Raw genomic sequence first — 228,856 nt, 5'->3', positions numbered from 1 at the left:
CTGCCTTCATAATCAAAAATCTTAGTACATGTTAAGATTCAGCATATCAAAGAATCCCACGAATTCAATTTTGGTTAAAATCAAACTAAATTTAATTTTGGAACCTATATTCTAAAATTTCAAGGTCTCATGAATAGTAGCAACCCGTCTGAACTAAACAATTTGTGCAAGTTTATAAGAATTATTATTAAATGCCTAGAATCTCCTGGGTAATCACTTTATGTCTCTATTTTTACATTTGTATTTAAAATTTATACTATGTTAATTTATTTGTATATGTCTCTGTACCATTGTACTTTGGTTTACGAGAATAAAGATATATATATAACCTTTGGACCTTAATGTAGACCAATTTGAAAACGGGACCGAAAATAAAAATTTTAAATACACGGTTAGGTTCGGCATATCAAGGCACCCCAATAGTTCAATTTTTAATTTTGGCCCCTAATTCATAAACTGTTTGGATCAAAACTCAAAAAATCAGTCCCAACCTTTCTTTTGAGGTTTATATAATAGTAACCTTGTGTTTAAATGTAATAGCTGCGAAAACCAAAAAAATGCTTAGTTGGACCTTTTTTTGGCCCGTAATTCCTAAACTATTTGGACCACAACCCCCAAAATCAATCCCAACCTTCCTTTAGTGGTATTGAACCTTCTTTTTAAAATTTATAGAGATCCATTCACTAAAATTAAAGTTATTGTCCGAAAACTAAATGCGTCTTCGGACGACGACGACGCAGACGACAACATCATACCAATATACTACGCAAACATTTTTTTGCGGTCGTCTAAAAACCAACAAAAAACTTATTCACGATTTGACCAACACAACCTGGAAAAACTGATAGCCTGATACCACGGAATCTTTATAATTAACACTGACTTATATACACAAATCCAGCTTTGGAAAACCATGGAAGTTTATAATACACATTTGGCAGTCGTTAGAGACCATACAAAAGTCTCAGATTAATTAAATCTTAAAGATGAAGGTTAGTGCCATTTTAATACATTTCAACCAGTTGCTTTTGTTTGCACCTGTTGTCACGGCCAGTGGTTATCGTTTGTTTGTGTGGTTCATACGTGTTTCTTGTTTCTAGTTTTTAAACAGATAAGACTGTTGGCTTTCCTGTTTGAATTGTTTTACAATTAGTCGTTTTATGCCCTTTATAGCTTGCTGTTCGGTGTGAGCCAATGCTCCGTCTTGAAGGCCATACTTTGACCTATAATGGTTAAAGTTTTACACATTATAATTTGGATGCAGAGTGGTCTCATACCACATCTTCTTATTCATACTTAAAAACTATTGCATACACCAAACAAATTTAACCAATTGGTTTTAGTATCCAAGAAACAGACTAAACCACGAAAACTAAATTTTGCCCAATAAACCACGAAAATAAGGTCAAGGCCAGATGACACTTGCCAGACAAACATTTTCACCTTACAATCATTCCATTGACCAAATATAGTTAACCTAATGCTTACAATATATATGGAAACAAATTTAACCAGGAAACCTGACATCCACCAATGAAAAATGAACATGAAGTCAAGGTCAGATGGTACCTGCCAGACAAGAACACTTTGTAATCCTTCCATGCACCATATATAGTTCACTTATAACTTAAAGTATCTAAAAACGAATTTCACAGGGGAAACTTAACACTGACGAATGTACCACGGAAATCAGGTCAAGGTCAGATGATACACAAAGTAAAGTTACCTTATTGCTGGTAGTATCTGAGGAGAGGACAAAACTAACAAAACTCAACATTTACCAATGAATCATTAGAATGGGGTCAAGTTACTAGTAAGTAAATATCTGCCAGATATACTTGTGCACATAGCAGAGGGTCATAGCAATCATTCCATATACCAAATATATTGTAGACCTATTGCTTCAAATATTTGAACCAGATGCTCCGCAGGGCGTAGCTTTATACGACCGCAGAGGTTGAACCCTGAACGTTTGGGCAAGTATGGACACAACATTCAAGCTGGATTTAGCTCTAAATTTGGATTGTGATTAAATAGTTGACACAGCATAGGTTTCTGACACAGAATGAATGTGTTCTAATGAACTTAAAATTTTTGTTTTCTCTTAGAGCAATTCACTATGCTGTTGAATATTAATCCTCTCAAAAAAATGTTTGAAGAAATTTTCTTTTTTATTTATGAAATTTCAAATGAGAAAAATTGAACCCAATTTTTTTAATCACATCCCCCTTTCCCTTATTCCAAAACTAATCTCAATTAAAATTTCTAATGGAGTTTGCAACAATAACTACTCATTTAAATACATCATAAAATATTAAGATGTAAAAAAACTGCTTGTTATCACTGAATGGTAAAGATTATTTTAATTTATCAGTTGGTAGTAAAAAGTGAATATACATTGTATATTGTATATAACAAAGATTTAAGTTGATTCTGGACAAAGAAAGATAACTCCAATTAAAAAAAAATCTTGCTATTGCACAATATTTTGCAATTAGATATTTCTTGCTTACTATTCTGGACAAAGAAAGATAACTCTAATTTAAAAAAAATTTGCTATTTCACAATATTGTGCAATTAGATATTTCTTGCCATTGCGCAATACTGTGCAATTGAAAAGACTTGCTATTGCACAATACTTAATATAATAATTTTAGATCCTGATTTGGACCAACTTGAAAACTGGGCCCATAATAAAAAATCTAAGTACATTTTTGGATTCAGCATATCAAAGAACCCCAAGATTTCAATTTTTGTTAAAATCAGACTAAGTTTAATTTTGGACCCTTTGGACTTTAGTGTAGACCAATTTGAAAACAGGACCAAAAATGAAGAATCTACATACACAGTTAGATTTGGTATATCAAAGAACCCCATTTATTCAATTTTTGATGAAATCAAACAAAGTTTAATTTTGGACCCCGATTTGGACCAACTTGAAAACTGGGCCAATAATCAAGAATCTCAGTACATTTTTAGATTCAGCATATCAAAGAACCTAACTGATTCATTTTTTGTCAAAATCAAACTAAGTTTAATTTTGGACCCTTTGGACCTTAATGTAGACCAATTTGAAAACAGGACCAAAAGTTAAGAATCTACATACACAGTCATGACAGTTAGATTTGGCATATCAAAGAACCCCAATTATTCAATTTTGATGAAATCAAACAAAGTTTAATTTTGGACCCTTTGGGCCCCTTATTCTGTTGGGACCAAAACTCCCAAAATCAATACCAACCTTCCTTTTATGGTCATAAACCTTGTGTTTAAATTTCATAGATTTCTATTTACTTATACTAACGTTATGGTGCGAAAACCAAGAAAAATGCTTATTTGGGTCCCTTTTTGGCCCCTAATTCCTAAACTGCTGGGACCTAAACTCCCAAAATCAATACCAACCTTCCTTTTGTAGTCATTAACATTGTGTTTAAATTTCATTGATTTCTATTTACTTAAACTAAAGTTATTGTGCGAAAACCAAGAATAATGCTTATTTGGGCCCTTTTTTGGCCCCTAATTCCTAAACTGTTGAAACCAAAACTCCCAAAATCAATCCCAACCGTTCTTTTGTGGTCATAAACCTTGTGTCAAAATTTCATAGATTTCTATTAACTTAAACTAAAGTTATAGTGCGAAAACCAAGAAAATGCTTATTTGGGCCCTTTTTGGCCCCTAATTCCTAAAATGTTGGGACCAAAACTCCCAAAATCAATACCAACCTTCCTTTTGTGGTCATAAACCTTGTGTTAAAATTTCATAGATTTCCATTCACTTTTACAAAAGTTAGAGTGCGAAAACTAAAAGTATTCGGACGACGACGACGACGCAGACAACGACGCAAACGTGATAGCAATATACGACGATAATTTTTTCAAATTTTGCGGTCGTATAAAAACAGAACAAACACAAACAGGAGGCATCAGAGTGACAGCAAACCAGATACCTGAAGAGTTGAACAAGTATGGATACTATATTTAGGCATTACAACAGCTCTAAACAAGAGTTCAAAGGATAAAGAAATTAATTTTTGTTCAAAGGGAAATAACTCAAATTCATATAATGAACATTTTTTTTGCTACTGAACATTCTAAACTCAGTACTGAGAACACATAAGCCCTTTCATGTTGATGAACAGACACTGTTTTGCAGCAGCTTGCCTTTCATCCCAAAATAAATAAAAATCAGTTAAAATTTAACATTGATCAATGAACCATGAACATGGGGCCAAATATCAGCATCTATCAGATGAAACCTGCCAGGCTTGCATGTACCCCTTACAGTTATTATATACACCACATGTAGTTGACTTACTGTTATCTGAGAAACAGACCTAATCAAGTAACTGTTAGTTTGATGATTCAAACTTTGATCACTGATCTATGAAACGAGACAAAGGTCAGGTGAACCCTATATGATGGAAATGAAGACCTTGCAAGGAACCCAAATATAATTATCCTATTAATCATTTTAAATTCACATGACAAAAGAACTTTCTTTTTTTTCAAGCAGTTGATGAACCATGAAAATGAGGTCAAATGCAATGGACATATGGCAGACGAAATCTTAGTCTCATAACAAATCTCAAAATAAGGTATGAAGCATCTAGGACTTCTACCTTATGCAATAAAAAGCTTTATACAAGTACCGGTAGTATAAACCGCCACAAGATAGTTATCCCTATTTCTGGCCTTCTATGACTTATGTCACAGGAAAGTCACAAATCATATTGAGAGTTTCTCACAACAATTTCCAATATATATGACAAGACCACTAACTGTATCGGAAAATAAATATAAAGATGTTTCTATTTTAACGATTTATTGAATATAATAATCCCTGAGCATGCACAGTATATCACAGTTTTTCAATAAAGATAGTTTAATAAACGGTTGCACATATCATATTCAATATAGAAAAATGCTGAACATATCAACACTAAAACAACAAACTATAGGTACTTGTGTACATGACCATTTAAAATATGTCTTTTAAATTGGAGAATGTGAAAAATATTTAAACATTTCCCTTTTAATTTTTTTTAGTTACATTCATAAAAAGCAGCTTTTGTAAAATTTACACTTTTTAAAAAATTTATTACATAAAATACACAGGAAATTCTTACCCTTCCAGTCCACCTGATTCCATCTTCGATCATTGGTGGGTTTCCTAAAGACTATATTCAGTTTTCAGTGCAATATTTGGTGGACTACTGTTGATCTTTCTTGTATTCTTTTAACCCTTATGTTTGATGGCCTTCTGGTAGTCCTCTTAGTACTTACTTTTCATACAAGGTATCCTTTAAGAGATTGATTTTTATTTTTGCTCAACTTTTTCTAATTTCAGACCATACAAGTTTTCTGAAGTCCTTACTTTCATATGAAATCAATTAATCTTTAATAAAATGTTTATATACGGTATATAGTTTTTATTTACATCACAATGCCATTATCTTATGAGCTGCATCGGAAAGAAATCAACCACATTGGCACTCATACCACATCTTCCTATATCTACTTATAAAATGAATACTTATATATCTGTAATCCTATTTCAGGTTGAAAATATTTCTATAGAATGTCTGTGTAACTGTTGGAAAAATTACTTGTTATAAGAATTTTTACAAAAGAGACTAACATGTATTTTCCATTTGGTATTTGAATGTCCCAAAATCAATCTATATCTTATACATGTACATGTATAGTTGCACTTGCATTATGTCAATTTCTATCCATCTCAGCTCTTTTGAACCAGGTGCTCAACAGGGCGCAGCTTCATACGACCGTAGAGGTTGAACCCTGTACAGTTGGGGCAAGTATGGACACAACATTCAAGATTGATACAGCCCTGAATTTGGATTGCGATCAAATTTTTGACATAATGAGTTTCTGACACAAAACAAATGTCAAGATCTTACAAATCTATTGAGCAATATTGTGCAATTAAAGATTTCTTCTTAAAACTTTTCAAAAATTTGGAACTTGAGAAATTTGGAATAAAAATGAAAGCTGCTACCACCCCCCTTTTTTTTGCAATTAGTCTAAAACCTGACATTTCTTTAAACATAATTTACAAGTAGTGTAAGAAAGGTAAATCAGAACATAACCAACATTGTATGTCAAATGTTTTTGAATTAACTCACTAACACTGCTTTTTAAAATTGTCTTAATTGTCCATTGACCAGTTTCCCTTTTTTTGGCCCTTTTGCCCCTAATTCCAAAAAGAAATTTGAGCAAAAACCCCCAGAGTCAATACTAACCATGCCTTCATGATATGGAAACTTGTGGTATAATTTCAAAGAGATTCATACACTTAAACACAAGTTATTGTTTGAAAACTATAACCAATATTTAGAGTTGGCAAATAATATACTGTAATTTCAGAAATTATTGCTTTAATATAATGAAAGTTGCCGAAATCAAGAACACCACTAATTTACATGATTATAAAATCTGAACCTTACATTTGCCATATATATAATTTGTATATTTTTTATAATTCATAATCATAATTCAAATCATCTAATTATTAACTGGTATTTTTTTAACGAAAATCTGGTGATAAAATTGAGCTTTTTTCATTTTCCAAAACATTGACTTTCATTTGGTCCCCAAGAACATGTATTTATGTTACAGTGAATTTGTATAATCAGGGATTATGTAGAATCACTAAAATCCTTAGTAATTATATATAATCCCTAATGATATATTCAAATATGACATTCTTCTTTAGCTTTGGGTACAAAGCCATGTTCTAATTCTAATAGAACATGGGCTGCACGTGATTGACGTCACAATTGAAATTGCAACGTCAGATGAATTTTGAACAACGCCAGAGATCAAAATAAACATTTTTGTTGATGTTGCTCGCTAGGAAATTAAATAAAAACATTCTAAAAGTAAGTTTAAATGTTTCTGTTCTTTTTTTATTTATAAACTGTTGATTTTTCTATAACGTTTTTGTTCATCAAATCAATATGGCGACATTTTGACCATCTACTATAGGTCCGCTTCGAAGTACAAAAGTTCAAAATATTCCTATTAGAATTGAAATTATTCTATCATGCCATGCTCTATGCTCATTTAACATGAATAGGCATTATATTTGTAAACATTTAATACCTCTCTATTGCTCGGTATGAAGATATTAACAAATATAATGCCTACCCATGTTAAAATGAGCATAGAGCATGGCATGAAAGAATTATTTCTTAAACTAACACAGGGTTTTGAGATAAAAGTTGAAGACTTCAAAATGAATAACACCAAAATTCCACTTATATAGAGATAACTTTACATGTATTGTTTGTTTATTAAAAGCCAGTATCAAACGGATATTCATGTTCTATTTGTAAAAACAAATGGTGAAGAAGATTATTTTTCATTTATTTTTGTGCAAATGAACAAGAAGAGAACTTACCCATCTAAATTTAATAGAAAAACAGGCAGAACTAAGGATTGAAATCAAAACAAAATTTTATAGGATTGATTGATTGTTGTTTGATTTACGCCACATTAGCCAAAATTTTATAGGAAGCAGGGGTAGTGTTCTTAAAGCTATCTTAGGATTAGGACGTGTCCTAAGACCATCTTAATACAAGTCTTTATCTTAAGTCATGTTCTTGAAGCTCTCTTATCATAGGATATATCGCATTTTTCGTCCTAAATTCAGGACACATAATTAGATATCTTAGATCATCCTATCTTCATGCTAACATGATAAAGTTTGAACATTATTTTTTTCTCATTAATTTACGTGAAGATGAACATGAAATGAAACACTCGTATATAAAGTAATTGTGCATTTAGTGTAATATTCTCATAACAATTCCACAGGGTAAAAAAGGAAAGGGAAACCCAAAAAACATAATGGCAATTGTTTACAAAAAATCTGAAGAAGGATATCACCTGGTCACAAAACATGGTATCTTGCTCCAACTAGGTCGAGGTTGCTATTTCCCTTTTTTGGGGAGTACCTACAAATATTTTTAATGAACTTTTTATTTCTCTTAGGTGTGTCGTAAAATCTGCTTCAATATGTGAAGGAAAAGGTTTTTTAAATGTGGATATTGTAGTAAAAACAGATGTGAAGCATATTATTTTAATACATTGTGTTAAACATTTTGATATATTGTGCCTAACATTCTAAAAACATTGGGGTTATCATTTTGATAAATTGTGCATAACATATTACAATTTATGTTTATAATTATTTTACTTTTATTCATTTCATTACAAATAAAACAATTTCTTCATTTCAGTTATACATAATCCCTGAAAATCTTAGGGATTCTATATAATCCCTAAACTAGCCAGTGATTCTACATAATCCCTGAAAATTTCAGGGATTCTACATAATCACTGATTATACAAATTCACTGTAACATATATAACTATTATCGATTATGATTTAAAGAATCCAAGGATATGATAAATACAAATAAGGTCAACATCTCCACACATTGTAAATTAACATAAACATGCACTAGGGGAGATAACTTCAACTGCTTTGACTTTACACTTACTGCTCTTGATTTTATGATTTGGAAATCTGTCCAATCATTTTGATTCTCTTTGAAACCCACTCCTTTTCATCTTCCATGTCATGTTTCTCATAGAATTTCAATAATTTGTTATATCTTATAAGTATATCAAAGCCAACTAATTTCTGAAGTTTGTGTAGATCAACAGGACAAAGATGCATAGGCTGACGGAAATCTTCTGAAAGATGACCCGACCCATTCATACAACAGTCATAAAATATACAATGATCAATGCCTAAAAGATGATTAATTTCATGAACTAAAAGTTTACAACTTCTTTGAAACATAATCTTTCGAATGTTTTCTTGCGTCTGTTTTTTGTCCATGGTAACATCAAACCAATCAGCTTGTGAAAATGACAGGGAAGGATTGTAACGATAAAAGCTAAAGATAGCCACACGATGATTTCCAGCAGCCATTCCTGCCACAAAGAGATCTGTATCATCACAAAACAAATCACTCATAGTCAACCCAATCAAACAAAGTGCATCATCTGGAATTTTGAGATGAAGCATTTTCAGTAAATCTTTAACACCCAACTGATATTGAGTGCCTTTAAATCTACTTTCTAATGTGTGTTGTTTTGTTCTTGAACTACTTCTCTTTGTATTGCTTTTCAACTGACTTGCCTCTGATGGATGTTCTACCCATAATGCTTTTCTATCATTACTTTTGACATCAAGATCTACACCCGGCAATGTAGATACAGGAACTCCTAAATAGATCTCAGCAAACTTGGCAAGCTCATCAAAATAGAAGTAATGATGGCCATCAAATTTTCCAACAGGTACAATATAAATTTTACCATCTGGATATTTCTCCAGTATGTTGGTTCCTTCAGGAACAAATCTCTGTTTCAAACTCTTTCTCTTCCTAGATGATATCCACGGACAATCCTGTAGAAACTGTTTGTAGGTTTGTCCTTCCTCATTGTATTGTGCTAACCAGTCATCTATATTTGTAGGTTTAGGAACTGGTTTGAAGAATTCAAAATTGTCATGTTTCAATGCATGGTATTCTAGTGGAACACCACTATCAAAGCCAATAGCCTTGAGTTGTTTATCTTTGTTTGGAGGTCTAAATCCTGATGCATATGGTACATATTTACTGTTCACCTTTGTTTTCTTTATTTTAGGCATCTTCAGTTTCTGCAATTGAAATGGGAGAAATTGCTTATGTTTTATGTTATACAGTAATATAGCATTCCAAAAGCCAAAAGACATGCCTTTTATGATTGACATGTATATGCATTGGTAAAATCTGGTTTGTCATAACACTTTTGTAAAGTTTACCTTTACAGTGCTACTATTATAGTTGTAAACAGAATAAGATTGAGTTATCTCCCATGTAATGTTGTTAAAAGACTATTGTATCTTACTTACATTTTAAATCTGCTCCCAGTCTTGGTAAAAAACAAAAAAATGTGGATTTTAATGGATAAATAGCCTTTTTTTTTTTAAACAATATTAGTATACTAGCACTGCACGTGGTATAGGAGTTCATATAAGAGCTATCAATGGATGAGAAAGGTTCGATTATAAAAAAACCTATCATTTTTGTTATGTTCATATTAACCCTGATGTTCTCTCTCTCACTAACAGTATCATTTTCAATGCTATATTTGACACAAAAGATGATATACTGCTATTGCTCTCAAAATAAAAAATAAAGATGGAAATTCTTTTAATATATAGTACATGTAGCAAACTAAAACAATGTCAATGAAAGTGATAATGATATAGAACAGATTTTAAATTATTTCTACTGGTGCATTTTTTATAAAGTCAATACGTCTAGAAATCCATTCAGCTTCTTCATTCATACCATGATGCTGATAAAATTTGAGGAGATTTTCATATCTTGTTAAAACATTAAATCCCACAAGTGTTTGAAGTTTATGTAAATCCACTGGACATAAATGCATAGGCTGACGAAAATCTTCTTCTAAATGTCCAGAACCATTCATGCAACACTCAAAGAATATGCAATGTCCGATACCCAATAAGTGCCCTATCTCATGCACAAGTAATTTACAACTTCTTTGGAATGTAAGCTTCTGAATATGCTCCTGAGACATACGCTGATTTCTACGAATATTATACCAATAAGCATTGGAAAAAGTTAGTGATGGATCATAACGGAAGAAACTGAATACTGCCACATGATCTCCACCTGCAGCCCAACCAGCAACAAATAAGTCTGATTGTTCTCTGTATAAATCACTCATTGTTAATCCAATCACTGACAAGGCATCTTTGGGAATATTTTGACGAAGCATATATAACAAACTGGCTATTCCTATCTGGTGATGTTTGCCATAGAATCTACTTTCCAAAGCTATATTGCTAGGAGGTATTGAACTCTCACCATTAGATGAGCTTTCCGAAACACTATTTGTCCAATAAACTTTTTTATCTGTGAAATTCACATCAATATCAATTCCATTTAGGATAACAACAGGTATTCCTAAATATATTTCAGCAAAACTTGCTAGTTCATTGAAGTGGATAAAGCCTTTGCCACTAAATTTCCCAATCGGTAAAAGATATATTTTCCCGTCAGGATATTTGTCACCTAGATTTGTACCAGTTGGAATAAACTTCTGATTTATACCATTGACCGGACTTGGTGATAACCATGAGCATGTCGATAAATAGTCAGCATAGGTCTGACCAGGAGCAACATACTGTGCTAACCAATCATCAATACTTGTTGGTGTCGGAATTGGATTGAAACATATAAAATCTTTATCAGGCTGACAATTAAATTCAGGTGGTACAAAACCATCACACCCCACAGCTTCAATGTGTTCTCTGTTGGTAGGAGGAACATAGCCAGAGGCATAAGGTATATACTTCACAGTTTTAGTCCTCTTTGTTCTTACTTTTGGCATTTCTATTGGCATACGATATCCATATATAAGCCACTACAAACAAAATTTATCAAATTAGGACCACAACAACATTATTTATGATTGACATAAACTTTTACATAAACTTGGTGTTCCTAAGAGCTTGTAGATTTTGAAAAAGAGCTGACTATTATGCCGCTACAAGGCAGCAGTCACAAAGTGGAAAGGGATTGATATAAGTTGTCATAACTTATTCAGCTGTTTTAAGTTGTCATAACTTATTCAGCTGTTTAGTTGTCATAACTTATTCAGTTGTTTCCCAATCCACTATAAACTGATAAATAAATATACAATTAAACTGAAAGAAATCAGCATGTTACCAACATAAACAAACTCCTCATTTTCATAGATGTCAAAACTGATACTACTGGTCTGAGACCACAATTGTCGTCCCTTGATTTTTTGATTTTCGTTGTTCACAAATATAGTCCCTAGTGTTGACAGTGGGTAACTTGCCATTAATTTTTATACCCCTTCCAAATTTATTTCTCCATGTTTAATGCCTCAAATTGCAAGTAGGGGGGTGAAATTACACTGTAAAAAAATTTGGGTCCAGAATTTTTAAGGAAAGTAGTGATGTGGTCCAGCTGAAAAAGGTTTAAAATTAGCACTTCGGAAGCTGTCAAAAGATTTCACGACGCCCTATAACATAAAATTGTCCATATTTTGAGTTAGAGCCGATGAAGTTTTCTATAACTTCAGGGATCTCCATGGATGAAAATTGAACCATGGAGGAAATTTCACCATCACAAACCGTGCGTACGCCGTACAGTGAAGCGTGAACAAAGTATACCATCACTCCACATAAGGATTGGTGAACATGCTAACTCATTGCTTATTTAAATTATATTTATTTGAATTTTCATTGTAAATACTATAAAATAGAAGTATAACTTCAAAGGCCAAGCCTTCATGCCCCCCACTTTAGTCGAGAATGACTGTACAAGCTCAGGTACAAGTGATTAGCGATCTTAATCCAGATATCCCTCAGGTGTTAGAACTGTATTGGATTATAATATAAAAAAGCCTGAGGGTTATGCAATTACATGCATTTGATTATAATTGCTAAAAAAAATGGCGTCGGGCTACTAAAACGATAACAGTTTTGAAAGATGGCGGAAGACAATTTAAGGATGGCGCAGGTCATTTGACGATGGCGGAAGACATTTGAACAATGGAGCAGGTCATTTGACGATGGCGCAAGACATTTGAACGATGGCGCCCCGCCGTTCAAATGTCTTGCGCCATTGTTCAAATGTCTTGCGCCATCGTCAAATGACCTGCGACATCGTTAAATTGTCTTCCGCCATCGTGGATCCCTGAATTTTGATATAATTTGTCCCAAAAGTAGTACAACACACTGTTAAAGTTTCTTTGAGAAAGTACAGGTGGGATTTTTTTTATTTTCATTTATGTTGTTAAAGAAATGCACTACGAAATAATTGTGGTCTCGGACCTACTATAAGACATAACCTGATAACTGTGTTATAACTTATAGTAGTCTCGGGTCAAAATGACACAAAAAGGGTACCTTTTCAAGTTTGAAAACAATTAAATTAAAAATTGGAAACAATCTTACGTGTAAATGGTTTAGTGGTTCTTTCGTTTCAATATCATGTTAATTATAACTGTACTGTCACTGTCAGCTGTTTTCTTCAGTGGTTGTGCAATCAAGTTTTCTATGTAAAGGTAAAAATAGTGTCAGAACTGGTACCCTATTTTATTACTCCTTAGCTCTATACGATAATTTAAATTCGGCTACCAGGAAAACTAATTACGGCGGGAAAGTAATTGTTTTTCAGATTCAGCAATAATATAATCAGATAATTTTTTTACACTATAGCTTTTCATCTACTTGAGAGGTAATTTTAAAGATAATACGAGGCAGGCATTACCTGTAAATGGGGACAAAGTCTGTATGAATTATTTTTTTGTAACAATAATTGTTAAAAAAAGGGGATGAACATCTAGGATGTAACTGCATAGCCATAGGACAGTTATTATATTGACTGCATGAACATTAACAATAACCCCAGTTCAAAGGTTTCATCTGTGATAACTTAAACTATAGAGGTAGTTTTGAAAAAAGGCAACAATATCACTGGCCATGTTGTCAAATGAGTGGGCCATTTGTTTACAATAAAAACAATAAAAAAGTGTATAGTTAAGCAAAGAGGTACTGGTAGTGATACACAGGGCTCACGCTACCAGGCGACTTGGGCGAAGAAGTCGCTTTCCCGACCATCACTTCGCTTTCCCTAACCCCCAAAAACAAAAACAAGTCGCCTTGTACTTGACGATATTCGCTTTCAGTCGCTTCTGTCATCGGACATTTTCATTTTTTACCAAGTTGATGAAACATCAATTTTTTATTGATAATTAAAGAAATTCCGACATAAACGATTCATTATCTTAAGAAAAGAGGTTGAAGCATTGTCTTTGCAGTGTGTAGCAGGTTATTTGATAAAAATAAAACTTTTTATCACTTCGTGCATTTCCGCAAGTTCCAGTGATTGTTACTCGAAAACGTACATCAGCCTAAATTTCGGCGGCAAAAAAGTTTGTTACTTCATTTAAACATGATAAAAGTTGCCTCCAGTAAATGTTTAATCCATTTATTGCATTAAAAACGTCATGTTCCTTTCCAAATAACTTGTCAAACATCGTTTATTTTTGTAAATTTTCTTGCAATCGTCCGCCATTGACCGATTTCTAAACTATGGATCTGAACCAGACCAGCTATGACCGAAATCCTTACTTTTACAATAATTACTACGGACCCGCTGGAACAGCTGACAGAAAAATATTGATCCCAAATGGAAAATTTTCTTATTCCACACGCATTGCGAGACTTTTGGTTACATCTTATTGATTGGTGTAAATAATTCCCTATTTTTTTATGGATTGTATCAAACTATTGATTAAAGTTGCTTAACTCAGTCTCTGAGACTATTATACTATCAATATCAATATATTTTGGCACAGCTTTATAACTTTTATATTTTTTTATGAGAAACACAGAATTTCATACACATGATAGTTTTGAATTAAATTGTAATTGATATAGTATAATTTCTTTACATTTTTTAAAATATTTTTTTTTTTTAGTGCTAGTCTAGATATTAAATATTTAGTTGGTAGTTTCTCACAAGAACCTTAGTAAAACTTAAACAACTTTTAATTTGAAATGTTACTTTAATTGTATACTCAGATATGGTTTGAACAATATAACATGATATAAAAAGAACATTATTTACATATGACCCTTTATACTATAGTAAAATCCAAACATTGTAGCACACCGCGCGAATGAGCACTTCTCTTTCAAATCTCACCACTTCTCCCTATCAGTTTCAAAAAGAGAAGTCCCAATAATTCTGAAGTAGTGTGAGCCCTGGATACATGTATGATACATGTACTTACCTTCACAAATTTAAAGTTGTTTATAATAAATTATATCATGAATGATAGTTAATTAAAAAAAAGGGGGGTATACTGTTTTACCTCTGTCTGTCCTTCCGTCAGTCCATCAGTCAGTCCGTCCGTCCCATGAATATTTTTCGTCATATTTTTCTCAGGAACTACACTACCAGGATTTCTGAAATTTCAGGCTTGATATAAGTCAGCTATACTGTGTGGTGCGTTTTCTGATAAATCACTCGACAACTTCCTGTTTACCGAACACTTGTATCATTTTTACACCTGATAGCCAAGTTGAAAATTTGTTCGTCACATTTTTCTCAGGAACTGCACTACCAGGATTTCTGATATTTGGTTTCAGACTTGATATAAGTCAGCTATACTGTGTGATGCGTTTTCAGATTCATCACTCGACAATTTCCTGTTTACCGAACACTTGTATTATTTTACACATGATAACCAAGTTGAAAATTTTTGTCACATTTTTCTCAGGAACTACAATACAAGGATTTCTTAAATTTGGTTTCAGGGTTTATATAAGTCTGCAATACTGTGTGATGCGTTTTCAGATTCATCACTCGACAACTTCCTGTTTACCATGTTTATCGAACACTTGTATGATTTTACATACATGTATAGCCAAGTTGAAAATTTTCGTCACATTTTTCTCAGGAATTACTATACAAGGATTTCTGAAATTTGGTTTCAGGATTTATACAAGTCAGCTATACCGTGTAATGCGTTTTCAGATTCATCACTCAACAACTTTCTGTTTACCGAACACTTGCATATTTTTACACTATTAAAATTATCCACTTGCGGCGGGGGTATCATCAGTGAGCAGTAGTTACCATAAAAAGTTCACTTGTTATATTATACTTTGTTTATTTAAGCACCTTCAGCAGGAATGAAAAACAAATTGATAGCAAAATCTAGATAATTTTTTTATATTCTGAAACTAGAAATGCATTTAGATTATATTAATCTTGGTCCAGCCATGTTCTTGAACTTTTTCAGGCACACAGTTTGTCTGTACTCAAAGTGAAATTTGTGGTGTAAATATGGCCATATTTGAGAAAAGGTTAACTGATGATACTGTCTTTGAAGATAAATAAGGCAGTATCATAAAAATAAAGTTTATTCCCTTGCTTTTAAGTTTAAAACATAAAGAATGGAAAATTAAATTGTAAATAGCAATCATGTACATTCTTACTTAATTTCATGAAAAAGATAATTTTCAATGATCTAAACACACAAATATTATTTCTGGTATATGTGTCTTCCCAATTTCATTATAAATCACATAAAAAAACTCCCAAAATCCCCTAACTCGAATAATTCAAGCCCTTTCCGTGTCCGATTTTTCTCCCACACAAGGGCTTGAACTCCTTATGATCATTGGCCGCGTCGCCTGCTCTCTGAGAGAGAGAGCAAATCGGCGGCGATCAGGATAATGAGTCTGCGTAACTGTCTTGTAATTGTCTCACCAAACATGTGTGTTCAATTAACACAAATCGGATAATAATTAATTAACATCAATTAACATCAGTTTACATCATTTAACATCAATTAACATCCGGAACTCCTCCTTCTTTAGCTGCCAACTTAAAAATCAAAATTCCTATATTGCATAGTGGTGTGAATTTTCCGGTTGACGGTCTTTATCGAGGAAGATGTTCAGGCGTTAATGTAGCCTTCGTAGATCAGCGGAATAAAACGACTGAATTATTCGGGTTAAAAATCACCAGGGTATTTTCCCCCAAAATACACAGAAAGACCCCTGGTGGCCTGCTTAATATGTCCATACATGTGTATGGTTCATGCAAGAGTATACATCTATAATTGGGACTAAATGATTATATAGTTTAAAACTCGGACCAACTCAGATAATATCCATATGTTAATGCTCATTGTTTATGTTTGTTTTCAGGTATGAATGAGAATTCATCATGTCCAGAGAAGATATAAATTTTGTTGTAGAAATATTACAAACGTAGGTAGATTATTTTTTTTTTTATCTTTTCGTAGTACAAAAGTCAGATTTCCTTTCCTTACCTGTGCAATATGAGTCACTTCAGTTTTCAAGCTTTGCTATACAATAAAAAGGTCATTGAATGAATATATTGCTATTTATTAAGTCTCATAAAATATGTATGGAGTAAAAAAAATTTAGCAACATACATTTTGATTATAAGAACTTTATATTAGAGTTAAGACAGTTCTGGAGGTCATGCAATATAAACTACTCCTGACAATATTATTATACAGAAATGTTCAGATTCTGTAAAGAAGGAAGTCTTGTAAAAGGTGAGTGAAACAAATGTATTTGCTGATTATGGGACACTGTATCATACATTATATTTGATGATTATGGAACATTGTATGACACATAACATCTAAGAATTGTAACCATGTGGCTAAGATTTTTATTATTGTTTCAGTTTCGATCAATTTACATCGTATGAATGCAGGCAAAAGATATACATTTTATGGGAGACATTCTTCACAAACACAGAAAAAGGTAAAGTTTGTATATTATTGATTGTTTTGTTGTCAATTATTTCACTTCATGTTCAAATATGGGTTGTATTTTGAGCATTTGATATAGGAGGGGCCTGATTGGTGGGTCTCATCACGATTCACAAGTTGATTTTTTTGTCAATCACGATTCACAGAAAATATATTAAAAAAAAAAGAAATCTGAAGAAAAACGGATCAAGATAGCGAAATTGCGCTGATCACGAAGAACGAAAATAACCCATCAGGCCCCTCATATAGCCATAACAGTATACTATCTATAAATTATGTGACAGTTAGAGCTATTTCAGGCTTTTATTGTGCCATAGGAATTGCCATGAGAATTGAATAGTATAAATTTTATCTGTGAAACATAAAAATGTTGTGACTCGAAGATTCATCAAATATTGCAATGTGAATAAAGTGATTCATTTAAACATAAATTATGTTGGTTAACAACTACAAATTGGATGGAAATATTGATATAATGAATATGAAATGTATCAGGTGTTCTAATATGACATTCTTCTTTCGCTTTGAAAACAAAGCCATGTTCTAATTACAATATAACATGGGCTGCACGTGAATCACACCAGCAAATGAAATGGACATTTTTGTTGGTGTTCCTCACTAGGAAATAAGATAAAAGTAAGTTTAAATACTTGATTTTCTATAACGTTTTGGTTCATCAAATCAAAATGGCTGTCTTATAAGAATGTTTTATAGGTCTGCTTCTTAGGTATAACCTAGACTACCAATGAGGGTCTCATACAGTCAGACTTGATTGTCAACCATGTTTATTATGTTTCTTCTTGATTTTAGTTGCACAATCCCTGAAGGAAAACCAGGATAAGAGTGAGTGTTGTACCATCCTGCAATGGTTTCTTATTTTAACTAAAAATAAGAGTGAAATATTCCTTGCTACACCTCAGCATCAAGGAGATGAAACTCCAGTTCTATCACAAGTCAGGACTGATTCAGAGGAAGAGAAAATATCGTTTGGTAAGTAAAAATGTACTATTTTAAAATGTTTCATAAGATAAATTTTAGAAGATGTCAAAAAGTGCTTCAAAACATGGGTTGCACTAGATGTATTTGATGAGTAGTTAGTCTGTTGAAGTGTTACTCATGTTTTGTTTATGATTATAAGTGATTCAAGCATAAAAAACTAATGTTATAGAATCTTACACTACAATAAAAGTAAAAGACTTTGTTAAAGAAATCATTAAGACAGCAACCCCACACCAGAATTAAATAAAGAACACACCCAGAGGTCACAATTCAATCTTCAATGAAGTTACCAGACAGGTTGTGAATAAAGAGACTGTTGAAGATCTACTCTCACCAACTTATATTTTAAAAGCTGCTTAACATAAAATATTAAAAAAATATATATAGTACATGTATTTCAATTTCTTAGATTTTCTGAAAACTATGTCTAAATAAACTGCACATTTTCTAAAGATCTTATTGAATGCATCATCATAACAGGATATATTGTTTCCATACTAAGGATTTTCATTTTATTAGCTCACCTGGCCCGAAGGGCCAAGTGAGCTTTTCCCATCACTTGGCGTCCGGCGTCCGGCGTCGTCGTCGTCCGTCGTCCGTCGTCGTCCGTCGTCGTTAACTTTTACAAAAATCTTCTCCTCTGAAACTACTGGAGCAAATTAAACCAAACTTGGCCACAATCATCATTGGGGTATCTAGTTTAAAAAATGTGTGGCGTGACCCGGCCAACCAACCAAGATGGCCGCCATGGCTAAAAATAGAACATAGGGGTAAAATGCAGTTTTTGGCTTATAACTCAAAAACCAAAGCATTTAGAGCAAATCTGACATGGGGTAAAATTGTTTATCAGGTCAAGATCTATCTGCCCTCAAATTTTCAGATAACTCTGACAACACGTTATTGGGTTGCTGCCCCTGAACTGGTAATTTTAGGGAATTTTTGCTGTTTTTGGCTATTATCTTGAATATTATTATAGATAGAGATAAACTGTAAACAGCAATAATGTTCAGCAAAGTAAAATTTACAAATAAGTCAACATGACCAAAATGGTCAGTTGACCCCTTTAGGAGTTATTGACCTTTATAGTCAATTTTTAACCATTTTTTGTAAATCTTAGTAATCTTTTACAAAAATCTTCTCCTCTGAAACCACTGGGCCAAATTAATCCAAACTTGGCCACAACCATCTTTGGGATATTTAGTTTAAAAAATGTGTGGCATGACCCGGCCAACCAACCAAGATGGCCGCCATGGCTAAAAATAGAACATAGGGGTAAAATGCAGTTTTTGGCTTATAAGTCAAAAATCAAAGCATTTAGAGCAAATCTGACATGTAGTAAAAGTGTTTATAAGGTCAAGATCTATCTGTCCTGAAATTTTCAGATGAATCGGACAACCTGTTGTTGGGTTGCTGCCCCTGAATTGGTAATGTTAAGGAAATTTTGCTGTTTTTGGTTATTATCTTGAATATTATTATAGATAGAGATAAACTGTAAACAGCAATAATGTTCAGCAAAGTAAGATTTACAAATAAGTCAGCATGACCAAAATGGTCAGTTGACCCCTGAAGGAGTTATTGCCCTTTATAGTCAATTTTTAACCATTTTTTCGTAAATCTTAGTAATCTTTTACAAAAATCTTCTTCTCTGAAACTACTAGGCCAAATTAAACTAAACTTTGCCACAATCATCATTGGGGTAATTTGTTTAAAAAATGTGTGGCGTGACCTGGCCAATCAACCAAAATGGCTGCCACGGCTAATAATAGAACATAGGGGTAAAATGCAGTTTTTGGCTTATAACTCAAAAAACGAAGCATTAAGAGAAAATCTGACGGGGTTTAATTGTTTATCAGGTCAAGATCTATCTGCCCTGATGTTTTCACATGGATCGGACAACCCGTTGTTAGGTTACTGTCCTGAATTGGTAATTTTAAGGAAATTTTGCCGTTTTTGTTATTGTCTTGAATATTATTATAGATAGGGATAAACTGTATACAGCAATAACGTTCAGCAAAATAAGATCTACAAATAAGTTTACATGACCAAAATAGTCAATTGACCCCTTAAGGAGTTATTGCCCTTTATAGTTAATTTTTAACATTTTTCATAAATTTTTGTAAATTTGTAGAAAATATTTTCCACTGTATTTACTGGGCCAAGTTCATTATAGACAGAGATAATTGTAGCAACAAGAATGTTCAGTAAAGTAAGATCTACAAACACATCACTATCACCAAAACACAATTATGTCATGAATTTATCCGTGTCCATTATTTAATATGCACAAGACCAAGGTGAGCGACACAGGCTCTTTAGAGCCTCTAGTTTTTTATTTTAGAGTTTTCCAAATGGTTTATGTGTACATTGATTGGTTTCCTGAGTGAGGTAGAATTTGAGGCTACATATCAGAACTTATGTATTGACATTATAAAACAGCTGTTCCTTATTTTGAAATGGAGAAACGGTTACTACTACTGCACCATGTTAACAGAAATCGTACACATAATTGCAGGTAAAAGTCATCTTAGGTTCAGTATGAAAAAGAAAGCTTCATTTTTCTGTCTTAGTGTTTCTGATATCAAAATATTGTAGATTAGAAATTTATAGTTATGGCTGAAATAGTAAATTAAAAAAAATAAAGTAGCTAGTTAATTTATATTAAACACTACATTTCACAGATGTTAATGAGAATTACAGGCTAGTGCAATAAAATGAATGGTCAGATTTCTTTTTTTCAATGTCCTTTTTTCAGAATTAAAAGCAAGGTATAAATTTCTTGTAAAAGAGATGACCCAAAAAGAAATGTGTATAGTGCAGAAAAGTACCGGTATGTCTTATATTTTAGATTTGGTTAAAGCTAACGATAGACTGTACGAGAGTAACAACCATTACAGCGTAGACTTGAAAAGATTTGCTGTTGACTTACAAACAGTGAATTCAAGTCTTGTACCACCTGATAAGGTAATGAATTTATATATTGAATCATGTAATGAAGTGTTATCAATGCTGCATGTGTAAAGTTCTGTTGAATTAAAAAATCGGTTTATATCAAACTCAACAGATACAACTCCTTAATTTGATCATCGTTAAAGGAAATTGTTAATAGGCTTGATTTCCCCAAAGCTTTAAGAATAAACATAGTAAATAAGTCAGTAGCCTGCAATTAACTGGTTGTTTGTTCATGCCTGTTATACAATACACCTTATTGCTATTTGGAAATCTGCTCCTGGCTACCCAAGAATATGCACCATTTCAACTATTGACATCATACAATAAACACTTTTCCATTGTGGCGTCAGATAATTTCATACCTGCCAACTGTCACTATTTGCGGGGGATTTCCCCCATGGAGGCTAAATTAAATTTGTATTATGATGTCCAAATTTCTACCAGAACCTTTGTGATGAAATGGGGGACAAAAAGTGATGAGGTGTATTTGTTTTGATAAATTTGTCAAAAATTTGTGTAAAATTGTTGTAAATTAGGTTGTTTGGTTTCACAACTTTTATGTCTATGCCTTGTATAGCTGACTATACTTATACTGTATTTTTTGTTCAGCAATTAGCAGATGAACTGTTGTACATTTTTTTCAGAGAGAAGAGGGTATACCACAAACTATTAAAAGCCAAGTGACATTAACAATTAATAGTATAAAGATTTGTGAATGTCTTCAGCTAAATGCAGTGTGAGTATTAAACAAATTTCAATTTTCATAATATTATTGCAGTTCAGTTTTTAAATGTTTTGTGAAGTGCTCAATTTTTATGCCCCACCTACGATAGTAGAGGGGCATTATGTTTTCTGGTCTGTGCCTCCGTCTCTTCGTTTGTTCATTCGTCCATGCGTCCGTTCGTCCCGCTTCAGGTTAAAGTTTTTGGTCAAGGTAGTTTTTGATGAAGTTGAAGTCCAATCAACTTGAAACTTAGTACACATGATATGATCTTTCTAGTTTTAACCCTTTCACCGATTGCTGCCCAGACAGAAGCTACTCTGAGACGATGGCGTCCCTGGCTACTATTACTCAAGTTGGAAATATTCATAATAAATGTCAATAAAAACTTGTTTATAGTTATTTGTGTATTTATTTTATTCACTAAGACCATGTTCACAGTTTTGTTCATGTTTTGACAATTTTTTCTTCATAAAATATCAAAATTTTCAAATTTTCGTCATTATCAAGGTGAAATTCTCAAAATTCGACTCTTTCACCCCAAATCGTAATTTTTTAACCCAAAACGGCAAAATTTTGAAAAATTTTATGAGGCTGTACAAATTCCTCACACTGATCGATGTCCATTCCAACTGTTTTGTACATAAAACGACATTTTATGTCAAAAAAGTATACTAGTTTGGCTTCAATTCTTCCATATTCTTTCAAAAAAAATGTTCCCTCATTTCAAATTCTCGTAAATTCCGTAAATTTCCTCTGATTTTGACACGGTTTTCAACAAACGGAACCGCAATGTTTACACTTTCATCCGGGTTATCCATCAAAGAAAGATAACCCACGTTTGCACTGTTTGAGCGGGAAACATAAAAGAGGTATTCCGATCCCGGTAAAACGGGACTCATCGTCAGCTGTCTGAAGCGTGAATCCCGGTAAACCGGGACTCGTCGGCGAAAGGGTTAATGTCAAATTAAAGTTTTGACCCCAATTTCATGGTCCACTCAACAAAGAAAAAGATAGTGCGAAGCTCAGGTTAAAGTTTTTGGTCAAGGTAGTTTTGATGAAGTTGAAGCCCAATCAACTTGAAACTTAGTACACATGTTCCCTATGATATGATATTTCCAATTTTAATGCCAAATTAAAGTTTTGACCCCAATTTCACGGTTCACTGAACAAAGAAAAAGATCATGTGAAGCTCAGGTGAAAGTTTTGGTGAAAGTTTTTGGTCAAGGTAGTTTTTGATGAAGTTGAAGTCCAATCAAGTTGAAACTTAGTACACATGTTCCCTATGATATGATCTTTCTAATTTTAATGCCAAATTAAAGTATTGACCCAAATTTCACAGTTCACTGAACATGTAAAATGATAGTGCTAGTGGGGCATCCATGTACTATGGACACATTCTTGTTTATATTCACTTACTTTATATGTAATATAAAACTTAAGATATGCTAATGTATCGCCCATGGAAAAACCAAGTGCTATTTGGAGGTATTGCGTAAAAAGTCTTGTTTTAATTTATTTGATTTTATCTTTAAATGTCTACTTTCATTGTAGGAAGATTTTGCAGTTAGCTTCAGATGATGTCACCCATGTGATTGCTAAGAGTACATGTCATGTAGCATGGGGCTCTATGTGTTGTCATGTGGAAATGGGAGATCTTGTCATGAAAAAGGTTATTTTATTTATCCATTTTAAATTTCAAGTTTGCTAAGTCAAACTTAGGTTTTGTTTTTGTGTGTCAGTGGTTGTGATTTCAGTGGCTTCATCAATTGTTAAAATTTGTGATTTTGTTACACAGGGGAGACAAATCTTTGTGTTAACACTTTTTATAAACTTTTGATAAAATAAATTCCTAAGAAGATGTGCTGAATTTTGATTTTTGATTTGATTCAGCTAAAAAATTTAGTACTATTTAATGTAGTGAATTGCCTAAGATTGTATGTTTTATCTTTATTATGTGTCAAAATAAAATAGAATATATGTTAACACTTGAAACTTTTAATTGTAATATTGGTCTAAAAAGTAACTTAAAATTTCAGTCTCAGCATATTTGTTAACCATGTTTTGCTGTATATTTCAGGAATCATTGACTGTATTGGATCGTCTATTGATACATTCTGGATTACCTACCCTTGATATAACTAAATATTTCCTGTCATGTGTCACAGCACTGATAGAACTTCTATTTTCAGGCTGTGAAGGTGGAAACAAAAGGTAAAACTATGTTGTATTATTAGCATGTCAAGTAGCACATTACCTTCTTCGTAGAAATGAATATAGAGATTATGACCTACATTGAATTAAAAAAAAAATCTAACCATAATGTACACTTTTAGTCAGAAGTTGAATATTATCTTAAAGTATACAGCTTCCATTATCAAGGCCAGATTTGTTAACTATGCTTTCTATATTATATACATCTTTGACCTTCTAGATTAAATATCTGAGTGTTTGATACAAAGAAAATGTCACATTTAAATAGCAAGTCATGTCTGATAGAAAGCAACATAACTTAATCCTACAGTATATTTTTCATTTTGGATAGACCATTTATACACTAGCTTGTAAAGTTACAGTGAGAACATTAACATTGATTATATTTTGTAGTGAGATAATAGACCTAGAAGAGAAGACAAGTCAGGTTATAGACAACTTAATCAAAGCCAACCAGAAAGAACTCAACCTGAACCACCTGTCAATATCACAGATACAACACATGTTACAGCAGATGACTGTTGTCATAGTAACATATCAGATGAAAAAACTAGCTACAACCAATATGAAAAATTCTGTAATGAAGTTGATAGTTCACTGTATTAATAGGTTAAATAGTTCACAGCTTCAAGGAACAGTTTTGAAACCAGTAATGGAGTCCTTGACAACAGCTTTGATCAAAATTTTAGGAACTTCAGATAATTGCCAGGTAATGAAAAAAATGCCTTATAATTTTATGTTTTTTTTTTCAAGTAATATTTGACATAGTGGAAATCAACTAACCAGGTCTCATAGTTAAAAGAAAATTTAACAATGGGGTAAAACACCTATATTGACTTTTTTTTTGCCCTTACTCTCTCTATTTACAATTCAAAAATTTTTGAGGTTTGTATAATTACAATGAAATTTAATGATTCCCAATAGGTCTTCAAAACAGAAATAAAGCAGACCATTGTTCAATCCTTGTAAGCAATGATTTTATTTGGGGTTTGAATTTCTATCAGACCCTCTTGCCATCAAAAATGGTAACATAGTATAAACAAACTGTTTAAGTTTAAATTTTCATTGTTGTAAATATATGTTCTAATCATATAAAGAAGTAATAATGTAAATATATATATAATACTTTACAGTACCTTGTTGCTCCACTAGTTAAGTTAGTTCTTATTGAGATGGGAACAGTCAATCTTAAAATAGAATCTACTCCAGAACAGGAAACCAGTGCTACACAAGGATCCTGTAAACTAGCTTTATCTCAGTTCAAAAGAAAAAGGTGAGCAAATGAAATTATTCTTATTTTAAATTGTAATGGCAGATGAAATTATTGTATAGTAAAAGTAAAAAAACGAAAATGTCTTCAAAGCACCTTTCATATTTAAACACAGCAGTCATTTTGTAGATCTATTCTTCAATGATTGAACCACTATGACCTACATTAATTAGGTTAATTTTTATCAATTCATTGTGAAATATAAAGCCATGATATTTCAGTATGGTTTTTTTGTTGAACATTGTTGTTCATCAAAAACATTTGCCACTGTGACCTTTATTTTTTGCTAAAATGAGTTTGGACAAGTCTTTTGTTAGTGCATATTTATTCGATACTGGATGTTGTACAGGAATTCCATTTCAACACTCAAGTTCTCACAGAATTGAACAAATTCTATGACTAACAGACTTTGTAGTATTTGTTATTTTGATACAATTGTTTAAATATTATTTTTTTTAATAGGAAATTAGACATGGATGAAAAGCCAAAAAGGAGGAAAGTGCCCAAAACATTGAGGTTACTACGTCAAAATATACAGAATCAAATTGATCAACTTGATAAAAATCTGAATCAGGTAGTGTTATATTTTCAGAAAGGTTACCTTAATAAAAAGAAAGATGTGCTTTAAATACCAATGAAATAACTGTCTGAGTGTAAAAGATGAGGATGCAACATTTATGTTTTCACATGACTAAAAATTCTTTTTATTATTATACCCCCGCTTTGAAAAAAAGGGGGGTATACTGTTTTACCTCTGTCTGTCCTTCCGTCAGTCCGTCAGTCCCATGAATATTTTTCGTCACATTTTTCTCAGGAACTACACTACCAGGATTTCTGAAATTTGGTTTCAGGCTTGATATAAGTCAGCTATACCGTGTGATGCGTTTTCAGATTCATCACTCGACAACTTCCTGTTTACCGAACACTTGTATCATTTTTACACCTGATAGCCAAGTTGAAAATTTTTTCGTCACATTTTTCTCCGGAACTACACTACCAGGATTTCTGAAATTTGGTTTCAGGCTTGATATAAGTCAGCTATACCGTGTGATGCGTTTTCAGATTCATCACTCAACAACTTCCTGTTTACCGAACACTTGTATCATTTTTACACCTGAGGCCTAAATTAAAATATTGTTTGTTTGCCCTTTTCCGACCCTATTTTTTGAAACAGGGTAGGTAGGTAGGTAAAATATTTTATTTTTTTCCCCAAAAAAATAACTTGGCTCGGTACATTTTTTGTCATGGGTAGGCAGGTAGGTATAATATTTTATTTTATAGATACAAAATCTGCATGATATCATTTTTGTCTGTATTTGCTTTTGTTTTAAGTATGATTTTAATGATCTTTTAAATTTAATTTACATAAGTATTAAAGTTTCTGGGACTATTAGTATAACAGTCCGAGGAAGTTATGGAAAACAAATATGTAGAATGTGAAGTTAATTCATATGCACTACTATTTTGTTTTCAAATATCAAAATATAGAGCTGTGCAGCATATTTTCAACGTTTTTATGACTGGAACTTTGAAGAGTTTTAACTTGAACTGATATTCAGTACTACATACATGTACCTTGTACGCTTAACTCGAACGAAAGGTTTGTGTAAAAACTGTACAATGTGCAATCTATCGCATGTTTTATTCCGACATTCTACCAATTTTATAAAAATTCGAACTTAGATTATCAGAGATGATATATCTGTGAAAAAAAAGAATATATGACTAGAATATAAAGCCACTGCACTGCAGTGCATTTCCCACCATCATCGCCATGCAACCAGTTAAAAGAGCTAAAACTAATCATTTGTCTTACTTTACTTAATAGAGTGGGGTGCTAATTTTCGCCAGGGACATAATTTCGCCGTTTTATGATTTTGAGGTGTAAAAACTTCAATGGATGGGTGAAAAGGAAGAAATATGCCGTTAAATTATATTATGATAACAAATATGATAATTTTTTAAACTTAGATAGAATTTCGGCACTTACAGCAAAGGACCGAAAAACAGACAACGATTTTCGGCCAATTTCCTGAATGAAAAAATGGTTTCAAAGATGTAATTCTTATTAATTGATTGACTGATTGCCCTAAATTTCAGTTCTTTAAACTTTTGAAATTTCTGCTATTCATTTATAAAGAAATTGATCGGATAAATATTGTTTAAAGCTGCAGTTATTTGGTTTTAAATAGATGTGTAAAAACGGCGAATATGTGTCCCCCTTGGACAAAAAATCAGGAACTTTCAATTAGCCTTTAATCTAACTTTTCAGATGATTTCTTTTCAAAGAAATAGATTTTGAAGCTAAGAATATTTTTTTTTTATGTATAAAAAAATCAGTAGACTTCAAAAGCATACAAATCTGAACATAAACTGCAGAAAACAAGGAAAGTTATGGCGAAAATGCTCAACGAAAATGAGCACCCCACTCTACAACCCTAGAGACTGTGTATTAAATTTTCGTGTGTCCAGGTGTTATCAATAAAAATTTAAAAGATTTGAAACTCAATTGTCACGTATTTTACATCGCATTTATAAATTGTCTGTCAGGAAAACTTGGCGATTTTACTGCCAATTATTCTCCAATTTACAGGACTTCCATTCATGTAAGATATAAATAAAATGTTGAAGATGGTCGAAGGCAGCGTTAACATAATCATCCTGATCTACGGATCACCAAAGGCCATCCCTACATCACTGTGCATAGGATACAACGTCCGTTAACAAAATATTTTGTACACACGTTGATAATTTTGTATCGTACAAACTTTTTTTAATGAACTACTTTCAACATCGACTTCAATCAAATGCTTTGAATCTCTAAATGCAAGTGTCCATGCCAAACGCTCACGTGATACCAAACGTACTTAACCTTAAACGTGGAAGATAAAACCCGAGGATTCCGGTAAAAAAAGTTTTGAGCGGGAAATACAAATATAAGATTTTCGGTAGGAACGGAAAAAATAATAAAATAAAATATTGCTGGTAAATAGAAATAAAAGATTTTCAGTCGGAACAAATTAATAGGGTCGGTCGGTAAAGGGCAAACAAACAATATTTTAATTTAAGCCTGATAGCCAAGTTGAAAATTTTTTCGTCACATTTTTCTCTGGAACTACACTACCAGGATTTCTGAAATTTGGTTTCGGGCTTGATATAAGTCAGCTATACCGTGTGATGTGTTTTCAGATTCATCACTCGACAACTTCCTGTTTACCGAACACTCATATCATTATACATCTGATAGCCAAGTTGGAAATTTTTCGTCACATTTTTCTACGGAACTACACTACCAGGATTTCTGAAATTTGGTTTCGGGCTTGATATAAGTCAGCTATCCTGTGTGATGCCTTTTCAGATTCATCCCTCAACAACTTCCTGTTTACCGAACACTTGCATATTTTTACACTATAAATATTATCCACTTGCGGCGGGGGTATCATCAGTGAGCAGTAGCTCGCAGTTTCTCTTGTTTTTTTCTCCTATGAATTAGTTTGATTAAAAAATTTCATGAGTTGAGCCAAAAAAAAAGAGTTTGTTTTCAAATGAAATTAACAACATTCTTTTAGTTAGATAAAAAGGTCAGCACTGTAGTTGTTATCTGAGTACAATTGTAACAAGTGCTTCACCATTGTACAGGAATTCACATTAGTACTCTTCATGTTAAGACGATTGATGATTGTTTATTTTCTGTTGTATAGGAGTTAGCCATACCATTATTAGAAGGAATACAAGTTGGATTGGAGACTGTATTAACATGTTATAATCTGTGTGTATGTCAAGATAAAACAAAGACAGATTTCAGGTATATCTTATTTGCTGTTATTATAAGTCACCTTTAACAACCTTTATGTGTATGGCTGGCTCTTTTATGCATTCGTTTTATAAGTTTATTAAACAGAGATCAAATTAAAATTAAAAGATTTAGGCAATAGCTATGAGCAAACAATGAGCTGAAACACCATGTACATAAAATGATTTCTGAATTAATGTATTGGTATAGTAAATGGTATTAACATTATGTTTAGGTATTAACATTATGTTTAGGTATTAATATTATGTTTAGGTATTAACATTATGTTTATGTATTAACATTTTGTTTAGGTATTAACATTATGTTTAGGTAAGAGAATAGTTTGTGTACAGATTGACTATGGATTGCGAATTTTTTTATAGAAATAATTTAAAAAAAAATACTTAGTAACATAATATATGCTAAAGAAATAAGCATTTATTGCTTGTACTGTCTTCCGTAACAATATAATGTGTTATGATTATTTTTTAGGCAGTTAAGCTGCCTTATGCGAGCACCCTGGATTTGGGTTCCCCTCTGGGAATTTTTGAAAAAGTGCCATTGCTCTGATCTGGCAGGTCTGGTAGATTCTTTATAACTAATTAGACATTTTTTTCACACTTTTTGTTATAAAAAACAATAAATATAAGGAAGATTACCTTAAATGATCGTCGATTTTCCCAAAACAATTGATGTTCCCCATTTGAAAAAGTGCTAATTAAAAAGTTAAGCATAGCTTTTTATCGTCTGTGCTTTTGATGAAGATGTAAGTGAACTATTGTAAGAATAATTTCATCGCCGAAAATGTTTGTAATGAAGGCATTAAAATTTGCCAAATGGCATGAATGGCGCATGGATATTATTTTGCGGCTATTAAGCCGTTGAATTTGGTGGATTCCATCCTACTAAAGGTAAATATTTAAAAGCATTGTCCTACTTCCTCTCTGTGTAAGTCTTGAATTTGTAAGAATACTTGATTATTTTATTTCTACATTGTATGAATTTTATTTAACTATTTAATGCAAGCTGAAAGCTGATGTTATTATTTGTCATCGTGTCTCTCCGTACTTGCTATGCATCGTGTAAACCCCCAAACATTATACTCGATCAGGGCCATTGCAATATCAATCGAGACCTCATTTGAATACGTATTTATAGATTTTGTCGATGTCAATTAAGGTCATTTCAAGATGGTTTCCTTTATCGTGTTTTAGTTAAAAATTACTGAACTTAGACGAAAATCTAAAGTTGACATGGTTAATTAATTGCTTTACTCACAAACCTGTAAACTTATTCATGTAAGACGATACACCTGTACAATGTGACCTTTCACCTGGAAATATAGTTTCGTATACAAAATTCCACTTATTTCAGGTTTACACTTTCAGTATTAATGGTTACAATTTACAATTAAAAACTGTTAGGTCTTGATTTATTTAAGTCGATAAGTTAAGAGTTAAACACAAAAAGTCGGAATACGAAAATTTTGATACTTTAATCACACATATTCAAAATGGCGCATCGTGGTTTACTTGTACTGTACACACGTGAATAACATTAAACGAAATCGATCTTGGGAAGATTTCACTAGGTTTTATCTTGACTATAATGGTTTTACCATTCAAGGGTTCATCTTTTATTGATATTCAGGATTCATGTACACTGTTAAAGATGCAATGACACAAATTTTACCAAATCCGAAACAAAGCGGACATTCGATCAAAGGCTGATTTTTATGCAAATTAGATTGTTTATTTTATTTAAAAATTATAAAGAGTAGTCAAGAATACTTTTATTTCTAAATAATACAAAGAGTTGTCAAGAATACATTATAACATTGACAACACATGATGTTTCTGTTTACTTGGCCAAACCTCGTTCAACATCGTATCCCAATTTGGAAAAAAAATATTCATGAAATTCTATAGTACTGCATATGTAACAAAAAATTTGTTCCGGCGTGACATTTGTTCCAGCGGAACAAATTTCATATGAAATATGTTCCATTGGAACTTATATCACAGAAAATTTGTTCCAGCACTATAAAATTTGTTCCGGAACTAATTTTTTAACTTAATGTAAAATAAGTTCTGGAACAAAAATCACAGCGCCATGAGTTTTGTTCCAATACTAAAATTTGAAAAAAAAAGTGAAATAAGTTCCTCTGATATTAGTTTTAAACGAAAACATTTTTCAAGAACCAATGAAAATGTTCTGCTCGGACCTATTTTACAGAAAATAAATACCTTTAACCTATTGCACAGCGAAATATTTTCTTGTTACCCTAAAACATTATAAAGCAAGCTGGATGCTGTACTATGCTTGCATGGGGTACATTTGCAATTAAGGCATGACTGTAGGATGAAGATAAGAAATAAAAGCGATGATAATGTATCATTATTTGTATCTACAATGTATGTTTTATCATTTATGTAGTATTCAACCTCCTTGTTTCCTGCTGATCATGGGTGTTCTAATCATACAATGTACATTATGCTATGGTCATTGCTCAGTTTTAAAAGAGTGTGTCTTTTATTTCTTTATGCCTTTAAAATAATTGGTCAGTTACATTGTCCTTTTCAAAGTAATACAAATGTTCAACTTAAACTATAATACTTTTTTTTCGAAATTACTTTTATTATTATTTCTTTATTCTACTCTTTCCTGGTTCATAAGTGTCATTTTCAGTCTTATTAATTGAGAACGTTATTAGATTTTTGATTTACTCAAAAGGATCCAAATTGAATGTTTACACTTATAATTTATTACATTATCAATATAATACATGTTTCTTATAATGATTTTAAACTCACTGATGACAAGTGCTCAGTATATAATATAACTTGTTTAACTAGTGGAACATATTTCATAGAAGAGGAACTTATTTCACCAGGTGAGGAACAAATCTCACAAATTCAGAACTTATTTCACCAGGAAAGGAACAAATCTCACAATCATGGAACTTATTTCACTAGGCAAGGAACAAATTTCACTAACCCAGAACTTATTTCACCAGGTAAAGTGTGGAACTTATTTCATAGAGATGGAACAAATTATATGAAAATTGTCTGTGAAAAAAGTTCTCCAAGAACATATTTCATGTGAAATTAGTTCCACTGGAACTTTTTTCACAGGAACAAATTTTGGCTCACACATAGTCCGCACCCCTTCCATCAATTTCATTCCCAGGGTAAAAAACCGCGGACTATACACCCCTTTCAACTGTTTGTAACACATAAACAAACGACAGCTACTGAATTACAGGCTCCTGACTTGGGATAGGAACAAGCATAAATAATGTAGGTATATCTCATTACCAGAGGCGGATTTAGGGGGGGGGGGGCTGGGCCCCCCCTTTTTGGAAAATAATTTGGTCGCTTATATAGGGAATCACTGAAGCGTGACTGGAGCAGGCCCCCTCTTAGGTCAGTCAGTGGGCCCCTTATGAAAAATCCTGGATCCACCACTGATTACCAGAATATTTAGCCCACCCCCTTTGTCATGGTCTATTGACTAATATGTATTAGTTTTTGATTAGGTCAGTTATTGAGGAACCACAAGTGAATGGTCAATGATATTTGGTGTGTAGTTGGATACACTTTGTCACTTTTAATTTCTTGGCTCACACCGAACAACAAGCTATAAAGGGCCCAGAAATTACTAGTGTAAAACCATTCAAACTAGAAAACCAAAGGTTTGTTCAAAAAGGACAACTTATGAAAAGTCAATGGTATTTGGTAAGCAGTTGTATATTCCTCCATGCAGCTTGTAACTATTATCAAAACCTACATGTATACTGCATAGTTTAAAAGACCAGGAATTACAAATGTAAAACAATAAAAACTAATAAAAATATTAAAATAAATAATTGGACATAACTTTTGAAAGTGGCGGGATTGGATAGTGAAAATTTTAGGCTACAAACATTATTCAATACTTGAGAAATAGCCGAGATAATATTTTCACCAATTTTTCAACAATATTCGTCTTAACCTCTGCCAAGTTTGCCTCTGCTTTTTTTACTTAACTGCCTACAGCGCCTTTGGTGCTTTGATTTTAGTTACCAAGTAACAGAGGACATGCAGTCTATTGATTGGTGGATACAACAAAAAATGCTTCAACAATTAAATGAGGGATGTATACAGTCCATAGTTGTCAAATGTAACCAATGGCAACAGTCAGCAGTAACTTCCTGCTTGCTCAACATCCTTGCTATTTGTTCAAATTTTCTAAGACTGAAAGGTTTGTTATATAATTTTATGCCCCTGCCGTAGCAGAGAGGGCATTAAGTATTTCCTTTGAAAAATTGATAAATCTGTCGTTTCAGTTCTCGAATTTTAGTTTGCCTCAACCAAATGTAATGAATCTTATACACAATGCTTGTAATCACCTTACAGTTTTAACTATTTGAATCCTGCATCTGTATATATGTTAAAGTTGACTCATTCATATTTACAAGCTGGGCATCTGTGAACCATAGACTCATTCTCAATTTATTTTTTCCTTTAAAATTAACATGCATTTATAACATAAAAAGGTTAACATCTGCTTTTAACTTTTAGGTATCATGTTAAACTTTCATTGTAGGAAAAATTATTAAGGCGCATTTAATCCTGCAGTATTACGTAAAATGATCTATGGTATGAAGTTATGGTTAATACATCAAAACAATTGTGTGCTTTAAAGTCATAAGAAACGAGTGACCGGTGAAAAATAATGTTCTTCCAATTCTTGAACCAATGCATACAAACATCATAAACTTAGTCTTCTGTGCTCGAATTTATCATTTTTTTCGTGTAAATTTCGTATAATTGTCAATTTTTTTTTCAATCGGTCAGTGTTGTTGTGAAAATATGGCAGGTAATTAAAGTTCGTGTCTTGAAACCGAAGTTTAACGATTGTCACCTGTTTGTCAACAATTGACGAAAAATAAACAAAAAAGCATGGAAATTGAGCACGTGTTTAACATGTAAATTCAGATAATAGTTTATTTTAAGGACATCCATGCGTATTGTGGTCACCGGATTTTTACGAGATGGGTCACACTGATGTCACCTTGCATACGGAAAATATCTCGGGGGAATTGCTTGCTGGAAGGAAGCTATTCAAATAAAGTAAACTTCTTCTAAATATGAATAAATTAAAGAATTTTCTTCAGAAAAAAGTATATGTACATAAGTTTTATAATGAAAACTATCCATTGAGTTATTAAAATCATATGCATTATTTTTTTTTTATTTGAGGTTTCTTATGACTTTAAAATGAAATACAGATACAAGGAAAACATTAAAAATCATGAATCTTAACTAAGAAAGCCTTTTTTTTGTGCCTCTCTTCAATCCAAAATTACAAAGAACTTTATGATTTGTAATGAAGTATTTATATAAGAAATAAGATTCAGTGATTAATTAAACTTAACATTATAGCATTTTGTTTCAGACACATGTGATCTTGTTACAGAAATGTTACAGAATTTTCTATGGATCCTATCTTTGCCATGGTTACCTGTAAGTTTTAAAAATTTTCCTGTCCCATTGTACAAATTATTCACATTGTTATGTTTTCTTGATAAAAATTAAAATGGTAAAAATATTTTTTATAAAGTTTAAAAAAAGTTACTTCTTAATAGACCACTTTCGAGTTCATCCGTCACCGGAAAAAAATCGTCAATTATGCACACTTTTATGAAGTCATTTACCAGATTGAGGGGATTGCCTGTATCCCTGCACTATTTATGTTCAGCAAGCGTCTAAGTGATCGACATTGTGCAAGATAAACTAGAAATAATGGTTGTTCTGTAGGTACTTATGACAATTCCCTAATGACAGCAATGCTGATGGTCAATTTTGAGAATTTAATTTGCCGTATAATTCGTACAATATAGAATTATAATTTTCCAAATACTCGCTCAACATTGGAATGGAAGTGACGACGCCCCTAAACGCACAAATGACGTTCACTAAAACCAGAGTTTTTGATGGAAATGCATCAAACTCGAAAGTTGTCTATTGTTTGCAACTTAAGGTGGTACCTAGCACTACAGGGAGATAACTCTGTAAAATCAGCTTAACATTTGAATTACGTTGTGTTGTTAAGGAAATAGTAAGCTTCTCAGTGATCAAAATGAGTGTTTGTTAAACTGCTATATAACCAGTGTAATTTTTCTGATAAAATGGTTGGTTCAAATTTTTGGAAATTATCATATTTTTGTCAAAGGGTCAAAGTAAATATTTTGTCAAAGTTTTATGAAAATTAAACGAGCCAAATTAATTTTAGTGAAGGTGTTGGGTACCACCTTAAAAACTTATTCGAATCATACAATGATTTTTAGGAGACTTACTGTTTTTAGATCTGAATGTGTGTCTGTCTGTTTGTTTGTTTGTCTTCTGTATCTGGTTAAATGTTTGATTTAAGGTAGTTAACCATACAGTGGTAGTCACATCAACTTGAAACCTAGTTAACATACTTGTAATGATGTGAACTTCTTAGAATATATGCTGAATTAGAGTTCCTGCCAATATAAGTGGTTCACTAAACATCAAAATGTGATAACAATCTTGTCATGGTGCCCTATGTATATTATTGATTAAAATTTAGATCTAAGAAAAAAAGTAAGATAAAAGATCCTTTGTTTGTGCACACACTTTTAATTGTAATGACAAACATGGCTTAAAATGGGTTTAGTTTAACTCATTTTTGTAGACAATTTAGTAACAAAATTAACCTACAATTGTTGTATTTACAAACTATGAGAGATGTTATTTTTATAGATACTGAAATTTTGAAAATATTTGTTTCAGAATGATCCCTCTTGGTATGACTTAAAACCAGACCATGCTAAGGAAATAGCTAATGTAGCAAGGAACTTATCAGACAAAATAGGTATGAAAGTGTTGAGGAAAGTTTTATTTTGATTTGATAAAAAAATATTAGGTAGGAATGAAGGATATGACAAAAACATTGTGTAATCATTGTAATGCCATGATAGTACTGCAACTGACATCGAAAAAGACGCTTAGTTAACGAGTTTAATGGTCCAGAATAACACACGGCTGCAAATTGTTTTAAAGGATAGAATAATATCTATATTTTAATATCCGTCGGGTCGTAAATAGTTCCTATGGTCACATTTTTGTATTTTATCCCTTTAATGGGGGTACCCCTCAATTTACGGTTTTGGGTAGTTACCTTAAATCCAAAAATATATTTTTTGGTTAAATTTCCCACTATTTTCGTAAATATTTTCTATGCACATCAGTGTTCTCCCCAGGCCGTTTTAGCGCCGCGATTTTCAGCGCTATTTCAATTTCCCGCTGTCCTATTGCACTGACCGCGTCGCTATATTTTTTTTCATATTTTTTAAAATTTCCCGCTTATTTTTCTTTTCGGATCACGTGATTGACTGGTTAACGACTTTTGAAAGAATTACTTCCGTTGTATTAAAGTAACTCCGCGGGACCAGTCTTATAAATTTTACAAAATGGCGTCGTTGAGAGATCAAAATAAACAAAGATTTCAACATTGACATCTATTTAATGAATATATAGAGGCATATATGAATGAAATGAGAAGAAATAAATTGACCGCATTTCCCAACGACATTCACAAACTTGTTTAACGAACTTTGAACAAACACTGATTTTAACAACGATCAAATTGGCTTCAATGAGCTAGTCTTTAAAGTATTAATTATCACCCAATCGAACTAATACCTGTTTAATCAGCAATTCTACAGTAATGAATTTTACCCTTTGAAAACAATTAAGAGGATATGATTAGAAAAACAAACCCCAAGCTGATACTAGACTTGAGAAATTCACTTTCTCGATGTCCAGCTTGGGTGAAGCCAAGTTAAACGTCGTAAGGTTAACAGAACACTGCTACATTTTTTCGCTTTATAAAGATGCCGAAACGTATGAAAGGTATGGACAGTGCTAACAGAGACATATAATACATGTCTCGGGTGCTGAAAAGTTCATTTCTAAATTATATAAGGAAAGTTTTACCCCCTTCTCTGACAACGTTGTCTCGACCATTTTTGAACCATCTACGATTATATCATTACTTTTTTTGCGTTTACAACCGAACTGTCGAACCTGTATTGCTTGAAAGAAGCATCCCTGTTATCAAGGGATTCATTATAAGCCCGTATTTTACGATTACTTGACCATACATGGCTCTTTTTCAAATGGATAAGGGAATAAAACAAAACGAAAATTTTGTGTAAATATATATAAAATATCGATATTTGTCAACCAATCATCAATATATCTTAATTAAATATTGCTTAAAATTTAATATAAACAGAGGATGGCCTGGATAAGGAATAGTATTTAATGCTAAAAAAAGACACAGGTGTAAACAGGAAGTTATGTCAGCCAGTAAGGGAGATAATTTGGGAGGGAAAGACCTAAAAGAAGTATTGTCAAATCTTGACAAACTTATCTGGTGGCATGTATTCAAATGTTTATAAAATTATCAAACAAAACCTTTAAAGGTGGTTGTTGTTTCAATTGGCATACATAATGTATTTGATTGGTAATTCACCTTTGAAATAAAAAAATCTCTTTAAAATATTTTTAAAGGATTTCTTTCATATTCATAATTGGAATATTTTAGCCTTTTTTTTAAGCAAGTCTTTGATAAGATTTGAATATTATTAAAAGGGCAATTTCATTTCTTCCTTTGAAATACTATACTCATTTTTATTGAAAAGTTGTACTTTGCTAGAAATGTTAATAAAAGTAAATGTAAAAAATACCAATCTTGTCATTGAAAACTTTCTCACAGAAGCTGACAATGACTTTATTGTTGGTCCTACATGTTCTGCAACATCACCTGTTAGTGATAAGAAATCTTCACATCTAGGCAGTCTGGTATAGACCCACCATGGAAAAGACTTCTCCTTGGGTTTTATAGACAGATAGTATGAGGATTATATGTATTTACAATGGAGACAAAAAGACTTTTCTTCTATCATGTCTATATCCAGACAATAACATTAGCAAACAAAGGGGTAACTTCCATGAGCATGATGAGGACATCATTACAAGAGAAAACATCAATAGCATTATATAAGAAAAACACATAACAAATCAATTACAAACCAACCGCGCGCCGCGACAAAGTTACTGAGAATTGTCGAAAATCACGCGCTTACCACAGCGCTATCCAAAAATCCTGGGGAGAACACTGCACATATCATCAAGGATCATCAGAATGATAAAGACATAAATATAATACCATCTCCAAGTAAAACTTTCAAACTTAAAGTTGGCTGTTTTTATGCCCCACCTACAATAGTAGGGGGGCATTATGTTTTCTGGTCTGTGCGTCCGTTCGTCCGTCTGTCCGTCCGTTCGTTCGTCTGTTCGTTCATCCGTTCGTTCGTCCGTCTGTCCCGCTTCAGGTTAAAGTTTTTGGTCAAGGTAATTTTTGATGAAGCTGAAGTCCAATTAACTTGAAACTAAGTACACATGTTCCTTATGTTATGATCTTTCTAATTTTACAACCAAATTAAACTTTTGACCCCAATTTCACGGTCCACTGAACATAGAAAATGAAAGTGTGAGTTTCAGGTTAAAGTTTTTGGTCAAGGTAGTTTTTGATGAAGCTGAAGTCCAATCAACTTGAAACTTAGTACACATGTTCCCTATGGTGTGATCTTTCTAATTTAATGCCAAATTAGATTTTTTACCCAATTTCACGGTCTATTGAACATGTAAAATAATAGTGCAAGTGGGGCATCCGTGTACTTTGGACACATTCTTGTTTTAGATAGAAATTTTACGCATTTTTCTTTGAAAACAAGAAAACATATGATTCAAAAACAGTATTTGACATTTGAGAGGACAAAACATATTATTGCGATACTGCATGCAAATTTTGTTGGGCAAATTCCAAACAATTTTGTCAAAAAACATCATTTGTACCTTTTTTAATTACGGAAATTTCCTATCCGTCAATCAGCTCCACCATTTATTTTTTTCTTTACAATCAATTTGATAGTTTCGATGTGATTATGTAGACTTTGTAGGAGAAGTTAATTTATTTTTGAGTGATTTGAATATATAGTAGTTCTTTCATGTATTTTCTGTAAACAAGTTATATTTTTGTTAATAAAATTTTGACTTTATATAAAAGTTAACCAAATCCTTCGGATAAGAGGTTTTCCGGATAATGACTATAGTTGACATTGTGTGAAAATACATTGTATGTCAATGTTTAACCTCAGAGCAATTAATATGCATGCAAGTGGTCGGGGGAAAAGTACTCTTGAAGTTTCGCAGAGATTTGGTGTGTGACAAGGCGATGCTAAAACCAACTTCTCTTGATATTCTGCTTTCCGTGGGCATCAGTGATGTTATGAGACTTGCACCAGAAAGCAAAATTGGTGCATCTTTAAATTAGATTGATTGATTGATTGTTGATTGCTAAACGTTCAGTGGCAAATATTTCATGCATGTTCAGGACGAGAACAAGTTAATAATAAAAACAATAAGTAGGTTTTGTCATAATAGAGGCCATTCGGGATGATGATCGGGAAAATTTAGACTGCATATGGAAAATGATGGTATATTGGATTGGGACAGAAATTTTCCATTGCAACATGCCACCTACGGACCCCTCAAAGAGTGTATGCAAGGGTTTTTTAACGTGCAAAGAACGTAACACTCCCTTTACACGAGACATCGGATTTAACGTCCCCATTCTGACCGGACGTGACTTCGAACTTGATACATCCCGCACTGCCAAACGGACGCCCCATTTGGTTTTACTGCCGGTCAGGGGAAGACCAAGTGACCATATTTCGTTTCCCCAGTCACCCTTGGGGAACTTTAAATTAGAAAAAAACAGAAATCCATCTATGTGATCAAACTGATCGACATGTATCCTCACAACCTGACACTTTTATACGATCTCGCGCTCAGTTCTTCCTTGTAGTTTGGATATGAAAACAGGGTTTTTGTGTAAAAGAAAAACCTTTAAAAAAACCCCAGAAAACTACGCAAAACTGAGTCCTCTAAACGTGTTGACAGTCTTTTAAGTTGTGCTTATTAATGTGAGTAATCATTTATCCATGCATAACCAAGTACTTATTGAAGTCAACACCTGTGCAATTAAGTAAAACAGTTTCTGAAAAATTAGAATTTGAACTTGCTGTCAGTTCATTAATAACGATTGTTAGTGATGTGATTTGTTCTTCCATAAGAAAAAGCCTTTCTCATGTAGCACATCCTCTATATATACCGATCAATTTTACCCAAGATTGTCTCTGATGCTTACCAAACTGCCAAACTCCAGAACTAACTAGACATTGTGACCATACCTGTCAACTGACCCGTATTTTGCGGGTGTAACCCGAGATTTTTACAATTCTGAGGGATCACCCGGAACACCCGCCGGGTCATTGAAATAACCCGGGAATTCAGAAAATGACCCAATTTCACCCGTATTTCTTAGCCTTGAGATTGATTTCATAAGTAATATTCCTTTGAAATACCGGCAAATTCGTAATTCTTCCATGAACAGGAAGTTCATCTAGCTATGTAAACTGTCAAATTAAGTGACCCATTAAGTGCATGGCTTCACTTGACAGCTTTGGTGCCAAACACACTGTTAATTAACACCAATTACCTTAGCTTTAGGTCCTAAATAAATTGCACCTTTGTTTACAAACTGCACTAGAGTTACTTCCCCTTATTTGTCACCATTCAAAATTATTCCTTATATTTACGTTTTATGGGTGAAAAAGATTAAATCATAAAAATATGAAATTCAAATACATATTGAAAAATGACTTTTCATTTTTTTTATACCTTTATACAATTTTTTAAAAAAAGTTGAAAATTATTTTTTACATTTATACTTCCTTTAACTGTATTACTATATTTTATCATAGTCTAATTTCCTTGTTAAATGAAAAGTAAAATGGTTAAAGGCTACATAGTCCATATTCTAAACTTATGACTATGAAACTTATAAATTACAATGTATGTGATGTATGTGAAAAGGAAGTAGAAAATATCACTCATTTATTTCTATTATGTTCTGAATTAGTAGAATTTCATCTGTTTATGCAACAGAAGTTGTCAGTTTTATTTGATAATGTTGATTCTGACAAAATTGATAATTTAGTGTATGAAGAGGTATTTATGTTTGGTTTATTTGGATCTATCAAAGGCGTAAATGTAAGTTTTGTCAATTTCATGTTATCTGTAGCGAGATATTGTATCTTCAGAAGAAGGAATTTACTTAAAAATTTAAACAGTAATGTTGATCTTATTAGACTATTTAAATACACTGTAAAACATTATATAACTTACCTGTATGAATATTTGTGTGATGCAAAATGTATGAGAAATGTTTTTGAGAAACACTTTTTAAAAAATAATATTCTGGTACAAGAAACCGAAGGTGTCATAACATTTAATTTCTAATTATTGTGCTGATTATATATATGTGATTATACTTAAAACATTGCTTTGTGATAATTTTGTGTAATATGTAATATATCTGTTGTATATATATGTTGAAGAATTGAATAAAGATAAAAAAAAAAAAAGTCCATAGTCTCAAACATTTAAGAATTACATTATATGCTAGTGTTTGATGATTGTAGTTTTTTTCTCAAAAAAGTAAAGCACATAAGATTGAGTAACACAAATTTATAAAAATCTTTAAAAGTGCAATGAAATAACATTTACTAAGATTTAAAATGACTTAACAAAGTGAACATGCATTGATGTTTTGGTATCTTTGATATACATTATAAGAAAATGTACCATAAATACTGAAATTCAGCTCGAAAAAGTTTGTACGCGTTATGACCTGAGATTTGATTCTTCAATGCAGGTCATGACCTGCATTTTCATCGTCACAGGTTGACAGGTATGATTGTGACACCTTACAATTCAGACACAGTGGGGCCAAGGGATATGAAATATAGAGTAGTTTAGCTCTGAGCTCAATTTAGGGGATGCCATATCTGCTGCAGGAAAATTGAAGTCTTTGTTAAGACATTTGGGATTGACAGTGCAGATACATCATGCATATGCATATGGGAATATTGGTCACGAACATTGATCGAAACTTTGCACTCACATTTCATTTGTGTTTCCTATGCAAAGGTAAGACTATATCTGACGAGTTTGACCGAATCATGACAGTATTTTCGCTTCAGATAGCATTTGTACTCAAAAACTGTGTTTGGTTTGAACAAACTCTGTCCTGCGCTGAACTTGTTCTTATAAAAAAGGGAAGTGTCTTGTAATGCTAATAAGTGTACTGCATCCTCATATGATGACTATGAGATTGATTCATGTCCCTATTTTATGAATACTTGAGCTATTGTGTGTCGCTTTTAAAAGTTATATAAGGGTCATGACTGATTCTGAATTACAACATTAGAAAATTGGCATTGCATTGTATAATTTTTCATCCTTCCCTTAAAAAATTAATGAGGTAACTTTTTTACCAGGATTATCCCACTAAAAAAATGTTCATACACCAAACTGACTGTTTTACACTCAATTTTTTTTAAACCTCGAATTCGCCTCGGGTGACTATAGTATATTTGGTGTTATAACTGCTCTGTCCAGACTTTGCAAAAACACAATATGTATTTATCTATAACTAGATACTAATTTTCACAAAATACACAACCTTTAAGATGCAAAATTAAAAACACTGTTTCAGCGCTTGGATTTTGTTTTTTTTCAAAGATAGAAAAAATATTGAAATAGTTTGATAAACTGGTGTTTTATACTTTAGAAAATAATTCTGTAATATACTATAGTGAAATACTATACACAATATGAAAGTTTATGGATGTGAAAAGGTCAAGGCCACTTCTTCTTTTGCTATGTCTTAAATGGAAAAAAATCAGAAGGTTCCAAATCAACGCCATTTTGTAATGGCAGCTCTACATATAAGTAGTCAAAATTGTCGTTTTAACATCGTTTATAGCATATGCTTATGATTGAATCGTTTTTGTAGCATTCTATTGAATAAATATCAGAATATTTCTCCTTTTTGTCCTTGTGGTTGAAATATTGATATTTTTAGGTCTGACCTTTGACCTCAATTTCACAAAATTGTGACCACTCTGGATTTTTACGACCCAACTTTTCTTATTGTACATGTTTTCCTCTTTCCATCGATATATAATTTAGGTGTGTGTTATTCCGGACCATTAAAGTTTTAAGAAATCAACTCTGGTTGCAGTACTATGAAGGGAAAATCTAAATTTTAAAGAATATTAAAGAATTGAGTACTTCTTTATGTTAATTTTTTGGGTTGTAAAAGCATTTACCAAAGTACATTTTGAATGAAGCTCCAAAGCCCTTCATTCATAAATGTGTGCACTATCAACGCTTTTACAACCCTTTGAAATTACTAAAAGAAGCATTCAATACTTATAATCACATTTTTTTCCGCTATGATCATGAAAACACGATTCCTATCAAGTATTTTCTTTTATTTATCAGTGCACTTTATTGTAAAAGCTCTTGCCATTATGAATGTTACAATTCATTTTGAAATGAAGGTTAATTTCAGAATGACACGAGATTGCTGTTACCCAATCACATATTATAATGAAACATACATCTAATGTAATTATTGATATTTGAAAAGAAAATTAAAAGAAATTTACAGCTGCAAAAGACTTTAAGTAAAGAAAAAAGAATAATTTTATAAAGATTCTAATGAAGAAATCTGTTGGCTGATTATTTTGGGTATTGAATCTAAATATCTAGCAGAATACTGATATAAATCATTGATTGGTGTTTACATTGCAATAGAACTTCTGTCAAAAGTTTATAGTCAGGATCTAAAAAAAAGTGGTTTTTAGCTGATCCTGGTATAATATACTTCTTTACTGGATATGCCACCATTCGCAATTTATCAATTAACAAATTGACAATGTGTTATAGGTTTCGGATCAGTCTTATTCTGCTTTTTGGTAAAAACAACTAGTGATTACAAAAAAAAAGAGAGAAAAAAGTATGAAATACCCGGCAACGTCCACTTGTATTTTTGTCCATCTAATGAGTTGAGCCTTTTTCAACTGATTTTTATGCAGTTAAGCTGCATTATGCGAGCACCCTAGATTTGTGTTCTACCCAATAAATCCTGAAATACTTGCCATTGTTATTATCTAGCTTGTTACTATGTTATATATAACTAATTGAACACTTTTTTAATACTTTTTATTCTGGATTACAAAAAAAATGACCAGAAAAACCTTAAATGATCGTCGATTTATCCAAAAGTTTTAAAGTTACACATAGGAAGTAGTGCTTATTAAAAATCCTTGTGTAGTTCATTATGACTTGTGCTTTTAGCTAAGATGTCAAAGAACAATTGTATGAAATATTTAATCGCCGAAAATTTCTTAAGACAAGCAGTTTAGATTTCCTAAATGACAAAAGTCGTAGGAATATTGTTTGTCATCAATACGTAGTACAACTACGTCAGTAGTCCATTATATAATTCAACTGTTCATGCTGTTGGCGGCAATTTCAAATTAGAAAAAGAAATTTTCGTAACTTTTCAATTTGGAGGCAGGTGTGCAAATTAGCAGTGGTCCGAGACCTTCCACTTTTGCAAGCGGAATTTCGACTAGGATAGTTGGTTTCTAGCTACGCCCGACGTAGTCGCCTTACATTTGAAAGAAAATAAGAAATTACTTTGCAAACCTTTTCACCATGTTCACCAAAGTCTCCAATTAAACGAGCTAAAAACTTATTTTTATCATTATTATTCATGACGGCGATGTTTATTTTGTTCAACCGCTAGCTTTATACAGAAAATTACCGACAAATATTGTATAAATTCGAGTAAAATCGTATCTGATTGACAAAAACAACATTGTAAACACATAACAATGGCGGCCGTGAAGACAAAATGTTACAAAATCGGATCCGATTCCGGAAGCGGATAAGGGTAATTCCGGGTTTGACGATCATTTACAAAATAAATCCAAGCAGGTGAAAAAATACATCTATGCATGGTAAATGAATATAAACACTAGTATTGTAAACCAAAAGATATATGTAAAAGAAAGAAACAGCAGAAACATATTTTATTCAAAAACTAAAAATTACTTTTTGATAAATTTTAATTTAAAAATCCAATACAACGTGACAGCTGGGAACAGTACATCTAACAATATACATGTTCATGGTCACAGTCTAAATTTTCTTTATAAATGATAAATCATGATAATGCATGTGAGATGCTTTTAAAGTGTAAACATATTACTGCAATTTCGAGGGGCTATTTGTTTTTTCTCAATTTTGAAGGGTCAATTAAGGTAGCTGAAAGTTTCATTCTTTAGTTTCACAAATTATGCAACTATATTATATATACCTTAATGTAAGTAAATCATATGATGGCATTCTTTAGGCCACTCTACCCCCTCCTGTTTGATAATTTGGAACAATGGCGGATCCAGCCATTTTAAAAAGGGGGTGGTTCCCAACCCAGAGTAAAGGGGGGGGGTGGTGGTTCCAACTATATGCTCCCATTCAAATGCATTGATCGGCCAAAAAAAGGGAGGGGTTCCAACCCCTGGAACCCCCCCAGGATCCGCCACTGTGGAAACGTTCGAGCTCCCTACCCCTAAACCATATGTGGGGCAGATCCAGGATTTTAGGTTAGGAGGGGCGCAAACTTAAATTTTTGCTGAGCAGAGTGAGGCTAAAAAAAAATTGAGGTAAAATTATCGGAATTTTCTTTATTAAGCTGAGAAACAACCCATGCTTTGCAAATTTAAGGGGGGGTGCAAGCCCGCAACCCTCCCCCGTCTAAATCCGCCCCTACATATATTCAAGTATAGGAAAATATAATAAATAAAAAATGAAATATAGGGGGAGTCCCTGGAGTTACCCCACCCTCCCTGTTTGAGAACTTGGAAACGGTCGAGATCCACACCCCTTAACCATATATATTCATGTTTGTGACAATATGAAAAATCAAATGAAATATAGGAAGAGTCGCTAGGGGTCACCCCACCCCTCCTGTTTTAGAATTTAAAAATGGTCGAGATCCCCATCCCTAAACCATATATATTCATGTATAACAATATAACAAATCAGATGAAAGATAGGGGGAGTCCCTGAGGTCACTGTTCACGCTCCTGTTTGAGAACTTGGAAATGGTCAAGATCCATACCCCTAAACCATATATACTCATGTATGGGACAATATAACAAATCAAATGAAATATAAGGGAAGTCCCTGTGGTCATCCCAACCCTCCCGTTTGAGAACTTGGAAACGGTCGAGATCCCCACACCAAAACAATATATATTCATGTATGGATCAATATAACTAATTAAATGAAATATAGGGGGAGTGCCTTGGGTCACCCTACCTTTCCTGTTTGAGAACTTGGACGCTCCAGTCATGCTTCAGTGATTACCTATATAAGCAACCAATTTTTTCCCTAAAAGGGGGGGCGGGCGGGCCCCCTGCCCCCTAAATCCTCTGCCTACCCCTACCTGTTTGAGAACTTGAAAACCGTTGAGATCCCTACCCCTAAATTATATATATTCATTTGTATGGGACAAAATAACAAATCATTTACATTTACTATGGGCAAGTCAGTCAGACCTCATCTTTGATCCCTGTTGTAGTGAACATTTGTCTGATTCGTGTCTCATAACTTTTGTACTATAGAACACACACTCAGTTTTCTTTCCAGGGAAACCAGTCCATTCATACTATTACATGTTCATACTACGTCAAATTGAACTTCTAGCAGTCAAATAAAACCAAGGTTAACTACCAAGTAGAACAACTGCAATCATTGGGAACTTGTACCACTGCAGACTCACCATAAAAAATATACATTGATATATGCATTGCTTTTGAAACCATGATAACATATAAATTATTTGCCTTAATAAATAAATCATTAGATAAACATGAATGTACTATATATGAATGTTTAATGTTGAGGCAACATTGCCACAGTTTTCATAATTACGGTTGCCTTGGTTTTTGGTTAACTGCCTTCAGCGCTTACAGCGCTTTGATTATAGTTCGTTCTTATGTTGTACTGTTATACCACTGTCCCAGGTTAGGGGGAGGGTTGGGATCCCGCTAAAATGTTTAAGCCCGCCACATTATTTATGTATGTGCCTGTCCCAAGTCAGGAGCCTGTAATTCAGTGGATATCGTTTGTTTATATGTTACATATTTGTTTTTCGTTCATTTTTTTACATAAATAAGGCCGTTAGTTTTCTCGTTTGAATTGTTTTACATTGTCTTATCAGGGCGTATTATAGCTGACTATGCGGTATGGGCTTTACTCATTGTTGAAGGCCGTATGGTGACCTATAGTTGTTAATGTCTGTGTCATTTTGGTCTTTTGTGGATAGTTGTCTCATTGGCAATCATACCACATCTTCTTTTTTATAAGGTCTCTCTAGACCCATTACATTTTTTGTGGGTTATTATTAAGCATTAGTTGAACCATTTTAGATATTTAGCTCCAGTTTTCTGCAGCTTGTTATATACAGTCAATGCAAATATACTTTTATCTTTATAGAAATGTCAGTGAAATGCAGATTACTTGAAGGATTAGCATTGTTTCCAAAAGACATGTCACCTAAATGGAGGGTTCACGTCTTCAAGCAGGCATTTGTAAGTTTGTTAGTATCAAAGTTTTTTTGATGAACATCATTTTATTGCAGATGTGTCAATTAATATCCCTAGATAGGTCATTACACTTTTTGAAATGAAATATTGTCTCTTTTATGTATATAATAACCATTAAATAGATTTCAGAATGTGATAGAGTAGACATTTATTTTGTATGAAAAATATTCCAAAACAAGAGAGATACATTTGATGATCCTAAATACATTTAGTCCATCATTTTTACTGAAGTATTTTTCACTACAGTTTTGGATAATAAGGAAATAACTAACTCTAATATTTTCACATAACTATTAAACTTTAATATGGACCATAAATGCTGAAATGGTTTTCTAAATCTAAGCATATGAAAATTTTAAAACTCGTAATTTTGATTTTCTGATTTTGTTTGAATAGATAATCTAAAAATATAATAACATATTGTTTTGTAAATCTTTTAGTCTGACACAGATTGGCAAATTAGAAATACAGCCATGACATCCTTCCCTACCTTACTTCTACATTTAGGACCTAATGCCAACCATCTTGTTCATGATCTTATCAGGTATGCTATACATTAAGTTAAAGAGGTTTCCAGTTAACACAGATTTTATTTTTATTTTTTAGAAATCTTCAATTAGTATGTGAAGCATTTCAACATGTTGACACTATTAAAAAAATAATAGAACATTTAGTTATTTCATGTCAAACTTATAAAATATTATATCTATTCAAAAGATAATTGAAATTTGTTTCTAAGACATCAAATTAATCAAAAATGCATTTTTTTTTATACCCCTGCTTTAAAAAAGAGGGGGTATACTGTTTTACATATCTGTCCATCTGTCAGTCCGTTTCCGTGAATGTTTTTCATCGCATCTTTCTCTGGAACTACATAACAAGGATTTCTGAAAATTGGTTTCAGGGTTTATGTTAGTCAACTATACTATGTGATGAGTTTTAAAGATTCATCACTCAACAACTCCTTGTTTACCTTATACCTTTAGCTGGACAGGGGTATCATTAATTAACAGTAGCTCACAGATTCACTTGTATTTCAGCCCTGTTATAGATGATAGAAGTAGAGAAGTTCAGTTATCATTGGCCAATAATGTAGGGATTTTAGCCTGTGTTGTTTGCAGGAAGGCTGTCCTAAGGTAATTAATGTTTATGATACATTTAAGATTGCATTTGTTGTTAGCAATATTTTTGGTTTCAATTTAATCATCAGAAAAAAGAAGAAATATTCATCATATGATAGAAGGGTATAGTTATGATGTAAATGAAACAAAACTGTCAGGTACTGTAAACAATTGAAACAAAGACTTCTTCAAAAAGACTGTACAGGAATAAAGCATAAAGTCATAAGAGACCTCAAATTAAAAAAAAATAATTCATATGTTTTTTATAACTCAATGGATGGTTTTCATTATAAAACTTATGTACAAATACTTTTTTTCTGAAGAAAATTCTTTAATTTGTTCATATTAAGAAGAAGTTTACTTTATTTTAATTGCAATTCCCTGACATATTATCGGTATGCAAAGTGACCTCTATGTGACCCATCTCTTAAAAATCTGATGATCGCAATACGCATGGATGTCCTTAAAATAAACTGTTATCTGATTGTACATGTTAAACACAACAACACTGACCGATTAAAAAAAATTTAACAGTTATACGAAATTTATGCGAAAAAATGATAAAATCGTGCACAGAAGACTAAGTTTATGATGTCTGTGTCCATTGGTTCAAGAATTGGAATAACATTATTTTTCACTGGTCACTCGTTTATTATGACTTTAATTGCAAGTGTTATGACAATGCTTTTACAAAGAAAATTCAGTTACAAAGTATTTAATTTTTTCAGTTTCAAAATGAAATTATTTTCTAGGCATGAATTCTTGTGAAAAGTTACAAGTTGTTATAAATGATTTCTGTTTCAGGTACAAATCTGATGGGTTAAAAAGTCCTTTTTATGAGTCATTTGAGATACAGTGCTTGTCTTGTGACAACTTAAAAGGTATTTTTAATAGCATAAATTGTCAAAATATCACCCTGCTTGTTCGGGTGCACTCGACTCCAATCTTAATTGACTAGGATTGTCAGTTTTTCTATCGAAAGTCTTGGTTTTCTCTAAGCAATCTGGCTTCATCCACCAACAAAAATTGGCCGCCACGTAATATCCCAAAAGCTGTGATTAAAGTGGCGGTAAAACACCAAAAATCATAATCAAATCAAGTTCCAGTTTTTGTTAAAGCTTACTTACCATGAATTCATGGTCAAATCAACTTGAAATTTAATACACATGTTCAGTTTGGTGTGGAATCTCACAGTGCACTTTAATAATTAAAATGAGATTGTAGATTGAGCGTGGTGTCATATGAACTTTTTCTGGATTTCACATTGTTTTAATGAATATACTGGACTGTATTAAAGTTTGTAACATAGAATCTCTACAGGAATATAACATCTAATTTCATCAGTGAGAAAGGGAAAATGAAATATCATAAATTTACTTGATAAAGAAGACATTTTGGAAGTGAAAATTTGATAGTTTGGAATAGAATCAACATATACCTTGATATTGTGTGTAAATTGATAACTATGCATATTTAATATGAAGAAGTTAAATATATATCCTGCATTTTATTTTCAGATGAGCAGTCCAACAATGCCTCTAAGAGCAGACCAAACCTAGTGGATCCAAATATGTTTGTTCCTTATCTGACTTTACTGTCATCAGATGATACAGCAATCAAGAAAAGTGAGAGATTTAACACCCTATCACTCAATTTAAAGTTTTGATGAAGTTTACAGTTAAAATGATTGCCAAATCAATACAGAAATGTGTTCATCTCATGTTGATCAAATCTTTTCATTTTACACTATATGACTTAAAACTAATATTTTTGCTCCAGTTTGTAAACAATACACCTTATCGCTATTCCCGGCTGACCCGTCCGCTTGAACTTTTGACGTCAACAACAATCACTTTTCCATTGTGGCGTCAGACATTTTGTTTTATGACGTCAAAATTTTACGGGAACCTGTGTGATTTCCAGCAATGGCGGACAAATAGCGATAAGGTGTATAGTCAAACATGTGAACACATTTTAGTTCTCTTCAATACATTGTTACTGTTTTAAAATACCATAATGATGAAATCATCTGCAACATGATTTTTTTTCATAAATTAAGTGTTATCAATGCTATTTATATTGTTGCTTTGTTTCTGTGTTGACAATCCAAACGTTATGTTATAGGTATTATAGAGAGTTTGAAGAGAATGTTTGGACATATAGGAGTGAGGGCCAAAAGTTCTACAATAGTCAGTATGTTAGATACAGCTCTAGATGTCCTCGTTGATCCTGATTATAATATCAGAGTTAGTTTTAGGTAAGTTCTACAATATTCAGTATGTTAGCTACAACTCTAGATGTCCTCGTTGATCCTGATTATAAGAGTTAGTTTTAGGTAAGTTCTACAATAGTCAGTATGTTAGATACAACTCTAGATGTCCTCGTTGATCTTGATTATATCAGAGTTAGTTTTAGGTAAGTTCTACAATATTCAGTATGTTAGATACAACTCTAGATGTCCTCGTTGATCCTGATTATAAGAGTTAGTTTTAGGTAAGTTCTACAATAGTCAGTATGTTAGCTACAACTCTAGATGTCCTCGTTGATCCTGATTATAAGAGTTAGTTTTAGGTAAGTTCTACAATAGTCAGTATGTTAGATACAGCTCTAGATGTCCTCGTTGATCCTGATTATAATATCAGAGTTAGTTTTAGGTAAGTTCTACAATATTCAGTATGTTAGCTACAGCTCTAGATGTCCTCGTTGATCCTGATTATATCAGAGTTAGTTTTAGGTAAGTTCTACAATAGTCAGTATGTTAGATACAGCTTTAGATGTCCTCGTTGATCCTGATTATAATATCAGAGTTAGTTTTAGGTAAGTTCTACAATAGTCAGTATGTTAGATACAACTCTAGATGTCCTCGTTGATCCTGATTATATCATAGTTAGTTTTAGGTAAGTTCTACAATAGTCAGTATGTTAGATACAACTCTAGATGTCCTCGTTGATCTTGATTATATCATAGTTAGTTTTAGGTAAGTTCTACAATAGTCAGTATGTTAGATACAACTCTAGATGTCCTCGTTGATCCTGATTATAAGAGTTAGTTTTAGGTAAGTTCTACAATAGTCAGTATGTTAGCTACAACTCTAGATGTCCTCGTTGATCCTGATTATAAGAGTTAGTTTTAGGTAAGTTCTACAATAGTTAGTATGTTAGATACAACTCTAGATGTCCTCGTTGATCCTGATTATATCAGAGTTAGTTTTAGGTAAGTTCTACAATAGTCAGTATGTTAGATACAGCTCTAGATGTCCTCGTTGATCCTGATTATAATATCAGAGTTAGTTTTAGGTAAGTTCTACAATAGTCAGTATGTTAGATACAACTCTAGATGTCCTCGTTGATCCTGATTATAATATCAGAGTTAGTTTTAGGTAAGTTCTACAATAGTCAGTATGTTAGATACAACTCTAGATGTCCTTGTTGATCTTGATTATATCAGAGTTAGTTTTAGGTAAGTTCTACAATATTCAGTATGTTAGATACAACTCTAGATGTCCTCGTTGATCCTGATTATAATATCAGAGTTAGTTTTAGGTAAGTTCTACAATAGTCAGTATGTTAGATACAACTCTAGATGTCCTCGTTGATCCTGATTATAATATCAGAGTTAGTTTTAGGTAAGTTCTACAATAGTCAGTATGTTAGATACAACTCTAGATGTCCTCGTTGATCCTGATTATATCATAGTTAGTTTTAGGTAAGTTCTACAATAGTCAGTATGTTAGATACAGCTCTAGATGTCCTCGTTGATCCTGATTATAATATCAGAGTTAGTTTTAGGTAAGTTCTACAATAGTCAGTATGTTAGCTACAACTCTAGATGTCCTCGTTGATCCTGATTATAATATCAGAGTTAGTTTTAGGTAAGTTCTACAATAGTCAGTATGTTAGATACAACTCTAGATGTCCTCGTTGATCCTGATTATATCAGAGTTAGTTTTAGGTAAGTTCTACAATATTCAGTATGTTAGATACAACTCTAGATGTCCTCGTTGATCCTGATTATAATATCAGAGTTAGTTTTAGGTAAGTTCTACAATAGTCAGTATGTTAGATACAACTCTAGATGTCCTCGTTGATCCTGATTATATCATAGTTAGTTTTAGGTAAGTTCTACAATAGTCAGTATGTTAGATACAACTCTAGATGTCCTCGTTGATCCTGATTATATCAGAGTTAGTTTTAGGTAAGTTCTACAATAGTCAGTATGTTAGATACAGCTCTAGATGTCCTCGTTGATCCTGATTATAATATCAGAGTTAGTTTTAGGTAAGTTCTACAATAGTCAGTATGTTAGATACAACTCTAGATGTCCTCGTTGATCCTGATTATAATATCAGAGTTAGTTTTAGGTAAGTTCTACAATAGTCAGTATGTTAGATACAACTCTAGATGTCCTCGTTGATCCTGATTATAATATCAGAGTTAGTTTTAGGTAAGTTCTACAATAGTCAGTATGTTAGATACAGCTTTAGATGTCCTCGTTGATCCTGATTATAATATCAGAGTTAGTTTTAGGTAAGTTCTACAATAGTCAGTATGTTAGATACAACTCTAGATGTCCTCGTTGATCCTGATTATATCAGAGTTAGTTTTAGGTAAGTTCTACAATATTCAGTATGTTAGATACAACTCTAGATGTCCTCGTTGATCCTGATTATAATATCAGAGTTAGTTTTAGGTAAGTTCTACAATAGTCAGTATGTTAGATACAACTCTAGATGTCCTTGTTGATCTTGATTATATCATAGTTAGTTTTAGGTAAGTTCTACAATAGTCAGTATGTTAGATACAACTCTAGATGTCCTTGTTGATCCTGATTATATCAGAGTTAGTTTTAGGTAAGTTCTACAATATTCAGTATGTTAGATACAACTCTAAATGTCCTCGTTGATCCTGATTATAATATCAGAGTTAGTTTTAGGTAAGTTCTACAATAGTCAGTATGTTAGATACAACTCTAGATGTCCTTGTTGATCCTGATTATATCAGAGTTAGTTTTAGGTAAGTTCTACAATATTCAGTATGTTAGATACAACTCTAAATGTCCTCGTTGATCCTGATTATAATATCAGAGTTAGTTTTAGGTAAGTTCTACAATAGTCAGTATGTTAGATACAACTCTAGATGTCCTCGTTGATCCTGATTATAAGAGTTAGTTTTAGGTAAGTTCTACAATAGTTAGTATGTTAGATACAACTCTAGATGTCCTTGTTGATCCTGATTATATCAGAGTTAGTTTTAGGTAAGTTCTACAATATTCAGTATGTTAGATACAACTCTAAATGTCCTCGTTGATCCTGATTATAATATCAGAGTTAGTTTTAGGTAAGTTCTACAATAGTCAGTATGTTAGATACAACTCTAGATGTCCTCGTTGATCCTGATTATAATATCATAGTTAGTTTTAGGTAAGTTCTACAATAGTCAGTATGTTAGATACAGCTCTAGATGTCCTTGTTGATCCTGATTATAATATCATAGTTAGTTTTAGGTAAGTTCTACAATAGTCAGTATGTTAGCTACAACTCTAGATGTCCTCGTTGATCCTGATTATAAGAGTTAGTTTTAGGTAAGTTCTACAATAGTCAGTATGTTAGATACAGCTCTAGATGTCCTCGTTGATCCTGATTATAATATCAGAGTTAGTTTTAGGTAAGTTCTACAATAGTCAGTATGTTAGATACAACTCTAGATGTCCTCGTTGATCCTGATTATATCAGAGTTAGTTTTAGGTAAGTTCTACAATAGTCAGTATGTTAGATACAACTCTAGATGTCCTCGTTGATCCTGATTATAATATCAGAGTTAGTTTTAGGTAAGTTCTACAATAGTCAGTATGTTAGATACAACTCTAAATGTCCTCGTTGATCTTGATTATATCATAGTTAGTTTTAGGTAAGTTCTACAATAGTCAGTATGTTAGATACAACTCTAGATGTCCTTGTTGATCCTGATTATATCATAGTTAGTTTTAGGTAAGTTCTACAATAGTCAGTATGTTAGATACAGCTTTAGATGTCCTCGTTGATCCTGACTATATCAGAGTTAGTTTTAGGTAAGTTCTACAATAGTCAGTATGTTAGATACAGCTCTAGATGTCCTCGTTGATCCTGATTATAATATCAGAGTTAGTTTTAGGTAAGTTCTACAATAGTCAGTATGTTAGATACAACTCTAGATGTCCTTGTTGATCCTGATTATATCAGAGTTAGTTTTAGGTAAGTTCTACAATAGTCAGTATGTTAGATACAGCTTTAGATGTCCTCGTTGATCCTGATTATAATATCAGAGTTAGTTTTAGGTAAGTTCTACAATAGTCAGTATGTTAGATACAACTCTAGATGTCCTCGTTGATCCTGATTATAATATCAGAGTTAGTTTTAGGTAAGTTCTACAATAGTCAGTATGTTAGATACAACTCTAGATGTCCTCGTTGATCCTGATTATAATATCAGAGTTAGTTTTAGGTAAGTTCTACAATAGTCAGTATGTTAGATACAGCTCTAGATGTCCTCGTTGATCCTGATTATAATATCAGAGTTAGTTTTAGGTAAGTTCTACAATAGTCAGTATGTTAGATACAACTCTAGATGTCCTCGTTGATCCTGATTATATCAGAGTTAGTTTTAGGTAAGTTCTACAATATTCAGTATGTTAGATACAACTCTAGATGTCCTCGTTGATCCTGATTATATCATAGTTAGTTTTAGGTAAGTTCTACAATAGTCAGTATGTTAGATACAGCTCTAGATGTCCTCGTTGATCCTGATTATATCAGAGTTAGTTTTAGGTAAGTTCTACAATAGTCAGTATGTTAGATACAACTCTAGATGTCCTCGTTGATCCTGATTATATCAGAGTTAGTTTTAGGTAAGTTCTACAATAGTCAGTATGTTAGATACAGCTTTAGATGTCCTCGTTGATCCTGATTATAATATCAGAGTTAGTTTTAGGTAAGTTCTACAATAGTCAGTATGTTAGATACAACTCTAGATGTCCTCGTTGATCCTGATTATAATATCAGAGTTAGTTTTAGGTAAGTTCTACAATAGTCAGTATGTTAGATACAGCTCTAGATGTCCTCGTTGATCTTGATTATATCATAGTTAGTTTTAGGTAAGTTCTACAATAGTCAGTATGTTAGATACAACTCTAGATGTCCTCGTTGATCTTGATTATATCAGAGTTAGTTTTAGGTAAGTTCTACAATATTCAGTATGTTAGATACAACTCTAGATGTCCTCGTTGATCCTGATTATATCAGAGTTAGTTTTAGGTAAGTTCTACAATAGTCAGTATGTTAGATACAGCTCTAGATGTCCTCGTTGATCCTGATTATAATATCAGAGTTAGTTTTAGGTAAGTTCTACAATAGTCAGTATGTTAGATACAACTCTAGATGTCCTCGTTGATCCTGATTATATCAGAGTTAGTTTTAGGTAAGTTCTACAATAGTCAGTATGTTAGATACAACTCTAGATGTCCTCGTTGATCCTGATTATAATATCAGAGTTAGTTTTAGGTAAGTTCTACAATAGTCAGTATGTTAGATACAACTCTAGATGTCCTCGTTGATCCTGATTATATCATAGTTAGTTTTAGGTAAGTTCTACAATAGTCAGTATGTTAGATACAACTCTAGATGTCCTCGTTGATCCTGATTATATCAGAGTTAGTTTTAGGTAAGTTCTACAATAGTCAGTATGTTAGATACAACTCTAGATGTCCTCGTTGATCCTGATTATAATATCAGAGTTAGTTTTAGGTAAGTTCTACAATAGTCAGTATGTTAGATACAACTCTAGATGTCCTCGTTGATCCTGATTATAATATCAGAGTTAGTTTTAGGTAAGTTAATTTATAGTCTATTCACTCGTAGCTATTAAGAAGCTTTTTACGCGAGCAATTTATTTTCACAATTTTTGGGAGCAGAAAAATAATGTGAAAATGAATCGTGGCAAATAAGTAAAACTCAGATCTTTACACCAAGTGAATTAGAAAATCATGAATTTAAATAGCCACAAAGTGGACAAGAAATGGTTAAATGCGAAATAAAGTATCTGTGACAGTAATCTTCATATTTGTATTATGCTTATGATTGATTTGACTTCTGAATTTTAAATAAAAACCCATTGTAAGTAGACCTTATTAATATGTGGTTCATTGCAAATTCTCAATTGAATCTGTTTGAATTATTTTTAGCAAAGTTGTGCCATACCTAGTAGGTGAAAACTGTAATGAGACAAATCAAAGAATAGTGACCAAACTGAAGGAAGCTTACTATGCAGCATGTATGGAACAGAATATCAGGCTTCAGGAAACCATTGTTCTAACACTCGCTCAGTTTGGAAGGTTAGCAATTAATGTTTTATAAAGTGGCATTTAGTAATATGCAGATTTAATTAGACAATATCATACACATTTCGCATGGGAAAATAAATGTGTTGATTAAATAAATCATTTTTAATATGTTCTATAGTTTAAACAAAGCAAATGCTTGTGTCACAAAGTCCTCCTGCTGAATGTATACTGGGGAATGGAAGACATTTTTGCTAGGTGTAGTTATGCATCCTTTGCTTATTTTTTATCTGTTTAATTTTTGTGTTTTCTTCTGTTTAAATTTTTCTTCTATCAAAATAACATTACTAGGTTTCTCATATCAGAACATGGATTCTACAATCTTTTTCATAAGTTGGAAGTTTGTCAGTGCATACAATACCAATAATTTTGAAATCTTGAAATTTATCATAGATATATAAAATTGTTTTTAAAGTTCCTTTGGAATTCCAGATTTTGTATATGTAAATATATTTGTAAATTTCAGAATAGCAGAAAATGAGCAGTTATTGGTAGTGATACTGAATTTGTTGGAGAGTATGATATCCCCTATACCGCTGATTGCCGCTGTGGCTTTTGAACAGGTGTGTAATGGAGCTTTAACCAAGTTTTCCATGAATGAGTCCAAGTTTCTTGATGAACTCTCTAAAACTTTGCCAGTCAGTACTGGCAGGACCAATAAATTTCAACATCTCTGTGTAACTGATGAATAAACTACAGCACAAAATTAATCATGGTATGATTCACAAATTAAATAGCTATTGTAAAAATTAATACTTAATTTGTTTATTGCAAGGTTTTACAGAGTAAATAATGGCATATTTTTGTACAGAGGGATACAATAGGAAGGCATAATATTCAGAACAAAATATTGGAACATAAGTAAAATATATTTATATTGAAACATATTTGATATCACTTGCTGTATAATAGAAACCACATGAGCAAATTTTGGTTTGAACTTCATATCAAATATTAAATGAAGCTGAGTAATGTTTTTGACACAAGACATTATGATATAATTGAAATCAAATATGTAGAACAAATATGTAAACTGCTCAATAAAGTTAAGGTACAGGTATGTATCAAAGTGAAATTCAGATTAAATGTTGAATTCGAAACCATAACTGAAGTTTAATTGTAACCACATATTGATTTTGCAGTTTGACATAAACTAGTTTCTTTATATATTACAGTTGAAGTATGTTGCCCAGTACAAGAAAATGAAGACACAAGATCTTTTTATGCGATCCAGGCTACCTATCTGTAAAGTAAGGTTAAAGTTCATTGTTTATTTGACCTTCTAGTTTAAAAGTTATTATGTATTGCAACAATACTGTTCGAATAGCTAACTAACTGGTTGTGTTTGACGAATTGGACTGGCTGGTAAGCCCTCTGATGTGGTGTCAGTTTTATCCATAGGTTCTTTCATATATAGGCATTTGGTTAATGAAGAAGTAAATGCAAGTTTAGTAAAGATTGAAAATAATTTAAGACTTATTATGAATCTTTTCTGTACACACTCCTTTGTTCTTGGAATAAAAACAAGCAAACAACAACTTAGATAAAATAAAAGGTTAAGTAGGAATCTTTCATCATTCAATTTCATTCAATGTATGTTTTTCATGCTACAATGCCTAATGCATGAAATATAAAAAAGTGGAAAGGAATGGTACAAGTTATTTATGAATTACTTAGCATGAAACTAATTATTTCAATTGAGATTTTAACTTTTAACTATGGTTTACAGTTCTTGGCAGAAGCCATGCACCAGAAAATGTTATCCTGTAATGATGCGGATGCTGCTACAGATATCCTGAAAGATGTAACCAAGGTTTTAGACTTCCCTGATGATAAGAGATTTTTACAGGTAAAATGGTATCATGGTTCTAGTGAAGGTCATTCTTTATTGTCATTATTATATTTGTTTATAAGAATAGAAAAATGTTGTTTGATTGTCAATAGGACAACTATCCACAATAGAACAAATAATGTAGATATACATGGGATAGTGGTTTCAAATTTTTTCTAGTTAAGAATTGAATGCTTCTTTTTGTAAATTTATTGGGGTGTAAAAGCGTTGACCGAAGTACATTTTGTATGAAGCGCGGAAGCGCTTCATTCTAAAAATGTACGCACGGTCAACGCTTTTACAACCCTATAAAGTTACAAAAAGAAGCATTCAATACTTATAATTACATTTTTTTAGCTATGATCAAGAAAAAACGAATTTTATATTGTTCTTATTTAATTCACCTGTGCACTTTATTGTGGGACCACGTGTTATCATGAATGAAAAGTTTTATTGAGTGATACAATTGCTTACGGAATAACACGTGATATGCTGTTAGCTAATCAGAATAAAGTATTATAATGAAACATACATCTAATGTAATTATTAAAGTATGAGCACATTTTTCAAAAAAAAAGTACTTAACAGAATGTGGTTACATATAGTCAGCAGCTTGGCCGTGATAGTTGTGCCTTTCAGATCTGTCAGATACCTACTTCCTGTTATCCAATATCTTGAAGCTTGACAACCTTTGGCATTCTTGTTTTTAATTTTGAAAATGAATAATTTACCTTTTTAAAATGTTTATTGTTTTTTTACAGTTGGCCAACAAATTTATAGTACCACACTTAGTGAGCATAGCAACACCAGAGGCATCTAATTTATTAAAGAAGATATCAGTGCTGGTTGATCTCCCAGTAAGTCACTTTAAGTGCTATGACTTAATCTTTGACACAAATGTTGGAATATAAGTATCTTTGTTGTTACTTTAATTTTGAAGGACAATAGACTCTCTGAGAACAAAAAACATTAGGATTGCTAAGAATGGGTTTCATAATAGAAAAATTTTGGATATTGGGTATCCATCCATAACACAAAATCAGTACATGCACAACAAAAAAATACAGAAAGCAAAGGAACAGCACTTTCATAAAGATCTGTTTTTATGCCCCACCTACGATAGTAGAGGGGCATTATGTTTTCTGGTCTGTGCGTCCGTTCGTTCGTTCGTTCGTTCGTCTGTTCGTTCGTCCGTCTGTCCCGCTTCAGGTTAAAGTTTTTGGTCAAGGTAGTTTTTGATGAAGTTGAAGTCCAATCAACTTGAAACTTAGTACACATGTTCCTTATGATATGATCTTTCTAATTTTAAAGCCAAATTAAACTTTTGACCCCAATTTCACGGTCCACTGAACATAGAAAATGAAAGTGCATGTTTCAGGTTAAAGTTTTTGGTCAAGGTAGTTTTTGATGAAGTTGAAGTCCAATCAACTTGAAACTTAGTACAAATGTTCCCTATGATATTATCTTTCTAATTTTAATGCCTAATTATATTTTTTATCCAATTTCACGGTCCATTGAACATGGAAAATGATAGCGGGAGTGGGGCATCCGTGTACTTTGGACACATTCTTGTTCATCTCAAATTTAGAGTGAGTCTTCAACATTGATAAAAAATCTGACACCTGTCTGTAAGTTTAAAACACCCCCTAGAACTGGTTTGAGTGGAAATTATGTCTATTTTCTGAAGTCCATGCAATGCAGAAAAAAATCCCTTATTTATTTGCTTTGAAATATGCAAAGAAAAAATGAAAATTGGTTACGTTATCCAATCAAAATGAGCGCTACAAACGATGTTGCATTTGAATATTTGTTTGATCTACTTACAGAACAGGAAGAAGATAATGATGGAGAATATTAAGTATATATTTCCTTATATAGCTATCTACTTCCAAGAGGCAGAACAAGGAAAAGCTATGAAGTTCTTACAGGTGAAAAAAACAGAGAAAAGAAATGTGATTAAAAAATAAATGAAATCCTGTTCTGATCAGAAGTTGTTTTCTAAGATACTTTATTTCTGTCTCATTGACAATACTTCACATCTTCTGTTTTTCATAGATGATATTTATCTTATAACTTTTTTTGAACTTTTTAAACATATTTTTAAATAACAACTAATTTTTACATATTTTTAATAACAACTTTTTTAACAAATTTTTGAATAATCATATTGATATATTAATTAAGATGAACCTTTGAATAAAAAGTTTACATGTAATGTAATCATTTTTACATTTCAGAAAGAGACAGCATTTGACATGGAACAGTTATTAAGATGTCAGTTTCAGACAACACACAATGAGTTACTCCTACATCTGGGTACACATTATCAAAAGGTTAATATTTATTATATCAATATGCTCTTAAATTAAAAATTCAGTCTTGAAACAAATCATTTAAGAAATGATAAAAAAAAGAGGAGGATGCTTTAAATGAATAATAAGTTGCCAACTTAATGTTGATGATGTTGTATGGACAAACTTTTTGTTGAATGGTTAATAGAATAAATCCCACCATTTGTGTTTGAACAGTTTGATATCATTTTGAATATTTAAATGTTCATATTGTTAGGAGAAAGTTAGTAATCTTGCTATAAATATATGCGAAAGGAAAATTATATTAAAATATCAATGTAGCTTTTGTTATGTTGCCCCTAAAGAAACTCGTACAATAATTTACTTTTATGTGATTACAAATTTTAGGTGTTTAGTGGACTGACTGTATTATCTAAATGTGTAAAGACTCAGGGATATGAAGAACCACAGACAATGACATCAGCAGAAATGGTATGTACAAGCTGAATAGAACAATTACTTAACAATACAAGCACCACTTACCAAATTATGCATCTTAATCTTTCCACATGTATTGCTTAAACATGCTTGCTGATTCAAATAGATGAACAGGATGGTTATGATACATACTTAATACATTCTGAAATTTCTTGTAGGGGACTCTAGTGGGGTTGTTGGTCAACATATACCTTACAAAAAGCTTCATTTTATTAATCTCATCCCAAAATTACAAGGTATGGTGGATATGCTGGTTAAAGGTAGCAGTTTTAATTGGGTTACCTAAGATGCTCCTGTTCTGTTACCTCAATAAGGAAATTATGTGAAAGCATAAATAAAAGCTGTCATTCCCAACCAATAAAAACACTCACTACTTAATTCCATTACTTGATTAGCATATTATAGTGTTAAAGCAGGCTTGCAATAATTCATTTTTTTCCAAATGAATATATACTTTATAATTTCAGGCAGACTATTTACAGCCTAAACTACTTGGAGTGATTGGATTCTTTGATTTACAGCTTTTGAATAACAACATTCCTCTAGAAGATAAGAAATTGGTAAATCAGTACACTTCATTTTATGTTGCATAATTCCTTGTACATGGAACCACATATTATTATGATATCAATTGTATAATTGTTGCTGGCCCACAGAAGATGCTTTGTGGATAAGGTTTGAATGTCTGTCAGCAAGGTCAAGAACACCTAACTTTCATTCAACTGAACATTATAATATAAGTAAGATGTAAACAAAGGGCTGGAGGTTTATCATTTTATGAACTTTGCTCTAAGTTATTCTAGCTATAGACAGTTTCTTTTAAAGAAAAAGTACTCTGAAATCGATTAATCTTGATCATTTAGAAAAGTTCTTTAACTTTCTTTATGTTTTATTTCTTAGACATTAGAAAGTTTGACAGCCATAATCAGGTTGATGGGTAGAAAACACATTGGTATGATACGATACAAGATTGTGAATACATTGAGGATAGGATTACAGATCACAGACAGAGATATACAGGAGATATCATGTAAAGCCTGGGACTGTTTTGTTAAAAGGTTAGCAAATAATGTTTGAATTTATAAAACATGGTTAAGATGGTAAAAATTAGGAAAATAACTTTTATTGAAAATTTCGTCCAATGTCGGAAATAATATCAAGACGCTTTTTTTTTCGTTTTTCTCCCAAAATAACTCAATCTTAATAATCATATGAATGGATGACAAATAAGACTATGCCATGTTCCTATAGGACATAGAGGCATGATGATTAATTTATTGTGGAAAGAAGAGAAGCGACACACAAAATGAGGTCTTCTCGTTTAATAGTATAGATGAGAAATTTGACCATTTATATCCAAATAAAGTACTGTAGTCTAGTCAAACTAAAGTTTTACCTCAAACTAATTGCAACAGAAAATGTTTTAGTTCTAATCTATAGCATTAAGCTCCAAATAAACATAGAAAAAGTCCTATAAAATCTTAACTTGAGGAAAACTGAATGAAAATCTGCAATTTTAATTTACTTTGGAAAGGGAAGATAACTCTGCTGAATAAGTTTGTTTTTTTTGGTCAGTTTTTGATTGATTTGCTTAAAATTCATGTAAAGCATGATACTTTGATGGGGTTATAAGTTGGTAATTATATCATCTTCTGCTCATGAAATGTACAAAACTGAAGTATTATGGGTATTTTATTTCTTTTTGCACATTTTTCATTAAAATAATTTGCAAATTTGTGGCTTTGTGACCATTTTGAAAAAATAATTTGAAAATTTTGTATTGTATATATCTGTAAATTATATTTGTTCAGCGTCTCTTGTTTAAAGAAACTTTAAACCACAAACAGAAGAATATATGCTGAATTATTTTTATTTAATTTGAGACTCTTTACCTTGACATGTTGAAAAATTTAATAAACGGTCAACTCATGAATTACATAATCTAGGTTGAAGCTTGATAAAAGATATGAAAACAAATTTAGATTTATTTGTTATACGCCAAAGACAGCTAAATTATCAAAAATCAATACATTCTGCTGAATAAAAGATCTAATTTTGTATAAACTTTTATAGATATTTCTACCTTTTTTTGCAGAGTTATTTCCCATTCAAATGCAAATCTCCATAGGAATTTAAAAAATGTCATTTTTTAGTCTTTCTCAAGTTATTTTTTCTGTGCATATTTTGGTTATAATGCTAAAGATTAAAACTTAAAAGTCTTCTGTTGCAATTTAAGATTAGGGTCCAATTTCTGCAATATGACTGGACTACTGTGTGAGCATCAAATATTGGTTATTAATTTACTATTTTGAAAATGTGTGTATGGTAAAGTATAACTCAAATTATTTTTATGTTATTAATTAAGAAGTTCGTCATTTTGGAAGGGAAAAAAATCATTGATATAGCTAAATTCATTGAGTATGCATTTTTATGAAGGCCCATATATAGATTGCATTGTACAGTATATGCATATGTGGAAATTGTATTTGATATGGTTTAAAATAAAACATATGTCAAGATGACTTCAATTTCTATTTCAGTTTAGAAACTCCGTTTCTTGGACAGATGATGTCACAGATCATTGCCACACTCCTCCCTTTGTTGAACTCGTTACCAAAACAGGTCTCAGAACTGTTCAATTTCATGATAGTAGAAAACAGGTAAGAGGGAATTGTTTCATTTACATCAACATGTTAATAAAGATCACTTCAAGTGTATGCAATGTTTTAACAAGAAAATAAGTATTTGAAAGATTCTAAAGAAAGGGTTATGTACCTGAAAGCATATACTTTTAACTTTCATTTGAATAAAGAATATGATCACTTCAGGGAGACGTTATCAGTTCACTTTCATGAGGTCTACTTCCTGCCTGATATACCAGAATTAGCTGTTGCTAATGATATACTGAAACAGTACACAGAGGGATCTTCTAGGTAGGTACCAGATTTCCACATGTAAGCCATTTTAATAAGTTGAAGTAAATTGGAACTAAAGAGTTTATTGACATTCACATTAAATCCAATAAATTCAAAATTGAAATGGGAGACAACAACCCGACCAAAGAGTAGAAAACAGCCGAAGGCCACCAATGGGTCTTTAACACAGTGAGAAAATCCTGCACCCACACATGTTTATACTGTGGATTCATTTATTTTCGTGGGTATCAATTTTCGTGGATTGAGGAAAACCAGCATTTTTTGTGGATATTTGATTTTGTGGTTTTGCCAATCTCTGCATGCCAAACCTATAAAAAAATTGCATTTCGTTAAGATTTGAATTCATGGTTAAACTGTACCCACGAAACCCACGAAAATTGGTATCTAATGAATCCACAGTATTACATAAACAATAGACCTACCTTTTTAGTTTGTATCAGATATTAACATTAAAAGAGCACATATCATATCAGATGATATCTTTCAAATTAGTTGCATGAACAACTTCATATCTTGATATATTTGAATCCTAGATAGTATTAATGTATTACGATTCCATAGAGGAGCAACTTAGTCAGAAGTTGGAAGAACATAGTTATTGATAAGTTTTTGCAGGCTGAATTTTTCTGAAAAGACTTGTAAAAAAACTAACTTATTTTTAGCTCACCTTTTCTCATCACTTGGCGTCCGTCGTCCGTCGTCCGTAAACTTTTACAAAAATCTTCTCCTCTGAAACTATTGGGCCAAATTCTACCAAACTTGGCCACAATCATCCTTGGGATATCTAGTTTAAAAAATGTGTGGCGTGACCCGTCAAACCAACCAAGATGGCCGCCATGGCTAAAAATAGAACATAGGGGTAAAATGCAGTTTTTGGCTTATAACTCAAAAACCAAAGCATTTAGAGCAAATCTGACATGTGGTAAAATTGTTTATCAGGTGAAGATCTATCTGCCCTGAAATTTTCAGACGAATCGGACAACCTGTTGTTGGGTTGCTGCCCCTGAAATGTTTATTTTAAGGAAATTTTGCAGTTTTTGGTTATTATCTTGAATACTATTATAGATAGAGATAAACTGTACACAGCAATAATGTTCAGCAGAGTAAGACCTACAAATAAGTCAACATGACCAAAATTGCCAGTCAACCCCTTAAGGAGTTATTGCCCTTTATAGTCAATTTTTGACAACTTTTCATAATTTTTTGTAGCTTTTCTAAAAATCTTCTTCTCTAAAACTACTTTGCCAAATTTAATCAAACTTGGCGACAATTATCATTGTGGTTTATAGTTTAAAAAATGTGTCCGATGACCCAGCCTACCAAACAAAATGGCCGACATGGCTAAAATTAGAACATAGTGGTAAAATGCAGTTTTTGCTTTATATCTTTGAAACCAAGACATTTAGGGCAAATCTTTCAAGATTTTAATGTCCATCAGATTAAGATATATCCCCTCACAAATTTTCAGTTGAATCGGACAACCTGTTGTTGGGTTGCTGCCCTTAAATTGGTTATTTTAAGAAAATTTTGCAGTTTTTGGTTATTATCTTGAATACTATTATAGATAGAGATAAACTGTAAACAGCAATAATGTTCAGCAAAGTAAGATCTACAAATAAGTCAGCATGATCAAAATTGTTAGAGGACCCCCTAAGGAGTTATTGCCCTTTAGAGTCAATATTAAACAACTTTTCCTCATTTTTGTAACTTGTATAAAAATCTTTTCTAAAACTACTTGGCCAAATTTAACCAAACTTGGCCACAATCATAATACTAGGGTATCTAATTTTAAAAAGAGTGTCTAATGACCCCGCCTACCAACAAAGATGGCCGACATCAGTAAACACATTATCAGGTGAGCGACACAGGCTCTTGAGAGCCTCTAGTTTTATTATGCCCCACCTACGATAGTAGAGGGGCATTATGTTTTCTGGTCTGTGCCTCTGTTCGTCCGTTCGTCTGTTCGCTTCAGGTTAAAGTTTTTGGTCAAGGTAGTTTTTGAAGAAGTTGAAGTCTAATCAACTTGAAACTTAGTACACATGTTCCCTATGATATGATCTTTCTAATTTTAATTCCAAATTAAAGTTTTGACCCCAATTTCAGGGTCCACTGAACATAGAAAATGATAGTGCGAGTGGGGTATCCGTGTACTTGGGACACATTCTTGTTTATCATGAAAGACTTCACATTAAAGCTAATTTTTCCCTTCCTATCTATAATTTTTTTTCAGTCAATCAGATTTGAGGACCAGACTAGATCACTCTATGAAGGGAATAACACATGAAAGCTTGGATGTCAGACTTCATGCTCTGTCTAAATTGAAGAACCTGCTTCGTGATGAAAAAGTAAGAATACATCTTTAGTCAACCTGTTAATTGTAACAAAAAAGATGTATAAATTGAATTTTAAAAGATAATTGAATTAGAAGGTAAACATGAATAAGGCAGCAAACAAACAATAGAAAGCTTAGAAAAGTCTATGCTTATGTCATTAATAAACTTTCAATGATGTGGAAATGTCCTTACCATAAAGTAAGCACAGAAATTGCAACAAATCAACAAATTTTGATAAAAACATGCATACTCGTGTAGACGATACACTTTACCATTTCCCTCTATGTTAACAGCAAGTTCAACAAAGCTATTTTAAATGAAATGAACTTTGTCAGTAATGTTGAACCATTTAAAAATTATTGATAATGCCATTGCAAGAAAAGTGTTTGGTTGAATTTTTAATTGATTTGAAGTAAATATCATACACCAATTTCCTCAAGGTTAAAGTTATAAATCTGAAAGTTTAAAGCTATAATATATTTGTATTTATCGAATCCTGTATTTTGAAGTAAAACAAAACATATTTTATGTATTACAGGAAGCACTATACCAGTTTGTGATAGGTAATGAGACTGCTGATCCGATTGTATCAAAGATTGTTTCTGTGGTAAGTTCAGCACATTTTTCAAAGGCCAATTACAATTTTATTCTAAAAGCTCATGTAGCAAAAGAAATTATTATTCCACTTGCAAAAAAAAGCAGTCAAATAACTGAATGATGTATGGTGTAAATTTTATTTAGAATGACTTTAATGTTATTTTCAGCTGTTGAGTGGTTCTAGAGATTCTGACAGCAGAGCACAGATACTATATGCTGAGTGTATTGGAGAACTTGGTGCTATAGATCCTGGAAGGTACTTATACTTTTTAAGTTATTTCTGTTAAACTTAAAGTAATATAGCTATAGATTAATAAAAGATTAATTTGTTCTTGTTTGATTTCCTCAAAATTGATTTTCCTTTTGTAATCAATGCTTGTATTGTCATTGGTTTCAAAAAAACAAAAGTTGCATGTAAATTCATTGGTTTTGTTTTAATAAAAATTAGGTGTAGATGATGACAAAAACTTGCTTTGTAACGACAACTTACTTGATTTCAGGTTAGAGCTAACTACAAATGATCCCAAGGCAGACAATGCAAAGTTTCATCATAACATTTGTGAAGATAATTTTGCTTTTGATCTGATAAACCAAGTTGTCAAAGGTTTCCTGGCAGCAACAGAAACAAGAATTCAGGTTTGTAAAACATATCTAAGAAGTTTTGGCTTGTTAGATCACTTGGCTGAAACTTCAATCTCTATTGCAAACCATAAAAAAATCATACTTACTTTGTCCAATGTTTTAACTGAAGAATTGTAAAAATACAAACTATGCACTGTTTCTTGGTGCCTATCAAGAACATCTTATAAGATAAATTTGTTTCTTGCCTCATTGTTTTCAATTATCAATCACATCTGAAATGATAATCTTATTTTCATTTTTACAAAGCTATAAGATTATAGTTATGATGTATTACATTAGAATAACATTATTGATTTTTCAGGATGGTACTGCTCTAGCATTACAAGAATTGTTAAAGATCTTCAAAATCACAGAGACATCTAAACTATGGAAAAGATTTGCTGATCATGTCAAGGAGATACTCCTTCCTTTATTCACCACAAAGTAAGTGTCATTATTTCAGTTTCTTTTAAATTTTTTTTTATAAAATATGAGATTATGTGTTCTTCAACCAACAGAATTGGGAGAAAATTGTATTCTAATTTGATCTTTGATCTTTGATCTTTGTTGTGTATTGGATACAATGATTAGTTATACATATTTAATAGATTTACTGAACCTTTTATAATAGTAAAATTATGTAACCAGGGTTAGAAAATTACATGTATTCTAGCTATTACCACTGGAGCATTGAAAGTTTTAAAATGTCTAAGGAAACCTTTACCGCTATGGGTCCTCAATTTTGAAAAGGGGGTGGCTAAAATCATCCCTTTTAATTAGTTTAAGATTTCAAGCTGTTTCCTTACTGTTTCCTTACCATAAAAACATGTATTATATGTCATTCTTTTACAGATATACATTAACTAGTCAACAAGATTGGTCTAAAATAACTAAACCAATATTCCTAAGTGAGAAATCAAAGACCTTTGCTGAATGGGTCAGTACATGGACAGGATACTTGTTATCAAAGGTAAACTTTATTTTGCATCAGAAAACTTGATTTGTTAAGCCAATATCAAGTTAATGAGATACTGTTTATGATGACACATGACATGACAAAAATATGGTTATCATGGTTATGTAGAAATCGTGTATGAAGCAAGTGAAAAATTTTACTTTTTTTAAATCCTGTCATATTTGAAGAAACTCAGATAAAATCTTCATCAGTAAATTTTAGATTGATTTTTGGAAAGATTAGAACTTGTTCTAAATCTTTACTTAGGCACCAGCCTCCCTAACAACAGGACAGGTTAGCTACTGTTACTAAATGTATTCACACTGAAATATAGTTCCCTATGGTTCTGATGTATGTGCACATAATACACATATAAACTGAAAAAAAACTGGGTATATTATTGGAGCAGTTCATTCAAGAATGTATGTCATTAAGGTGTTTTGATGTGCAGGCTTTTAAAAAACATTTTGATTAGGTAACTGGGTATTGATTCAACTAGTATGATTGACAACTGTCATTATCACTAAACAATCAGAGACAAGGTGAACCTTTAATTACAATGCCCCACCTCCTAAACTGCCAATCAAATTGACTACATTACCTATCAACCTCAGTCTTACAAAATTATATAGACCACTCAATATAATTCTTAATACACAAGTATTTGACCTCATAATTGAATATACATTTGTGTATAATTGAATACACAAATGTGTATATTAGATGTTTGATATTTATAAGGATGATAGATTTATTTATTGCCAATTACTTTTGATCTACATTACATAAAGTGATTCTGTAAATTATATCTAAAAGATAAATGATTAATGGATTAACAAGATCTTTAAAAAAAATGAAATATGAATATAAATATGAATAAATAAAAGGTATTCAAGTAAGGCCTATAATTTACTTGATAAATTTCCAATAATCATCTGTAATTAATCAACAATTAAATTAGTACACTTTTTTTTTATCAGGAATTGGCTTGAAACAGTTTAAAAAAATTAAACTTTTAATTATAACAAACCATTGTTTATTAGTTTAGTTCCCATCAATCATTATGTCTATTTTAGTCATTTGAATTTTTATTAGAAGTGAATATATATTTTTGCAATCAAGAAAGAATCCACATTTCAATAAGATAAGTTTTTTAATTGGTTTACATTGAAAAAGTACACTTTCAATGCCCTGTGTTGAAAAATACTTTAAAAATTGATCAAAAGGCACTCTAAAACTTTTAATCTTCAATGCCCTATAACATCTGTTTCAACTTACAAAATGTCCCATAACAACATTTTTCAATTTTTTTGTTGACACTTTAAAGTTTTAAGCTGTTGGTCCAGATTTATGTCTTACAAGGATAGTTGGTAACATTTACTAGAAGAATTTTTGCTTTTTTTTTTGTTTTTTTGAAACATGTTCAGAATCGGCAACATAATTTCGATTTAGATATAAACTGCAGTTTAAATAAAACGTTTTGTAAAATTGTGCAAATTAAGAGACCCATATTATTTAATTTGAGCTCATTTTATCCTCATACTGGAAAAGCAAGTTTCCTTCTAACATGTCTAAAGACCTGCTGTAAATGCAATTTTCAGCAATAGTGCTTTATTAATGTACATTTCCCCCCACCATACCTTAATATGAAATAATTCAAACTACTCTTCTAATCTTTCCATGAGTGATTTCCATCACTTTGATTATGTTTTTTTGTAGTGCTACAGCTTTCCCAATGAAGAATTGTCCAAAATTTTATTTTAGTAATTTAAAACAGAAATGGTACTTTTACCTTTTTGTCAAAATATATAACTTGATAATGTAACACATTCCAGAAACCTACATCCATAACATGTTATCATGAAATCTTTATCATTGTTATTTTTACTTGAAACATTTAAAACATTTCAGGTCAAACAAGACCATGCCAGAAGTGTGTTTGTATCTTGTACAGCAGCCATAAAAAATGATGTACATATTGCTCTGTATATCCTACCCTACGCAGTAACACAAGTCTTACAAGATGGTTCTCCACATGATATCAAAGAGGTAAGTTACCATGGCAATATCATCTTAATATAGAGGTGCTGTTTATTTAGGAGTTATTTTTATGCCCCACCTACGATAGTAGAGGGGCATTATGTTTTCTGGTCTGTGCGTCCGTCTGTTCATCTGTCCATCCGTCTGTCCCGCTTCAGGTTAAAGTTTTTGGTCAAGGTAGTTTTTGATGAAGCTGAAGTCCAATCAACTTGAAACTTAGTACATGATGCTTATAATATGATCTTTCTAATTTTAAAGCCAAATTAGACTTTTGACCCCAATTTCACAGTCCACTGAACATAAAAAAATGAAAGTAGGTGTTTAAGGTTGAAGTTTTTGGTCAAGGTAGTTTTTGATGAAGTGAAGTCCAATCAACTTGAAACTTAGTACACATGTTCCCTATGATATGATCTTTTTAATTTTAATGCCAAATTAGATTTTTTACCCAATTTCACAGTCCATTGAACATGGAAAATGATAGTGCGAGTGGGGCATCCGTGTACTTTGGACAATTCTTGTTTATGCCTCTCTTGGGGGCATTATGTTTTTCTGTCTGCAAGTCTGTCCGTTCCTTCCTCTGTTCATTTGTCTGTTGCGCTTCAGGTTAAAGTTTTTGGTAAAGGCAGTTTTTGATGAGGTCCAATTAACTTGAAGCTTAATACACATGTTCCTATGATATGATCTTTTTAATTGTAGTGCCAAATTGGAGTTTTTACCCCAATTATACTGTCCTCTGAAGTCTGAACATAGAAAATGATAAGTTTGGTTGCGGCATCCATTTGCTATGGACACATTCTTGTTTTGCATCTAATGGTTGTCTCATTATTATACCTATTGTACAGAATGGTGTGGTACATTAAATCATTTTTTTTTTTTTAGGTATTTACTGAGATATTAGAAGTTATCAGTCACACACAGAAACCGGATACTAAACATAGAGATGGGAATTTCCACCATATGAGTGCTCAGACAATCTTTTCTATAATGGATCACTTAACCAAATGGAAGAGACAGAAAGCTCAAACCAGTGGTATCATTCCTGGTAAAGGTAATATTCAAATTAATTTTTTTTTTGGCATGATTTTTTTAGCTCACCTGGCCCTTCGGGCCAAGTGAGCTTTTCCCATCACTTTGCGTCCGTCTTCCGTCGTCCGTCGTCGTCCGTTGTTGTTGTTAACTTTTACAAAAATCTTCTCCTCTGAAACTACTGTGCCAAATTTAACCAAACTTGGCCACAATCATCATTGGGGTATCTAGTTTAAAAAATGTGTCCGGTGACCCGGCCAACCAACCAAGATGGCCGCCATGGCTAAAAATAGAACATCGGGGTAAAATGCAGTTTTTGGCTTATAACTCAAAAACCAAAGCATTTAGAGCAAATCTGACAGGGTAAAATTGTTTATCAGGTCAAGATCTATCTGTCCTGAAATTTTCAGATGAATTGGGCAACCCGTTGGGTTGCTGCCCCTGAATTGGTCATTTTAAGGAAATTTTGCTGTTTTTGGTTATTATCTTGAATATTATTATAGATAGAGATAAACTGTAAACAGCAATAATGTTCAGCAAAGTAAGATTTACAAATAAGTCAACATGATCGAAATGGTCAGTTGACCCCTTTAGAAGTTATTGCCCTTTATAGTCAATTTTTAAGCATTTTTCGTAAATCTTGATAATCTTTTAGAAAAATCTTCTCCTCTGAAACTACTGGGCCAAATTAAACCAAACTTGGCCATAATAATCATTGGGGTATCTAGTTTTAAAAATGTGTCCGGTAACTTGGCCAACCAACAAAGATGGCTACCATGGCTAAAAATAGAACATAGGGGTAAAATGGAGTTTTTGGTTTATAACTCAAAAACCAAAGCATTTTGAGCAAATCTGACAAAGGGTAAAATTGTTTATCAGGTCAAGATCTATCTGTCCTGAAATTTTCAGATGAATTGGGCAACCCGTTGTTGGGTTGCTGCCCCTGAATTGGTAATTTTAAGGAAATTTTGCTGTTTTTGGTTATTACCTTGATTACTATAATAGATTGAGATAAACTGTAAACAGCAATAATGTTCAGTAAAGTAAGACCTACAAATAAGTCAACATGACCAAAATAGTCAATTGACCCCCTAAGGAGTTATTGCCCTTTATAGTCAATTTTTATCAATTTTCATAAAATTTGTAGATTTTCACAAACATTTTCCACTGAAACTACTGAGCAAAGTTCATTATAGATAGAGATACTTGTAAGCATCAAGAATGTTAAGTAAAGTAAAATCTAAAAACACATCACCATTACCAAAACACAATTTTGTCATGAATCCATCTGTGTCCTTTGTTGACCAAGGTGAGCGACACAGGCTCTTTAGAGCCTCTAGTTTAAAGCCTTACAAACTTCATATTTTCAATTTGTAAATTATTCAACTGCTGACAATAAACTTTTAAACATTGCAATTTACTGATAGTGATAACTTAAAAATTAGAAAAGAATATTTTTGTAATTTCCATACTTGATTATCTGACAGACAAAACTTGTTAAAGATACCAACATTGACCATACTATAGGTATGTTTTGTGTACAGAAAATTAATCAGTGAAGCCTGAATGAAAAGTGTTTACATGAAAAATAAAAGATATCTTTCAGCACAAAACCTAAAAATAAACAAAAAAATCTGAAGCATAGACATTCTTTAAACACATGTACATGATATACATGATATATTGTTGGTATACCTGTTTAGCTCACCTGACCTGAAAGGTCAAGTGAGCTTTTCTCATCACTTGGCGTCCGTCGTCCGTAAACTTTTACAAAAATCTTCTCCTCTGAAACTACTGGGCCAAATTTAACCAAACTTAGCGACAGTCATCCTTGGGGTATCTAGTTTAAAAAATGTGTTCGATGACCTGACCTTCGAACCAAGATGGCCGCCATGGCTAAAAATAGAACACAGGGGTAAAATGTATATTTTGGCTTATATCTTTAAAACCAAAGCATTTAGAGCAAATCTGACATGGGGTAAAATTGTTTATCAGGTCAAGATCTATCTGCCCTGAAATTTTCAGACGAATCAGACAACCTGTTGTTGGGTTGCTGCCCCTGAATTGGTCATTTTAAGGAAATTTGGCAGTTTTTGGTTATTATCTTGAATACTTTTATAGATAGAGATAAACTGTACACAGCAATAATGTTCAGCAAAATAAGTCAACATGACCAAAATTGTCAGTCAACCCCCTTAAGGAGTTATTGCCCTTTATAGTCAATTTTAACAACTTTTTCGTCATTTTTTGTAACTTGTACAAAAATCTTCTTCTCTGAAACTACTGGGCCAAATTTAAACTAACTTGGCCACAATCATCCTTGGGGTATCTTGTTTGAAAAATGTGTCCGATGACCTGGCCATCAAACCAAGATGGCCGCCTTGGCAAAAAGTAGAACACAGGGGTAAAATGTAGATTTGGCTCTTATATTCAAAACCAAAGCATTTAGGGCAAATCTGACATTGGGTAAAATTGTTGATCAGGTCAAGATCTATCTGCCCTGAAATTTTCAGACAAATCGGACAACCTGTTATTGGGTTGCTGCTCCTGAATTGGTAATTTTAAGGAAATTTGGCAGTTTTTGGTTATTATCTTGAATACTATTATAGATAGAGATAAACTGTAAACAGCAATAATGTTCAGCAAAGTAAGATTTACAAATAAGTCAACATGACCAAAATTGTCAGAGAACCCCTTAAGGAGTTATTGTCCTTTATAGTCATATTGAACAACTTTTCATCATTTTTGTAACTTTTCTGCAGCAGTCCCTAAAGTGTTGTTGTTATAAGACTCTCTACATTTTATGTTTTTATCATAACGACCCTGCATACCCTCGGGTATCCACTTTATGGACTCTACCGTACTACAGACTCACGTTGGTTCACTTTCGTTTGTAATTGATTTTTGTAACTTGTACAAAAATCTTCTTTTCTAAAACTATGGGCCAAATTTAACCAAACTTGGCCACAATCATTACTAGGGTATCTATTTTAAAAAAGCGTCTAATGACCTCGCCTACCAGCCAAGATGGCCAACATAAGTAAATACAGTAACAGGTGAGCGACACAGGCTCTTGAGAGCCTCTTGTTTGTAGGACTTGCCTATTTATCTGACTCAGGATACAGAGTAATGGATAGTTTTCTCTTGTAGGACCTGCCTATTTATCTGACTCAGGATACAGAGCAATAGATAGTTTTCTCTTGTAGGACCTGCCTATTTATCAGACTCAGGATACAGAGCTATAGATAGTTTTCTTTTGTAGGACCTGCCTATTTATCAGACTCAGGATACAGAGCAATAGATAGTTTTCTCTTGTAGGACCTGCCTATTTATCAGACTCAGGATACAGAGCTATAGATAGTTTTCTTTTGTAGGACCTGCCTATTTATCAGACTCAGGATACAGAGCTATAGATAGTTTTCTTTTGTAGGACCTGCCTGTTTATCAGACTCAGGATACAGAGCTATAGATAGTTTTCTCTTGTAGGACCTGCCTATTTATCAGACTCAGGATACAGAGCTATAGTTTTCTTTTGTAGGACCTGCCTATTTCATACCTGTCAACTGACCCGTATTCTGCGGGTGTGACCCGAGATTTTCACAATTCTGAGGGATCACCCGGGACACCCGCCGGGTCATTGAAATAAATCGGGAATTCCGAAAATGACCTGATTTCACCCGTATTTCTTAGCCTTGAGATTGATTTTCATACGTAATATTCCTTTGAAATGCCGGCAAATTCGGGGCAAATTCGTAATTCTTCCATGAACAAGACAGTTCATCTAGCTATGTAAACTGTCAAATTAACTGACCCATTAAGTGCATGGCTTCAATTGACAGCTTTGGTGTCAAACACACTGTTAATTAACACCAATTACCTTAGCTTTAGGTTGTAAATAAATTGCACTACTGGTTTACAAACATATTTGAACTAGTTACTTCCCCTTATTTGTCACCATTCAAAATTATTCCTTATATTTACGTTTTATGGGTGAAAAAGATTAAATCATAAAAATATAAAATTCAAATACATATTGAAAAATAACTTTTCATTATTTTTATACCTTTATACAATTTGTTTTTTAAAGTGAAAATTATTTTTTACATTTATACTTCCTTTAACTGTATTACTATATTTTATCATAGTCTAATTTCCTTACCAATTGAGAGATGAATGATGTAATACCTCTACATGGTATGTTTAAAGGCTACATAGCCAGTACCCTCATTTTAAAATTACATTTAAAAAATAAATTTTAAATAATAACAAAAAGTAAAGAATATAAGACTACGTGTTACACAAATTTATAAAAATCTTTAAAAGTGCAATGAAATAATAATAAATAAGATTTAAAATGACTTAACCAAGTGAACATGCATTGATGTTTTGGTATCTTTGATATAGATTATAAAAAAAATGTACCATAAATACTGAAATTCAGCTCAAAAAAGTTTGTACGCGTTATGACCTGAGATTTGATTCTTCAATGCAGGTCATGACCTGCATTTTCATCGTCACAGGTTGACAGGTATGGCCTATTTATCAGACTCAGGATACAGAGCTATAGATAGTTTTCTCTTGTAGGACCTGCCTATTTATCAGACTCAGGATACAGAGCTATTGATAGTTTTCTAAATAAGATTCCACAGGACTTACTGGCTCAAGCTCGTTTTAGTTGTGGATACAGAGCTATAAATAGTTTTCTCTTGTAGGACCTGCCTATTTATCTGATTCAGGATACAGGGCTATAGATAGTTTTCTGAATAAGATTCCACAGGACCTACTGGCCCAAGCTTGTTTTAGTTGTGGAGCTTATACAAGAGCATTGATGCACTTTGAACAGTTCCTGTCAAGTAAAAACCAAAATGTTCAAGATCATCTGGACTTTCTCCAGGTTAGTGATTACTTTTGTATCGATCCCGATAAACAAGAAATCACCATTTATTTTTTTAAAGAGGTCCTCCACTATTTTAGGTAACGAATAGACACATCTGACACGACTTTTAAAGGAGGCCGTCCTGGTAAACTTTGAAAATTAAACCCTCTGAGTAATGTTGTTCTTAATTATTTGCTTTCCTGAATTTCTGCATTTTGAACAATATATTCAGTACGTACATTTAAAACATGTCAAGTTGGGGTATTTGTTTTCTTCAAAATTGTAGAATGCCATAAATATTTTTATATGATATTTGATTATGTAGAAGACTGTGTCTGTGAAATTATCTGTGTAGTAAGGCCAAGAAAAAATACATGTGCTTCAGGTAACATCCCCTAAAAAATTAGGATAGGTAGGAAAGCAAAATTATTTTTTTTCAAACGTTTTTGACTGGTTCATATGGAAGAAAATTTCTGACTTTATAAGTGCTTGCATGTCCACATAACATTCAAAAAACTTTAGTTGTAGAGTTAGATTATAGGTACTTAAAATTGGGGTAGATATATGTAAGGGTACCGGAAACACATGTGTTTTCTTTTAGGTCTTACATAATCTTACTCTTATTGAAAATATCCAAATCAAGTCTAACTTTTGGGAAGGGTTGTAAAGAGGCGTTATGTTCACGGACAAACGCGAAATAAAATTCTAATTTCACGATGAACAAAAAATCAAAAAATTGCTTGCATGTTGCCGTTTTTACCAATTTCACAGTGAAGCACGATCTTTTTTCACGGAAGGTTGAAATTAAAAATGGCAAAACACGTTGCAAAAAAAAACCTTTACCACCCTGTTTGGGTATACTGATCCTCTAAATCAGAGCGACAATAATACCAAGGAGCTTAGACATTTATCATGAATTTTGGTTAGCATTTCATTCGCGTACAGTGGATATTAAATATGGCACTGGCTACGGTTACTTTTAAAAAACGAGCAGAAAATAACAATAAGAAATGGACCTACTCTGTTTCTAGATGCGATTCTGATTGAAGTATAATGAAAATGGCACTTTTATCTGTCCAAGAACGTACAATTTTTTGTCAATCCTGTTATATTTCAACATAAAAATCCCGATTTCCCATGGCTAAAAACGTGGGTTTCCTGTATCCCGATATATAAAAAAGGCAATCCCATTTTCCCGTTGCTAAAATCGGCCAATCCCGGCGTCCTGAAAATGGTCTCACCCCCCCCTATTATAGCATAAATTGAAATAAAAAACTGACAATGCCATGGCTAAAAAGGACAAAGTTAACACAAACAATAGTACACAAAACACAACATAAAAAACTAAAGACTAAGCAAAACAAACCCCACCATAAACTGAGGGTGATCTCACGTGCTTTGGAGGGATAAGCAGATCCTTCTCCTCCTGTGGCACTTGTCATGTTGCTCATTTTAATACAAAGTAATTTATTTAAGAGGATAATAGTGTTATTCCTACAAGTTAAAAAAAAACATTTTTGATTTGATTGTGTTAACATTGAATTATAGGTTACATCAATGAAGTTCCAAAAGTATCTTTAAAAAATAAAATAAATGTCATTAAGGCTGCCATATATTTTGAACGTTTTTAATTTCAAAGATCAATCTTTTTGCCAATATGTCAGTGAATAAGTATTGATAATGAGCAGCAATTGTAAATGTTTGCTTTAATTTGGTAATCTACCATTTATTGATATTTATAACTATACAAAAACTAATGACTTAAAACAGGACCTTATTGTATTATTTTGTTTTTAACAGAGATTGTATGTAGCCATGGATGAATCTGATGGTGTTATTGGAGTAGCAGCCATTAGACAGACACAGCCAACATTGATTGAACAAATTCTAATCCATGAAAGTTTGGGTAAGTCAAGTTCCAACCAAGAATGATTGATCAAGTTTTTACAAAAAATAATAAAAGTTTTAAAAAGTAATCTGTCAAAAAAAGTGAATTTAATTTTTGTAGCTAGCCAAATGTTGGTCAAGTTGTGACCTTGATTTGCAATGTTGAACTGTTTCATAAAATATCAAACTTGTATTCAAAATTTGTTGTCATTTTTACAAATATTAATAAAACCTCATTAATATTTGTAATTTCTGAATAGATGGAAAGTGATAAAACAGTTTACTTTACATGTGAACATCTCTGTAAATTAAATTAAGTTATTTCATTAATAAGGTCAACATCAGGATGCCCAGGCTTGTTATGAAAAAGCTATTGACAGTGAAGTGGACAGTGTTGAACACCATAAAGGTCTACTGCAAAGTTTGATGGAGCTTGGACAACAAAACAAGGCCTTGCTGCATGCTACAGGAGCCATTGCTGAGAGGTAGGCCAAACAAACTAAAACATTAATAAAATATGTAGGAGATTCTAACAGTAGAGTAAAGAAAAGAAATCATCCTGATGAGAAGTATTCTCTACACATCTACCGATCTTTATATGATTAAAAAGATGTTGTATGCGTTCCAATGAGACAACTCCCCATCCAAGTCATAATGTATAAAAAGTAAACAATTATATATGTCAAAGTACAGTTTTCAACACACATCAAACAGCAAGCTATAAACAGCCCCAAAATACTGTGTTAAACAATTCAAAAAGGAAAACCAATGGTGTTGTCTATTTAAATACCTGAGAAACTTGATATAGACTGTACAAGGGGAAATAATTCTATGTTAAATAAAACAGAATATAATTTACACAAATTTACAATTATTTTTGTGCCCCACCTACAGTAGTAAAGGGGCATTATGTTTTCTGGTCTGTGCGTCCGTCTGTCCATTCTTTCGTTCGTCCGTCCGTCTGTCCCGCTTCAGGTTAAAGTTGGTCACGGTAGTTTTTAATGAAGCTGAAGTCCAATCAACTTGAAACTTAGAACACATGTCCCTTATGATATGATCTTTCTAATTGTAATGCCAAATTAGACTTCTGACACCAATTTCATGGTCCACTGAACATAGAAAATGAAAGTGTGAATTTCAGGTTTAAGTTTTGGGTCAAGGTAGATTTTGATGAAGCTGAATTCCAATCAACTTGAAACTTCGTACACATGTTCCCTATGGTATGATCTTTCCAATTTTAATGCCAAATTAGATTTTTATGCCCCACCTACGATAGTAGAGGGGCATTATGTTTTCTGGTCTGTTTGTCCGTCCGTCTGTTTGTTCGTTCGTCCATCCGTCTGTCCCGCTTCAGGTTAAAGTTTTTTGTCGAGGTAGTTTTTGATGAAGTTAAAGTCCAATCAACTTGAAACTTAGTACACATGTTGCTTATGATATGATCTTTCTAATTTGAAAGCCAAATTAAACTTTTGACCCCAATTTCACGGCCCATCGAACATGGAAAATGATAGTGCAAGTGGGGCATCCATGTACTTTGGACACATTCTTGTTTACCCAATTTCACAGTCCATTGAAAATGGAAAGTGATAGTGCCAGTGGGGCATCGATGTTACATGGACACATTCTTGTTTGAAGATAAATTAAATCTTACCTTTTCAAGACACATTAAGATAAGTTGTTCTTGTTTTCCTGATATTTTATCTTATTTATTTTACAAGAAAGAGAAAATAAAACTGTACTTAATGTAGTTCAGAAATTTTCAATAAGAATACATCCAGAAGTTCCTTATATAAAAGTTTCAAAATTAGTTTTATAATTAAAATATGAATATAGATAGTTATTGAGTTGAATAAGACCATGTTTACTTTTCTCTCATATATTACAGACCAGAATGGGCACCACATATCAGATCATACATGGTGGAGGCAGCATGGAAGCTTGGTAACTGGGATAAACTCGAAAAATGTATCAAATCTGTAAGCATCTTTTATACTATAGAGAAAATATTACACAAGATGCAGAGGTGGAATCTGATTCTCTAATGAATTTTCAAAGACCATATGACCACATATTTTTCAGAAGTCTGCATAAATATAGGTTCTCTAATGTTTAACATCATGGGCATGGTCACCTTTTTCTGATGTCACAAATAGGATTTTCAGAGGACTGCAAAAAAATGTTATAATTTGATGTTATAATAATAAAAATGACCATTGAAGAAATAAGATCAAACAAATCGTAAGTTGATAATAAAAAAGGAAGATTGGATGGGGGAAAGCATAAATCTAGTAAGAATTAGAGTAATATGCAGATGAACAAGTTCTATATCATTATATATTTTACAGGAAAAAACTGGTAGGAACTGGGCAGTTGGTGTTGGAGAATTACTTCTTTCAGCAAAAGCTAAGGTAAATCTGAATAAATTTATTATAAGCATCAATAAAGTACATTTTCCTAATGAATTATTTTTCTTTATATTTCCTGTCAAAAGGTACATTAAAGGAAATCCCTATTTGCCTGAAAGACATCTAGTTGTTCATGTTACTAAACAAGACAACCACACTCATCAACATCCTCAAAAGAACCAGCCAATACAAACTTATAATATATATTGTATATTCTACATGTGGATTTGTCTCATGTCTTTCATAACGGTGCATTACGTTTGCGCGCAGCTTTTGATTACAATTGCGCACATTTTTTTGATAGGTAAACTCAGGTAAAATACAGGTAATAATACTTATTTATTTATAATTTGTTCAATTATTTACCCTGCTCACCAACGATGAGGTAGAAGTGGGATTTCGAGCAAGATAAGTCCGTTTTATTTTGCACAAGCACTAAATCCTAGAAATCTTTACAGATAAAATTGTTAAAATGATAAAATATAGCTAATCTTAAAAAAGGTAAAGGTATTGATAAATTCATTACTTTACATGTTGTTACGTGCCGAAACTCCATGTTTGTGCCTTGGTGTAACTTTAAAAAATAACTTAAATTATTTACTAATTTTAAAAACGATCACTATTCATTGAAACACTTCTTATTCTGAAACATTCGCAATGAACTTACATGTATGTCTTAAGCTATAATACAGAGTTTATAATGATCACTTTAAAATTTGTTTTACAATTTTATATGAACAAATTATAATTTGAATTAAGAAATATTTTCAAAATTAATAATTGATAGTCATGTTTATTATGAAAATAAACAAACTATATAGTCAATTGTAATTTGATTTAAAATTTTACCTGAATTTACCTGTAAAATGAATGCGCGCAAACGTAAAAAATTTTAATCCCCAAATGCGTGCAAACATAGTGCGCCCTTTCATAAAACCCAATGTTGTTCCATACTAATCAATAAATCTTATCATAAATGCTTTAAACCAATTTCTATACATTTATAAAGTGTACAGAGTATTATATGTAAAGAAAGAGGAAGGTCAAAACACACCTTGGTATGATACCTCCTTCTAAGTATGTATTTTGTTCATTTGTGAACAAGACTGACACTTGTTGATTATTAATGTATAACAACGACTCATGTTTCAGAATGAAGAAAAGTTTATGAAACATCTTCAAATTGTGAGACGTGAACAAATAGGTCCATTGTCTGCTGCCAGTATGGAGAGTGGGTCATACCAGAGAGGTTACCAACATATTGTGAGGCAAGTCATGCATATCCCTACTATTTACATGGATAAAATTTTCAGTTTGTTAATTGTCTTCTGTGGTGTTTGAATTTAGCACTAAGCAACAATTTTAAATAGAAAATGCAAAGTAGGATTTATGTAAATACAATATATTCTTGTTTTAAAAATGTATGACATTTAACTCATCATTTTACCTTATTTGTGTATACCAATTTTATGAAGGTTTTGTTAGATAACATATAAATCTGTTTTCAGGCTACACTTACTGACAGAAATAGAGGAATGTTTCCGAGTGTTGGCAGATCTAAAGACAGAGCAGGGAGGTTGTGGTGATGGTCCCAGGATTTCTCCTCAGGAGTTACTCAAGAATTGGGATAGGAGACTACAGGTCATGCAGGTACTTGTATATTTGGTTCTTTACATACTGATTTATTTAGTGTCAACTGAAAGATTCAAGAAGCTGGAAGTCATAGAAAAGTGATATTTATTAGGTTGTTATGAAGTGTATGCAAGATTGAGTAAATTTGGCTTTTTTGGTGTCCAACGAAGGATAATGAATCCACAGTACTTAATGTATATGAATGTTATATGACTTGTATTCTCTAATTTAATGATTGGGCAAAGACACTATACAGTGTTAATTAATGCCTTGTCTTTTAAACTTCACCTAGTATAATGTATGTGTTTTTTAGTGGTCCTTCAGAGCCCAGGAACCATTACTGACTTTAAGAAGAACATTATTTAATCTAGCACAGCAGATGACTGGACATGATGTTGACCATGAAATTGGTCACTGGTGGTTATGGAGTGCCAAGATTGCTAGAAAGTATGTACAAATAATTAGGGCCCCGCCAAAGGCGGGTCGCCCTATAGTGATCAGTCTGTCTGTTCGTCCGTCCGTCCGTAACACTTTGTGTCCGCTCCATATCTAGAGAACCATTATGATTTCATACTTTATACTTTACATGTTTATTAACCACCACCAGAGGGCGTGTCATGATGTATGTACAACTTCCTAGGTCAAAGGTCAAGGTAAAAAAACTTTGGTTTCAGTTGACAACCCTGTGTCCTGTGGTGAAGATTGTGTCCGCTCTATATCTTGAGAACCGTTATGATTTCAAAGTTTATACTTGACATGTATATGAACCAACACCAGAGGGTGTGTCATAATTTATGAACGACTGCCTAGGGCAAAGTTCAAGGTTAAAAACTTTGGTTTCAGTTGACAACCCCATGTCCTATGGTAAAGATTGTGTCCACTCTATATCTTGAGAACCATTATCATTTTAAAGTTTATACCTGAAATGTATATAAACCAATATCAGAGGGTATGTCATAATTTATGTACAACTTTCTAGGTCAAAGTTCAAGGTCAAAAACTTTGGTTTCAGTTGACAACCCCATGTCCTATGGTAAAGATCGTGTCCGCTCTATATCTTGAGAACCGTTATCATTTCAAAGTTTATACTTGACATGTATATAAACCAACACCAAAGGGTGTGTCATAATTTATGTGCAACTTCCTAGGTCAAAGGTCAAGGTCAAAAACTTTGGTTTCAGTTGACAACTCCATGTCCTATGGTAAAGATCGTGTCCGCTCTATATCTTGAGAACCGTTATCATTTCAAAGTTTATACTTGACATGTTTATAAACCAACACCAAAGGGCGTGTCATAATTTATTTTTAACTTCCTAGGTCAAAGGTCAAGGTCAAAAACTTTGATTTCAGTTGACAAACCTATGTCCTATGGTAAAGATACAATTTTTTAATGCACATTATTCACAGCGGGGCCCACAGAGATGGCTCCCATCTCAATGATATCTAGTTGCTACTATATATTATTTGAGGTTTAAGAATGAAATGCTTTGCATTCTGGGTAACATTTTGAAACTTATTCACCAAAATGTTTTAATTGGTATATGAAAATCCTTAATATTGGAAATTCAACCAATGGTGTAATATTATTTTCTTTTCAAATGTATACATGAAATTACCAATTGTTCTGTTGATTCTGAAAAATAAATTGAAATGAACAACAACGAAATAGTCACTGTTAGTATCAATGTGGTTTAGAACAAACCTTTGAACCTTTGTTTGCATCAATTATTTCATAAGGCAACTTAGTAGCTACTTTTTCTAGAAGTGTATATTACACATCTGTGTATGATAGGCAGGACCTTTTTATTGCTTCAAAATCATAAAGAAAGAAAAGTGAGAAGAAAAAAAGATTTTAATGTTCCTTATTATACACAGCTATATGATATTCATTTTAGTGATATTTAAAGCAATTTTTTTAATATTTATTTTGTGTTATATGCCCACTTGTGAAAGAAATGGTCTATGCAAAATATTTTGACTACGGTATACATCAAAAACATATCTTATGGAACTCAGTTTAAATCTTTTGAAAAAATTGTTGGTTTTGTTTTGCAGAGAAGGCTATAACCAGACAGCCTATAGCTCATTGTTACAGGCTGGAGATTACAATCTACCTGAAGTATTTGTAGAGAAAGCTAAGTGGTTCTGGAGCAAGGGAGATAAGGACCAAGCTCTTACCTGTCTAGAGAGAGGGATGTCTGTACACTTCCCTGATATACAGGCTCTTAAATCTGACACAACAGATCAGTCTAAAGCTAGGCTTAAAATATATGCTCAGGTAAGGATATACAGGCTCTCAAATCTGACATGATAGAACAGGCTAAAGCAAGGCTTAAAATATACGATCAGGTAAAAAGATAAAGTTCTGAATCTACGCCTAGGTGACGAAGTTAGGTTGTAGATGAATTATAATTCTATGCTAATGTCATTGTTATAGTTCGGAGGAAAAATATAAGATGATATAGGAACACCAAATGTTTTCAAAATCATCTTTGTCAAAAAAAAAACATTTAATGCATTATGTAATGTGATGTAACTTATTCTTTCTTCAGTAAGATATATGAAATTCGTATTGTCAGATCATGAAATAATTGCTCTTTTCATGAGTTCGCGAGGGAAGTTAGAAACCTTACATTTACAGTAGTTTAATTTTATTCTTTAATAGGGAACTACCAATATCTTATTTTAGAATCAGAATAAACATTTGCCTATTAAGCATTAAGCTATTTTAATTTCTTAATCACAGGCTTTATTGTTATTTGGAAGATACAGTGATGAAGCATCTAGTTTGGAAAGTAACTCAATCCTGAGGAAATATCGTGAGGTGATAGATATTTACAATGACTGGGAAGAAGGACATTTTTATCTGGCACAGTATTACGACAAAATTATGACTACATTATTTGAAGAGAATACTGCAAAAGGGTATAGTATTTGTTATGCTTTCTACCTTGAAATGTTTTCTACCTTCCAATCTGTCAATTTGCTAGTACCGCAGATTCATTATTATTCTTTGAATACCAATTCTTGTTGATTTCGTTGTTACCAAGAACCCAAATTCCAATGTCAAATTAATAACTCACTTTATATAGGTATGTATGTAGACTTTGGCAACCACAAAATCAAATATCCACGAAAATGAAAGTTTTCCTCGGTCCACAAAAAATAAATGAATCCACCGTTTCTATTTTTAGAAATGTACTTCTAACACATACATGACATATAGGCCAGTTTGTTTCATGATTTTTATGGAAACAAAATTTTTAAAGCGCAATAAATTTTCACCCCTATTACAAAATATTTTGGTAAATGAGTGTACAAGACTCATACAAGTTTAGACTTGATATGATTTATTTAGTCATAAAACTTTTACATCTGTCGACTGCCATGGCAGCTTCTTCCTGTTTGCCAACAGTTTTGAATTGACATTGTACAAGGAAAATTTTTAATCTAACTTTCCTTGACTTCTATGGAAGAGAGTTATCAGTTATGCTTCAGTATGGATGTAATATCAAATCAACTGCATGCAGCGAAGCAGTCCCAAGCCCAATATTGTTCTAGTTTGTGGTTAAATCTGGCATGCCCATGGTTTTTTTCCATGAGTGATTGCATGAGCATGAATACCTTGTTGCATGAATCAAAAATTACTTTGACATGTACCAGTTTTATTTCTTACAAGCAGTAGAAGGGCAAAAAGTGCAGCAATAAAATTTTCTCCTCAAGAAAACAGTGTATCAGAAGATTCTGACATGTTAACCATCAGTGTATCAGAAGATTCTGACATGTTAATCATTAGTGATGACGAGCAAGATAGGTATCTTTCATACTTTCATCTCACTCTTATTTTTTTGTAAGTTTTAACCTGGCACATTATAACCAATATTTCTCTTATTCTACCTTGATTTATCTCCAGTCCAGTTGGTTATTTTTATTTTATCAACTTGTGGTTTGTTTGATCTCAGTTCTTCATTGGTCAAAATTCATTTATGATATCAAATTTTCTTGCCTTTCTCTGAAATTCCTATTGTGATGTCATGAAAAAAGGCCTGATGACCTCATATAGAAAGAAAGCATCTTTATTGCAGGTCGTTTAGAAAGAGGAATAAAGATTGTCTGCATGTCCTTCAAAAATCATAAGAGAAACAGATTCCACCACCAAATCTTGTCCAATACAATATTTATCCACTCTCAACAGTTAAATTTTTAAAGATTTGAAATTAATTTTTTTTTAATATATTTAAGGAGCATACATTACAAATTGTGTCTTACTAAGCTAACACTGATGTTGCCTGTTTAACAGAAACACTTGTCAAAATGATAAACAAGAGATATTTTAAGGAAAAATAATGTTCTAAGTGAAATATTTTCTTAATCTACTTGTTTGATTTTTTTTATCCCAAAATAAACAGTTGCCATATTAATTTGAGGTAGCGAATCTCCTGAGATAAGTGTCAATTAAAATAAAAAATCTATCTGTATTTATGTTTGTATTATTTTTGGGGTTTCCCATTTTAAGGGGGTTCGCGGGTCTAAATCATTTATATAGGATTTCTCTATATTTTTTTCTATAAATGAACTTTATCTTATAGTTAATAGAAAAATAAAATAAAAAAGTGGGGTCACCGTTCATTTGCGCTCACAATCTGCCTTCGAAAGAAGCATACATTTTTGTAAAGGTGTTTTTTTTTCTGTTGAAGTAATAGGAGAAATAAAGGCAATTGATTGTTTTGAATGATTTTTGTACCATATGATAAAGTAACAACTACAAAAGGAAATAAATAAAATTTGTAATGAAAAACAAATGTTTGATTTTTTTTCTGAAATTTTTATACCCTCGAGCCTCCTTAACATTAATTGAAATGGATTTTTTAACAAAAATATCTTTTTGGTACTAAACTAGACAAAATTACTATATGTAGCTGTGTTTTTTTTTAATTTCTTTTGTTCATATTGAGATTTTTGAAGTGAGGAAACATGGACAACAGATGTTTTATGTCCTATGCAAGCTTTAATTTTTTTTTTACTTTCTTGAATGGCAATCGAAGTGAAAGGTAAGAATGGATAAACAAATAGAAAAGGAATTTATTAACTAATTAAATCAAACTTATTAACACAGAATATGATGTATTTTTGATTATTTTGCAGTGACTTTATCTACCATGTGATCAGGAATTTTGGACAATCTCTACTTCATGGTAACCAGTATATATACCAATCAATGCCTAGGCTCCTTAGTTTATGGTTAGAGTATGGAACACAGGTGGCAGATTATGAGAAGCAGGATAAACAAAAACCACAGATTTCTCAAAGATTACAGACCATGAGAAACACCCTTGGAAAGTTGAATAGGGTACAAATTTATTTAGAAAAGTTTTATCTATTTAAAATCTTTTCACAGTCGATCTTTTCATGATGTTATTTTCCACAAACTTGTAACAGCATTTAATTGGTTATTAGTTCAAACAAAGCACATTATTTATCATTTATGTAAATTTCATCAAATGTTGCCACATTTTTTTATTATGTATATTATATGTTTACAAGTTAATATTAAGCCTGTTCTGTTTTGGTTATGTTTCAGTTGATAAGTAACTTTGGGAGGGAGTTAGCACCATACCAGTTGTTTACAGCATATCCTCAACTGATCTCAAGGATTTGCCATGCTCAGAGTGATGTTTTCCAGCATCTTAAAGATATTGTTGCCAGGATCTTTGTACATTTCCCTAAACAGTCCTTGTGGATGATGATGGCCGTTTCCAAGGTAATAGATTACAGAATTGAATAGCCATGATCTAAATTTTACGCTTTAAAGATATAAAAAAAATTCAGGTTTTAAAAGTTATCGTTGATTAGTACATAATGGTATAATTGATATGTGTAGTATCAGGATTTCTCATTCAAAATGTGTCTCTTAGAAATTAAATAATGAAAATTCAAATTGTAAGCACCATCACATGTTAAATTTTTGCCAGGTTTATAACAGCAATGTTTAGGCATATTTCTATCAAATTCTTTTAATGAGTTATGCCCCATGGAAATTTTAAATATATTAGAAATTGCCCTTAGGTCTTTAACTTTCTATAGATAATTTTAAAAAGAAAAAAATCCTTTTTTTGTAGTTGTTGTCCTTAGACAGATAAAGTGTGTGCAATGTGGGGGGCATTTGAATTCTGTTCTTTTATCTTTGAAAATATATTTTACTTTATATTTTCAGTCTTCCTATTCTATGAGAGTGAAGAGATGTCAAGATATATTTGCAGAAGCTAAGTAAGTTTAAATGTAGTTTAGTTTTCTGGGTTTTTTTTGTGACTTGAAATTTCTCCCTTCGTTTGTTTATTTAGTACTGAAGCAAATGTTGCTTTGTTTGCAATATAATCCAAATCCAGAACTAAAAATGTTGCTTATGAAATACTTAAAAGGATTTTCTAATGACTATTTTAAAATCAACCATATCTTCAATGTATATCATGGAGCAATTATAGGCACTTATTGTTTCAAAAAGTTTAATACAGTAATAATTTGAAGGTTTACCTTTTCACATTAAAAATAAAATGGACAGTTATTTTGATATCTTTTCTTAAATAGGTCCAGGAATTCAGAATTAAAGAAGTTTATAGAGGTGAGATGAATTGCAATTATAAGTCAGTTAATGTGTATGCCTTTATTGTTGTGAAGTAACGATGGATTTGGTAACACAACATGTTTCCCTCTTGGTTAAATTTCCATAGGGCCACATCAGCTTTTGCCATCACAAATGCATATTCATACTCAGCCAATAACAAAGTGACTATGCCATGACAAAAAAAGACAACACAGAAAACTAAAGACTGAACAACACAAATATGAAATTTGTTGTTAGATAGATTAATGTTACTTTATGATGTTCAAATTCAAAGGGCCAAAAAGGGCCATGGAACCTTGTCATTTGATGTTATAGATGTTTGTATTATAATGAATTTCACTTTGTTTTAGGATGGCACTAAGTTAACAGAGAGATTATTAGAATTATGTAACAAGGATTTTAAAAATGCTCTAACTATAAGTGTAACCCAACACTTCCGTCCATTGAAAAGACTACTGGAGGACAGGTAAGGTTGATTAAGTACTGGGATTTGCTATTATCTAGCATCTTGCAAACATGACCTGGCAACAAAATGTGTACTATATGTATTTATTTCTTATCTTGTTGCCTATTTTGCGTGTTAAAAATATGGTAGGTAAAAGTGTAAAAAATATTTTCTGTAAACTCAGAAATTAATGGTGCATTTATTATTGTGATTTTGTCATTTAAGGCCATAGTTATTATATTTTTAGTTTTACAAAATTTTCTTACAAAACCAATGGGTAGGAGGACGAAAAAAAAAAAAAAAAAAAAATTCAAAATTTTCTTTTTTTTTTTATTTATTTCGTTTTACAGACACCTATTACGAAAAGAATGGGTAGGAGGAAGAAAAAAACCAACTTCCAAAACAAAACACATTCCAAAAACAAAGTGCAGAACTTCACAAATGATGACATGCGCTTGTGCTGTGACCATGGATTGATTTAATACTCTTTAATATGTCAGTATCCATGGTATCTATGTACTTTATCTGGAATTAAAACAAATTTTAATTCAAGTATAAATAGTTTTTTTATTTTTTTTTTACAATACAACAGACATGTCAGACAATGACAGTTCAATGTTCATTTTTGGACTTTTAACTTTTTTGGCATTCCTGGTCGCAGGTTTCTTTTCTTCCAATGCATCCTTTGTATATGGGCCGCACAATACTGAAGTCTTCCTTTAGCTGAACTATTTCAGGATTGTTTGCAATGTCTTCAAAGTCCCCGCAAAAAAGCAAACATCATTGAAAACCTGTGTGATACCTATTTAAAATAAAAGATGAAAAAAATTTCAGAAATTGTTTCATTCATGCCAGTGATTCAATCATACCACTTTTTTCTGCCTTGTACATTTTTAATATATTTATATATATATATATATATACAGTTAACTCTCGTTGTCTCGAACTCGGTTGACTCGAAATTTCGGATTAGTCGAAGTTTTCACGTGGTCCCAAACTTTATTCCATACACAAGTATGTAATTCGACTTCTGATGAGTCGAAATTGGATGAGTCGAAATTTCGGTTGAGTTGAACTAAATTTACGGTCCCAAGGTTAACAAAGCATTCAAAATTCATTTTTTTATCTCGAACTAATACACTTATGTCAAAACATGACCTCCGGGATTTAAATAGATTGAAGAGTTAATCTGACAATACACGTGCAATTAAATTTCCGGTCACTGATCACTGTATTGATTTATGACATGCTATTTCCATGAGTGTTTACCTAAGATTATCTTTTATAGAATTTTGATAAATAGTTAGTGATACATTGTTAATGTTCATGAAAAAGTATTTAAAATGTTTACAAAACAATTAATTTATGATTTACACTAATGAGCTTGGGTGTGTATAAAGTGAGGATTATGGCTTCCGTTGATGATCACCTAAAAACTACTCAAACGGCGTCTTTAATCTTGTTATATTTTCTTTTGAAAAGAAAGAGTGAGATAAAACAAAATGAATACAGTTAAAAATTTCTTAAATCTCTTGTATCCGAGAATAAACAATTTTGTCAGCTATAACCGACCTGAATATCGAAACTATCGATTGGAAATTACTCTTTGGAAAAGTCATAGGATTTTTTTTTTAATTGAAACAATTGAATAAGTAAAAATAATGTCATTATAATAATAAAAGACTGTGACATACAAATACATCGATCTGATACTAGAATATCGATCCCCTTGCCACATTCACCCGGATTTATTTTAGCTTTTTACCAAGCTAAGCAATAGTTGTGTCCCTTAGATTGTCGAACTTCCGGTGTTCGTTTGAGTCAAACTACGTGTATCTCGAAATATTTCTCTGGTCCGGCTGACTTCGACATAACGAGAGTCGACTGTATATAATAGGAATTTTGTTTTAAACTGAAAAATACAATTTAGATTCCAAAATTGTTTGAGACTCCAATCATGTTTGTGTATTAGGGTTTTGATTCCCTCCTCTAGAAGACAATTCAAATGATATTCTGGGGCAAGGTTGGACAGACTATCCTAAGATTCAGTCAGAGTGGACTGTTTGCTATAGCACTAGCAGTATTCTACTATTATGTTTTTTTTTTCACATATAAGAAAAAAATCTCAGATAGAAACTACTACAAAATTACAGCTATAAATATTTTTTTCATGCATTTCACCAACACACAAATGTTGCATACTTTCATATTTAAGAATTGCTTTTCATCATGATGAAATATTCTAATTTAAAAATACATACCTGGATAAATGATAATAAGTCACCTCCATCAGACTTTCACAGGACAAGGATTCCCTGACAATGACTTTGTCTTGATACACATTTGGCCAATAGATGTATCAGACTCCCCTTTTACTTTGTTTTTGATTACCGCAAGTTCAAAATCAAAACTAACTATATACGGAACCACCGCACCATGGTGGCCAAAAACATTCAAAAAGTCCTTTCTAACATCGATCGCTAAGCGTAAATTCCTATTCTTTCAAGCGCTGTGCAGAGTCGGATCGAAAAATACAACTAAAAACCAAATTATTTTATTTTTACAACAAAGCACCGCGGGGGGGCGGAAAAAAAATTTAAAAAATATTTGTCGTTTTCCAATTTAATTTTTTTTCCAATTCGGCAAAAATTAGGGTCGGCGGATTCGTAAAACTAAAAATAAAATATCTATGGCCTTAGACTTAAATGTGATTTGAATTTTTAGGATTTTGAGAAAAATCCTGTTAAATTTATATGTAATATTTCAAACTGCAAGTTTAAATTATTGTGTTTACAACTCTGTCACATTTTTCGCAAGAATAAAAACCTCGCAATAATTTCTGAATTTACAGTATGTAGAAACAGCAATTATAAATAAATTCTTTTTGTTTTTATGAAACTGATTTATGCATTCTTGAAAATGTATTTGATTAGGTTTGATAATTTTTTTCTGTATCTGTTACTAATTCAAGTAAAGGATATAAGCAAGGTCAATGTCATCTAGTTGTTGGTCATTTTCAGGATATTTATATAATGATATTCATCTTCTCTTCACAGCAACTTCAGTAAGATATTGGTACCACTTCAGTCCTCCATGACAGTGACATTACCCAACACACCAGGATTACATCAGGACCATAACCCTTTCCCTTGTAATGAAGTGTTTATTAAAGGATTTGAAGACACAGTGAGTTTATTAGAAATATGAGTTAAGGAGATTTGTAGTAAATATCAGTGAATCATAAATCTAATATCACAACGTCCCTCATTGACATCTAAATAATAGAAAAATATGGACTATAACATTCATATCAAGGTCATTTGTTTAGGGGTTCACAACAGGGAACCCAGGATTTCAAAATCACGACTGAAAAATTTTGTGACCAGTAATGATATTTCTTGGGGGTCATTGATTTTCTGTATTAATTATGATTCCAATTTGTTTAAAAGTTTAGTCTTATAAACGTTGGTTTTGTAGATAGAAGTGTTGCCCTCCTTACAGAGGCCAAAGAAGATAACTTTAACAGGGAGTGATGGTAAACTCTATATCATGATGTGTAAACCAAAGGTTGGTCAAATGTGTTATTTATCATTATACATATCAATTTTATAAATTGAGTCCCTAAAACTGACCTGCAAATCTCTCAGAAAGTGTTTTCAGAATATTAGACCTATATTCTTGAGTGACGTTTCTGCTCAAAGTTATTTTCTTTTCAAAACTTTGAAATGAGAGAAAGAACTTGTTGATTCAACTTCATTACAGAATCTCCTAACTGTTTGATCTCTTTTATGAGAATTGGTATTGAATATGAAATTGACACAAATTAAACCTCTGTTTACCATGTTACAAATATTTGATTTTAACAATTACTTTAGGTGCATGCTATACATTTGTAAATGTTTTTAAAATGTGAATAAAAAATCCAGCATGGTAGTTGAGTTTGATGCATTTTATACATTTTAGGATGATTTAAGAAAGGATTGCAGACTGATGGAATTTAATGGAATTATAAATAAATTTTTGCACAAGGACCCAGATTCAAGAAGACGACAACTTCATATCAGAACTTATGTATGTTCTTTTACAACAACCTACATTTAAAGTACAAAAAAAAAATCATTTTTGACTGTAGATGAACACAAAAAAAAACACCATTAAATCCCTTGGTGATTCTGCATTGCACAAGCATAACTGTTATTTCATTATAACATCAAATTATTCATCTCTCAAAAATGAGCAACTAAGTATGCTATATGTTATGATGTAGAAAATAAATCTACTTGAGCTTTAACGGGATTGAATGCATTTGCAGTTTAAGTTTTGAGTTTTTATAAAATAAATAGAAGAAATACTTGATAACTTAACAGAAGACCTTGTACTATGCTAAAACAATTAGGGAGAAGCATACATAAATTTTGTATCTTATTCAAACAGATGTCAGATTCTTTTTCATGATATCTATTTATAGTCTGTAATTCCACTATCTATTTATAGTCTGTGATTCCCCTGAATGAAGAATGTGGACTTATAGAATGGGTTAATAACACAAATGGGTTGAGGAATATATTACTGAAGTATTACAGAGAAAGAGGGTGTGGTATGACTGGGAAGGAATTAAAGGATGCCTGTCCCTCCAAACAATCCTCTCTTGAGTAAGTATGTTGTAATTATTTCCTAGATCATTCTGTTCATCACTTCTAAATATATATTCTGCTAAAAAAATTTCCCTATCCTCACATATAAGAAAGCATCTGAACTCACAGTACTTTGGTTAAAAAAATCTCAGTTTGACAACGCAAAATTTTCTGCAAATTTCATATGAATGGGTTTTAATTTTAATTGTTATGGCATGTGTTAGCAAAACAACATCTTAGCCATATTTATACATGAGAAGTCGTAAAAGCAACACTTTGTCTTTATATTAGAGGTGTACATGTATTATAACAAAGCTATATCTTATCTCAAAAGAAAGTTCAGATATTACTGTGGTTATGTTAGATTATGTTTTAATGATTTTGTGATTACAGAACAAAACTTCAAGTGTTGAAGGAAAAGTTATTACCACGTCATCCTCCAGTATTTAAAGAATGGTTTCTAAGAACCTTCCAAGACCCAACATCATGGTAAGTCGTGTTATCTATGGGATGTAAAGTATATCTGTCAATATATAGCATTATTTCGGTCAACAGTGTGTGACTGGGTTGCTTCCCTTTGTATATATATATAGTAGTTACTTAACAGTTGAACAAGGGAAGTACTTCTATAGTTTAGTTGATTCACACACTGCCTTGTAACTCAAGGTCCTGGATTGGAATCCCAGTGGAGACAAAGGTGATTTTGTGAAGAATCATGCTCTCCAGTTACATTAGTGTTCCAACCCAGAGAATAAAAGAATGATTTTTATTGCCACAGATTCAGCAGACGACATGTTCATTAGAACATGTTTGATCTCATAAAAAACTGAATGGAAGTTTTAACATTCAGGGATCACATCTCTTTCTGTCTACAAAGAACAGGATTATAATTTCCAAATAACATTGACAACAGATTGCGAAACAAATATACTACAGCAACTTTTTAATAGCTAAATGTGCATAGCACATTATGTATAATTATTCTATTTATAGGTACAATGCTCGTGGTTCATTTGCCCGTACTGCTGCTGTAATGAGTATGGTTGGATATATCTTAAGACTATTCTATTTATAGGTACAATGCTCCTGTTTCGTACGCCCGAACTGCTGCTTTAATGAGTATGGTCGGATATATCTTGACTATTTATTCTATTTATAGGTACAATGCTCGTGTTTCTTACGCCCGTACTTCTGCTGTAATGAGTATGGTTGGATATATCTTAAGACTATTCTATTTATAGGTACAATGCCCATATTTCATATGCCCGAACTGCTGCTTTAATGAGTATGGTTGGATATATCTGGACTATTTATTCTATTTATAGGTACAATGCTCCTGTTTCATACGCCTGTACTGCTGCTCTTATGAGTATAGTTGGATATATCTTAAGACTTTATTCTATTTATAGGTACAATGCTCCTGTTTTGTACGCCCGTACTGCTGCTGTAATGAGTATGGTTGGATATATCTTAAGACTTTATTTCTATTTATAGATACAATGCTCGTGTTTCTTATGCCCGTACTGCTGCTGTAATGAGTATGGTTGGATATATCTTAAGACTTTATTTCTATTTATAGGTACAATGCTCGTGTTTCTTACGCCCATACTGCTGCTGTAATGAGTATGGTTGGATATATCTTAAGACTTTATTTCTATTTAATGGTACAATGCTCGTGTTTCGTACACCCGTACTGCTGCTGTAATGAGTATGGTTGGATATATCTTAAGACCTTATTTCTATTTATAGGTACAATGCTCGTGTTTCTTACGCCCGTACTGCTGCTGTTATGAGTATGGTTGGATATATCTTAAGACTTTATTTCTATTTATAGGTACAATGCTCGTGTTTCTTATGCCCGTACTGCTGCTGTTATGAGTATGGTTGGATACATCTTAGGACTCGGAGACAGACATGGAGAAAACATACTCTTTGATTCTACAAATGGAGACTGTGTACATGTAGATTTCAATTGTCTGTTCAACAAGGTAGATTTAAAATAGTCTGTACATTTCAAATTTAACTGTCTAAATAATATCATTTGTATATTAAAACTCTACCACTGTATTGAGTGTGATACAGTATTCTTTCACTCAACACAGTTAAACTTTCAAATATAAAACACAAGGCTTGCCAAAAAGTAAAATCACAAAAATACTGAACTTAGAGGAAGATCAATTGGGAAAGTCCATAATCACATGGCAAAATCAAATAACAAAACGCATCAAAAACGAATGGACAAAAACTGTCATATTCCTGACTTGGTACAGGCATTTTCAAATGTAGAAAATGGTGGATTAAACCTGGTTCTATAGCGCTAACCCTCTCACTTTAATGACAGTCTCATCAATTTCCGATATTTTTACATTGATGCGTTAAATAAACAGACACAATAAATATAATAGTCAAAATATGGGTACATCAGTCATCATCGTTTAACAAGCTGTTTAAATAATTAAAATTGAACTGCTGAGAGTTGATTAAAATGTATTTCACAAGATTTGATAGTGGATTCTGTTTCTCTAATGATTTTAAAATGATATGCAGACAAATTCAATCTTTCTTATTAGATAATCTGCAAGAAGATATGTTCTTTCTATGTGACATTATTAGGCTTGATCGACATTTTTCATGACACCACAATAGGAAATTGAGAGGAAAGCTAGAAATTTTGATGTCTTAAACAAATTTTGATCAAGGAAGAACTAAGATGAAATAAACAGCAAATGAATCAGCAGGTCAGGAAAAGGATAAATCGTATAAGAATATTTTTTTTTATAAGATGGTGATAGATACTGGAAAGGATTTATTTATCTTGCTTTTTAAGATAGGTTTAGGTCTATGTCTGTGATCAAAGTTCATAGGGTATATGTAACTTTATTGTGAATGTGATGAATATAGAGCAATTTGTTAATTTACAATAATCAGTCGTCACTAAATCTAGGTAGAAAAATAATACAATGATAATTTATTTTGTTTTACATAACAGTAAGATATCTGTTTTGAATAATGACACAGAATTCTTCAATGGTTAATTTTTTTTCAAATTGAACTATTGGTTGTCCCTGTTTGATGTTGCTGAAAACTTTTCTTCCCTAATTCTCCAGAAGTTGATCAGTCATAAAACAAAAATGAATAGCAACCAAGTGTGAAATACAGGCTCTGTAAAAGAGCTTTTTATATGTATTTACTTTGCACACTACTATTTTATTTTATTATAGGGTACAACATTTGAATGGCCAGAGAGGGTGCCCTTCAGATTAACACATAACATGATTGATGCTATGGTTAGTATCTTAACATTATTTTTGGGATGAAAACTTTTAAATTAGCCCTTTCAGTTATTATTTTTTTCATCTAACACCATTAAAACAAAGATTTTTTTAAGTTCTTTATAATATTAGCCATTTTTAATGACCATTTAAGACTAATGTAAAAAAAAGTTTCTCATCTTTTGACCATGTTTCTTCTGCATTAATTTCACACACATTGTTCATCACATTATATTTATTACCCAGTATAAATTATTTACAGGGACCAATGGGATATGAAGGTATATTTAGAAAAGCAAGTGAGGTTACATTAAGGGTAATGAGGACACAGATGGATCCATTGATGAGGTATGAAGATTGAAATATATATATATCTTTAAATCAAACGTATACTAACAGTTTCCATTGTCTCTCCTGCAAGGCTGCAGCAGAATGTGAAACATCTTATAAAGTTTTTAAAGTTCTTGTTTTGTTTAAACATTCAAGAATCAAATTCTAGTAAAAAAATTATTGAAGATAAAAAGTGGAAATAAAAGATTTCATTATTCTTGAGGGCTCTACTAAGTGGGAAAAAATGGGCTTGTAATCAGATAAAATGACTTGACTATATCCAATACAAATATTGAAATGTCATTTGATTATACCCGCTGTGCACTAGATCAACACACAAAAAACAGTTTAAAAAAAATATTGAGCATATCCTTTTTGCTCTTATTCCTAAATGCAATATGCTTAAAAAAAAGAGATCCGAGACAAGCAGGCTACAATGACACTACCCAGATCATTTAATTACAGTGCAAGTAGTTTTATACTGAAACCAATAATACAATATTTCGGTTAAAATTCATCATTCAAATAATCTCTCCAATTATATTCTATTTAAATTGCAGTGTGCTGAAGCCTTTTATCTATGATCCCTTAGTGGAGTGGAGTAAACCAGTCAAACCTCAGGGTCAGAGGTCAGCATTGGTCCCTGGTCAAAGGTCAATTGTTATTGATACTGGAGAAATTAATAATGAACAGGTATTTTGAAAACTCAGTTATAAGAAATCAATAATCTTAAGAAAAGGTCAGAATATAAGAATACATGGACTTGCAAACCCAGTTGGATTGACATTGGTACAAATTTGTCTGAAATATTGGGTTAAACAATATTAACATGTGGGAGGCAATTGGTGCATTTATATTAGTATGAAATTGTTAATTACCAGTCCTTCAAAGTTCTTTATCCTTTTTTTTTTCGACCAACTATTGTTGCAAAGGGTGAGCTTTATTTATTCTTATTGTACGACTGCAAATAATTTTTGGGGATCATATAATGGTATGTTGTTGTCGTCTGTGTTGCGTCATCTGAAGACACATTTGGTTTCCGGACAATAACTTTTAGTTTAAGTCAATGGATATCTCTGAAATTTAAGAAGAAGGTTCAATACTTCAAAAGGAAGGTTGGGATCGATTTTGGGGATGATGGTCCCAACTGTTAAGGAATTAGGGGCCCAAAAGGGGCCAAAACAAGCATTTTTCTATTTTCAGGTTAATAACTTGTGTATGAGTATTTCAATTGCTCTGAAATTGTACCATAATGTTTATTACCACAAGTAGAAGGTTTGGGGGTTATGGTTGACATTTTACCACAAGGTTTCATATCACAAAAGGAATGCTTGGATTGAGTTTGGGGGTAATTGTCCAATTCATACAGGAATTAGGTGCCAAAAAAGGGCCAAAAACAAGCATTTTTCTAGTTTTGAGAACAATAACTTGTGTTAAGAGTATGGATCTCTCTGAAATTGTACTACAAGGTTCTATACTGTGGATTCATTTATTTTCGTGGGTATCAATTTTCGTGGATAGAGAAAAAAAGACGTTTCGTGGTATACGTAAATTCGTGGATCGCTGATTACAACAACAAAAATTAGATACGTAATTCGTGGATTTCTTTTTGATTTAGGAGATCATATAACATCCTTGGTTCGATCAATAATAAAACAAAACTAAAAAGAAGGAATTCATTGAAAAAGTTTTGAATTGTCAAAATCCTCGCTTAATTGGTCATTCTAGGTTAAAGTGTTCATTGATAACTTCGATTACAATAATGGGCAGAGACAACTAATTATTTGTTTGTTTTACAATTTATAAATTCTTGTCTGAATTCTATAAGGCATTCAAAACTTTATGATTAAAAGCTAATTTCCCTAATCACGATATAATAAACAGTGATATAAGTATAAGGTGTGAAAATAGATGTTCCTGTCATAAACAATATTACCTACGGGCAATATCCCCGTACTTAATCCTATTGATTTTTAATCACAGGTAAACCAAACTATGACACGGTAATTAACAACTTGCAGTTATTTTCCATGAACAGTTTTAATCAATTTTAAAAAGTAAATTATCACTGATATTCGATATATTTATTATAGATTTAATCAAAATACTTGTATCTTCTTTCAATAAAAATCACGTGTTATGTTACAATGTTTATCGCTAGTCAACACTATACTAGAACCGCATAACATAACCGGAAATAAACATCCAACTCCATACACATTTCTCGGGATTATTCTTCGTTGAGTTCTTAAATTCGTGGTTCGCTGTGACCCACGAAACCCACGAAAATTGGTATACCACGAATAAAAATGAATCCACAGTATTACAAAGGAAAGGCTGGGATTCAGTGTGGGGGTAATTGCTCCAAGGGGGGATTCAAAACTTTTGAGGCTTCTAATTTTTTTAAGAGGTTCAAATATTTTTATCAAATTTTTTTAAATTTCAAATTTTTGAAAATTTTCAAGAAGAATCTTTAATTGCACATTATTGCGCAATAGATTTGTAAGACGTTGACATTTATTTTGTGTCAGAAACCTATACTATGTCAAAAATTTGATCACAATCCAAATTCAGACAGTATCAAGCTTGAATATTGTGTTTAAATTTGCTCCAACTGTTCTGTGTTTAACATCTGCGGTCGTATCAGGCTGTGGTTAGCAAAGCAATTATTTTATTTTACAATTGAAGTAGTGTCTTTTCAATATGGGATCTAGAAATTGTAACAGGCTTTTGTCATTAAGCTTCCTATACATGTCTTTGTTACTTTATGCAGTGTGTACACTCAGTACATACATGATTTGTACATAAACTATATGTTGTCTTTTTTAAACATAAATTTCAGGCCATGAAACATGTACAAGACATTGAAGACAGATTAAAAGGAATTCTGAAAAATGAACCAAAGCAGGGAGGACAAGCTAAACCAAAAAGTGTAGCTCTGTCAATAGAGGGTCATGTCAATCATCTTATAAATGTAAGTACATGGAGCGGTATGTCTTAAGTAGACCAAAAAGTGTAGCTCTGTCAATAGAGGGTCATGTCAATCATCTTATAAATGTAAATACATGGACCGGTATGTCTTAAGTAGACCAAAAAGTGTAGCTCTTTCTATAGAGGATCATGTCAATCATCTTATAAATGTAGTTAGATCAAAAGTAAATGTAGATATTACAATAGTAAATAAGTTTGGTCATTTGTTTCTGAAGATGTTGCGGTATTTAGGGATGAATGGATTGGTGTTTAATTTCCAGTAGTAAACAATATATACATGCATATCAGGGCGAGAACATAATATAATTTCAAAATATTTGGTCTGTTGTTTATTTCCCACATTTCACATTAATGTATGTGTTTATGTTATGAAAATGTAATAACTGTATAAGTTTATTTTGTGCAGTAGGTATTTTTGAGATAGTACTTCAATTCAACCATTAATTTCTTTTGAGTTTAAGAATGGACCTTTGGTGATACATAACATTAATAGCTAGACATAGCTGTGTATGCTAGGATATGTGCTCAATAGCTAGACATAGCTTTGTATGCTAGGATATGTGCTCAGTAGGAAGACATAGCTGTGTATGCTAGGATATGGGCTCAATAGCTAGACATAGCTGTGTATGCTACATGTAGGATATGTGCTCTATAGCTAGACATAGCTGTGTATGCTAGGATATGTGCTCAATAGCTAGACATAGCTGTGTATGCTACATGTAGGATATACGCTCAATAGCTAGACATAGCTGTGTATGCTAGGATATGTGCTCAGTAGCTAGACATAGCTGTGTATACTAGGATATACGCTCAATAGCTAGACATAGCTGTGTATTCTAGGACATGTGCTCAGTAGCTAGACATAGCTGTGTATGCTAGGATATACGCTCAATAGCTAGACATAGCTGTGTATGCTAGGATATGTGCTCAGTAGCTAGACATAGCTGTGTATGCTAGGATATACGCTCAATAGCTAGACAGCTGTGTATTCTAGGATATGTGCTCAGTAGCTAGACATAGCTGTGTATGCTAGGATATACGCTCAATAGCTAGACATAGCTGTGTATTCTAGGATATGTGCTCAGTAGCTAGACATAGCTGTGTATGCTAGGATATATGCTCAATAGCTAGACATAGCTGTGTATTCTAGGATATGTGCTCAGTAGCTATACATAGCTGTGTATGCTAGGATATGTGTTCAATAGCTAGACATAGCTGTATATGCTACATGTAGGATATGTGTTCAATAGCTAGACATAGCTGTATATGCTACATGTAGGATATGTGCTCAATAGCTAGACATAGCTGTATATGCTACATGTAGGATATGTGCTCAATAGCTAGACATAGCTGTATATGCTACATGTAGGATATGTGCTCAATAGCTAGACATAGCTGTATATGCTATATGTAGGATATGTGCTCAATAGCTAGACATAGCTGTGTTTGCTACTTGTAGAATATGTGCTCAATAGCTAGACATAGCTGTGTATGCTTGGATATGTGCTCAATAGCTAGACATAGCTTAGTATGCTGGGATATGTGCTCAAATGGTTTCATGTTTCTCTTTTTCATATTTATTTGAACTATTACAGGATGCTACAGATGAGAAGAATCAATGCCAGATGTATATTGGATGGGCAGCATATCTGTAATTGGCGGGAAGTGTCATCAATGCCAGATGTATATGGCAGCCTATCTGTAATAAACGTGAAGTCTTCTATATGGCAGCATGCATAATCATCAAAGCAGCAGATTATTTGTTCAACAAAATTGGCAGCATATCATTGATTCAACTTGTGAAAATGTGTTCTAATCATGAATCCTGCTTGTTAAACATCATACAACACCACCTTTGACTCTCTTATGATTCTAAGCAGAAACGCCATGAGCCTCAGAGTTTAATAGAACACCATGAGCCATGAGCATCAGAGTTTAATGGAACATCTATCATTATATCTGATTATTTATGTTTATTTATCAAGAATGTAATTTGATAAAATTTGAAGGTTGATATTTCATATATGGTGCTACTGAAAATCATCATCTAACAATTATTTTTGTGGAATAAGAAAGTCCTCCCATTTCCTAAAATACAGTTAAAAGGATAAGGGTCAGGATCTGTCTCAAAATATTGAGACATTTTTTGTTTACACTAAAACCAACTAGATATTACATCACAAAAATGATTTTTTTTATAATTTCAAAGGAGATGGTGATCTGAGCCCTATTTGGCTGAAAAAATGATGTATTAAAATTAAAACAGGTGATTTTTTAATAAATATGGCTGACAACTTTGTTAAAGTTTATTCTGTAAGATCATTGAAATGTTAGGAATAATTTAGCAATAACTCTTTTTTTCAAAAACCATGAAATCCCTGCAATAAATGGACCACTATCCTGAGTACTTCTTCTATCTCTGTAATAAATGGACCACTATCCTGCACACCTCTTCTATCCAATAACATCTAATAAACAGTTAAGTACTAGCAATACAGGTTTAATACAATTTATATCTTGTTATATTCTGTTTCAATCATAAATCATGTTAAAGTAATTAACACTATTATTTATTGTTGTTATAATGTCTCTTGTTAAATTGTTCACATGTAAGTTGTTCCTGTTTGTTCTGTTAATAAATAAATGTACCATGACATGTGTTGTTCATCATTGTAGAGATGAAGAATTTCTATTATAGAATTGAAAAAAAAGTAAAATCACAAAAATACTGAACTCTGAGGAAAATTCAAAAAGGAACGTCCCTAATCAAATGGCAAAATAAAAAGCTCAAACACATCAAACGAACTGTCATATTCCTCACTTGGTACAGGCATTTTCTTATGTAGAAAGTGGTTGCTGGAACCTGATTTTATAGCTAGCTAACTTTCATTTGATGTTATCAAACTTTTTTTGTTAGTCTGTTAATGAAGGATGATCTTGGTGTTTAGGTCTTCACAGCTAGTGTTTGAGAGGTCATGGGGTCTAGCTAAAAAGATTTTAATATTAGTACATGCTCTTTTTCAGCTTAACATAGCATTTAGTTTTGAGGTTTATTAGCTCTTGTTTAAAATAATATGGTTACTGGGATGTGATTTTTATGAAAATATTAAAACTATGAGTCAGAAAATCAGTTGAGTACAAAGGGTTTGTTGTTATGAGAAGTGTGTAATATTTACTGCTGGATTTTATAATTATTATCTCAAAAACATGTGGATCAACATATTTTGCATAAATCCATGTTACAAGATGGCCACTTTTTTTTATGATATACTGTGAAAGTAAGTAACTCTTTCCAATTTTTGTGGTTTGAAGATGAGATCATGGTCCGATTAAAGACCTACATGACATTGTTCACCTTGCAATAATTCAATACACCAATATAGTGATGCTATTACTTATAGCACCTGACAAACAGATGCCACAACAAAATATGGACTGACCCAATGAACCATGAAAATGAGGTCAAGGTTATTTGAATCCTGCCAGACAGACATGTACACCTTGCAATCAATCATTCACCAAATATAGTTGACATGTTGCTTGAAAACTCATAATTTACCAATGAACCATGAAATTGATGTCAAGTTCATATGTACACCTTGCAATCATTCCATGCTCGAAAATATATTGACATTGCTTATAGTATCTGACTAAACCTCAAAACTTGAACATTGAATAAAGAACCATGGGAATGAGATTAATGTCCTATAAAACCTGCAAGACATACCTGTACACTTTACAATCATTCCATTCACTTAATATAGTTGGCATATTGCTTATAGTATCTGATAAACTGACTAAATCACAAAAACATTACACAATGAAATAAGGTAGGGTTCATATGAAACACCTTACAATTGTCCATACACCAATTAAAGTGGGCCTTCTGCTTATTGTTTCTAAGAAATCTTTTAAACCACAAAATATAAACATTGTCCAATAAACCATAAAACATGGTCAGATGATACCTGCCAGTTTGACATGTACGGTTCACAATCATTCCACATACTTTAAATAAAGTGGACCTATTGCTTAATAGTATATCATCTGAGATGTGGACTTTACAATGTCACTTGAACCTTGATCCATGAAATAATGTTGAGGTCAGGTGAACTATGCCTGGCAGACATGCAGAGGTTGAAGGAAATGATATACCAATTATAGTTATCCTACAACTCATAATAAGTCTTGTAGCTTAGAATTAATACTATTCATCATCTAGGTTTCTAAAAAAAATATCAAAAGATGTACTACTTGATTCATGTTGTTAAATACTCACTTTTTTTAATTCTAAATTAACTTTTGTTAATGCATTTGTTATTTGTAAAGCAAACCAGGTGAGAAATTAATTTTCATTATTAACTGAGTACTCAATCAGGTACCACCTTGTGGGCTTTTTTTTTGTCTATTTGTAAGGTTTTTATTTGTTCTTCATGCTTAAACTTGATGGGTAAAGTCCTTTTCCAACTGACTTTTAGTTTGTACTTATATTGTGCTGATACACCACTTGTTTGGTGCTCAAAAGCAAGTTAATGTGTCTATCCAAAGTAAGGAGGGGTGCTCAAAAGCAAGTTTATGTGTCTATCCAAAGTAAGGAGCTTGCCATTTAGCAAGTTAATGTGTCTATCCAAAGTAAGGAGGGGTGCTCAAAAGCAAGTTTATGTGTCTATCCAAAGTAAGGAGGTTGTCATTTAGTTAATGTGTCTATCCAAAGTAAGGAGGTTATTGCTCTCTGTCATGTTTATTGTTAACATTAGTCAGACCATTGACTTTCAATTTTGAATTGTTACACATTTTGTTATGTCAGGGCCTTTATAGCTGTATGTATAGTATGTGCCATACAGTAAGCTGTAATTGTTTACATCCTCTTCTGTGGGTCTCTGGTAAATAAATTTCTCATTGGCAATCATACAAAATCTCCTCATTTTATGAAGAAAACAACTTTCTAGACTTATTCATTTTGTGTAGAAATTTCAATTTGATTTTTAAAAAGCATTTTTGAGGTAAAATTACATACAATTTATATGAAACATTAACCAAAAAAAACTTTGAGCAAAGATATATTTCTATCTTGGTATTCAGCTCAACTTGTCAAAAGGGGTCACATGAGCTATTGCAATCTATTTGTTGTCCATCATAACAGTAACCTCTTTTAGATCATCATTAAAGCTACTATAATGTAATAGTTCAAGTCAAACTTGATATTGATGATATCATTAAAGCAATTAGAAAAAAGATTCTTATTTTTGTAGGATTTACTAACTAAATATAAATGGAACCTATAGAGTAAAATGCAAGAAATGTCAGATATAATTTATTTTCATCTAAAGCCAGCATTTTGATCATTTTAGCTTTCATCATAAATAACTTCTTTTTCAATAATTATTTCTTCCACATATTTAGGAATTTCTGGTTCCATTCTGTCGAGTGAATCTTGTGGAATTGTTGGTCTTAGGTCACATCCCCGATCCACAGGCTTTAACACGAAACATCTCATTAAGGCTTTAAAGGTTTCGTCATTAAAACCTTTTATCTGTCCATTTTCAATGACATCATACAGAGGTAGACTGTCCTGTAAGAAGCAGATGTTCCTGAGTGGATTCACCTCGTCACCTTTCCACAAATGAAGTGTATTTAATTGATAAGAATAGACAGAGAACAATCTACCATCTGTCATTATTGTCTGTGTTGTGAATGGGTAAGTTATATCCACAAAGGTGCTGAATCCTACAAAATAAAATATATGTGTAACAGCTTGAAAGAAAAACTATTGAAGCAAAACTTATATAAATTCAAATGTGTGATGCAAAACAATTTAGGAAACGAGGTTTCAGCTTGGAAGATTTCCTTACCCACATAAATGTTCCAAATCTTTCATTCACCCTAGGCTGATGATGAAGGCATGAATTTTACACAAATATAAAGTTTGTGCTGGTCTCAGATCTTAACTGAGGTCTGTGGTTTTCTTCGGTACTCTTAGTTCCTTATCTCAATAAAAACTGGCTGCAATTAATGATTAAGCCAATAGTGTTTAATAATGTGATTACCAACAACTATCAATCAATCTTTCAATGAGAACAAATGTAATAATAAACATTTATGTTGATGTTCAAACAAGAAAACTGAACTTTGTTAATGTTGTTTTCTATATGCAATGAATTAAATATACTGCAGTAAAATATGGAGTGAAGTGAATCATGGCACTGTCTCTATCATACCTTGGTTGTAAGCTTGAGCTACAGTGGATATAAAGGCAGTGTTCATTCCAAAGTATTTCAGTGATTCAGCAGCATTTTCCGCTCCGAGATTCTTCTCTAAATATGGAAGGTAGGATAAGTTACGTGGTACGAAGGAGAGATTTACAAACTGGTATGGATCTTGTGGAACATAGCCTACAAAATATAGAAATGCAAACACTAATGAGTTGGTTCACAGATATATCTTCACTATGACAGTTCTGGTCAATATGAATTGAACCCTAAATTGAAAAAATACAATGAATCAGAATATTTCATTGCCATCAACAATGTTCAATGAGCAAACAAAACAACAAAACAAAATTACATTATTGATACTCAATTAACTATAACCTGATATCTACTGTTCCATTGATATAAAAAAAAAATGCTGAGGGCAGCCTGATATCACTGCAGAGGTCGATCCTGAACAGTTGGGTCAAGTTTGGAAACAGTATTCAAGCTTGATACTGTCTGAATTTGAATTGTGATCTAAATTTTGACATAATGTTGGTTTCTGACACAAAATAAATGTGAACAATTTCTTAAAAACTTGAAATGGGACATTGAACTTACATACAATAACATAGAATGGTCTGATATCCCATATCTAACATGGTTAGATTCAGCATATAGAAAAACACCAAAATGTTTATTTTAGTTGAAATCAAACAAAGTTAATTTAGGTCCCTTCAAACCTTAATATGGACTAATTTGAAACAGGGCTAAAAATAAAAAATCTAAATCCACATTGGATTCAGCATATCATACAGCCACAATCATTCAGTTTTTCATTAAATCAAACAAAATTTAACTTTGGACCCCTTTGACCTTGATGTAGACCAATTCAAAAATGGGGCCCAATATCCAAAATATTAATACAAGCCGTAACAAGGTTAGAGCCCCCAAAAATTAAAGACTTTAAATTAATCCCATTAAAATTGGTTAAAAGATTTGTATTTTCTTTCGATTGAAGATTTCTTGCTATTTCGCAATACTGTGCAATTTAAGATTTCTAGCTATTTCGCAATACTGTGCAATTTAAGATTTCTAGCTATTGTGCAATACATGTACTGTGCTATTAATATTCAATTAAAGATTCCTTGCTATTGCTTTATACTGTGCTATTCCGCAATGCTGTGCTGTTGCACAATATTGTGCTATTCCGCAATAATGGGCTTTTGTGCAGTATTGTGCAATTGAAGATTTCTTGCTGTGGGGCAATACTATGCAATTGAAGATTTCTTGGTATTGCCCAATACTTGCAATACTGTGCAATTGAAAATTTCTTGAACCCTAAGTTTAAAAAATCCCCACATGAGTTAGCAACAGATGAGAACAATACAATCATCACCAAAAAGTATACAGATCTCAAGATTAATATAACTAAGAAGTGTGTAAAGTTTTAAGCAATAATCAAAAATCATTTTTGAGATACGGTGTGACATGTGAAAAATAAACAGTTACGCCATGAGCGCATGATAGGCCCGAAGTCTTGTGTGGAAGTTTTATGCAATAATCATAATTAGTTTCTGAGGAAGTTTTAAGCAATAACCATTTATTGTTTTTGAGACACGGCGGGACATGTGAACCCCCCCCCACCCTGTTTTTTTTTTACAAATATCACTAAAATAAAATTTTGAATCAAACCAAAAAGTATACAGATCTTTAAATTAGTATAACAAAGAAGTGTGTACAGTTTCAAGCAATAATCATAAATTGTTTTTGAGATACGGCGCGACATGTAAAAAAAACCTCCCCTTTTTTACAAAATACTCAATAACTCGAAAAAAGAATTTTGAGTCATCACCAAAAAGTATACAGATCTTTAGATTAATATAACAAAGAAGTGTGTAAAGTTTTAAGCAATAATCATAAATCGTTTTTGAGATACGGCACGACATGTAAAAAAACCCTCCCCCTTTTTTTTACAAAATACTCAATAACTCAAAAATGAAATTTTGAATCATCACCAAAAAGTATACAGATCTTTAGATTAATATAACAAAGAAGTGTGTAAAGTTTTAAGCAAAAATCATAAATCGTTTTTGAGATACGGCGCGACATGTAAAAAAAAACTCCCCCTTTTTTACAAAATACTCAAAAACTCAAAAATGAAATTTTGAATCATCACCAAAAAGTATACAGATATTAAAATTAATATAACTAAGAAGTGTGTAAAGTTTTAAGCAATAATCAAGAAATGTTTTTGAGATACGGTGCGACATGTGAAAAAAAACCCACCCCTGTTTTAGTTACAAAGTGCTGTAACTCAAAAAGTTTAAATCTTAATTTCACCAAAAAGTATACAGATCATTTGACCATCATAAGAAACAACTATATTAAGTTTCATGAAATTTGGATAAGTCGTTCTCAAGTTACGGTGCGACATGTTTACGCCGGACAGACGGACAGACAGACAGACAGACAGACGGACGGACAGACAGACGGACACCGGACATTTGTATACCATAATACGTCCCGTCAAAATTTTGACGGGCGTATAAAAACACACCCCTGTTTTAGTTACAGAGTGCTGTAACTCAAAAAGTTTTAATCTTATTTTCACCAAAAAGTATACAGATCATTTGACCATCATAAGAAACAACTATATTAAGTTTAATGAAATTTGGTTAAGTCGTTCTCAAGTTACAGTGCAACATGTTTACGATGGAAAGACAGACGGACGGACAGACAGACAGAAGGACGGACACTGGACATTTGTATACCATAATACGTACTGTCATAATTTTGACAGGCATATAAAAATACAAATTGCAAGTTTAATAATATGTGCAATTAAGAACAACAACCATAATAACTTACTGTTGACTGTTCAATGACCATTATTCTTAAGAGGTACAACTTTGTGGTAGAAATGAATAAAACAGTTTTGAAATGTACATAATTTCTTATGCACATGAATGACTTCCATACAGACATACAATATCTAGTACCGACCTGGATCACACTTTGGTTGGACCCAACCACTAGGGGTTCCTAACACATTAGGCCATAGTCTACATTCTGGATAGGGTTCACTTGTACACTTAACATCATCTCTTGGTAGAAACTGAAAAGAGGAGAAAATTTAAAAGCTTATTAATTTTAAATACAAAATTATTCATTAAATAAACATAGTATATCATAAATAGACTTATGAAATAAAAAAGAAACTGTTGACTTGGGAAGAGCACAATGTTTATAAAGAACTAGGTTTTAAGTACAGCCTGAAATATACATGTAACAAATCTCATGATAAGAGGTAAACCTGAATACCAAATGCCTTAATTACATATTTTATTGATGATTAAATACATTGTATTACAAAAATGTATAAAAGTTTAAAACTTATAAAAACAATTCTTTTACAAATGTATAAATGTTTAAAACTAATAAAAACAATTCTTTTACAAATGTATAAATGTTTAACAATGCATTTAACAATAGTCTATTGGTTTATTTTTTTTTCAAATTCTTATAATATTTAGTTCTTTACAACTTTGAAATTGAGATGATGTCATTATCATGCCCTGCTCACAATATGACAGTTCCATGTTTAGTTAACTATGAAATCTTGATAAAAAATATAAATAAACATACATTTTTAGTGCACGAGGCATCATAATACACATTATTTCTCGTCCTTTATAGCTGAATGTGGTGTGGGCTTACAGTCAGAGCTCAGACATAAACAAGTCGATTTCTGTTTTTGACTTAAAGAAGTCAAAACATGTATTTATTATAAAAATGTGTTTTCAATTTTAGACTTATCTAAGTCACAAAATGACAGACTTATTTAGGTCTATTTCTGTTGATAAAAAAACTTAACTTGACTTGGTGGCCAAAGTACACCACCTATGACAGCAAAAACCTGTCTAAGAGTTCACAAGGACTTGAGCTATCTATATGTAATAGTCTAATTGAACATCCTTACTAGCACAGATGTTTTACCTCATTAAGTCAGGGCTCACACTACTTCAGAATTATAGGGAGAAGTGACTTCTCTTTTTGAAACTGATAGGGAGAAGTGGTGAGATTTGAAAGAGAAGTGCTCATTCGCGCGGGTGCGCTACAATGTTTGGATTTTACAATAGTATAAAGGGCCATATGTAAATAATGTTCTTTAAAGTGTGGATCCAGGTGGTTGCATTGTAAGGTTAATTAACATGATTCCCCCATTTTTTAGCCTCTCATTCATATTTTTCTTCAGAAGACAAAGCATTGGCTTTCAATGTTGTCATTATTTGATTTAGATGCATGACCTTTTTATAAATATGCGTGGGTCTTGAAGTTAACCAATTCTGGTAACTTATCGACTTGTAGGAGTCAATATTTGCAACCTTTTGATTCTGGTCAATCATTTCTTGCTTAACAATATTTGACTTATTAAAAGTCGTATTTTGTCTTGCAAGCATTAAAGGGAGACAAATCCTAAAACTTACAAATTTAGACCTCTATGAGTCAAAAGCATATTCAGACTTATCTATGTCTGAGCTCTGACTGGCTTAAGCATCTGATCCTTGTAGAAGGGCAAACAGTGACCTACATGCATAGCTGTTAATTTTTGTGTCATTAACTCATTTGGTCTCTTGTGGAGAGTTGTCTCATTTGCAATTATACCACATCTATTTTATAATCTACATGTAAGTTTAAAGTTAATCATATTAAGCTTCCATTAACAACATGCATGTAGGATGAACAAACAGAAGCATGGCAAATTGCCCCACTTTTATAAAAAAAATCGCCCAAACTGGTTTACAAACTCGACCCACTTTTAAAAAATCGCCCAACTTGTGAAAAGTGTTAAATCCCATTAATTTTACTAGAACTGCCAACTCACCCAACTTCATGCAAAAAAATGTAATATCTAGATAAATATATAATTTTCAAGACTTCCAACTCGCCCCAATTATTTTTTTTATATATATATAAATGAAAACTAATATACTCAGAATACAAAACTAGAGGCTCTTAAGAGCCTGTGTCGCTCACCTTGGTCTATATGAATATCAAACAAAGAAAACAAATCGTCAGATGGATTCATGACAAAATTGTGTTTTTGTGATGGTGATGTGTTTAAAGATCTTGCTTTACTGAACATTCTTGCTACTTACAATTTTGTCTATCTATAATGAACTTGGGCATTTAGTTCCAGAGGAAAATATTTTGTAACCAGATGCTCCGCAGGGCGTAGCTTTATACGACCGCAGAGGTTGAACCCTGAACGGTTGGGGCAAGTATGGACACAACATTCAAGCTGGATTCAGCTCTAAATTTGGATTGTGATTAAATAGTTGACACAGCATAGGTTTCTGACACAGAATGTGTTCTAATGAACTTAAAATTTTTGTTTTCTCTTAGAGCAATTCACTATGCTGTTGAATATTAATCCTCTCAAAAAAATGTTTGAAGAAATTTTCTTTTTTATTTATGAAATTTCAAATGAGAAAAATTGAACCCAATTTTTTTAATCACATCCCCCTTTCCCTTATTCCAAAACTAATCTCAATTAAAATTTCTAATTGAGTTTGCAACAATAACTACTCATTTAAATACATCATAAAATATTAAGATGTAAAAAAACTGCTTGTTATCACTGAATGGTAAAGATTATTTTAATTTATCAGTTGGTAGTAAAAAGTGAATATACATTGTATATTGTATATAACAAATATTTAAGTTGATTCTGGACAAAGAAAGATAACTCCAATTAAAAAAAATCTTGCTATTGCACAATATTTTGCAATTAGATATTTCTTGCTTACTATTCTGGACAAAGAAAGATAACTCTAATTAAAAAAAAATTGCTATTTCACAATATTGTGCAATTAGATATTTCTTGCCATTGCGCAATACTGTGCAATTGAAAAGACTTGCTATTGCACAATACTTAATATAATAATTTTAGATCCTGATTTGGACCAACTTGAAAACTGGGCCCATAATAAAAAATCTAAGTACATTTTTGGATTCAGCATATCAAAGAACCCCAAGATTTCAATTTTTGTTAAAATCAGACTAAGTTTAATTTTGGACCCTTTGGACTTTAGTGTAGACCAATTTGAAAACAGGACCAAAAATGAAGAATCTACATACACAGTTAGATTTGGTATATCAAAGAACCCCATTTATTCAATTTTTGATGAAATCAAACAAAGTTTAATTTTGGACCCCGATTTGGACCAACTTGAAAACTGGGCCAATAATCAAGAATCTAAGTACATTTTTAGATTCAGCATATCAAAGAACCTAACTGATTCATTTTTTGACAAAACCAAACTAAGTTTAATTTTGGACCCTTTGGACCTTAATGTAGACCAATTTGAAAACAGGACCAAAAGTTAAGAATCTACATACACAGTTAGATTCGGCATATCAAAGAACCCCAATTATTCAATTTTGATGAAATCAAACAAAGTTTAATTTTGGACCCTTTGGGCCCCTTATTCTGTTGGGACCAAAACTCCCAAAATCAATACCAACCTTCCATTTATGGTCATAAACCTTGTGTTTAAATTTCATAGATTTCTATTTACTTATACTAACGTTATGGTGCGAAAACCAAGAAAAATGCTTATTTGGGTCCCTTTTTGGCCCCTAATTCCTAAACTGTTGGGACCTAAACTCCCAAAATCAATACCAACCTTCCTTTTGTAGTCATTAACATTGTGTTTAAATTTCATTGATTTCTATATACTTAAACTGCCAATTGCCAATTCAGGGGCAGCAACCCAACAACCTATTGTTCGATTCGTCTGGAAATTTCAGGGCAGATAGATCTTTACCTGATAAACAATTTTATCCATGTCAGATTTGCCCTTAATGCTTTGATTTCAGAGTTATAAGCCAAAATCTACATTTTACCCCTATGTTCTATTTTTAGCCATGGCGGCCATCTTGGTTGGTTGGCCGGGTCACACCACACATATTTTAAACTAGATACCCCAATGATGATTGTGGCCAAGTTTGGTTTAATTTGGCCCAGTAGTTTCAGAGGAGAAGATTTTTGTAAAAGCTAACGACGGACGACGACGACGGACCACGGACGCCAAGCGATGAGAAAAGCTCACTTGGCCCTTCGGGCCAGGTGAGCTAAAAAAAAAAAAAAAAATTTATGTTTCACTTTCTGAAAATATAATTCTTAAAAGTAAATATAATTTTTCGCATTAATATTGCAGAATAACTTTATTCTTCATGTTCTTGTAAGCTTAGTTTTTTGCATAACTATTGAATAGAAACAGGAACATATAGATTAACAACAGTATAGCATCTTTTTCATAAGTGGCGAAAGTTACCATTTCTAAATTCATTGTGGTTTATCTATTGATAAGAAACAGGAGCATATAGATATACATCAGGAAAGCATCTTTTTCATGAGTCAGTCAAGTTGGCAGTCCTATTTCAGCCGTATTTTAACCCTTTTCATAAGTGGGGCAAGTTATCCAACCTATTTTCAATGGATTTTACCGTTTTCATAATTTAAGTGGGGTGAGTTGGTAAACAAAGAGTAGGGCAAATTTTAGGAAGTGGGGCGATATGTCATGGATTTGAACAAACAGACAGACTGAATATGGACATTGTATTATTTAATGCACAATTTCTGCTTTAAATGATAATATATGGACTGATGATTTATAAATACCTATGATACTATCATTTGTGCATGAGCCAAGGCTCCATGTTGAAGGCCGTACCTTTACCTGTAATGGTTCACTGTTATAATTTATTATTTGAATGGAGAGTTGTCTCATTGGCACTCATACCACATCTATTTTTACTTAAATATTTTTTATTTTATATCTACAGATATTTCAATTTTTTATACACTTTTCAGCAAATCTTATAAAAAAATACATACATACATGTACAGTCATAGGATAAAAGTGAGTTTTCACTCAAAAAATGTCCTATCATTTCAACTAAAATCGAAATTTTTCAAAAAATCATTACCAAGTAAATCTATGAGCGATTTTTATAAAATACCATGAGATGCAGAATGTCTGAAGTTTTTTTATTTATTTGGCCATAATTTTGGTGCGGTTTGTTTTTACTATCTAATGGGTTAAACAAAAATGCAAATTTTAACGATTTTATTTTGGTTAGAATACAAATGTATATATAGCAATCTTTTCTTAAATATTTTTCTTCATGTTCACCTCGTCAGAAATTTAAAATAAGCATGAATTATAGTATGTCCAAATAAACAATAAACCTTCAGACATTTCTGCTTATGGTATCTATATTTCAAAAATCACTTAAAGAGCTACTTAGTAATATTTTTTTGAAAAATATCTATTTTATCTGAAATGATAGGACATTTTTTGAGTGGGAACTCACTTTTGTCCAACAACTGTACATTTTAAAACCCAATACCATTTCATAATAGACCTTAGGTAGCAATACACAGTTAGGTGTTTAGTTTCGCATTTTGGCCCCTGTGGATTTTTCAAATAGGAGTTATTGTGTAATAAAATTAATTTTTAACAGATGAGTGCTAATTTAGCCTTCAAAGATGGTTTATAAGTGCATCAAGATTATTTTTTACATGTTTTATGGGCTGTTTTCTGTTTGATAATCCGAATTTTCATAACTAGACCAGCCATCAGTCCAGAAATTAATGTGCTGTTTACAAACACTCTTTTTCTACACGAAGTTTTTGACGCAATTTTACAAAAAAATGAGACGAAAGACATGATTTTCATTGAATTTGTTGAATGATATATGTACAGTTTCAGAAAAGGTATTACTTCGAGCGATTGAAATTCTACTTTCAGCCAAATTTTGGGGAAATATGTGACAGCTTCCCCCCCTTTTTTGCAATATTTTATAACAAATAAATGCAGATTGTTGCCATGGATACACCAAAAAGAAATTATATTTTACCATTTTATATACTGGATAAAAAATCTATGGAAGATTCTGATTACGTAACATATGCCCATATGACACAAACAGAAGCTTGATATTGCAAGAAAGCAATGAAAAGGGGATGGTAAAATTCATAAGGGCAAATTTTAGTTTTTTTTCCTAGAACTGTATTTTGCTACCTTAGACAAATAGTCATGTTCATATATTTCAACTAGGGCATTCAAAATGAACAAACTCTATACAAGTATGGTTATAGACTTGTTGAAAGTGGGATTAAGTGTTTCGTATACATGTATCTCTGGCCTTTGTTAGTCTTGTATTATTTTAACTTTTAGTTTCTTGTGTACAATTTGGAGTTTAGTATGGTGTTCATTATCACTGAACCAGAATATATTTGTTAAGGGGCCAGCTGAAGAAGGCCTCCGGGTGCGAGAATTTCTTGTTGCATTGAAGACCTGTTGGTGACCTTCTGCTGTTGTCTGCTCTATGGTCGAGTTATTGTCTCTTTGGCACATTCCAAATTTCCATTCTCAATTTTATATTTTATGTATCATTCATGAGTAGGTTTCAAACCCTATCAATTTTACCTCTGGTAATGGATTTGATGTCCGTAACTGACAGCTTAGCTTGCTTTGAGACTGATACTTTGAATAGTTCTGGAAAAACTTTTTGGGAAGAGGCCATGTTGGAATTGAGTAATCTGTCTTTGCTTTTTCATAGTTTCTCCATGGTTTTATTGGTGGAACTCCATATCTATCCCAATAAGCTGCAATTTCTACTTCTGGATCAAGTTGTAAATCAAATAAATGTTCATATTTAGTAGAGAGTACTGTAACCAAATCAAAAACCAAAGATTTAATTAATTTAGTATTCAGAGCCTCCGGCTTTTTCGGGTCATACATTTTGCCAAGATGTTGAACTAAATATTCCTGTTCCTCAAGAAGTTTATCCTGGAGAATAGTTTTAATGTCTTTAAATTCATTTTCAATATCAATATCTATGTTACTGATAACTTCTGGGGCATCATTGATCAGAACAGTTTTTGTTTTGTCTTGCTGATAATCTGACAGGCCAGTGTTTGTTTGGATTGATTTGTATTTCCACACTTTAGAACCATATTTTGAATCTTTGGTCGCCAAAAAACTCAGGCGCTCCTCAACAGATGCCATACTTTTCCATTTTTCTCCTTCTTCATGCCAAGTCCATGCTATACCTCTGTCCATTTCACCCCATTCCCCGGGTGGGTATTTCGGTTTAATAGGGGGATAGTGTGATTCATTGTCTTGTTCTTCCGCTTTCTGTAAAGCAGATGATTGATTTGACCTTGAAATAAAGCGTCTATATCTAATTTTGTCAAATAAATTAAAAAGTCGTGATCTTGTTGTGGAGGTCGCCATCTTCGTTCTGATCTTGGTAGGTAGTGCGATTAATTTATAGACATAAATAAATCAAAAAGCAGACGATTTTATTCAAGCATTTGCATGACGATGATAAGCCACATGACATAAAGATGGAGAACGTGCCGGTTGGAAAAGTATCTGTGGAAATAAATTCAAGGTTTACTATTTGTATAGCTTATGTCATGTCATTTAAGTTTGGTCATTAGATTTTCCATCAGTTATGTTTACATCGAACCGCTTAGAAATGAACAAGAATCTTTTGTTTCTAATTTAGAGCCCATAGTTATAGCGTGATTATTGGACTTTTGAATGAAGCAGCTCGATTGTATAACAATATTTTAATAACAGGAGACTTTAATATGCGTGATATTGATTGGAACTTTTGGACTACGCCTCACTCTGAGGACCATTACGAACATACTTTTATTGAAGCTTTACGCGACAATTTTCTATATCAACATATAGATAAACCTACAAGATTTAGGGAAAATCAGATGTGTAGAACTCTAGATTTAGTTATTACAAAAGATGAAAGCAATATTGACAATATTAATATTGATGCTCCACTGGGACTTAGTGATCATGCTACCATTACATTTGACTTTTTGTACTCTTTCAATGAATATGAAACTGGTAAATCGAAATATAAATATTCCAAATGTGACTTCGAAAAATTTTCTGAAGACTTTAGCAATTTTGATTGGGATAGTTCTTTTGAAGATAAAGACATAAGCGAGATGTGGAAAATATTTTATGAAAAATATAAAAAATGTGTCGAAACGTATATACCGAAAACTAATCCTAAACCGGGTTGTCAACCTAAACCATTATGGCTAACATTTGATTGTCTGAGCAATATAAAACGCAAACAAAAGGCCTGGTCAAGATACTTGGCTACTAGACGAGCAGTAGATTTTGATTTTTATAAAGTTGCTAGAAACAGGGCAAATGAGAACGTTCGAAAAGCAAAAAAGGAATATGAGAAGTTAGTGGCATCAAAAGCTAAAACTGAGCCAAAACATTTTTGGACATATGTCAAAAGTAAAGTGAAATCAAAATCAGCAGTATCAAACCTTATGAAACCAAATGGGAACTTAACTACTTCTGACAAGGAAAAAGCGACTGTATTAAATGACTTTTTTACCAGTGTATTTACTGCTGAAAATCCAAATAATATACCTAATATTGAAGAGAGAAATTTTGAATCATCTTTAGACCACTTTGTGATCAATCAAGATACAGTTGAAAAATATCTACTTTTATTAAATGGAAGCAAGTCTATGGGTCCAGATAATATTCATCCATTAATAGTAAAGAGTATGGCAAATACATTTTCAAAACCGTTGACTTTGATATTTCAAAAGTCCATTGACACTGGAAAAATTCCAAAAGAATGGAAAGATGCTAGAGTTACCCCACTTTTTAAGAATAAAGGTAGTAAACTGGATGCGGGAAATTACAGACCGGTCAGTCTAACTTCAATTGTTTGTAAAACTTTGGAAAAGGTTATACGGAAGGAAATGATTGATCATTTAATAACCAATAATTTGTTATCAGACTCACAGTTTGGTTTTCGCTTTGGAAGATCATGTATATTACAATTACTTGATGTCATGGAAGACTGGTCATTATATATGGATAATAATATATCCTGGGACACATTATATCTCGATTTTGCCAAAGCTTTCGATAAAGTGCCACATAAAAGATTACTAAAGAAACTGTATTCATACGGTATTCGTGGATCTATATTAGAATGGATAACTGACTTTTTAACTGGACGTCGACAACAAGTTGCGGTGAAAGGGGAAAAATCTGAATGGCAAAATGTAATTAGTGGAGTGCTCCAAGGCAGTGTACTTGGACCTGTTCTTTTCATTATATTCATAAATGATTTACCAGATGTTGTGGAGTCTATAGTAAAAATTTTCGCAGACGATACTAAAATTTATGCACCTACTTCTAAATCTGATGTCTTACAGAATGATCTAGATGCCCTCTACGATTGGTCCAAGTTATGGGACATGAAATTTAATGTGAACAAATGTAAACAAATCCATTATGGAAGAAATAATCCTGAAAATGTTTATACCATGAACAATATTGATATCATTAAAGATGAACAAGAAAAGGATCTTGGAATTATTTTTCAAAATGATCTTAAATTTTCTCAACATATATCAAGTAAAATAAATAAAGCCAATAGTATACTTGGGCTAATTAACCGAACTTTTATCTTTAAAGATCAATATACATTTTTAAGACTATACGTTGCGTTGGTCCGACCACACGTGGAATATGGAAATACAATATGGTATCCGCATTTAAAGAAAGATATTAATGCTGTAGAAAAAGTGCAGATGAGAGCAACTAAATTAATTTCTGATATACGACATTTAAGCTATGAAGACAGATTAAAAGTACTTAAACTACCTTCCCTAACTCACAGAAGGCGAAGAGGTGATATGATACAAGCTTTCAAAATATTAAAAGGATTCGAAGATATATCTTATGAAAGATTTTTTACTGTCATCAGTACAAATACCCGTGGGCATAATTGGAAATTAGCAAAACCTAGATGTAACACTTCTTTTCGATTAAGACATTTCTCACAAAGAATTATTAATGATTGGAATAACCTACCAGTTGAAGTTATTTCATCAAAAACTGTGGAAGCCTTTAAAATTAGTATAGACCGTCATTGGGAGTCAGTCATGTATCAGTTAAGAAATTGATGAGGACACAAATAGTTTTCTATATAACTTTTTAATTGTGTGAAATATTGCACCAAATCATGCAGGATTGATGATTGTATCAGTTTTGAAAGTGTACCAAAATAGGGTGGGCTAAAAAGGATAGGATCCTTCCATATGAGCCCCACAACGATCTTACAGGTATCTTACAGGTGATGAATGATGATGATCAGCATTATCATGATGATTGATCAGGTCAGGAATAACCACCAATTGGTGGATTATACCTCAATTGACGTATAATCCACCAATTGACATATAATGGTATAGACCAATTGGTGTATACAAGGATTTGTATAGTAAGAAGGTTCTTACCAGATTCTCAGGTCAAATTGCACAGATTTCCATATATACATTTGTATACATACCTATAAGGTGCAATGTAAGAGGGTAGGAAACTGGAATGCCCTTTACCGTCGGCCAACATGCATCCATTTCCTGCCAGTGTTCGCATCAAATTTGTTCAAATTTTACTGTGATTTGTCAAAATATCATTATAATTTATGAGCAGTCAGAAATAATTGTTGTAAACCTTATATTTTGAGAGAAAAATTAACTGTGCAGTTGATTTTTTTATTGTCTAAAAGAACATGAAGAAAGTGTACATGTTATCATCATGCACCAAAAATTACTGTTAACATCAAATGGCAAGAATTTTTACATGCAGTTATTCATCATGAAGATACCCCATTTAAAATACAACCCTCATGTAACTTATAGTATTACAAAACTTCTATTTCATGACAACTGCACATTGCTAGTCAACATACAAAAGTGGTGGCAATGTTATTCATCTTATAAAAGTAGACAGGAAATACAGAAACAACAATTTGAATCACAATGATTAAATTGGTTTTGATCCTTGTACATGTTGTATGTGGATTAATCATCAGTTTGTGTTGAAGTTTCTTTGCTTTATTTAAGTTTTATTTTAATTATTGAAAAAATTGTAAACTACCAAAAAATGTTCAAAACAACGAACAGATTATTCCTTTTAATAAGTATATAGAATGATAATATTAAAAATATTAGTAATAAAATATTGAGAAAACTTCAGACAGCAAACTAACCTATTGTGTACTTAAACTGTTTAATTGCAACGTTCAATTCTTTAAAATTGTGCCAAATTGACAAACCAAATTTGCTTAAACACTTATTTCGTCAAATATAAACCAACATTTTTATTTCACTTTTTCACTTTCATTTATTTATTGATTAAACAAAAACCAATCAAATTTTTTTTTCTATACCTTGAAGCTTGTGTGCCCCTTTAATAAAAAAAGTTTGTCATAAATCCATAAGAGAACTGCTACCAAACTTTATGGAAACTATAGATAAGTGACTAACTAAGATGTGCTACTACCATGACTACACACTATGATACCATCTGATTTCTGTTGTTGCCATGGTAAATCAAAGTTTAACATTGGCAATTATATTTTATATCAGAAAATACTGCATTAAATTTGGAAAACTCTAGTCTGCAAGTTTTGATTGGTTTAGATTAATATTTGGAAAATATTATTGGGATTATGTCATTGTATGTATAGAAATCAGATGAGAGAGATAATTCTAACAGAGTACCTTATTTTTTAAGCCTCATGATAAATACCTATACCTGAATTAATTTGTTGTTTTATAAACAGTATGTGACATAAGTGTATATTGATTCTTATTCTTATGGACCATTTAACTTTTAGCATGTTTAGAGGAATTATGACACTGTTCTTATATTTAAGGTATTATAATTATCCAAGCTCATCTTAGTGTCCTTTATTGTATTTTAGATATGGTAGAATTAAAGACAAGTTTATGGGAAGTTATGGAAAGAAACCAGACTATTATGCCAGAGCATCAGGAAGAGTCAATTTAATTGGTGTGTGATTAAATTTCTAAACAGAAAACTCACTCATTTTTTATCAGATTCATTTAACAAAGAGCCACATCTTAATTTAAAGATTTGGATTTCTACCTGTACAGTAGCTTAACTATCCTAACTACCCATGAGTGTCTTGCATAAACAATTTCAGGGTTTGACACCTGCATCATGTCCACATTATTATAATGTAAGGGAGATAATTTGGTAAAAAAACATGATTCAAATTATATCCCATCCACTATATTAAGACTATGGAGGTGGTGGATTTCTGAATCTCCATAGTCTTGATAGAGGGGTATGACCTCGGGATCGTGTGTTTTAAGCTCAGGATTTTGGGATTGATCCTTTCCGGATCCAGGATTTTTTTTTTTCGATTTTCAGGATGTTGGGATTTTAATTTCTTTAAATTCAGGACCTCTGGATTACATGTTTTTAAGCCCAGGATTTCGGGATCAGAACCCCTCTGAACCCCCCTCCCCCTTAATATAATAGAAGGAAGAACCATGGATGTACAAGATGCAAAAACCTGTCCACCTCTTGTAACTGGAAAGTGGGGTTTTAAAAGAAAACCCTAAGTGAAAATTTCATATGCTACAGTTTTCTGGTTTAACTACAATCAAAATCAAATAAAGACATGGTGGTGTAGAAAATCACTACAAGAAAACACCTAAGTGAAAATTTCATATGCTACAGTTTTCTGGTTTAACTACAATCAAAATCAAATAAAGACATGGTGGTGTAGAAAATCACTACAAGAAAACACACCTATTACTTTACAGTACAATTCAGTAATTATATACTGTAGGTTCATGTGAATATCTTAGTTCTACTTTCTAGGGCTGTACATGTATGTTTATTCAGGTCAGTAAGTCATAGTAATAAATTATTGAAAAATTAAATCAAATATTTATTAATTGTCATGGTTTACATCAAGTATTTATTTATTATTTGTCATGGTTTACATCAAATATTTATTACTTGTCATGGTTTACATCAAATATTTGTTATTTGTCATGGTTTACATCAAATATTTATTATTTGTCAAGGTTTACATCAAGTATTTATTCATTATTATACCCCTGCTTTAAAAAAGGGGGTATACTGTTTTACCTCTGTCTGTCCTTCCGTCAGTCCGTCAGTCCGTCCGTCCCATGAATTTTTTTCGTCGCATTTTTCTCAGGAACTACAATACAAGGATTTCTGAAATTTGGTTTCAGGGTTTATCTAAGTCAGCTATACCGTGTGATGCGTTTTCAGATTGATCACTTGACAACTTCCTGTTTACCGAACACTTGTATGATTTTACACATGATAGCCAAGTTGAAAATTTTCGTCACATTTTTCTCAGGAACTACAATACAAGGATTTCTGAAATTTGGTTTCGGGATTTATATAAGTCAGCTATACTGTGTGATGCGTTTTCAGATTCATCACTCGACAACTTCCTGTTTACCGAACACTTGCATATTTTTACACTATTGATATTATCCACTTGCGGCGGGGGTATCATCAGTGAGCAGTAGCTCGCAGTTTCACTTGTTTGTCATGATTTACTTCAAGTATTTATTTATTATTTGTCATGGTTTGAATTTTATTGACAGGTGAACATATAGATTACTGTGGATATTCTGTGTTGCCAATGGCAATAGAACAAGATGTTATAATTGCTGTATCTTCAAATGACAGTGGCCGTCTTCAGTTGGTAAACACCAACATGGAATATGGGCAAGTTATTTAATATTTATTTCAAAATCTGACACATTCATTTTATCTATTCGTTTTAAAATGTTGTCAAATACAAAAAATATTTAAAAATAAGATTAATTTGGTTATTATTTGAATGACCACATAATGTAATTGCTTACCAGTTTCAAACAGGTAACCAAACGCTTCATAATTTATCATTTATGTTTATGTTTGCATGTGAAGTATGAAGTAATAAGTGCCAGTCTGCCTAAGACTTAGGCAGTGGTGAAAACATGACCAAAAAAACCCACCCTATTTGACATTGATTTCAGTTCATAATATGTAGTTATGCACAAAAATAACATTCATTTCCATTTTCTGTTCTGGTAATAGAAGATACCATTTGGTTGAAATGCACTAGAAATTAACGAATAAGGCAAGATAACTCTGTAATTTGCTATCATTTTAACCAATTTTCTAACCAAGTTATTTGATATTACCGGACACACACAAACGAAAGACTAATACTTTTTAACTCAGGATGATGGTTAGTATTAAATAGCATGATTAGCTCGGTGGGTTTTTTCTAATCATGTTTTAATTTTTACCTAAATTGCCTGATTCTTACAAAGACTGGCACATAATGAGAAAGTTGTACTGGTATACAGCAAATAAAGGACAGTGAAAAAAAGAGGATTAACAAAATGGATAAACTGTAAATGATCCTTGTGGTAAAAGAATAGATGGTTCAGAATAACTCATAAGTGAAATATTTATTATCAGTTTCATGTAATGAAATAATACAACTGTTTAATTTAGCTCATTCATTTTGATTGCAATTTCTCGACAAAGTGCAAAGGTATGTGTGAAGCAACAATTGAAATATCTGAAAATTATAAAATAGAAGATGTGGTATGATTGCCAATGAGACAACTATCCACAAAAGACCAAAATGACACAGACATTAACAACTATAGTAATCTATTTTCAGAATGTTTGAATGTGATATAAATGATTTGTCCATCAACAAAGAGAAACCAGTATGGCATAACTACTTTCTGTGTGGACTTAAAGGACTACTGGAACATTGTAAAGTGACCAGTCCAAAAGGACTACAGTGTGTTGTAGATGGCACTATTCCTAAAAGTGCTGGGCTGTCTAGTTCTAGTGCATTAGTGTGTTGTGCTGCACTGGTGACTATGCATGCCAATGGACAAGCACTTTCTAAGGTATAGCAATATTGTTCCATTCTGAGGGATTGCAATATTTGTTTATGAAAAGTCATATCATATCTACTTTTAGCTCAAATGTATTTTGCCTTAATTGTGTACACAGGAACTTCAAACAGTTTTTCTAAAGAAAAAAAATGATTTCAATTTCTTAACCTAACATGTGGTAACATTTCATCATCTTGACAAATCAATTTAGATTTAATTTGAAATTGCTAGCGGTTGTTAGTTTCCTTCAATATTCTCTTACACACCTTGGCCAGATTTTTCATGTACATAGTTGCATAGTTAGAAATGAGATGATGCAAGCCTAGCTGCTTTGATGATGTCCTATGGACACACATTCTTACTAGAATGTTTTAACTATATCTATATATATATATATGTTTACGACAATGCATATTATCAGAGCTACCTATATATATATTTTAGAAAGAACTGTCTGACATGTGTGCCCACTGTGAACGTTTCATAGGAACAGAAGGAGGTGGAATGGACCAAGCGATATCATTTATGGCAAACAAAGGCACTGTAAGTACTAAAAACATATACCCAGGCTAACTGAGGAGGGTATACTTATTAAAATATTTGTGCCTAATCTTCAGTCTGTGTTCATAGTACTTGTTCCTTATCACTTCTTGAAAGTAATGGGTACCTTCATTTTCTTTTGGATTTTGGATTCCAATTTACAGAGATCAGTACTTCTTAATTGATAATAAAACAAGTTAAAAACAGATGATGAGCTGTGAATTAATTTATTTCAGTTTCATACATGTATCAATTTTTGTGGTGGAAAAATGCTTTTTCACTGTTACTTAAATTCAAAGTTTCATTGTATGCTCCTGTAAAAGTAAAGAAAAAGAGCAATGTATAGAGTATTTAAATTTTTAGATTTTTAATATCTATGAAATCCATGACAATTGATATTCCATAAACATAAATGAAAATTGTATTTATGATATATATCAACTCTATTTTTTGCAATAGGTGTTTTTTTTGGTTTTTTTACAGGAGACCAACTTATATCTTTAATTGTAATGATTATTTGACCATAATACACTGATGGTTTTTGGTAAAGATATTATTCCTCTTCTGATAAGTACTTTTTGATTATAGGCCAAGTTAATAGAATTCAATCCATTATAGGCCAAGTTAATAAAATTCAATCCATTATAGGCCAAGTTAATAGAATGCAATCCATTATAGGCCAAGTTAATAGAATTCAATTCATTATAGGCCAAGTTAATAGAATTCAATCCATTATAGGCCAAGTTAATAGAATTCAATCCATTATAGGCCAAGTTAATAGAATTCAATCCATTATAGGCCAAGTTAATAGAATTCAATCCTCTGAAATCCACGGACGTTGAACTACCAGAGGATGTGGTATTTGTGATATCCAATTGTTGTGTAGAACTGAACAAAGCAGCTACCTCACATTTTAATATCCGAGTTGTGGAATGTCGACTGGCTTCACAGGTACATTTTTTACTTATTTGTACCAATTAGACAAGGTTACAATTTGAAATGTTTTCAGGTTGATATGTTAAATTTAAAATAAGCCATTAGATCAAATGACGTAAAAGTTAGTAACTATTGATCACCATAGTTCAATTCAGTTTGAATTTTATGTAGAGATATTCAGACAATTGTTACGGTAAGTTTCACCTGAGCAATATTGATTACAAATAGACATTTTTTTTAAAACAGATATTGAAAAATCAAAAATAGAAATGATCAATTGCAAGAAAAATATTTACACATATATGCTTTCAGTTGTAAATGTTGTATGCATTGATTTGCAGATAATCGCAAAGACAAAGGGATTAAAGTGGAGGGAATTTAAAAGATTTGCTGATGTCCAGAAAGCATTAGGATTAACTTTAGATGAAGCTATTAATGTGGTTAAGGAAATACTACACCAAGAGCCATACACAAAAGAGGAAGTTTGTGGCATTCTAGAAGTTACTGCTGATGAACTTGCTCAAACTAGTCTTAGTGCAAACACACTTGATGGTAAGTATTTTAATTTACATGTATATAAGCTTTAGATATTTTTAAAGAAAGAAAAACAGTTTAAATCATTTTCCACAAAGTTATCTTATGTAAACCTCTGCTTTAATAAGATTTGAAATTTTCTATCAAATGGTAATATTTTCTGAGTCCATAACCATAACTTTAAATTTAACATACTACATGAATGATCATCAACTTTTGATGTATTTTTTGATAATTGAATGATTAATTTTACAAAATTGCATATATAGTCACTACTGTTCTTTGAATGGAGATTTAACAGTAGTACATCAGTGATAAAACGGTCTAGAAATATTCAAATTCAAAATTATGACAGCTGAGCTAAAATATAAGTGGCTATTAGAAGTGAATACAATTATACATTACAGTTAAAACATTTAAGTTACATAACAGAGCCACCCATGTGTTTAGTGAGGCCAACAGGGTATTACAGTTCAAGAAAACATGTGACTTGAAACCAGCTGATGCTTCCGTTGTCCTGGGTAACCTCATGAATGACAGCCATTCCAGCTGTAGAGACTTGTACCAATGTAGCTGTGACGATTTAGACAGATTAGTTGATATTTGTTGGTAAGAATAAGTTATCAGGCTTTAATGAAATACCTAATACTAAATATTTTTATTATTATACCCCTGCTTTGAAGAAAAGGGGGGTATACTGTTTACCTCTGTCTATCCTTCCGTCAGTCCATCAGTCCGTCAGTCTGTCAGTCTGTCAGTCAGTCCGTCCGTCCCATGAATATTTTTCGTCACATTTTTCTCAGGAACTACACTACCAGGATTTCTGAAATTTGGTTTCAGGCTTGATATAAGTCAGCTATACCGTGTGATGCGTTTTCAGATTCATCACTCAACAACTTTCTGTTTACTGAACACTTGTTTGATTTTACACACGATAGCCAAGTTGAAAATTTTTCGTCACATTTTTCTCAGGAACTACAATACAAGGATTTCTGAAATTTGGTTTAAGGGTTAATATAAGTCAGCTATACCGTGTGATGCATTTTCAGATTCATCACTTGACAACTTCCTGTTTACTGACACTTGCATATTTTTACACAATTAATATTATCCACTTGCGGCAGGGGTATCATCAGTGAGCAGTAGCTCACAGTTTCACTTGTTTTTTCTGTGATTGCGTAACAGACTTGTTTTGTCAGCAGAACAGGATATGTCCACCAACACCTTTAAATCCCTGTCAATATTTCAGTATATGATTCCAAAGGGTTTACCATTGTGTTTTAAAGCCTCGGTTAGTTGCTGGTATTATCTAAATTTTGTTACATAATATTTGCCTTCCTGCTAGCTAGCAGTATTTTTTTATAAATCTTAAAAGACTAGCTGTGTTAGTCTTGACCTGGGGTACTCGTACACACATTTGTTTTAATTATAGTCTAATAAAAAATGCTGTTAAAATTCAATGTAAATCCTATATGATTATATATTCCCCAAGTGTTATTTGGTAAAATCAAGTTGTCCATTGCCTATAATGCTTCTATGAGCTGTAATATTTCAAATTAAAAATAAAATATTAGATAATACATGTACAATATGTTTGATAGATATCTTATTATACATTTCCTTGTTTTTAATCTTGAAATTTAGTTATCATCAATCTTTATGAAGCAATATATCTTTTAATGTCTGTGATTTTTCAGCCAATCAGGTGCTCTTGGATCAAGACTTACAGGTGCAGGTTGGGGAGGATGTGCTGTTTCCATGGTTCCAGCCAATCAAGTTGATTCTTTCATAAAGTCAGTTACAGAAAAGTATTATGGGAAGGATGACAGACTCAAGGAAAAAGTTAAAGAAAATCTGTTTGCTACACAACCAGGTGGAGGGGCAGCTATTTATGTTGAATGAAATTAATAAGAAGTTGGCTACTTGTAAAATTGTGATAAAAATTGTGTCTAGTCTAATTTTTAAATTGCAAGGACAATAAAATGAGGGACCATTTAATAGAGGTTTATACATGCTAACAACATTATAAATTAGTATTATTACAAGGTGGTGTATATCAACCCCTGAGGGTCTTGCACTGTTGGTGTTATCTGGATTGAAACTTCAGGGGAACTGTGGTGTTAATGGGAAGGTGTTGGACAATTAACCTACATAGATACATATTATACACATATATTGACATTTTATATGCTTTATTTATATTAATGTTTACTTATATGTTTTCAATTTAATACAAACATTTGCTTCATTATATTGTTAAATCAGTCAATATCAGGTCATCAGCAAACAACAGTTTTGTATTGTTTTCTTGTGTGTAAACCTAATGCCAGTCTTGTAACATGAAGACAAAGTCCCTAAAACTAAATTTTGTGAGAGACACACTCATTTGCATTACCAATAATTTCAATTTACAATATACTCTTTGTGACATCTGATGTTAATGAAAGAAGAAGTTTGATTGTTCAGATAATTTACTGCTAGATATTGAACAAATTATTGAAGTTGAAAGAAAAATACATTGAAAAGTAGGACGTTTAATGAATTATTCAGATATTAGTTTTTATTGCTTAAACACGCTATTGTTATTAGTGAATTGCACTTTCATATTCAACGAAAAGTTCAGAGAATTCAGTAAAGCATGAAGGTAATATTATTATTTTCTTACAGTTCCATATTAAAAATGTTATGAAAATATGGTGGGAGGGGCATCAAAATCAATAAGGAAAAAATTATTCAACTATATGAAATGTGATATGAGTTGAGATGTGTATGTTGAAGGTATTTCCGGCCTCTCGACTTTGTACTGAAAATTGCAATCATTGTTTGTACTTGATTTATGCCATATATTTTATACAATAAACATTTATATTGAAATATTTTTTCTAATTTTTGTTTTCAAGTTAAAACATGTTGATACTGCATTTGTGATGTAATGGATAATGTGTTTGCCTGGATGGTAATGAGGGTTGTAAGTCCAAATTTTAATTGTTCAGAGGGACAACACATTGTGGAATAAGAGCAATATTTATTTAAATAAGAATAATGTATCACATTGCAACAGCTTCAAAAGTTACATTTTCTTCCAAAAAATTAATATGTGTATACCATGATTTCTGTGCACACAAAACATGTTTGTGAGTTAACCTTCAACATGTCTATTTGAGGTAGAAAATTTTTAAATACATACCAGTAAATATAAAACTTTTGAGAGCATAACCGAAAATGATTTTAACAGAACTAAAAAAAAACATTCAAAGGTGTGTATGTGTTAAGTGCAAATGATAATCAGCAAATTCAAATTGTTGTAAACATGAGTTGAAAACGTTCATCTTTCATAGAAATGTAGTGCAAATGGGAAGACTGATTTTCTTATTCCAAAACAGTTTTAAAATATTTTTTTTAACCCAAAAACAGCTACAATGAAGGGAATCTACCACAGATTAACTTGTCTAAGAGTTATGAGGCTACCCTATTTGTCAGGAATTATACTTAACCTTTTCCTTATAATTCATTGATGATGCTATGGTTTACTGAATGAAGCTTCTTTATCAGTAAATATGTGTGACATTGCAGTAATATTTATTTACAGTAAGAGTAAAATCAGATCGTCTTTTGCTGATATGACTTGGCTTCCTGTGAACTGTTGACTTGTGAAAAAGCATTTTAGATTATGGTTCAGAGTCATATTCATCATCAAAATATATCACATTAAAATCATGAAATACATGTGATTGCATTCAAAGACTGGAAAACCTTTCAACATTGCTTTCAATGTTACTGAAAATAACACCAAAAAAAATATGTTTTCGTCTAACAATTAAAAGTATCAAAAAACAGAGGAAAGTCTCTCAACAAACAAAAAAAAAAAGTGTACTCATTACTAATCTTTCCTACTGAGCAGCTTCCAAATATGAAGTTCAGTAGTATTGGGGAAATGTGATGAACATTTTAAATTTCATTCCACAAAAAGTAAAATTCAGAGCAACAGGAAACAAGACTGAAAAGTGATGACCAAATAATAAGTGTTTTAAAAGTGGTTTCCAAGAAAAGTGTGAAATTATTTTTCTTGAAGGACAAACAGGGTAAAATGTAATTACTTTTTTGTATTAATAATATATTACTATGAACCTTACCACCAGCATATTGGTGTTGGCTGGAAATGGGCATTTTATCACACTGACATAATTCTTATTCTGATCAATGTTGAAATGCAAAGATAGTAATTCTGAAATTCCTGAATACAACTGGCTTAATGATTTGGAACGTAATATATAAGTAGTTTGATATATTCAAATATGTTGCAAAGTGGCAACTGTTGATAATGTACATTTAACAAAGTGAGCAACCCATTCTCTCAAAAGTTTCTTCTTCTATCCTCAGAAAGTTTATTGCTTAATATAGTATCGGAGAAACAGACCTTACCAAAGAGTTAAAACTAAATATTGAACAATATCAGATGAACCCTGCAAGACAGACCCATTATTATATAAAAGACCTATTGCTTCTAGTATCTAAGAAACAGATCAAACCATATAAACTTGACATCAATCAATAAACAATGAAAATGATGTCAGAGTGAGATGAACCTTGCAATTATTTCATTCAGGTACAATTGTATTATAGTTAACCTATTGCTTATAGCATCTAAATAAATGGAATGGACCACAAAAACCAACTTTTTTCACTAATCAATCAAGATAGGTCAAGTTCAGATGAACTGTGTCTGATGGACATGAAGTCAGATGAACTGTGTCTGATGGACATGAAGACTGTTCAAAGATCCTATATACCAAAGCATTCCTATAACTGTGTCTGATGGACACGAAGACTGTTCAAAGATCCTCTATACCAAAGCATTCCTATAACTGTGTCTGATGGACATGAAGACTGTTCAAAGATCCTCTATACCAAAGCATTCCTATAACTGTCTGATGGACATGAAGACTGTTCAAAGATCCTCTATACCAAAGCATTCCTATAACTGTGTCTGATGGACATGAAGACTGTTCAAAGATCCTCTATACCAAAGCATTCCTATAACTGTCTGATGGACATGAAGACTGTTCAAAGATCCTCTATACCAAAGCATTCCTATAAATGTGTCTGATGGACATGAAGACTGTTCAAAGATCCTATATACCAAAGCATTCCTATAACTGTGTCTGATGGACATGAAGACTGTTCAAAGATCCTCTATACCAAAGCATTCCTATAACTGTGTCTGATGGACATGAAGACTGTTCAAAGATCCTCTATACCAAAGCATTCCTATAACTGTGTCTGATGGACATGAAGACTGTTCAAAGATCCTCTATACCAAAGCATTCCTATAACTGTCTGATGGACATGAAGACTGTTCAAAGATCCTCTATACCAAAGCATTCCTATAACTGTGTCTGATGGACATGAAGACTGTTCAAAGATCCTCTATACCAAAGCATTTCTATAACTGTCTGATGGACATGAAGACTGTTCAAAGATCCTCTATACCAAAGCATTCCTATAACTGTGTCTGATGGACATGAAGACTGTTCAAAGATCCTCTATACCAAAGCATTCCTATAACTGTGTCTGATGGACATGAAGACTGTTCAAAGATCCTCTATACCAAAGCATTCCTATAACTGTCTGATGGACATGAAGACTGTTCAAAGATCCTCTATACCAAAGCATTCCTATAACTGTGTCTGATGGACATGAAGACTGTTCAAAGATCCTCTATACCAAAGCATTCCTATAACTGTCTGATGGACATGAAGACTGTTCAAAGATCCTCCATACCAAAGCATTCCTATAACTGTGTCTGATGGACATGAAGACTGTTCAAAGATCCTCTATACCAAAGCATTCCTATAACTGTGTCTGATGGACATGAAGACTGTTCAAAGATCCTATATACCAAAGCATTCCTATAACTGTGTCTGATGGACATGAAGACTGTTCAAAGATCCTATATACCAAAGCATTCCTATAACTGTGTCTGATGGACATGAAGACTGTTCAAAGATCCTCTATACCAAAGCATTCCTATAACTGTCTGATGGACATGAAGACTGTCCAAAGATCCTATATACCAAAGCATTCCTACAACTGTGTCTGATGGACATGAAGACTGTTCAAAGATCCTCTATACCAAAGCATTCCTATAACTGTGTCTGATGGACATGAAGACTGTTCAAAGATCCTATATACCAAAGCATTCCTATAACTGTGTCTGATGGACATGAAGACTGTTCAAAGATCCTCTATACCAAAGCATTCCTATAAATGTGTCTGATGGACATGAAGACTGTTCAAAGATCCTATATACCAAAGCATTCCTATAACTGTGTCTGATGGACATGAAGACTGTTCAAAGATCCTCTATACCAAAGCATTCCTATAACTGTCTGATGGACATGAAGACTGTTCAAAGATCCTCTATACCAAAGCATTCCTATAACTGTGTCTGATGGACATGAAGACTGTTCAAAGATCCTCTATACCAAAGCATTCCTATAACTGTCTGATGGACATGAAGACTGTTCAAAGATCCTATATACCAAAGCATTCCTATAACTGTGTCTGATGGACATGAAGACTGTTCAAAGATCCTATATACCAAAGCATTCCTATAACTGTGTCTGATGGACATGAAGACTGTTCAAAGATCCTATATACCAAAGCATTCCTATAACTGTCTGATGGACATGAAGACTGTTCAAAGATCCTCTATACCAAAGCATTCCTATAACTGTGTCTGATGGACATGAAGACTGTTCAAAGATCCTCTATACCAAAGCATTCCTATAACTGTGTCTGATGGACATGAAGACTGTTCAAAGATCCTCTATACCAAAGCATTCCTATAACTGTCTGATGGACATGAAGACTGTTCAAAGATCCTCTATACCAAAGCATTCCTATAAATGTGTCTGATGGACATGAAGACTGTTCAAAGATCCTATATACCAAAGCATTCCTATAACTGTGTCTGATGGACATGAAGACTGTTCAAAGATCCTCTATACCAAAGCATTCCTATAACTGTCTGATGGACATGAAGACTGTTCAAAGATCCTCTATACCAAAGCATTCCTATAACTGTGTCTGATGGACATGAAGACTGTTTAAAGATCCTATATACCAAAGCATTCCTACAACTGTGTCTGATGGACATGAAGACTGTTCAAAGATCCTCTATACCAAAGCATTCCTATAACTGTGTCTGATGGACATGAAGACTGTTCAAAGATCCTATATACCAAAGCATTCCTATAACTGTGTCTGATGGACATGAAGACTGTTCAAAGATCCTCTATACCAAAGCATTCCTATAACTGTCTGATGGACATGAAGACTGTTCAAAGATCCTCTATACCAAAGCATTCCTATAACTGTGTCTGATGGACATGAAGACTGTTCAAAGATCCTATATACCAAAGCATTCCTATAACTGTGTCTGATGCACATGAAGACTGTTCAAAGATCCTCTATACCAAAGCATTCCTATAACTGTGTCTGATGGACATGAAGACTGTTCAAAGATCCTATATACCAAAGCATTTCTGTAACTGTGTCTGATGGACATGAAGACTGTTCAAAGATCCTCTATACCAAAGCATTCCTATAACTGTGTCTGATGGACATGAAGACTGTTCAAAGATCCTATATACCAAAGCATTTCTGTAACTGTGTCTGATGGACATGAAGACTGTTCAAAGATCCTCTATACCAAAGCATTCCTATAACTGTGTCTGATGGACATGAAGACTGTTCAAAGATCCTCTATACCAAAGCATTCCTATAAATGTGTCTGATGGACATGAAGACTGTTTAAAGATCCTCTATACCAAAGCATTCCTATAACTGTGTCTGATGGACATGAAGACTGTTCAAAGATCCTCTATACCAAAGCATTCCTATAACTGTGTCTGATGGACATGAAGACTGTTCAAAGATCCTCTATACCAAAGCATTCCTATAACTGTGTCTGATGGACATGAAGACTGTTCAAAGATCCTCTATACCAAAGCATTCCTATAAATGTGTCTGATGGACATGAAGACTGTTCAAAGATCCTATATACCAAAGCATTCCTATAAATGTGTCTGATGGACATGAAGACTGTTCAAAGATCCTATATACCAAAGCATTTCTATAACTGTGTCTGATGGACATGAAGACTGTTCAAAGATCCTATATACCAAAGCATTCCTATAACTGTGTCTGATGGACATGAAGACTGTTCAAAGATCCTCTATACCAAAGCATTCCTATAACTGTGTCTGATGGACATGAAGACTGTTCAAAGATCCTATATACCAAAGCATTCCTATAACTGTGTCTGATGGACATGAAGACTGTTCAAAGATCCTATATACCAAAGCATTTCTATTACTCTTAAGTAAATACTTCATGTTATAAGTAAACTAGTTTCTCATAGCAGTTGCTGAATCAGTCAAATGAGATCAGGGACAATGAACATATGACAAATGAAATTTTCAGAACATAAGGCATCTGTATACAAGGTATGAAGCATCCAGGTGTTTAATCTTCTATATCATAAAACTGTATCTGTCTTTCAGATAGTGATATAATCAATGTTCTCAGACTGGCATCACAAAAACGACAATTGCTTTCTTAATTTACATTTATTAAGAGGCTTAGTACAGCAAAACAATTATAATTTATACTACAATCTTACAATGAATACATATAAACCCTCTTTACAACAAGTGTAATCTTCTATAACTGACATACTCATATGTTATTAAAAGATAGGTACAGTAACATTTGGTTTATTGCTTTCAAAAAAACAACAAATATACAGTACAATGACAGTTTTAATCAAATGTGTGCATAACATGAAAACATCAAATCTAAATGTTATCTTCTTATATTAAGCTAAAAATCCTGTGTATACATCATTTTACAATTTCAAGGTTTGGAGGTTGGTTTTTTTCTCAACATTTTTTCATAGCTTGCCTGTTTTTCATTTACTCATGATACCCCACATTTTCCTTTCATATTACAATCTTTATGATTTTTACTATAATGTAGTTGGAATGTTACGACAGTACTCTTTCTAGCTTATTTATTCAAGAACACAACAAAGGGACTTTTTTCTATACTACATAAATTATACAAATTCATAACTTGTTAATTAATGGTTTATCTATTTAATGGGATCAATAAGTAATTTATAAATATGTTGCCTCCAGTATATTAATTCCTTCCAGGATTTCTTGAAAAAAGTGTCTAGTCTTTTAATCATCCCTAACAATCACTAAAATATATTCTATATTAATACTGAAAATAACACATTTCTACCCTTCAGTTAATACAATTCATTTACATTGAATCAGTGTGGGAAAAAAATCTTGTTTGTCATTTTTACAATTGTTTTTGTTGCCTTTTTTCATTTATACTGGTATTTTGAATTTAGTTTTGTGAAATGGTCTTGCATATTTTTCACTTTGGAATATTGGAAACAAATTTAGATTTATAGCATACTAAGACAACTGAAATGGAAAGAAAAATGAAATATTGAACATAAACTGTATATATATATATATATGAATTAACAACATACCCAAAGTAACAAAAAATGATTTATATAAACACTGAATACATGTATACATAAAATTAAAGATATATACTTTAGTTGTTCCCAATTAAACATGAAAAATAAACAACAGATTGCTCTAGCAGCCTTTTGTACAAGCAAGTTTTTGACAATATCACTTTCAATTCATTTTGCACATGAAACAGTTTATAAAGTATCTGCAAAAAATACAAAGCCTTGTTGATAATTGGAAGTTAACATATAAGTACTTATTAGAAGCTATTCACATAAGCAATATGATCATAAAATCATTAATAATTACATCAAAATGAACCCAGAATAATTTACAATTGTAAACACGATTATGTATCATCATATTTGTTTAATTATGACAAAGTTATTTACCTTTTGTTCTTTCAATCAAGATTATTATGAAGTGGACAAGTGAAATGATGAAAATGAGAAAATATAATGAAACAAAAATAATTCTTCCTTTCATTGTGCAAAGAAAATATTGAAGTATGTATGTCCTACCATCTTACATGTATCTACACATATACAATTGACTAGAAAGAACTTATAAAAGAAGTGTCATATCTGACCTAGTAATATGTTTTCTGCAAAACAGGACATTTACACATTATTTATATCTTTTATCCCTAACCTCAAGTTAATATACTGATATACATATGCATGTTATATCACATTAAAAATATATGAATTGATGTTAAATATATTAAGTTTATAATGCCATTAGTTTTTAGTTTGAAATAATAAAAATAAATGATATTCAATAGCTGCACAGCAACAAAGTTATGCAATTATTCTGCTTGTATATCAAGATGTAATAACTAGTGTCTGTTTTATTGTTAAAAGAACCTTTAATATTCTCAAATATCTTTATTTATAAATTATAGGAAGTCATTGTAGACTTTATGAAACTAATGCAATACTGTGATGTATTACAATGTAATACACACCAATGAAGCTATCGGAAACGTTGAGTCTTAGCAAATTATGTTGATAGTTTGAACCATTTCTTTTAAAATAGTTATCAATCTTTGAAAGCCAATTCCAGGTCCTTGCTTTTTCGTCAATTCAAGATGACTACTCAGAGATTCATTTCATTTAATATCATTCTTTGATCACTTTCCAACAGTTTGTTTGTGCATTATCTTTCCTTTGATGGAATTGTTTATAATATAAAGACCTATTTAAATTTATTTTGAAACAAAATGTATAATGCAAATGTCACTATTTCAACTATAATTATGACAGTCAACTTTTGCTCTAATATGTCTAACAAAAACTTACAACATAAAAATCTACTTCAATGTTATTTCTTTAAAAGAAATAATATGCCTTATAAGACATTACCATAAAGTATCTATATATGTATATATTACCCATATGCCTTTTTTGTGCATTAATACCTCTACTTCCATCTAACTTGTTAAACAAACAAGATATAATTCAAGGATAACCAATATCTTATTCTTCATTGAAATTTTGAAATTTTTTGCCAGTATATCTGGATTAAAATTGAATCAACACAGAGGAACATAACTGCAGGATATGGCTTTACTGATGATGATATAGATACTCAATTTTGAGAGAAAGTCTAATAAAAAAACATTGAATTCAAATATTCTTAACCATTGTCTTTTGGAATAGACTGACAGCATATTTTGGTAATATTTTGGTAACTATTTCTGATGTAAAAATTATGTTTCAATGAAAATGTTTCCTTTGTATGCTAAAGATGTAGAATAAAAATTTACACAAGACTGGGATGAAATATAAGAATACTGTTATTTTGGCCTAAGTCAATGTAAGTAAGACTTGTAAATGTTATATTTTGTAATAATTCTGATCTGACCCAATTAATTGCCAGGTAGTTATTCACACAGCTGTACTACAATATGATGTGCAACATGATATGATATCATTATAAACTAAATAAGTTCTTAACAACAAAATGATTAAAACAAATAAATAACAAAATCTCACAACTGCACCATCCAACTTCTTTTTTTTATCACATGACTTTCAAGCGTTCTAATTGAGGAACTTTGGCTGGAACAACTCTGAGTGAGTTCAGTATTTATTATTTGATCCATACTGACTAGCCATTCCTTTAGCTGCCCCTGCTGCTGCATTAGCTGCAGCACTTTGTACATGTTCATTCCTCATTACTCCAGTGGAGAATTCCTGTTGAGCTTTGGCAAAACTGGCTCCAGTACTTCTGTATATTCTGTGCACCTAAACAACAAACAGACAAAGTTCAATATAAACACTTACATCAATCTGAACAAAATCAATCAAGTCATACAAATAAAACATTAATTTTTGACCATATGGAAAACAGAAAGTAGACAATTTGTTTTCTCCAAATATATACAGTTACTTGAAACAAAAACAGATAATATGTCTTTTTGTGCAAAAGGCATTTATTTCAAATTGAAGTATATTACTAGAGAAATTCTGAAATTTGACCTCCAATATTTCCTTAAATCACTTTTCAAATACAAAACTGGCATCAATGCCTCTTACCATTCTAATAAAATACAGACATTATATAAAATATTGATTTAAAGTCAAGGAGTAATACAAAAGATTAATTTCCTCTATAACTATTAAATATTATAACATTGAATTAGATTTTCAACACTTTTCCAATAAAATGAACTTTTGAAAAACTGAAGAGAGGTCTGAAATTGTGATGGCTACAGGATTATTTGATTGTGAACAGGATGGTAGGCATACATATTTCTTTAACATGCAGGATCACTATAGTAATAAGTGTACAAGCAATCGAATTCTTCATATAACTTTTTACAAAAACTTTAATGGACATCTCTTCTCTATAACTATGATAACACTTATAAATCAATTTGTGAAATTTCAAATTAGTGTAGTTTTTTGTCCAACAGTCTTTGATAGAACTCTATAGTTGTTGGGAAAACTTAAGGCATGCCAATACACATATCAAAACAACATTGATATAAATTTCAAACATTATGAACATGTTCACAAAGAGTTGTAAGTTATTCAAATTTTTCTTTCTAATATTTGATTTGAGGTTAAGGAGCAGACAAATGAGTATATTTGAAGTGACAAAGTGTAGATTGCTTTACTGTCAAATGTATTGTAAAATTGTGCATGGGTTGAATGCACTATAGCCAGTAGTATTTGAGTGTAGATGAATCTTCCATCAAATGTATGGAGAATTGTGCATGTGTTGAATGCATTGCAGCAAGTAGTATTGGCTTGTAGATGGCTTTACTATCAAATGTATGGAGAATTGTAAATACCCTGCAGCAAGTAGTATTGGAGTGTAGATTGGTTTTCTACCAGATGTATTAAGAATTGGACATGTGTTGAATGCACAGCAGCATGTAGTATTAAGAGTAATTGTTTTACTATCAAATGTATGGAGAAGTGTGCATGTCGTTGAATGCACTGCAGCAAAAAGTATACAAGCTTAAGGTATAGGGATGAGGCATTGTTACCCTGATCAGTAAGAGAATTTCAAACACAGCTGCCAAGGAGAAGAAGAATGCTATAAATAGCATCATCACACCAGCACCAGTATGGTTCCCAACAACTTTAAAACCATTTATCCATCCACTGTTGGAATAGCAAATCATTTCATAATTACAAAAGTCAGTTTTTAGTATGTACATACCCTTAGTAGTAAAACTAACTGCAAAACAGCACATATGGAAAAGAATAAAGCTATAAATAGCATAATGGCCCCTGCAGCAGGTTTTTTACCCACAACTCCTAGACCATTAATCCAGCCCCTAAAATATAACATGGAAAGGTTCTAGAATTAAGGGGGAAACAAAAATGTAAAAGATGAGGTTTCCTATTACCAATGGAACTTGGAGCCAGTCATGGTATATTATAATGGTACTTTTGGTATTACATTTGTGAATTGTGGTTAATACTTTTAATATGTATATTGAGATTACAATCAATATGATCTGGCTCCAAGTTAATTTCAAACATAACATAATATGGTATTCTTCCAATCAACCTAGTTATCCCAGGAATCTACTGTACATGTCACCATTATAGGACAGGTTAGTGTAAAATCACAACTTCTTGAAGACTTAAGTCTAAGATTACAATTTTTTTTCACAAGGTTGTCGCATAGTGATTAGATATACAGATGTCAATACAAAGTTGTCATTTTACTTATTAACTGTCCAAACAAATTTCACTTATTTGTTTTCATAAAATTTCATTGATTTTTTTTTAAATAGTCAAACTAGTTCAGATCTATAGAATTTTTTATTTATTCATCAGAGTATGATATGCTTTCTACAAATAAAGATTTCTGGAGTACTATTTTTAATGTTTCTGTAAACACCACAAATATAGTGAAATCTGCCAGCTGAAAAGTTAGGGACGACATCAAAAGTTCAATGAAGGATAAAAAACTTAATTCACATAGTTTTTTCACTGACCCTCACAACCCCCCTCTTAACTTAATTTGGGAAAAATTGATTGACCAATAGGGATATATGTAAAATCGATTTTAGATTAACAAAACTTGCAGCAATGTTGACCCCCCACCCCCAAACTATTTGATTTAAGTTTTTTATCCTACATCGATCTTTTGATGTCTTCCCTTATACCTGCAATACATAGTATTTAAAAATCTGATTGTCATGCAAAGGTTGGCCTCCCTCCTATTTCAATAAGCAAAAAAACTAAAATAATGAAGGAAATACTACAAACAATTCATTAAAATATTTTTACATGTGAAAAATTACACCTACAAGTTTTTAACCTTTTTACCCATTAGGCCAACGAAATTTAATAAGTAGATTTTCATCCAATTTTTTTAAAAAAATGGGGCGGGTGGGAGGATTTTATTTTTTGTTTTTTATTTCATATCAAACCATCTTGTGACGTTTCCTTCATATATGCAAGAGTATAAGCTTCTAGCATGTATATACACGTACAAGGAATCGTACATAATTTTTCAAATTAATATCTCTGATTGGCAAACACTGTTCTACATGTATTGGGGCAGAGGTTGTTTGCTGTTTCTCAACAAAAAAAGAATAGCCATGGATAAATCTACAAAATGTTTTCTAATCATAGAAATTTGTGTCATGCCGCAGCAATTTGCATTCTTGGAACAGCGTATTAATCGTAACCCGAATATTTTATGCCCTTCCTGTAATCAATCTCTATTCTCGGTAGATGATGTTGTCATCATAGATCTGTAGATTTATTCTTAATTACTCGAAGAAATACGAAAAACGATAATTGAAACGAAATCATTGACGTTTACCGGTAACGGAAATTAACAAAATCCGGAAATCGTAAATTTAAAAATAAAAAAAATCTGGGCGGGACGATTTCAGAGGGGCGGGCAGGGATGAAAATCTATCAATTAATTTTAATTGGCCTTACATTATTTTATTCAATTTTTGCTTCACCAAATAATCTTAAGTAATAAATATTTATAAAAATTCTGAGTGCTTGTTTGGTAGTATTTTCTGTAAGCATAACAAAATAAAACATCTGATGCAGGACTGTCCCTTTGTCACCATCTACCTTGATTAAGACAATAAAACTAGAAACTGCAATAAAGCCAAATAAAATGCCAACGAAGATCATCATTAGTGCTGCTGCAACATTGTTGGCAATCAGCTTTAGTCCACTTATCATTCCACTGAAATTAAACAAACTTCTCTGTCAAAACGGGCCTTATACGGTATTCAGAAAAGTATCGTTATACAAAACAATAAAATAACATCAACAGAATTATTTTTCAAAATATATTATCAATACATAAAATATTGAACATTTTCCTTCTTTCTTATCCATGTATACTGCATATGTACAAAATTAACCTGGTGAACAGAATTTTGTAGATCAGAAACAGAACATTATGTGACTATTTATTTTCATTGCATATAAACATTACAATTACACTTAAATATATTCAAACTAACTAGATATCCTTGAGATGGGAGCTATCTCTTTGACTAATGTGAGGTAAAAATTTTTATCTTTAGTATTGGATATGGGGTTATTGACTGAAACCAAAGTTTTTGACCTTGACCTTTGACCTAGGAAGTTTTACATAAATTAGGACACAACCTCTGGTATTGGTTTATATGCATGTAAAGTATAAACTTTGAAATCATAATAGTTCTCTAGATAGAGCGGACACAATTTGTTATGGTCGGATAGACTGATCAATATAGGGCGCCCTCCATTTGGCGAGACCTTTAAAATTTTTATTTCACTTAATGGTGAACTTTTTCTCCCTACCATGTATATCTTAGTTCTTTATTGGTCAACTTTCAATCTGATGTAAAAAAAAAATTCCCTCTATTTTGCTATTGGGATGTCAAGAAACTAGAGGCTCTCAAGAGCCTGTATCGCTCACCTGATTCTACTTGGGTTTTTGAATCATATAAAAAAAATAGTAAATTTGGCTAAAAGTAACAACACTTGGCCAGCACCTCATAAGGAAAGGAACATTCATGCTATGTTTGATTACATTCAATTCAGTGGTTCTTTAGAAGAAGACTTTTGTATGCATTTCCCATAGTGTCCTATGTTAAACTAAGTCCCCCCACTGGCGGCCATCTTGGATGTTGCAATGGCGACAAAGTAACAACACTTGGTCAGTATCTCATTAAGAACATTCATGCTATGTTTGGTTTTATTCCATTTAGTGTATCACTAAAAGAAGACATTTGTATGTATTTCCTGTAGGGTCCTATGTTAAACTAAGTCCCCCGCTGGCGGCCATCTTGGATGATGGATCGGCTACAAAGAAACAACACTTGGTCAACACCTCATAAGGAACATTCATGGTATGTTTGGTTTCATTCCATTCAGTGGTTCTCTAAAAGAAGTCATTTGTATGCATTTCCCATACGGTCCTATGTTAAACTAAGTCCCCCGCTGGCGGCCATCTTGGATGATGGATCGGCTACAAAGTAACAGCACTTGGTCAGCACCTCATAAGGAACATTCATGCCATGTTTGGTTTCATTCCATTCAGTGGTTCTCTAAAAGAAGTCATTTGTATGCATTTCCCAAAGGGTCCTATGTTAAACTAAGTCCCCTGCTGGCGGCCATCTTGGATGATGGATCGGCTACAAAGTAACAACACTTGGTCAGCACCTTATAAGGAACATTCATGCCATGTTTTGTTTCATTCCATTCAGTGGTTCTCTAGAAAAATTCAAAATGTAAAAAGTTAAAGACGACGACGACGGACGCTAAGTGATGAGAAAAGCTCACTTGGCCCTTCGGAACAAGATCTTGCAAATAATTTAAAAGAAGGATAAATTTTACCTTCACTACATCGTCCAAAAATCATTGACAATCTTGTACCTTACAACATTTACCACTCTCTACAGCTAAGTTTTAAATATTTTTAAGATTCACATTTTAAATTTCAAATTGAAAAATCCCCATCACACTAAATGCAGTTTTAAAACATGTATTACTACAATCTATAGATATAAGAAGATGTGGTATGATTGCCAATGAGACAACTCTTCATCCATGTCACAATTCATAACAGTGAACCTTTATAGGTCACAGTACTAGTACAGCCTCCAACACAGAGCATTGGCTCACACTGAACAGCAAGCTATAAAGGGCCCCAAAAATTACTAGTGTTCAACCATTGAAATGTACTACAATCTATGTTTCAATTATTATAGAACCAGCAAAAATATCCATCACCAAACAAAATTAATTCAAATAAAAAACAAAAGGAACCTAAGATACTTATTATAAGTCCATCACCATGAAATAAAATGTGAATTACAAAACTGCAATTTTAACCAACTTATCTCTGAAATATAATTGCTTAAATACTTTAAATCATATCATGTACAGACATATTTTTAAAGACATCATAATTATATTCTTATTCATGAACTAAAAAATTTATAACATGTGCTATGTAGATAATTAGTTCTTCATGTTTTCACAGTATTGTGAGATATATCAAGGTACCAAGACAGATATTTTTTTCACAGACTGAATGATCTTAACAATCTCCTTTGAACATCAGTTGCTTCATTAATCAAAATGGTGCTAGCTTTTTTTTATTATCCATCCTAATACCAAAATTTTGACAATAAGTCGACGTCTCTTTTACTGTATAAAACTAAATTTTCATTCAAAGGAGAAACAATATTATTGCATAGCAATATAATATTTCCCATAGAAAGTAACTAAAAGTTAGCGTGCAATAAATCAATAATATTGCACTAGTGCAATAAATCTTCAAAATTCATGACATCATCAAGGAAAAAATCTTAGTTTTAACCAATTTTTACTTTCAAATATATACTGCTATACAATAAAAGGGTTATTGCATGAATACTGGGGAAAATTCAAGCTCGTGCAATATATAATTCTACTCGGGACAATTTTCCCCAACATTCATGAATGCAATAACCCTATATTATTGCATAGCAATATAATATTTCCCACAGAAAGTAACCAAAAGTTAGCATGCAATAAATTCTAATATTGCACTAGAGCAATAAATCTTCAAAACTCATGACGTCATCAAAGACAAAATCTAAGTTTAAACCAATTTTTACTTGGAAATATTATATTGCTATACAATAAAAGGGTTATTGCATGAATATTAGGGAAAATTGTCCCTCGTAGAACATATATTGCACTCGCAAGCTCATGCAATATAAAATTCTACTAGGGACAATATTCCCCAATATTCATGCAATAACCGTATAATATTATTTCATAGTAAAACATGCTTAACCCTTTCCTCCATAATGACACCTTTTGACGCTGGCCACCCCCTTTACTCCATAATGACGCCTTTCGACGCCTGTGTAGTGCCTCAGTTGAAACGTATTACCAGGATAAAACTTCATTAGACTTAAACAAAATTGTATCTAATATAAAAAGGATATTCATGAGAACATCTGACTGGAATTTCATTGATGAAAAATTTGTTTTCGCAATGCATTAATACTTTAAACCTGATGATTATTTTTCTTTGAAAAAATCCTATGCGAATTAAGTATGTAAAAAAAAAAATTCCATGGAGGAAAGGGTTAACTGTGCAAATGAATGTTCCCAACATGAAAAAGCAAATTTTAAGCATTATTGTACAAGTCTTGTAAGCGTATCTTTGGGGGGTTAGGAATATAATTTGCCTTTGGCCTTTATATTGAAAGTTGAAATCCAGCTAAAGGTTTGAGTGACTATACCAATGACTGTTCCACACCAACATTCAAGGTATAAAGGGAAGGCACTTTTACAATGGTGTTGCCACATACTAAGTCAAATTTTGAGGTTCACCATAAAAAATTGAAAGATGATTGAGTTGGAGGACAACAATGCACTGCTCAACCTTTGCAATTTTTCAAGTTACTTATAAATGGACATTACTTAACAATGGTCAATTACATGCAGCCCAAATTTGAAGTCTGTTTGATTGTTGTGGTTCTAACAATTGTATACGAGTTTCATAAAGTTTGTAAGAGCCAAACTTAAGAATGCAGACTGAAAATTTGCAACTTTCTTAGTTGTCATGGGGCATAACTCTATAAAGGTAACTGAATCACTGCCAAAATTCAAACTCTGTTTTAGAGTTTTGATTCTAGGCATTATGAGAGTTTCATAAAATTTGGATGAATTTTTTTTTGTTAGAGTGAGGAAACAAAATGGGATGCACAGAAGTTTGGACAGTCCAGGAATAACACTAAATGTCCTCTCCCGTAACGGCAATTGCATTTAATAAAGTTGACACACAATAAAAGTTCAGATTGATTCCACGACACCTTTGATGGATCCCCTGAATGTTTTCATAGAACAGTCTTGGAAAGACTTATGCAATGGATAAGGTTACCATTAAGATAATGCTCAAATGTGGCCTCAGTATTAGCTTGTGAGGACATTACAAGTGCATTGTTGGTAATTAGATACTTACACTGTCACATCAGTTACTCCCAATGCTTGCAATATACACACAAGAAATTGGAAGAAGAAAATGAAGAAAAAAATAAAAAAGTTGAAGGAACTATCACTCCTGAAAACAAAAAGAAAAATATCATGCATTAATCTTAAAACAACAACCAAATAACGTATACTTACACAGAAATAGTCGAAATTCCTAAAGCCTGGATTATACACACAAGGAATTGGAAAAAGAATATGAAGAAAAATACAAAGAAGTTGAACGAGCTATCACTCCTGCAATATAAAACATCATAAGTCCATTAGGGTTGTATCAATAATTCCTATATGTGTTTAATATATTTTTATGTTTTCTGAAAGCTTCAATATTCATTAGAGGACTTAGGGAAACTAAGTTTTTAACATCTTATTGTATTTTTTTTGTTATAGTATCGAAATTGTCTTCTTTGGTTGTGATGATTTTGAAGAATATATTAAAATTTGTTGGTTCAAATTTATGATTTGATGGTCACAAATGGACTTAATTAGTGAAACAGAAAACTGTTATTCAGGACCATCAATTCAGAATTTGATGATAGTAAAATGGCTGTTCACCTTCAAATACAATTCTCAATTCTATTCAAAATAAACGATAAAATAACATATTAAATTGCACATTTTAAATCATTTACACAACAGCCATATTTGTGCATAAGAATTAATAATTCAGGATTTTTTTAATTAGATTTCACATTATAGATAATATACATTTTGAATTATCATCTAATAATCTTCGTGACTTCAAACTGAGAGTTGTTTCATTGGCACTCTTACCACATCTTCTTATATTTATTTACTTGTTTTATTGAAAGTTGACATTTATATTAGTTTCAAGTACAAATGTAAAAAGATGTGAAAAATTACATAGGCTAATGTGAAATTTGAAGTGATCATGCGCTCCTCTTTAGTGCAGGAGGCAGTGGGACTGATCCAAAGTCTTAAAACTTCTCCACTTAGCATGAAGAATTAAGAAGTAAGAGCAACGACTTATTAGAATAATGTGTCTAGTTAAGGTGACATGTCTTACAGGAGGCTGTTATCTTGTGAAATAGCCCCATTAATTTTTCAGCTTAGCTTGTTGGACATTTTAAAAAGCAGGGTTCACATTCAAAAATCGCATTAAAATGTTCTCATCTAAATATACATTTAATTGCAACTGGATGTTTTAAAGTCACTTCTCATATTTATGTGAAGTTAAAATGTGAAAATTGGATTGTTTTTCATTAATATTTGAAAGGATTATTTTTAGTATTACTTTTGTTTCTCATGTGCTTTTTACCTCCTATTCTTTCTATTCTAATATAGATTTTCCTTGTGCATAACATATTTGATAACAAAATTAGTGGATAAGGATTTCAAGCAAATAATTGTAATGATTCTATTGTGTAACAATCTTACCTGAAAGCTTTGTAGACTGGTCTATACCAACAAAGGAAAGAACATGGTGTAAATAAGACAAACCAAACAATAGATAATCCAAATGTTACTCCCCCATCACCATCAACAATGAAAAAAGCTAAACTCGCCAACACATTTAGAAGTAGTACTAATACATAAACTGAAACAGAAAGGAATCAAATTGATTGCTAAATTAGAATTCAGATATATTGGAAATCAATTTCAACAATTTTATATTTCCTTCCCAAATTCTTAATAGCATTCATTAAAAAAATTTAACACCTTTTAATAAAAAAAATTGCACAGAAGAAAGACCAGCATAAAACTAGGATGAAAATTACTGAAAAAAGGACTATTTCAAAATGCCTCAAAGTTTACTTATAAAATCAAAATATAAACATGATAAAGTAAATCCTTGTTATTACAAAATAAAATAACAGGTGTCACCAAAAATACTGGAGAATTCAACTATTTTTTTTCTTCTAAAGCTTAATAAATCATTCATTTAACAAAGAAGAACTGCTGTATGTTAAAGATGTTGTTTTAAGTGATTTCACAGAAACAATATAATCAGGTGCTTAAATTATCATTAAGAATTTATCCAGTTGAAAGCAATGTACAGTACTGTAAATACATACTCTTCTTATACAATATGTTTTTGTAATGCAATAACAATATAAACTTACACCACCATAAGTAGTATACAAATTTTACAGTCCTCTGGAATTCTAAAGGAATATCAACACTAAAATCTTGATAAAAACATGGACCAACAGGACAAAATCCAGGTAATGGTGGCCAGTTGTTCTGTCGGTCTGAAAAAATAGATACATAAACATTAAGCATGAACTTGGTTTCTTGACTTACAATTGCTAATTATGAGATCACACTTTAAGTCCCAGTAATGAAAACGTTCAACATGATCATCTTTACAAACATAACCTTTCAGACTGGAACAGATCTGATCATTCCTTAAATATATAAATGTAAGTGTCTATAAAAATCACTGTAACTTATTTATAGCTACAATTTTGTAGCCTAAACCAGGGCTTCCAAAAATATTTGAGCCAGCCCAACATTTTATATCTGATCCCGATTTTAATCCCTAAAGACTAAGTCACAAAAGGCAATCATGGAAATCACTTGCAATTGGCCATCCGTCCGGCCAATTGACATTACCTCATTAGATTAAAAAAAAACGATATTAAACTTTACTTTGATATTAATTTGATGTTCTGATGTAAACTGTTAAATTGGCAGCACATCAGTGTGCTCATATCTGCCGAAGACTCTTTATTTGTGCAAAATGATGTTGTAAAAAACTTTTACTTTCATTTTTAAATCACATTTCCTTGCACCTTATGTTGACTTGACAATGGTAAAACATGGACCAGAAACGGATATGTAAAATCCTTGTACGTTTTCAAAACAAGACTGAGTGAAGAAAACTCTTTTCACGTTATTTCTTCAACAATATACTTGAAACGAACGTTTGATACAGGTATCAATGATAATTTTAGCGTTTTTTAAGAAATGTAGGATGCATAATTAAATTTTTAACCTGCGCACAGGTGTGTTCTAGATCGTAAAACGTAGTTCTGACGATTTTTTTTATTTGAAACCTTTTAAATTTTTTCATCAAATCATGTTTTTAAAGATATTTCTTATAATTTTAATCTTTTGTACTAAATTAATTTAATAGATACAAACCCCCTGAATTGTAAAAAATAACTTTGAATAGGCCGATCAATTTGTACGATGTTCGGTAATGAAAATAGTTTTCCTGTCACCTGAACAGGTAGATTTCAGCTGTCCAACAACTAATTAGCCTTGATTAAAATTAGAAAGTATTGAAGTAGGGGTTGTTTTAATAGTAATAAATCATCATGTCACTTTTATGACCGGAAATGTGTGGCTGTTAAAGGCAAAAGGTTGGGTCAAGAAATTCGTGAATTATGTTAAAATGACCGACTTTTAAGAAAGCCTTGAAAACTAAAAAGTATATGACTGTTTTATGCTTTGCCCAGCTGGACTTTTACCGAACACAATACAAATGTCCGGAATATATGAACTTTTTGGAAGCCTTGGCCTAAACCATGTACAAAATTTCAAAATTTTAATAAAATTGTATATTCTCCCTGAAAGTTGTTTGAGAGTTCCCATAAAAAGACATACCATTATACTGCATATTCCTCATTTCTCTTTCTTTTCTTGACAGTTCTTCTGCTTTTCTCTCTAATTCCTTTAACAAAAGTATCAATATAAATCAAAATTACCATGATACTCTGTGCATCTTTGATTATCTTAATAAATTTGTACAATAGGTCATATGACTCAAAACCCCACAGAAAATATCAGCAATACATGAAAGTCACATGTACAAAAACCAGAACAGGTAGGTGTCCATATGACACCATGCACAGTAAAACTTATAATGTTCATGATGTTGAAAGATGCCAAAAGAATAAAAAAAAAATCGTAGCAACAGTTATCCTTAGACACTGAAAATCTGCAGTGAAATTAAGCTTGGTGCTTTCTTTTACCAATGTACATGTACTATTTTCAGCTGCAATGACAGACAGTATTAGTACTGGGAAAGGAGCATGCAAAATCCTATTCTCCCCTAACTTCTTAGGATCATTGCAGCAAAACTTGGTTTCAATAAGTGCAACAAATTCAAAGTTTTCACCCAAACTAAACAGGTGTTAAAAAGTTTTCTACAGTCTTTAATACAATTTGAAATTTACCTAGAACTAATCAAACAATTATTGAGGACATTTGCAATGCTATGGTGAACAAGCTGGCTTAAGTTATATGAATATTGTAAATATAATGTACTCAATGTTAATCTTCTCCATTATATCAATCAACATAAATTTTACTAACCTCTTGTCTTTTCTGTAGATCTGATGTATCAATTTTCTGTGCCCCTGAGGCAGCATATGGTGGAGGTTCTTCTGATGGCTGCATTATAGCGGGCTGAGTAGCTGGTTGTGGGGGAGGTACTGAGCCACGCCCAGCTCCCTGGAAAATTAGGAAATAATTGATGTAGACATTTTAAGGCTTGTACATGTACATGTATATGAAAGAAGCAGGTAAAGAGGTCAAACCATTAATTATGAATGTAATGTATAACTCCTAAATGATAAAAGTAAAAGTTGTCATATTTTAATTTTAGAAACCATTTGAAAAGTTGTAAGCATCAGTCACTTATAATTACTTGTAAAACTACTGAAACATACAAATATCACATATCAAAGAAAAAATTTAAACATGTGTATATACAATGTAATGAATCTCTTCTAGGATGCCTCCTATAAATGTTGAATGCACTTAAAACTTATAAATTTAAATTATTCATAACAAACTAAACATTAATTAATACAATGTATATTGTATTGTAAACAAATTCCCATACAGATTCACCTTTCTATTGTAAATTACCAAATGCGCAAAGAAATTGCATTGTACTTCTTTATAAAATTAGACTTAAATTTTGGTCACTAATGTGTGTAAATAACCTTAAACAGCAAAATTATCTTTCATAGAGCTATAATGTATTCCAGACAAAAAAGATGTTAGATAAATATGTTGATTTAAGAAAAAATTTATGGAAGCCATATATTGTTGGAGATTTACACATGGCCTGGGCCGTGATATTCGAATTTTATCCTGAGCGTTAGCGAGGGATAAAATTAACGAATTTCATGGCCCAGGCCGTGTGTAAATTACCAACAATATATGGCTTCCATGAATTATTTTGATTCTAATAGGACAAATACGGTCATAAAAAAACTGAAGCGAGGGTGGGTATGCTGTGTGTGTGGCTGTTCTTTTTTACTCCCTGCTAGATAAAGCAAAAATATCTTTATAAATATATAGCTTGCGTAAGTTAGTTCGAGAATAACTGCTAGAAAAAAAATGTTTAATTCTTTAAATTCTCAAACCCAACATGTGCCATTTTTAATTTACATGTTTTTCTCGTAAGCTGCCGTTAAATCCAAAGTTGACATTTTGTAACTAAGGAGTCGCCATGTTGACTTGCTGAAACGAGTAAATATGCGAATAATGCAAAGAATAGAAAATAAAACCTACCTCAAAAATCAGTTTTAATACAATATCATAAGAATTCTGTTGGTTCACGCAACAGAAAACTTTCAACTTTAGCGGTTTCATTTGAATGACGTCATGTTTTGAAATGACTTAAATGCGCCAAAAAGATTAATAGACTTTCGCGGAATTTTATTTAATTTTTATTTTGTTGATTTCTCCGAGCTCTTGTGCATTACTTCTTTTTATTATGCATACAATAAGAAAAAAAGTTATTTTGTCTTTTTTTAATTGCCCTTTTTAAAACAATAAAATCAGCAGAGGGTCTGCAAATAGGTTCCAATACATGTAGATTTACGTGGGAAGTATATTGTAACAGCCATTAATATGTATATCTCTGAGTCTGCGCTAAGTATATTTTATCGAGAATTTTATCACAGTGTTGTTTACAAAGCTAAAGAAGCACGTCATATTAGAATCTGTAATCAACAATTATCCAAGTATGTAAAAATTTATTTTTAAACTTCACAAACTCATACAGATTTCATCTTTTCTACTTTCCTTTACAATAAACCTAAACCCTTACGTTTTGTTGATAAATTCAGAAAGGAAATGGGAATTGGGGAATGATGCATTCTAACACTCCTACATGTATGACATACAAATATTTTTTTTGGAAAAAAATAAGACAGTAAAGTGATTTCTATCCAACTTCGTTTTTTAATTGCTTATGACCGTCTTTTGAAAGTGAGGTTTAAGCAGGGATCTTCAAGAGAGTGCATGTTTAACACATTTTTGTAACATGTGTTATTCAATTTAATTTTGAGTAACAAAAGCTTGTAAATAAAACTATATTTATAAGGGATTTTTATGTGCTTTATCTATATATAAGGTAAAATAACAGTCAGGGACTGTTGCATATATTTACATCTAACAGTGGCTGTTCAGTCATTGACTACAAATTATAAATAGAACATTATCAATTTATACAATTTTAATCCCTACAAAATATATACCTAGATTATATATGTTATCTTTGTCCAATGTACTATTTATGTAAATGTGTTTGTTAGGTTTTATTTAAATGCAGATGGCTTATGCATGCATATGGCGACTTTGGTTTACCATTGCACAATGCACTATTTCTAACTCATAACTGAAATAACCCAAATCTAATTGATATATGGGAAAACAGATAAACCCCCTTTATCAGGAATCTGGATATAAGTCATTCATTCAACCATTCTGACATTCAAACTACATAAAATGTACCATTATCATTAATGATTATAAAATAATATATACATGTATACATGTACATAGTACATTGTATATGAATACATTTATCACAAAAAGCAACTCTTACATTTGTCTTAAGAAGAATGAGATGACATGCATGAATGGCGTTTTAAAAAGATCTATGACTAATAGTAATAACTACTGACCAATTGTTGCCAGGGCAGATAAATTTGTTCCTCTAACACAAACATGTCAGTTTATCCACAGACCAAACACAGTCGAAATTTGTCTCCTACCATTACCTTGATCAACATTGAAATTCTTACAAATTTAAATGTTTTATTTCTACTGATTCTGTTATAAATGTGTGAAATATTTTAAAATCATTTTTATTCAGGCCAAAATTAAAAATATCACACCCAGTTAAAAAAAGAAAAAAAAAAGAACCTGCCTTCCTGGTCTGTTTACAAAGGGTAGACCCGGGGGAGGGGAAACAGACATTCTTTTAAATGTGGCCTCGGTTTTAAATACTTGAGTTGGGAAGGGGGGAAGGACGGGTCCTGATCCTGAAATCATGGCCTTAAAAACACAAAATCCTGAGGTCCCGAATTTAAATAAATTAAAATACCGACATCCTGAAATACGAAAAAAGAATTCCCAGATTTTGAAAGGGTCAATCTCGAAATCCTGAGCTTAAATACACCCGATCCAGAAGTCCGGATAAAGGTCCAATCCCCCCTCTTGAGTTTATTAAAACTATGTTAATGTCATATATGTCAAATCCATCTAACTTTGACCTGATCTTAAACTTACTCCTGCTGCCGGACGGGTTTTATTACCATCCTCAAATGGATTGTACTCATCCATAGTACCCTGGTTTGTACCAACATTTCCACCAGTAGCTTGACGTACAGAAGGATCCTGTAATAATATATAAAGCAAACTTTATTGATAAAAATACATTACAGAAAGAACCATGTACAATGCATTTGTGTACATTTACTGGCAAGTGGTCTGTATCATTTAAATTATTATAAGGCAAAAACTAAATTGCTTCGCTGAGCGCAGACTGATATGACCGCAGAGGTTGAACCCTGAACAGCTGCTGCTGGGGCAAATTTGGACACAATATTCAAGCTTGATACCGTCTGAATTTGGATTGTGATCAAATGTTTGACATACATGTTAGTATAGGTTTCTGACACAACTTAAATGTCAAGATCTTACAAATCTAGTATTTACGGTGCAATTTAAGATTCTTCTTGAAATTTTTAAAAAATTTGAAATTTTTTAAATTAACCCATTTACAAAAATGGACCCCCCAAACTTTTTGAATCCCCCCTGTGAGCATTACCCCCATACTCAATACCAGTCTATCCTTTGAAGTATGGAACCTTGCAGTACAATTTAAGACAGATCCATACTCTTAAACACAAGTTATTGTCTGGAACTAGAAAAATTTGCATACTTATTTTTTTCAATTAAATTACTGATCTATTTACAGTGTTATTTAATATTTATTGTCAAGATCATTGATGTTTTGACTTAAATACACATGTTTTACTTGTTGATCATTGGTTTCTTTATCGTAAATTAATCTGCTTTATAAGTTTTGAAAACAAATATATATTTTTGTATGAATTGAACTGAGTCGGGCATAGCTTTTCCACACACCTGCTTGAATTATTATTTTTATCAATTAAACAATATTAGTTTATACCAGGTTTAGACCCATCTGTAAATTTAAGTGGCCATTCAGCTATGCTACCCAATTGTACCTACTCTGCCATTCTTACTACACAGTACAATATAACATTATTTCTTCATGAAACTAGAAAGGCTATGACATTCTGATAGCTATGCTACCAGAAACAATAGTAAGATATGCTAAATATTTTTACCTGAGAAGATATGAAAAAATATCCAAAATATAAACTGGCTGTACCTTAACCTATAATTGTTTACTTTTATATTTTTTTATTTGGTTGTCTCATTGGCACTCATACATTGTACCACATCTTTCTATACCTAGTTCCCTAGATTAAGCGACCAAGACGGGAACAGAAATGTTTACCAAATAATTTTTAAAAGTTTAAAAACAATCTGATAAGATAATAATTTTCTTGATAAAGTTATTCAGGGCTGACAGATATTTAACTTTTGCCAGACCCAGGCTGTCAAAACTCCTGCCAGTCACCTGATCTTGCACAAAAGCCCCATTTGCTGGACCTGCTTAAATTTTGCCCCCTTGGGCAGACAAATCCACCATTAGCTGCATCTCTAAATAAGGGGAAACATAGAGCACACACTTCAAACCAAACACCAGAAAACGAGAAATAAATCAAAAAAAAAAAACTTGTGAAATTAAAAGGCTGAAAATGTTCCATGAAAATAATCCTGTTCACCTTTTTTGGTGAGAGTACAAAATGTGCCTTTAAAGTGTAGCCAATCATGGTAAGAGTAACATCTAAGAAAAAAATACACTGCCCTTTTAAAAGAGGGGTGAAAGATACCAGAGGAACAGTCAAACTCATAAATCGTGTATTTATGAAAATAAACAGACAATGCTATGGCTAAAAATGAAAAAGACAAACAGACAAATAATAGTACATAGAAAACTAAAGACTGAGCAACACGAACCCCACTCAAAACTGGGGGTGATCTCAAGTGCTCCAGAAGGGTAAGCAGATGCTGCTTCACATGTGGCACCCTGGCATCATGTTGCTCATGTTATTATAACTCCAGTAAATAGTCTAATTTGGTAGGTTACATTAATGAAAAGGAAAGGGGATTGTAGTAACGATGTAAGAAACATATCCAATATCATCTGTTAAACGGATATTCCATCACCAACTCGTGATGGAGTCTGTAAAAGCTGCAGAAAACACTATCAGATTCACAGGCACTTGTTTCTATCCTTGGGATGACCCACTATCAACATATATTTACGTAATAATAAGTTGATAGGGGATCTTCCCATGGATAGAAACAAGTGCCTGTGATCAGGTTGTTGTCTGGTGGATGTTGACAAGACTCAAGCTAGAGGCTGTAAGGTAATTGATTATCTATCTATCTTCCCTAATAACCACCAATTGGTGGATTATACGTCACTTGAGGTATAATCCACCAATTGGTGGTTATTCCTGACTAGGTTTCTGACCTGTTAGAGGACTTGAGTGGTCATACTAAAGCGCAATGAACAGTAAAGTACTTCTACTGTAGTTTAAATTTACAAGTAAGGTGTTCTTTATTTCTATTAGTCATGTTAGTGAAGTGATGACCGAGTCTGATGTCAATGTGTTTGATGGATCAGTTTATAAAAAGCCAGAAGTTCATGACTTTGAAATTTGGATATGACTGCGGCACAAGATATCTTAAATGATACAAGGAATAGTGTTAGCAGTTATAAAGTAACATAATGGTAAAAAGGGGATGTGTGTGCTTTCTGTTTTCCGGTGTGTTGGCATAGAATTCCTCTCAAAACGACTTACAGAAAAAGGATTTGCCTGTGCTTCTGGATCAGCGAATGGATTGCTGTCAAAATCTGACATTTTCGCAGTATCTGTTCTCTACTGTAATTGCCAAATGAGATTGCTATGCGGATGTCATCTGCGAAAATTTACTTTATTTACAGGTGGAAAATTATAATGGCCGATTGACAGCTTCCGTGAAACATGCGCAGTTGACACCATCACATGAAATATGACGTCATCCTGTAGATTTATATTACACCGTGCCATGTGATGTTGAGTAGCTTTAATAAATTATAGACAACAAAAGTCCCACTATAATATCTAAACAAATGATTCACGAGGGTCTGCATGATGATCTTTAATTTAGCAATTTTGAAGGGAGGGTATATATATTTTAAGTTGGGCATTTATTGAATTTTTTTTTTATGGGAGGCTGGGATACAAGACATGCAAGCTGGGATAGACTACATGAAATCATCATACTTTATTCAAATCATTCTAAAAAAAAGATTCTTTGAAGTTGAAATTGTCAAAAGCTTGATATCTTGATTGCCCGTTGAACATATTTGTTACGGTTTGGAAACTTGTTTTCAGTTCAGAAACAATTAAACACCTCTATTCCCATGGGAACCAACTGTGCTCCTCTTCTTTCCTATTTGTTCCTTCTTTCATCTGAGGCTGCATTCATACAAGAACTTCTTAAAAAGAACAAGTTAGTAGTACCATTTAATGTCAATTTGGCTATAACGTTACAGATGATGTTATATCATAAATAATCATTTTGAACACTTCTAATCCTATAGAATTTAAGATATGAGCGTTTGATACGATGCTTTTTGTCCGCAATTTGCTTTTTGTCCGCTTTTGCTTTTTGTCCGATAATTTTGCTTTTTGTCTGACACTTTTGCTTTTTGTCCGTTGCTTTTTGTCCGTTTTGGCTTTTTGTCCGATAATTCTGCTTTTTGTCCGACACTTTTGCTTTTTGTCCGTTGCTTTTTGTCCGTTTTGCTTTTTGTCCAATAATTTTGCTTTTTGTTCGACACTTTTGCTTTTTGTCCGTTGCTTTTGGTCCGTTTTGCTTTTTGTCCGCGGATTTTGCTTTATGTCCGATATAAAAACGTGTATAGTTTTGCAAGTTTTATTTTGAACTTCGAAAAATCATCATTAGGTATCTTATTTAAAAAGAAATATGTCTTATTACCTCACCTACCAACCAAGATGGCCAACATGACTGAAATAGAACATACGGGGTAAAATTAAAGTTTTGTCTATTATTTTGAAAACCATTAAAAAGAGAGAAAATCTGACAACAGCAGGATGTTGAGCTCTACCAATTGTCAAAACTGTCAGATGACGTCCGAAATTGGTTTCCATTCTTTAACTATAGTTCGCCCCAAACCAATGTTATGGAACTTAAACGCAATGCTTATTACCACACATTCCAGATCGAGTTTGAATTTTGATGGCGTCACTTTTACTGCTCTAGAGTTTGGAAATGGAAAAACTGCTGAACTTTTTATATCCGTTCTTTAACTGCAGTTTGCCTTAAAAAAAATGGCATGAAGCTTATACGCAATGAGTATACCACAAAACACAGGTCAAGTATGAATTTGTATGGCCTCACTTTCCTATTATGCCCTATATAAATGGGGAAAATACCTTTATCGTTTGTGTTTCTTAACTTAATATAAAAAAGAAGATGTAGTATGATTGCCAATGAGACAACTCTCCACATGAGACTGAATGACACAGGAATTAACAACAATAGGTCACCGTACGGCCTTCAACAATGAGCAAAGCATGAGTCAGCGATAAAAGGCCTCGAAATGCATGACAATGTAAAACAATTCAAACGAGAAAACTAACGGCGTGAAGCAATTTTTTTGAAACTTATACACAATACTTATTACATTATAAGTTAGATCAAGTACAAATGTGGGTAGTGTCACTTTAGTCGTTATCAAGTTATGTCCCTTTCTAAAGTAATATGCGAGCGGGGGCATTATCTGTGTTCCATGGACTCATTTCACATTTTAATATAGGATTAATTGCCCTAAAATGACAAATTGTTTTGCCTACTATCTTGAAAATTATAATAGATACAGAAAAACTTAATGGTGATCAGCAAGATCAGTTCTACAAATGAGACAACATGATCGAAGTCGTTAATCGACTCCTTAATACAGATCATGTCCATTGATGATGATTTTGAGCAATTTTTTTTTTTTTTGGGGGGGGGGGGGGGGGGGGCTTTTTTTACCTTATATCTTGGATTGCAAATAACAAGAAAACCTAAGGTCTAATTTTTAATCATTGTAACAAAATTCAACTGATAAATATTAATATTTTTACAAACGTAGATTTTAAGTTTTAATGTTTTTAAATTGGCATTTTTAGGGGACATAGTGCATTTTTGAACGAATTTACATGAACTTTTGCCATCTTAAATTTTAGCAGGAAAAAAGGCACGGTGACCCTATTGCATCTATTGATATTCTCAAAGCATTTTCTTAAAGCTATCTTCTCTCATTTTGTTTTCAATTTTATAACTTAGATTAGCTTCTGATCACATAATGCTGTTTTTCTCCGTATAATCCATACACATACCGCGCTGAACTTAAGTACATCCATTATTCATTTTCCATTATTCAAAATTCAATAATGAATAATGACATAGTTCATTATTCACTATTCAACATTAAATGTTGAATAATGAAAAATGAAATATTTTAAATTTCAGTATTCAAATTGAAAAGTGAATAATGAAATAGAATTATATTATTTGACTGTGACACTATATCCCGTATTTCATAATTCGTCATTTTCGTATGATCTAACTAATTTTCAAATTAATATACAATTTTGTAAGAAATAAATCAAAACACTATGTGAAATAATGCCGGATCTTTTTAATTTATTTATTTTGTTTCGGGGGATAAACTAGTGGGTTTTCCTAACTATTTTTAACAGAAATTCCTTGGTTTAATGTATGGACGACCTGAATACCAAAACATATATAAAAATTAAAATACTAAACATTGTCTTTTTTATTTTCACAAGATCTTTGCTATTCTTAATCCTCTGATTATAGCTATAACATGTCGATTGTGCCGCAATGACCATTAGAGGGGTTACGGAGATTTAAATGCCAAAATACGCGTGAAATTAAGAAATAGCCAATTTTGAATGATGAAATGGATATTTTGAATAATGGAATCAGCCGCTAATAACAGATTATACCTTATGACTCATTCAAAAGCTGACGTATTGCTACCTTATACGTCAAAAGCAAACCAACAGAGAAACAAGAGATAAACATATATACAGCCTATTATATAGTTATACAAAGAGGAATAAAATGGTTACAGACAGTATGTTCCGCATTAACCATTAGAGGGGTTACGGAGGACGTAAATGCCAAAATACGCGTATTTTTTTTTGGTAAAATACTTCGTGTGGAAAAAAAGCGTTTGTAAACATTTATTTACATTAATTTCCGAAACTATATGGCCAGTCTAGCTATGAAAATACGGAGAGTCAAACAGTAAATAGGCCATAAAACATGTAAAAAATAATCTCCATGTTCTTATTTACCGTATTGGAAGGCTAAATTAGTACTCAGCTGTCTAAAATGAATTTTATTGCACTATAACTTTCTTATCCACCGGGTCCAAAATACGAAACCAAACTCCTTACTGTGTATTGCTACCTTATACGTCATTCAAAAGCGTTCCAACAGAGAAACAAGAGGTATATAGCCTATAGCTATACAAGGAGGAATAAAATGGTTATAAACAGTATGTCCCGCAATGACCATTAGAGGTGCCAAAATACACGTTGTTAAACCAGTTCTGTTACTCTATCAAGGTTTCAAATGATGTATTAAGGTGTCTTGAATTAGAGGCTGAAAGGTCGCAACAGTCCATTCCATTATTCAAAATAAGCTATGTCTTTTAATAGTAACATGCATTTCGATATTTAGGTCATTCGTTTCTCCTCTAATAGGCGACGAGGAACACACTGACTACATACCTTTTGCTCCTCTATTAATAAGCTTTCGAATGAAGTATAAGGTATAAGTGTAAATAGGGGTTGAAGGGCCGCAGCAGCCATTCTATTATTCAAATTATCCGATTCATTATTAAAAATTGGCTATTTCTTAATTTTCACGCGTATTTTGGCATTTTGGTCCTCCGTAACCCCTCTAATGGTCATTGCTGTACAATTAGCATGTCATATCTATAATCAAGGGATAAGGAATAGCAAAGGTCCAGTGAAAATAATAAAAGACAACGTGAAGTTTTTGAGGTTTTTTTTTGTTTTTTTTTTATATTTATGGTATTCAGGTCGTCCATACATTAAACCAAGAAACTTCTGTTAAAAATAGTTAGGAAATCCCTCTAGTTATTCCTCCGAAACTAGATAAATAAACAAAGTTAAAAATTTCAAAGAGTGTTTTGATTTTTTTGTCTGATATTAATTTGAATATTTGTAAGATCAAAATTACGAATTCTGTAATACGGGATATAGTGTCACAGTCAAAAACTATTATTCTATTTCATTATTCACTTTTCAACTTGAATACTGAAATAAAAACTAGTTCATTATTCATTATTCATCACTTAACGTATAGTGATTAATGAACTATTTCATTATTCTTTTATTGAATTTTGAAGAATGGAAAATGAATAATGGACGTACTTCAGCGCTGTCATACAAATTATGTCATTTTGTCACAACCTGTAACTTGCGAAAAATGCTCGGTGACCTATCATATTTATTAAATTTTTGAACATTACACAGTTCATAAATACAATTTTGTACTACGTTTTGGCAAATTCTAGCATTTTTAATCTAAACTTCCATACCACATTAAAGAAGATTTTCATCGATCTTTTTTTAAGTTTTGTCATATATTATAGAAAATTATAATAGATTAAGATACACTTTAAATAACAAAAATGATCAGCAAGTTAAGATCTAATAACAAATCAAATGGTGTCGACAAAGTTAAGTAGACTGTGAATCTTTATAGAAGTAATTGCACTTAAATGAGGATTTTTTTTTTATCCTCTTTTGTGTTTTGAGCAAAATTAAACAAGATAGAAGGAATCTAAACAGCACATGATCAGCAATACAAGAGCAACAAAACAGATTTTGTCATGAATTATATTCTTGTGTACAATGTTGGAGAGTGTCCTTTGTTGAATATGCACATAGACCCAGGAGATCACAAAGGATATTTAGAGCCTCTAGTTTATTATTAGTAGAACTATGCATAGTTGGTCAAAAATGACTGTTAAGACTAATGTCGAATACTTTTCGCTTGATAGATTTTTGGAACATATGTGAGGGACAAGGATTATTTCGAGTATATTCGAGTTCGAACGTTTTCTAACTAACGTATGACTTTTTTCTTGCTTTTACTTTCGACATGTTAAGTTTAGCTTATGTCATGAATGTCACGCCCTTTTGTAAAACACTTCAATAAACAGCAGACTATATGCCAGGTCTTTCTAACAACTAATGACTAACAATTTGGGGTGTAATTTAAGGAGGCTTTTCCAAGGATGCAGTTGCTTGTAGACTGTATAATTATTTACCCTCTACAGTATACCAAATAGTCCACAAATCCTCAAAAGGGACCTTTTAATGATAGGCCATGCCAAGGGAGATATAAAGCAACAAACGCCCAGCAGGATCGATGCATTTGTCTTAAGCCTCGGTCACACCTTACCGGATAGCTCGAACGGACGCCTAACGGATAACTTTTTTTTCAATCCGTTCATGTCCGTTAGACGTCCGTTCTTATCCGTTAGACGTCCGTCCATATCCGTTGCATGTCCGTTAAGCGTACGTTTTATCCGTCGACGTCCGTTCTGTCCGGTGGAAAATTTTGAGCATGTTCAAAACTTTGAACGGACGTCCAACGGATAAAATGTCCGGTGAACGTCCGTTAGCCGTCCGTTTTGTACGGTACTTGTCCGTTTCGTTTCCGTTTTGTATCCGTTACGTGTCCGTTATACGTCCGTTGGAGGTCTGGGAGATAAATTCACCAACGGACTTCTACCGGGCGTTAAACGGATAAAACGGATGTAAAACGAATGAGAAACGGACTCCTACCGGACGTATAACGGATAAAACGGATGGTGAACGGATCTGAAACGGATAAATGCCAATTGAAAATTTCGCGTCAGAAATGCCAATTATTGGTATGTCAGATTTCTTAAGGTTCGTGAATTCTTATTATTCATAATCGATCTTAGAGTAAAGGCACGTCTTCACAATCAAGCAGCTCTTATTCAGGCCAGACACTGCCCTCTGGCGGCATTTTGAAGAACAAACCAAAACCAGTTACACAGAAACATTTTGAATATTTATGCGATTTACATGTATTAGTATTGTCGTCTTTAATTTTTCCGTATATCTTGTTCATCTGCTTTATCCGATACGCTTCCGTTAGGTGTCCGTTTTATGCGGCAATCGTCCGTTGGGTGTACGTTCGACATCCGTTCTGTCCGGTACGTTTCCGTTTCTCGTACGTTGCATATCCGTTGCATGTCCGTTATGCATTCGTTAAGCGTCCGTTTTATTCGGTCAGTACATCAACGGACTCCCAACGGATAACAATTTTGTCAACGGACAACTTTTATTTTCATCCGTTAGGCGTCCGTTAGTGCCATCCGGTAAGGTGTGACCGAGGCTTTAAACATCTCCGACATTGATTCCGCGTGGCTTTCAAATTGACACGAGTATACATTGGTGTTCATGTAAAACCTTTGGGGCTATATCAGTTTCATGGAAATTAACAAAAGAGCATGACAACCTTTCCTTGGTGATGTTTTAATGGCTGTCCGGCGTATTAAAAAATATCTGTTAACCAATAAAATGAAATATCTTATGTATACCAAAAGCCGTCAGCGATGGTCACACAGACAATTTGCTACCTTCGTGGACCAAAGTCAGACTTTTCGCGGGATCCTATTAAACATCTAGTGGTGTCACTACATGTACCATGTGCTGTAGAGATTTCGTTGCACAACATGACAGAAACATTCTTTGTTAGGACTCAATGTTGATAATTCGACAATTGATGTTTCATATACCCATTGTAGCCGAAAAATGATAATGAAACACTTTTGTTTGATATCGATCTATTGTTTGAATTGAAAATTTTCATATTTTTTTTTTATGTTTTCTTTTCTTTTTCTTTTTTTCTTTTTTTTATAGATTATCATTTTGAATATATATTTTGTTTTTGAAAAAAGCAAGTGTTAGACTCACTCTTTTATTGGCACTTATTTCATGTTAGCTGTCATTTTTTAAATGTACTTATCTGAGACCAGGAGTGCATTCCAGCGGCTTTCTTTCGTTTACTTTTGCGTACATTTTATACAGACCAGTATTTTTTTGTAATTGTTTCACCAATCTTAGGGACGACATCAAAAGTTCAATGAAGGATAAAAAACTTAATTCAAATAGTTTTTTCACTGACCCCCCTACCCCCCTATTAACTTAATTTGGGAAAAATTGATTGACCCATATGGATATTATATGTAAAAATCAATGTCGGATAACCAAATCTTGCAGCAGTTCAACCCCCCCACCCCCAAACTATTTGAATTAAGTTTTTTATCTTACATTGATCTTTTGATGTCGTCCCTTAGCTTCATGTAACATCTAGAACACCCAGAACAGCGAAACAAAATTTAGATTTCAGAAATAAATAGCATATAGCCATCAACGAATAGCTTTTCAAGAGATGTTTTCGTTAAAGTATAAATCCATTATTTTTGTGCAATTTTAAGTCTTGGCAATCATACCACATCTTCTTTTTTATATAAACGACCCCAAAAAAAGATAAACAGCACATTACGTAAAGCATTAAGTATTACCTATAGTATTTTATAACCTTTATTGGTGGTAGTTCAAATATATTTCTGCTGTTATTTTTGGATATAAGTTATTGTCCTGAATAAACATCTTTATGGGTTTGTGTGTTTTTCCGCATGCGTTTCAGTTTTTATCATGAACATTTCTTCTATTAACCAAGACAAAACTTTAAATTCGGTCGTTATAAATGTTTTCGCCAGAAATCCATGCTAAACTAAAAACTAGCCAAGGAATTTGTTTTTGTCCCGGCTGATATAGACGCTGATAATATCATTATTGTTTGACGTAAATTTTACATGAGGTTCTGCAAAAGGAAATCACGAATTCACCAACGTTCCAACTGACTTCATTTTCAGAAAACGACATCTGTAACAAACACAAACTTTTAGCTACATAACAACCAAATACAATGAAAGTCCAAACTATGTACTGGCTTCCAAAGCTACACAAAACACATTACAAGTATAGATTTATTTCATCTTCAAGCCATTGTTGCATTTCTAAATTGTCTATTCTACTTACAGATACACTTGGTACAATCAGAAACCTGATAATAAATTGTTCCAATAAGGTCTTTGAAAATAGTGGAATTAATTACTTTTGGAGTGTCAAAAACTCGATGGAAGTACTTCATAAATTGCATGCATATATTGGTGATTTTGAATCTCTTCTGTTCAAAGTTATGATTTTTCTACCCTATATACCACTTTGCCTCATATTCATATTAAGAAAAAAAAATCACATCCCTAAATAATCGGGCATTTAAAAAGTCAAAATGCCAATACATATGTTCAAACTGTTTTCGGTAATTTTTTAGTAGCAACAAACAAATGAACTATGTCAATTGGACATGCTTTGATACTATATTTGCGCTTGAATTTTTACTTGATAACATTTTTGTTCGCTTTGGAGATTCCTTCTATCGTCAAGTTATTGGAATTCCAATGGGGACTAACTGTGCACCACTTATTGCGGACATGTTTTTGTATTGTTACGAGTTACTAATTATGACTAAATGATCAGCAAATACCCATCGAAACAACATTTGATACAAAAATTTTACCAATACTTTTAGATTTTTGGATGAAATATTGGCTCTCAATAATGACGACTTCAGTATGTATACTAAAGAAATTTATCCTGTTGAACTTACTACTTTAAATATAGCTTATACTAACAATGACCAATGTCCTTTCCTCGATCTTGATATCTATATCATAAACAGGAAGCTTAATACAAACATTTATGATAAAAGAGATGAATTTTCATTTCCTATCGTTAATTATTCATTTTTAGATGGTGTTTATATATCTCAACTTGCACGATTCGCTCGTGTATGTAACGATGTATTAGATTTTAGCGAGAGAAATTTATGTATTACTGAAAAATTATTACACCAGGGTTTTCGATATCACAAACTAGTCAAAACATTTACTAAATTTATTATCGTTACAAGGAAATAATTCGTAAATATAACTCAACATGCAGATATCTTATACGTTCAGGTATTTCACATCCAATGTTTTATGGTAATATTCTTTACAAAGCACAAAAATGTCAATATTCACCTCAAAAGCTAACAAAACCTTTAAACAGACTTATTAAGAAGGGATATAGTTACGATACTGTTGTCAGGTCATTAAAGATTGCATATGTTGGCTTTAATATTGATTCACTTATAGGGTCTTTGCATCGGATTTAAACACATTTATTCTAAAACCAGTTGTTGGCATGTTCTTCTCATATGTTTCATGATGGTATAATACTAAACCCCTAACAGGAGGGATTGTACCTGATATTCATATGATGACGACATAATCTTTCAATCAGTTTAATTGAGGTCTGAAGCTGGCATGTCAGTAACTGCTAGTAGTCTGTTGTTATTTATGTATAATTGTCATTTTGTTTATATTCTTTTCTTTCATATTCTGACATCAGACTCGGACATCTTAAACTGAGTTTTACTGTGCGTATTGTTGTGCGTTTGTTTTCTACATTGGTTAGAGGTATAGGGGTAAGGTTGAGATCTAAAAAAAAACATGTTTAACCCCGCCGCAATTTCGCGCCTGTCCCAAGTCAGGAGCCCCTGGCCTTTGTTAGTCTGGTATGCTTTTTAATTTTAGTTTCTTTTGTATAATTCAGAGTTTAGTATGACGTCCATTATTACTGAACTAGTATGCATTTTGTTTAGGGGCCAGCTGAAGGACGCCTCCGGGTGCCGGAGTTTCTCGCTACACTGAAGACCCATTGGTGGCCTTCGGCTGTTGTCTGCTCTATGGTCGGGTTGTTGTGGCTTTGACTCATTCCCCATTTCCATTCTCAATTTTATTTATTATCTAATAGCAACACATTTAATCATTATATTATTATCAAACATCACATAAAAATTGTGTAGTAGCTTTTAAGTAAACAAGTTAAGTGGTTTAAACGAGTTAGTTAAGTCGTTAAAACAAGTTAGCTGTGTTGTTAGTTAAGTCGTTATAACAAGTAAGCTGACTCGTTATAACGACTTTAAAATAAAACTTCAATCAAATTAAAACTATAAAATGCTAATTTACCTTAAAACGCGTTGTCTAATGTAACTGAAAAATCTCGGGCATATAGATTATGACTTGATGAATATTTTTATCCCAGAACTAAATGCTTTAGTTGTAGAGATATAAGCTAAAATCTACATTTTACCACAATGTTCTATTTTTAGACATGGCGGCCATCTTGATTTTTTGGGCGGGATCATCGGATACCTTTTTTAAACTACATACCCTAAGGATGATTGTGGCCATATTTGCTTTAATTTTGCCATTAGTTTCAGATTTTCTGAAAGTTATCGACGACGACGGATGCCAAGTGATGAAAAAAGCTCACTAAAACCTCTGGTCCAGGTGAGCTAAAAAGGCAAAACGGACAAAAAGCAACGGACAAAAAGCAAAAGTGTCGGACAAAAAGAAAAATTATCGGACAAAATACGAAACGGACAAAAAGCAACGGACAAAAAGCAAAATTGTCGGACAAAAAGCGAAAATATCGGACAAAAAGCGAAACGGACAAAAAGCAACGGACAAAAAGCAAAAGTGTCGGACAAAAAGCAAAATTATCGGACAAAAAGCAAAAGCGGACAAAAAGCAAATTGCGGACAAAAAGCACCGTATCAGACGCTTAAATAATGTCTTCAATTTTAGTTTTATATCTTAAATGCTATTATATATCACGTTCTTTTTATAACTGTTTGAATTTCTCCTCCTTTCAGTTTTCAGTTTGAGGCGAAGCCAAACCCGATATGAATTTTATTGACCCGATAAATTTCGTATTAGGACAATTGAACACTGTGTAACGAAGTTATCCTGATTTGTTATATTACATATTATTATATTGAAATTAAATTTTAGAACAACAACAACAAATATATTTTAGATATTTAATCTAAAACTATGAAAAAAAAAAAATGATTAAAGCAACTCATTATTTTTATTAGGTCAATGGTATAAGGGAGATATTTTCAATTGACGTAATAAATAAGGGAGATAATTCCAATTGACGTGATAAAAAATTGTACTGAAATTTATTAGGACAATATCAGCCAATCAAATTGCGAGAAATTACTCTAAATCAGGATAAATATTATTATTAACAGTCAGGAGTCTACTTCGTCAAAATTATCTCCCCATTACGCCAGTTCATTTTCACAATCGTAGAAATGGAAGCCATTGTAGGGATGACGCGCTACCAATATTGCTCTTGGAAACCGATAAATTTATCCACATTGCACCATTACGATCCTTATATGCCAGTTGTATTTTAAAAGACAAATGTATCAATTAGCTAATGAGCATCAGTTAATAATCTTGTCTGCATTGATTTAACTTAAAACAATTGTCTGATCGGTTGTCAGGTGGAATTTTCGAAAATTCATAAACATTTAAAAAAATTCTAATTAAATACTTCGTGGAAGGGCAGACTAGATTTTTTTTAGTGTATGAAGACTAAAAACCCTAGTATTCACACACAAAAAAATAGAATTTTTCGAAGATATGCATTTTCATCATCCAACTTAAAAGACTGTCGTCAAGTACTTTCAGTGAAAAAATGGCTATTCGAACACACCTTCTCTGTTTTTGTGATTCATTAGATAGGTATTTCACTTGACCCATATATTTAATCTTTTAGTACTGTGATTTTTTTTGTGTTATAAAGTCAACCTGTAGCTTTAATATATAAAAATGATAGAATCTGAAGCGAGACGATGTATGAAATATTCTTACTTTGTACGATATCAAGACAAAATACTCAACTCAAACACGCCCTAACATAAAAAGGTGCACTCGATTTTCTCTTTTCTATACAATTGTTACCCATTTTTTGGATTTTTTCTTCAGTCACATAATGGAAGGGCAGACACGAAAATTACTGAACTAATAGATTAATATGTTTTCCGTCCGTGGTAATTTTTTCATAAAAATCGGAGGTTATGCATTTTCTTCATCCAACTTGAAAGATACCCATGTCGTCGACTTGATATCTAATTGTTCTGCTTAACTATGTACTAGATAAATTGAAAACTTATGCAAATGGTGTTTTAAAATATAACACCTCGTAATTGAGAAAAAAATTGCAATTTTGTTTGTTTCTATTAACTTTTAAAAATTTTGTCACCATAGTAAACAATACAGTAAACATTTATCGCCTTCTCTAACAAAGAGCTTCGATTCTTTTGTTCTATTTCAACCTGGTTTCCGACTGCGAAAAGGATACAATAACCAAAATGGACTTAACAGGAAAGGTAATCAATTAAAAAAGAAATATAATTTAAGAACACTATGAATACGTACATGTAATAACATTGATTAACAACGTCAGTACTTAGACTCTGTATTTCAAGACCATCATGTATTTTGTGTGAAGTTGACAAGGAATATTTATCAAAAAGATCTTGGTATTTTCCAATGAACTTTTTTTAAAAGAAAATATACTTTCTGCTCATACACTGGTAACGTTTTCTAGTCTGTGTAGAAGCTGCAAGCTCTTGAGTACCTTAATTAAGTTGGGAATCATATATCCAATACGTAGTTTAAGTTGATACATTGCCACTGAAGTCGGGGAAATTGTTAATTTCAAAATTAAATTCGCCTCGTTTGTCAAAAATTATACTGAGATGACCGTTTATGTCAAATTCCGAGGTATGAATTTGAAATAAGGCAGAGGTAACCGTTTCTGTTGTTTTTTTTTTTTTTTTAAATTTTTGTTCTAGAGGATATATTAATGGAAGCAAATCAGACAGTTTGTTTCCATAGGATACCGACAATTTGTTGAAAAGTATACTTCCGAATTCAACAAATATGTTGTATACTAAGGTCGTTAAAAACTTCCATTTGTTGTTGCATACTGCATGCTAACTTTTGTTCCTCTGTGTAGCTTCAATAACTTTTAACACACTATGCCGTATTGTATCCTAAAGTATGAAATTCATTGCTTATGCTACCATTTTTATATTGAAAAGCATTGTGGACTATTTATTTTTTTAAATTTTACATGGGGAATGGTTGTATACAAGTTTGAACAGTTTTGATAGAGTTAATTAAGAAAGATCGAGATTTTAAAATTATCCAGAAATTCTTTAAAGTTTGTTTTTTTATAATCCACATATAGTTAGTACCGCTACGCGAGTAAACAGTTTCACTTTTTATCTGTTCAAAATCCTCTTTCAACGCGGGCACAATGATTTAAAAAAAAAAGATTTTTGGCAATCCAATGGACAATACGTTTGTAGAAAATGCAAATGAATTACCGTTGATTGTAAGGAATTTTGTTACGCTTAGTTATCAAAATCAAACATGCAAGTTAAGTCCTCAGATTTTCTGTTCAATATAATATATAAAAAAAAGATGTTGTATGATTGCCGATGAGACAACTCTCTACAAGAGACCAAAATGACACAGAAATTAACAACTATAGGTCACCGTACGGCTTTCAACAATGAGCAAAGCCATAATGTTCATTGGAGCCATGAAGCACTTATGATTTGCGAAAAATCTCATCCTTGTCAAATGAAATGAACATGAAGTGGATGATATAAAATGAACGTAAAATGAATTATGTACAATAAGCATAATTTAAATGATGTAAAATTAATATGAAATAAATAATAAAAAAGACAAGAATAGTATTCCGGTGTTCAAAATTCACCAATCGATTAAGAGAAAACAGATCCGGTTTACAGACTTAAACTGAGGGAAACACATCGACTATAAGAAGAAAACAAAGGAACAACAGGAACACTGAACTGCAACAAAACAAACGCCAACACACATAGAAACCAACAAATGATAAAAAATGCCATATTCCTGTCTGGTTACAGTTTATTTTAAATAAAACAATGGATTGAACCTGGTTTTATGGCTAGTCATACCTCCCGTTTATATAACAATGTTAAAACATATCATCGGTAAAATGACAATACTGCTTGACAGAAATACAGCACAAACACACGCAGGGACATCACAGAGAAACGAACTAACAAATAACATCATAGCCGACAAAATATGCAAACCGCAGAACAACAACGAACATCTTCCATCAACGACAGTCTCAACAGTACATCACAAAAAGTGACGCACTTAATTAAAGTAACGAACATGCAATCTCAAAATTTATACGATTTATTTTTCAAAATACCAGCCCAAACAATTTTATGAACAATGAGGTATTGAAAGGCTATTTTATAATTATTGATTTTAACTTTGAAATTATAAATTTCCCCCGCCTTAGTAGCAATATACCAACTTCACCTGCATATGGGATTTATATTTCCCAACTTATTCGATATTCAAGAGCTTGCAGCTCCTATTCAGACTTAAAAGTTATCAGTGTCTGAGTAAAAAGTTGATGAACCAGGGGTACGTCAAAGAACGTCTCGTCCTTTTTCTAAAAAAAAGTTCATCGGAAGGTACCAAGACCTTGTTGATAAATATTCCGTATCAACTTCACAAATAATACACGATGGTCTTGATGTATAGATTCTGCGTACTGATGTTGTTTATCAACTTAACAACGTGTTTTATAGTTCTTTCATTTGTCTTACTTTTACTGTTTAATGGTTTTATGTGATATTCGTTTGACGTGGCTCGGTACTTATACATCTCGTCAATGTGTTTGTATTGTCTTTCATTTTTTGGTGGTGTGTTTTGTATATGCGACTTTTTGTATTTCTTTGGTTCTTATAACGTGACTCTGTACTTTAAAAGATCCCGTCAGTATGATATTGTTCTATTTTATGTCATTATGATATATTTCTATTATGAATTACATTATACGTTGAATCACAAACGTCAAAATCATTCAATCGCGTAGTGGAATTAACTATTTGTGGATTCTTATAAATTCTATATATAACTTTTGGACTAGTTTAAATCTTGAAATTTATTTTTACATACTATGGATTTTTTTAACCCTGTATGCTAACATTGCCTAGGTAAATTTTAAAATTGTTTGTATGCACGCATGTCAGTTAACTGCTAGTAGTCTGTTGTTATTTATGTATTATTGTCATTTTGTTTATTTTCTTTGGTTACATCTTCTGACATCAGACTCGGATTTCTCTTGAACTGAATTTTAATGTGCGTATTGTTATGCGTTTACTTTACTACATTAATTAGAGGTATAGGGGGAGGGTTGAGATCTCACAAACATGTTTAACCCCGCCGCATTTTTGCGCCTGTCCCAAGTCAGGAGCCTCTGGCCTTTGTTAGTCTTGTATTATTTTAATTTTAGTTTCTTGTGTACAATTTGGAAATTAGTATGGCGTTCATTATCACTGGACTAGTATATATTTGTTTAGGGGCCAGCTGAAGGACGCCTCCGGGTGCGGGAATTTCTCGCTACATTGAAGACCTGTTGGTGACCCTCTGCTGTTGTTTTTTATTTGGTCGGGTTGTTGTCTCTTTGACACATTCCCCATTTCCATTCTCAATTTTAACATTGAACACAAATCAATGAATGTGTTTGTAGATACATGTTTTTGTGTTCTGTTAAATTGTTCCTTTTAAAAAATTGTTATACGATGATGACTGATGTACCAATATTCTGACCATTTTTTTGTGTGTCTGTTTAGTTAACGCATCAATGTAAATATAACGGAAATTGATGAGATTGTCATCAAAGTGAGAGGGTTAGCGCTATAAAACCAGGTTTAATCCACCATTTTCTACATTTGAAAATGCCTGTACCAAGTCAGGAATATGACAGTTCTTGTCCATTCGTTTTTGATGCGTTTTGTTATTTGATTTTGCCATGTGATTATGGACTTTCCGAATTGATTTTCTTCTAAGTTCAGTATTTTTGTGAATTTACTTTGGACTACAAACGATAAGACATATCACATTATCCAACCGAATTTATATAATGAACATGAAATGGACGACGACGTTATGAAATAAACATGTAACGGATGACATAAAATGAACATTAAACGAATGATATCAAATGCTCATGAAATAAAAATAACATCAAAATTGATGATATGAAACGATAACGAAATGGATGATATAAATTGTGCATAAAAAGTGGATGATATAAATTTACATCAAATGGATGATATAATACGATAATATAATGCATGGTATAAACTGAACATGAAATGAAGGATATAAATGAACCTGACATGAATGATATAAAATGAGCATGAATAAGATGATAAAATAGACCTGAAACGGAAGACAAAAATTGAACTTGAAATAGATGATATAATATGAACACAAATAAATGCAACAGTAGTATACCGCTGTTCGAAAATCATAAATCGATAGAAAAAAAAAAAATCCAGGTTACAAACTAAAACTGAGGGAAACGCATTAAATATAAAAGGAGAACAACGACACAACATTAAAATGTAACACACACAGAAACGAATTTAGCATTAGACAAAATCCGATGAGAATAACAAATACAACATCAAAACTAAATACACGAATTTGGTATAGAAAAGTACCGTGACACGTCTTATAGCCATGCAAATTCACACTTAGATATAAGAGGAAACAAACGACACAACAGAAGCACAACGTTAAAATGTATAACACAGAACCGAACTATAATATAACAATGTCCATATTCCTGATTTGGCACAGGACAGTTTTTAAAAAGACAAAAATGGTGGGTTGAACCTGGTTTTGTGGCATGCCAAACCTCCCGCTTTATGGGCAATGTTAAATAGAACATTAAAATGACAACATAACATTACAGGACTACAATACAAAAAAATAGGAGAACATATTCGACAAAGAAACACACGAATAATAGCTAACAAAAGACACCAGGTTTAAGATTAATACGCCAGAAGTGCTTTTAGTCCACGCAAGACTAACTAGTGACGCCCAGATACAAAAAGTTTGAAAGCCAAAACAAGTACAAAGTTGAACAGCACTGAGGACCAAAAGTTCAAAAAAGTTGTACCCAATACGGATAGGGTTTTCTGCTTGGGATTAGAACATCCTTATTATTTAGAATAATTAATACTTTTGCAAACAGTAAATTTTATAAATTGACTATATATAGTTATCAAAGGTACCAGGATTATAATTTAGTACGCCAGACGCGCGTTTCGTCTACATAAGACTCATCAGTGACGCTCAAATCAAAATATTTATAAAGCCAAACAAGTACAAAGTTGAAGAGCATTGAGGATCCAAAATTCCAAAAAGTTGTGCCAAATACGGCTAAGGTAATCTATGCCTGGGATAAGAAAATCCTTAGTTTTTCGAAAACATAGATGTACATGATAAAACTGAAGTATTAACTAATTACAGAAAAAAACCCAGATACATTACATAAACTAACATAATCTAACACCAAAAAATACATAGCCGAGTTAGCCAAAGCCTTAACGTAAAAAGTGACGTCACATTTGAAATTGTAAAAAAGCACAAAAATTACGTCACATTTGAAATTCTAAAACAGCACACAAAATGACGTCACATTTGAATGACTAAATTATTGCTAAAAAATAAGATAGAATTTGGATTGATTTTGAAAAAATATGGATAATATATAATTAACCTGAAGTTGATGAAATAAATGAACATTAAATGTATGATATGAAACGGAAAATGAAATGGATGACATAAAACGAACATAAATTGATGATAACAAATAAACATGAGGTGAATAATACATATGAACATGAAATGGTTGATATGTAATGGACATGGAAGTGATGATAAAAAATGAACATTAAATAGATGATATGAAATATTACATAAAAAGGATGATATAAAATGAACATGAAATGTTTGATATAAAATGGACATGGAAGTGATGATAAAAAATAAACATTCAATGGATGATATAATATAAAACATGAAATGGATGATATAAAATTACAGTAAAAAGAATAATATAAACACAAACTGAATAATAGACATGAACATGTAAAGGATGATATAAATGAACATGAAACTGATGATAAAAATAATACATGAAAAGTAACTTCACAAAAAAATTAACTCCGAGGAAAATTCAAAACAGAAAGTCCCTTATCTTATGGACAATCAAAAGCTCAAACATATAAAACGAATGGATAACAACTGTCAAATTCCTAACTTGGTACAGGCATTTTCTTATGTAGAAAATTGAGGATTGAACCTGGTTTTATAGCTAGCTAAACCTTTCACTTGTATGACAGTCGCATCAAATTCCATTATATTGACAACGATAAGTTTACAAAACACTGACATAATAGGTACAAATGACAAAAATACAGTAGTCAACATTGTGCTATAATCCTAATCACAATAAACCCCCATACAAACATGTAACAAAGGAGCACATAATGGCATACAGACCAAGCATATTAGTAAAAATGAATTGTTAAGTGAACATGAAATTGATGATATAAAATGAACATGTTATGGATAAATAACAGATGAATGATATCAATGAACATGAAAAGGATGATACAAAATAAACGTGAAGTGGATGATAAAAAATCAGCATAAAGTTAATGATATAAAATGAACAGGAAATGAATAACATGAAAAAACATGAAATGGAGGATAGAAAATAAACATTAAATGGTGAAATAAAATAAACATGAAATGGATGATAAAAATCGGCAGGAAACTGAAGATATGAATATAGACAATAGCAGTATACCGGTGTTCAAAAGTCATTGATCGATTGAGAGAAAACAAATTTGGTTACAAACTAAAACCGAGGGAAACACATCAATTATAAGAGTAAAACAAAGAAACAACAAGAACACTAAAGTTCAACAAAAACAAACGTCAATATAGATAGAAACGAACTATTTGATAACAACTGCCATATTCCTGACTTGGTACAGGACATTTTAAGAAATAAAATGGTGGGTTGAACCTGATTTAATGGCTAGCAAAATCCCCCGCTTATGACAATGTTAAAAATATTGCTAAAATAACAACAAGACGTGACAAAAATAAACAGAAACATACAAAAGAACATCCACCACAGAAAAAAACTCAAACAAATGATGTAATAGTCGACACAACATGAGAACTGCAGAACAACAGTGAATAAACTCATCATAGATACCAGGGCTAAATTTTGTATATACGCCAGACGCACGTTTCGTCTACAAAAGACTCATTAGTGACGCTCGAATCCAGAAAAGTTAAAAAGGCCAAATAAAGTACGAAGTTGAAGAGCATTGAGGACCAAAAAGTTTTGCCAAATCCAGCTAAGGTAATCTATGCTTGAGGTAGAAAAGCCTTAGCATTTCAAAATTTCTAAATTTTGTAAACAGTCAATCTATAAATATAACCATATCAATGATAATTCATATCAGCACAAAAAGTGCTGACTACTGGGCTGAAAATATTCCTTCAAGGATCATCAGAGGATATCACAAACAGTAACGCACTTACGTAACTAACATGCAATCTCAAAATTTATACAATTATTTTCACATTACTCATTCAAACAATTTTCATGAAAAAATAATTATTTGGAATACAAGCGATAAGACATGAAAGATTATCCATTCGAAACTAGTCGTGCTGTTTATTCCAAGCTCTTTTGTGTGACATTGTAAATGGGCGTTTTCAATAAAAACGTACTTTCTTGTCCCAGCCACTTTAAAAAAAATGTGTTTGATCTTTGCAAGTAATTTTTTGTGCAGTCAGTACATTGAATTAGATATAACATTTTTAAGCAAAGAAACAGTTTATTTTTTAGAGGGATTGATAAGATATTGATTCCTAAATGGTCCAAAACAACCAAAATGGCATGTCCCTAGACCGCCTGTTCAACATTCATACTCTCAAATATCGTTAAAAAAATGTAGAAATAAATATTAATTTTACTTAATACAAGTTCTTTATTAATTCAAAAGTATGTTTAGAGCCAACATATTTTAATAAACAGCTTTTAACATAGGACTTTTTTTTATTTTAGAAGGTGTGTCCCTAACACAATGTCCACTACGAAACGAAGTCATTCAAACTTGCTTATAAACAGTTTTATAAATCAATGTAATTTTTTGTTTGCAAGAGATATAAACATTAGGGTATTACAAAAGAAGTGATGCTTTTATAACGGCAATTAAACTGTTGGTAAGAAAAATTGAGCACATCAAATGGACCAAAGTGATACCGTATTTTTGTAAATGTCCACTACGAAACGGGTCAAATCTCCTTCAGTAACTGGTTTTAAAATTATGAAAAAAATATCAGTGTACAGCTTAATAACGCTTTGATGAATACAGTCAGTCTTGTTACTATTGCAATATTGGGGTTGTGAGAAAAAAATAAAACATGTGAATACGTCCCCTACGAAACGGTCCCCTACGAAACAAGTTTGGGAGAAAAACGTTTCGTAGTGGACACTACCACTACCATGCAGTCTATTTTTACTCTTTTTTCAATTATATTCGTGCAAAGCAAATAACAAAGGTTAGTTTCATGTAATTTTTATTATGTTTTTATTAACATAGAATAGGGTTGATGTCAACTACGAAACTTTTTGTCCACTACGAAACGGTTTTGTCAACTACGAAACGCATCAAAATGTCCACTACGTAACATGAGTTGTACCTTCATATGTGAAGTACTGTCTAATCTTTATCGATAAAAAATGGTTCTCCAATTTAGAAAAAAATGAGATTTTTCTAGTATATAAAGTAAACAAACTGGAATGTCTATAGGAAACATTAAAAATTGCAAAAATATGTGTGTTTAGAAGCAGTTTCGTATTTTTGTCCCCTACGAAACAGTACACAAATTATGAAAATAATATAATTTTAAAGAGTATTTAAGATTGCACTTTTTTAAAAACAGGTCTATAATAGAGATATTCAAAATAACTCTTGAAAATAAATTTTAGACTAGTTGATTTTCCATTTTTTTTTAGGTCTGAAAGGAACGCTTTTATTGAAAAACGCCCAAATAACGATTTTTAGATACGAAGTCAATATTATTGGAATAACGACATATTTGTCATGCAAAGCATCAACAACCTCCGGGTTCTTGAATGGGTTAGAAACCCTTGTGCTCATAGTATATTGTAGTTTCTGAATTCGCTTCTGAATGCATGATCGAATAGCTTTGATCCATTCAGACAAAGTGTACAGTTCTGGTTCGTCTGGTTTGCATTTTACCGATTCTCTAGCATAAGTCTCAACTACATCCATCAGTAGCCTGAAGCTCTTTTTCAAGTGTTTTACATGAAATAAATAATGTTAAATAAACATGAGATGGACGATATAAATAAATATAAAATTGATGATATAAATGAACATGTAATGGATGGTGTAAAGTAAACAAATTAAAAAAAAAAAAAACAGTATGGAATTGAACACCTCAAAAGGAAAACGAATCCTGACTTTCAAGCCTAATATATTAAACCGTTATTAGGGTAATAAAACTAAGCCGTAGCATCGACCCCTAACGAGAGATGTTTTGAACTACATTTAGGTCAGAAAAGCGTATCATATGTTGTCAATATGCTGTGCAAATCGGATGTCTGACCTTTTTCAGACCTAGAAACAATGTTTTCTATCTTTTTCGCTTTAAAGGTTCACTGTGTATTCAGCTGAATTCTGAATAATAAACGGGAATAAACGAGTCAATTGAGATGAACATAGAGTTTAACTTTATTGACTTATTGCTATTACAAAATAAACAGAATGAATCGGCTCAGATTAGTAACACCTCAGTCTAATGCTTTACATTTAATGTACTTTGAATCATATATTGTAATTATGGATTATAATTTCAAGCAGTCATAATGTGTAAGAGAAATTAAATTTTAGTTAATATGATTTTGACCCTAAACCCTGTGACTAAAGCCCACATTTTCCGATTCTTTTATGTGAAAATCATTTCATTTAAAGTTGAAAACTCATATGGCACCAACCTGGTTTAGTATTTATTTGGGCACAAATATATTTTTTTTGCCCACCTGGCTTATTTGGCGTCAATCGTCCGTTGTCCGTCGTCGTCCGTTAACTTTTACAAAGATCTTCTCCTCTGAAACTAGCGACTCAAATCAAACCAAACTTAGCCTAAATCACCCTTAGGACATCCGATTGAAAACATGTATCCAACGACCCCGCCAATTATCAAAGATGGCCGCAATGGCTAAAAATAGAACATAGGGGTAAATGCACTTCTTGACCTGATAAACATAATTATTTACCCTGTCAGATTTGCTCCGAATGCTTTATATCTCTGAAACTAAAGCATTTGGAGCAAATCTGACAAGATAAATATGTTAATCAGGTCAATATCTATCTTCCAGATGCATCAGGCAACCCGTTTGATTGCTGCCTCTGAGCTTGTAATTTTAAGGAAATTTTGCAGCTTTTAGTTATTATCTTGAATATCATAATAGATAAAGATATACCGTAAACAGCAAAATTGTTCAGCAAAGGAAGTTCTACAAAAAAATAGCATAACCAAAATTATCATATGACCCAATAAGGAGTTATTGACCTATAAGGTCAATTTTCAAATTTTTTTGTAAATTTTTCTTATCCTCTACAAAAATCTTCTTCTTGAAACTACTGGACTAAATTATATAATTTATACTTGACCTTAATCATCCTTAGGGTATCAAGATTTTAAAATGTATTCGATGACCCCGCCGATCATCCAAGATGGCGGCCATGGCTAAAAATATTTTTTTGGGTAATCTTTTACTTTAATCATCCCCTCTGAAACTACTTAGGCCAAAGCATTATAAAAAGAGTTACTGGAAACAGCAGGAATGTTCAGTAAAGTTAGATAGATACAAAGTAAGCATGACCAAAATTGTCAATTGACCTCATAAAAACACAAAAATAGAGAATTTTGTAATGAATTCTAATTTTTGTGTTTGATATTGTTAAGTGTCATTTGTTTAATACGCACTACACCACACAGACAAAGGTCAGCGGCACAGGCCCTTGAGAGCCTCTAGTTGTTGGAAATGAAGGATTTATTTGACGTTCATTAAACGCCAATTGGCGCAAATGCATAGCACTACAATACATTCCTGAATTCACAAGCAAATTATGGATACTTCTATACATGTAAAAATCGTCAGCAATGTTAGTTTACATAATATACTTTAGCGAGCAAGAATTTTGCCTTTAAAAAGGACTTTATTGGTGTATAAACTCGACCAATTCACTCACAAACAAATACAAATCCAAAGCACTTTGAGGATATGTGTGTGAGTGACTTGGTCCAGTTTATATACCAATAAATTCTTTTAAAAAGGCGTTTAATCCTTATCATTCTTTAAAATCGGAGATGAGGAATTTATTTTTCTGGGAAACACTCGTAACTTCTATCACACGTAAATTGTATATTAGTGAAATTCAATAGACCTGGCGCATGAATATATTTGTTGGTTAACGCATAAATATATTTGTTGGTTAACGCATAAATATATTTTCCATGAAATTTGCTATCTGGTCAAATTTAAACTACAAAAACTTATTATCCTTCAAACGAATGTTTTATGTTTATCATTTGATTTTACGAATAACGCGAATTGAAATTAACGTCGATCCGGATTGTTTTATTATCGCCGCCATCTGGTTTAAATTGGTAACGAAAAGAAGTTCGGTCAACTTCGTCTATCGAAAAATAAACAACTTCAAGAACAACTACCGGAAGTCCCCTCGACCAATCATATTAACGTATTTCCTTATATGCAAATCATCTAAGAATTATTAAGCTGTACTTTTTTTTTCTTTTTCATAAGTCAAAGTGTTAATCAGCGTTATAATGGAAATTTAACGTATTTATAACATCGACATTTTTGACTAATAATTAACCATTTTACATCAGTCCAACTTTTTATATTATTACTTCCTTAAAAAATTTTGGTTTAGTTTAAGAATGATCCTCCTTTGCATCTAACCAGATACACCCCCCAAAATGTTTTTTAAAAAAATGGGTCACTGAGGCGTTAATATCTTTTCACTAATTGCATTGTTTTAAATTCCAAGTAAACACACCTTATGATACCGTCATTTATCGTGTAAAGATTAATGTGCGTTCACTGTACAAATGGCATTGATTAAAACATTGATAAGTTTTGTGCGTTTAAGAGATTTAACTGAAGAACACATTTAAGCATTCACATTATAAACGTTTTTTTACCAATAAGTTACTCTGATTGGTAAAATTCTTATAAGCAACTTTGTTTATATATTACAGTTGTTGTTTATTGTTGTTTCGCTTTCATGTTTTTTTCTTCCTGCACTGCTACCTGTGCCATCTTTTTGATATTCTGTCGGCATTCTAGTTCTTCGTCCAGTTCTTTGGCTAATTCATATATATATTTATTCGCTACATCCCCAACAATTTCAGAACAATTAACCTTTTTACTAGACATTGCCCCTATAACTTCACGTTTATCTACTAAGCTATCACGTTTCTGTTCTTTATCTAAGCTATCCAGGTTCTGTTCTTTGTCGACTAAGCTATTACGTTTCTGTTCAGATATGTGATGTCCTAAAAATATAAATACACATGTATTTGCTAAAGGATAACGACTACAAGCAATTCAAATAATTGCATTTATGGGGCTAATGATATATATGAGACACATTAGAAATTGATCTAGGCTGATGCGAAGGTTTAGTGTGTTTGACAGCAGGCGTAGTATTTAATCGTAAGTTGGATATTTTGATTAGGGATATTATCACTTGTGACCCTTGTATATGTTTAGTATAATTCTATTCTATTCCAAAGAAAACATTTGGTAATGGTTACAGTGTTAAATTGGTTGACAGCGACGTAAAGAAAGATGTAAAGACAAATTTGGTTGCCAACCTTAGAAAAGAACTTTTTTATCATTGAACCTCAGTTCTATAAAACTGAAATAAAAGCAACAAACCAACTACCAGGTGACACACTTATTGATATTTTTAGTATGACAATAAGGACATTTGCCCGAAAAAGCCTATTCTACTATTGAAGTCGGATTACGGAATCAATTAGCCCGTGATAATATGTACGTGCTTTGGTAAAATTAAATGCAGTAATGACTCCCAAACTTAGACATATTTTGCAAGGAACATTCACTTACAACGGACAGTTCGTCAGTGTGAGCAGATAGTGCTTCAACACAGGATACTACATTAATGTGAATGCTGTCGACAATGAAGTACTATATATACGAACATTATCAAAAATCATATAGACAGACCAATCAGATATTGGTCGAACATGTGTATGTGATGATGATGATGATGATGATGATGATGATGATGATGATGATGATGATGATGATGATGATGATGATGATGATGATGATGATGATGATGATGATGATGATGATGATGATGATGATGATGATGATGATGATGATGATGATGATGATGATGATGATGATGATGATGATGATGATGATGATGATGATGATGATGATGATGATGATGATGATGATGATGATGATGATGATGATGATGATGATGATGATGATGATGATGATGATGATGATGATGATGATGATGATGATGATGATGATGATGATGATGATGATGATGATGATGATGATGATGATGATGATGATGATGATGATGATGATGATGATGATGATGATGATGATGATGATGATGATGATGATGATGATGATGATGATGATGATGATGATGATGATGATGATGATGATGATGATGATGATGATGATGTGGACAGGAGAATTTTTATGAATAGACACTCCAGCAGAGACTTTTCAGTTCTACCTTGTCTAAGGACAAGTTGTTCTTTGTTTCCTTAGATCAGGTACAAGAGGAGATGAATATGGCTCCTATTGTTGTCATGGTAGATGTTAATGTCACTGATGGGAAAAGATTTGTCAAGACTAATCAGATTAACAAGTCTTCTTCCTCCTCTTCTTCATAGCCTACGAAATCAGCTTTTGCTCATCGTAAACTTACAGATGGAAAGAAAGTCAAAGTTAAAAAGGGTAAGAAGCAGGGGAGTGTTGTCCCCTCCTTTAAATTGTTCCTCACTGGACGAGGTTATTTATACTTCTCATATTCCTCATCTTCCAGTGGGGTCAGGATGTCTCACTTTCTAGATCAATTGACTCTGATAACTTTAGAAAAGTGAGTACTTTCGATTTAACGTAGGGGATTAGAGCCTCTGTTTTTGGAACACCCTCCTCTTTCTCCATTTCATCTAGAGTTAATTCCCAGCTGTACATGAGACCGGTTCTATACCTTTCTGTTTTTAATCAGAACCTGGTGGTCCAAAATATCAAAATGGAAACCAATAGGTCAATCAGGTCGACTCTTCATTCAGAAATATGGACGACCTCTCAAACAAGTTTCGTTATTTCCTGAGACTGGTTTGGGCAGACAAGGTGTACAGTTCAAGGCTATACATTTTGGCCTGGCTATAGCAGCCCTAATCTTGTTTCAGCTGTGGTGTTTTATCTTCATACTCATGCAGTACTCACGCATTTCTACCTAGACGATTCTCTTATCAAGAGTTATTGCCGATCTCTTCTGGTGGAACACCCCGATCTTGCGATCTTTCAACTCCAGAGACTCTGTTTTTTATTTCATGGGATAAATCAGAGATAGTCCCCAGTCAGAGTTTCATTTTCCTGGAAGAACTGTTTTGGACAGATATGGATTTAGTGCTTCCACCAGAAACAAAGGTAATCAAGGTACGACAGTTAGTCAGTGCTCTGATGCAGTTTTTTTCTGATACGGCAGGTGTCCCCTCATCACCAGACATGACAAATATCTCAAACACAACTCATTCAGATCATCGTCCTAGTGACAATAGCAATATTACACATATACAGCCATGTTCAGTTCTCCTTAAAAACATTTTGGTGTTTGATGACACAGTACAACACTGTCGCATTTCAAAATGTGAGACCAAAGGCTGCAAAACTTTAATTACAGATGCTGAATTCACTAGCAATTTGACCAAGAAGTCATATTTTACCAGAAGTTACGATGATCTGAATTTGTAAATCGATAAATGTCGTCTACGGATTAGAGTGCAACCTTTGCGGATTGGTATACGTCGGTGAAACGAAAGGAAGGCTTAACAAACGTATGTGCGGTCATAGATCAGACATTAACCTTAATGCTAACGACATTCTATACCAGCATTTCAATCAGCCCGATCATTCCATCGTTTCTATGACAGTTCGCATTATCGAAAAGATATACCATAGCTCTAATAATCCTAATCTTTCAACGACTCTCCGTAGACAAAAAGAAGACTACTGGATTAGACAATTGGGAACTGCAACACCTTATGGCTGCAATGACAAAATTGATGGTATAGGTATTCTATCTAGTCCTTCGTGCAACTCGGTGAATGTGATGAATATTTTCAACTCGACTCCTCGACGTAGACGCAGTCATGGTCATCGTCATTATACATCACCTTCTCTGCATGATGTCTCTATTAATGACTTGCTGCCATTCATACAAAAGCCATTAGGTATTCATCACATTCGCACGAAACTTTATTCATTACCCCTTTCAAAACTTCATTCTCTGTTCAATTTATGTTTGGAATCCACTGTTACAAACCCTCATTCAAACCAATACAAACTTGAAGCTATAATTTCGGATATTGCAAGTCACAGACTTTTCAAGCCAGTTCGCATTGGAAAAGATGAAAAAGAGAAAAGGTCTTTTCTTAATCTTTCCTTTGCCAACAAAGGTCTCGATGGCGTCAACCTAGGCGATGTCCTTCATCATAAATTAGTGCAATCTGTACCAATAATTTCTTATACCTATACCAAACCTATTGCAACTAAAATTTTCAATTACAAACGCGTTTTGCAGGATCTCGATATTGACGACTTCAAGTCTAAACCTCCTGATTGCACTTGTGCTAGTTCCAAATTCACATATAATCCTGCTGGCCACGTTATTACCGGTGACCTTAACATTGTTAATAACACTTCTCTACGAAATGTGTTATTGAAAGGTCCCAAATATCGTGAGCCTAAATCCATCAATTGGAAATACAACTTTAAAATTTTGATGGATTCAGTCGAGGATTATGCCAGGCAATGGGCTAAGCGCGAGAAGGAAGACGTAGACACTCTTTCCGAATGGATTAAGGCAGTGAGGTCGTTGATACAAATCAGAATTAAGACACTGAATGGGTCCATCAATGCCCATGCTACGTCAATCTTTAAAGACCCAAATGTTGCAAAACACCTATCCGACCTCCATGACAAATATGTTGTTGTCCCCGCAGATAAAGCCCCAAATAACATCGTTTTTGTGTGTAAAAATCACTACATCAACTGCTTGATAAACGAATTAGGTATTGACAATTCACTTGGAAACTCAACATATACTCTCACGACACTTACCAAAGAGGAAATCCTGGATAATCATATGTCTGTTCTATGTTCCTTTGGAATTTCATCCAAAGATGAAGAACTGGATCTTCCATCACTGTATTGGATACCTAAACTACATAAGTGTCCTTACAAACAACGGTATATTGCTGGGTCTTCCAAGTGCTCCACGAAACCTCTTTCTAAATTATTAACATCTATTTTATCAGCAATCAAAGACGGGCTTCAAAGTTATTGTGAAACTGCCTATTCTAGAGGTGGCGTGAATCAGATGTGGATACTTAAAAATTCAAAAGATCTTTTAGAGTACATACAATCTAACTCTCTTTCATCTTGTAACAGTATTAAAACATTTGACTTTTCTACTCTGTACACAAGTATTCCACATTCCAAACTAAAAGACAAATTGAAAGAGTTGGTATTACTTTGCTTCATAAAAAAGAATGGCCAACGTAGATACAAGTATCTTGTCTTAGGGAGGGATAAATCCTACTTTGTAAAGAATCACTCTGATTCAAACAAAAAATTCTCTGAAATTGATATTATCAAGATGCTTGATTTCTTGATTGACAACATATTTGTTACGTTCGGAGGACGTGTTTTTCAACAGACTGTCGGCATTCCAATGGGAACAAACTGTGCGCCTCTACTCGCCGACTTGTTTCTTTATTATTATGAGGCTGACTTCATGCAGGAACTTCTTAGGAAGAAAGATAAGAAATTAGCAATATCCTTTAACTCTACTTTCCGCTATATAGATGATGTTCTTTCACTAAACAATTCAAAATTTGGTGACTATGTGGAACGCATCTATCCAATCGAACTAGAGATAAAGGATACTACAGATACAGTTAAGTCGGCTTCATATCTTGACTTACATCTAGAAATTGACAATGAGGGTTGGTTGAAAACAAAACTTTACGACAAAAGAGATGATTTCAGCTTTCCAATTGTGAACTTTCCATTTCTAAGTAGCAACATTCCAGCAGCACCTGCATACGGGGTATATATCTCCCAATTGATACGATATTCCCGTGCTTGCATTTCCTATCATGATTTTCTTGATAGAGGTTTGCTGCTCACAAGGAAGCTATTAAACCAAGAGTTCCAAATGGTGAAGTTGAAATCATCCCTTCGTAAAATTTACGGACGCCATCACGAGTTGGTTGACCGTTATGGAATAACCGTTTCACAAATGATATCGGATATGTTCCTTACGTCGTAACTACAATCTCCTTCCCTTTCATGAATATGACCTACCGAATTAGACTATTTACCGGATTTGTAATCACATAAGCAACACGACGGGTGCCACATGTGGAGCAAGATCTGCTTACCCTTCCGGAGCACCTGAGATCACCCCTAGTTTTTGGTGGGGTTCGTGTTGTTTATTCTTTAGTTTTCTATGTTGTGTCGTGTGTACTATTGTTTTTCTGTTTGTCTTTTTCATTTTTAGCCACGGCGTTGTCAGTTTGTTTTGGATTTATGAGTTTGACTGTCCCTTTGGTATCGTTCGTCCCTCTTTTAGACTGTCCCAGCTAGGCAATTTCTTCAGCTGGAAGGTTTCTTGGTTTCAATCATTCCACTAAGACGTCTAAACTTTCGTCCAATCCAGTTGTATCAGTCGTAGTAGTTTTGGCACCCAATTTCTCAGCTATTGGAACCACCTGTTCTAATTCTTCCTTGGTTGTTACCTCATCTTCAGGAAAAACATCTTCTGAAGGGAAATCTGTTGGATCTTTCAGAACCCAGTCTCTGTTTACAGATGCGAGTTTGATGGTTGGGGAAGCTTATCTGGAGGGCCAAAGGCGTTGGGTTCCATCTTGGGACTTGGATTTAGTCTTGAAGGTTCTTCTGTTTCCTCCTTCTGAATCTTTGCATTCAGCCTCCTACAAATATTAATCGTATAAATGATTTCCGGCTGATAAGTCCTAAGTTATCCGTCTCACTGATTCTTCTTTTTTTATAGCTTAGAATCAATTTCCTCATAAAGGTTCGGAGTTGATTTATATTCCTGTCTTACTGCAGATAATCAGGTGTTGTATCCTGCAAGAACTTTGCAACCTAGTATCGTGAGCAAATTAAGACATGTTGGTTCTTCTAGGTTGTTCATTCCTATCAAAAAAGGGAATTTGTTACATTTCTGCTTATCTGGATTTGCAATACCGTCATGTTGACCTTTTAGTTGGTTTCATCTGAAGTTTTAGCTAACCATCAAGTTAAAGCACATCTCTTCTTAGAAAACCTTTAATTCCTCCTCTATGTTGTAATGCATGGCAGCTGGTTTTTGGAGGTCAGATGCATCTTCATTATGACAACCTCTATTCCTTAGGACATTTTTTTCCTGCTCAACAGGTTGTTTGCCTCCTCCTGTTGAGAAGGATTCAGCGCTTCGTTAAATTCTGTTATCCAAATTTATGAAGACGAAGTATTTAATGAAATGGAATCCAAATGTTTTTAATCCAAATTTAGTTTATAAATAAAATACTCACTTTCATAACTCAGAGGTCCCGCCTCCCTCCCATTTACTCCCTTTGTGCCTGACATTTCAAGGAACAAATGATAAAGGTTTATGGCGCGCATGCGTCAGGTGGGAGTGGATGTCAATGGGGTATGATTTTTTTTTCTGGTTTGTTTCCTGCAGCGAGTGGACTGATACCTAGATTTATGAAGGTGAATAGTTTTAAAATACTAAATTTTAATTCCAAAAATTTTAATTTCATATACTAGTCTACGATGAAACTAAAAAAAATCATAGTTGATGCAATTAAATTATAATTTTCGAAATGCTTTAGCTAATCATAGATAAAAAATCGTATGTACATGTAACTAATCATTACAAAAAGAAGAGTTTAATTCTATGATTTTATGCTACAACCATGTATGAAATAATGAATACTAGTATAAGTATATCAACGTTCTCGTTTGTTTCCCTATGCAGTGTTGTGACACTGTCAAGTGAAGCACATGCTGTCATGCATGTTGCATTTTATTGGGGAATTAGGAAATGAAATCTAATATTGGAATGCTTCGCAATTAATACCAGAAACCAAAGGTACTGATTCTTATGAAACATAATTGTAACGTAATTTTTCATTAAGAATATAATTTTTCACCGCCAATTACAATTAAATCAATTATGCATTTTGATGTGACCTTAGTGTATGATAAAATAACTTACAGAATCATGCAGAATATACATGATAACCTCAAAGAAACTTGTACAATTTTGGTGATATTTAAGTGAGATAAGCTTGATTCTAACTTTATACTTTCATGATTTTGTCAAGATGTATAGCAGCTGGATTATATAGCTGGATGATCTATGAAATATTTCTCAGATAACTAATACAAAATAGCTATTATAAGAGGTGTATAGTTGATTGAAATATGTTTTTAGGGTAAACAATTAGAAATCTCTTCATATTATGGTATGAAATACACGAATGTTCCTTATCATTTGGTCACGGTAAAAAAAATTATCGGGCAACGGAAGTTACTGTGGATTAACAATTATTCGTAGGACACCAATTTCGAGGAATTCGTGAATACAGATGAACCTTAAATTTCAATGTTCCCCGAAATACAATTTTTCTTTTAGCTTGTATGCAGACTTGTCAAAACCACGAAATCAAAAATCCATGAAAATACAACCTTTTCCTCAAATTATTAAATTTAAAACCAACGAAATTAAATGAATCCACATTATGCCACATTTAATATAGGAATTGCCGATAACCTGCCGTCAGTTGTTCTCATGTGTATTGTATTGGACTGTTTAACAATGTTTTTGGTTGTTGGGAATAGTATCATGAACATGTTATATAACTTACATATAAATCCTATCAATTTAAATATATAGGAGGTTAGCAGTGTTAAATTATCAGAAAGAATATTCGAAGAAACTGTTGCTCACCTAATAGATTTATAATTATTGCCTGATATTCACGAGTTATCTTTTCAGCCTCAAAACAAATTTCAGAAAAGATGTCACAGAGGAAGCTGTATTCGCCAAGTTCTATTTTGCTTTGAAATGTTAAAGCATCAAAAATGTCTGGAAATTCCTTCTCCGGTTGTAGTATCTCACTGGGAAGATGATGACGAAGTAGCAGTTTTAATTCCTTCATTTTGTCTGGCTCTTGTAGGAATAACCGTCTTAGCTTGACCATCATTAATGATTCTTTGTCCTTAGCACCACTAATATTAGACACTAGAAAATATGTCAAAGACTTATTTAAAATATTAACATAAAAAATATAATCGAATTGATTTAATGATTTGTTAAATAAGGAGGATTGCCTAAAAACATAGGCTACGTGGGTCTTCTTGGCATAAATATTAACATATCTACAGCTATGTTTAACTCTGTAATATAAAATAGTAATAAAGAAAGAAAAAACGATGAATTAATGATTAAATAAGTTTCAAGATTTCATTTCATTACAAAGATGTGGTATGATTGCCAATGAGATAACTATTCACAAGAGACCAAATGACACAGAAATTAACAACTATAGGTCGCCGTACGGCTTTCAACCATGAGCAAAGTCATATCGCATATTCAGCTATAAATACGGCCTAAAATATGGTCGAAATGATGAACGAAAAACAAATATAAAACAATACAACAAACGACAACCACTGAATTACAGGTTCCTGACTTGGGGCGCAGGCAGATACATAATGTGGCGTTGTTAATCATTTTAGTGGGCGCCCAATCCCTCCCTTTTCTAGGACAATGGCGCAAAAGAACAATACAAAAACTGTGCAAACAATAAACAAAGAAAATATTACGCTGTTTAATTGGCAACCTTTTAGAATAAGTTTATTTAAAGAATCGGTTAGGTTACCTGGATCGTTTCTAAAATTTTCCGGCATGGTAAACATAATCTCCGTAAAATGAGGATGTGCTATCCCGTTTGAAATATATTTTCTACAGGTACAACCAAACTTCAAAACCAAATCTTTATATCTATGGAATACTTTAGTAAAGGTTTTAAGTAATTTGGGGTAGCGAACGCCCTGAATTAATAATATATTCTTGACATACATAGACTGATTACGTTAATTAAAATCCGAAATATCACAACAGACAATGCCATGGCATAATGAACGAGTTGTAAAATATAAACACCGTAAAAAAGTTTCAAAGGAAAATCACCATCCAACATAGGAATATAAACAATAGGGCGATATATCGTAAATTTTTGTGTGGAGTTTCATGTGTAATGATGAAATATCTTAATCTAGGAAAGGACAATTATTGCCGTTTATATGTGATTCATTTGAAATGAGTTTAAATTTTTAAATTGAGTATATTTCAAATGTGTATTAAGAAAACTGTTGATTATTTAACAAAAACAATATCATGATACATCAAGATAACGATAAGTGTTGTTGAATTTGAAATTTAGACGGCTCTTTTTTAAATGAGTTTTGTCATAAACTGTGATTCAAAACACTATAAGATTAAGTCTGCTATTAAAGGGACGCAATTAGTGACCGTAGGACTACATTGCACTTAAAAACCTGCCGATAAACTTTGTTGCCTAAACGTACAGAACTATTTTGATGGAGAAAATTAACAGCTTCAATCATCTCATCAAACCTCTAATAAGAACATGTATCATATTTACCTTTCTATTTATAGAGGAGAAGGCTTTATGAGTTGCAAGAAATAAATTTGCTATCAAATGTACCAAAACCAAACGACCATTCAATTAGAAAGGAACACTTTTGTGAAAATTGTGTTGAAGCGTTATGTTAAGCGCTGAAAAGTCAAAACTATCAACAGAATCAAAAGGACCATAAAGGCACGTAAATTATCTAAATCGTTCATAGATTTTTTTCAGACCAAATGTTTCATATCTTCACCCCAAAGCAGCAAACAATTTGCACAAGTTCTTTTACATATATGTTTAAAAATTTCATAGAAAATGCAAAAGCATTTAAAAGTCAAAATTGAGAACTTAACCATGACCTCATAAGTTAGGAACCAATGACATCAAATAAAAAGATAAGGTTTATACGGCAAACGGTTTATCGGTTACAATAACATAACGACACATTTATTTGGTAAACGTAGATAGCTCCTAGGAGATTTCACCAGATTGCTGTGATATAATTTCGGTCAATAACTTTCTGAGGATGTAACGAACTTTTAGAAAAAGAATTTTGTTACTATCTTTTTTTTTGTTACGAAGGAGGTGTACACATATTTGTTTTTCGTTCATTTTGTGTTCAAATAAATTTCATAACGACTAAATTTATTTCTTAGTAAAAAACAAGTTTCACTGTTAAAAACCAAATTGCATTGATTAGGACGCAACGTTAGATATTACTTCTACCACGAAAAATAGCGCTAAGTAAATATTTGATTAGGAATTTTTTCTAGAAATGCTGAAATAAATATTTCAAATTATATGTGAAAATAAAGATTGCTTCATAAATTTTCGCATTATGATAGAGAAAGAATAAAAAATATAATATTCATAGGCTTCGGAAGATTCAGATTATCAGAAAAAACGTTCACTTAGCGTTGTCCAATGTAACAAACTCGAAACATTAAACTCGAACAATTCGCGAAATGCTAACACAACTCTTCGAAATTTTGCATGAATTTTCTATAACGTGATATATTTCAGTACTGGTTTACATGGCCGTCTCAATATAAAATTAACATAGATATTTTGAATATGTATAAATGACTGTCCAAGGGGAAATTTTACAGTTTGGAAACTTGAAACATTTCAGTTAAAAAAATAAAATTTTGACAAATAGTTTATTAAATTGTAAGCACGATCGTTTTGTACTAAGTGTAAGCTCCAAAAGTTCAAATTGATGAATGAATTGGGCTACATATTCAATTCAAAACAATAGGTTTGCAATGTCTTGCGGTAATGTCCTAGTTAAACTTTCTTGCCTTCACAAAACTTTTACTGCCAAAAAACAGAGATTTGATTTCGTGAAGATTATTTTTCGGCTTTGATTACTATACAAATAAAAAGTACTTTAAAAGTTGAAATTGTGACACCAAATTGTATTAAGATTACAGGGTTACCTATAAAAGTTAAGGATTAATGAAAATGTCTTGCAAGGTTGTCCGTTAACATTATTTGACGTTGCCACAAGCGTAATATGGAAAGGCATGAACTGCATTCGCGGGTTTCTTCCTCCACTTAATGTAAAAGTCCTACTTTCAACAAAACGAAATGAAGCACATATTACAAAAACCCACATCTATAAAACGATAAAACAGTTAAGAAAACATCAGTGTCATAACTATAAGCCATTTAATTGTCTCTTGTTCTACTGCTTAAATAAAATCATATTTGGGTTGTTTATATAATGCAGAAATATTCCCCAAAAGAACATATTATTAATAGATGTAAAATGTAATATCCTATGTAAATTATAAAATCATATTTGAATGGAATATTTCAGCATTTTTACATGTGTGCTATACTTTGCATTTACCCAACAAGGAAGGCAGGATAAACTTGATAGTGCGCGTTTCTAATTTAACGTTTTTTTTTGTTACACTGAATGGTAGCAATATCTCACGTTGCGTCTAGAATTTCATGCATTTTGGCATGTTTCTTGCAAGCACATTGTTAGCTAGATGCAAGGTGAACAGTGGACAATCTAGTGTAAAAATATTACCTCCACTATAAAAACTGAAACTAATCTATAAAATATTTTTCCTATTTAAGCACGGACGCTTTTCATTATAAACTTACTGGAACATGTTCTTGTAAATAGAAAAAATAGAAGTAAATTGAAAGAAAAAAAAACACCATTAAAATGTTATCATTTCCCGCATTAAAAATCGAACGACGAGTTGAATATGCTGTAGGAGCTTGATGCAAATTTGTTGCTTGAGCACCAATTTAAATGTATTGCCCAAAATTCTAAAGGAATCGATTAATATGATGCAAAGATTAACACTTCTGAAGTTGAATTACTACGCATATTCAAACGGACTTTATCCGATGTAACCTTAAATGTGGAGTACAACAATCGAAACGGAATTGTATAGATACCAACTGTATAATGATGTTTGTCTTTAAGTTTCGACCTGTACACAATATTTTTTTACATTGAATTTACACAACAAAAGGCATTCTGTTTTTTTCTTATTTGTAAATGATTTGTTATGAATATATACACACATTTAACTTTTTTTGATTGTGATATGTAATATTTTGTACAACAGTTCTAGATTAACGAACAAACAAGTAAAATGGCACATCAAAATGAAGTTTCTCTTTTAATTGTTTCTCTTTAAATTGTGCAAATTGTTGGGAAAGAAACATATTAACACGGAGATTGCAAGATTAGTCACTATGAGCAACTCACTATTATAATGTCTGTGCATCGAACGAACATAATGGGCTCTGTCAAATTATCTCCTAGAATAGAAAGTCGATATGCACTATTATTTTGTTCAAAGGTCAAAACATAGGACTGTACGGCATATTTTTAACATTTATATGCCCTGAATTTGGTAGACTTTAAAAAAATAATAAAACTATATACTAACCCTACATTTAAGGTTTGCCTACTTCAGAATTTATTTTCACCGCAATAGTATGTTCTTATACTGGTAACAGTCCCAAGTTATGTCTCTATGAGATGAAACATAGAGATCATATCTGGGAACGACACGGCTGGTAATCTACACACGCAGAACATTTGGTTCTGCAATGAAAACCGTGAGAGGATTTTCCGGTTGTGCTTGAGTGGAGTAATTGTCACCGCTTCAAAAGGTATGTACATTTCTAAATCTCAATTTTCTTATTCAACTGATCAAAATATTGAAAATCGGAGAATGCTATGCTGTGGTGAATACTGTAACGAAGAGATACATGTATCATTTCCTGTTGTACGTAGTGTTGAACTCCTACAAAATCAGTTGTCCCACGAGAAATTGCCTAAAAAGGTGACATTTCAATTTTGAAATGGTTCTATTTACAGACCTACAAGTTCAAATTTAGTTTTTTTTTCGTGCAATGGGTATGAATGTTGTTTTTGGCGGCGTATGCGCTGTCCTGTGTTGATAGACGTCTTAATAATTCCATAAAACAACATTTTTCCATGAAGTCATGCGTGAGGGGATCGGTTCTGATTGAGGACATCGTGAATGCGTGAGGGGAAGTACAAACATTTTTTTTTAATCTTTGGCTTTGTGACTTTTGTTGACTCAATGAATAAATGTGATCAAATCAATGCTGATTAAAAAGCACAGATTTATCCTTATACTTTAATAGACGTAAACTGATCACTGATTCAATGAAATCAAACTATAAATTGTTTGTTCAATTTCAGAAAATGTCATTGTTCAAAGGAAAAAGGAAAAGAGGACTGAAATTGACTCTCTACAAAAAGCCATGGAGATACAAGTTATCCCCGCCCTCGAAGTGAACTAAACCCTCTGGGAACTGTAAAAATCAGTTGAAAAAAGCTTAATGGAAAAATCATGTTATACACATTTATGAAAGGAGTTATCTCCCCTAAATTAGTTTATTTAAAAAAAAGATGATTCTAAAAACATATTTGATATTTGTTTAAATATTTTGATTTATACAATCAATCACCAAATACATATTCTTTATATGAATAAAGTCTAACTATTGAATTGCAAATCTGTCTCCAAATTTGCAGATGTGGGCAAATAATCGGTCTAGTTTTTACTTGTAGCAAGAAAACAAAATCGTTGACAACATTTTTTGTCTTTATTCTTCGTGAAACATATTATTAAACCTAGGTTCCTACAATTATTTCATAATCTAATCTCATAAACTTTTTTAAGCACACTAACATATGTTTTTTTCATGAACAATGTAGCCGAATTTAGGTAAGCTTCAACGACTCATAGCTTGAATATAAAGATATGATTTGTACCTCCCCTCACGCATTCACGATGTCCTCAATCAGAACCGATCCCCTCACGCATGACTTCATGAAAAAATGTAGTTTTTGGAATTATTAAGACGTCTATCAACACAGGACAGCGCACACGCCGCCAAAAACAACATTCATACCAATTGCACGAAAAAAAACTAAATTTGAACTTGTAGGTCTGTAAATAGAACCATTTCAAAATTGAAATGTCACTTTTTTAGGCAATTTCTCGTGGGACAACTGATTTTGTAGGAGTTCAACTCTACGTACAACAGTAAATGATACATGTATCTCTTCGTTAAAGTATTCACCACAGCATAGCATTCTCCGATTTTCAATATTTTGATCAGTTGAATAAGAAAATTGAGATTTAGAAATGTACATACCTTTTGAAGCGGTGACAATTACTCCACTCAAGCACAACCGGAAAATCCTCTCACGGTTTTCATTGCAGAACCAAATGTTCTGCGTGTGTAGATTACCAGCCGTGAACGAGTATGTTAACTTTGTACTAGCTTGGCTTTATAAATATTTTGATATGAGCGTCACTGATGAGTCTTATGTAGACGAAACGCGAGTCTGGCGTACTAAATTATAATCCTGGTACCTTTGATTACTACCAACAAATCAAATTATCTATGAATATCATATATTTTCCAAAAGAGGCGTGGTTTGAGAAACAGCGGTATTTACAAATGACAACCTAAAGTATGACAAAGCTTTGGACGATGGAGATTTATAGGTGTATGTTTAAGCAATAGCTGACTACGCGGTATGGGATTAATTAATTGTTAAGGCCGCATGGTGACCTAATATGGATAATTTCTGTGTCATTTGGTTTCTTGTGAGAGTTGTCTCATTGACAAACATACAACATCTTCTTATTTTTATTTAGAACATACTCACCCCTTCTCGTCAAATGAAAAGTCAGTTTTCCCCCTCTAATTTCATAGTACATGGTTTTCCATGCACTATGAAATGCTATACATGACTGACTTTTCATTGTCAGTTAATTATGAAAGTGAACTCTTAATAACTTCACTAAACAAGTGTACAATCCCCTGAGGCATTGGGCCATTCCAGTTAATTTCTGACAGGTGGGGATGGATGGGGAGATTTTTTTTAATAGGTATCAGAAAAAACATCATGAAAACTACCCATCAGATCTAAAAATTAAGACCTAGCAGAAGTAGAGTGTCTGTTCATATTGGGCCGATGGGCTTTCATGGGAAAAAATCACCTACTGCTGCGAGACCCTCAGATATTTTTTTGCATATATTTGTACGTGTCAGATGAAAAAAAAACCCAAATAACACCCCTAAGATGTATAAATTTTACGCCCCTCAGAAAGGACCATCCATCCCCCTTTAGCAGACATTAACTGGAATGGCCCATTGTCCATGGGGAAAAAGCCTACTGATTAAAGATAAAAGAGCAAATATTTAAAACAAAACATTTAGAATTTTGCAAATTTTCATACATAAAAGAGCAAATATTTAAAACAAAACATTTAGAAGTATTTATTTAATTTATATTCTTGAAATTTGAGGGATTTTTTTTTCTTTCAAGAAAACAATGCCAGACTGCTGATATATATAAAGCAATAGATTTTTTTTGGAGAAACACAATACATGTAAATTTTTCAATAAAAAGTAAGCATTTAATGTTGAATGGTCTGAATTTAAATATTTATACAGAGTTTTACATTTATAAAGAAAATCAAATTTCAAAAAGGGGATTAAATGTATATAACATTGTGTTGCTTTTAAAAAAAAATTAATCTCAAGATATATACATGTAAGTATTAAATTTTACCTGAAGCAGAACAAAAGCAATTTATTCATTCCTTCCTCACAAACAATGTCAGGGCTATTTCATTCCATCCATTGAAATGATGATTACCTATGTTTTACATTTAGATCACTATAAAAAGTGAACTCTTATTTAGGTTTGAATATTACAATGGGAAAGGATAATTTTGTAAGGTCACTCGAAAGTGTGAATATGTTCTAAATTGGTCAGACAATACTTGGTCATATTTTATGAAGATTGAAGCCCTCGGCTTCGCCTTGGGCTTAAATCTTCATAAAACATGACCAAGTATTGTCTAACCTATAAATCTACCTTTAAATTTAATCCGCTTACCACTGTTCAAATACATATATGCTGATTCTTTGTGATGATTAGTGTTATATTTTCAAGATTAACAATAACAATCAACATACTGGACAATTGATCTCTAAAATTAATTACCACGACGATCATTTAAGAATTGAACAAAATGTATTAATATTATGCTTTCAATATAGATTTATATGTTTTTTTGTTACACTTAAGTGTTTCTGTTGTTTTACTCTTATATTCTTGTCGACATACTTGAAATACTGTATCGCCCTTTTCCAATTATACTACTACCCTTACATATCTTGGACGTAAGAGTATGGCAAACTTGACTTTGTTATGTTTAAAATAAACTATAAATTTCACCTTTGCTTCGATATAGTCTAGTATTTGGTATTGTCTGCTTTTATGGACTCCCCCCATTTTTTTTAATAACTCATTACCTATGCATGGTTTACATACTATAATTTCATAACATATGGAAATATTCTTCCGTCGAAAATTCTGAGAATCAGATTACTGGATAAGGAAGTTTACATTATTAAATTTTATTTCTATTGAAGATCAATTAAAAATTTTAATGGTTTTCTGTTGTAGTTAAAATTTAAAGATCTCTTTAAAGTTTATATCATGAAGTTGGCCTATATAAATTTTATTCAATAATTGAAATAACGCGTCGTTTACATTTATCATCAAATTCATATTTTCAAATCACCTAGTAATATTATTACACCTTTATAAAACGCATTTAATTTTCTGTCTAACAAAAATAAAATTGTATATACTTTAAGTCTGACAATTTTTTATGTTAATTTCGGTGAGATTTTCTTATAAACTGAAAACTGAAGAACAAATAGAAGTAGAAGGGAGAAACACTTGTTACAATAAAAATGCTAAATTTAGCGTAGTCAGGAATAAACCACGAGAAAATTTCATAGCTTATTATTTTGTACTGAATGCAAATTTTTAAGGAATGAATATGTTTCCTTTGCAAAATGGCGTCACCGAATATGTCTGTTTATGATCGCTTATTTGGTTGTTAAAAAAATAAGTTAGTTCGAAAAAAAAGGTTTTATTCCCATCTAATTGAGTCATTTAAATTATATTTGGTAAAATGTGTATGAAGGCAATCTTTTTTTCTTTTAAATTAGTAAAACGTTTACACTTTAATGACTAAACGTTGAAAGGCTGCTCCAACAAAGTTATGAGGAGGACAGATTAAAATTGACACTCCGTAAATTTTATGGACACCATCACGATTTGGTGGATCCATACGATGTGTCGTTGACCAAACTAGCTAAGGACGTTTTTACCACATGGTAGATTGTGTTTTGTCATAATGTCGTCCAATCTTTTAATTACCAAACGTGACTTATTCCCGATTGTGACTGTTTTGCCGAGTGTGAACTCGCATTACTATAAGACGTGGTACGGTACTTGTCTATCCCAAATTCATGTATTTAGTTTAAATGTTTAATGTTATATTTGTAATTCTCATCGGATTTTGTCAAATGTGTTGACGTCTTTTCTATTATATTTATGTGTTATGGTAAAGAAAATTAATCACCGCCTTCATTTATCAGATTTTATTTCGTTCAACGTAATCAGTACGATATTTTACGTTTGAAGTTAGATTCAAAACAAACCGGACATAGTTTTATAATATAGTTAATTGCTACTTTAGTTTGATATTAATAAGTATTAAAATGGGCTTTGTTATAAAAATGCAATATCAGTATTTAGTTCATATATATAATCTTAAATCAATTATAATTCTATCTTATTCATTCTTATGTGACGTCATTTTTCATATTTTAATGATCTGTTTTACAAATTCAAATGACGTCATTTTTTTCGTCATTTTTCAGTTTCAAATAGGACGACACTTGGCGTAGAGGTTTAAACTAATTCGGATGTGTCTACTTTTGTGTTTCAAATGTCTGGTTATGTAAATGTATTTCAGTTGTTTCCTGTAGTTAGTTAATACTTCAGTTTTATCATTTACATCTTTTGAATATTCATTTTATAAAATTTACTGTTTGCAAAAGTATAAATTATTCTAAATTATAGGGATTTTCTGGTAACTAACAGAAAACCCTTGCCGTTTTTGGCACAACCTTTTTGATCTTTTGGTCCTCGATACTGTTCAACTTTGTACTCGTTTCGGCTTTCAAACTTTTGTATCTGGGCGTCACGCGTAGGTCTTGTGTGGACAAAATACACTTCTGGCGTATTAAAATTTTGAACTTGTTGCCTTTTGTTGGCTGTTGTTCGTGTGATTCTTTGTCAATTGTGTTCTCCAATTTCTTTATATTGTAGTCCTGTGTTGTCATTTTGATGTTATATTTCACATGGCCATAAAAGTGCGAGGTTTGGCATGCCACAAAACCAGGTTCAACCCACAATTTTTTCCTTTAAAAATGCCCTGTACCAAGTCAGGAATATGGCCATTGTTATATTATAGTTCGTTTCTGTGTGTATTACATTATAACGTTGTGTCGTTTGTTTTCTCTTATTTTTGAGTGTAAATTCACATTGCGATAAGACGTGTCACGGTACTTGTCTATCCCAAATTCATGTATTTGGTTTTGATGTTATATATATATGTTATATTTGTTATTCTCGTGGGATTTTGTGTGTTACATTTTAGTGTTATGTCGTTGTTCTCCTCTTATATTTAATGCTTTTCCCTCGGTTTTAGTTTGTTACCCCGATTTTGTTATTTGTCCATGGATTTATGAGTTTTGAACAGCGGTATACTACTGTTGCCTTTATTTATTTAGTCTTAGATGCATGTTTTTTTTAATTAGTTGTAAGCGTTAATACAGCATTATAAAACTAGTTAACAAGTCATTGTCTTGAGCGTTCGTAGATTGAACCTATACATAATGTTTCAAACGTAATCATTATAATTCAATAGAAATAATGTGAGGTACATGACGTAAACAGTACATACAATTTACAAAATTGAGTCGACACATGTTAACGTACGTTTTTCTTTTATCGACTGAGAGCAATACTTATTGTTTATTTTAATCAAAAAAGGATATATTTGGGCTATTTGTCAATCAGACAACAACCTATCGACACATACAACATTTGTTAAATGTAAAGATCAAGGTTGGAAATTTTTACACAATTGAAAACTGTAGAACAGAAAAAAAGTTATACTAGTATTCACGTTGTTTACCAAAAAAAAAAAATCAAACTGTTTGATTGACTGTTGCCAACCAGTACGCACATATTACAAAATATAACAAGCCACATTCGCACATTCAAACGGTTGCTCCTCTGTCACAGTTCTTGAAATACTGTATCGCCCTTTTCCAATTATACTACTACCCTTACATATCTTGGACGTAAGAGTATGACAACCTTGACTTTCTTGTGTTTACTAAAATAAACTATAAATTTCACCTTTGCTTCGATATAGTCTAGTATTTGGTATTGTCTGCTTTTATAGACTTCCCCCATTTATTTTAATACTGATTATCTATGCAGGGTTAACATACTATAATTTCATAACATATGGAAATATACTTCCGTCGAAAATTCTGAGAATCAGATTTACTGGATAAGGAAGTTCACATTATTAAATTTTATTTCTGATGACAATCAATTTAAATTTTTAATGGTTTTCTGTTGTAGTTAAAATTTAAAGATCTCTTTGGAGTTTATATTATGAAGTTGGCCTATATAAATTTTATTCAATAATTGAAATAACGCGTCGTTTACATTTATCATCAAATTCATATTTTCAAATCACCTAGTAATATTACACCTTTATAAAACGCATTTAATTTTCTGTCTAACAAAAATAAAATTATATAAACTTTAAGTCTGACAATTTTTTATGTTAACTTCGGTAAAATTTTCTTTTAAACTGAAAACTGAAGAACAAATATAGTTAAAGGGAAGAACACTTGTTACAATAATTATTTGGTTGTTAAAAAAAATAAGTTAGTTCGAAAAAAAAAGGTTTTATTTCCATCTAATTGAGTCATATAAATCATATTTGGTAAAATGTGTATGAAGGCAATCTTTTTTTCTTTTAAATTAGTAAAACGTTTAAACTTTAATGACTAAACGTTGAAAGGCTGCTTATTTAGTCTTAGATGCATGTTTTTTTTATTAGTTGTTAGCGGCTTTGAACTAGCTGTCAGTAACTGCGAGTACTCTCAGATTTGTACTAAGGGTCTTCTTGTTGTTGGGATATACAACAACCCAGTCACGTTCACTCAGTGTTTTTGTTAGATTTATTTCTATTTGCATCCATCTGATGAGTTAAATCTTTTTCAACTGATTTTTATAGTTTGTTCTCATGTTGTACTGTTACACTTCTGTTCTAGGTTAGGAGGAGGTTGGGGTCCCGCTAACATTTGTTTTTCGTTAATTTTTTTGTACGTAAATTATGCCGTTACAGCTGTCTATGCGGTATGGGATTTGCTCATTGTTGAAGGCCGTACGGTGACTTATGGTTGTTAATTTCTGTGTCATTTGGTCTCTTGTGGAGAGCTGTCTCATTGACAATCATACCAAATCTTCTATTTTCTATTAAAAATTTAATCAGACAGGAATAGCCCTACATTTAGATTGGACAAGTAATCCTGTACATGCAATCACAATGTGTCATTTTCTAGTCTAAACCATTTAAAAAATACATGTTCGTTAAAGATTTTTTTTAGAGAACCCCTAAGTCATTTGGAAGAAAGTTAATTCTATGGATAACTGTATATGTGTATTCTTTATTTCGCATATGTCTGATTTATTGTAAAAGTTATGACGCTGTAAACAAATACACACAGAACAAAATTCCAATGCATATTTTAGTAGAATAATTAATAAAAAGTCTCTGTAACCATTAACAAAGTTTGGGCACGCATAGTCTCATATTTGTTTGAAATTTTGTTGATTGACCATTTTACTGAAATATGTCATAAACAGTGACAAATAAATGATGAACATCGACCCAAAGGTCAAAGGTTATTGATGACCCTGAACTTTTAAAACTGGTACTTTTGTATCAAATAAGGGTTGATTTAGGAAGGGAACGTTTGAATGTCATTGGTAAAAGACCATTTCGACCAGCGACAAAATGTTGTTTTACAGCAGGTCACCTGCATAGTCTCACTTATATGTTTTCTGACCTACGTAACCCCTCACCAATGGTACGTTAGTTTGTAGGCAGTTCAATACTATCTTAAAACAGAACAGTGTGATAAACGATGCGGAATCATAGATGCATTTAGTCGCATGTACTGTAAATAATAAAATTGAGAAAGGAAATGGGGAATGTGTCAAAGAGACAACAGCCGAAGGCCACCAATGGGTCTTCAATGAAGCGAGAAACTCCCGCACTCGTAGGTGTACTTCAGTTGGCCCCTTAAAAATATGTATACCAGAACAGTGATAATGGACGTCATACTAAACTCCGAATTATACACAAGAAACTAAAATTAAAAATCATACAAGACTAACAAAGGCCAGAGGCTCCTGACTTGGGACAGGCGCAAAATTGCGGCTGGGTTAATCATGTTTATGAGATCTCAACCCTCCTCCTATACTTTTAGCCAATGTAGAAAAGTAAACGCATAACAATACGCACATTTCACAAAGCGTTATTTCCCACAGTTCGAAAGAACAAAGCAGTTCACTTTTGTTATTTTTATCATTTTGTGTTATGGCGGAACAGAAAAACATTAATGTTTTGTTGTCGAATCATGATGCCAAAGTATTAAGTAGGAAATAGTAAAACAATACCTGTTTTGCATTTGTTTTGTTTTAAAAGTTATTTCTCATGATTCACAAATAAGTAATAAATACATTGATACATACTTTTTTCCATATCTGCCCTGGTATTACTCCGAGATCTTGATAATGCCAAGTGTTTATCACTCGTATTTCTATGAATGGTACTTATTATCGAAGGAATGTGTTGATCATCTGTGCCTCTCTCAATACATGTTGGATACACATTTACTATGAAAAATTCCAGAAAAAATCGTTTGAGTATCATACAAATAAGAAAATTTTATTTAGTTTCAACATATGTAAATTGTATTTAATAAAAAAAAAAAGATTAATTATTTGTGTAACCATAAAAAAGGAATTAACGATTATTTCTATGTATGTGTTCGTATTATATCTTTAAATTGATGAGTTATAAAAGGAGGACAATACTCATTTAAATGTTGACTGGTATACCTGTTCCTATTTCAGTACATTTGCGTTATTTCATCTGTCATCGAGCCGACGCAGGCGATAATTAAAGTGGAACACGTTCTGGCTATTCTCTCAGTGTATGCAGTTTTGCAAGTTCAACAAGTTTGAAGTACTAACGGAAATATGCAAGACAAAATTCAAACAATGACGAATACTTGGATTTATTAATTTATATTTCGAATTCAAGAAAATAAAATGGCCTTATCATAACTGCTAGATTTCGAAAATGAGTTGGGGTTGTCTCTGTGTGGTTAACCGAAAAATACAATTTGGTGCAACACAAAGACATTGTCGATTAGCTCGTTTTAGTATTGTATTTAACGGTTATATAAGAAAAAAAGGTTACGGGCTAAAGTTCAGTCAACATGCTATATTTAATAACTGATTTTATCTTAATCTTAAAGATTTTTAAGTGAAAAAAAAACAACAGTAAAGTTCCTAAGTGTGACGATGTGGGTTTTTTTGCCCCTCCCTCTCTCTCAATTGATAAATAAACGGATTTAGTTCAGAATCTAGCGATACGTAACAACGTAACAATTCATTACTGTACGCCTGCAAACATAAATGATGTGAAGCAACATATTTTCCTAAAATAACTAATTAACTTCCTTCTTTTGTTTTAATGCTCAGGGGATCGTAATTAGAATATGAACTACGTTTTCGTTTTTTGTTTGTTTGCGATAATTCAATCTTATGCATTATTAAGATAGACAGAAATAAGGACTCAACATCGTCTTTTGCATGAACGACTAATCTGACACTAAATTGTATTTAATCCACGGCCGACACTCGGCTAACCGAGAGATAGGTCGGTTAATCTATATTGAGTATGCGGCTATATCTGCGGTTGGTCTGTTAATCGGGTTGGTTATACGTCTGTTAAGAGTAAAACGCACAATTTTAATATTAAAATCTATTTAATATACAGATTTTAGGTACATTATAAGAATCAAATCAAAAAAAGAAAAGTGTCTGACAAAATGATATATATCATAGAACATTTTCCAACTGTAAAAACGTTTCATAGTCTGCGCAGTTTTTAGTAAAACTAAAAGGCGTCGCGCAAGTATGTAGTATTTATGCTTATACGCATAGCAATTTTTGTAATGAAAGGCGAAAAAAACAATTTTAGATAATATTTAAAGGACACAAAATCGTACTTTGGTTCTAAAATATAAATTGAAATTAGTAAATATTTCATAATTGTAATATAACGTGAGTAATACCCCGTTTTAGTGAACATTATGGGAATAAAGTCTGTTAATGGGTTGGACAATTGAAATTGTGTCAGTTAAGAGTTATTTAGCCACGACAATAGTTGGGCTACCTTTATATTTTCCCTTTGAAAAAGTTAAGAATGAGATGCTCTTGAGTAAAAAAAAAATGACAATACGCTGCAACAGTATCCTTCTAGTAAGAACATTTTTATTTTTACTTCCTTTGCATTTTATTAAGGGGTGTGTCACTTCAATATATGAATATGGATTGCCTGCTGGAATATGCATGAATCTATTATTAACGTTTTCTTCAGCCTTAATTTTTGTGTCTGTTCAAAGTAGCACGTTCTCAAATCCGTCCGAAAGTGTCTTTCTAATACAACACAGGGTACATATAACGTGTTGTCGTTCTCATATGCACATGATATTTGTCACTGGACGTTAAACTCTAAATCGTCAACATCATCCGATTGGTTCTTTTCTTCTATTACTGAATCATCTGTTGTTTACAAATCAGTCTAAAGAGGTAAATGGAAAGGAGCGAATGCAGTTACATTTGGTTATCTTAAGTTTTAATTCATTTTATTCCGTTTAGTTTCTTTCTACATAAGTGCAGAGGAGAACTGCAGTTGTCCGCATGTAAACTTTTAGCATTTATTACCAATATGAGTACATACCAATCCGTTACTGTTTCAACACCCAGGGGTGTTTCATGTCTTTATTCTCAAACATTTATTATTTTTTTTTCTATCTTTTTTTATTAATGCATCACTTCCTACTGTCCTTATCTATTATTCTATATATTCTGTGTTTCCATCCAGATTCTCGTGTATACAATGAGGGTCCGGATTGGGGGTGTTGTTTATTTCTATATTCTTTAAATTGTCTATTACTTTTCTCTACATTTTATTTTATCTTACTCATTATTATTTTTTTATTCTTTATATATTCTAGCATCCCAATATATTTTACTTACTGATGTTTAGTTACATTACGACGTTTATCTCTGATTTATATACTGGTTAATACCAATTTAGATACAAATTAGTGTGATTCATGACAACCTAAACAGAATCCACATGATATATGCGACCATTCTTGGATGCAATCAATATGTATAAATTATAACATGCCCTTTTCTACATTTGTGTATATTAGCCCTGGTATCATCCCGAGACTCCCATATCGGCCTCGAGGCTTTAGCCGAGGGCCGATATGAGTCGAGGGATGATACCAGGGCAAATATGGAAAAACATGTTATAATCTTTAAGCTATTTATCAAATATTTAAGTGTTGCAGAAAAGAGGGGAAAAAAGTTCAATTAGAACAATTTAATGAAACATAACAGGTAAATCTTAAAAATTTATCCGTATCCGTAACAAATATGTGATAAGATATAAATAACACATAGCTGAGAGGGTGATAGAGCAGATTGGGTCCCGAGAAAACATTGTTAATCGAGGGATACCGATCTGCTCTATCACCCTCTCAGCTATGTGATATTTGATTTATTATAATGAATGTCCTATCATCATTTTCTTTAACAGATGAGTTTTATTATAAAGTATTTTCTATGTAGTCACGTACTTGACAGCGTAACGGGTATTTGAAAAATCATCAGAAGTGAAGTAAATAGACAATAATAGTGCATTGACTTGACATATAAACGATACAAGGATTAGGCCCGAAACGGGAAAAAAAGCTCTGCTATCAAGAAAAAAAATATTTTCAATTATTGTTATTTTGTTATTGTTATTTATTTTATTTAAATTTTGGGTAAATACCCCTTTCAAAAGGCCTCATATCTGGCTGAGAAATATACATCACAATGAACATGATGAAATGTACATCACCAGTTGAAACCCATCGATGGTGAACGAATGCGTTTAATATCAACAATAAGCATAACACACAATGATTTATAGGTTTTAAAGTAAAAATATTAACAAGTGAAATACGTTTTTCCAACAATTGTAAAAGAAATAAGTTTGAGTCGTTCCACGCTTCGTTGTATAGTAAATTAGAACTTTAAGCATTGTCTATAATATAACTTGATGTAGATTCAACTCATTGTCGTTTAAACTGTCGATTTTTGATTGGTCTAGCCGAGAGGGTGACATTCCAAAAAATTGTCACCCGCTCAGCCATGTGATAGAGTAAATTAACACCTTCGTATTAGGCAATCAAAATATGGCATTTTAACATAATGTATAATAATACTTTAATATTACACTTTTTTATATCAGTTTTCAATATTCATGGCCTAAATTCATTGTTCATGTCAGTGTTTCCGTATATATTATGTTTCATTGCTCATGTGTTGTTTCCGTATATTTTAGCCACTCGTCTTGAGCCTACCCATTTGATCCGATAACACCCCATACAGCAATACAATTATACTTTTATTGCCATTCATAACTCTCAACAGACCAATTAACAGACCGGGTTTTATACATCCGACCCATTAACAGACCAGGTTTTAAATAAAGATTGATTTATGTCACCAAAATACAGATTTTTGTGTAGATTTTTCACACAATGATATCAATTTGGTTGACCAATATAATGACTGTCTTTGTTCGATGTTCAAAATATCGCATGCAAGTAAATTCAACCAACGTGTCTTTTTGTGTACATTTTGTGTGTGTAAAATGTGTATAAATTTATTGATGAGTAACACGCCTTTTCATTTTATAGATCGTACATCGAAGCTAGAAAAATAATAATTACACCACTGGATTCAGTACATTGAATTGTTTTGTTAGACATGAATATTTTTTATGATAAACATATATTTAAAAAGTTATACAATGAAACATGCAGAATTTCCAATGATTTCCTCGATAACACCTGATTAACAGACTTTAGCCAACCCGATTAACAGACCCACCGCCGATATAGCCACATACTCAATATAGATTAACCGACCAATCTCTCGGTTAGCCGAGTGTCGGCCGTGTAATCGTGTGATGATTGGTCGATCCAGTCAAAAAATAACTCACATTCATGATTTATTTTCAATAGATAGAATCATGGAATGTATTAGATTTGTTGAAAAAACCACAAATAATGATGTAAAATAAATGAAATGAATACAAAACTTTTACTTACGCTATTCCAAAATCCTCCTATTTTTTGATGATTGAATACACCTAAATTCGGAAGTACAAAGACAAGTGTGGGATTTAATGTTCACTCATACACATTATGAACATGTTAAATGAATCGGTAAAATAGGTAATAACTACGATATTCAAACATTCATTGTTGTCAAGGATGAGCATACCAAATTTGATGTTTGACCTGCTTTAAAACTTTTAGGAATATTTCGGATTAGATTCAATGGCGTCGCCTGAAAAGTGTGAAGGTACTCAGTCGAAGTCGTCTATAAAATGTACAAATAATCAGCTGCGAGCTACTATAGATTTTATTTTTTTAGAGATATCGACACGTTCAGGATATATGGTTACACCCGATAACGTTAAAATCCTTGCAGAAGCCCTTGCAAAAAATCAATGTTTTGATGATGGATTTCCAAAGGCTGATAATAGACTCAATTTCCTCGAAAACATCAAGAAGAAAATGACGATGACCAAAGAATCGAGGGCTACTTTAATAACATGGCTAATTGGTTTGTCTAAAATGTGTAAGTATTGTAAAATAATCTAACAGAAGTTCACCGATGTTCAAATCTTTAAATTGATTTTAATCGGGCATTTGCCGTCAAATTCGTGATCATCGATTTGTCCGAAAATCAGCGTGTTTATATAATATGTGTTTTATTTCAATTGTCATTGCACTTTTTGTATTATTCTAAGATTTCAGTTATTTTGATCTGGGTTCGTGTTGCTTCGTCTTTAGTTTTCTATGTCATGTCTTCTGTACTATTACTTGTCTGTTTGTCTTTTTATTTTTAGCCATGGCGTTGTCAGTTTATTTTCTATCTATGAGTTTAGCTCTCCCTCTAGTATCTTCTTTTATTACATTTTTATCTAATAATCTTGACCAACTTCATAAAACCAGACGGAGAATAGGCGTACAGTCCGACCGTATGCGTATTTCGAAAAAGTATGTATACGATCCAGACCGTACCCGTATGGTCTACGGTCAAAATACACGTATGGTCTAGAATATCTATACAAAAGTCATTTCGTAGGTAAGTAAAAAAAAAAATGGATATAAATCGAGATTAGGTTTGTAATTATGATATATTATGTATTTCATAACAATTACATTAATATTAGTATTAATATAGAATTGTGTAAGTAATTGTGTAATTAATTCTATTATCTAACTATACCGGGTTTTCTTCCAAATCAAACAGCAAAACAAAACAAAAAACCGGTGCATATAGTTGCTTTAAACTAAAATCTTATAAACTGGGTGATTAATTACGTTTACTTTTTATACATACACATAGAAAATTAAAAACTAAATTAAAACTACAAACGATAAGACTAAAACAATATCTGATCATAATTACAAATAAAACATCATAACTAAATACACAAAATGTACATGGATGCTGGATGTACAAATACGGAGACACGTCTTACAGCAATGCGAATTCACTGTCAGGAAAACAGATATATTTGGAAAAAGGTCACGTTCAGTACAAAAGACCAGACGACTCAAATGATAAACCACAATCTAAGACGTGGTAAACATGTCCTTAGTTAGTTCAGACACAAACACATTGTATGGATTAACCAATTCGTGATGGTGTCCATAAAATTTATGGAGTGTTATTTATAACCTTTCCTCCTCATAACTTTGTTGGAGCAATTTCTGCGTAAGGAACACACTCTCGTATTTGATCCGTATTGTGTGAACATGCACGAGCATAACGTATCAACTGATATATATATATATATATATATATAAAATTTAATTTTGGATGTAACGCGTCTTCTGATTGGCTGACGTTATTTTGTTATCAGCCCATAGACACAATTAAGTCATGTGACCGTGACGTCATCAACGTTTTTTCATGGTTTTCTACGGTTTAAAATGGAATTTAGAATTAAATTATAAGAAATGACTGTAATATTTGTTCTGTCTATTCGAAATAACAGATTGGGCAGAGGGTATGTTACTACTGAGAAATAGGAAAAGTTATAAGTTGAAATCGTCCCGTTTGTCATAGATTATAGTATGAATATGTCTGTCTGTGTCAATATTTAGGAAAATATCAATGTATGAAGCAGTCCTTTAAGTATCAGTAGTAACCTTAATTTCAAGTTCATATGAGATGTAAGTACTGGCTGAAACATGGGTTATTCAATGATAGGACACCATCAATATATCTGAAAGTTTAAAGATTTTCGCAAGGTGCTTTTCTTTTTGTCTAATTGAAGGTTCGTTTTCTTAATATGTAGAAAATGTTGGATAAAACCTGGTGTTATAGCTAGGTAAACCTATCACATGTATGACAGACGAATACCATATCACCGTATTGACAACTTTGTGTGATGTTTTATAATCTTAATCACTATAAAAACAAACAAATATATCAACAAAGAAACACAAATAGGCATAAAGACATAGCATATGAGCAAAAATGAGAGACAAGAATACAATAATTTCTTATCCCAGGCATAGATTACCTTAGCCGTATTTGGCACAACTTTTTGGTATTTTGGATCCTCAATGCTCTTCAACTTTGAACTTGTTTGGCTTTATAAATATTTTGATATGAGCGTCACTGATAAGTCTTATGAAGACGAAACGCGCGTCTGGCGTACGAAATTATATAATCCTGGTACCTTTAATAACTATTTACATGAACACAATAACACAATAACAAAATGACGGGATGCATAAGTACAGATCCACGTCAAATGGATAATTACATAAAAGAAAGACTAATCAGTAAAAGTTATGTTCACAAAGACAAATAAAAAAATAGTATCACAAAGCCAGTAACTATTATCTATACTTCAAGACCATCGTGTATTATTTGTGAAGTTGATACGAAATACTTATCACTAAGGACTTGTATCTGCCGAACCTTTTTTGAAAGAGGACGAGACACATACCCCTGCTTAATGACCTTTCTGCTCAGACACTGATGACAGTCTTCAAATTCCAAGTAGCAGCTGCATATATAAAAGACATAACCGCAACAATATGGAATAGAAATCCTTATTTTGACATTCTATTTTGTAAAGCTACAACTAATCCTCCAAACCAAATCTTTGGGGACGCTCATTTAATTTTGATTTGCTTGCAAGCATTGCAGCATTCACGTCAAATAGTTCCCACTGAAAACCACGTCTGAATACTGAATTTGAGACAGCAGATGTTAAAACCTCATAATTCCACTAAAGAGATACGAACCACGGTAAAAAACTGAGGGAATCGCTTTAATTCAGGGAGGTTCTAGACCGGATGCGTAAACAGGAAGTACATCTGCTGCTGTTTACCACGCGGAATAAGAATGCATTCTTGAAAAAACAACGGGAGTGCTATTGAAACCGAAAAGCATGACATAAGATTGAAAAATTGGAAAAACAGTTTCGTGTTTACTTGCCATTAACCACCCTCTAAATTTAAAGTAGTATAACACGAAAAATCTCTCATAGGATGGAATTGATCAAAGTTAAAAGAAAATGCTTCGGTTGTAATATTTTGTTTAGAATTTTCACAGATTCTCATTGGATCATCCTTTTTATTTTATTTTTACTATTTTCTAATATTTATCAAAGGTACCAGGCTTATAATTGGATACGCCAGAAGTTCGTTTCGTCTACATAAGAATAATCATTGACGCTCAGATCAAAATAGTCCTGTCTAAAGATAGAAAAAACGTAGATTTCATTCTGTAGTCTAACATATGTCTTTTTAATTCTCACCATACAATTATCGAAAAAAGTCGACCTGACAAGGCTTGGCAAAGAAAAAGACGAAAAGACAAACAACAATATTCAAAACACAAAAACTAAGCAACCCGAACTCATAAAAAAACAGTGAACTCAGGTGCTCTGAAAAGGAAGCATCATATCCTGTGTCAGGCCTATGGTTCTTCTTAAATCATATATACTGTAGCAAGTTAAGCATTAATCTCCCCTTAGTCATCCTCGTGTACCTGGATAATCTTTAATTATCAAGATCATGTCTTTCTGTGATTGTTGATGCCGTCTTTAACCTACATTAACATTTAAAGTTGGATGTGTACTGATTGATATTCTAGTCATAGATAGTAGTTTTTGGCTTAGAACTAGCTCATAGATAGTAGTTTTTGGCTTAGAACTAGCTTTTTGCGAGAAATCTCAAATCTGAGATAGACTCTTTTTGAGTGACCTGTATTATTATAGTTTTATCTTATGTTGTGCTGTTTCGCCACTTAACTGTTATATGTGACCTCAAAAAGTTTGACCTTGCTACATTTAGGATCCTACAATCAATGGTAACCGTTAATTGCTGTGTATCATATTTGTTTTTCGTTTATTGTATTGTCATACATTAGGCTCTTAGCTGTCTCGTTTCAGTTGTTTATTATTTGTCTTTTTGTGGCTTTTAATAGCTTGCCATAATTATGACGCATGGTTTTTTCCCCTTATTTGCCGTACGGGGATCTAAAGTTGTTAGCCTCTCCTGCTTTGGTCTCTACCAAAGAGTTGTATCACTGACAACCGTACTACATGTTCTTATTTCAATGTATTATTCGTTTGTCAATATTTTGTGAGATTTATATATTTTTACCAACAGTTAAGTTTTTGTAAGAATATAGCAGAGGAGGTTGCATGTGAGACAATTGTATTTCTTTTATATTTGCAGACTGTAAAAAGTTCGAGGAGAAGGAAACAATTGAAGGTGTAAAAGTATTATCGGCATCGAAAATGTCTGGGACTGATGAACCTAACAAATCAAAGGCAGCAGAATGGTTCAAAGAAATGGGTTTCAAGCCTTTATCAAATGATGGAATACCTGGAATGAGTTCATTACTACAATCAATATTGAAGACATGTAAACATGACCATGTCGATATTGGTAATGTTCTAGAAGATGATTTAGAGAAACGCTTAGAAGCTGGAATTACTAAAAAATTGCAATCAGAGGTACGTTATTTATCTGCTGATATGATAATGTATTTTTTCCCCTCTCGTTCCGCTAACAACAGCGTGAAAAATTAACGATATTTCTATACATATTGCAGACTCATAGATGTACATATTTATGGCTGTTACTATTTACTTAAATGAATATTGGTAAATAAAAAACAGCAAAACAGTAATTCCTATTATGACTCAGACCGTGTATATTTACGCCAAACATTTTTCATTTTAAGCTGAAATATAGATTTTGCAAAATACTTTACAAATTTTAAAGTTAATTTGATTGACAAATGCAAAGAAAGTTTGTTGAAGTCAGTTCTGAAAAATCATTTTGACGTAAATGTACATGGTCTCGTAACACAACGAATAAATGCATGAAAGTTGAAAGATTATAAAACAAAATAAAATATAATTCATTGAAATTTCATGTATGATCTTGCCATATAAACGTTATACCAATATATTTCAAGCTGACGGATATTCCGTTACGTATACGACTTGTTTCTTTATTATTATCAGGTCGACTTCATGCAGGAACTTCTTAGGAAGAAAGATAAGAAGTTTGCGATATCCTTTAACTCTACTTTCCGCTATATAGATGATGTTCTTTCACGAAATAATTCAAAATTTGGTGACTTTGTGGAACGCATCTATCCCATCGAACTAGCGATAACGGATACTACAGATACTGTTAAGTCGGCCTCATATCTTGACTTACATCTATAAATTGACAATGAGGGTCGGTTGAAAACAAAACTTAAGGAGTTTTTGCCCTTTGAAGACAACTTTACACAATTTGTTCATCATGTTTGCTTATTCATTTTGTGTATTTAAACATCTTCTCTGAATTTATTGGGCCCAATACATCTTAACTTTTACTGAATCTTCCTTAGGGTAGCAGGTTTATAAATTGTATCCATTATCAAATATGGCCGCCATGGACAAAAAATAACCATAAAGGTCAAATGCAGTTTTTGACTCAAAAAGTATAGCAGTATAAGCAAAAGTGACATCAATTTAAAGCGATGAATAAATCAAAATCTATCTGTTAAGAAATTTTCAGATGAACTGGACCACCAATTATAGGGTTACTGTTCGAAACAGTTTATTTTTGTTTAGAAATTTTACTGTTTTTGGTTTTTATCTTTAATATTATAATAGATAGAGAGAAAGTATAATTTACAAAAACAGTCATTGATGAAAGATTGAAGCAAACAACTACAGGTGAGCGATTCTGCTCTTGAGAGGTTCTTGTATTGTAATCTACAAAAACATCTATAACTATCATTTCAAAATCATATACTTCTTGACTAATTTATAGTTTTTCTCCAAACTGGTAGAGCTGATTTCTATTGATTGTAAGATATACTAATGCAGCGATCCATCTTTCTCAAGTTTACAATCTACGATCTCACGGTCTTTTGACAATCAACATTCAAAGTATATATGAAAGATTTCGTCAACTTGGTAGTTATTAGATGTCTCCTAGACTAGAATACACACGAAACGACCTGTAAACTGTTTGTTTGAGACTTTCAATAGTTTGAATATATGTTTTACAATGTTATAAATCAAATATCATAATTTGAGGAAAATCTGTGAACATGAATCTGACAGCTAGTGCCCCTATAACCCCCCTCTTTCCCCCAAACCCGCATGCATATATTTCAGCCTGAACACATGCATATATTTCAGCATGAACACATGCATATATAAAGTTTTTTATGTTAATATGTCAATTACAAGAGAAATAACATATTGAGAACTTGTATTTAAATAAATACGATTCAAAGATATATTACGTTTCAGGTAAGCTGTCTAGGTATATATTACACTGACACTGACACTAGACACCAATATACACGTCCATTTGAAAAGTTAACGGAATTATAACAAAATATGTGGATGTTATGGTATGTAAGACTTCCGAAACAAATATTCGATACAAAACCACTTAGTACCCTAAATCTGAATGATGTAAGTAAGTCAACACCATAAGAAAGCGTCAACTTCACTCTTGAGTATGTTCAGATAACCATATACTGATTAAGCATTGCTTCTGGGTCATATTGATTAGCGATTAAATTTTTCACAAGAGATGTGTGAATATTTAAAACCAGCGGGAAACAAAAATTGATACATACATTTGTTTTTTTCTCGACGCATTGTAATGGTCTTTTTGCCAATTCCAATTAAAGTAGGCTTGTTGCATCGTGTAAGAGCGTGAGCTGCTATTTGTGTGCCAGACTTCAGTAGTACAATAATTTTAACATAGATCCAGTCTGAAACAACAATTCATATTTTTTTTACATCTGAGAAAGAGACCTGATTAGAAATAAAACATTAGTGTTTTGATTTTTATATGTTGCTACACCTGGAATAGCTTTTTTTCTCTTTATTAGCAAAAAGTAAAATATAAAAAATACTGAACTCCGTGGAAAATTCAAAACGGAAAGTCCTTTATCAAATGGCAAAATAAAAAGCTCAAACCCATCAAAAGAATGGATAACATCTGTCATATTCATGACTTCGTACAGACGTTTTCTTATGTAGAAAAATGGTGGATTAAACCAGGTTTTATAGCTATAAAATTGACAACAATGCGCATAGGCGGATCAAGGGGCACTGTAGGTCCGAGTTGCCCCTTTCGAGGGAAATATTTGGTTGATTATATAGGGAATCACTGAGGCGTGACTGGAGCGGCCCCCCTTTTTTTTTTAGGTCAGTCAGCGCCCCCACCTTTTACAAAAAGTTTTGGATCGGCCACTGATGCGTGAACAAAACGAACAGACAAAAAAGCTAAAAGTGTCAAATATACAAGCAATCAATATTGTTTTATAATCTTAATCACTAAAAAAAAAAACCCAAACAAATATGTGACAAAGAAGCACAAAATGGCATAAAGATCCAGCATATTGGCAAAAATTAAAGACAAGAATACACAAATGTATCATACTACAATGATAGGATATATAAGTCACGTCAAATATGTAACAAAGAAACATAAAAAGGCAAATTGATTTATTTATGTATAATAAATCCACCCATACACAATTGAACGATTTTAAGTACTGGGACTGAATGGTTAGAAAAAAGCAAAACCACAAAAATACTGAACTCCGAGGAAAATTCAAAACGGAAAGTCCCTAATCAGATGGTAAAATCAAAAGCTCAAACACATCAAACGAATGGCGCCAGAATAATTTCATATATCTACCACTTCGGTCACTTACAGTTCCTGCACACAATTCAATCACATTCTTTGGATTTTGAAAAGATCCCCCTAGGAATATTTCGTCGTTATAAAGATAAAAAAATGTTTTGTCATGTTCTTGCAAAGCAAAATCATTGTATTGCGAGAGTGCATATAACATTCACCTACACCTGTTTATTTTCAGGTGCACAAAGACATTTCTTACAATATCTAATTGGTGTACTTTCAATGACTTGAAGAATCAAATGATGATTCGAATTAGTTTAATTCGCATTCGAAACGTTTTACAGCCGACCGTAAATTCTAATTCGAATTTTAATGCGCCTCATATTTGCTTTACTGTCCGAACGACGTTAACTTTTAATTCGCATTATGAATTAATTTATAATAACTTGATTCTAATAAACATTTAAAAAGTGTCCAAACCATAGTTTAATTCGAATTAATGCGAATTAAATAATTCGTATTAACGAAAACGCATTTCTGATGCGAATTAGCCAATTCGAATTTGATTCGAATTAGAAAAAGAAGAGTGTGTAAACGAGATTAACGAATTCGAATTTACCGTACGTGTGAACAAGGTATCATCCACCACCAATTGAATTAAACCTAGTTTTTTCTTTGACGCATTCCCCGTCTCCATTCTAAATTTTTCTCCTTATTGGTTCGGTTAGTTTTGTAGAATGTTCTACATCATATCGATCAAACACGTCCACGACAAAACAAGATAATGTTTTGTCATGTTCTTGCAAAGCAAAATCATTGTATTGCGAGAGTGCATATAACATTCACCTACACCTGTTTATTTTCAGGTGCACAAAGACATTTCTTACAAAGTTATTATGGTTATAAAGTCGTCCTTGGTTAGACGTATAAAAAAAACAGTTGTACCTTTTTACTTTAAGACTGATTAATACCATCTCTGATCAGGGAGTACTTTTTGTTGTTTATACAGGGTTATCACCCACTCAGCTAGAGGCAAGTTTTCCGTACAGTGTCAGATGAGAGTGCATTGTAATCATATCAATTAAAAATAATTGAGGCAAAATATTTATCGGAGATGACGTAATAAAACGTAAATTGTGGAATACTAAATTTTGACAGAAGAGAATAAAAATACTTTTAATACACTAAAATGCTTTTCAAAATTTTCCCGCATTATGAAAGATCTGGGAGAAAAGAACAACATGTTTCTTGCAAACAATACGACAACAAAAAGGTTTTTTTTTCACAAACAGGTCAACATGCAGACTTACTATTAGTTATTGGGAAGCAGCATAATGCTCCGACGTATTAGGAGCATCAGAAGCAAGTTATTTTTTTCATTTCATCCAGTTGTTAACAATGCATGCTGAATGATGCAGCGCCTTTTCCTCGAAGTTATTAAAATAGAGTAAACTCACCACTAGATACCTTGCCTGCTGATTTGCGTCATTTTAAACATATCAGGCACTCTCAAATGAATTCACATGCCTTAATTGCTTAGATCGTTGTATGACTCTCGTCTGCAAAATAGATATTTGAACCAGTCAAATGGTAATGCAATGGAGCGTGTTTTATTGAAAGATGATTCATCGTCACACGTTTTGGTTTTTACCTTATTCAAATGAATCAAAATGCTTTATTCTTGTACATGTATAGGATTTATAGCACGACCTTACTTAGCTACTTAACAGGTTCATATTTAATGGAATTAGCCTTGACCATAATTTTCCAGATTCAATCGAATGTGTTCCAATGTGGTTTAAAATTTATTTAGTCTATTAAAAAAAAAACTCAACAAGAATAATAACACCGCAAAAGTTATTACTCCTTAACATCTGTACTTTCTTAAACAGATAGACACAAACCTAGACATAAACATTGACACAAACATATATTCTTATTTACAAAAACAAAATGCATATTTCATTCATTGTGAAAAACACAACAAATGTTAAGTCATTGCAAAATATGAAAAGGGAGCGTTACGTGACTTATTTTGAGGTGAATATTGAATAGTAAAATTGCTAAATGGTTAAGAAATAAGTCATGGGGGCTGAAAATATCGTGATTTCACCACGGATTGGCCCTTTAGGCCCTAAGCGACAGCGAGAGGGAAAATTTTGGCATTAAGGGACAACCCGTGGTAAAATAACGATATATTCAAGCCCCCATGAATTATATCGATTCTAAAAAATACGGCAATTCTTTTGGATCGAAGCGCTCTAGGTGAAGGCAAATATTTTCCGGTCCCGTAATTAAATGCACTATTAAATTGACGTAAAAGAACGGAGTAAACTGAATAAGTGACATGCTTAAACAATTAACAATAACGTATTTAGATAGTTTTGGATGAATTTGAAGGATAGTTTACTAATATGTCTCAAATGTAAAAATAAATATGGCGAATAACACATTAAAGCATAGTTTGTTTCCGTTTCCTTGTGATTAATTTCGGTTTCACAAGCGTGTATACTCCCGTAAAATGCTTATATTCTTACGTCATCGTTCTATGACGTCGGGTAGCTCATTCATAAAAAGCATATGACGTGGGAGTACGATCGGAACAACCTTGGCAATATATTTATATTCTATCACGGGTGTTTACTCACAGCGTTTGAAGGACGTTATGTTAGAATGAGTATTATTAAAAGGCTTGACAAAAGTCACATTCCAGCATAAAATGATTAGTATGTTCAATCAAACTTTGAAACATTATGGGTGGTTCCACTATTTTTGTCCAAATCGACTACAGAAAAAGAGAAAAATCGGAAATTCACCCTTTATACTACGATTTTACATTAAAAAAACCCTGAATTTTTGGGAAACTTTACGACAGGGCTAAAATGATAGGATAATGTATATTATGAGAATTTTAAGCCGTCAGGTATGTCGGTCCATTAAAGCCTACACATAAGCGAATTAAACTTAATTTGACACTCCTCTTAACAGTCTACACAACACTACACGGAAATACCAAGCTCCGAAATATAGTATAAATGGTTAGACATCTTCTCTATATGCCGGAACTGCTGGAATGTGAATTTAAAAGGGAAAGTTAAATTTTAGAAGCATCCTTTTTTCCCAGTCATATTTAGTTGTACCCAAATCGTCACGGAAATGATTCTTTTGTCTAACATATACTTTGCACCTTTAAGATCCTAGTTATTTTTCATTTTAATTTCCTCCATTTTTTATCATTTCTGAGTTTAACCAGTTAACAGTAAAATGACAGTTTTCTTTTAAGTCATTCACTCTAGATCTTGTCTTCATTTCTTGCTTTTGAACTCAATTTAAAATACATTGTTATATACCCTTTGCTTAGCTCTTGACAACATGTACAAACCCTGACATCGGATATTCCTAAGCACAGGTAATCACTGGTAATTTGGTAGGAAATTGCCTCTATTCCCACTTTTTATAAATCTGGTAAGAAAAGGTGAAATTTCATGTGGGAATAGGAGGAAAACTTGTGCAAACAAAAGATTATACTGTGTAAACATTTTTTAATCAACTGTTAATTGACCAGTGTTTTTTTTTATTAGAACAGGTAATAAGTTATTTTTTGCATCTGTATGAATTGTTTTTTTTTAAAACAAAATAAATATGAAAGAAATTAAAACAAATATAAGTTATAACACAAATTCAACTGTAGATTCAAGCATGCGTAATATAACACAAATTATACAACAGCACTGTATCAAACCACACATTGTAGCACAAACATTAGACAATCACTGTATACAAGTCTATCAAAGTTTATCAATCTATTCCACGTGAAGAAGGTGGGAGGCTGCATCACCAAACTCTACTGTTGTGACCTCCCTAGGTTGCGGTGTCTAACTTTAAGTTCGTCTAATCCGTTGTTGATTTCTACATACTTCTTTTTGTGGGCCACTCTCTTTCCACCGGCTGCATACTGGATCATGGTCAGGGCGTTGAAAGATTCCTCATGTTTCAGAAGTTCAATTAGTGTAAAGATGTTTGGATGTGGATGCGTGACATATTTCTTCAGCTTGCTGTGCCATCCCTCTAGATGATTTGTTGTCCTTGGTCCTTGTGTTAAGTATAGTGGTTCCAAAGGTGACTGTTCTGTTCAACCCAGTATGTTGTTACATAGTCTGTAAAGGCTGTGTAGTTGATGTTGGTATCAATCTAATCTATATCTGTTAGGGCATTAAACCACACATCTTCAACCTCATCAAAGGGTATAAGTGGAAGTACAGCGGCACGGCGTACTAGTTGATGAATATTGTCGTCATCCTTGTCTGAAACCTGAAGACTTGTTTCTTGTGCTTTTCTCCAGATGCATTGCGTGAAGTGGAAGAAACAGACTTTTGAAGTAAAGTTAACAATTTTCACCCATTATTTTATATCTTTGATTATTGGTCCAAGTAAAGTAGAGTATACTTTTATTCCACATCTCAAGATTATACTTCGTTATATTATTATTTATTTTTAAGTACAAATTAAAAAATAAAAAAAATACATCTAACTCCAATCTATTTATCATAATTTTTCTTTATTTTTAAGTACAAAAAGAAAAATTAAAAATAAATCTAACTCCAATCTATTTATCATATTTTTCTTTATTTTTAAGTATTTCTTTAATGAAAAAAGAAACATCTTACAAATAAACAAGGTATTATACCTAAACAGTGTACCAAATATGTTGTGCCTTAAAAAAAACAGGTAAATCTTAGGTGAACCTTGATTGTTATAAAAACAAATTATTTATCAAAACGTCTATTGTTATTTGTAAGTGGGAATAGAAGGAATAGTATTTTTAAAAAGTGGGAATAGGAGGAAGACAACGAAATTGCAGACCAGTTATCGGTTTAAAGATTTCGTTTACAAAATCATAGTCTTGATTTCTTTTATATCACTTGAAACAAATTGTCCTTCCCTTATTTACCTAGACAGAACGCCGGACTGGAAATCGTTGTCAAATAAATCCCTCCAGTTCTGTAAGAATCGTATTTTTTCTTCAATTTGATTGATAAATCAGTATTCGACAAACAATACTTATAAAGTTATTCTATTCTTTTAAACGCTGATTTCCTATGCAAATTGCATCGTTGCTATTGGCTTTAAACTTGACTATGTGCGGGTTTTAAAACAAATTGGTTACAACAAAACTAAATGTATTAGGCAAAGCATTCATGATTTATATGTATATATGGGGAAGTAAATAGAAATAAACAATGACAAATAGAGGAGAAAGCATTAGTTTTAGTTGACTAAGAAGAAGGTGAGTACGCACTTTCAAACGACATGTTAATACAATATACACGTATAATGTTATAATAAAATTTTACAAGAGATTGTGTTTTATAAATTGAACTGAAAATAAAGTTCCTTTTTATGGTAACAAATGTCCTTTTTCAGATTTTTGACGACTGTATACCAAAAACACTATACAAAAATCAGGAAGAATTCAAAAAGATGTTTAATCTGTATCTGGGACTACCACTATGTGTTCTGCATGCATCTGAGAATTTGAAAGTCAATATCCGTATCCTGTGTTTTCCGTCCAAAGAAGAGGTTTATTTTTATAACCAGAATTCTAAAAAATCAGGAATTGTCAGTATTAATTTTGGTTTGATAGGAGATGATACATACGTTCCTTTAATAAAAATAACACAAGGTTGGTATTTCAAATATATAATGGTTGATGTGACTTTTATAAGATCATAAAATTATGAAAATTATTGGTATAATTCTACCCCATGAGAAAACTAATTTGAACAAATATTTATTCATTAAATCTGAAGAATTGCCTTAGCCGTGAGATATGACTTTTGTTATCAACTGCTTCCGGTTATTAGCGCATGCCTTTTTGTAACGTTATCGCATGTCATTTCGACGTCATTCGGAAAATTCCAGAAAAAATACACCTAAATGGTACATTTAAGTGAAAAAATAACTAACTTGGATAACAAAATATTAAGAATCAGGAAATATATCATTAAAAAATTCAAAACAAATAATACAATAAATGCATTTTTCAAAGTTTAAAAAAAAAAGTGTTTGCCTGTATGTCTTCAGCTGAAGTATATGAGAAAAAAAAAATCATAATTCCATTATAGCAGTTCATTTTTCATATCAGAACCATTATCAGCCCATAGTCAAAATCATCCCTTCAGTCTTTCAGCTCTCGGGCTGTTATGATGACATAGGGCTGATAAGGGGCCTGATGTGAAAAAATGTCATGTTATAATCTACAAGTATATGTATTTTATTATGTTTGGAAAAATTGTATGTCAATTTATTCCGGAATTTAAAGGTCGGCTGCTTTTAGATTCAGAAAGCAAAAGAATTTTACGCTGATTATCATCCGATCAGAAGCATTGATAATAAATAATTGCTTTATAATTTTTAACTGACTCAGAGACTCAGAATACATGAAATAATCCTCATCGTTTAAGTTAACTAGAATGTTTTACATTATGCACTTGAGTAAACAGATTTTGATTATTAGACAATACGACAGCCAGCTTACCGACAGAAATGATTAGCAAGACATGTAGTCTTAAAAAAAGTCTCGATAGGAAATTAAAAAAAAAAACGACTCAAAAGAAATTTAAAAGCAAAAGTTCTGCTTATATCAATATTATGGAATTTTAAGCCACTGTCATACAAGTTATAGGTTTAGCTAGCTGTAAAACCAGCTTTCATCAACCATTATCTTTTTAATACCGCAGTCCCACTAGGCCACGATCGCACTACGATCTGTGAAAAAAATGCAAATTTTGATTATCGTAGTACGATCGTGTAGATCGCAGTAAGGTCGTATCACGGTCGTGGTGAGGTCTTCAAAATCGTGAAGAGCGTGGCCAACTTTGAACATGTTCAAAGCAATCGTGGTGCGGTCGTGGCGAAATCAGGTCGTAGTAGAAGCGTAGTGAGAGCGCACTAAGATCGTTGTAAGATCGCAAAGGTCGCTGTACAATTGTAGCGAAAGCGTGATTCTATTCGGAGAGATTGCGCTACGATCTCACAGCGACGTTATCACGACCTCACTACGACCATCACGTTCTCATCGCGACCCGACTACGCTTCCACTACGACTATACCACGCTGTTCACGACCATAGTACGATTCTAGCACACCCTTGCCGTCCTCATCATGCTCTTCTTACGACCTGACTACGTTCACACTACGACCATCATTCTCATTGTCATTTTCACATTAAATATTTAAAAAAGTTCCCTAGATTTTGTTTGTCTGAATGTAATTATCCCTTTGCTCTAACGGCTCAACCATGCTTCTCGTTTTATGTAGATTAGACCGTTGGTTTTCCCGTTTAAATGGTTTTACACCAGTAATTTTTTGGGCCCTTTATAGCGTGCTGTTCGGTGTGAGCCAAGGCTCCGTGTTGAAGGCCGTACCTTGGCCTATAATGGTTTACTTTTATAAATTGTTACTTGGATGGAAAGTTGTCTCATTGGCACACATACCACATCTTCCTATATCTATTGACACATCTGTGTCATCTCTGCTATCGTTCACTAAAATATAGTCAATTGAGCTTTATGGACCAGCAATAGGTTGTGATTTAGGTTGGATTGGTCGGTCCGACATCACTGCTAGATCAAGATTCGTTACTTTGCTCCCTCTGTCTTTACATCAACCCCTACAACCACGCCCACGTGTTCTAGTAGATGTTGGTGGCATGACTGTACTGTTTCCGTGAAATCTATGTATTAGTCTGAATAGAAGGAATTGAACTGTATTGATATGGAACACAATGTTGACGTTATTGCTGAGAACGTAGTAAGATCGCGGTATAAACGCAGTATAATCGTGGTTAGAACGTGTTATAATAGCAGAAAGATCGTGTTGCAATCGGATAACTCGTGGTATTGTCGTAATGAGAACATGAAGAGCGTAGAAAGTTCTTGATAAGCGTAGTGAGGTCGCAGAATAAGCGCGGTGAGAACGTGGTATAATCGTAGCAATATCGTTGTAGAAGCGTAATGAGGACGTAGTAGCATCGTGAAAGAAACGAAAATTTACATTTTCATGCCGCTCATACCGCGACCTCACCACGATCTTAATTTAATTTTACATGAATTGCTGATACAATACAAAATCATATCAATACTACAAAACTTACCAATATAGGTTGATAAACCGCCGATGCTTGTAGAAGTTTAAATATTTGGAAAAAATTTACCTGATATCCTCCAAGTTGTTTCTTCTTTTCTTGCAGATGATCATGGAATCGAACTGAGTTTAAAAGAGACCATCGCACAACTTAAACAAAAAATAAGAGAGTTAAATGAGAAGGAAGCAAAAACAGAAGAAGAGAAACAACAATTACAGAATCAATTAAGAATATTACAACAGGAGTTAGAAGAAAAAGAAAATCAATATAGATTAAAGATTGAACAGATAACGGAAAGGACGAGACAAAAAATAATAAGTGCAACAGCAGAAGTGGCAGTACAAGTAGCTGAACATGTCACTAGGGAGTTAGTCGCAGATTTTATGAACTTGCAATAAAGAACAGATTTTATGCCCATATAGCCAGTTACTCACATCCAAACATAACTTTACAAATAAAAACATATCTATTTATCATACAACTATATTCGGTATGATCACGTTTCTCCAACATTCCAGGTACTTATACAAAAATAAAACGTTTAGGATAAATGTGTGTTTCCTCTTTTGGACTGGAATCTTGACATTTATCTGGGCCCATATGCATAAAAACTCTTTACATAAATAATTATTAAACTGAAAAATCGCTAAAAAATCCGCTAGTTAAAACTAAAAATTCTTAAGCCGTGTGAAAAGAATAACTTAAGTCTTCACTTAAATACCAAGAAATGTGAATGAAACAGGAAATTGGATTGGAAAAAATCGCTAAGATGACCGTAAATCATAATTAAAATATTTTCAAGAGGACCGTTAAGGTTATAAGCCAAATATAAATTTTAAAAAACAAACTATATCATTCGAAAAATGTTCCTCAAATTTGAAAGTCAATGACGGTTATGTCGAAGAAAGGTGTCAAACGGAATTAAACAATGAACTTTATGAACTATTCACAAATATTGAAGCAAAACTAAAAGAGATACGAAGACTTGATTTCCGTAATGAAATCTTTATCTAATGGAATATTAACTAAAAATATTGCTGTTCATTTGTTACTGGATGTCGGAAGGTTTTATTCCTAGTCAACAATATACTCTACAAGATATGTTATAGACACTCTGGCATTCTGGGCTACTATTCAGGGGTAAAGGAACTAACCTTTTTTAGAGGTTATAAAGCCCAAGGAATATCAGCAATAAAATGATAGAAAATGTTTTTAAAAATACTACGACCAAACTAGTGAAGGTGAGCCCCAGAAAAATAGATCCTTAAAATAGTCTTGTACGAATAGCGTATTACACTGGGGGACCTTGTCAAATTGTATAAACAGAAATGTGTTTCATATATCAAGACAACTTAATATTTTAATCTACTTCCTCTTGAACCATACACATGGGCTCGATTACCGGATATTCATACGTTTAATTAATGGGTATTTTTCTTCAACTTTTCGTCGTATCGCTGTCAATATGTATTGAAATTTTAACGTCGTTAACAATAAATATTTCACTGTTTACGAGAAATATGCAATTTGTTATCATTGTCAAAAACTCAAAATACGGCAAATAGTTATAAAGAAATTGATTCAACATATGTATATCCGCTAACTGAGCCCCTATTGAGACAAACTCAACAAAAAGCTATAAATTTAAAAACAGAAATTTCCTAGAATTGACGGTCATCCTTTCAAATTTACGGTCATCTTTTATAAATTACGGTCATCCTTTACAAATTACGGTCATCTTTTAACCAATCACCGTCACTCTTGTTATGAATCTACGGTTTTCTCGATTATGATTTACGGACTTTTAAGCAATTTTTTCAAATCCAATTTCCTTTTTCAAACACATTTCTCGGTAGTAATTTGTGATTTCCATGTGACTGTTTTATTAATTTACATCGTACCAATGTATGTTTTGCAAAGAAAATGATATAGATAAACTCATCATAGATACCAGGATTAAATTTTGTATTTACGCCAGACGCGCGTTTCGTCCACAAAAGACTCATCAGTGATGCTCGAATCCAAAAAAGTTAAAAAGGCCAAAGAAAGTACGAAGTTGAAGAGCATTTAGGACCAACATTCCTAAGAATTTTGCCAAGTACAGCTAAGGTAGTGTATTCCTGAGGTAGAGAAACGCTCTAACAGACAATGCAGATACTGACCTAATTTTTCATCCGACATCTTCGGATTACCGTGAATCCAGTTACGGTCATCAGCTTTACCCCAGTGAAAGAAAATGTTTACACAGCTGATAAATTTGCTTATACGAGAAATGGTTGATGTTTTGAGGGATGACTATGGGAAGAAAAAATATTTCTAATCCAAAACTTCTGCCTACTTCATCTTAAATTCATCTTTCATATGTGTTGGTGGATAGAGATACCTGTTTATTTACTGGACACAACAATACACTTTAACTCAAAGATCTATGATAAGGGTTTCAATGAAATAGCACCAGTGTAGCATTTTAAGCATGTGCCTTTAAATAATTGTATAACACATTTTTTTCATTAAGAATTTTACTATAATCGTTCAGCTTCTAGTGGGCTGCCTCCTCCTTCCATACCCCTGCTTACAATTCTGTCTACGATTCGAATAAACTTGTCTCAATCTCTTTTTATAAACTATTTTCCATTAACTCGTATAAGGAGTAAGGGCAGTTTTTTTACTAATATTATACACACACAATTAGATTAGTGTGTTTACTGTGAGTTATTGTCAACATCTTAGTGTATTTCTGAATATTTCACTAGATGTAATTAATGCCTTAAGATTACTGAAAACTGCATACACGTTTTCTTGATTTTAGACAAATTTGAGCAATTATTAAAAAAAAGTGATAACCTAATTTGAAATAGAAACAACATGAAAAATCGAAATGTCCTATGGCTGTAGCTTATTTTAGTACACTATTCTGTTACCTGTTTTCGTATTTGTGTTACATGTAAATGTTCTAATCTTAATCGATGCTCAACAACTCAATTTTATGTACGTTTATCATCATTGAAAATTATCACACTTCACGTTAAAATGCCAATAAGAGATATCCTATGGCTGAGCGGGGGACCCTTTTTTTTAATTCACCCTCTCGTGTAGACCAATTAAAAATCGATAGTTGAAGGAACAATAAATTGAATTTGCCTCAAATAACTGAAGACGATGCTGAAGTTTACGTTTTGGCTCAAAATGTTTTTATAGACTGTCAAAATAATGAAAATAATCCATCTTGTTCACTTCTGGGTTTTTTTCTAAATCTATAACGTTGAAATGTATGTGACGTCATAGTAAAAATAGTTAAAATTTAAAATTGAACATTTAAAGACAATACTTATAGGACATTCGTTATGATAATTAAATAGCACATAGCTGAGAGGGTGAGAGCAGATATTACCGCTCGAAAAAACCTTGGCATCGCCTTAGTTGACAATGTTTTCTCGGGGCAGCGATCTGCTACTACCAAGACTCATATATCGTATAATGTGGATTCATTTATTTTCGTGGGCACCACTTTTCGAGGATTGCAGAAAACTTGCCTGTTCGTTGAAATGTAATTTCGTGGTTTTGCCGAATAATGTAAACAACCTGATAGAAAATTTATAATTCGTTGAACATTTGAATTTGTGGTTCACATGTACCCACGAATACAACGGTATCCAACGAATAATAATGAGTTCTGTCTGTGTGCTAGTATCCTAAGAGCAGAAGTCAATGTTTTTGCATGCTGACTTAAGCAGATGAAAGGGGCAGTCGTATATCTCTTCACTTTTTCACGGAAGAGGGAGAATAAAAGTTCGGTACATAACGAAGTGAACTAAATCATGGAACTAGCCTACTGAATTGTGAGCTTCAAATA

The 228,856-nt window shown here is 32.4% G+C and overlaps 7 protein-coding genes across 20 annotated transcripts; 3 read left to right on the top strand and 4 right to left on the bottom strand.

Moving 5' to 3' along the window:
- Positions 1-6,507: 6,507 nt before the first annotated feature.
- Positions 6,508-13,147, bottom strand: LOC139519107 (archaemetzincin-2-like). 4 transcript variants are annotated; one of them, XR_011663514.1, is made up of 3 exons: positions 13,033-13,147; positions 8,438-11,468; positions 7,377-7,601 (listed from the first exon to the last, which is right to left on the bottom strand). XR_011663514.1 is itself a non-coding variant. In XM_071310915.1 (2 exons), exon 2 carries the CDS (start codon positions 9,679-9,681, stop codon positions 8,536-8,538), a length of 1,146 nt encoding a protein of 381 aa, XP_071167016.1. In that variant the 5' UTR covers positions 9,682-9,690; positions 13,033-13,144; the 3' UTR covers positions 6,508-8,535. The 4 variants fall into 4 exon arrangements, 2 of the variants coding, with proteins under 2 accessions (XP_071167016.1, XP_071167015.1); XR_011663515.1 differs by having other exon boundaries at positions 8,438-9,690; positions 13,033-13,144; XM_071310915.1 differs by having other exon boundaries at positions 6,508-9,690; positions 13,033-13,144.
- A 62-nt stretch (positions 13,148-13,209) lies between these two features.
- LOC139521746 (serine/threonine-protein kinase ATR-like) lies at positions 13,210-104,381 on the top strand. Its single transcript, XM_071315318.1, has 68 exons — positions 13,210-13,315; positions 16,804-16,866; positions 17,315-17,394; positions 18,213-18,392; positions 20,740-20,913; positions 21,247-21,362; positions 21,995-22,086; positions 23,626-23,743; positions 24,152-24,285; positions 24,679-24,994; positions 25,419-25,558; positions 26,018-26,129; positions 29,257-29,360; positions 33,409-33,590; positions 34,788-34,855; positions 36,149-36,230; positions 47,906-48,000; positions 48,456-48,559; positions 49,056-49,151; positions 49,941-50,017; positions 50,654-50,761; positions 51,261-51,393; positions 57,350-57,499; positions 57,972-58,068; positions 58,681-58,755; positions 59,235-59,354; positions 60,098-60,193; positions 61,163-61,264; positions 61,574-61,669; positions 62,036-62,119; positions 62,593-62,685; positions 63,026-63,183; positions 64,666-64,785; positions 64,954-65,058; positions 67,292-67,406; positions 67,933-68,001; positions 68,159-68,247; positions 68,492-68,627; positions 68,935-69,056; positions 69,465-69,582; positions 71,479-71,616; positions 72,487-72,655; positions 77,346-77,527; positions 79,310-79,415; positions 79,731-79,881; positions 81,282-81,372; positions 81,742-81,804; positions 82,954-83,069; positions 83,310-83,451; positions 83,747-83,880; positions 85,489-85,711; positions 86,180-86,358; positions 88,579-88,783; positions 89,015-89,194; positions 89,648-89,700; positions 90,019-90,052; positions 90,406-90,521; positions 93,557-93,686; positions 93,978-94,067; positions 94,464-94,571; positions 94,995-95,152; positions 95,528-95,623; positions 96,969-97,122; positions 98,356-98,421; positions 98,669-98,754; positions 99,297-99,429; positions 101,579-101,710; positions 103,323-104,381. The coding sequence occupies exons 2-68, from the start codon at positions 16,823-16,825 to the stop codon at positions 103,380-103,382; spliced, it is 7,995 nt and encodes a 2,664-aa protein (XP_071171419.1). The 5' UTR covers positions 13,210-13,315; positions 16,804-16,822; the 3' UTR covers positions 103,383-104,381.
- Positions 104,382-107,025: 2,644 nt separating this feature from the next.
- On the bottom strand, positions 107,026-118,272 carry LOC139519105 (large ribosomal subunit protein mL65-like). The gene is made up of 4 exons (XM_071310912.1): positions 117,422-118,272; positions 110,925-111,036; positions 107,946-108,119; positions 107,026-107,454 (listed from the first exon to the last, which is right to left on the bottom strand). Exons 1-4 carry the CDS (start codon positions 118,229-118,231, stop codon positions 107,075-107,077), a joined length of 1,476 nt encoding a protein of 491 aa, XP_071167013.1. The 5' UTR covers positions 118,232-118,272; the 3' UTR covers positions 107,026-107,074.
- A 9-nt stretch (positions 118,273-118,281) lies between these two features.
- Positions 118,282-130,653, top strand: LOC139519106 (N-acetylgalactosamine kinase-like). Its single transcript, XM_071310913.1, has 9 exons — positions 118,282-118,391; positions 122,775-122,863; positions 124,468-124,591; positions 125,544-125,781; positions 126,214-126,312; positions 127,108-127,260; positions 127,587-127,797; positions 128,187-128,388; positions 129,477-130,653. The coding sequence occupies exons 1-9, from the start codon at positions 118,345-118,347 to the stop codon at positions 129,679-129,681; spliced, it is 1,368 nt and encodes a 455-aa protein (XP_071167014.1). The 5' UTR covers positions 118,282-118,344; the 3' UTR covers positions 129,682-130,653.
- Positions 130,654-136,397: 5,744 nt separating this feature from the next.
- LOC139519103 (secretory carrier-associated membrane protein 1-like) lies at positions 136,398-157,761 on the bottom strand. Of its 10 annotated transcripts, none has more exons than XM_071310903.1 (10): positions 157,495-157,686; positions 154,817-154,924; positions 153,693-153,719; positions 151,601-151,738; positions 150,890-150,956; positions 149,401-149,529; positions 148,715-148,874; positions 147,455-147,553; positions 142,904-143,021; positions 136,398-139,588 (listed from the first exon to the last, which is right to left on the bottom strand). In XM_071310903.1, the coding sequence occupies exons 1-10, from the start codon at positions 157,552-157,554 to the stop codon at positions 139,424-139,426; spliced, it is 1,071 nt and encodes a 356-aa protein (XP_071167004.1). In that variant the 5' UTR covers positions 157,555-157,686; the 3' UTR covers positions 136,398-139,423. The 10 variants fall into 10 exon arrangements, with proteins under 10 accessions (XP_071167004.1, XP_071167002.1, XP_071167005.1 ...); XM_071310901.1 differs by lacking the exon at positions 142,904-143,021 and adding an exon at positions 141,015-141,132; XM_071310904.1 differs by lacking the exon at positions 142,904-143,021 and adding an exon at positions 140,839-140,956.
- Positions 157,762-181,914: 24,153 nt separating this feature from the next.
- On the bottom strand, positions 181,915-208,866 carry LOC139519102 (uncharacterized). Of its 2 annotated transcripts, XM_071310899.1 has the most exons (5): positions 208,752-208,866; positions 204,037-204,180; positions 194,536-194,588; positions 190,094-190,387; positions 181,915-182,339 (listed from the first exon to the last, which is right to left on the bottom strand). In XM_071310899.1, the coding sequence occupies exons 3-5, from the start codon at positions 194,552-194,554 to the stop codon at positions 182,050-182,052; spliced, it is 603 nt and encodes a 200-aa protein (XP_071167000.1). In that variant the 5' UTR covers positions 194,555-194,588; positions 204,037-204,180; positions 208,752-208,866; the 3' UTR covers positions 181,915-182,049. The 2 variants fall into 2 exon arrangements, with proteins under 2 accessions (XP_071167000.1, XP_071167001.1); XM_071310900.1 differs by lacking the exon at positions 194,536-194,588.
- LOC139519101 (uncharacterized) lies at positions 208,848-225,562 on the top strand. The gene is made up of 4 exons (XM_071310898.1): positions 208,848-209,286; positions 213,420-213,700; positions 222,282-222,540; positions 225,109-225,562. The coding sequence occupies exons 1-4, from the start codon at positions 208,983-208,985 to the stop codon at positions 225,399-225,401; spliced, it is 1,137 nt and encodes a 378-aa protein (XP_071166999.1). The 5' UTR covers positions 208,848-208,982; the 3' UTR covers positions 225,402-225,562.
- The last annotated feature ends 3,294 nt before the right edge of the window (positions 225,563-228,856 follow it).

This window comes from Mytilus edulis, chromosome 4 (genome assembly GCF_963676685.1).
Source record: "Mytilus edulis chromosome 4, xbMytEdul2.2, whole genome shotgun sequence".
Taxonomy (NCBI): Eukaryota; Metazoa; Mollusca; class Bivalvia; order Mytilida; family Mytilidae; genus Mytilus; species Mytilus edulis.
This window is presented reverse-complemented; position numbering and strand designations above follow the sequence as displayed.

Bases quoted from the DNA above. Each gene is read 5' to 3' on its own strand.
- LOC139521746 (XM_071315318.1), top strand. From the start codon at position 16,823: ATGTCCAGAGAAGATATAAATTTTGTTGTAGAAATATTACAAAC. The intron at 65,059-67,291 runs GTAGGTACCAGA...ATTTTTTTTCAG, and splicing joins TACACAGAGGGATCTTCTAG to TCAATCAGATTTGAGGACCA. The intron at 93,687-93,977 runs GTGAGTTTATTA...TTGGTTTTGTAG, and splicing joins TTAAAGGATTTGAAGACACA to ATAGAAGTGTTGCCCTCCTT.
- LOC139519106 (XM_071310913.1), top strand. From the start codon at position 118,345: ATGGAGAACGTGCCGGTTGGAAAAGTATCTGTGGAAATAAATTCAAG. The intron at 122,864-124,467 runs GTGTGTGATTAA...TTTTATTGACAG, and splicing joins AGGAAGAGTCAATTTAATTG to GTGAACATATAGATTACTGT. The intron at 127,798-128,186 runs GTAAGTATTTTA...TATACATTACAG, and splicing joins TAGTGCAAACACACTTGATG to TTAAAACATTTAAGTTACAT.
- LOC139519102 (XM_071310899.1), bottom strand. The intron at 182,340-190,093 runs GTGAGCAACAGT...TTATATTTTTAG, and splicing joins AATAATTATAAATCTATTAG to GACATCACATATCTGAACAG.
- LOC139519105 (XM_071310912.1), bottom strand. From the start codon at position 118,231: ATGGCGACCTCCACAACAAGATCACGACTTTTTAATTTATTTGACAAA. The intron at 111,037-117,421 runs GTAAAATTGATA...TCCTCTTTTCAG, and splicing joins CATCAAATCCATTACCAGAG to TTTCTACCAAGAGATGATGT. The intron at 107,455-107,945 runs GTATGATAGAGA...TTTATTTTGTAG, and splicing joins AGCTCAAGCTTACAACCAAG to GATTCAGCACCTTTGTGGAT.
- LOC139519107 (XM_071310914.1), bottom strand. From the start codon at position 9,783: ATGTCAATCATAAAAGGCATGTCTTTTGGCTTTTGGAATGCTATATTA.
- LOC139519103 (XM_071310903.1), bottom strand. From the start codon at position 157,554: ATGTCAGATTTTGACAGCAATCCATTCGCTGATCCAGAAGCACAGGCA. The intron at 151,739-153,692 runs GTAAATATATGC...CTAATTTTCCAG, and splicing joins CTGAACAGCCACTGTTAGAT to GGAGCTGGGCGTGGCTCAGT. The intron at 143,022-147,454 runs GTAAGTATACGT...GTTTAATTTCAG, and splicing joins GGAATTTCGACTATTTCTGT to TGGAATGATAAGTGGACTAA.
- LOC139519101 (XM_071310898.1), top strand. From the start codon at position 208,983: ATGGCGTCGCCTGAAAAGTGTGAAGGTACTCAGTCGAAGTCGTCTATA. The intron at 209,287-213,419 runs GTAAGTATTGTA...TTATATTTGCAG, and splicing joins AATTGGTTTGTCTAAAATGT to ACTGTAAAAAGTTCGAGGAG. The intron at 222,541-225,108 runs GTTGGTATTTCA...CTTTTCTTGCAG, and splicing joins TTTAATAAAAATAACACAAG to ATGATCATGGAATCGAACTG.